The sequence below is a fragment of the Phaethon aethereus genome (genome assembly GCF_964289735.1).
Source record: "Phaethon aethereus genome assembly, chromosome: 2".
Lineage (NCBI taxonomy): Eukaryota > Metazoa > Chordata > Aves > Phaethontiformes > Phaethontidae > Phaethon > Phaethon aethereus.
Genome location: NC_138582.1, coordinates 73,897,413 through 74,185,770, shown reverse-complemented (window position 1 = coordinate 74,185,770; position 288,358 = coordinate 73,897,413). Strand labels below are relative to the sequence as shown.

General features: G+C 41.0%; 1 protein-coding gene across 2 annotated transcripts; it reads right to left on the bottom strand.

The window, feature by feature from the left end:
* Nucleotides 1-121,869: 121,869 nt before the first annotated feature.
* On the bottom strand, nucleotides 121,870-287,984 carry PTPN3 (protein tyrosine phosphatase non-receptor type 3; the record flags this gene model as incomplete). Of its 2 annotated transcripts, none has more annotated exons than XM_081996839.1 (27): nucleotides 121,870-121,947; nucleotides 125,873-126,008; nucleotides 126,686-126,831; nucleotides 135,120-135,248; nucleotides 137,520-137,666; nucleotides 139,149-139,210; nucleotides 139,480-139,570; nucleotides 142,982-143,148; nucleotides 144,932-145,088; nucleotides 149,732-149,788; nucleotides 150,703-150,780; nucleotides 151,735-151,933; nucleotides 154,145-154,168; nucleotides 165,483-165,659; nucleotides 167,189-167,323; nucleotides 172,003-172,175; nucleotides 176,245-176,308; nucleotides 181,512-181,600; nucleotides 187,385-187,472; nucleotides 191,783-191,903; nucleotides 202,026-202,078; nucleotides 203,008-203,052; nucleotides 204,541-204,619; nucleotides 205,702-205,759; nucleotides 205,915-206,022; nucleotides 218,223-218,377; nucleotides 287,858-287,984. In XM_081996839.1, 27 exons carry the CDS (start codon nucleotides 287,982-287,984, stop codon nucleotides 121,870-121,872), a joined length of 2,943 nt encoding a protein of 980 aa, XP_081852965.1. The 2 variants fall into 2 exon arrangements, with proteins under 2 accessions (XP_081852965.1, XP_081852966.1); XM_081996840.1 differs by having other exon boundaries at nucleotides 205,702-205,744.
* Between the last annotated feature and the right edge of the window lie 374 nt (nucleotides 287,985-288,358).

The window sequence follows — 288,358 nt, the reverse complement described above, 5'->3', positions numbered from 1 at the left end:
TGCGCTGCACGGGCTTCCTCTTCTCCTGGCGAGCAGCACCCCACTGTCATCTTGCTGGCCAAGCAGCCACTGGTGTCTGGCTGTCCACGGGTGAGAAGTCCTGTGACAGCGATACCTCCCCACATCCTATTGCACGGCTCGTGGGCTGCATCTCTCTAACGCCTTGCTGGTGCTGCTGGCACAGCCACCCACGGGCAGCCATGCCTCCCCCGGGCTGGAAGACAGCAAGCGCGGGTAGGCCAAAGCCGGCCAGCATCCCGTCCGCCTTGGCTGCCACCGCCGCCGAGGCGGGGCTGCCTGTACGACCAGCGCTCGCCTTCTCGGCAGCTTGTTTCACATATCGCTGTGTGGTCAGCTGTCCTTCTCTATTTTAGGGTCCTCTCCGAGTGGCAGCCACGCACATTCACATTTAAGAAGGCCCAGGCCCAAGGCAGGGCAGTGCCTGGGCTGACGTGGTGACCTGTGCTGCAGCTGCAGGGTGCTGGAGGAGGCAGCGTGCCAGCACGGAGGCTTGCAAAGTAGCCCAAAGAAAACATTTAGGATGGGGTGTGCCTTAAGCCATGCCCATCTTAGGGCAGAGTGCCGGGAGCCACTGCTCTCTGAAAAATTTGCAAGTCTTCACTCTCTTCTGGAGATGGATGCCTAAAATCCTTGTATTTTACTCCCGTTGGTATTTCTGAAGTATTTTGGTGTTATGAATGCGTCAGTAGCCAGCTCATGCAGCCAGGTGGCAAAGGGCTGTTCCCTGTCTAAGATAACTTAGGTCAGCATCTCCCACTTTTCCCGGGCTGTAACACGTGGAGAGGTGGGGCTTGGGGCACTCGCGCTTCTCCTGGAGAAGCCGTCTCTTTTCATGGCGTTGCTAAACGCCCAGCGGAAGAGAGAAGGAGATCACAGGTGACCCAGGGACGGTGCGGTCACAGCGTTCCTCTGGGGACAAGGGATGGGCTGTGCTCCAAGCCCTTCCCCGGGAACTCATCTCAGATCCCGCTTCCCCATGCACAAGCTTGCCCGCTGTAACCATGGCTTTACAGAGGCAAGTTCCTTCTTGTGCTCTTTCTTGCCCTCAATAAACATTTATTTATCCCATGCAAAGGGGAGCAGCATAAATAGAGGACTGTGCCTTCCTGGAGAAAGGCAGCCGCATGCGCCCAGCCGTCACGGCGCATGCCTGGGCAGGAGTTTGATGTCGCCCTCGAATCGGGCTCTGCTGGTGGGACAGGCAGAGGAGCACCCGGCCCGCAGCTCCCCGGGGAAGGGAGGTGTGCCATGAGACCGGCCCCTGCTCTGCTCACCGTCGTCCAGGCAGGAGCACGTCAAGGCGTGCGGAGGAGCAGAACATGAAGACCATGAAAAATGCGAGTTTGGGAAATCCTGGCGTATTCAGGATGAAGCTGCTGCATCAATTTTGGGGAAGAGGAAAGCTACAGAAACAGTTCATCTATTGTTTGTGAGTAGTCTGTGGTATCAGGAGGCACGAAGTAGATACAGTGAAACCAAGAAGTATTTGCACATTGTTAGATTAGGTCACCAGAGAAAGTGAAAAAGAAACATAATGTTGTACCAAGCAATGCAGCTGGATGATTACATTCCTAAGCCTACAAGACACAAATGAATGATTTATAAAAGAAGGGGGAGAAAAATATCATGCTATCTGTTGGAATTGCTGCAAGGTCATGAAAGTCATTCGCAGAAATACCCACAACTCACCAAGAAATACTGCCTATGTCTCATCCCATCCGTAGCAGAAGAAAGCTGGCATGTGCAGAGCTTCTTGTTGAAAGCACTGAGCACATCCTCCCCCTTCTTCTGCCTAGCCCTGCGGTGTAGCAAAGCATTCTTAGCTTTCACTGAAATCAAGAGTTGACATCATGAACTGTTTTGCATCTTGCAAAATCAGGTACAATGGGCTTTTTTCTTTTTTAACCCATGCTATGCAGAGTACCTGCAGGTACTCCTGCATTAGAGCAAGTCCTAGAAAGCAGAGACTGTAGTGTTTTCTGGTAAACTCTGGAGCAGTTCAGCTCTAGCTCCAGCAATCTGCGTTTTCTTTTTATAACAGCACCTCTCCCTGAGGTATCTTAGCACTCGCTAAGAGGTAGTCTCAGAGGGTAAGTACATGTCACTCCTCTGAGTTGCCTAGATTGGATTTGTCCTTTAATTCCATGTTCTGGTGGGATCGCTTGTGTAATGGATTTTTTCTTCTTCATTAAAGTAAGGTTATAATTCCATGGTACAGAGAATTAGGCAAACATTTCGTATGATAAAACTACAACCTGTGGGTGTGATGGGCTTTGGGCCAGCATCTCTGAACAGACAAATGTTTTTTGTCATTTTGAGAAGTTAGGAAATCAGGCAAATCGCACAGAGATGAGAAATAGTAAATGTGTTTCATTAAAAATTATTTTCTTAAGATGGTTTCAACAAAAATTTTGAATATTGGAAATGTCATTACACCTTTTTCAGCATTGAAAATTTAGGCCAGGAGGCCTGTTTTAAAGGAGTAAGGAGGAGAAATAGAAACAAAACTGGATAAAAAGCTTCCAAATAATCCCAAATGTGTATTTATTTATTTATTTATTTATTTATTAGACAAACAATCAGTTTAACACACATTTGTTGATGGGGAGGTTGATTTCCTAGAAAAAGAAAAAACACTTTCCATTCAGAAGACTTTGCATGCACAGTTTTGAGTGGCTGCATGAGGGACATATGCATGGTCTCATCTTGGTGTCTTGTGTTGGGGTGACTTACCAAGGAGTGGTGAAAACCACCCGAGAGCAAGCCGCTGAGCTGCCCTCTCTGATTCTTCCCAGGGATGCTCATTAGGCTGATTGAAAAGGTTACTACATGTAGGGTAGTGTCCTCTTTCTGTAGATCTAGGCAGCATCTGCAGAGTCTGAATGGGAGCAGGTCCCCATTCAAAGAGGGACCTCCCACCAATCCCTGGCAGGATGTTTTCTTCTAGTACCCTTATTTTATCCATTTTCTTTTACCTTGGGCACGAAGGATGAAATCAGCCCAAACCAGATAATTCCACTTGCTCTTGCCAGTCCTGCAACTAGAAAAATCAAATCTTTGGTTCAGGGTGGAGGGGCTCTGTGGCTTTTATCTCCTTGATAGCTTGGAGTCCAACTGTACCACTCAGTTGGGGCGGGGTATGACTAGGGCTGATGGAGCACTTGGCATAGGGAGCCAGCATCACCTCCCAGAAACAGCCGAGCCGAAGGGACACACTGAGCAACTTTTGAGCAGCGTGAAGCAGGGCCGACACTGCCTTTCAAAGAAGAGAGAGGTGATTAATTATCTGCCCAGGCAGTGCTGTTTTCCTCTGCAAAGTAATCTCTCCTTTGGAGCTGGGAAACACACTGCTGATGGTGCTTCATCTCTCATTCAGGACGCCAAGGCACAGGCTCACCGCAGCCCTGGGAGGACAAGTAGCACTTGGGAGGGTGACGCCAGATTCCTGCACCCTTGTCCCAGCTCCGGCAGGTTTGCTGCCTTCATTTGCCCACCTGAATGAGTTAAAAGATGGGCTTTATGAATTTGTTATTTAATAAATTCTGTTGTGCTTTGCATATGCAGCACATGATTTCAGCATCCCTGTGGCTGTGCATGCTCATGAAAAGCCCAGGAGTGGCTGTATTACAACAGGTGAGAAGATTTTGGCAACCTCAGTTTCACAGATGCATCAGGTTGCAAACAGAAATTAATGTGATTTCAAATAAACCATCTGAAAAAGTTACGAGCTTTCCCATTTGTTCGGATTAGCATAAGCTCTTCCTCCTGCATAAGCATCTTATTTCCCACCTGTTTAAACTACAAATACAGCTGAATTTAAATGTAATCCTCATGTCTTTACCAACGCATCTTCACTGTCAAAAGCACATCATTAAGACATAGTAGTGTAAGGGGGAACTAGCCCTATGTTTCCAAATGTGATAAAAGCAAACCCATCCAAAACTGTGCTAGTGATTTAAATTTATCCTCCGAGCACAATAAAATTGGTATCACAGAGCTTGCAGATAAAAAAAAAAAAGTCTAGGTTCAGGTTTACCAAAGCATTTCTGTAATTTTGGGATGCATTCCTCAGTTTATAAACACTCATTATGTGTAAGCAGACCCTGTGCCTGAAGACAACGTGTAGTTTAATCTATTATTGATTATTTTTACAATCTTCAAAAGCAGCCAGAATGTATCTCAGGGCAGAAATGGAGAAGCTGAACGTGCAGTGCATACCCTGGGGAGCTGCCAATGCCAGTTCCACCTGCAAAGTGACAAGGGGTTGATCCAAACCCAGTGCACCTGGGAGAGGAGAGCGGTCATAACCCGATACCCCAATTCAGTAGCAGTGTGCAGTCAAACAGCATATGCTTGTTTTGGGGCTAGGGGTTTTTTGGATTGGTACAAGATGGGCTTCTGCAAGAGCCATTATTTTTATCTGGAGGAGGGTCTAGGACATGAAGCAGCTTGTCACTGGGAAGTTGTAGAGAAAACCCTGAAGAATGGTCCAGCTGTGGCTTGCTTTGCCCTGGCCAAGGCTGGGACTGTGGGAACTACAGCCAAAGGTACCACCAATCAGACCTGAAAGTAGTTTTCAGAGCGAGTGACTTCAGCTTAAGAAACTAAAAATCACTTTTCAGGAAGACTCCATACCAGAAGGAAGATGTAAGTGACAAAATCTTTAGAAAAACTCTCTATTTTTTAATACAACTTAGGTACTCAGATTCCCCTCTGTTATTGCCTACCCTGCCTTGGGAAAAGATAGTGACCATTGGAAGAGGGGGTTACTGGAGGCACAGAAACATGTAGCTCAATCATGACCAGCTGTCTCAATAAAAGCAGAGAGAAGCTCTTGTGCAGCTCTTGTGCTGTGGCAAGGGGAAATGTGCAGGGAAACCTGTGGCACACATACATGGTCGGAGACATCAGAGTGGCCATACTGAGTCAGATGATTTGTCAGTTTGGCCCAGTATCGAGCCTCTGACCACAGTCATAGCGGACACATAAGCAAGAGCACAAGAACAGGTTAGGTGTGTTTTCCCAGAGTATTCTTCCAGCCTTCGAAAATTTGAAGCTCCTGATCCAGAAGGGTTATTCTGGTATTTAGAAGCCTGAAGTGGATGTTTGTGAATTCACCCAGTTGCTTTTGATCCAACGTGAATATTTTACCCCTCTCTGCTAAGAAGCATTTCCTTTTGCCTGTTCTGCCCTGGCCACTCTCTGGTGTCGTGGGACACCAAGCTCATGTGGAACAGCAAACCACCTACCCACATTCCCATGCTGCTTGGTGGACCTCTAGCACATCCGTCCTTGGACATGTCCTTTCCTGGATTAGAGAGCCCTGGTCTATGTGGCTGCTCCTGGTATAAACAGTCATTCCACACCTCTAAAGATCCTGGTTACCCATCCTTGACTCTTTCCCATCCTCTCATATTTGTGATGAGGACAGATGTGCCCTCTGCCAAGCAGTACCACAGTTATGAGGTGCCAGCACTATCTCTGTAGCTGCGAAACCAGCCTTGTGTCTGGCACTAGTCAGAGCAGGTCTGCCCTGCTTCCTCTGTCCCACTCCTCCTCTTCCTCCTTCTCCTCCTCTCCCCCAGACATTCTGCTTTACCTGGGGCTGGGGAGGGGATGTTGCACTTGTAGTCCCCTTCCTGTCACCTTTTCTGATGACACATGCCATGGATGAGGACCAGAGCACAGGCTGGCAGCAGGAGCGGGTGCCCCAAGCTGGGGTGGACAGTTGTGCCACCACTGCTCCTCCGGGGAGGGGGGGGAGTTGACCCCAGGAGCAGGTCGCTTCCCTGCAAAATTGGGTAAGATGGGGGTGGGGGGATACCTCAGAGAGGGAGGTGTGTAAGGGGGAAACCCTTCACCCCGAGATCACTGTCCGCTTCTTCACATATTTGATATTTTATGGCATAGCAATGTGGGGTTTTTTTGCCCCCAGCATGTCAGTCTTGTGAGATGAACGTCACCCTTCTCACGTTGCCCAGACTCGCGATTGTGAGCTTTGCTCCTACAAACTGCCCAGCCTTATTGCCATGCCACGCTGCGAGCTTACAGACAGTTTTCTGGCTTTGCCCCACATCGTTCCCCCCTAGCACTTGTCCAACATTGCTGCTTTCCAAACACCTCCAGCCCCATCAAACAGCTACATGTTTCTTCATTTCTTCTGGGTGTATTAGCTTGTGTTGTCCAGGTTGGATTTTATTACTATATCCCCCAGATAAGGCTACTGCCTGCATGATGGAGTCTTTGCCTCCTACTATGAGATTAGCTGCAAACTTAATTTGAGAACTATTCATCCCCTCTTGCTATCTACCATTAACAACAATAAAAGTAGAATTCAACAACTGAGATTCCCGGCACCCTTCGGGTACCTGTCCTTATTTCGGTATATGGTTGTCGATAGTTCAGTTTTACCTATTTACAGCCCTTCAAAGTAGTGTTCGGTATACAGAGCAGCTCTCTGACGTGCTATTAATCACCTTCTTTGAAATGACCGGAGAAAAGATCTTGGGCTGTGAGCCAGTGCTTTTGGGATCACGTTAACAGTTTGCTGTCGTATCTCAATCACTTGCGCTGTGCAAAATAACCCAAGATGTCCCTCCCTCAGGGTATTAAGTAAAGATTGCAACCCCTGCGATAAAGGAAGATTCTGACAAACGTTAATCTGCAGGGAGCAGTTTGGTGGGAAATAAAGGGCAAGAGCATCGCCAAACGTCCTTTTCTTGTGCAGGGGTGCTTTGCACAGGTGCATGCACATTTTGGGAGGAACCCTGCTTCCCCAGCATCCTTACTATGAGTATCGGGGTGCGTTCAGGTGGTTTTCAGCATCCAGAGCTTTCAGTTTATGCAGATTTAGAAAATCTTTAATTAAACAACAGAAGGCATATTATCCTGTCTCCTTTCATCAGCTCGGTACCCATCAACAACAGCTGGCACAAACCAATTATCCCTGTGGCAACCACAGCTTTTGACAGCTCTTGACACAGACTGCTTTCAACTTCTAGGCGCCCCATGCTGTTTTTGTGCTTTTGCAGAGGATCGAAGGCTGCGCTCTGCACCTCCTTTTCTTTGGGGAAGAGCTGCTGGACTTGTGCGATGATGGCAGTCAGGAGAGGGCCTTCGAGACTGCTCTTCACTAGCAGCAGCTGCCGGTGGCGGCGGTGCAGTGTAGGAGAAGTTGGCCATCCTCATACTCAGGAAGAAGGATGTTTCCATCAGGTTGAAGCTGATGCCCCAACTTTCTTATGGTGGCTGGCATTCCCTGCAGCCCAGTACCGCCAGGGTTGGTGATGGGTACCCTGAAATGAGCCTGTGCGATGGGGCAGCCCTCCTGTTGTAAGGTAGGAGTATGATGCACGTCCCACCATGCGGGCTCTGGGAGACAGGATGCCTATGAAGCGCTGTCATCACCTGTGGCCTGTGGAGCGTATGCAAGGCTGTTGAAATGCAGAAACCTGTTGCAATGTTTGAGAGGAGGGGAAAAAAAAACCAAACCGGGAGGTCTTTCAAGGCACCAACTTCAGTTCACAGCTAATTAGAGGGCAGGAGGCTCTCCCCGGGCTAGTGATCGGACTGGCTCTGCTTCATGGCTGCTCTGCAGCTGACAACAAGCCAGAGGTGACAGGGAGCTCAGGTGCTGGGCTGGGCATCTCCACCCTGCTTGATGGCAAAGCTGGCCAGCAGCCCAGCAGTCACTTCCCAAGCAAAGATGGTCTCCTGGCTCAAAATTGAGATTTAGCATTTTTCTTAGTTTGATCCACTTACTTATCCTTCTCCAAGAGTCTGAGCCAAAAGCTATCAATTTAAATGGGCTTTGCATCAGGTTCCTAGTTTGTTGGAATGAGGCACGGGTGAAATGGTCCCAAATGCCCTCACTTAAAAATATTACTTCTTTTCCCTCTGTGCTTAATTCCATGACCTGTCTAACAAAAATGTGAAGCATGTAGTAAGACATAGTCACTAGCTCAAGGACAAAAAATTCTACATTTCTTCACAACACTTCCCCACAGATTTTTAGTCCAAATCTCCTCTCATGGAGATCAATGAACATTTTAGAAGTGAGATCAAGGAGGATCCAGAGCAGAGTCCCTCAACAGTTTCTGTTTACCTCAATAAGCTACAGCTCTGGGCTGCAAACCTGGCTTTAGGTTTGTATACGTTTCGTCTTTTTTTTAATGGAAACCTTTGTTGGCATGATTTCTGGATAAATCTGCAATATACAGGCTTTTAAAGAATCAATATAGAGATGGTCAAGGAGTCAAGAGTCTGATTTCCCACGCACACAGAAGTCGGGTTTTTTTGGGGAATGAGAAATAGAATACCAAGTACTAGTCTGAGGAGTAGGAGAACAATTTTATTACCAAATGCAGAACATTCTCAAATTCCTGGAGTTTACATTTAAAAAGAGTTGTCTAAGAACTTGAGGTTGATGTTTTATATGTTGCATTTGGGGCTGTTTTCTGAAAAGAACTTTTAGGGAAATTTTTCCCAAGGTACTTCCATGTGTACTTAACTGATATGGTGTTGTGAAAATTTTCTCTTCTGTAAAAAGGTAACAGTTTGTAAAATTCTGTGTTAAAATTGTGTGGATTTTTGTGAAGTCTGGAGACACCACCAGATGTTTGGATACCTCTTTAACGCACTGGTAATTTAGGCTCTATATTTTTAGCCACTGGAGGGCTCCTCAATTTTTTAATTAATTTAGTAGGACATACAGTATGAAAGAATGAAGGAAGGAGCTAAAGCAGGGTGGTCCCAGTTACTACCACAACCTCTACAAATGCAAAATTTCATGCAAATTCCAGGTATTCTGTTGTTTATTCTTCAATCAAAACGATGGAAGAAAATAATTTTAGTATTTCTGGTAGAATAAATCTACCAGTATGACCTGGACAACCAGCAAGACTGGGTGTAACTGACTAGCTAGATATGCATAAAAATACAAGAAAATTAAAATTTCAGGACTTGGTAGCATCACACAATCAGGCAAATTCCCCACAAGTGTTACTTTGATACATCAGTTTTTCATGTGGATGATTTACATCATCATTGCAGCCCCCATAGCCCCAGCTTGCCAACTCACCCCTGTGCTGCCATTTGACTGATATGCTCCTCAGAGGCAGCTGGTCAGAGAAACTCTCTTGTTTTTTTTTTTAAATAATTGTCTACATTTTCTATACTGAAGATGGTTGCTCATGGCCGGATCAGGTCGCAACACAGAGCAGAGTCTGCTCTTGCATCCTGCTCTGGCCGTTGCGCTCTGAACACTGAGCTAACCATCTTCCAAATCCTATTCTTCACTCAAGGAATTGCTTTCCTATAAATGAAAGAAAGGAGAGCAAAGAGAAGAAAGGAGGCATCCCAAAATAAAACCCTATTAAGAGTGCCTGTTCAACCAAGAACATCCTGCTTTTCCCAAAGTGGAGATGTCCCAGACTGTGCAGAGCACAGACTCCTGCAGTCACATATACAACATCTGCTTTGTTGGTATATGGGTGGCTGTAGAGGTGGCACCATCCTGTTTCACTCCTCTGGATGCATAGTCCACCCAAGAAACTGAGAGCTTGGCTCCAGCTTCCCAGATGTAAGCCACAGAAAAAAGCAGAATCTCCCCAAATAATGGTGCATACCTGCTGTGATCAAGGGACTTGCTGGTTGCCCTACCATAATCCATGCCCCATCTTGTCAGAGACCTGGTGGTGTGCCTCTTGCCAGAGCTCACTGCGCTTGTGTTCCCTACAGAAGGAGAGGCCAATAACACTTTGCAGTGAAACATTTGCTGCTGAATACAGAAGGACAAATCACGTGCATGCCTGTCCCACCAGCAACTACCTTGTTGGAGCTAGGCTTAGACTACTTTTATATAGAGTGTTGGAAACCTCTCCATCCTACTGACCTGCCAGCTGACTCACCAGCACCGTCTTGATCAGGCACAGACCCATCAGGCACACATCCATTAGGATGGATGCTGCAGCTACACAGAGGTTGGTACATACTGCAGAAAGCAATGTGAACGGGGAAAAAGCTGAACTGTGTGGCTCAGACTTGCAAATCAAGGCACAGAGTACACGAGCACCCATCAATGTGTGTGTGTTCAGTCCATTCTTAGGAAAGAAGAAATGAGTGGCATGACTGTTTCCCTCAACTCTTGTCTTTCGTACTACCTTTGTGTAAGGCCACCCGTAGTCTGGCTCTCACCATGGTAAGCAGTAGTTGTAGACTCCTTAGCAGAGAGGCATATTTGCTGCTAATAAAATATTAACCCAGATGAAGGGCTAGTAAAATATTTAAATATCAGATATTCCTCTACTCTTCAGCTTCCCACTTGGCACAAATCACTGCCACGGTTTGGAATCTGATCAAACATGTTTCATAGGTACAAAGAGGCTAATTTATAAAGAAGGATTAATCCCTCTACAAGACCAGGCTGGTTGGAATTTCTCTTCCCCCTTTTCATGCTGTGAGGCTCTCAAACTTTTTTCTACACAGCGCTTTTGTGGAGAAATTTTTCACCAACATGACTTACAGACTTTTGAGACCACGTGTTTTAATTCAGAGACCCGGCAGCTGAAAATTCCAATTTATCCACAAGGCAATTACTACTTTGCCCTTGGCACTGTGAACATCTTTGCAGTAACCCTTCAGCATACTTCAAGCTTGAACCATAGAAGGACAGGCAAAGTCACAGCAAGCCCTGGGACCAGGAGAGACAAGGAGCAAAGGTGACAAGTCATGCCAAATGTAGTGTAGATACCTAGAGGTAGTGCAAATGAAGTTCCCTTAGGACATGGGAAGTGAGCAGAAACAAGGGGAGCACACAGTGACCTTCACCTTATGTAATGGACATACACATACCATGGCGATGAGGGCCACATTTCAATTACAGGTTGTATGGAATGGCGTTGCTTGTAGTTTTAAATGGGCTGCCCCATCATTTCGATGGGTGTCCCTGAACACTCAGTGAGAAATTGTGAATTATCATTTCCTATGCATCTTTCTCCCACCTTTTCTGAGTGTGAAGGCTTCTGTCACATTTCCCTCACTTTTCTGCCAAGAATTCTCATAAATTTTGTATGTCTTCACCAGTGGCATCAGTACACTGTGAAAACACAACTGCAGTTTTAATGGGAGATTTCTGCACTGTGGGACTAGAGTTTGGGATTGATTGCTTTCTCTTACCCAGATTATCTCCTTCCTCAAATTACTATTTCTCACTTCAAACAGGAGCTAGCTGACTTCAGAGCAAAGCTGTGTTGAGGCCATTGGGTTCGCCTACAGAGGCACAGCCCTTCCGCTGCAGACTTTTGCATCTAAATAACCAGCGGCAGAGGGTGGGAAAAGGGAAGCAATAGTATAACTGCTCTGGGAAGGGAAATGACCTCAAAACTACACGAGAGGCAATTTGCTAGAGCAAGCTGTGGAAGTTGCTGTGGATCTTTTTCTGTTGGATAACCGTCCCCACACACACACCCTCACACCCCTTGCACAAGTGGGGTTCCCTGCTGCGATGCCTCCCCGCAGGACCCCCAGCACCAGTGCCAGCTCTGCAGGGAATTCCTTCTGCCCCACACCTCAGGCAGAGAGATGGAAGTCCCTGTACTTTCCCCATCCTGGTGTTGCTGGTTGACCTGCCTGTCTTCTCTCCCCAAAATTGGCAGGACCCAACTTAGCTGGCATTGAAACACCAAAGTCACTCAGCAATGCTTTAACCAAAAGCTGTTTCATCTTTGCTGTAGACAAGTCTGGATCTTCTGTTGCCTTTTGAAGAAAGATGCCCTCCTAGTTTGGTCTGGAAGCGGATCCAGTTGGCACCAAAGAAATGATATCAAAGTAGCTCTGCAGTCCGCAAGGGGAACTTTTTGCCTCATCCAGAGTCAGCCACCTACCCAGCTTGTCCTGATGCCCTGGGACAAGTCCTGTGCCCCACCATTTCTTGTTTTAGTCATCGTGGTAGCAGAGGCTCAAACACACATGCACAGAGAAGCATCTTCCAGACACATGTTGATCATTAATTAAATAAATTAATTTAAACAACAGTTTGGCATTAGAGCTATCATGGAACTTTAAAATCATTAAGTGTTCAATTATTTCCTAGAAAAGCTTTGAAGTGGTGCTTTTAAATTCGGCGCTCCAGCTGCTATCAGCAAGCTGCAGAAGAGGACATTTGCATACCCCAGCTCAGATGCTGGCAGCCTTCCTGTCTATTATTTTACTGGGTCTAGATGCAGATTGTGGCAATAATGTAAAGGTTTGTCAAAGTGTTTTTTATTGTTTGGTTTTAGATTTACATTCCAAATGCCTCTTAAAAAAGATCCAGTTAATCTCATCTTGGCCTGTTGCCTGGGAAATTTTCTGTGTGGTGTTTAATATTAAATATAGCTCTTGAAGGTTTCTTTATTTGCTGAAGTGTTTGTAATTATTTCTGTTTTCATCACAGTTTGAAATTGGTTATTTCATGAGTACACAGGTAGGAATGAGACTCTTCCTATGTTTCATGCAAAAACCACCATCATTTTGTTAATTACTGAAAAGCTATTGCTAATACATTAGCCTGCAGAAGATGAGAAAGGGAGAACTGGAAGGTTTCTGTAAGAATGCCTAGAGAAATGGCAGAAACACAATACAGCTTTCAAACACAGACAAGGCTTCATTCTTTCTGTCTTGTTTGATAAAAAATGAACCACCTAGTGAATGCTGTAGCTTCATGTTACTCCTGTCAAATCTTTAGTAAGTGGGTGTCCAGGGAATTAGATCATAAGTGGAGGGAATGTTCCTCTCAATTGAAAGGTTTCTCATTGTGTTTATTAAATTAACGGTTGACTTTAAGAAGGCAAAATGTGCTGTTTTCAAAGGGATTCAATAAAGTGAGATCTGCCTGACCCCTTTACAGGCTATTCTGACAGACGCTTATCCTGTGTATCAATGGAAATATCCAGAGAGAATACATGTAATATAATTATTCGTAAAAGAGAGCTAAATCACTGAGCAGTTACACATCACTTAGGCTGAAAATATCTTCAATTAAGGTAGGAATGAAGTAATATCACATTTTATGCAAGTTCCCATCAATAAGCCTGACACATGCCAGCTCCCATTTAATAACATATTTTACTTCTAATAATTCTTCTTTTTTTCCTGGTTCAAAAAATGTGGAAGGGGGATCAACTCTTCACAGAAGTGAAATGTGGTTGTAGGAGGAACTTAAGGTTTCATGTTTTAGGACAAAGAACAAACCCCATCTGAGGAGGCTAAGATGCATTTTCCCATTTGGGAAGGAGCACCAGCATCGCTGGGATGCCTCATCACTGGACACAGGAGATGAGACAAGAGGGAGCATTGGTTAAAACCAGCCTGACAAGTCCTGTGATTCATGCACCTCCATTTCTGTCCCCAAAACGTTTGGGAGGTACTTTCTGCATGAGCCGGTGTTAACTACCTCCTGTAAGTAAACCAAGACAGGCATGTGTTGTGGCACACAAGTAATTTCAAAGCATTAGGCTTTCTCAAATTAAGTGAATAAATACATCTTTGTCCTGAGTAGCAACTAGGAGGAGAGAGAGAAGCCAAAAGCAAGGTGTAGGAGATGGGTTAGGACTGGGGAGCCATCCTGAGCGGGGCCCTGAGCAGCCAGAGCACCATTTCCAGCCCAGGCGACACGCTGCAGCCAGTGAGCTGGAGGGACGAGGCTCGCTCTTTGCCTCTGTCAAGCATCCTAAATCCTGCTCCGCATGGATTGCAGGGATGCGCCGCACACAATCCCACCCCCCAGCACCTAGATCTCGGTGCCTGCAGCACGGAGAGAAACCAGGCTGGGAAGGGAACCAGGAGCACCTAGAAGCCATTCCCATGGGGAGCCTCGCTAAATCCAACCCCGCACAAGCATGCTTAGTCAAGACACAGGCTGCAGCTCCTGAGAGGCTGCTCCAACAGCAGTGTAATCAGAGAAAAAAGCAAAGCCGTGGAGCAGCAGCGCTTAGGAAGCAACTGCAAGGCTGCGAAAGCGGCAATGTGGGCAGCAGCAGCTAGAAACCTGCATTTCCATGTCAACGCCTCATGCTTCTCTCCATCCGCTACTTCCCTCAGTGAAAGGGTTGCAAACTGGGATTCAGCTGTTTAGGTGTCTACTGCCGGTTTGGGCACCCTCAGGTTGCAGAGAGGTCTGCAGGACTGGCAGGTCCCTGGGAACTCTGCTTCCCCAGAGCAGCCGCTGCAGGCCAGGTGGGAGAGCGGAGAACATCTCAAAAGGCATCACACCCCCGTTGTTAGGCAATTAACTCAAGATAACTGCAAGGAAATCCCCACAGGTGCACGAATCTAGAATTAAAGGAATGAAAGGTAAAATCCAACAATTTATCGTCAACACTGCTCTAAGTTTAGTTTGTATAAACACACACATACAAAAAAAAAAAAAGTCTGTATAAAGAAATATAATTTTTTTTTAAATAAAATAGTACATTATTACATATTGTCAGAAATAACACTTTAAATCAATTGGGTGCTCTTTGAATGTGAAATACAGCAAATTCTGCATAGCAAACACCTTTGCTGAGATATTTTCTGATGCACCTAACCAGTGCTGGCCTTCCAGGAGACACCCAGATTTGGCAAGCTGTGTGGCAGGAATGCTTTTGACGATCTCTCTGGCCATTTATTTATGTATTATGATGTGACAGCCTCATGTACAGCCTGACCTCATTCATCTCACAGGAATAAAGTTACTTTTCCGTTCCAACAACAGTGCTGTGAAGTTTTTTAGGGTTTTAAAGTATGGGAAGAGTGTAAGCAGAGCTTGAGCCTTTCTTCCTCTCTTGCTAAAACCTATTCCTGTTGCTACGCTTTCAGTTGGTATTGCCCATCTGTATCTTGCTGGTATTTCCTAACAAACAGACCAGTTCTCCCAGTGCTCATTAAAGAGAAAAAATGGAAGCAAGAGGGACCAAGGAAGCTGCAAATTAATACCGATGAAAACTTAAGGGGACAGAGGGTATTGCAATAAGCTGTTCCCATCCCTCCCAGGATGTGCCTCAGCAAGGAAATAATCTGACCCTCTAAACTGCAATCTTACAAGTGCAGGATTCATTTCTGACTCGAAACTACCCAGAAAGCCGTACGTGTAATTCTGTTATACACATAAAAGATACCATTCTTCAGGAATGTGATTATTTCGTAAGTAGATACTATTTGCAACAGGTCAAAAAATTTAGGCAGGGGAGATTGTCACTGAATATTTTATGGGAATTACATTTCGTATGGCATATCTGTAAATGAAACTAACCACGAAGATAAAGAAAAACGAAGGTTTTTATCTTGTTGAAATGAAATGCTCAAACATCACTTATGTGAGAAAAATTATTAAATACCAAGTCAACATTTCCCAGAAATTTTAGGTAGTGTAAAATCCGAAATTTTTGTCTCTTGGTTCCAATTTAGAGGGATTTTTCCCCTGCCTCAAATGTCTGTCCTTGGAAAAGACATTCAGGTTCCCAGCAAGCTCTGCTATTGTGGTGTTCACCTATACTTCCAGTCTCCTGAGCTAAACAAATACAATTATCTTTATCGGCTCTCCTCTCATTGGCATGAGTTGGTTGACTTCAGCTGTTCAGGAGCCGCCTAGAAAGTGTAAGTTAGTTGTCTCTGAGCAAAGACAGTGGCTTTCCTCTGTCATTCATTACACCATCATGAAGGGCAGAGGAAACAACTTCAGTGTTTTGCTTCTTGAATAACATTAGAAACTTTTATGGTCTGCAAACGTACACTCGCCTCTCTCTGTGCAGCCTGCGGGTACAACTGTAACGAATATATCTGTATTTATCGACCTGTAAACTGGCTTTAAAATACACCCAGGTAACCCCTCCCAGCTGCCCTCCATCTCTGTTCTCAGTTATATTTGCCTGGCTTGGAAAAAATGGTTCCGATGTCTCTGGAGCTGTGGGATCTGCTAAGTGAAGCATGAATGTGATTTTGCATCGAACGTTTGAGTCTATAAAAGCAGTGACGTAACACACGGCGTTTGCTTATCCCTTAAAAATGCCATCAACCTTTGCACAGATAAGATGGCCAAAGCCCAGGAGGACCCAGGCCAGCGTGTCGCACCGAGCGACTCAGGAGAGCGAGGCTGCGGAAATGAGGCTGCCGCCAGACCCGCCGGGAAGCGCCGGAGAGGCGCACGAGGGCGGCTGCGCCGCGCCGCACGAGCTGCGGCCCGAGCGCGCTTCACGCGCGTCAGCCGTCAGACGCGGGCGGCGTGGGGCGCATGCCGTATGTCTGACCCGCCTGCCGGCGTCAGAGCTGCCGCCGGCGTCCCCGTAGGCTGATCCGCGCAGGCAGAGCGCGCCTGGACGCGCCCCGCGTTCCTGGGCGCCTGCGGGCGGGTTGGAGCCACCGCTGCCACTCCAGTCAGATCGCCAGGTACGGCTGGACGACGTGTCCAGATTCTCTGCATGCTGGACTTCGTGTCCAAGGGTTTGTGACCGGACGGGTTCAGGCGAGCGGGAGCGCTACGGAGCTGCCAACAAAACCAGAAGTGAACTATGACACGTGAAGCGCCGTGCTAGATGCTGTCGTGGTTAATGCGGGGACAGCTGCGGCTGCGGTCCTGGTTCCGAGGCGGGTGGCCTGACGCTCTTCACTATCGGCGTGGGAGAACCCTCTGACTGGAACGGGTTAAGTTGGGCTGCGTGTGGGATGGGGAGGCGGCTGCGGGTCAGGCAGGGCTGAGGCTGCGTGTAAACCCACCAAGGCAAAGGGCATAATCCGTTGCGGGAACCCACAAGACGCTTTTCACATGGGGGAGGAGCGGGTGCCGTGCCCTGCCACCCTGCACCGGTGAGTTTTTAAGCAACCTGGGCAGAGAAGCAGCTTCAATCCCGCCAGCGGCAGATACAACGGCATGGGTGAAACGGCTCCCCCGGCGCTGGCTGCCCCGCCTCTCCAGGAGTGCCGCCCGGCTGGCGCGGGGAACGGCTCCCCAAAAAGTGGCTGAGTGGTTGTGGGTTTTCAGCCTTGCCTGCTCAAGCAAAGAGACGTGATGGGTGGCTGGGAGGCCATAACAGCTTCGGTGTTAATGTGCTGCTGCGTGGGGGTCAGAGCCCTTATAGAGCCATGGGGCTAGCGGGGCCAGTAAGGTTTTGGCCTGGCCGGTAGAGGAACAGGGGAGCTGGAGAAGAACCCAGAAAACGCTGGCAGAGGGTGGTGAAGGCAGCAGAGCTTCTGCATTACTTGCACTTAATGCAGTTACTGCATTAATGCACTTCTGCATTACTGAGCAGGGTGAGGGCGCTTGCCCGTGGCCAGTAGAAGGCACTGGCATTTCCCAGCAGGACCCTTAAGAGACGAGCTGGCCCTTGCCCCTTCAAAGCAGGCTGAGCTCTCGCTGTTTTGAAGTAATACAGAAATGGCGGGGCATCAGGTGCAACCCCTGACGGAGGGAGGGGCCGCGGACATGAAAATCAGGCTCCCAAGGAAAGCTCTTGGTTGGAGATTGTGTCAGGGGCCCCCTCCTTGTTGCCTAACTGCCGCCGAAAGACCCGATGCTTGTTTCGGCGGAAAAATACTGCCATTCTTGTCGGGAGCTCCCCGTCCACAGCGGCCGCCCCGGCTGCAGTGAAAGCCTCTGCAGCTCGGCGCCGAGGGAGTCGGATCTCAGGGATACAAGATGCTGGTGCCAGCGGCTCTCATCTGCCGCTCAAATGGCTGAGAGCCGAAAAAACAGGGAGCACGTGACTCAGAGTTTAAAACTGCCGTGGTTCTGTGGGCTAAACATTATTTTTAATGTAGTGGCTATTTTTTCATGGGCGGTGCACGCTCTGAGAAGTTCCCGTGTGAGCTCACTTACCACAAATATTTACTTTAGTTCTGACACAACGTATTATACAAACACAGCACATACAAAATCTACAGTGAGGGAGTGCAATCCTGTAACTGCTTTTACGATAAAGGAAAGAATTAATAGGAACACCAAAACAACTCTTTAAAAATCTCATAAAGCCAAACCAGATTGAAAAGCGCTAGTGATAATATGTATGCAATTCCAGTTTAACTCCATTAGAATTGAGAAATTACCAGTAAATGACAAAGAAGTGTTCGCTGCACACCAGAAAGTCCAGATAATGTCAGATTTTGTTAGCTTTTTTCACATTATCTACATAGAATACTGCTCAGCCTCTTAATGGAGGTAAGGTTCGACCCCGAGTTTGCTCCGTTCCAGACAATAATATCTCCCATTGGTGTGGCATAATTGCTAGGTATTTTTCACTGAATAGACACAGTCAGTTCCTTCTACCTTTACATTTAAAGGTTTTATGGACAAATACAACGTCCTATAAAATGGTACTGGAGACTCTGTGACCGCATTTGAGTTCACACTTCCCTGGGTTAAGAGTGAAATGTATTTGTTCGAGGTTGAGTAGTTACCAACATTAGTCATTTATTACCTGTTGGCAGATTTGTTTGTGCTGTATCATGGAGTGTGCAGGAATGCCTATTTTACATTTTCTGAGAGGCTGCCTTTTTATTTCAGCACAGCTACACACACTGTCAAGCACCCAAATTCAGCTGGAAATTTCTTTCACATCACTGGGTTTTTCTTTGTTTCTTTTTTTTATAATAGTTCAGAAAAAAACCCAAGAGCACAACAGTATAAAACATAAGCACACGCATCTTGTCAAGATTAGAAAGCAAGCTCCTAAAAGCATTCAGAAGGAAACAAAGAGACAAGGCTATCCTTGAATCAAATTATGACTCCTTTCAGCAGTGTTAGCAAATACTTTTCCTAAGTATGAGTATTTTCCCCTTTCCCAGAACCTTTTCAAAAATACGTGGTTCTGCTCTGAAAATTGCCTGATATTAGGCTTAGATCTAATTTATCCAAATCTAATCTCTCCATCATGGATCTCACTGTTTGCTTCAGGGGAAAAAAAAAAAAAAATTCCACATTTTGAATAGCAGCCCTCTAATCAAACTTGGAAAAGTCTGCTGCGTGCCTGCCTGCGTGTGTGCAGACACACACGCCCGCGCGTGTCTAGGCGAGGGGACGTGGCCAGAAGGACAACCGGCTAATTCAGCAGCTGGGGAACTAGGTCTAACAGCCCTCCGTCAGACCGTAGCCATTTCCCCTCGCCCTCCCTGCTGCCACCGAAGCCCCATGGTGCTCGTCAGAAAAGCTCCCCTGCAGACCCGCGGGCGGGGGGAGCGCCAGGAGCGGGGCGAGGAGCCCGCAGAGAGCCTCGGAACTCCGACCGAGGGTTCGAGCCGGGATGAAAACAGAAACGGGGTTCAAAATCCAACTCTGAGTTTGGTAGGTAGCGCAAGTGCCATACCCTTACGCTGGTCAGAAACGTGTCAGGGCTCCAGCTGGAAAGGAAGCACCTTCCAGGGAGGGTTACAGAAGCTGACTTTGGAGGATGGGGGTCACCTGTCATCACTCGGGGCTGCTGAAGGGCAGCCGGTGGGCGCGAAGCCGGGTAGGTTTTCGCTCTGAAGGTCCTGTTCACGGGAGCGGGTGGGCAGTGACCCTAGACCAGTCATCCTCAGTCACAGTCATCCTCATGGCGGGGAGGATGGAGGACCCGGCAGTGACTCTTCCCTGCGAGAGGTTAACCCTCTTTAAGCTTCTGATTTTGGCCCAAAGGTGTCCTGACGGCTTCACTAGCACCACGTAACTTTCAGTCCACTGGGCTAAACAGTGGGGGGGAAACGCAGTCTGTCGAAGAGCTGCCTCCTGCGGGATCCCATTTCAACTCTCCAGGTCTCAGTACTGCTGCGGGTCTTCCCCAGGTGCCGGGGGACGGGGGAGCAGAGACCCATGGCTGGTGGCTGCTCAGAGGGTTCCTGTGACCTGTTCTAACCTCCAGTATAGGTGTCATCCAAAGGTGGGCTGCTGACAGATCATGTGCAGGGAAGGTACTTGGAGCAATCTTCATCTTAAATTAAGATTTTTTCTTTCCTGTAATTATCAATTACCATAACAAAGAAACTGAAGGGGCTGATCTGATTTGTATTGAGAACAGTTTTGTTTCCACCTCTTTTCTGTTGTCTTGGGAATAAAGCAGACAAAGTACCAGGGAAGAAACTTTCTAATAAATTGTTGAATTATAACTAAGCATTTGAAGTATTACCTATATATCTATGTATACATAGATAGATGTATATGTAGAAAAATGTCAAGTTGGCAGGTGATATTTGTCGTACCTTATGACTAACAATCCCCCTGAAAAGTGACATGCTCTGTCTTTTTCCCTTCCTGTATTTTGCCATCACAATTTCTCTTACCGCCCCCGCAAGCCAAGCTAACAAGCCAAAATCTGGAGCTCCCCAAAGAATCCTACTCATGGTGCCCCACCACTCAGGGCGGACAGCAAGACGCTTGCACTCTGTGATGCTCTTTGGGTTTTATGCCATTTATTCTAACGGCAGTAATGTCAGAGACCTACAAACACGGATGAGGTAATACCTGCCTGCTCCTTTTCTGCTGCTTAACTTGTGATCGAAGCAGTCCCAGTTTCCACCCTGACTACCTTTCAGACCCATCCGGTACGGCCCGTGCGCCGTGGAGCGGCTGCATGCTGGTGTGCTGCCTCCCGCTGTGCTTTTCTGGAAGCGCCGCACCCACCGTGCGGGATGCACAGCAGCCGTGCAAGTGGCTGCTGGGTTTATGTGGCAAGGTCTGGGTAGCCGGGGAGCCAGCATCAACTTCCCTCGTGGTGCCACCATCAACTTCCCTCGTGGTGCCACCAACCTGGGCTCTCTGCAGGGTCAGGGCCCTCGGGGATCCTGGTGCCTCTGGCCAAGCCAAGTGGAGTCCAGGAACACTGAACCGTTAAGCTGCAGCAGCCCTCCACATTTAGACAGGTTTTTTAGGAAGAAGAAAGGAAAGGATACACCTAGACAAACACGGGTCAACCTGCGTTTTTGTAACCTGCAGTTTCTTCCTCCTGGCTTCCCTTCTTTATCCGTCAGACATTTGAGCTGCATCAAGGATTTCTTTCCTTTTCCATCACTGACTTTTCGATTTCACTTTGTAGGTCATTGTAGGCCCACGAAGTAGTTTCCCTTCTTCTGTCTAACATTGAATGTAACTTCAAAGCATTCAGTTAGGTTTCTGTCCTTATCTTCTCCTCTACCTTTGCCAGCACACCATGTTTGTTCCAGGCTTTTCTAACTTCTCACTGGTGCCCCGTTCTTCCCTGCTGCTCCTTACATCGACAGTGTCTTCCCTGGAAATTAACTCCTGCCACGTACCTTACCTTTTTTCCCTCTCCTGCCCCTCCGATTCTTGTAAATCCACTTGCTTTAGGATGTATTCCCGTGGAAGAAACCATGCCCCTTCTGTGCCCCTCAGCATTATACCTCCTGGGCTTCCTTAGATTTATTGATGATCTGGATGAGGGAATCGAGTGCTCCCTCAGTAAGTTTGCAGATGACACCAAGTTGGGTGGGAGTGTTGATCTGCTGGAGGGCCTCTGCGGAGGGATCTGGACAGGCTGGATCGATGGGCAGAGGTCAACTGTATGAGGTTTAATAAGGCCAAGTGCAGGGTCGTGCACTTTGGCCACAACAACCCCATGCAACGCTACAGGCTTGGGGAGGAGTGGCTGGAGAGCTGCCTGGCGGAAAGGGACCTGGGGGTGCTGGTTGACAGCCGGCTGAACATGAGCCGGCAGTGTGCCCAGGTGGCCAAGAAGGCCAACAGCATCCTGGCCTGTATCAGGAATAGTGTGGCCAGCAGGAGGAGGGAAGTGATCGTGCCCCTGTACTCGGCACTGGTGAGGCCGCACCTTGAATCCTGTGTTCAGTTTTGGGCCCCTCACTACAAGAAGGATGTTGAGGTGCTGGAGCGTGTCCAGAGAAGGGCAACGAAGCTGGTGAGGGGTCTGGAGCACAAGTCTTATGAGGAGCGGCTGAGGGAACTGGGGTTGTTCAGTCTGGAGAAGAGGCGGCTGAGAGGAGACCTTATTGCTCTCTACAACTACCTGAAAGGGGGTTGTGGTGAGGTGGGTGTTGGTCTCTTCTCCCAAGTAACTAGTGATAGGACAAGAGGAAATGGCCTCAATTTGTGCCAGGGGAGGTTTAGATTGGATATTAGGAAAAATTTCTTCACTGAGAGAGTGGTCAGGCATTGGAACAAGCTGCCCAGGGAGGTGGTGGAGTTGCCATCTCTGGAAGTGTTCAAAAAACATGTGGATGTGGCGCTTCAGGACATGGTTTAGGGGACATGGTGGCGCTGGATTAATGGTTGGACTTGATGATCTTGAAGGTCCTTTCCAACCTAGTGATTCTGTAAAAATTCTCCAGAGGAAAAAAACCTTCTTTTCACTCCTCTGTGCGCTTTAGTCAGTAAAGCTCCGATCTACACCTGCTTAAAGAAGCTTAAGTAATACATGTATGGGCAGCAAGAGCACTGTCAACATTGTTTTTCGTAAAAATGCGCACCAGGTTTGTGCACAAGGTTGGTAGGTAGCTCTGCAGTTGCGTTACTGGGGAAGTGTGCTTAAAGGGACAAGTGATAAATACTTACAGCTCTGTTATGAACTCTGGCTACAGTAAGATTTGTTTATTTTCCTGCACTAATATACCCATGGTGAGCGGCTGAGAGTGAAAATTTGGCTGGGTGTGGGTGCGCTTATACCAAACTCTGTCTTGTTGTCTGCAGATACTCATTCTGAGACAATTAACTTTTCTAAAATAAGTTATGAAAGTAGGGAAATCATCAGTTTGGCATGAAGGCTTAAAAAGACAAAAAATAAATAGGCATTTTTTTACAATATGTGTCAATTTAGCCCTGTTTTCTTTTGAAGGTTCTCATTAACTAGTAACCACATTTGAAAAGTAGTCTAATTAAGAAACATTCGTGAAAGAGAAGGGGAGAGAGAAGGCTTTGAAACAGTTGGTAATTGTTAATAGTTTTGCTACAAGCACATTCTCATTCTGCATCATTTGCCACAGCTGCAGGGTTGTAACAGCTGAACCTTGACTTCTATGTGAGAAGCAATCCTACCTTCTGCATAGGTGATGAACCGTCTATTTTCATTTATTTTGGTGCTTCACCAGCAGTCCCTTCACATGGCTGTTCCTTATTCACTTCAGCTACATCCATTTTATATGTGAGGAACATGACTTCCTTCTGATCCTGAGATTTGAGACCAAGAACTTGCAGAGATATTGTGAAATACCCTCTTCAAGCACCTTATCTGCTTTAGACAAGGAGGATTTTACAGATTACTCCGAAGTGTACTTTCTGTATTATTTCTGCAGTTCTTTACCACTTTTACTATTCTCTTTAGGCTACTTGCACTTCAATTTCTCAAACAATTCTACTCTTTTTCACAGTTACTTTCCTCCCTCCTTTCTCCTGTGTCTTATTCTCTGTACCCACCAGCTATTATCCCTGTTAACCTCACCCACCTGATCTTGGAGCCTTCTTCTGGGCACAACAATTAGGAACATAAACAGGAAGAAAAACTAAGTTTGGCTTCTTTTGATGGTATCTGGAGGTCATCTTTTTTTGTGAATCCTATATTTTATTGACAAACGCCGCCTCAAGATCGCCGTTGCATTTATGTAGGTCTCACTTTTGTTTGTGTGCTGGAAGGCATCCCGTGCAGCGTTTGGAAGATGCTACAAACCCACAGCTCATAAAACAGTAGGGCCACCCATGACAGAGAGATGGGACTCTGCTTTCTGGTCATCCCTTTCCAACTCCATGCTAAGTCAGGTGGACTTGCTATATACTTCTTTTCAGAGATTTTCTGTATTTAGAGCTGTTCCACATCAGTAGAAGATTTTGCTCCTTTTGGGGCAGCATTTCAGTACTTTCCAGGTTTGATTGCTCATCTACTTTCAGGAGCAGCTCAGTGTTGGAAAAAACCAAATCTCTCCAGAGGGGAAATATAACACAAGGACTTTCTCAGCCACCCCTTGTGTATAGCATCTAAGCAGAATCAGAAAAGGCAATTGGAAAGAATACTGTTTGCACTTTTGTGGTCTACCCAAATATATCTACAATAGACTGCCGAAATAGATGGCATTCGCATGCAGCATATATGAAGTAGTACTGGTACGGAGTTATTTTGTCTTTCCCCAAGAAAACCTCTCAGTTAGGTGAAACAGAAACTTTCCGTGGAAAGGTCCATTTAACTCAGTATATTGATCCAGAAGGCTTACTAAGCCCAGAATAGATTCCCAGAGGGCAAGAGAGACTGAGATTCATGCCAACCAGATCAAAGCGTTCTCCTGAGATGTAGAAGACACAAACTGAAATTCTTACCTCTCTTTTTAGGCTGGTAAATATTTGGCTAAATATATAAAATAGGATAATTCCTTTCGGGAAAGAAAAATATTTCTTCATAAAGCGGTTTGTCCAAGAAGCTGCTTGAGTCATGAGGAGCACAGCCAGACTTATTCATGTTACCATCACATTCAGATGATTTATGTCCACAGATTAATTTCCAGGTTATTGCTTGTACTTAGGTGGAGATGCTCGTACTCCCTTACCTGTGTTCTCTTTTCTAAATAAAATGTTTTTTTTCACTCTGTTCAGAAAGGAAAGTTTCAAACTCCCAATTTTTTAAACAAAGCAAAGCTCCTCAGTTTTCTGGCCTGAGCCAAGTTAGATCTATGTAAATGACTAAAGCCACACGAATACCACATTCTGCTGGTATATTGCTGCACAAGACTGGACCTATCAAACCTGCATAGCACAACTATCTTTTCTACAAGTGTGCTTGAAATAGTATTTCTATCTTTTTCGTAATACTTAAGAGATTTTACTTTTTGCTGCTCCTCATTACTCACAGCAATTTTATGTATTGCTTTCCTTTTCTCCTCTGACCAGGGTGAAAGTTGCTGGTAACGAGAATGAGGACTCTGCGATCCTTTCTCACAACTGATGCTTCCCGTTCCACACGCGGCCCTGCGACATGTCTCCAGAGAGATCTTGTAGCAAGCACACGTTCACAGGGATGCCCAGATATTGGCAGCACATGTGAGAGAAGGCACTTGAAAACAAGATGGGTAAACGCATTACTGGAAAAACGATGCAGTACTGGGACAAACACCTTCCAAGAGCTAATGAGTCCTTGGCTGCAGTGGCAACAATGCGTTTGGTTGATACGCTCTTACTTGTCTTAGCCAAGTCCTCTAATCTATCAACTGTGCCTTTGGTTTCGGTGTTAGCATTAGCAGACTCAAGTATGGAATGAGGTAAAATGAGTTGCTGACACGTTCAGACACTGACCTATTATTGAAAAATGTGCCTCTCCCTGCATCTGATTGGTAGTCGTCATGCATTTCAGAGGTAAATAGCACCTGTAGTGAACACTGAATCCAGCCAGCAGGAGCAAGGAGTGTTTATTAAATCAGCAAATGTGTTGAAGGTGGTTCCAGCAAAACCAGATAAATGAGTTCAGTCCTATGTGGGGCCTCTTCTGAGGTCCTCTCTTCTATGTGCTCCTAAAGACCTGAATTATTATAATGACCCACATGATCTCTTGAACTTGAAAATGAGTATTTAACTGTATTCACTTGTTGGTAGTTATGTCACAGGTAGATCCTTGATCCCATTTTGACAATGGGAACTGAAAACAAAAGAAGGATGACTTAGATCTCTTTGATAAGGCTGTCATCTTAAACAGCACTTGTGTTTGCATTTTTAGAATAGGGGAAAAAGCCTTGCCATACTGGAGCAGAAGTCTCCATCCTCCATTTTAGAGACCTAGGATGAAGGATGCTAAAGCAACAGCATGTCTTATGGTACACTGGCTGTGAACATAAACCCTACCCCACATCGTAGCAAAAAATCACAGTTCTATACCCAACCAGTTAACAGATGGCAGTTTTCTATGTGTATTAACATGGAAGTAAAGTCTGGTACCCACATGCGTGCATCACTAGAATTGGTTTCTGCTTTCTAAACACTGTATTTAAAATAAGCAAGCAGAACTATTGCATAGCTACTGAGTGGCTTAGTGAATAGCTTATCAGAAAAGCAGAGGGATATCACAGTTCTCAGTTTGATTCTCATTTGTTGTAGTAGACTTTGAATAACTTCAAATTGCTTCATCTTCCTGTGCTTCATATTATCCATCTCCAAAAAATCAGGATAAGGAGATCTTTTATAGGACGTTTGAGGCAAAGATTTGCTGTCAGCCTGTATATTACTTCGTTAGGAAATACTGTTTGTTTTGGGTTTTTTTTCCCAAAAATCATCATTCAAAACATGTGAAAACTGTAAGTTCATGTCAAGATACAGAAAAAGTTGTTTCAGAAATATTCCAGACCTTTATAGCACTGGAGTTCTGGTAAGGATGGGGCTGGGACTACTTGTCAGGACCAAGGTATTGTGCAGTGCAGGACGAGTTACAAAAGCTCCCTTATTTCTTCATGATTATGATTCTTGCTTTGTTTTGAAGCTGAAGATGATGCCTGTAGTGGTAATTAAGTGTCAGAGCAGGATGTGCTCAGGGCTGAAGGTGGCTATCCCAGGATACTCGGAGATCAAATAGCATGGCTGATGGCCTTCATCAGCGAGTACAGTTTGACATCTCCAGTGAGAGCCCACCTGTGGTCTCAAGATCAAGTTCAGCAAAATGTCACGATGGAGAAGAAACAGTGCTTTTTTCATCGCGCTGCTGTGTAACCCCTTTGTTGCTGCCCCTGGGTCACTGTGCACCCTTCGGGTCACCTTAAACTGTGCGGAGGGGGTTCAGAGCGAGGGTGAGCGTGCAGATGTGATGAGTGGGGAAGGTTAGCACGGGCACAAACAAGTCAAAGGGAAGTAAGTTAAGGAATGGCAGAGAGAAGGTGGAAAGGGGACAGGAAAACCTACGCGAGGAAAGAGTTCAGGTTGTTGTTCCCTTAATTAGGACGGAAGCTTTACTGCTGCAAGAGCTCAGTGAGTCATTCACAAGATAATTGAGCTGTTGTAGGTGGCAGATTTTGGAAGAGATACAAAACCTGTTTCAGACCACAAGCCAGTTTTCATTACTGAGGGCCTGCACCTAACACGAGTGCTGATCGTTCCAGGTTTACACAGTTCTAACACACCAAAACCACACTGCCACGTCCACAAGAAGACCCTAAAGCAGAAAGATAGCTGGACCGATCCAGCCAGATCACTCACAGAGGGTGTAGCAATAGCATTTTAGGCACTGAGGATAAAATTTGGGTAACAGAATCGGCTGGTGTCATTACTTGCAATGAAACCCAGGTGACTCATCTACCCTCAAAAATTTATTTCCGTGGTACTCTCAGTGTCATTTTTGCCTGTGAAAGGTTCAAGTGAATCATTGATGAACATATTCTAGCAACTCAGCCAAGGTATATTCTTCCAAGCCTGGTTTCTTGATGAGACAAAAATGGAAAATGAAAAACTGCTTTCTGATCAAACTAGAGATTTATCCAAAATTTTACCTAAGCTCAGGAAAATTTTGTTCAAAGTTCTCCTCTGGTCTGAAGCCAGTGATTCAAAATTAATGTCTCTGCCTGTCAGAAAGGATAACGTAATTACCTACCTCACCAGGGCATTGCAAAAATTAGTTACTATTTGCATAGAGTGGTTGAATAATTTAGAAGTCTCCATCTCTGCTTTGGTGAAAGACTGTCTTTCTAAAGCAAAATAAAGTATTAGTAGTTTCGAAGGGGTAGTAGAGGAGAAGGCAGTCTCCAGAGCACAGCTTGAGTAATTCAGTGATGCCAAAAAGAAACAGGCAGGTGCTGGAGAATATCTGGTACATGTCATGCAGAAGGACCAGACAGCCTGCTTCCGTAGCAGACCTCTGCTTGCAGGATCTGGGACCACCTATTTGTCGTTCAGATGGAAGGTGTCTTCCATCCAGTGAAGCCATGCTACACAATATTTTGAGAAGACAGAACCAGTAATTGAAGAAAACATCAGGAAGTTGTTTTTTCTTTTCAGTTCAGCTGCCCTGCGCTTTTATCTCATCTTTCCCTTGTTTCTTGGATAACCATGCCTAATGGCACCCTTTTGCCCTCCCAGGTTTCGAGGGCTTTCTCCCTGTGCCCCAACTGCAGGGAGAAGATGCGCATCCTCTGCTCACCTCCCAAGATTTTGTGCTGCTTTCACCTCACACGGCAGAACTGCAGTGACAGGGAAGCTGTAATTTTACTTTGGTATTTAGATTGCACTTATCAAAACAGTTCATTAACATTCACAGTCTCACCCTTGATTACACCTGACATTTTAAGTCCATTATGTTTGAAAATGTCTTGTCTGTCGTTTGCAAGATAGGCGAAGCAGAGTGTGCTTGGTTCCCCAAAATTGCAAGGCAAAGAGCTCTTCTGTCCACATGCTTCTTCAGTTCACCATCAGTTTGCACTTCCATCAGTTTGTAATGGCTATAGCACATCAGGACTGAGCAGAGCTATGCAACAGAGACCTGCTCCAATTATTTTTTAAGTGCTATACTGCAGTGTCAGCAACTGTGATTGGGACCCCATTCACTACGCACTACACGCACACGTGCCAAGGACACTGTTTCTGCATTCGGTTCTCTGGGGTAGGGACTTTCTTGTTGGGGTGTATCCTGACTGTACCATGTTGAGAAAGACTTGCTAGATTTTTTTCCTTGGATTGCCTGATTTGAATGGAAGTTCTCAGAATTCAAATTGTAAGGCACTTCTGCTATGAATTGAGTTATTTAAAAATCTGGTATCCAGGTTTCTTCCATCTTTAAAATACGTGGCCCTTCATCCACACAGTGTGTCACCACTTGTTTTGTCCAGGCAAGGTATGTTACACACAGTTGCGATGCAGTGCCTTGGATAAGTTTGCAAGAAGAAACAGAATGATGGCCAAACCCATAACAATCTCAGTGTAGAAAGCTTCTTCAGTTATATTTTATTGCCTGAGTGTTCATTAGCTACCTAAATACCCTTAAATCCCTACACAAAGGGTGGAGGAAGGAAGGAGGAGATCAGAATGGGATTACCCGGAAGCCAGGGTTTTGAGGAGTCTCCCTGAGGTCTGGGAACACCGGCTTGGTCTCCTAGGCTTGTTCTGTCCACTCAAGTGATTTGTGGTTTGTGATTTCACCTGCAGAGCCGCTTGGGTCTGCTAAAGAGAAAAAACAGGGTAAATACAGACATGTCATTTTTACTTCCCAGGGAAGACTCACAGATATGGTTGGGGTTGATCATAGCACACATTTATTAGTACCAAAACATCCTTCTGGCTAGGAGTTTCCTGACTAAGATAGGCATGTATCACCATGTACCATGGCATAGTGATGCATCCCCACATGAGCGTGAGGTTTACCTCATGCACGCAGTCAATGTGCTTGAACAGTTGTACTTGTGCTTTGCCCCTCAGTCCAGGATTTCTGGAAGAAAAGAGAAGATGAATAAAACAGGGAAGCAAAAGGGCACACACACAGAGGAGGAAAAAATGAGCTGTATGCTAACCTTGCCAACCACTGGGGAATGTTCTTTCCTATTTGCATAAGCATTAATTTTATTATTTTAACTCATTGTTTCTCTCTTTCTACTTAGCTTTGTTTGGGGTTGGGATTAATTAGCATAAGATGTTACAGAGTATAAATTGCAGCAGACTTCTGTTTTATTCCACAGCTGGGGTGACCAAGACACAAAAAAGCAACTTCTGATTGATATTTCTGGGAAAAGATTCAGAAAAGATTTTGACCTACATAGTTTTCATGCGTAACATTAAAAGAAAAAGATGGCCTTCTCTACCCACCCAATCTTTCAACAGTTCATTTCAGTTATTCATATAATGAAAGACAACAGTTCCAACAGAGAGGGCAATGTACTATGAATTTTCCACTTCCGCATATATACCCCCTACAGTAAAATTTGTAGCAATGACAAAGAAGCAATGACAACGCTACTAAAAAGGAGCAAGTTTTGGTCTAGATTTTTTTTGCCATCAACATATTGTTTAAAACTAAAACCCCTTTGAACCTTATTAAGAAATTCCAGCAAATATTTTTGCTTCGGTTTCCCACTTACATAAGCCCAAAGGAGAAGATTAGAAGCAACTACCTTATGCATGTAAATGTCCATGGGTGTATGCATTCACATGAGAACCCTAATCCTGCAGGAATCTAACCATTGGATAATACAGTTGTGAAAAGATCCGTAAGAGTGCCTTTCAAACAGGAATAACAGCTGAATGTGTTCTCACTAATAAATATTTGAAACTAGATTTGAGAACTAGAAGGTCTTTTCTTTTGAAGCTGTGTTGGTTACACAGAGATCTGTGGAGCTGATGGAAAAGGACACAGAAGCCCCAAATGTCCCATTCCATAAAAGGTCCCTTTATTCTCTTCCCTTTCTGATAGAAGATGCTCTTTTTTTTTTTCCCCAAAGCCATTTCCTCCCTCTCCCTCTTCAGTGAAAAGTGCATTCATTTAAAGCCATGAGATCTACATTTCTTCATTAAAAGTGTATTAAAAAACACATAGCAGAATTATAGTGTGCATAATGCAGTCCCAATCACATTATAAAGTGCCAGGAACAAGAAATATTGTCATCAACACTGTCTTATATTCATTAAGCAAATACTGCTTGAGACAGTCCTCAGATTTTCTTCATTTTTCTATTACATGATCCATCTGACTTTATTTTCTTGTGATTATGGAAACAACTGAACATTATACCTATAAGTTCTAGTTGCTCGCTGCATCATTTTCTTTTAATAGGTTTCAATAGTAAAGAGAAAATTAAACCAGGGAAATCTTGTAACAGAAAATGAAGAATACTTGATTATGTGCATACAGCAAGCGCTGAGGAAGGGTAGCTCATTTAAAGCTATGCCTATAGGGCACTTATGCCATTTTAGTCCCTAGGCACACAGTGTAGCCCTTACTCATATTTTGCGGACACATTTCACACAAAAGTCCTAGTACTGGCCAGGTGGTGCTTGGATGCACACTTATCCAGAAGGGAACAGGGTCTGGGTTTACATTTTATCCAACAAATGCAAATGGACATAGGCTTCAGCACTTAAATTCCAGCTACAGCCAAAAACGATACCCCGGCAGCCTGGCTGTCACTGCCTTGAAGGAGCCCTTGTCTGACACAGAAAACTACTCATGCACTGGGCATCGCCCCATGCCAAAAGGTGCTCCTCTCTCAGCTGGGCTAAGTGACCATGCATTTTGTTTCTGCTAAAACCTAGTGAAATCTGGGAGCTGAGGGTGCTTCTGCCCATGGGGAGGGATGGGCTCCCTCCAGTTGCCGTTGCCTGAGCCTGCTGGACTGATGGGACAGGGCGCAGCACAAAAACCAGCAGCTGACATAGAGAGCAGTGGTGGCAGCTGGTGCATTGTCCCTTTCCATGCTCCTAGACCTTTCCAAGGAGTAGGAGTCACACTGTTTGCTTAGGAGTGGGACGACTGCCCTTGGGGATTCAGTTTCCAACAAGAGTGTCTTAAGCAGCAGGCTGCACCTCCCTGTGGAAGCTGTGCCACCTCGCTGGAAAAGAATTTAAGATTAATCAAAACAGGGAGGATGCAAAAGTCTGTAGTGTCAATGGGCCATTCAGTGAGAAGGTGCCTTTGATTTTTGAGGACTCTGAGGTTTATGGTTGGACTAGATCATCTTAAGGGTCTTTTCCAACCTAAATGATTCTATGATTCTATGACTGCTACTGTATTTCATGTAGTAACAGCAAAAATAAACATACAAAACCAAACAAAGAAACCCCTACCGGAGAGCAACTCTCGCTCCGCTCTGGGGTTTTCTTTAATAAGGCACAGATAAAAGGTGCCTTCCCTCATGACAACGTTCTAGATGGCAGATGGAGCTTCTGCGCTGTAGCCCCTGGTCAGTGCCTAAGGCATTGGGCAGCTGATGCAGCAGGAGGCAAAACTGGTTGATTGTAGGTGACTTGCTGCTCCCCAGTCAGGCTACAATAGGTGCTATTAACCCAGCAGTGCAGGAAGGATAAGCACACAGGTCTCTCCTCCAAGGCAGAGAGGTTCTTGTAAATTAAGTGCTGCAAAAGTCACATTTAGCTTTTGTCCAGTTGCTGCTAACCTCCGGGGCCTCTCTGGCAGCACAAAACTACCTTGCAAGTCAAATTTAAGTTCCCTGTGAGTAGTTGCAGCAACATAAAGAAGGCTAACTCTACATGAGAGCTGGGCACAAGAAGACGTATATGCAAAAGCTCTGCAGGTAATGAAAGGATCCTTTGTCTCCCCCACAGCAGCTGGAGATGAACTACCACTGTTCAGTTGCTTCCAGGGCAAAGATAGCCTAGCTAATCTGAGCTGCCCTCAGTCCACAACCCAGAGGGAGGTATTGTGCTGTAAGAAATGGAGATTTTCTTGTGGAGGAGAAAATAATTCAGCTACGGATTGACCTGTCTCCATAACAGCAATTACATGCTGATTTTTCCCTCTATTTTTTTTGTCAGTATTTTAAGATCTACCCAGTATCATTAAATGAGCATCATTTGGGTTTGTAGCTGGGAGGAGCAGGGTCCTACCTGCTTTATGCAGAGGGAGCACAAGGATGTTTGTTGCTGGCAAATGTCTCACAGAAAAGAAGGACACATTGTCAAAGTGACAGAGCTGGTGGTAGTCCAAGCTCTAGAAAAACATGCCGTAAACTAACTCCCATCAGCTCTCCTCTTTAGAAGACAGCAAAGAGGAGTTTGTGCTAAAGCAGCTTGCTACCATACATCTCAAATTGCCAGTCTCACTTTGAAGCGTCTATGAGAAAAGAAAAGCGGCATTTCAGTGCTGCTAAGAGACAGAAAGAACAGCTCACGGGTAAGCAGCCTCACACAGAACGTTTTTGGCCACCCCACTGGTGTAAGGCAAACTGGTCTGAAACCCCGCAGAGACCCTGCGCATCAGCAAGGCTGTGACCAGGGTGACCTAGACATCCAAAATGCCGTGCTACAGCCTAGCTTTGGAGAAGCGTGTTGTCCTAAGATCGAGGGGGCACAGTGCATGTTTTGTGAGATTTCCCACCCTGTCCTCGGATGCTGCAAGAGCTCCCTGCCTTGGTCAGGCATGTCGTCTCCGGGGGGTGTTCAAGGACCATCTGCACAGACAGTCTCTTTATAGAACTGCCTTGCTTTGCAGTCTGGGAGAGCTTGCTCCTTTCTTTATTTTCCCCGGCAGGGAATTATTCATGCACGTTACTGTGGCCATGTAAGAAAAGGAAACATTCAGTTCCGAGCGTACATGCACCCTTTCCTCGGCCACTGGCGTGCATGTATGCATGACCCACTGTTTCTTTTAATCACCCATGGCCACAAGTGGTTTCCCAAATGCTGCCTTTCAAATCAGCTTGTGGATGTGGAGAAACAGAGGGTAAGCAGGACAGGCGGATTTGCTGGGAGGGCTGTGGCTGCCGGGAGGAATCCCCCCTTACTATTCTCTGGCAGAGACTGCCCTCCCTAGCACCTAATGGAGAAGACACGGGACCTCAGCACCGTCCCCGCTCTCCTGCCTCCCTCCGCCGCTGCAGCCGCAGCGGTACCCTGCCTGCCGCTCCGTCGCTGTGCCAGCTTCAGCCAGAGGTTATCTGCGTGGTGATGCACAGCTAGGTACGGACAGCAGCACTACTTTTATAGCGTAACAGAATAAATGAGCAAAATTTCCGCTCTGAGGATGGACATATGTTGCAGGGTTCTTCCTGGAGCAGCATAGCACTTGTTGCTTGGCCAGATGACCTGTGCCATGTCTGCTTGCTTTCCCTGGCCATAGGTTTGCTGACCAGAGTTCAACGGCAACACCAGCACATCCACTCAGCCTGCAAGGAGAATGTGTGTGTCCATCCGTCTGTCCCTGCCCTGGGGCTTTTGGTTTCCAACCTAGTTACAATACCTCGGGATGTTCTTCTCATAGCCTGTCCCCCATCTTGGTACAACAGTCACTCCTACCGATCGATCTCTGTGGCGCTCGGGCCAGACCTGTGCTGTACAGCACATGAGAATTCGGGCCCTGCCTTGCAGTCTCAGGAGCTTGCGGCGGCTGTGACTTAAGGGCTTATTGGCACCAGTGCTGGTGCCTCCGCCAGGCATTGCTGTCCCCGCGGCAGAGGCAGTGCATCTTTCCCACAGCCCCAGCGGTTCAAAACCCCAAACTGACATAAACCACGGCTGATTTCAGCTTGCTCATGGATTTTGAGCAACAAACTGCAGTGGGTGAGGAGCAGAGGCCCTGCCCGTTCTGCTGCCTTAGCCGGCGTGCAGTAGCCCTTGGCAGATGGTTGGGCATGGTACCACCTTAAGCCCCCCTCCAGCATGCATCCTAGCCCCATGACAGCAGCAGATGCACAGCAAGATCATGGAAGTTTTTTTATTAAAAACTGCCCGAAAGTAACATGTGCAATACAGAGACCAGGTGTACCCAGGGCCCGATTTTAGACCTCAAGCTTTCAGTGTGACCCACAAAGGTGCACTGGCTCAGGCCACAGAGGTGGCAGGATGTTCTCTCGTCTCAGTTCTGGAATTCAGATTCCTAGAAATTACTGCTGTACGTGTTTTGTCTTGTTTCTATGCGCCCCATCGTTCTTTCCGGTTTGCTTTTGCATGTCCGTTTGCATTCCTTTATTCAGAATCTTTTTCCACAGTTTCTTATACACACTGGTGTCCAGCACAGCATAATGGAGCTTGATTGGCCCACAATCAACTCTTCGTGATAAAAATCACGTACTATTGTCTGATATGTTATAAGTCATAGATAGTGGAGGATAATTTACTTCTTTTTTTCTCTCTCATACCAAGGAATTTGAGGATACTTTGGTAATCCTGCCATAACGCTGTGCGTCACTTCAGAGACCTTCAGAGGCCACTGAGTTACAAATAGCTGTCAATTTGTGAGACTTGAGCAAGCACTTTGGCATGTAGCATTACTGCAATCAGCACTAATTTTGCCTATAAACAGGTGCTACTTCCCATTCTTGAGGGATTTCTTTGGTGGGAGGAAGTATATTAAAAATAGACTCTCTTAGTTTTGCAATTATCTCAGAAATCAAGGTAAAAATGCAGTTTTAAGGGCAACTCTTTACTGGCAATGGATTTTGCATGAAACTGTCTCTTCTGTTCTGTGTAGATTCTGTTTTTAAGCGGGGTGTTATGGTATCACTTTCTGAGGTAACAGAGGTTTTGGAATTAAACTCCCTCACTGTGTAACTTTCCAAATCCTCCTCTCCGTTTCCTCGTCCTTCCTACACTACAGGCTGCCTTTTCCAGCAGGTTGCGATCTTCAGCAATCTGATGATACACTTCAGTGGCACAAAGCCTCCACACCGCAAAATTCAGATATAACCTTGCTGGTGTGAAGATGTGTCAATCTATCTCCTTAAAAAAAAAAAAATTAAACTTTACACCAAGCAAAGCATACTTAGCTTGGAAATTCATATTAAAATAAGAGAAACAAACTTGTGCTCCCCCCGAGAGTGCTGTGTTACCTAAAAGCTGGCATTACTTAGGGAAACAAAGGAATTATGTTTTACCCTTCATTGCACAAAGACTACAAAGGCATCTCAGTGTGAGATGAGTTTCTTTCTTACAAAACTTTTGCATGGGGCATCCACAGAACTTTTTCCACCAATTCCCTCCTGAGTGGCAGTCCTGTAGTTTCTAGCAAAGGTGTTGAACCGACACCGGACTTTAAAAACTAACCTTGCTAATTGCAACGCAGGAAGGTGAGGTAGGAAGGAAACTTGTCTTCTGGACATTTAGTCAGCAAGAGCAATACTGTGAGAGGAAAAAGCCAGACACCAGTCATTATGGCTTAACATTATTCAAAGAGTGAAGTAAAGCTGGAGAGTTAGCCAAGAAGTGAAGTCATGCTGAGCACAAGGTCACCTTCTAAACCAAAGCCTTATATGACACCATTACTAGTATGTCCCATTACTAGGGTGGTTCTCCACCTCAACATCCTATCAGAGGTGGCTTTTCTTGTCTCCTGTGCAGGTTAGGCATGAAAAAGCCTTTTAGACATAGTGAACAGGACTAAGCTGGTCCACAAGCACTAACATGACAGAGCGTTTCAGAGAAAGGTTTTCAGAATTTCTGTCTCACTTCTGGAAATGGCTAAGCTGTGTCAGCTAAGGTTGTGTCTCTCCTTTCTCCAAAGAAGTAAATACAAACAAGTTAGTCTGAGGCATCCTTGCAGCATGGAAAAATCTCATCCCCATATTTACTAACTGGTAAGATGTGCCTTCGACAACAAATGCTAAATAAAAAACCTATCAAGAAAGAATGGTCTATTAACTGGTCTCCTCTGCAACTAGGGTGAACATTCAACATAGAGATGTCTTGTACCCCATTTTTTTTCTCAGTTTCTTCTGTGCTTAAGCCAACTTGTGGTTTGGGTTGGGAGCAGCATAGTCCCAGTGTTAGAGGTACCCTGGCCAAAGCTGTTCCTATAACTGAGGCAATACCTTCTGGCCCTGCTATTCATTTCCATTAATGATTTTTGGCTTTGGCTGGTGGCTGAGCAGAAAGGGCCTCACTGAATTAGCTCATCACTTCTGCTACTCTCTGCAGCACCAGGCAGGATCCTGCTAGATCTGACACTCATTAACAGAGTTAGCCCAGTGCCACCTTCTACCTCAGATCCATCCAGAACATCACCAAGGACCAAAATCAGCAGGAAACCAGGATTTTATTCCCTCTTACAATTAGTTAAGCTACTAAACCAATTCTGATTTTGCAGGTCTTTCTGAAATCCTCCCAACATAACAAGCAAGAAAGCTTTTGAAAAAAAGATCTTTTCTGTAGTTGTCTTGCTCAGTGCTCACCAGATGTTGGAGGCAAAGGAATCTGTACCTCTATAGCTCTGGGCCACATGGCTTAGCTCAGCAGTCAGTTTTCCAAGCCACAATTATAAGGATTACTAAGTAACTACTCATTGCTATTATCTGTCACTAGACATTAATTTGGGGGCAGAGCTTGTACATTAGAGTTTTTTGGAGGATGTTAATGATGTAATGGGAGTGGAACCTTTTGATGCTGCAGTAACTGAAGAGAGAGAAATGAAGCCAAAATGTCGTAAACCAATAATAGATCTAACAAACCAATACAATCAAGTGGAACAAAAATCACTTTAAGTGGCTTTGTATTTGCATTCACCATCAAGGTCTCATTTATGCAGTTATTGTTTGTAAAATTGTATTGATCCTTTTGCAAAAGAAAAACTATACTGATTTGTTGAAAAAGAAGAGAATAAAAAAAAAAATAAAATGCATGTTCTTGTAAACAGGGTTAGGCTAGAGGATTTAAAAAACATTTTACAAGGCTGGAGCTCAACTATTTACCAGTAATGGATCAGATACTAAAACTCACTCTGCTCATCCAAGTCACTTATGAGAAGGAATTAGTTTAAACAAAATTCCTTTCCTTTGCCTTGGAGCCGTTTCCTGCATCGTATAGACATTTTTAAATATGAGAAATGGGCAAAATTTCTGGAAGCACTGGGCTCCTAAAGAACCTGATTATGCATCTAGGAGGGTTTTCTGAAGTATCTAAATAGCTTGTAATCTATTTCTGTGGATTTCAGCTCACTGTAACACCTCTGCAGACCTCACCAAGTATGTATTTAAATCCCAAATGTTCTGGAAAATAAACTTGAGCCACCTCTCCCAGTTTGTGACATAGAGCATTTTATCATTTATCTGCATTTTTTAAATCCTTAGCACACATTTTAAGTAAATTTATTTCCACAAAACAGGCTCTAGAGATGAGACAAGTGCATTTCTGAGGAACTGTAAGAGATCCTGGGCAGATCTGTCTCAAATAGATTGTGCTGGCTGCCTTTTCACAAGGGAAAAGGGTATCAGTTTGTGGTTTTAAGCTCAGGGCATCTCCTGAGATACAGGGAGTTTGGGTCCAACCAGTATGCAGTGCTTATCACCGATTCCACAAAGTCAGCATATATTTTACGATTTTTATCACAGGCAAACCACGCCTAGATCAAACATTTATGCTATTCCAGCAAGGCGTAATGCAAGTCAGTCTGTCAATCATACCCCTCCACAGATTTATTACACCTTTTGATTGCCAGATACAGGCCAATTGAAAACAGAGGCTCCTAAAATGGTTTCGTTGCTCTTCTTGTAAGTAATCAATCACTCCTAAATTGCTTAATAAAGATATGGTTTTATGATGTCTCTTTTACAGTCTCTCTCTGTACCTCGGTCCAAACGGTCAAAATTATAGACCTTCCCTATAAATCCCCCTCCTCCTTGCAAGCAGCACAAAATGATCTTCAGCCAAGCAGCTGAGATGATTGCTTCCAGCACAGAGTAATGTTGATCCAGCAGTGGGCTTTGATAGTCAGCCCTGATCCAGGCAGTCCTAGCAATCCCTCTGTGCATGGGAATTGCTGAATTTCAGATGGGGCTGCGATGAGCTCCATTAGTGTCAACTTGCTCAGCAGCCCCTGAGAGTAACAGGGACTGCAGTGCTGTGGTGGCAACGAAATACTGGTACTTTGGTTGGGTGTGAACAGAACATGCTTGATGGAAGGTAAGCGGTGAAATATTCATAAACCAGTATGTTATCAGTAATGGACAGATCAAAACCTGAACTTATTATTAGGATGTGACTTCCCCCGCAAACAAGGTCATAGCTCAAATGGGTCAGTTCTGCTAAGTACCTGGGAATAACCTTGTGTTGGTATGGAGGGTGTCATTTCTATGTCAGTTTAAGCTGATCTAAGGCGGTGTTGCTGCTGAAAATGATGTCTTATTCCCTCTTCCAACTTGTGATTTTGGGTCTCTGTGCCTGCCTCACAGGAATGCAAGCAGAAGGGCAGGAAAACATGGGGGCGGGGGACACCCCTTCCGACAGTGGGTCTCTTGGTGCAGAGCAATAGCCAGACTGCCTGCTGAGGGGACAGCCTGGATGGACAAAAGCCCTCTGCTGCCTGCGGGCCAAAGAAGATCAAATACACAGAGAAGGATCTTACCGAAAGCTTTCAAATTGGTAATAGCACAAATTAAGGGATGTACTGCAGGAGCAGCACAAATCCTTTGAGCAGTGAGCACTCCTGCATTTTCTGGAGGATGCCGGATAGGCAGAAGTTGTCTCGGCAAAGCAGCAGAGATGCAACAGCAGCAGGTAGGCACTGAACTTGACCTCTGTCAATAAATGATAGCCAGTTAAGCTTGATGTCTGAACCTCAATCACTTTGTTGTGGTTTTGCCTGTGAAAGTTTTACCATGGGAAAGAACAACAAGTAAAATCTGAGCTACACTTAGGAAGTGTGATGCTAAGTTATTCTATACAAAGGAAATTAAGCTGTTTCCTTCCCAAGTGCTGATCCAGGAACATTTCCAATTTCTGCCCTCCTTCTACCGCACAACTTCAGACCAGAGCCATGTCTTTCCTTTTCTGCAGTGCTCTGCTTTCTGACTTCCTTTTTTTGGGTCTCTGCCTAGCATCCACACCCCAAGGTGAAGCACTTGTGGGAGTTTAGCCCTGGCAGAGGGTCATGCAGAAGAGCAAGCATGGGAACCATGAGCTACTGTCTCACCAGCGACCGAGTTAACACGTGCGAGCGGCCCCGGGACAACAGCCTGCAGCACCTTCCTCTTCACCTGGAGCATATCTGAGCAAGGTTATTTAGGAGCTGAACCACTTTTCTGCCAGCCTAGAGCAAACGCTGGTGCAGGGCAGTTTCGTGGGATGATGTAACGCAGTAGGGTGAAGGCTGCCTGGGCTATGCGGGGTTTCGTAGAACCACAGGGACAGCCTGTGTCTGCCTGAGACAGTCCTCAGCGCCACTAGCACTAAGTTTGAACTTTTCACAGGCAGCACATCCAAACCTTAGCAGAACATGGCCTTTTTAGCCCTCTTATAAGATAAAGTTTGGGTATTTAAAACACCACCACCAGAGTTTGGACTTTCTCTTTGACAAAAAAAAAAAAAAATTGACAGCAAATATCCCTATTCTAGAAAGATTTCACAGTGTCTGAAACATTGTGCTCATTGTATAACAACACACGGGGTTGTTGTAGTAGTTGCTAAGCTTTCTGTTACCTGGCCTGTAATACATCTTCAACAGGAAACAAGGAGAAACAGGAAAGCAGCTGCATTTGCTTGGCAGGGTCGAAAGCCACAGCAGCAAAGCAGCCTGATGTTTCTCAGTCCAAGGTGTTCATTATCTTGTTCCGCACAGCAACATTTCTCCTATTCCTACCTGCTGCTGCAACCACTGCCTCGTTCATCATTCAGTTACTGCACAGTCTTTAGGAAAGCATGTTTATGAGATAATTCATCTTTCTTCATATGCATAACAATTAATAACTACATTAATAAAGCAACTACATTATTTTAATCTCTTTTCTTTATTGTTAGTGTAAATCATGAATCAATCCCCTGCACAAATTATACCACAGAGCACAATTCTTACTCACAAGTCAGAACTTTCAGTTGTTTTTTTTTTTAAACTTATAGCAACTTACCTTCTCTACCTACTAGTATACCCCCAGCTATTCGACTGACTGAAGACACTAATTAGGAACAAAACATGCATTACGGTTTTCGGAAATCACATTGCTACTTCAAGATTTAAGAAAAGGGTTTACAATGTTATGCATGTCAAGGCAGTGGGTTAGCACTACCTATTTCTTCTGAAAAGATCATGGAATTATTCCCCATCAACCTCCAGACTTCCATACCAACAGCTGGAATTGCTTTCCCTATTACTTCCTGGCAAGTAATTGTGAATGATGACTGCAGAAATCCTGTGACATTCAGAACTTTGGCATGATGAAAATTAATCTTCATTTTAGGAACATGAAAGCAAGCAAATGTGAATGTTAATGTAATTAAAAACTTGCCAGTTGGGGAATGTTGGGCATGAGGCTTGAACTTATGACTAACGTCACTTTTTCACAGCTGTGATGCATGCGCATATAGAGAAGAGAGATGCGCTGAATTCCAGAATATTTAACATTTGCAAATATGTACCATGCTCCCTCTGTGTGGTTTGGTATAATTCCAAATGAAGCTACCAAACCCACTTCTATCTTGTACTCAGGATATTTTACCTGCCTTCGCTTCTACATGGTGCATGACTGCCAGTCCCAATGTTAGATCTGAGGGCAAACCACAAAAATCTGGAAACATATTTAATTTTCCCCATTGTTCTCTGTTTTGATTTTGGAACTCAGAAGGGGATTTCCCCTTCCTGATTTTCTCTGCCTGTGGCCAGCAGGCAAAACCATTGCAGCAAAAGAAGACATTTCACGGATATTAATCTAATTTCAATAATGAGAATTTGAGAATTTCAATAATGAGAATAATCTAATTTCAAGCATGAGAATTATATTTCTGGTAAAAACTCATTTAGTGTAAGACTGCAGTGACTAATCTTATGCAACCAGGCTAGTGAAATCCACAGAACAATAAAATAATTTTAATTTGTCCACTGATATTCCTGATTTGGCACAAGATGACAGTACAAGACTGTGTCACAGAATGCAAGGTATTCAAATACTGAAAAACTTGGAAGCACACAACATCTGAGATCAAATTTTTTTTCCAGGTTAAGGGTTTCAGAGTCAATTGTTGCATACCCAACACACCAAACCCAGCCTTTGGACTGGCATCTGCCTGGGAGAGCCTGCCATGTTAACTCCTTTTAACTCCTTGTTATTCAAGCATAAATGAATGACAACTGAAGACACCCAACATTCAGTTCCCAAAGAGGACAGGCCCATTAAATTCAAAAGCAAACCATCTGCTCTTGACTGTCATTCAAGGTCAAAGGCATGCCGTCCCTGGGGTTAAATGTTCCTTTTCTTTCCCCCAGCCCAACCTGGTAAGACTATGGAGAGCAGGATGGGTTAAAGCCCAAAGTGGCAACACCACATCTAGATGCTCAGGAGGGTCCCATATTTTCAGTAGGTCATGAATATAGGTCCTATTTCTCTGATATACCTGCCTTACAGGCAGCGCCTCTTTAGTACTTCCTCCCAATCACAGCTTCTCCCCTTGAGCCTCAGCAGACAAGGAAAAGTCAATGAAACCTGCCCTTTGAGACTTTGAAATTTGGATGCAACCTCCCTCAGACACGAAAAAGCAAGGAGGTCTGTAAACCTCAGCCTCATTTCTTCTCTTCCTGTCTTTACATGAAGCAGGGAACTACTCGCTGTCAGGTAGCCCAGGGCAACTGTAAGGTCCTCACGCCTTCCAGGGTCTTTTCTTCTCAGGAGGCTTCGGCACTTGCTCTGCCCCTCAAACCCCTTGGTCCACTTCTTTAAGGGAAGGGGGTACAAACTTCACTTCTCCAGAGAGAAGGCAGAGGGGAGAGGCAATAAGAGACTGCTCCCACCACTCCTTGAGGCCAGCCTTGAGGACAGGAGAGAGAGGACCGAGGACAGCCTAACCAGCCTTGCCATCCGTTCAAGTCACTCAACAGGCACCAACGCATTGCAGTGGGATGTGTTAACATGAAAACAACCTTCATCTGCTCTTCTAATGTGCTATGTTGTGGCATCCCTCATTCCACCTCTGCTTTTCCTTTCCCAGCAAAATGCACAAATGGGCTTCACCAACATGAAGGCCTTGTAAAGCAGTTTACCCCTTGCTTAATGGATTTACCTCACCTTTAATGAGTTTCAGCACATCTTCACAGAAGGTTTACATGCACTTAACTTGATCTTTTTTTCTTCAGTTCATTAAACCGATAATGAAGATAAAGCTCAAGTACTAGGATTATTAGTGAGCTGGTCATGGCTAAAGTGGAATGCCCATTAAGATCTGAACTAACCATTTCAGGTAGGATTTCTAGTTACAGAATTATTAATTTAAGTGTTTTGCCATGCTACTGAGGTCCATTTTTTTCATGTAAGTAATAAAAATGAATCTATTAATCTTCAATGTGCATATCTCCAGAAAGAAATGAACAGGAACATTTTAATTTTCAATCAGCGTTTCTGGTGGATGAACACAATTAAGTACCATCATATAAAATATCTGCGATAGCTTAAGGGTGCAGAGTGAAACTACATGAATAAATAAAAGACCCAGCAAATGAATCATAAAAACTTACATCTAAACCACAGAATTCTTCTTTAAAGGATTAAATCAGGATTAACCTAAGCACATGCATATATTTGTGTGTACGTACCTATGTGCTCAACCTGAATTTCAAATCCCTTCAGAAACCTCCACTTCTGTTTGAACCAGAGGGCACACCTATAGTTGTGTGATGCTATTCCAAGCAGAAAAAAATTGCAATTAATCAAAATATCATAGTAAAATATTTATAGAAATTTATTTATAAACATATAAATGTCGGTCCATTTCCTGTTACAAAAGCTGTTCCACAAGTCCCATTAGAAAACCTTACTTCCCATTATTTCCCACGTGCCTGCTCCAGGCAAGCTCAAAGCTCTCCATGCATCTTAAGCACCCTTGGCCAAAGCAAGTTATGATTTAAGTGGGGACAGGACAAGTGATGGACTTGCAGAAGTCAAGCAAGATGCAGCAACTGCAGGGCTGCCTGGCCTGCCTATCCACAAGGGTGGGAGGAGAAGCTGAAACTGGTGGGGCAGGAAGATCAGGAGCCACTGGGAGGAGGGGAGAGGAAAAATTTTGATGAAGATTAGATGGGATTCACCAAGCAAACACATGGATCAAAGGCAAATGAAGACTTGAAAAGATTTCTGTAGATAGGTCCCCCCAAAAGAAGATGTGTTATATAAGGTGGTAGTGGTAGAAAAACAAAAAAGAGATAAATTGCAACCCTAAGTGCAAATTTATTTAGGTTTCTGTATTGGGCCTGGCTGAGATGGAGTTAGTTTTCCCCACAGCAGCCCTCATAGTGCTGTGCTTTGTACTGGCAGCCAGAACGGTGTTGATAACACACCGGTGTTTTGGCTACTGCTGGGCAGAGCTCGCACAGCATCCAGGCTGTCCCTCCAACATCTCCCTCCTCCAGTAGGCTGGAAGTGGGCAAGGTCTTGGGAGGGGACACAGCCAGGAGAGCTGACCCAAACTGACGAAAGGGTTATTCCTTACCACATGATGTCTGCTAAGTGATAAAAGCTAAGAGAAAGGAGCAGGGGGGCATTCATTATTATGATGTTTTTCTTCCAGAGCAGCCTCTATGTGTACTGAAGCCCTGCTTCCTGGGAAGTGGCTGGACATCAGCTGCTGGTGGGAAGTAGAGAATAAATCTTTTGTTTTCCTTTGCTTTCATGTGCAGTCTTTGCTTTTGGTTTATTAAACTGCCTTTGTCTTGACCCACGAGGTTTTTTTCATCTTATTTTTTCCCTTCCCAGTCCTGCTGTGGAGGGGAGTGACAGAGCAGCTTGGTGGGCACCTGGTGTCCTGCCAAGGTCAACCCACCACAGTTTCACAGCATATATTTGGCATTAATTTGCCATTTCTGTTTAGTGCTTGGATCAATTAATTTATTTTTTTCTGTCTCTTTTTAAAGTATTTTGGTGTTTAGTATTTATTCTTTGCACAATCCCACAAAAACATGTACCTATGGCACAAAGACATGAACTGCTGGAAGATAAAAAGTACTAGCTGAAAAAGTGTTAATGAATTCCTCAGGGCTTTGAGAAACAGTAAGTAACAACAACCAAAACAAATACCACCCGCTAAAGAATATTTTTAATCTAACTCCTTCACTGAAGACTTTTCCCAGTCATATTTATTATAAAATATATTATGAAGTCATTTGTCTGGATTTTGGAGGGGAATGGCCTGGAAGCTAAATCATAACCAAAACTGTAATAAAAAAGATGAAAAATGTACAAACAGACCATATTAAAAATTGTTTATTACATTTTAGTGTCCTCAGGAAGTTGTTTACTGTATATTTCTTCTTTCCTGATGCTATATCTACATTTCATATTTCCTTTCTGTCAAATTTATTTCACTCATGGCCTTTGTAGCTTAAACACTTTCTCAGTGGTAGCAACTGTATTTCTCTCTTGTCTCATCATCTGCTCCCATCCAGGTAGAGGTTTTACCTGTGACAAGATAAAGCGAAATGTGCTTGAAGACTGTTTCACAAGTTCTATTGGAGCTTTGGGCTTTCATTAAACGTTATTTATTCTACTGAGTAGATGTACTATCTCAGCAGTGTGAGAATAAAATTCAGGTATACAAAAATCAGGAAATGGTCAACTAAATGCTTTGCTCATTAAGAATGCATTTGGTCAGCAGGAGTAGGGAAGTGATCGTGCCCCTGTGCTCGGCACTGGTGAGGCCGCACCTTGAATCTTGTGTTCAGTTTTGGGCCCCTCACTACAAGAAGGACGTTGAGGTGCTGCAACCTGTGCAAAGGGCAACGAAGCTGGTGAGGGGTCTGGAGCACAAGTCTTATGAGGAGAGGCTGAGGGAACTGGGGTTGTTCAATCTGGAGAAGAGGAGGGTGAGGGGAGACCTTACCGCTCTCTACAGCTACCTGAAAGGAGGTTGTGGTGAGGTGGGTGTTGGTCTCTTCTCCCAAGTAACTAGCGATAGAATGAGAGGAAATGGCCTCAAGTTTAGACTAGGTATTAGGAAAAAATTATTTACTGAGTGTTCAAGCCTTGGAACAGGCTGCCCAAGGAGGTGGTGGAGTCACCATCACTGGAGGTGTTCAAAAAACATGTAGACGTGGCACTTCAGGCCATGGTTTAGTGGGCACGGTGGTGTTGGGTTGATGGTTGGAGTTGATGATCTTAAAGGTCTTTTCCAACCTTAATGTTTCTATGTGATTCTGTGTCATTCTGTAATGGGCTACTCAAAATAACTATTTGCCTTCTTTTTAATAGTATGAAGATGCTTAGATTTACAAGTTTATGGCTTTTATTGAATTAATTAAGGAGTAAAATTTCTATAAACAAATAAGATACTGATTCTCAAGTTGAACAAGAAATCAGAAGTTCTTGTTCAAGTTGAAGTAGTGCAGGAAATGTAATCAAAGAAATTTTACATTTTATTGCATATACAGCAAAAGCAGGCAAAATTTTCCTTGCTTAAAGAGAGAATCTGTTAGTTCCTTGTTGGAACATACATACATACTTAATATGTGCAGCAGTGGCAAATGCCACAGTTTAATATTTAATGATCCTGTGATCAAAAATGTTTTTATACGTCCTGTAAATGGCATTACTTTATCATTCATTACTTCTTTATCTACTATTCCTTTTCTTTGTTGTTATTTACTAATGGATGATGATGTCTACCAGTCTACTGTATGTATTCATTTGGGTAAACCTTTGATGGCCAATAGAGATCAGCAGTATGGTACAGGAGAGATATACTTAAAATAGAAGCAAAGCTCCACCAAACTCTCCTCAAGTGGAGAGGAAACTTTAATGCTCTCATCCACTCATAGAATCATGGAATAGTTTGGGTTGGAAGGGACCTTTAAAGGCCATCTAGTCCAACCCCCCTGCAATGAGCAGGGACATCTTCAACTAGACCGGGTTTCTCAGAGCCCCGTCCAACCTGACCTTGAAGGTTTCCAGGGATGGGGCAGCTACCACTTCTCTGGGCCGTGTTTCACCACCTTCATCATAATAAATTTTTTCCTCATATCTAGTCTAAATCTGCCCTCTTTTAGTTTAAAACCATTACCCTTTCTCCTATCACAACAAGCCCTGGTAAAAGTCTGTCCCCATCTTTCTTAAAAGCCCCCTCTAAGTACTGGCAGGCTGCAATAAGGTCTCCCTGGAACCTTCGCTTCTCCAGGCTGCACAACCCCAACTCTTTCAGCCTGTCCTCACAGGAGAGGGGTTCCAGCCCTCCAATCATCTTCGTGGCCCTCCTCTGGACCTGCTCTAAGAGGTCCATGTCTTTCCTGTGCTGAGGGCTCCAGAGCTGGACACAGGACTCCAGGTGGGGTCTCCCCAGAGCAGAGTAGAGGGGCAGAATTGCCTCCCTCATGAACTCATCAACTGTTGGAAAAAATCATCTACCTGTGATAGGATATGATGGGAAAGAAAGAGAAAAAAAAAAAACCAAACATGAGAACATATTTTTCTCCTAGTTTTTGGTCCTGGTTATTCCTTTGCAAACTTATCTCCCTTCAAGGCCTTCTATCTGGAACCAGTTTCCCTGGAGTAAGTCTGCTGCAAGTGTTCCAGTGGGCAACATAGTCAGGAAAGGGAGTGGAAATGGGGCATGTCCTGCCAGCCCACAGCAAGATTAAAGGTTCCCTAGATGAAGTAGTATTCTTAATATACCCCCAAGAGCTAAAATTTGTCTAAGTAAGTATTGCATTGTTTGAAAGGAAAATATGAAATCTACTTACCTTCTGCCAAAGTCACTTGTGGAGCTCTGCAGCTCTGACTTGCCAAACTCAGACTCGTTAACCCTGCAGTAATATCCCCTGAGACAAGATCTCCACAGAGATCATAATGGCTTTGGAATACAGTGCTACGCTCCTCCACAAATATAATTAAAGTCAGCAGTCTGTGCATCTTATCACAACAAATCCTCAACAGCAAACTTTGGGTAGGAAGTGCGGAAATGGTCTAACGATAAGTTCTCGGTTTGGTCTCCTCTCCACTGCTACTTCTTGCCTGCGGAAGAAGTTGTCTGTCTCACAGTTACCTTTGTTTGTGTTTCTCTAGCAGGCAAGTGTATGTAATGCCCAGTGCAAGCGAGATGTGATATTTGAAGTGACTGGCTATTTGCAGATGGACTGCAGGAGGAGCAGAGAATTGTCCCACACTGCCCCTTCATCCAGAAGATGTGGCAAAAGCACATCTGAAGCTACAATTACAGCACAGAAAACACTGAGCCCTTGACGAAGACTGCTTGATATTCCCAGAAAGTTGAGGAGAAAACCCCAGCTCCTGAGACCATACACACTATTGCTGAGCATGCACACAGACATGGGACATCAGCAGAGAAGGGGATTATGTGGTGCAATATGCAGCTCGCACCGAACGCAGGTGTCTGAAACAAATTGCTCTGGAGGGCTCATATCCATCTCTCTCCAGGTAAGATTTGATGGAGAAATTGCATTCCCCCCAAGGATGGCAGATGGGGGGAAACATGGATGTACTTCTACAATTTTCACAACGATGTGACAATTATTAGTCGTCAGTCTTTAAATAGCAATTTACATTTACAAATCTCAGTACGAGCTGCATTTAATTAATGATAAGTCCTTAAATACACTGGAGTTGAACTAATGCAGCTTAGAATGACTGATGCATGCAGACAGAAGAATCGTTAACCTTAATGAATCATGTTTGGGACAGCGGATGGAATAAGTATTAGAAATATACTTGGACAATGTGTGGCAAAATTTAGTCATCTGACGCAAGATGTTTTGTAGTCTTCCAGCTTTTGAATGTTTTTCTGGTAGGTCGATAGACATGAGGTAAGCTGAGATTGCAGCGCGCAGCGATAAGGAGATAGACAGTGCTTGCTCATGGTGCCACGGGCACTGGTTTTCCTTTGTGCGGTACCAGTACTGCCGGGGAGTCACTCACTGATTCCTGACGGGTTTAGCAGATGCAGAATCAAGCCTACGAGTAACCATCAATTCACAGTCACTTTCAGACTTCTGAAAAGGGGCATAGTGTAGTATTTATAATTAATAAGCATAATTTTAATATCAGTAGTGTCAGCATAGCAGAGCCTTAATGAAAGACCTGAATGAAGGCCATACCCTTTTCAAGCAGATCACCTTGATGATTTTGTGGTCTGAAATTACTTGGGGTGAAACAGTTACCTGCCCAGCCAAGCTGAGAGTGATTCTTTTCTGGGTAGAACAGCACTTCAAATGCTTTGACCATCAGCACCCATTAATTACAGGCACTGCATCCTCACAGAAACCCTGCAACACACTGGCTCTGTGCCCTGCGTTGCGTTTTGGAAATACCAGATGCTATCTCAGTGTAATATATTTACAATTGCATTTTGAATATCTCTAGAGTGACTGGCAGACAGATCAATTTTTTTGATAAAAGTGACTTTTAGATATTAAAAAAATCCAAGCAGTCTGCATTTAAATTGTCCTTTAATATATTGCTGTTAAACCTTCTGTGTCTGCTTCAGTGTTTATAAGTAACACCATTATTCCATGTCCAGATGAGCACCATTCATTTTCCATTAACTTTTCTCATCATTAAGCCCTTGAATTGAGGGAAATGGGAGGCACAGGTGCTTCAGAAGTTGCTAGCAGAGGCTGCAGCAGAGGACCAAGTCGTATGAGCTCTGGATACCCATCCTTGCACTCACAGGGCGCCTGAAGGCACCTCCCAGCCTTGCTGCTTAAGCTTGCTGATCCCCACTGAGGCAGTGGCTGGCTTTGAATGACATCTGTAACCGACTCCAGAATTATTGCATCAGCATGGAAGTCCCCAGAAGGTTGTAAAAAACACTTTCCCAGCTGCACAGTTGTTATTTAACTGTACAAAAAGCAATGACCTGCATCAGGACAGCAAGGTGCAGGTATAACCATACTGAATACCGAGGTTAGGCATGCCTGTGTGTCAAGCCTGTATGCTATTACTAATAATATCATAAAGTATCTTGATATTATTCTTATTTCTTAAAATGATCTGCCACATTAAAACATTGTTTATTCTTTCAGTCATGTAAGGTATTGAGACTTTGCTCCTTTATGGCTACACTGATTAGCTTCCCCCGACAGAAGCAAAGGAGAGGACACGGTTCTTGCTGTGCGTGTAGCTACCCTGGTAGCTATGGTAGCAAGCCTTTGCGAGAGTGAGCCCTGTTTTGGAAATAACAGTGCACAGGTTACACAGAGCAAAATAAACACAGATTTGTTTACTAGTAACCTGCTGCGATAAAGAGAAATGAAAAGGATTAGGTGTTCCTTTGGGAAACACGTCTCTTCTTCATATTAATTACACTGACAGTAGCTTATTAATGCTGTGTCAGTTTTTGTTTACAGTTTTCACAGGAAAAAAGAGAATTGATACAACAGAACGTGAATGTAAATACACTTCTTTGCTCGGTACATGTTTCAGTGGGTATTTAAATAAACAGATTAAGATAGAGTCACCATTAATGAGCAAAGCAAAACGACTAGACTAAAATCACAACAGAAAGCTGTCAAACCCTCACACTTTGCTGCCTGGGGAATGTGTAATGCATGTAGCATTTTCTTTGTGGAATCAGAAAGTCGCGCTACACTGCTTGCTTTCTCTCTCGTTTTCCCCGGTGAGGTCTGGGTTTCACTTTCGGGGGGCGGAACGTGAAGAGTTCTAGATCTGCGAGCAGCCATATTTCTTGCTCTTTTGCTCAGCTGTAAAAATCATTATAAAATAACCCGCATGGGTCCCCTCTGAGGCATTTGCATGCCAGAGCCCCCGGGAAACGCACCTACCCCCACTCCCCACCGCAGCGGGAGAGGCCCGTACCAAGGTCGAGCCGAAACACATACGCTCCTCCCAAAGCCAGCGAGAACCACAGGGGAAACGGCTCGGGTTTTATAAATAATGCAACAGCAAACTGTGTTTTGGGGAATGAAATACCGAGGAAAGAGCTAAAGGAATGGTTTGGGGGTTGAAATAGAAAAGAAACCTAATGCTTGATCTGACCCCTGTTCTAGTCTATGTACAAAATCTGGTCTTGCTCAATTTTGTGCATAGCTGTGACAGCAGCTCCATGGGGATCCTTAAGACAGTCATGGAAAAAGTCAGTATGCAAGAATGTTACACCATAAAAACCTCCTTTCTTTCTTTATTATTTTCTTTTTCTGTTTAGTCACTTAAGTCTTCACGAAGTCCCTCGTCTTTTATTTTCTCCCTCAAGAGTTTTTTGTGCTCTCCTCCTTACCCTGCCTCAGTCCAGATGGGAGTACAAGGGATCTCAGTGGCAGATACTTCACTCACTAAATTAGGGTCTTCAAACTAAACACACGATCTGTAATTTTATAGCAGTCTGCCCTGCTTGGGACATTAATCATGCATTGTTTGTGGGGGTTAGGGCTTGGTGCTTTATCATATATCAAACTCTAAAAATAAAAGTATCAGTAATAAAAAGATCCTGGCTAGCTGGGACATGCTGCTGAGGTTCGCTGTCGGAGATACAGGGAGAAGCTGCTGGGACCAAAATCCATCACCCTGAGGTGTCCCTGGCACGTTTCTCCCGGCGCTCCCGGCATCCGAGTGAGTCAGCTGCCGCTCCTTGACTGCCAAAACTACGTCAGCCACCCGGGGTTAGTCAGAGTGGGACCAGGGGAGACGGCCGTCCCTCCCTAGATGCTATCATTAAACAGGCTGTGGCCTGGAATACGGAGTGGTGCCCGGTGGAAGGGCAGCCGGGCCCTCAGGAGGCTCTTGGAGCCCTGGGTGACCTACTTAGATGATGGTCCAGAGCTTCACATCGCCCGTTCGCTCCTAATCGCTCCCTCCTGCCAGCTCTCTCCCGCCCGGCGTCGCGGGGTGCCCCGGCAGCTGGTCCCGCACCAGCCGTCGGAGTTAGGACCCCGCCAGCGGCACCCCGCGCCCAGGAAGGGGCTGGGGTCCCAGGAGCTTCACGGCGCTGCGGTTTGCCGGCCGCCGCGGGGACGCGGCTGCTGCTTCGGAGGCCAGGCCAGGGAGGTGCACACCCAAATCCGACGTGCCTCAGCTTTCTACAGAAGGGGCCTTTCTCTAGGAGACACCCACACCATTCCGGCAAATCATACAGCTCCCTTGCAGGAAGCCTGTGAAACGTAACGGGGCAGGGTGTGTGTTTGCACACGTATGCTAGTGATGTAAAACAGACGCTCAGAACCCACCGTTTGATCTCAAATAGATGTTTATAACGTTCCCTAGTTAGAAACAGGCAAGCTTTTCTGCTTTGGCGATTAAATGCATGCTTGGCTGCATTCCTGTGCATTGCTAGCGTCTATTGTTCATTACAATAAACAGCTGGGTTAAATAAATATATAAAATTAAATAGGAAATCATTTCTCTACAGCTCACTTTTTCTCCTATTACTTGTCATGCGCAGCAAGGAGCCTTTCCAAAGTCCTGTGTATGTTACTGGTGTTGTGTTATGTTTACAATTTTGAGAGCCTTTTTTAGTGCTTTGTAATTTTAAGCATACACAGACATAAAATAACAGTATAGGGATAATGAATATTTATCATTTCTGTAGCTGGTTTCATGTATGGAAGTCCAACTGCTTAATTTCTATTTTACTCATATTTGAGTGGATGCTCTGGCAGAGATTAAAAAATGTGACCTGACCGTAACTCAAGCAGCTGTGTCCAGCTCTTCCAGGTCTGGGCTAACATTTATTATGTATAGGAAATATAACACAGATTGTCAACAAAAGTTTTTTTGCCTTAAATTTATGCAATAAATTGGCATATGTGTCCACAGCATACAGATTAAGGAAAACTTAAAGGAATGGTTAGAGAGAGCACACTGGAAAATGAAAAAAAAATGTTAATCTAAGTAAAACCTCAGAAAAATCAAAATATTTCAAAGTAGGAAACTCGACAAGTCGGATCCCCTCAATGATAACACAACATCATCAATGACAACTGTGTCCTGAGTAGACTCATTAAGGAGAATACCCATAGAAGAATGCTCATACCCTCTTTTTAGACACAGAACAATCTGGTCATCAGGCAATAATCAGCCCAACAGCAATCACTCCAGCTAGTTGAGGGGACTTTTCATAGCGCCGTATGAAAGAAGCAGCCTTTTGATGCTCAGCATTTACCCGTGCCGTTGTCAGGGTGACTGGAAAAGAACTGCACGTAGAGTGGGATGAAACAGAAAAAAATTGATAAAACTTTTTTTCATGGAAAAAAAATCAATGTTACAGCAACAAAATATTGTCTTTACATTTTACCAATCATGCCAAAAATTACTAGAACTATTTGAAATAAAATGAAGAGTTTGATTTTATCCGGCCATGAAAGAATACAAAATTTAGGGCAAAGCTGGAGTCTGATGTGACAAAATGTTTACAAAATGGTTTTCTTTATTCTAGTTAGCTTTAAGTGAGGGAGAAAATGAAATGCCTTGAATGAAGGAAAAGGAAAAAAATAATAAGTAATAACATTTTTGAGTGATTTATCAGCTGGGTCACTCTTCAGATCTCATAGCTCCTAGTCTGCAGAGATTTTACTCTGTGACCAGCATGGGCAGGTCCTGTGCAGCAAGTTTCACAGGTATCTAGCTGCAGGTCAGGTGCTACCACAGTGCCGTCCCACTGCTGGCCGTCCCACCCTGTTGCTGACCTCGTGCAAGATGGCTCACATGAAAATCTGTAATGACCCTACACCTTCCTAGAAAGGCATTTCCTTGACTTCAGGCACTAAATTAGAGCAAAGATACTGTGTTTAAGGCCCAGTGCTGTAGCACATGGATTTGAATGAGTCATGTATGTGAGTAGGACCTTGTTTTGTCCCTGAGCAGTGGTGAAGGGAGCGAGAAAGGCCTTTGCATTTTCCCATTCACATTTTAAAAACCTAAGGCTTGATATAATATATCACCTAGAATTAGGTCATAAATAAAAGGGTAGAACTAATCTGTATTCTAAATTGAAATGCATCTTGCACATTAACAAAATAGGCTTTCAAAGTGAAATGCCAGATCTTAGCTGTGCTAACATTGAAATCACCAAAAAAATTTAAAATTATTCCACTTTCCTACCTCGTGGCGATGAACCAGCTTGCTGATTGTCTCTATCACATCTCCTGTGTTTTTCAAAGAACTATGGTCTTATTCTCCACCCAGGATGGACCAGTCTGTGGAGCTGCTGCTTTTGAAATACAGCTTTTCACCTCTGATGATAAAAAACAGTTTGTGGGAAACCAGCAAAGCAAGCCATGCAGGGGGAGAGCGGTCCCCTCTGCCCCGGTCCATCTCATGGCCAAGGTTGCTGAACGAAGTCCTCAAGGGCCGGTTTCTCTCCCTGCCTCTGCTGAAGAAGAAGGCAAGCCAAGCTCTTCAGCAGTGGCCATGGACTGCGGAGTGACTACTGCCAGGGTGCTGAGCCAGAGCCCCGGTGTCCGGCCTGCACAGGTGCAGCAGGGGAGGCTGGAAGGCAGCTCCCTGCTCCTGCGGCGCCGGGGCCTGGTGCAGAGAGAGGTGCCAGCGCTGCCGGTCAGCGGGACACCCGTGTTCGTGCAGGGTTCAGCTTCCATCTCTCTCTGCCACGTTTCTCTTGCCAGGAATGCGGATGGTCCCGCTCTGACCTGAAGGAAAGGCGAAAATAGTGTTCGTCGAGTGCCGAGAATTGTAGTCATAGATGCCACATAAAGGCCCACAAAGCAAAGAATAACTCATTTTTCAGAGCTGAGCTGGTACAGCATTTGGTAAATAGCCATGTCCAGTTCCTGGGGAACTGAAATGACGTAACAATGGATGAGGAGGACGGGGAAAGAGAATCGAGTTTGGTCAAAACAAACTCAGGTTACTTAAAGCACATGGTCTGTTTTAATTTTTTTGGCTAGGACACCTCACTGTGTTATGTGATGACAGAAAGAGGGAAATTGCCATCTGCCAATATCCAATACAGCCAACAATATTTTCCTGTCCGAGCACCAAAACTGCTATTGTGCCATACATACTCGAGCAGCTGGCAATTGTAGCAGAGCCACAAGCTGCTTCACTGCTTTGACACATGGTTAAATGAAAACAAAAGGAAACGAAACAGTGAGAAAGACACTGGCAAGTGGTTAGAAACTGGCAAGTAGCTGAGCACCGATCTGGGTCTGGACCAGGATCTGGGTCTAGCTCCGGGACGAGTAGATCTGTGGTTTGGTTTGTTCCTGGCAGGAATGCAAAATTCAGCTCAAGGTATCCAACTAACAAGCACTGGAATCACCTGCAAACCAGCTGATTTAGCATGTCTCTGCGTATATGAGTGTTTATGCTCCCAAGTGACTGGTACCAGGAACTGCAACAATTTGCTGCTCACCCCTGAAGGTCTCCACAGCTGCAGGGCAGGAGAATTGTGGTTTGCTCCTCACAGGCAACTGTGGCGTTCACTGATCTTGCTGACATCAGTTACTGAGAATGATTAAGGGGGCCACAGATGCCCCTGCGATGTCGTCTGTGTCTCTTCATCACTGGTGGTTGTGCAAGACGTGCAGGATGAGGGCAGGTGGAGACTCTGGAGAAGCAGCCCTTGCCAAGCCTACGGGCAAGGAAAAGCCAGGTAGCTCCTACCGGCATAGATGATGGACCAGTAGATGCCAGCTGGTGTGTCATTCACATTTCAAAAACTGTTCTAATTTTGGGGCAGTCTTTACACGACAAGCCTGCCTGGCCATGCTCTTCATGATAAATGTTTTAAGCGGTGGGTCTCGTTTTGTTTTGATTTTTTTCCACAAGTATCCTAGTGACCTTTTTTCCAATGCTTTTTTCCAATTTCGATAGCAAATTGCTCTGAAGTTTCTGGTTTGCTTCTGTTGCTGACACCTCATCTCAGTAGATCAGGAATATGTGTGTGTGTGTGTCTGTGTACTGATAAAACCAAAGTGCCTTCAAGCACAGGGTGAACTTCCAAAGCTGCTTCTTTCTCCACTTTTTAACTCTCTGATAGTTTTTATTTTCCTTTTATCCTTCTGTCAGTTCCCTAGTGACTCAATGTGAACTTGTTTGAAATAATCTAAGCTACTTTGGCCTGGGAAAAGGCAAGCTACAAAAGGCATAACCTGAAAAAAGAAAACACCACTTTCTTTCTTAACATGGGAGAGGAAAATAGGGGCAGTTTTCACCTTCTTCAAGGTATCTTCAAGATAGCACTTGTTGCTTCTTTTAGTCTTTTGCAGGTGACAAAAATGTCTGAGGATTGCCTATCACTGATCAAGGAGAAGGACAGGGTGTTAAGCAGGATGGTGGAAGTATTTTGATTTCCCATATCCTTTTGTTTGCTATATCCCCGTTTTGGCATCCTGCTGCAATGTGGCTTTTTCTGACAGATGATGAGAGACACTTATGCACAGCCTGTTTTCAACCTAAATCTCTTCCTAGTTATGACTACAAACTGCAGTTATATCTGGGATTTCAAACACTATTGTGGAGAAATCTCCTATGTGTGTGTATCCAATTGTGTGGTGTATCTAATGCATGTGGATGCACCACCACATTGACACAGAAACTAAAGAGTTCTCTATGTCTAGAAAAAAAAAGGGTTTGCAGCTTACTTGAAGAGCAGAAAAAATAAAAGCTTTCAAAATACTCCATTCTCTGTCATTTGTAAGCCTCATCTGGGTCTGTGTTTCAAACACTGTTGGTATATCTCCTCCTATTTCATGCCTGTAAAGGCTCCTAGAGCTGAGGCTATCAAAGAAGGGGTAGCTTGCTGATAGAGCATACTGTGGGGATTCAGTAATTTAAACATGGTCTTCTATTGCCTTTTGAGATGTTACAGAGCATCTTGGATAGGGCCAGGACTATCCATCTAGCAGGTACAGCACTAGCAGGACATGACTCAAACCTCACAGGAGAGCCCCACACTTCTGGGGGAATAGCTGAGGACCAGGTGGTTTGTAGTTCCTAAAACGATGCAGGATGTCTGCATGAGGAGAATGGGGCCGAGCCTTGTAGTTTGCACTTATACACAGCTGCTTTGAATTTTTGTCTGTCTGTCTGTCTTTCTAGAATTCATTTCCAACTGTAGTAGGCAATGCTTTCTGTGTTACCCCAAAGTGTGTTTGTCTCCAGTAATTTTATTTCAGAAACCTTTCATTTTGGGCTAGGATTAGTCCCACTTTGACTTACAGATGTCTGAAAAATAAGCACCTAACTCTGAGTTACTTGCCCTGATCCCTACAGCCCGTATAGCCTATCTACGCTCCATGAACAGACAGGCACTGTCAACTGCTTAATATCAGAAGGAAGAAGCGTTATGTGAAACTACCCACCATTCTTCACTAACTGCAGAAGAAACCCAGAGAATTTGCTTAGACTAGACCCTCACTTCAAGAAGTTTAAAATTAAATTAGAAGTATTCCCCACTTTGAGTAATACAAATATTACAAATAAAACCTTCTGTGCTCCACTTTTGTATTGAGTCCTAGTATTTCTACAAGTTGCAACAGAAGTCTCACTCTTCAAAGGCAATGTGAGCCCTCAGCTTATACTTTTGGAAAGTCCATGGTTCTTTAATCCATTGCCTTGATAACTTCATTATAACCACTAATAGCAAATTTAGTTATATCAGTATAAAACCTTCCAGCCCATTAGTTAGGGGAGGTGCATTCACATCTCTACAGCACAAGTAACACAATGCTGTCTCTGCAGGTGTATTAGACCTTGAATGAGGAAGGGAAAATTGGGCTTAGATTCCTGGAATGGTATGAAGTGGTTAATTTAAAAAACTCATCTATGAAGTGTACATTTACTTTCTATTTCTTGAGATGCAAATTACTTTTAGTGAGCAATGTTAATGTATTTAAAGTGGTCATTCTGGCATGCTGCTTGTGATGTCAGATTTTTCCAGACTATTAGAAGGTAACATGAGATACATGGAGGCTTGGGCAGCTTTTAAGCTTCCATGTTTTTCTTTATTTACCAGCAGAGAGAGTGAAATTGTCAGATGCTCCTGAACAACGCAGGAAGCCATGGACTATTCTGAAAGGAGATACAGGGCTCAGATTTGCAGTTAAACTATGATGATTTAGTAAGTTTTGCTGCTGTTTGTTGCAGGCCAGGGAGGCATGTCCATCCGGGCATGATGGCTCGGCTGACACACAGGTGTCATGGGAACGTGTATCTGAAGTCTCAGCCTCCCTGGATCATGAGAAGCCGTGCAGATCAGCTGGAGTCCTTATCAGCAATAAAGGTGGGGCCTGGCATTCCAGCGTGGTGGGGTGCCTAACTCTACCCTTGATTCTTTAGGCATTTTAATTGAAAGGCAATTGGTGTCTTATGCTTGCGAACAGATGTGGCATACAAGGAGTTCTTCCGTCAGAAAATAGTCATCCGGCCACAGCATTGCAATGCTAATGGGAACCTCAGAAAGACTTTTAGACTGTCTTTAAGCTCTGAGGAGAGATCATAGAGCACCGCTGATAGATGTCTGTCTGTGAGATGATTCTCAGAGAAAGTCAGTAAATAAAAATGTCCCAAGTAATCATCCCAAAAATCATTGCTAAAATAGGAATAGGAATTAAGATGACATGATTATTCATAATACTTCAATTTTGAAAAGAGATAATAAAAGTGTTTTGCCAAGTATATTCCATTTCATGCAGTGGCTAGAATTCACATCTACAGAGTATGTTAGAGGAACTACCCACACCAAGTGACATTGAACCGTAAGTTTCATCAAGGTCATTCATCATCTCAGTAAGTAAATTTTAATTTATATTTTCAACCACCACCACCATTTTTTTTTTCTCAAATGAGTCTACTGAAAGTTTCAATTTGAGTGATCCAGATGCTTGCATTTGTGGTAGGTGGTAGGATGGAAGGCAGCATGTGCAACAAACAGACATTCACCTGTCTGTGATTTTACCTGTGCAGAAAGCCAGCACACATCTTATGCTATACCTCTGTAGATTCTGGCTCCATAGCAGAGACTCTTAGCTACAGGGCAGGGAGCTATAACGCTAAACAGAGTATTCCAAAACAGGAGCGGGAAAGACTCTGTGCTGGGTGAGACACCATCCACTTAGAATCATAGAACAGTCTGGGTTGGAAGGGACTTTTACAGGTCTTCTAATCCAACCACCCCTGCAGTGAGCAGGGACATCTTCAACTGTATTAGGTTGCTCAGAGCCCCGTCCAACCTGGCCTTGCATATTTCCAGGGATGGGGCAGCTACCACCTCTCTGGGCAACCTGGGCCAGGGTTTCACCACCCTCACCATAAAAAATTTCTTCCTCATATCTGGTCTAGATCTACCCTCTTTTAGTTTAAAATGGTTACCCCTTGTCCTATCACAACAAGCCCTGCTAAAATGTCTGTCCCCATCTTTCATAGAAGCCCGCTTTAAGTACTGGCAGGCTGCAATAAGGTCTCCCTGGAGCCTTCGCTTCTTCAGGCTGAACAACCCCAACTCTCTCAGCCTGTCCTCATAGCAGAGATACTCCATCCCTCTGATCATTTTGGTGGCCTTCCTCTGGACCCTCTCCAATAGGTCCATGTCTTTCATGTGCTGAGGGCTCCAGAGCTGGAGCAGGACTCCAGGCGGGGTCTCCCCAGAGCTGAGTAGAGGGGCAAAATTCCCTCCCTTGACCTGGTGGCCATGCTGCTTTGGGTCGGCCTTCTGGGCTGTGAGCGCACATTGCCAGCTCATGTCCAGTTTTTCATCTGCCAGGACCCCCAAGTCCTTATCATTGGCAGGGCTGCTCTCAAACCCTTCATCCCCCATCCTGTATTGATACTGGGGGTTGCCCCAACCCAAGTGCAGGACCCTGCACTTGGCCTTGTTGAACCTTATGAGATTCACATGGGCTCATTCCTCAAGCTTGTCCAGGTCCCTCTGGATGACACCCCATCCCTCAGGCGTGCCAACCACACCACTCAGCTCGATGTCATCTGCAAACGTGCTGAGAGTGCACTCAGTCCCACCATCTGTGTCATTGATGAAGATATTACAGAATCACAGAACCACCGAATCACCAAGGTTGGAAAGGACCTTCAAGATCATCAAGTTCAACCATCAACCCAACACCACCATGCCCCCTAAACCATGTCCGAAAGCGCCACATCCACAATTTTTTTGAATACTTTCAGAGATGGTGACTCCACCACCTCCCTGGGCAGCCTGTTCCAATGCTTGACCACTCTCTCAGTGAAGAGCACTGGTACTATTGAGTACTATTAAAGAGTACTGGTCCCAAGACAGACCCCTGAGGGACCCCGCTCTTCACTGATCTCCATCTGGACATTGAGCCGTTGACCACTACCCTCTGGATGTGACCATCCAATCAATTCTTCATGCGTCCAACAGTCCACCCATCAAATCCATACCTCTCCAATGTAGAGAGAAGGATGTTGTGGGAGACTGTGTCAAAGGCCTTATAGAAGTCCAGATAGATGACATCCATAGCTCACACTTAATGAAGGTTCACTAGCTCCACAGGTATAGGTAGAGAAGAAAACATTTACAACTCAGTCAGAGGAGGAAGCACTTCACAATGCCAGATTATTTGTAAGAGAGGGTATTTTTATAGTATCTGCAAATTGAATTTGGTAGGATACAACACTGAACATGGCTCAATTCACTTAATTACCTGCCTAACCATCTGGTCAGCTTTGTAATTTACTTATCACTAACTTTTAATCATAAAATGTTTATGCTAGGATGCAAAGGAAAAGAGGAGATCATCTTGTTGCTCACACACTGATAGGTGTGCCACCCCTTTTTGGATTTAGTAGATAGAAACCCAATATATAAATTCCCCTCTCTGTCTAATAACAAAATTAATTGTCCCTTGAGGTAAATATTGATCCAAGCTTTGTCCTACTCCCTCTTCAATTCCTGGATGAGTACATCCTGATACTGCCTTCAACATGTCAAAATTTAGCTGATACAGTCATTCATTTCTGATGAAAGCCTTCTTAAAAATACACCATAAAAATAAATTCTGACTGTCAGTACTTGATTCTGGCAAGCAATTTCCACTCAAAGAGCAACTACAAACTTACTTTCACAATAAACTCTCTGGCCATAGAAACTAGTTTCTAGTTTGCAGCAGAAAGTCTGCAATGTTTGTCAAAGCAAATAAATGGGAGGAGATGCAAAGCAGCTAACAGCTTATACGTGAAAACCTATTTCCAAATTTCCAGCAATAAATTCTTTCCAGAAAGGTCCTCTCAGGAAAATGGGTCTGTCATTTACTTAATATAATTATCTCAAAGTATGTCTTTATTTGCTATATTGATAAATGCTGTACTGGCAAGTTCACTTGAAAAACTAGCACACAGAAACATGATACTTTACAGGAAACTATTACTAATAATGAAAACCTTCCAGGAAAAAAAAAAAAAAGAATTGCTGTAACCTGTGTAAACCCATTGTCATGTGGAATAAATGAACCCAGGAATAGATAGGTCTGTACGAAAATAATGTGTTGAACTGTAAAAATAATTTTTGGTGATACCAATTATTTTTTATAGTAATATCAAGCAGATAAGCAGCTGATAGGATCCCCTACTATAATAAGTATTTGGACACAAAACATGGCACTGTGTCAATACGGCTTGACTGCACATCCACTACGCTAACAGTAAAGAGGAACATGGACCTGAAGCCACTTGATAGCAGGCATTTGCTTTTGTGTCAGCCACACTCTTCCTTAGCTCATATGTGTACAGTATCACTTCCTCTCTGCCCCATTATGTTCCACGTGTCAGCTTTTGGCAGGTCCTTCCTAAATCCCACCCTTGCCACAGGCAGACCAGATTATTCCTCCTCCCCATACAGTTCTGAGAAATCCAACTCCTCCTAGCTCAGAGGCGGCGGTGCTGAAAAATTGGCAGTGAGACAAGAGTAAAACACGAAGTACCATGTAGGGAGGCAACCAGTGTCAAATATAGGACTGGAATGAGAAAGGACCCAATAAATTAACTTAGATACTCCCTTGCCTTAACCTTGGCCAGCAGCCAGATACCTACCCAGCCGCTCTCTCACCCTCCCTCCTCAACGAGGGCAGGAGGAGAAAATAGGATGAAAAAGCTAGTCGGTTGAGATAAACGCAAGGAGATCGCTTACTATCATGGGCACAGCAGACTCGACTTGTGGATAATTAACTTAATTTATTGCCTATTAAAATACGTTTGGGTAGTGAGAAACAAAGAAAAAAAAATGAAAACAACTCTTTTTCCTTACCCCCACTCTTTTCCCAGGCTCGACTTCACTCCTTCATGCCCGACTCCTCTATCTCCCACCCCAAGCAGTGCAAACAGTTGTGCTGTCCCCAACGTGCCCACCCATGGATGACGGGCTCAGCCATGTCCTGCGGTGGGTCCATCGCAGAGGTGGCTGGAACTGGCTGTGTCCGGTGCAGGGCAGCCACTGGCCTCTTCTTACTGTGTTTTTAAGAAGATTTTCATCAGATAACAGCCCCTCCATGTTGGCAACACCTTGCCACCAACAGCCCATACACACTGCAATTGGTTTTACTTAATGTTTTCAACAGCTGAAACTCAGTTTAACAAAGTGGAAGTATGTGGAAAGAGGTAGGGCATTGTATTGCATTGTTCTAACACAGTAGCAATCTCTAGGACACACTGTATGGAGAGTATCAGCTTATTCTTCCTTGCTGACCTTCATTGTCATTAACAGCTATAATGTAAAACAGCCATTCAGCAGCCTCATACCACTATTTACACAACTCAGCTTAAAAAGGGTTTAGGATCTAATCGTCTGCTTTTTGATTAACCTTACTGTGTCTTTGCAATGAGACCTGTCATTACCATTGCTGTTCCCTGGCACAGAACCCAAAGTGCCATTTGCAAACGTAGCTATGTCTCAATCAAGGCAGGGTGCAGCCAGAAAACAACAGAAAAGAACACTACAAAGTGCTGAATTTGAGTTTATTATGTGCAACGTGCAGAATCCCCTTGAGTCCTGCAAGATGGAGTCCTCCAAAGTCCCTTCTGATTTAGTGCCTCTGCCTCCTAGAGCAAAAACAAATATCTATTACCTCTTAAATGAAGTAAATTAGAATTTTCTGGCTTTAGGGATCTTGAAAAATATACTCTAGTTTTCCCAGTGGAATTTCTGCAACTGTTTATTTTTTCTTAAATGAGCACTCATGTACTGATTTATATTTACAGCATCTGGCTATGTAAATTTCTAACATAAACCTGTATCGAGTAGGAAACCAACACCTATCATTATAAATAGGTTTGCATGGATGCAAAGCTTTCCCTCTAAGGGTTTCAAGCATGTCTCATTTGCAGTCCCTACCACTTATCCCTAGGGACCTCCCCTCTCTATAACCCTGAAAAATGTCAGAGATTTGTCTGGATTAGCATTGAGACACATGGGCAAATGTAGTCAGGACTGTGCCTGAATGATTTTGATTTACAAAACTAGGTTGGAAATATTCGTCTGCCTCTGGAAGAGTGAACAGCAACTGTTCAACAGCAGCTTGTCATGGCTTTTAACATTCCCCTTTCTGCATAGGAGGTAAATACGTTACAATGGATGTTGCAAGTTGAGTGCTTATAGTGGGGAAATATATTTTGTTTCTTTATAATACGTACATCTCTCTACTCTTGGGTGAGCTCTTGGGATAACGTTACATAATCCTAGTGAAATATGTTGTTGGATTTTTATTCCCTTAAGCTACATCTGTCTCTCCAGCTCATGTTCACAAGCACACCTATTTCCTTCCATGTGTGTAGACTTTAGAAAGTCAGTCTCTGTGTCCTTTGAGTTTGCTCTGTCTTTCTGGAATAGCTGTGTTTCCTGGTTCCTCTGGACACTCACAAATTCCATTGTTGGACCAGGGATATTTTGTGTCTACCCTTATCTGGTCTTCCAATAACAGGAAAAGTATTTTAGAAAGAAAGTCTTCATTCCCACTGAAACATGCAATCCAACATCTGTTTAAAGAAGGAAAGGTTCCAGGTGTTTGCTACAGGGTGCTATGGCTTTGAGTTGCAATCAAATGGTGCACCGTGGGAGAGAGGATCTTGCTTCCAGAGACAACTCCTCCTGATTCAGGCTAAATCCACCCTGCATAGACAATACAGAGGAAGCATCACCTCCAGGCCTGACTGCAGACACTCACCTTCTGGTCTTTGGGCAATGGGCCTTGAAGAAGTAGGAGAAGATAATTTCCTGCCTGCTGTGCTACCTTCTTGCACATGCTCTCCAATGAAGATGGCTATAAAGCAAAACACAGCTGCCCTTCTACTGAAATTTTACTAATTTGATGTCCTTCCCTGTTTTATTGCTGGTGCTAATAATGAGTCATCTGTTGTGACACTGACATTAGAGAGATTTTTTCCTGAAGAGAAAGACTGCTTATCTGAGGCTTTTTAATTGTTCTGGCCAGGCTAAACCACCAAACTTGTTATGAAGCTTTTATGTAGATTATTACCAACAACATTAGCATATTAATTATTCCTCTGTGAATTTCTAAAATGTTAATTCACCACATACTGCTAAATAAAGAGGGCACAGTTATGAAACCGGGCAGACACTACAGTCCCATATCCAAGAGGGTTTTGTGTACCTGACAAATAAATCAACTTTCATTACTTTTTTGATATTGAGCTGAAAGGACTGCCTGCCTTGACTTACCAACACATAATTTGGCATCCTCAGGATTATTTCTGTTTTGCCCTGATAGATATGGACTCCTGGATATCATTATATACTCTAGTATCACTCTTTCCAATAATGGTTTGATCTGGAATCGGGGAGGGGGCAGGGAAAGCCTTCCAGTTACCTCATTTGGACCCTGGATTAGGCCATTAGCAATGGTAGACACGCTGATCTTGGATTTGAATTTTGTGTCATGTTGTATCCCAGGGCTCTGGTCTCCAACTCAAAAGTCAGTTTCAGTTTTAAGGTGGGTTAGTGCTTAAGACTCCAATTCCATTTACAAAAGTGCTTTATCAATGAACTTTTGAGAAGAACCACTACTGCCACAACCCGGCTTCCGTGAGCTAGCATTGCCAAACCTCCTTTTTACTTTCCTCTTGAGGATGTGCCTCAGTGTCTGGCAGGACTGGTCAGAACTGCTAATGGCCTACGGGACTCTGTGCTTCAGAAGAAGGAAATTTCCCCAGCCTGTAACTTACGTGTCCCTAAGGGATGTTTCCAGATCTGCGCTGGTCAGAAGGCTTTTATCGCACCAGAAGGGAAGCCCAAGCTAAGGTCTGAGACTTGGGTTCAAGGTGCACATATAGCACAGAGTTTAGGAACTCTTTGTTCTTGCATTTATAACTAATAGGTGCAGAGAATCCACACCTGCTTCTGATATGATTGCCTCATTTGCCTAGTTATTATGGCAAATTAGGGTGAATGCATGTCCCTAAGATTTGCTGGTTTACCACTCTGCATATCCAGCTGATTTGCCAAACTAGTAAACTTTGTGAAGAAAAATCCAAACTGCTGTGGCTCCTTTCTGTAACATACATCACAGGAGATGGAAAGTCCAATTAGCAGCTCCATGTAGCAGCAGCTTGGACTGCATAACTTCTTACTCAAAATCTCAAAGCCTGGTTAATCAGACTGCAGAGGCAGGTTTATGTTTGAAGTTCTCCAGAACATGTTTTGTCTCAATGTGCAAAACATGGACTGATTAGATCGAAAAAAATACCATTACTGGGAGGCATGAAAGAAGAGAAAGTACTCATGAGAAGAGGGTGTCACTGAGTGCATAGACTAGAATGGCTGAAGTCTGCAAAATAGAAATGAACGGGCCCTTTGGCTTCCTGATCTTGGGAAGATACAATTTTTCATCGAACCATACAATCATTTAGATTGGAAAAGACCTTTAAGATCATCAAGTACAACCCTAAACCTAACACTGCAAAGTCCACCGCTAAACCCTGTGCCTAAGCACCACAGCCTACACATGTTCTAAATACTTCCAGGGATGGTGACTCAACCACTTCCTTGGGCAGCCTGTTGCAATGCTTGATAACACTTTCCGTAAATAATTTTTTCCTAATATCCAATCTAAACCCCTCCTGGTGCAACTTGAGGCCATTTCCTCTCATCCTATCCCTTGTTACTTGTGAAAAGAGACAGATACCCACCTCGCTACATCCTATTTTCACACGGTTGTAGAGAGCGATAAGGTCTCCCCTCAGCCTCCTTTTCTCCAGACTGAACAACCTCAGTTCCCTCAGTTGCTCCTCATAACACTTGTGCTCCAGACCCCTCACGAGCTTCGTTGCGCTTTGGACATGCTCCAGCAACTCAATGTCTTCCTTGTAGTGAGGGGCCCAAAACCAAACACAGTATTTGAGGTGCAGCTTCACCAGTGCTGAGTACAGGGGGACGATCACTTCCCTACTTCTGGTGGCCACACTATTTCCAATGCAAGCCATGATGCTGTTGGCCTTCTTGGCCACTGGGGCTCACTGCCGGCTCATATGCAGCTGCCTGTTAACCAACACCCTCAGGTCCTTTTCTCCTGGGCAGCTCTCCAGCCACTGTTACTCAAGCCTATAGGACTGCATGGGGTTGTTGTGACCCAAGTGCAGGACCCAACACTTGGCTTTGTTGAACTTCATACAGTTGGCCTTGGTCCATCGATCCAGCGGCTCCAGATCCCTCTAGAGCCTTCCTACCCTCAAGCAGATCAACACACCCACCTAGCTCGGTCTCATTTGCAAACTTACTGAGAGAGCACTCGATCCCCTCATCCAGATCATCGATAAAGATATTGAACAGACCTCGCCCCAATACTGAGCTGTGGGGAACACCGCTTGTGACCAGCCGCCAACTGGATTTAACTCCATTCACCAACACTCTTTGGGCCCGGCCACCCAGCCAGTTCTTACCCAGTGAAGATTATGCCTGTCCAAGCCATGAGCAGCCAGTTTCTGCAGGAGAATGCTGTGGGAAACAGTGTCAAAAGCTTTACTAAAGTCCAGGTAAACAACATCCACAGCCTTTCCCTCATCCACTAAGTGAGTCACCTTGTCACAGAAGGAAATCAGGTTAGTCAAGCAGGACCTGCCTTTCATGAACCCATGCTGGCTGGGCCTGATTGCCTGGTTGTCCTGTGCATGTCGTGCGATGGCACTCAAGATAATCTGCTCCATAACCTTCCCTCTCACTGAGATCAGACTGACAGGCCTGTATTTCCTTGTATCCTCCTTCTGGCCTTCCTTGTAGATGGGCATCACATTTGCTAACCTCCAGTTAGCTGTTACCTCCCCAGTCAGCCAGGACTGCTCATAAATGATTGAAAGTGGCTTGGGGAGCACTTCTGCCAGCTCCCTCAGTACCCTTGGGTGGATCCCATCTGGCCCCGCAGACCTGTGTGTGTCTAAGTGGTGTAGCAGGTCTCTAACCATTTCCCCTTGGATTATGGGGGCTTCATTCTGCTCCCTGTCCCTGTCTTCCAGCTCAGGGAGCTGGATACCCCAAGAACAACTGATCTTACTGTTAAAGATGGAGGCAAAGAAGGCATTAAGTACCTCAGCCTTTTCCTCAGCCTTTGTCAACATGTTTTCCCCTGCATCCAAATTTTTCTTACTTTCCCTTTCTGTACTCAAGGTAATGTGAAGTTGTGTTTAGACTTGCTGGTAAAGAGCTCTGGGAACCTCCGATGAGGAGTGCTGTAAAAAGTCTAAGGCACTGTCAGACTGAGAATTATCTAAATCAGGGGAAATTAACTAAAGTAGATAAAACTATTAAACATTCCATAACCCAGTTGTTTTAGAGGAAATCATGAGAGATGAGTAGTAATGGGCTTTTTTGGAAGATAGGAGAATGAAGAAATGAAATACAACTAATATGTCTTTTGTCCCTTAAATAAGAAAAATAATGTGCCCAGAAAGAGTAGAATCTCTTTTTCTTAGAATTAAAATTGCTAGTAAAAAATCCCACATGCATGTTGTGCCTCATAATTCCTAATAGGACTTGAAAGTATGGTTTGAGAATTCTGTATTTTTGGTAAAGATGCAATAATCTTTGCATATTCATGCCAATGTTACATATTTGATGGTAAGACCTCCAGATTTAATAACATGAGCATATTGCTTTGGGCTATAGCTTTGCTTTGCCATAGCATGAAGAATATTGTTTGCACTGGTCAAATATTGTTTCCATTGGTCAAAGTCACTCTCATCAGCTGGTTTGATGAGAGTAATGGAAAAGACAGACATGCACACATAGCTCACATAAAGCATTTCAGTAGGCTGGCATACACAGCTCTACCCAAAGAACAGAGGAGGACTGAGCAGAATTATATCTGAGCTAATCTATCAAATGACAATCATTTTTAAAAATCAACACAACAATATTGTAGGTCCCAAATTCCTTATAAGCTCCTTCCCAGCAAATAAACCACGTAGAGCAAATCAAGCAAGTAGAACCCCCCAGCTTCATTACTGCTGTGCCTGCTAAAGCAAATGAAATCGTATTTTTAAGAGCATGTCTACTACAGTACTTGCTCACTTTAAATCAGCGTTCATTTCCAGGTCTTCTTTTGGCTGCACTGAGTATTTTACTAACAACATAGAGTTATATCATTCCTACATAAGCCTTACAGTTTGAAATGATGTAGAGAATCCTTATTAACACCTTACGGGCAAGATAACCACAGTTCTTTGTTTAAGCCGTTTATCTGAGTACCACGTTCTACTTCTTATAATGGGATTTATCCCCAAAGCTGGCTGAGGGCCTCTGTTTATCAATTCCATAATACAGTAAAAAAAAAAAAAAGTAATATATCTCTTCTCACGTATCAACTGGTTTTAGGATCATAGCCAAAGGACATCTTTTCAGCCAAAGCTGTGTCCAATCCTGCTGAAAACCATAAACCTCCCTAGCTTTAATGGTTCTGCCAGAGTACCCTTATTTAGCTGCTATGAAAGCGTAACGTAAAGGCACTTATCGGGAAGCAAAGTTTCTCTCTGGCCCTGTTCAGCTGAAGGGAGCCCGTGGCTCAGCGCGGCTAAATTGCTCTCTCTGCATGTTGGCCCCGCTCTGCCTGCTGGCACCGGCATCGCTGCGCGCTGTAGCACTGCTGCTGCGGTTTGGCTGCTCCGCCGCTCCTCCTCTCCCGACAGCAGGTGGAAAAGAGGGACACAGAGACTGTACCAGAGGAGACATACAACTGTGAATGCCTCTAACCCAGGTTGTAAAAGACACGGAGCAACCAAAATCCAATTTAAGCACGACACAGAATATGGGTCCTGGAGCACTTTGGAGCCTGCTTTCTTCTCTGCGTATGAAGTGTCAAGAGGCAACCAGTTCCCACGGGCATCAGGCGGAGCTTAGCCTGGAAACTGCCTGCTCAAGAAAACGTGCAAGCTGAATGAATTGTGGTCACGTGGTTGACACACTAACAACTAGCATTTGGTATAGCCTGACAGTACGCTTCATCCCCCAGATTTCCCTCTGGAGGTGCCATACCAGGCTGCGCACATCAAACTTGCTGGCTGCACCCTGGCTTGGCCATAACCCCTGAGCAAGCAGGCTGTACATAAGGAACCGACTGTACCTCTGGGATGCATGGTGTTGACCTTCTCCTTTTTTGTTCATACCTGATGTAATTTGCTTTGTTGCCTGCTCCCCATGCTCTAGTTTGTGGGGAAAGCAACTAGCAGAGTTTGCCTTCTTGCCCTCTGAGGTCTGAACGCCAGGTCCAAAGGCAAGCCATTTCCGCAGGGCTGGGTGAGAGCGCTCCTTCCCGCAACCCTCCGAACCGGAATGGGGATGTATCGCTTGAAAAATAGTCCAGCCTTTGGAGCACATCTGTTCAGGAGTTACAGATGGAGGGAGAATAGCCTCAGCATTTGCAGAATGAATTTTTTTTACTACTAAACGAGAATATATTTAGAGTTCAATTCTGGAAAGGGTGGGGGAATCTGATGACAAAGAGGCAGAACTGACACAAAGAAGAAGGATACAGCTAATGTATTCATAATGCAAGCCTTAACTCTCTCTCCTGGGACAAACTGAACCTGAAGCTACCCAAAGCAAAAGAAGCCAATTTACATAGTAGGAATGGGAAGACCTAAGCACACAGTGGTGATTTCTGCACTTCCCGGGCTCCGGGTGAAGTGTGGTGTGCCATTTCCACAGGTGGTTGCCAGTTTCAAGTTCCTCGTGGAAGGAAAGACAGAAAGAGGGGGAAATGAGAGACATAATCAGGGAGAATTGTGGGTGGGTTTTTTTCCTTCCCCTTCTACAGTCCTCAGCTTGCAAATGAGCTTCCTCCAGTGACATGTGCCCCTTCCAGGCCTTGCTTTTGCTCTAGGCTGGGAGTAACTTGGCAGCAGATCAAGAAATCAAGAACACTTTCATTAATTCAGGGCTGAGCTGCCTTGCCATCACTTCTGACCTTGTCCCCTGACACAGAAGAGCCCCCCTCCCCACATGGCCTGGCACCGGGGAGGATTCATACAGTTAGAGTTCATGTTCAATAAACACGATGGAGTGGAAATGGCCGAGGTACATTAGTAACGCTGCCGGTACAGGACTTATGGAGAACAGCATTTTTATCAACTTTGAAGCAAACAGCAAAAGCTGTCGCTAACAGAAAGGTCATTGCACTGTCTGCATAGTGAGTGATGTGACGAGTCAAACAGTTTAGCATCTTGGGGATGGTGCCCAGGAGAAGACAATGTGTCTGGCATCCAGCGGTGACCTTGTCACTTGCCTATGGGCTTCCCACCTGCTGGCATCACTGCTCCCCAATTTTCCAAGGTGAGGCCACAAGAAAGGCTTGGAGAAGATGTTCAAGGATAAGGGTAACACATTGCTGGTGAGATACATCCAAGATGAACTTGGCAGCCAAGCACAATACATTGTGTAGCTGAGGGTATGTTGCTGTGGTACTCTGTAAGCACATCAGCAAGAGCTCATCTTGAGGCAGTGCCACCAAATTAAAGTGTCACCAAACCCAGGCTAAAAGCCTCTGCAAGTTATAAGAGGGCCTTATGCCTACCAAATACAATTTAGACCTACACTAGATCAATTCATTGCAAATTGCAATCCCAGCTTGCACCGCAAACATGGAAATTTCTGTGCATGAGTAATGCAGAGGGAGTCTCCACAAGACTATACCTTGTGGCATCTTTTGCACTTGTATAAAATAGACCCTTTCTGATCTGGCAGCATTTTATCCATCATTTGCATGAGTACTAAGGACTACAGCAGAGATCAAGTCAAAGAAGAATCACTTTCTCATACGTGATGCAATTTCCCTTAGGTCTTTCTCGTTCTCATCAAATAGCCTTTAGAATTATAATTTCTGTTCCATTTTAAGGGATCAAAATAAATACTTCATGGCTCATGATACTCCGTGGCTCATTTTCCAACTATTTGCTGTAATGCAATTAGAGTGGGTTTTGGATTTTTTTTGGTAATTGTTGAAAGCTGATGCTTCTAAATAATGGATAGACCAAAACATAAGTCTTAAAATAATTACTGCCATAATAGCATTTGCAGTGTGCAGCAAACACCTCCCAGCTGTAGCCCATCCCTCCCGCTTGCCTGCACGGTTACTCTGACCAATGCCAGGATCTTCTTCTTTTCAGCATGGAGGGCACTGAATGCCTTGGTGCCATTCAGGTGTATTGATGAATTCAAGTATCGGAAAATACATTATGGGGATCAATAAATGCTTCTATTTCACGTAGCCTGTTTCTCTTCTCCCAGACGGCCCCATATAGACTACGTTCCCTCTGGAAAGTATATTGCCAGTGAGGGCTAGTGTGCAATGCATCTGACGTCCTGATAGTGCATACTTTCATTAGGCAAATCCCAAGGATAACTCAGAAGCTAATGAGAATGGTTACAGATGCATTAACAAGGTCACTGATAAGAATATAGTCACAAATCACCTAATTAGGAAGGGGAAAAAAAATCCAGGCAAGCTCTTCTATATTTCTGTCTTACAACTGACCCTCTGCAGCCAGCTGCCAACAATTGCTTCTCCTTTCCCTACCTGTATGGATGGCTGCCAAAATACCTGTCTCCACCTTGGGGCCTGAGAAGAGAAGAAGGAGCAGGAACTCACGAATTCTGGTATTTTGATCGAATGCATTTTTGATTCTGGGCATATCTCTTCAGGCCTGAAGGAACCCACAGAAACGAAGAGAAACTTTAATCAGGTGTTCATCAAATCATACCTCAATATACGAGAATTAGGGTCAGTGAAACTCATTTCTCACACCATTATTCTCACACCAAATTCTGATTTCTCCAGGTTCTGTTTGCTTGGTTAGAACCAGGACAGAAAAATAGACGTGCCGGTACTCCCTATGGGACCAAATAAAAATTACACTTCAATCTGATGAAGTGAATAGGATGGAACCCAAAAGTTACATGATTCTGTTATTCTATAGGAAATGTAAAGCTGACATAGTCCATCCCAATTTCATCAAAACCTCTACATTTCCACCAGGTCAAAAAAAAAAAATTCTTCAACTGCATGAAAACAAATTGTTTCAATTCAACAAAGAGTTTTTGGCTTAGCTGAATCAGCACCTATTGAGAAAAAAATGTGCCTTCAGGAAAGTTTTGACAATCCATACAGATGCAAAAAAATGAAAGATCCTGTGTCTGCAGCTGTACTCTAAGTACCATTGTACTTTTAGATGGGCCGGTGTCCTGGATTTATTCTACTCCTAATAGTGAGAATTTACCTGTTAATATGTAAATTACTACAACCTTATTCTATTATGGGTTTACCATACAAATAATTTGCAAACTCGTAATGATGTTGTGTACACATAGGTACAATAATATGTATATGCACATGTAGAATACTATAAATACTGAGCGTATGTATTTATAACAGTAGTACAAATACATGCCTAGATACAAAACTCTTACATCAGTCATACTGAATGTGTTTATATAAAAGGAGTATATATGTGCTAATTATTTGTAGCAGAGGACGATGCCTTGAAAGCAGCGGTACTATACAACCAGAATATGGCCTTAAAATAGAGATTTAGCCTCCTCTCTCTTAATATACACTAAATACTGCTCACTCTTGCTCAACACCACACATTTCCCTACCATCCCACATCCAGTCAGGCAACTTCATTCTCTCTTGGCACTTTCAAGGTTACTCTCTGCCTGAACAAATGATACCCATGCTCCCTTTTCTCAGCTTTGACAGAAATCATCTTGTCCTTCATGACCAGTGTGCAAACGCACTAATAAATAACAACGCTGCTCATTCAGACAGTGTCCTTCACAGGAGCGCTTTCTAATCCAGAAGAATTAATAGCAACACCAAACAAAAACCCTGCCAGCTGGGATATAAAAGCTAAAACCCACACTGACTGCCTGAATATGAAAAGATATCAAGGTAGAGAATAAACATGGAAAATTGACGCGTACATTTCTGAAAAACTTAAGCGGAGATCCTTTATAGCTTGATAACCAACTGCGCAGGCAACCGTGTTGAAAAACAATCTTTTTCAGGTGCCTTGGTGTCAGGTACCCCCTCCCCACAGAGGCACGGAGCATCGCCTGCTCTGCGGACTTGCTGGTGGGAGGGAGTCCCCCTGAGAGACAGAGGTTACCTGGACCTCCGGGAAGTCGGCAGCACAGATAGATACCACTCTGCCCTGGAGGGAGGCGAAGCCTTGCCCTCAGGCAGCTCTTAAGCCCTGCCTGGGAGGCAGGGGTGGGGGAAAGAAGCAGGGACTATGCCCACAGGAGTCGCATACTGAACCGTTTGCTGAGGTCTGCTGTGGTCCACAGGAGAGGATCTGCACGGTTTTCAACTCCTGCTGTAGAGTGACTGGGTGCGGGGTTTGGTATCGGTACCCCAGAGGCCCTGAGGGTCTATAAATCTAGTCAGCAGCTGCCCCGTAGTTTAGGTCTGACCCTGCTGCTGGTTGCAACAGAGATTTAAAGCACTGGGAAAAGGAAATTAAAAGGCAGCAAGAACCAATTCAGTGTTAGCAGTGCTTCAGTGCCAAAGTCCCGACTGCAATCAAAATAAATCAGTAGTCTAAGAAGAAAACTGGGTATTTCTTCCCATTTTCAAAGATCTCCATGCCTCTTGGATGTGCTGTGCATTTTAACTACCAAGTACACTATTTAGCCGGAAAAACTGCAGAAGAAAATACCTTTAGAAAAATCATGTTTGTCTTGAATGCAAAGTGCCACAGTTAATGCTGCTTAGAACTGCGGTGGCTTGGTGGAGGCACTGCAGCCAAAAGCCTCCACTGCAGCAAACAGCTTGATGATAAATGAAGAAACAGGGCGGCCAGCCCAAGACTCTGACTGAAGCCCATCGAAAGGTACTAGAGAAAGGGAAACACGATGGAACAGCAGCTTGAGAAAGCATAAAAAATAACAAACCGCAGGACGTGCTTGAGTGTTTTTGGGCGCTAGTCTTGAACGCTCCTCTCTCCACCTCCACCGACGTCAAAAGATAATGCAAGATCTTTAAAGCTGTGAAAAACACAGTGCCAGCCTGCGGCCCAGCTTCGTCAGTCACCTCCCCAGCCTCGGCAGCAGCTGCTGGCCGAGGGCACGCTGCCTTAGGCGCCAGGGCGGGGAGGACAGGGTGATGGAGACGGCAGCTTCGCAGGGAATGTGTCGGCAGCAACTTGCTTGGGAGACTCTAAGATGCCAGGCATATGCACAAATAACTCTGCATATTCCTTGCTCAAATTAAAAGTTGAAATAAAGTAGGAAGTTCGTCGGTGCAGAATGAGACAAAGAGCGAACGACCACTCCTGACAGCCACAGGTTGGTGGAACCTTCACCAACTGCTGCTCTGAGTTACTTGCGGAGGCTTGAACCCACCTTCATCGCTGCCGTGCAGCTCCCCGCCAGTTGATTCCAGGATGCCCCATTTAGTCTCTGCGTTTTTTAAGAAAACTGAGGGCTATTTAGGGGATGAGGTTCCTGCTGATTTTGTTAACAACAGAAAAGGCCAAACACTGCCTTTTGGGGTTTGGAAAAAACACCACTGTGTATTGGAAAACCCAGACTGTGATCTAAATGTTCTTTCCTCTCATTGTCCAAGTCAACGTATGCGCCTTGGTGGTTTCTGTAAGGCTAGCTTTTTGGTTGGTTTTGGAATACAGACATGTAAGCCAAACAAAAAATCTTCAGGGTATTTTTTTTTGGTTTTTTGTTCTTTTTTTTTTTGGGGGGGTAGATGTTTTAAACAATGTCACCTATAAGATTGGAATAAATAAGATCTCTGTCTTGCAGCTAGCAATAGGAATGATATATTCTGATTTAATCTGTGTGTCCAACTTGCATGGTTCTAGCTAATGAAGTAGAAAATAAACAATAATAACAAAAAATTACAACAAGAACATCAATCCCTTCAACTTATTGCTTTCTCTCCTAAAAGAGTGTGGGAGAGGTGAGGCCACTTGTTTATTTCAACACGTGCCTTATAGTTTGAATTAAAAGATACGATTTGCTCCTGGCTCCAAAGGAAAAAATATTTTACATTAATAAGACCCTTGCCAGCAGGAACAAATTCAGATTGCACATTAGCCTTAGGCCTGCAAAACACTGGTTAAAAAAAAAGGAAGTTATGTTCTTCATGTGTAAAGAATGTCCTATTCTTCAAACTGAATCACATTTATTTTCATAGACAGGTCAATATTTTATCTTTATTTGCCATATTTAGCATTCCCAGAACGAAAATAGGTAACACAGAAAATCTTCTAATTGTTACAGATTCTGTGCAAAGCTACAGTGGCTGTATGTCACGTTGATAAGCAGCTTAACCAGTACAAGAGAGCTGCGTTCCCAAATTAATGTAAATTATGTGAAAGCACCAAGGAGTGAAACACAGGGCTATTATTCGCTGAAAGGAGTGACTCAGTGTTGCCACTGGAGTAGAGCGGAGAATCAAATCGTGCTCTTCAAAATCCCTGCTTCGGTTTCATTTCACAAAATATTGTAATTTCATTTTCTAATGAAAGTAGCTTTGGCCCTTCAATTCATTCCTCTCGCCATATAAAAAAAAAATTATCAAATACAATTTAAATTAATATTTTATTCCCTTTCGTTCGCCGTGGTCTTTCCTTTCCGGAGGTAGCCGCACTCAGGACTTGCGTGCAAAAGCAGTCTCCTGCCGGCACCGTCCCACGCGGGCCGCGGGAGCACCATGCCACGTGAAGGCAGTGCTCCTGCCTGCTGCCCAGGCTGGGGGAAGGCCCCACAGCCATTTTATATCTCCGCGGCAGGACATGCAGAGGTTCATCCCGATGTCGCCGTGCCCAGGGAGTACGGTCGGTCTTGGGCTCCCCTCCCTGGGGAACACACAGCGCGGTCACCAGCCCCGAGCACACATGGCATCTTACAGGCTTTTGGGCTAGCCCCTTTCCCCCTGACGCATGCCAAAAATGAGTCTAGGGGAGTTCTGCATTCAGAGGGGCTCAGCTTGGGTCTTCCCATCTTTGCACAGGGCTTTGCCCACTGAGCACCAAGCTCGACTTTCGTCCCCGACACGCTGTATATTGGCAGAGCTCTTCCAAGAGCCAGCCCTCCAGAGGTGGCCAAGTGTGTCATCCAGGGAGCTAAATGAACCACGGCTACTGGCGTCCAGTGCGTTACTAATTCCACGTGGCGCTTCCTTTTATTTTTTCATTTTCCTTTGCTTTTTTCCCTGAATTTACAAAAACAGTTGGAAAACACCCTGATCACAGTAAAGTCATGCTTTACAGACGTTTTGTTTTTCATGTTGCAGTTGTCGCTTACTGAAATAGAAATGCCTCGGAGTTTCACAAGTGCACATAGCGCTCAGAAGCTGCGAGCAATTCTCTCCCCTCTTCTGTTTAGAAATTGCTAACAGCTGGCAAGTTGCTGCCTTTTCTTTCAAATTGGAGGCAGAACGTAACTGCGAATGAGATGGTGTTTATTAAGCATGATCTGTCATGTTCTTATAAGGAAAAACAAGTTCTATATCAGCAAAAATTTAAAGTCTATCCATCCTTCTCCCTTCTGCTCTCAATAAGAAGCACTTTCATTTTGCTCTCAGTCTTAAATACTTCTACCTTTGTTTCAGGATTCAGCTCCAAACTGTCCACAGCCTCTTCATGGAGTGGCTATAGGTCAACACCAGCCTTTATCTCATTTTTTTGCCCTCCAGACCAGGCCTTGCCTCTGTTCCTGCACTGAGACATGTCAATTCGGGGTCAAGAGGCTTTTTCTTTTGTTAACTTTTGTCAACATCCATGGTGCTTTTGTGCCTCTCCCATCTGGCCCACCTTTTAAATTTCTGTGTTATCATATTTAATTTTAACTTTATATGATTCAGCCATGAAAAAGCATTTTACAGCATAGTCTATAAGACAGACACTTCACAAAATAAAAAGCTGAAGTGTATAACTCAGGAAACAAAAAAAAATGTTCAAAGATTGTATGGTCTCTATTTAAGTTATTTGTCATTTTAAAATGCCTTTTCCTCTGCGGTAAAAACTTCACCCACTCTTGTATTCCAGCCCACGGCCACTGTGAATAGTTTGGAGCACCCACACACACGTTCAACTTCCACAGGTCTAATCACAGGGTCCTTGTCACAGAGTGATTTTCAGATCAACCTAAATGGAAAAAAAAAATGTTTAAAAAATTAAAAGTCACAGTCAATTCCAAGTCCAGCAAATTTCCAGGTGGTTCTGCAGAAGTCAAGTCAGGCTCGACCACGAGATGAGTACTGTCACAGAGACATGCTGTTGTACCCACCTCCCTGGCCTCAGCTGCTGGGGCTTTCCAGTCTTTGATCTTTGTGCACAACTTCCCTGTGATATTGCTGTGAACAGCCAGCACCAACAAATCCGGCTGGTTATTTCATTTTTATACCCTAAACTGTCTTATCTTTTTACCGATGAATGTAATTACTGACAAATCAGCTCAGAAAGTAGTGGCAATCACTCTCTTGCACAGTGGGAGGAGAAGCAAAAGATAAGATCGTTTTTCTCCTATCTGTCTTTTTAATGACCACGAAAAAAAGCCGCTGAGATTAGTTGAATGAATCTTGGCACTTCTTTCTTGGCTGAGATCATAATTTCATGGTTAATTATTCTGTATCTAAGTTCTCTTTGCTTGCCGCTTCCATGAACTTTTATTGCTTTAGCAATATCCCTGGTTATCAAAAGTCTCAGTTTCTGTTTACCAGGGCAGTAACACGCACGCTCAGGACAATGTCTCGGCTTGACTTTGGGCTATATAACCTCAGGGTTTCTGCTATGCACACGAGAGAGCAGGTCAGGTTACATACTTGTGCCAGCTGCGTTGTAGCTGTCGAGCAGCAGCATTAGTACAGGAACAAATGAACTTTTGTTTCTCCTAAGGGTACAGTCAGCTTGGAATCAAAATCTGAGAAACGAGTCTAGGGAAGTGCCTGTCTCTTCTCCGTGTCCCTCGCCGTGCCAGCTGGGCATTGCTGTTCTTTAAAATACGCTTTCCTCCTCCGCTGTGGGGAGGCACAAATAGCATACTTTGTACAAAATATAATGAAATACCTAATCTGAAAAACTTAAAGTGTGCTTTTTTCCCCTTTAATGTCTTTCAGTTAAAAATCTAGTAGACCTGTGATTTTAAGCTGTGTGTCTCTCAAACATTGCATGCAGAAACTTATACTTTCCTATAAGTACTAATGAATCGATGTCAAAACACACTTCACGCAACAGCTAACAATACAAACGCTTTCTGCCTCAGAATCAGCCTTTGAAATCGAGTTCGATGAACAAAAAATGAAACCTAAAAAGTTCAGTCATTCTCCCCTTGCCTCATGCAGAATTGTTTTTTTCCTTGGCATTACTATTTACTGTGGTATTTCAATGGGAAAAAATCATTCTCAGTGTGAATACAGTATTGCTGGGTAGCTGGGACATGATCTTGTTCTGAAGTGTTGCTCAGGAAAGGCTCTCACTGACTTCAGGTGGGTCTGTGGCTCATGCGTGAACGTGGATCTGGCCAAAGGCCTGTGTGACCACAGGCCCTCCTTGATCTTCAGGCAGCCTTCTTGCAGCTGCTCTCCTGCAGCTTTTTTTTGCATTTGCAAAGGGCAGGAAGTTGTGACAGGCTGGTGTCCCCCCACCAGGGAAGCAAGAGGCGGCTCTCATTTATCCTTGACTTCAGAGGAAGCTGAGGGTACTCCATCCACTGTAGATTCAGGCATTTAATCAGCTTTCCTCGACTTACAAGAGAAAATGTTTCTCAACACCTGACAGTTAACGTCCTACCCCGCCCATACATTTGTCTAAGAGCTCCTTGGTCGCTCATCAGGCACCAGCAGAGATTGTTTTGACAACATAGTTATTCAGGATGATTCCTCCGAACAGAAATGTTTCAGGGCAAAGTTATTCATGCTCAGAGTGAGATTTCTAAGCACAACCAATGCAACCGATGGATGCTACTTGAACTGCTCAGTAGCTATTCACTGAATGACAACAAATGGGTTCAAGTCTGACACAGTAGCAGGGTGGAGTAGAGGCTTGAACCTGGATAGTTTCCCTTTTAATGAGTTTGCTAACCACTAGGTAGTTGGCTTTTCCAAGCTAAGAAATAGTCTCACTTTTTGGACCTAAATTTGCAAGTTTTGAGACAGGTAAAACAGGAAATACATCCAAAAAAAATTTTTTTTTTTCATGGGAAGAGGTAGCTTTTGTCCATCCAATCTCTACAGCAGAAAACTGCATCTCAGGTGATCCCAGTAAGGAAACATACTGCATGACTAATACAACTGTGGTGAAGATAGTACAAGAGTGGTATGCTAGCTTAGGAGAGCTGCTCCTCTGAGCGGCACAAGCGTTAGGGTGACCAGCAGACCGGACAGGCTCCTGCTGAGATACACCAGTGTGCTGCCTGAGGATCTGCCTTCTCACCGTGTAACTCCTCACCGTTCTCTGAACAAGCTTCTTTTTTTTCCTTTCTCTATGTGAAAATAATAGCTGCTTTTAAGGTAATACGGTAGGCACTACTTTATAATACTACGCAGCATGGGCACCAAACAGGAGGAGCTGGAAGCCATTGTGCAGCGTGACAGCTATGACGTAGTTGCCATCACAGAAACATGGTGGGATGCTTCTCATGACTGGAGTGCTGCAATGGATGGCTATAAGCTCTTCCGAAGGGATAGGCAGGGAAGGAGAGGCGGTGGGGTGGCTCTGTATGTTAGGGAGTGTTTTGATTGCATAGAAATCGAAGATTGTGAAGACCAAGTAGAGTGCTTGTGGGTAAGGATGAGGGGGAAGGCCAATGAGGCAGACATCCTGCTGGGAGTCTGTTACAGGCCACCCAACCAGGATGAAGACACAGATGAGACATTCTATAAGCGACTGGCGGAGGTCTCGCATTCGCTGGCTGTTGTTCTTGTGGGGGACTTCAACCTACCGGACATCTGCTGGAAGTATAACACAGCAGAGAGGAAACAGTCTAGGAGGTTCCTAGAGTGTGTGGAGGATAACTTCCTGACGCAGCTCGTGAGTGAGCCCACCAGTGGAGGTGCCTTACTGGACCTGCTGTTTACAAACAGAGAAGGACTGGTGCGAGATGTGGTGGTCTGAGGCGTCTTGGGCTTAGCGACCACGACATGATAGAATTCTCAGTTGTGAGCGAAGTAAGGAGAGGGGTCAGCAAAACTGCTATCATGGACTTCCGGAGGGCAGACTTTGGCCTGTTCAGGTCACTGGTTGAGAGGGTCCCTTGGGAGACAGTCCTGAAGGACAAAGGGGTCCAGGAAGGCTGGACAGTCTTCAAGAAGGAAATCTTAAAGGCGCAGGAGCAGATGGTCCCCATGTGCCGTAAGAAGAGCTGGCGGGAAGGCGACTGGCCTGGCTGAACAGGGAGATTTTGCTGGGACTCAGGGAAAAGAGGAGAGTTTATCATCTCTGGAAGAAGGGGCAGGCAACTCACGAAGAGTACAAGGATCTCGTTAGGTCAAGCAGGGACAAAATTAGAAAGGCAAAAGCCCAGCTAGAGCTCAGTCTGGCCACAGTCGTAAAGGATAACAAAAAATGTTTTTACAAATATATTAACAACAAAAAGAGAGGCAAGGAGAATCTCCATCCCTTACTGGATATGGCGGGGAACATTGTCTCCAAGGACGAGGACAAGGCTGAGGTACTTAATGCGTTCTTTGCCTCAGTCTTTAATAGCCAGTCCAGGTATCCGCAGGGTATTCAGCCCCCTGAGCTGGAAGATGGGGATGAAGAGCACAATGTACTCCTCATAATCCAGGAGGAAGCAGTCAAGGACATGCTAAACCACCTGGACACCCACAAGTCTATGGGGCCTGATGGCATCCACCCAAGAGCACTGAGAGAGCTGGCGGAGGAGCTTGCCAAGCCACTCTCCATCATTTATCAGCAGTCCTGGTTAACAGGGGAGGTCCCAGAAGACTGGAGGCTTGCCAATGTGACGCCCGCCTACAAGAAAGGCCGGAAGGAGGATCCTGGGAACTACAGGCCTGTCAGCCTGACCTCTGTACCGGGGAAGATCATGGAGCGGTTGGTCTTGAGAGTGCTCACAGGGCACCTGCAGGACAACCAAGGGATCAGGCCCAGCCAGCATGGGTTCATGAAAGGTAGGTCCTGCTTGACCAACCTGATCTCCTTCTATGACCAGGTGACCCGCCTAGTGGATGAGGGAAAGGCTGTGGATGTTGTTTACCTGGACTTTAGTAAAGCCTTTGACAGCGTCTCCCACAGCATTCTCCTGGAGAAACTGGCGGCTTGTGGCTTAGACAGGTTTACTCTTCGCTGGGTGAGGAACTGGCTGGATGGCCAAGCCCAGAGAGTTGTGGTGAACGGCGTTAAATCCAGTTGGCGGCCGGTCACAAGCGGTGTTCCCCAGGGCTCGGTTCTGGGGCGGGTCTTGTTCAATATCTTTATTGATGATCTGGATGAGGGGATCAAGTGCTCCCTCAGTAAGTTTGCAGATGACACCAAGTTGGGTGGGAGTGTTGATCTGCTGGAGGGTAGGAGGGCTCTGCAGAGGGATCTGGACAGGCTGGATCGATGGGCAGAGGCCAACTGTATGAGGTTTAATAAGGCCAAGTGCAGGGTCGTGCACTTTGGCCACAACAACCCCATGCAATGCTACAGGCTTGGGGAGGAGTGGCTAGAGAGCAGCCCGGCGGAAAGGGACCTGGGGGTACTGGTTGACAGCTGGCTGAACATGAGCCGGCAGTGTGCCCGGGTGGCCAAGAAGGCCAACAGCGTCCTGGCCTGTATCAGGAATAGTGTGGCCAGCAGGAGTAGGGAAGTGATCGTGCCCCTGTGCTCGGCACTGGTGAGGCCGCACCTTGAATCCTGTGTTCAGTTTTGGACCCCTCACTACAAGAAGGATGTTGAGGTGCTGGAGCGTGTCCAGAGAAGGGCAACGAAGCTGGTGAGGGATCTGGAGCACAAGTCTTATGAGGAGCGGCTGAGGGAACTGGGGTTGTTCAGTCTGGAGAAGAGGAGGCTGAGGGGAGACCTTATCGCTCTCTACAACTACCTGAAAGGGGATTGTGGTGACGAGGGTGTTGGTCTCTTCTCCCAAGTAACTAGTGATAGGACAAGAGGAAATGGCCTCAAGTTGCGCCAGGGGAGGTTTAGATTGGATATTAGGAAAAACTTCTTCACTGAGAGAGTGGTCAGGCATTGGAACAGGCTGCCCAGGGAGGTGATGGAGTCGCCATCTCTGGAAGTGTTCAAAAAACGTGTGGATGTGGTGCTTCAGGACATGGTTTAGGGGACATGGTGGCGCTGGATTAATGGTTGGACTTGATGATCCTGAAGGTCCTTTCCCACCTAGTGATTCTGTGATTCTGTGATTCTGTGATCTTCAGAGTGCAAATGGACATCAGCAGCTCAGTGCTCCACACTGAAAACCAGACAGACTCCAAGAGGACAGAGCCAGCTAAAACCAGTTAAAATAAGAATGAAGAAGCTATAAATGAGCTCGATGGAAATCAAAGGTTTCTAACTATCAAGAAGGCAAAGTTCTGGAGCAACTCTGCAGAGAAGCCCAGATCAAAGAAAAATGAAGCAAACAAAGGAATAAACCCTACACAAACAAACTAATATTAGGCTATTGAACTTCATAAAGTTAACAAACTCTAGTACACAGAGTTGGTCCTTTTGTTGGGTATATTGATATGTTTTGGCATATCTGTCCTTAGAAACAAGCAAATTCCTAGTTATTTCTCAATATTATTCACTCTTCTTTTAATTCCTTTTCTTCTTTTTGCTATAGGCAATTAAAATGGGCAAATGAGTCTTACAGGCATCAGGTACAGGGATAGTGCTAAAAGTCAAGGTAATAGAGAAAATGTAGTTTTTTAAAAAAGCTGTCAAGAAAAATAATTATTAGGAAAGGGAGGAGGACTATTTAAAAATAAAACTGAAACATTTCTCCATGCCAAAGTTATATTGAAAAAAGCTTTTTCTGCCTCTTTCTTCTCCCCCCATATCCACATGTTTGGGGCCCATCTGAAAATTGAATATTAGTGTCATGAGAAGGCTTGTCTGGACTGTTTTGGCGTGGGGTGAAATGTTCCCACTGCTAGGAGGCATTTCCCCCAGATAGGGCCCTAGAGGAGAGCTTGCCAAGGCAGATGGAAGTGAGCAGTTTCAGGGTTTGCAGTGCTTTCCCCACCGCAGAGCAACTTGGGAAGTCCCTACGTGCCCTGCCTGCACAGTGAGGCAGGCAGATGCAAAAAAGCCTTGTCGTTGGCACTGTTCATGACCCTTGGGAGACAGAAAAAGATAAGTAGCAGGGAGCAGTGGGCAATCTATAAATTGTCCTGTATATAAGGCCCCTGTGTTCGGTGTTTAAGCACCGTTAAGCTGCATGGTGGGAACATAGCTGGATAGGAGTTTGTTTTCCATCCTGCAGAGTATCTGAGAGTGTTCTGGCTTGCTGAGTTGCTCTGCTAATTCTTGCAAATAGGAATTATTTTCCCACTTGTTCAAGTTCCAGGGTTTTTCCCTCCCGCTCCACCATGGACACACAGGTGTACAAATTGTCATTGAAAGGCAACCGAGGAACGTGAGGTGAGAAAAATACAGCTCAAGACTTTTGGGTCTTTTCCTGTATTCTGTCAAAGGAAAAACTCGCTCAGCCAAGAAAGGGAACTGATAAACCTTTGAGCCTGGCTAATTCATTCAGCCCATCAAAAGGCGAGGAGATAGACACACAGCCCCATTCATCCCGGCATCCTTGCTGTACATTAATAAGAGATGCATTCACCCTTTCAGGGGCTCTCAGTACGTCTTTTCTTTTTGGGCAGTGCTTCATCCACCTGCTCCTGAAGTGCCTCATTCCCGTAATATCAATCTAGGAGGCCATCAGCCCTGCATGCTTGATCATTTCCAATTAACACAGCAACATCTGTATTGTATAGGAGTAAAAATGCTGGAAGGCTAAGGAGGCCAATTTCTAGGTTTAGCTATCAATCAGAGGTGAACGTAACCTAGTTTAAATGTGATGAAATTAGACTATTTGCCCTAATTTTCACGCATTTAGCATTATCTCAAGACTACTGATAAGGATGGAGCGAACACTTGAGAGCAGCTGGTAGGCAGCATGGTCGCTTGTGCTGTACCACATACAAAGTCTGCTTTCAAATGGAAAGCTAGATCTATAAAAATGAGAGGTAAGGGTAAGCTGTTGGGCTCTCCAGCTTGTTCAGGTGGGAAAGGGAGAATACCAGCATCCTGCCTTCTAAATCACATCGATTCCTTCTTCTGCTTCTGCTAGCCTGCTCTGGCTGTGTAGTTGATATAAACTCAATACCGTCTATCGTTTTAGGGAAGAGGGCTGCTCTTTGAGATGTGTTGGTGAGAAAATTGGAATGTGGGGGATTATTTGTTTGCATTTTCCTTTTACACTAAATGAAGCTCGGAAGAGGAAAGCATCGCTCCTTTTGTCAGGCCATAAGTAACGAAGACATTGCTAGTTCCACCTATCGGTAGAAAAGTAAAAACGATTTTACTTACTTTCTAAAGAAAGGAATTCCAAGAATTTCTAGTGCCATCTATGAGTGAATACAGAGAATTGCCAATATTCCTACCTTTGTTTTACACACACACACAAAATACAGAAGTGAATGTTGTTCATCTTGCCTTCTTTATGTCCACATAAGATCTTCGTGAATACAATGTTATAGCAGATATTTAATACATGCACTTAAATAAATCCACCTGGAGTTAGGAAAACGTTAAAACTAGTCCCCATAGTACAAGGCACCGGCCAAAGCTGCTGACATTCAATCTGCCATCATAACACCAAATTCTTAAAGGAAAGCCCAAAAGTGGAACCTAGGCTCAAGTTCCTAAACTTCCTAAATCACAGTGGTCAAGGGTCAAAATCTGGGTCTGACCCAGAGCACACCAAAGAGGAGCACCTTCCCATCGCCCCTGCTATAGTTCAGGTTTTTAGAAGCCCATCCTAATGCAAAACCAGCTGAGAATGGCAAGAGCTGCTGCAAAATCCAGTTGTTGTCCTCCACTCACCCCTAAAAAAAGAGAAGCACGATCTGCCTGGAATTCCCCCATGGATCTTTCTGGGAAGCAATTTAAAACCTCAGAAAGATAATTATCTTTCTGTGATACACTATAGGTTGAATTTAAAATGCTATTGAAAACACATCATTAGAGACTGTCAGAAGAAGGGATGTGGGAAATCACATACTTTAACATTTCCTTTTTGAAAGGCTCCCAAATGTACCAATTTCAATGTGCGCAACTTATCCCGGAGAGAGACTTTTCTTTTTTTATTTCTCCTCACCCCTATCTCAGTCCTGTTTTTTCTCTCCAAAGAGGACAGCAGCAAAGGAGAAGTGGCAATCCATAAACTAAAGACCGGTTATATTGGATTTCATTAGAGAAAAATATTAAGAAAAGGACTACAAAATAACTTGAAAAACATGTTATTTTCCCTCAGGGAAAAAGTTATGAGTTTACATTAAGGCAATAGTCATTTGCAGAACCTTCTCAACACAAATTTGCAACAGAAAATGTTGTAAATGTTGTCATAAAAAGTGAAACTCCAAGAAACTATTTCCTGGGTTTTTTTCCTACTATTGTTTTAAAAAAAAAAATGAAAACTGCAAGCAGCTGTTTGGGGCAACGTGTTAAAAGCAAACCACCAGTACTAAGAGGTGTGAATGTGTAAGCTGTTTGGAGCAAAAGGGCTGCAGAACCTCCAACTCCAGAGCTGCTGAGGGACAGGTGAGAGGATGATGTTCACCCGTGGTCTTTGCATAGCCCAGGGCTGGCCACTCGGCAGCCTGTGGGTGGGATTGGAGACCCCCACCACGGCGTGTGACTCCTAAGGTGGACTGGCCAAAAGCGGACTAAGCAAATTGGGAATGTGTCTCTGGGCGTGTAGCAGGGTGGGATGCAGAACCAGGTCAGATCCAGAAGTATATCTCCTCAGCTGACTGCAAGGCCATGCAGTCTTGTGTGTTGTTCTGGCTGCTTAAGGTCTGTCTGGGAATAAAAGTGACCCTGCAGTACACAGATGCCATTGCTCCCAAGCAGCAGAGCCCCTTGTTAAGCAGAGAATGTTAGATTAGCTCAGCTTTACTGCAGGGAAGGTCTTGGCAGCAGTACAAGTAATGTCTCTATTTCCATTACAAGGTTTGATGTCCATATTGACCTGGGTCAAATAAGTACGACCGCCTGGGCCACAGGATGACCCGGGCAATGAGGCAGCATCTCATTGCACTCTGGGGAGAAGCACACAGGAGTAAAAATTGTAACTTCTGCTCTGACTACAAAATTATTTTTAGTTTTGGGACAAGGTTCAAAGAAAAACCTCATGGATTATGGCACAGTTTCTATGTTAAACAGTAAAGAAAGTGTGTTATTTGTATTGTGCTGCTTTCAGCTTCTCTAGCAAGTAGAGGTTAGAGCAGGAGGTTTTCAGTAGCTGGAGACTTGCATTCTCTTGACATCGGGCTCATGACAAAAATATAGCTAAACATGGTTTACCAAAGGAGCAGTTAGCCCAAAAATGACACCCAGAAACTGAGAATCTCAGCAAGCAATGTACATAATAATAGTGCATTTCTCATCATTGGGAGGCATCAGTTAAAAATGTGAGGGGAATAGAGGGTGATGCTACCTCCGTTGTATTTTCACCTAAATATTTCCCTCTGAATAAGAGTATTTTCTGTTAGCTTTAAGACAGCATCTGATTTATAGTAAACGTGAATGAACTAGGGAATGTTTTCCAGAATCAAGCGCAAAGGAGAGAGAAGAATCTAACAGCAGCATTTTCAAGGTAACGTATTGTCGTTCAGAGAATACGGATATATAAAACTATAAAAAGATATCCATTTGGTTTCCAGTAGCACAAATGTCAGCAAATGACTAAGAAGGGCATGGTGCAACAGAGTCCTGGACTGAGACCCTTGTTTCAAAGCCGGTGTAACACAGTGAGTAAAGGGCTGTATCTCGTAGGGGTTAGTACTATGGCACAACATCGTGAAACACACCCTAAGCTGTATTGTGCCGTTTCGATCTTTCACTTGCCCCCATGACCCTTCACATTTCTGTGATGTATGTCCAGAACGCATATTCCTAGATTTTGTCTAAGGCCAATGGACACAATCCTTCTTCCATCTAGTGGAAGATCAGTTGAGAAAGTACCTCCGTATTAAGGCCTTTTGCACATGCCCTGAGGCAAAAAGCTCTTCTAACAAATCCATCTGTGTCAGTAATTAAAATATAACTGCAGATAAATATTTCCCATACACACAGACACTATTGCATTCCTCATCTTTTCCTAAGCCATGTATTACCAGACAGCAAAATCTTCAATTTCTTTACTCATGATTTATCTATTTTTGCACATGTCAAGAATCTGTATAGATACACAGCGAGAAGCAATGGCACAACTGCTTGAAAATTTATTACAGGATGTGTTATCACGGTTCCAGCACATTTCCAAGCAATAATTAAAAGTATGTTTTAACCAAAGCCCTCTATCTGACCTGGTTGCCTGAGGAATTACTTTTGTTTCTGTAAGATACCACTCTGGAAAGGACAAGGTGTAGTCCTTCAACTGGAAAAGACTAGGAGGAGCTTAAATTTTCTCATGTGCATTACTAGACATACTTCTTTTTTTTTCCTAAGGTTGATAGTGCTAGGGGAAATTTGACTGTGTGGTAATTTCATGGTTATAGTTTACATACTTCTATTTGCGTGTATGTTTAAATTGTGTAAATAAAACCAATGACAAAACAGCTGATTGATTAAATGAAACAAAACAATCACAACAATATTTGAAAAAAGCCAGGAGAGTGACTACCATGCACATTCCTGCATGGGAACCAAGCCCAGAAGATGCCGTTTGGTTTTGCCCTTGAAAATACTGAGTCAAGGGAAGGAAATTTCAATTAACTAGAAAGCAGAAGGGCACGTTTCTAGAAAATTCTTCTGAGGCCTATGAAAATAGATCCTTATTTCGGTCTTGTTACTAGGCCCTGGCTGCACTGATGTGGATATATAATGAAATCAATGAGAAACACAAATCTCCACTAGAATACCCCAGGAATTCAGAGCAAATCAATGAATTCATTTTGCCAAAGATGAGGGGGTTGGGAGAAGGATTCGAAAGAGTTGAACCAGTTTGTCTTGGCTTTCTCAATAAAACATTTTGGTTTAGTCCTTCCATATTTTCCCCTCTGTGTAGTATTTTTTAATATAAATTGTGAAAATGGGTCCACAAAATAGTGTAATAACCCCAAAACTTTACAGAGCAGGTGTCATACAAAAGGCCTTCTTTGGACTCAAACTGGTAGTTTTTTCACCCTTCAATTTAAAGTAAAAAAACAAACAAAAAGAAACTGCAAGACAATTATTTTCCCCTCCAATTTTTTGGTTCAGCTATCAATTCCCCCCTGCACCAAGTTCCTTCCTCAGCTCCACTTAAAACCTTTCATTTTTTTAAAAAAGGGGGAAATAAGATGAGAATTTGAAAATTCATGGAAAATAAGGCTGCCTATCTGACTAATGCAAACATTAACATTCAAAATCCTGGAACTGATCAGCATATCAATTTGTTCCTGACACTGAGGTTAGTATCTGAAACAATGGTGCCTCCCCCACTTGCTCGCGATTGAAATGCAGCATGTGTCATACCTCTGCGCACGCCGTTCTCCTGCTCGGGCTGAAAAGGATGAGCAAGAGTAGTCTTATGAGTCAGTGCCTTCCCTGGAGAGCCTTCAACCGTAGCATTATAAAGGCAGTAGTTTTGTTAATTCAACCTCATGAGTATTTGCCTTCAGCCACTAATGATGGTAGAACGAGTCACGCCTTTCATATTTTAGGAAATCCATCTTTCGTATCATCGGTGGAGTCGGTTTTTGTGGGGAGTTTGACCAGCCTGGTATTCCCCAGGACCAGTTTCCTCCTGGTTTCATATCCTCACCTACGCGGCTGGTTTGGCTCGCCCTCCTCACGCAGCTGAGTAGTTCAGCTGGCTGCTGCTGTCAACAGGGGATCGCGGTAGGTTTGTATTTACCACCTGGTAAATCACCAGTTCCTGGGCAAAGGTGACTCTATTTCTGCTGTTGCAAGTATTTCCACGGCACAATGCAGCTTGTGTGGCAACAGCTGAGATAGATAGATAGATAGATGATAGATAGATAGATAGATAGAGACAGATATACAGCAGCTCAGTAGCGTTCTTTCACTTACATTCCTTGAGTATAAGAAATGGGATGTTTCACACCGGTCTCTACTACTTTTTGCTGCTTTTGCTCTCAAGGAATTCTCAAGGTGTGCTTTGTATTTAAAAGGCTTTTCTATACATTTAAGGGCTAGGAGTGTGTTCTTCTTCAAAATAGGTTTGATTTAGTCCCATGGCTTGTGCAACTGAAAGAGGAGAACCAGCAGCAAATAGCTACATCCAGCTCAACTTGGTATATAATATTAAAAAAGTTTGTTAGTTATTTGCTCCCTGAAAATGTATTCCAAAAAGTTAGATAAAAGTTTACAGAAAATAAGTATTTGTATTGCTAGAAAAGCACATCGAAGTTGTGAGTTGGCTCTGTCTACCAGAAATGTCATTTCCAAGAGCTATAAGAGCTGATTTTAAGAGATGTCTGGCACTCCAGCATCAGAAACTAATGCTGGGATGACTTTTTGGAATCACCATCCTCAAATGTTTCCTTTCCACAACCCATTTACAGCGACAAAACAGACAGCAAATCCTTTCATTTCAGCAGCTTCTGGCTTCAGCACTGCTATCTCAGCAGGATGGGAAGACAAGATAAAAAGGCCAGCAGTGACTTTGCCTCTAGATGGGTCAAAGAAAATTTTCATGAAAACAACTTTCATTTCATCCCTAAGATGAAGTTCAATGACTGTAGCACAGTCAGGTCCCAAGCTATTACACGTGTAAGTAAACAGCTCAGAGGTTAATATACCGCTGAGAAAATCTGTGGGTGTTTTTCCCTTCTTTTTTTTTTTTTCTTTTTCTTTTTCTCTTCCTTATTTTATACATGGTTTTCAGCTGGAAGAGGATTCAGGGGTGTGCCTCTGCAGACACATGGCACAAGCAGAACTTCTGCACCAACTGCCTTTATAGTGGGTTCTCCCTGTGATTTAATCCTTAGGAGGGGAAGCCAAAGAAGATGCAAGATTCAGATTCTGTAAGGCCGGCCCATCCAGAAAAAGTAGGGTATGGCAACCAGCACTGCACGGCAGCGATTCAGAGCAACACGGGACTGACCCAGCCTTTCCCAAAGCAGTACGAAACAGTTCAAACAAGAGCCTAACGTACAAGCCATGTTTCAACAGAGGTAAGTTCCAGAAAACGAGCTTGAGATTAGGTAAGTGAACACCCAGCTCTCCATAGCTGAAGGTGAACACCTCGGAGCCCCGGGGGTTGAGCGCTTGCTGAACCCGCGACCGGCAGAGGGAATGGCCGGCACCGGCCACGCTAGCTGCCTGCAAGCCACTGCCGCTGAGCGGCCCACGGAAACGAGATCTTTTACGGGTGGAACAGCAGCGGTGCCGAGCGGTCAGCGAGGCCTGCCGCCCGCCGCCCGCCGGCTTCACTCCCGAGGGCAGACGGCCCGCGGACTGCTGCTCCTGTTTTTCCCGCTCGGGACAGCTAACTGCGTCAGAAGGGAACATCGATCATTTCCACCAGGCCAAACACGGGCAGTATGACGTGTATTTGGAAAGGGGTTTCGGGTACACGCTGAAGTGAAGACCTTGCTTGCCGTGCTGTCGATCATGTGGGAGCTGCCTCAGAAGAGCCCATTTGAAGAAGTGGCAGCCTATGCCAACCTCCCCACTCCTCCATTTCACAGCAGAACCCCCATAAGGATTGGCAATTAGTTCAGGACAACATGTGCATGCCTTGAGCTACGTTTTGCTTCAGTCAGGTAGGGGTATCTGCTTTATACCAAACTACTTTGTAATAATAATTTGTTCAGGACCAACCTATCCACGCCACAAGCGATCTGGGGACACGGAGGTAAAGCCGAAGCTCTCCTCTCAAAGACACAACATCTGAAGAACTACAAAAGTATTTTTCTGGATCACTGGAGTGTAGGTCTTAACACTGGAGCATTTTTCACCCGCAGAGACTTCTCAGCATCACCAAAAAGGAGCATTTGTGTATATATATGTGTATCTATATATAACACAAACAACAGAGTTATGGAATTCTGACCTGAATGCACAGACATGTTGCCAGTGTTTTCCTCACATTATTAAATGGCCAGGAAAACTGCTCTTTATCAATTTCTACACATAGATAGGAAACATGTTTTTGTCAGTGAACTCATTACCAGAAAAATTATTCCTTGTTTCAAACAGAATAGGTTATTACATTGCTATATTGCAGATACCTCTGTTACAATCTTTTGTCATGCTTGTTTGAGGATTCATAGCTAGTTCGCCATTTGAGAACTGGAGTAACTTGCATAGTTCCTAATTAATCAATGTACACAAATTACTGTATCTCGAGTCTCTTAAGAGGAACAGAAGAAAGGAGGTAGCAGCTATTTTTGCATCACAGTGGCTCAGGTGTATTCCTCTACGTGCTGAGCAGTTTCCGTTTACCAGAAAACATTCATACCTTTTCCTTTGAAAGGTAGACCCCAGAAAAGTGCTCTTTCAGTTGAGCGTGCGCTCTGCAAATTTTCAATGTAAGCTTCAGAGAGGATATCTAAGAGTCACACATCTAAGATATGTGGCCTTGAATACTTTAAAAAGAGAGGTGTCTACGTGTGTCAAAACACAAACTGCTCATCCAGGAATTGTCGGCATCGAAACAAGAGCTTAGGTCTTACTAACCTAGCACTTCCACCTGGAAAAAGAAACACTGAAACAAATTTGAAGACCACCAGCAACACGAAAAAGCAAACAAGCCTGTGTGGACACCCTGCTGTAGCTCAATAGAAAGAGACATAAACTTGTTTGAAGAAAAGGCTCGATAAGGCAGGAAAAGAAAGAACCATGCGACCACAGCAAGATGCTAGGTGTGTATACAGTAGTGGGACCTGTCACAGCCAACAACATGTACCACCAACGTAAAGCTGATAGTGGCAAAACCCATACCTAATGCATACAAGAAGGCCCAAAGGAACTGGGATTAGAAAGTGTTCCTTATGGGGTCAGGAGAGTCCGCACATTTTTAATCAGGTCTTTGGTATTTGCAATATAGGCAAAGTCCTAGGCCGCTGGCTTAAGAGTTAGAAAAATAACAGAAATATTTCTTATGTTGGTTTTGAAATCTTTCTTTTAAGGGTTTTGTGCAACAGGAAAACCAGGCCCCAGGAACAAGGGAGTCCCAGCAGCCTGTCCATCAGCACAGGAGATGGCCCCCACTCAAGAAACATTGGAGTCTTTTGGGTGGTACCAGGGTTCATGGGTACAGAGGATAACAGAACTGTGGGGCATGCCTTCATAGTTTGTCATTAGCACATAAACACTGGCTTAAAACTGAAGCAGTATTGTTCCCAACTAACTATTACATGAATGTTTTTTAAAAGAAGAAGGCTGGCATACACCAAGGTCCAGAAACAGTTCTCCATTTTCATTTCCAAGATTTGCTGATGACGCTGTATCCCAGAGGGAATTGAAGAAAGGTGGAAAACCAGACAACACGTTGTCTGATTAAATATATGCAATTTGAACTGTTTCCAAATGCTGTTAGGTACTGAATTGAGCACATCAATTCAGAACAGACACCCATGCATTTTAATAGACAATTTAGTGACAATCTCTGGACAATCTATCAGTAACCAAAGCCAAACAAAAAATCTCAAAGGAAACAAAACATTACAGAATAAGGTAGAAAAGCATCCTACTAATATCTAGCTCATCATGTGAATTACGTTTACTTTCTTGTAAGAAATATAGCTGAGGCAGAACTTGAAGGTATCCCTGGAGAACCATACGAGTCCCACAAGTTTTTGTGATGATTTAGACCATCTTTTTAAAAGGTCCACCCCAGGAGCTATTACGTGTGTTTTTAAGTGCTGACCATATAAAAGAATGGCCTTGTTTGGGAGGGGTAGCTGTCAGCACACAGCACAAGATTTTTAAATAAATCAAATTACATGAGTAGCTGCAGCACATCCTCATCCTGCAAAGCGCTTAAGTGCAGTCCTCTCTTTGTCTTCAGAGGAATGTAAAAGACCAGTGCTTCCTCAAAAGCTTCTGCTAGCCTTTCAGCCTCAGGAGGGCTCAGGGCACCCAGGATGCTGAGAGAAGTGATTAGAGAGGAATTTACTTTGTCATACCTCACCCACAAAGGTAATGACCATAGAGAAGGGTCAGCCATCTGCCTGGTAAGTTTGTAGTCCTTAGGTCAAGGGAGATACCACAAAGGTTCACGGGGAGGAATCCTCTTTACGATGGGTCCCATTTGACATCTGCATGAGTGACCTGGAAAAGATTAATAACATGCTCACGACACTTACAGATGCCAATTAGTTAGAAAACGAGGCAAAGAGCTAATACACAGAAGAAAGACAGTAAGAAAATTAAGGTGTGGTGAGGCATACACATACAGTCAACACACACATCTATATGTGTATGCACATCTGCTTCCAAACATAGTGAAGGAAATTATTTTCCAAATGACTGTTTGTATTGACATTGGACTCATTCTGTTGAATGGCTGAATGAAATCACTTTTCCATCAAATGCAACCATCTAACATCTTCTACTGCTGTGGGCAGTGCTGTTGATCTAGTTGTTTATTGCCACAAAGGTGATTTCAGCCCAGATTCCTGATAAATTTGTTTCCTCCGATCTCCTGTTTTAGCCTTTGTATACCAGTGTTGTGAAAGCAGCATGTGAAAGCATTTCAGGTACATTTCAAATAGAAAAGGGTAAAAGTATGAATGAGCATATTAAAAACTATTAACTCGTACCCGAGAAAACAAAACTTCAGTTTGAGACACATCCTGGAGAAGACCTTGTGGAGAGAGGAGGGAGTGAAAGGGTGTGATTACTCCACATGAACAGCACTTGCAGTGGCAGGCAGGGAGCTGGCTCTCCTTGCCAGAAAAACACACCCCACACCTTCAAGTCCTTTCCCTCTGACTGGCTTCCAGACGGGGCTGCCCAGCTGGATGTGATAGCAGTGGAACAGCAAACCAGGTACGAACACCTTCCCACCTGCTTAAGGCTGGCAGGAAAGCTCTTTTCTTTGCAATTACTCTGTGGCCTGTGGAAGAAGAAGGTTTTTCATCTTCCACTTCTGAATACCAGGGGCTGGAACCGCTCGCAGTCAGAGCAGGGTCAAATCGCTGAATCATCGCTCGCTTTCCATCATTTCTTTCCTTTGGAAAACCAGCTCTGCTCCTGTTTCACATACTGCTTGAAAAATCCTTCCCTGACTCATGGCTCAGCGTCCATGGCTCAGCCCATCCAGGGCACCTGCAGCAGGGAGAAGTACCAGGAACATCAATCTGTGCTGTGCGCTCGCTGGCCCCACATTTTACACTCTGACACACTGTACCAGGGAGGCCTTGATCAGCTGAAAGTCTCTCACAGATCTGACTGGGGGCAGACTTTTGCCTCCTGAATATTAAAGCTAACTATGTGTAGGGTTTGGGTTCGGGGTGGTTTTTTTTGCTTTTTCAGACAATCAGTCTGCAAAGAAGAGGCTCTCTAGGGGAAACCAGCAACCGTCACACACACATAAATTCAGAATGGGTTGGATAAGTTGCTTCAAAGGATTTATTTTCTTTAAATCTGTCTGCTTACAAACCCAGTCATGTACTCTAGGGGTTAGCATTCCTGCTGTGACAAGCCATCCCCCAGTTTATGTGGGGCAAACGAATTGCTCAGCCCTGCTAGGTCTGAGCCAGAAACTCCTGGTAGCAGTACGTGTGCCGCTGACCTCCTGCTTCCCCCCTGCTCCGCATCCATGGGCTGCCCCCTTGGCACCCGCTCTGCAATGCATCTCCCGTGCGTAATAGGAAACGTGGGAGGAGAAGACGCAGCTCTGCAAGTAGCTGGGTGGTGAAGCCGGCTGAGGTGGTACCCAGGGCAGCAGGTCAGATGGACTGTGAAAAAAATTATACTGGTTTTGCTGCGCTCTGATGTGCCCTGCCTGCAAGCCCAGGGTCATATAGCACGCTGGGTGGCCTATAGCACGTCCTATCCCACATCACCACTCTGCAGTGTTATAAATGCAAAGAAGAGCCTGCAATTCCCCCAGCATCATTGCCGCAGAAAAACATCTTGGCCTAATGAAGGTCATTCAGACTCTTATGAGATGGCACGTGCAGCTTTGCAAGAAAGGCTGCCAATTTGATTATAAGCAGAATTAGTGTGACTTCGTTAGCCTATTTTCAAGGTATCACAGCTCCAAGGAACAGAAAAACATGTCGGCATGGCACTCCTGTAGCTCCTTGGGTGTCAAATAGCTTCAAGCTTCTTTCAGAAACCAACAGAAAAGCACAAACCACCATTAGCAAAGAGGCCTCTGATAGCATCTGTGTCTCAGACTGCGGCAGACAAAAGCCCCAGCCTTTGCTCTGGCAATAGGAGTAATTGCACGAAAACCTTTGCATGCACCTATCACAGAATCACAGAATCACAGAATGGTAGGGGTTGGAAGGGACCTCTGAAGATCACCTGGTCCAACCCCCCTGCCGAGGCAGGATCACCCAGGGCAGGCTGCACAGGAACGCGTCCAGTTGGGTTTTGAAGGTCTCCAGAGAAGGAGACTCCACAACCTCTCTGGGCAGCCTGTCCCAGTGCTCCATCACCCTCACAGTAAAGAAGTTTTTCCTCATGTTGAGGTGGAACTTCCTGTGCTGCAGTTTGTGCCCATTGCCCCTCGTCCTACCACTGGGCACTACTGAAGAGAGACTGGCTCCATCCTCCTGACAGCCACCCTTCAGATATTTATAGGCATTGATAAGGTCCCCAAATACCTATACCCAAGGCTTGGCCTCTCTAGGTGCCGGTGAGAGAACAGCTGGACAGATGCTCTGGGGAAACACCACCTCACCCAACAGGAGTCACAGCTCCCCACCCGCCGCTGCCGGGGGGTCCCTGCCTGCCTGCGTGCCCCTGAGACCCGGCCAGGCGCCCGCCCAGGAGGCTGCCTGGGTGGGCTTCAGGCGTCGCTGCCTGCGGACCTTGCTCCTTTACCCCAGGGAGTGAGCAAGCACACCCGCAGCGGAGCGGGGCATGTCCCTCACCCCACCGCCGGCGTCCACAGCACGGCATCTCATTGCAAGGTTGCGTTCATCGTCCCACTGGTGTGCCGGCATGGGAGAAACGGAGCAGCTGCCTGCTGGGAGAGAAAGGAAGGCATTGTGTTTGAGTGAATAAAATTACACCAAAGCGTTCGAGCCCGTGTCCAGTAGCTCACTTATGATACAACACCGAGACGTCTCACAGGGATTCGTGCTCCACTTTCCTCCGCCCGCAGCCGACGACGCGGTGCAGGCTCTGCGCTTCTGCCGCAGCCAGACCCTGACTGCAGGAGCTGCGCGGTCATGACGCACCCCCGGGCATGAAGAGCTTGGCTTTGTCTCGCTGCGTAAACAGCAGCAGTCCAGCAGCTGTATCTCCTACTGCCACCGAAAAACCGGCACCGATGTTTGTGAATGAAACCCCTGGAAAGGGAAACATTTTGCAGTTAATTTGAAACACAGTCAAAGGTCTTCTTTGTGTTGGCAGTTATAGGTCTTAACCACTGAACACTGGATGGTCCTGGGAGACGGACAGTACCACAGAAATGCGGTGATTCCCCACCTCTCATAGCTGAGGTACGCCGCGTTTCCATCCTTCCTTCAGCAGGGATGCTTAGATCCATGCACCACGTTTGCATTACCCATCAGGCTACGTGGAACTTAGTGAACTAAACATCAAATTCAGTGCTTGCAAGTATGCTTAATTAAGAGAAGTAGAGCTGAATGAATTGAGGAAAAAGGAATAAACTTAAGTTGTTCTGATACAAAACATCTGAAGTAGATCTGGGATCACACATCTGGATTAATATACGGACATTTAGAATATTGCGAATACTACGTGTTGGGAACCCCAGTAAAAATCTTCAATGGGGGAAGTTGTGACTGAAACTGGTTTTTAGCTGTGCAGCATCCGAGGTCAGAAGGTCACGCGGCACCACACCTCGGACACGTTCGGATAACTCTGAGATCCCAGAGCCCAGATGCAACAATTCACACAATCAAGAGACAGAAAACAAAAGCATAGCTCATGTTTAGTATAGCACATGCCAGACAACAGCTGGCCAGATACATAATTTTCCAGGAGAGTGTGAGAAAAGGTTATTCTTTCGGAGGACTTGATGAGACTTGTGCATACTGGTCATGATCCAGCCTTGCTCGAGCTTGTAGAGCGGGCCACAGAGTCAGGGTCCAGGTCATTTGCCGGACGCTGCTGTTGGACTGGCCTGGGGCGAATCAGTCAGCATCCATCCCTGCTGTTCCATTATCCTACAAATCGGAGGCTGACCTAGCATGTCCCACGGCATTAGGAAAGCGAAGGGATGTTACCAGCTCTTTCTAGCTCCAAAACTCAGATTTTTAAAAAAGCATGTTGAATACATTTTAAAGACTAAAACAAATTTTGTTCTAAGTAATGAAAAATGGCTGATCAAACATAATATTCTGCCACAAATATTAGTGTAACCAGGCAAAGTCAGACCATGGAGTGAAACTGAAGATTTTTTGAGATTCTGCCTTCTTGTGGAGCAAGAGACTCTGAAGACTATTCAATTTCTATTTTCCTGTAAGTAAAAACATGTTCAAATAAAGCCCAGGACACATGTACCTTTCAATTTGCAAATCTATACAAGTTATATGCAAATGTAAAACACACAGGTCTATGTTATTGTCCAGCTCTGGAGCCCTCAGCACAGGAAAGACATGGACCTGTTGGAGCAGGTCCAGAGGAGGCCACCAAAATGACCAGAGGGCTGGAACACCTCTCCTATGAGGACAGGCTGAGAGAGTTGGGGTTGTTCAGCCTGGAGAAGAGAAGGCTCCAGGGAGACCTTATTGCAGCCTTCCAATATTTAAAGGGGGCTTATAAGAAAGATGGGCACAGACTTTTTAGCAGGGCTTGTAGTGATAGGACAAGGGGTAATGGTTTTAAACTAAAAGAGGGCAGATTTAGACTAGGTAGAGGGAAGAAATTTTTGACAATGAGGGTAGTGAAACATTGGCATGGGTTGCCCAGAGAGGTGGTAGCTGTCCCATCCCTGGAAACCTTCAAGGTCAGGTTGGACGGGGCTCTGAGCAACCTGATCTAGTTGAAGATGTCCCTGCTCATTGCAGGGGACTTGGACTAGATGACCTTTACAGGTCCTTTCCGACCCAAACTATCCTATGATTCTATGATTGTCTGAGCTGAGAGTCATAGAAAAACTGAATGTAATAGCTGGCACAAGGAAAGCTGAATGAATTTTCATGAAGCCTTTCTTATATTAAAGATGTGTTATACTGTCAGCAGCAAAAATACAAGCTTTAGCATGCCTGAGAAAGCCCCCAAGAGCCTCCAGAGAGGCAGGGTCCTCTGGCACAGCTCCACCATGTCTCAGTATAAATACTGCAAGCCCCTTGCTCATGCTAGATGAAAGCAGCTTGCACGTATAGTGTGTGCTTCATTAGGTGATCACTGGAACCGAATTTGCTCATTGGAAAACACGCACATATTCCCATGGTCCCAGGAAACAGTGGGTTGACAAAAGGGTTTGCCTCAGATGACCTGATGCAGCTCTTTTCTAGCAGAAAATATAAATTAAAGCTCTGTTGAGCCAATTTGCCAACTTCTACAAAGGTTAAAAACTCACAGCCTATACGCATCTAAGGCATTGCATAGGCCCACAACTGCAGCCCCACAAATACTTGTAGGGTGAGCAAGCGAGATGATTTTAGCCACAGGTATTCCTGCAAAAGGTGACCACAGTGTCTGGCTAAACAACTCATGGGCTGGTTCTGCAAGAAACCAGTGAATCTGCTCAATATTTTAACTCTGTCGTCTCAAGGCTTTTGCTTGCTTCCTTGGGCATGAACACTCTCATGCTTACTGTTTTACGAGTCAGGAGATGAGGTTGCATCTGGCTGTAGGGAAATTGGTAGGAGAAATAAAAGGCTGTCCTTCAAGCTTAGCTAAATGCCAGGCTTTTTATGCAAAGGTGCAGCCTGCAATATGCTAACTATGCAGCCCTTAAAGGTATATAGAAGTCAGGCAGCAAAAAGCAATAAAGAAGTTATATGGCTTGCCAGATAGTCTTAAAAAAAAAGGCAAAAAAAGTTTAAAAGCAACTGTGCTTAGTCATAGTTTTGCCTTGGAACAACACGGTAACTCTCCCTTGCAGAGAAAGTATTATCTTGGGCTTTGGAAGAGGTGGGATTTGGTGCAGGCTCTTTCACAACAGCCATGATTGGTTTCCTTTCTCTAGAGATGGCGTTAACCCATCCAGACCAGGTGGCCCAGCTGTGCCAAGTGCTGTAAAAAGACCTACAAGCCCAGTTTCAGATGGGGACTCCGGAGCGCCTAGGAGTGTAGGCATCAGCGTGTCTTTCTCCATTCCTCTTCTGCCCCATGGAGCAGACTGGCCGTTAGGCTGGGATCTGCCATAGTCCTTGCTGCACCTTGTCACTGGTGGTATCACTAGGTGGCCCTGTTAGATCGTCTATTTCTTCTGAGTAAGTTTTTAATCTTCAAAAAAAAAATATTGTAGTGTTAGGGGTTGGGGCTTTTTTCTTTTTTTTTTTTTAATAAAGGAGTCTTATTTTGAGAGAAATTGTGGCATGAAGCTGGGAGCTTGCTCTGAGGTTTATTCCCCGTATTTAGAGAGAAAACCTGCAAAACCTCAACTCTGGGCTCATAAGGATGATCTTTCTTTGAGAAGGGGTTTCTTTGTATGCTACTTGAGATGACCTTTACTCTAAAGCTAGTAAATGTATATAAATAAAAGACAGGCTTTGAGCAGCTGATACTCCATCTTGCTTTAGTAGAAAGTTGATCCAGAAGTTTGCTATGATTTGGCCCAGTGCCAGGAGGAAAAGGGGAAGTTTTTTTTCACGTGGAAAGACTGAAACATTGAGAGGGACCCCCTACATTTACCTGGGCCTGCAGAAGGACAACATACCAGCTTTGCAATCCTCTCATGTGTCACCTTTCCTCTTCTTCCAAGAGGTTATTTGTGCTTCTGTGAAAGAATGGCCATTGCAACATTCAGCTTTTCATTGCAATCCTTTCCAACTCAAAAAAAATCAAGAGCGTTTATCTAGTTCAGCTTGCAGTCACTTGTACAGCTGCCGCATAAAGGCAGCTTGGGAGTGAAAGAGTTTGTAACTAGAAAAACCCACACTCCTCAGCACTGAGGAGCTGGACCGAGGCTCTGTGTTTCCTTCTGCGTGCAGCTGCTTGACTATTCAGTACTGTGAATTTACAGGCAAGCACAGAGCAGCAGCACATTATGCTGAACTGCTTTTGGGTCTGCTGGGAGAAGGAAGACCTAAAAAATCAGTAAAGAAAAAATCAGGGAGAAATAGTGCGACCAGAGGAGATGCTGAGCGGAAGAGAGTGAGGCAAGCACTAAAAGTTACTGATGACATATGTCCTGCAAGCGGCCACCTCTGCTACCAAAGAGTGGTTGGTGCTGCATCAGTTAAGGAAAACCTGAGGACCGGTTAGGTTCTTCAGCACTGAGCTGACCTTCTTACAGTCTAAACACTTGATAACTGCTGTAATTAAAGATTGTGCATGCTCCAGAAGACCAGCTGCCCCAGCACAAGCCAAGAAGATGAGAAAAACAAATGAGCAAAGAAACAAATCTAGCCCACACCTCTTCACCTTATTCACAGAAATTGTAAACAGAGCAAGTCTTGGTCCCCAGCAATGTGCCAAAAGGGAGGGGAAGGAACAGAGAGCATAAATGTCCAGCTGGCACTATGCAGAAAGAAAAATTATGCAGCCTAAAATGCTCACTGTCTCTGAAAGGAGAACGAGCCCCAAACAGCAGAGGTCTGCCATGGCACCAGTTCTTCCACAGGGGACGACTGAGTGAGGGGTGGGTTTCCTCTATTTGCGTCCAAGCCGGCAAATCTACCAGTGATATCTGCTAATGCTAACGGAGACGAATCCATCCTGGGGACTGCAGAAATGCTGATGTTTGCTCTTTGTATAGTGCAATAACATCAGTCCCAGCAAGAGAAAGAAGCCCAACTTCTCAAATCAGATCATTTAAGTCCTGAACATCTTGACTAACAAAAACATAAAGGGGCTGCTCAAGATCCACAACAAACAACTCCACATTTTCAAGCCATTTGACTTCAACAGTGCTGGGATTTCCCTGGGCACTTGCCAAGAGGGTCTTACAAAGGATCAGGCAGGACAATACTTTCAAGCTGACAAGTACAGGAGATTCTAGAGAGCAGTCTCAGATCCACAAATAAGCGAGGGCTACCAACAAGCATGGGAGACGCCACGTGTTAGATTAGGCAACCTCTAGGATCCCTTCCTTTCCTGAGGACAGAGCTTCCAGCCAAGCAATCTTTGAGATGAGCCCATGACCACCTTTCTGATTGATTAGATTAGAGCTGGTATTTGCAGGGCTTTCCAGGGGTTATTTTCTTGTCCACTTGAGTAAGTTACACCATTGCAGTAAGTGATAAGACTCTGCAGCAGAGCTGTAAACCCCTCTGTCTGAGAATCTCTTTTGCTTACCCATTGCTCCAAGGAAGGTCCTGCAATTAGAAGTGACAAGGCAATTTGGTGCAACAAGAGCGATATACCACTTAGCAGTTCTCATGATTACAGGCGATCAAGCAGTGTGTCTAGCTCCTGTCCCAGTGACAGAGTTCCCTCCCAAGCACTACAGGAGCAACGGCAGTCACTACAGTCAGCAGATATAGAATCATAGAATAACTTGGGTTGGAAGGGACCTTTGAAGGTCATCTAGTCCAACCCCCCTGCAATGAGCAGGGACATCTTCAACTATATCAGGTTGCTCAGAGCCCTGTCCAACCTGACCTTGAAGTTTCCAGGGATGGGGCAGCTACCACCTCTCTGGGCAACCTGTGCCAGGGTTTCACCACCTGCATTGTGAAAAATTTCTTCCTTCTACCTGGTCTAAATCTGCTCTCTTTTAGTTTAAAACCATTACCCCTTGTCCTATCGCAACAGGCCCTGCTAAAAAGTCAGTCCCCGTCTTTCTTATAGGCCCCCTTTAAGTACTGGCAGGCTGCAATAAGGTCTCCCCGGAGCCTTCTGTTCTACATCTGGCTCTAAGCTGAGCTGTAGGAAAATGTGTCACCTTTCAGCCACTCTTCTCAAAGCTGAGTGTATGTATGTCCCCTGTTACCTACCAAAATGATACACACAGCAGAAATGGAGATTAAAGGAGGCTTAATGCAAGAAAACCTCCCAGAGAGGATGTTTTCCCTGCCTGCACCCCTTTCTCCAGCAGTGGCACCTCTCATCCCAGGAATAAATTATCCACATATTTCTAAGCACTGAAGCAACGACAAGAGCTTTTTACATTTATCCCAGCTCTCCCTTCTCCATATAACAGTTGTTTCCAATCACAGCCAGCTTCCATCAGCATCTCTCACCCTCCCAGCTTGCAGAAACTGATTTGGGTTCTGACTTTGTGTTTTCACCTTGGTTGTTCCCTGGGCTGTGGGGGAGGAAAGGGGAAGGAAGAGAAAAGGAATGTAAGTGAATGTCAAGAACCTGCCTCAGATATAATATTCAAATCTTACAGTGAATAATGCATGGGAACAGAAAACATTTACCTAGCTACATCCACACCCAGTGCACTGGAGCTGAGGACTGTACCAGTCTGGCTGGCAGCACCTTACAGAGGACCTAAGGAGGCCAAAAATTTTGCATCGCTTCTGTTATTAACTAAATTCCCTTTCACCGATCCAACAGCAGACACAGACACAGGGCATGCATGCCAAAAAAAAAAAACCTCCTTTACGCTTCAGCTCCACCAGCATAGGTGCCATGCTCATGTGCAGAAAAATGACAGGTGAACTTCTTCAGAGGTTTCAGGGCAGCCTCAGCTGGATGTTAGGCTGCTGTGTGCTGCTGATGGGCAGGGAACTACTCCCAAAAGGATTAATAGAGGTTTACCTTGCAGCCACCTTGTCGCCCACATTCTGTACGTCCCCCCACCTTCTCCCGAGCATCCCAGTGGCAACATCCCCAATATCGCCCAGAGCACCAGCTCTTCCCTCGTTTCAAGCAGCCTCCACTCTAGCAAACAGCCTCCTTGAGTAGCAAACCTGAGCACCTCACCCTTACAGCTATTTTAATATCTGCCCATTTCACAGCAGGCTGGGTTCTGACACCCACCAGGTGCAACCGGCCCGGTGCGTCTGCCTTCCCTTGCCTTCCCCTGCCCCTTGCCAGCACTGACTGCCGCCGCCGCCGCCCATTAGCTTCATGGGAGAGAAACGCCACAAAACACGGGTGGCCGTGACTGCTAGCCACTTCCGTCGTTCATCAAGGTGACGTCCCTGTCCTCGCTGCAGGGCTCGGCTCTGCCTGTTGCACCCCACAGGGTCGAGTCACTCCTCTCTTCGTTCTTCCCTAGCCAGAGGGTTGGCTGGACTAAACCCCAGCAAGCCCCTTCGTGAGAGCTGCTGAATCAAGCCGGGCACCTTCTGCAGTTGGGAAACGGGCATCCTGCTCCGCCAGGTCTGAGCGCATACCGTAACCTGGGCAGCCGGGGCATCCTTTTGTACGGGTGCCATGCTGCAATGGGAGCCGCCCATCTCCCTGCTCCTACAAGTCACGGGCGCTTCCTCTGGCGTTGTTGTAGTTTCAGGCACAAACTGCCCAGAGACCGAAAAATAAGGAGCCCTAAGGGATTTTGTGACCCCCTCCCACCCGCTCCCTCGGGATACACACGCACCTCTGCTGCCTCTAGATGCCACGAACACCTAGAAACCACTCCTCAGAAATTATGGAGGGGGCAACCAGGAGGTGAAAGGGAAAGAGGGAAGGAGAGAGAACACAGAGACCATCCCTTCCCTTGCATGGGCTCCGGGGAACCTCTCGGCACTTGTACAAACCCCAGAACATGGACCCCTGCCTGTGCGCTCTTCAGCGGTTAATTCAGGTAATGGCCATGCCAGGCTGAAACTGCTGCTCCACATCGGCTCTATTCATTGCATTTCTCTTTCAAATTGCTGCTTGCAGAACTGTTCCAACAGGATTTGCTTCCAATGCACTTATTACTGTTTAAAAAAAAAAAAAAAAAAAAAAAAGACTGCCTCTAAGACATCCAGAAGCATATATACAACTTGAAGGAAATATTTGGTTTGGTTTTTAAGCCCTTCCGTGCTTTCAGATCTAATTCATTTATACAAGGAGATAAAAATGTTACTTATTGCAGGCCAGCGTATTTCCAGGCAGATCTAATCAACATTAGCCTTTCTGATTACTATGTAAACAACTCGCTTCAGTATTGATCATAAATCTATGATATCGCCTGGATTTATTTTAGCTTTGCACGATAGCATCAGCTGCTGCGAGATGCAAATACAATAGATTCACTTTCCTACTGCTTGTCAGAGTATTGCACATGTGCTACTTCAGTATCCCAGGCTCAGATATTGCGTTCCTCCCCTGGGGTCTAACGAACAAGAATTTCAAGAGGGCAGAAAATGAATTTCTAGCCCAAGGGAAAACATTTGATGAAAAAAGTTGCATTGTTAATAGTTTTCATGGAAAATGAGATGAAAGTAGGGATGAAAAAAATAATACTGGAGTGGTTTTATCTCTAAGTGCCACCGAGGGCCTGGTAAGAGCTATAGTTTGTCATCTTTGAGCCCAGTCTTTTTGGCACACTGGGGCTCCCAGTCAGGCTCAGGCAAGGTATGGCTCACTGGGTATAGAGTAGGAGAAAGACTGCTGCTCCCCACGGGTGATGTCAGGCAGGAGAGGTTGTCTGGTAAAACCTAAAATATACTACAGGAAGGATTATGACACCCTGGATTGACTAAAAATCATTATTTTTATTGGATGTCATCTTTTTCATACTGAAAAGTTCTTTATTTCTCTGGATAGCAGGCACTTTCCCTGAGAACTGTGAAAGCCCAGTTTGTGCAACAGAAACGTCAATGGAAATCATTTAGGTCAGCTTTCGTAACACCACCTTGTACGCTGAGAACAGCAAGTGGAGTAATCTTCCTGTTTTATCCAGAAGGAATCAATGGCAGACAGGCCAGGTGGATCTCAGGGTTGGACAGCAAGTCATTTTTAGTGCACAGATCTACTGCTCTGCTCATTGCTTCATCACCAGAAGAGGGAAAAGATTTATCAGCACATTAAGGAGTCAACGCAGGCACTACCACATTCCCTCCTTGAAAGAGAGGGATGGTGACTGCAGAAATCTGTCTTTACTGTTCTTGGATTTAATACAAGTAGTAAACTGATGTGCAAAAAAAAAAAAAAAAGTATATATAAAATCAAAGCAGGCCCAAAGTACCACGACATCTTACAGGAGCTCCTGGTGAGGCAGCATTCCACTGCGGTAACTAGCTTCTCCAACCTGCTAATTACCTTTGATACATTTTTCAAGGAAAGGGATAAAATGTCACAATTTTACTTTAGCCAATCAACGCTGCGGGCTGCAAAGCAAAGCAGCGCCAGGATTCGGGATGGTGGAAGTCTCATGAGAAGGACATGCCAAACCATCTACTGTGTGTCTATCTCCAAAGGGCTGGATGAATGAACCAAGTCCACCCCTCCCTTTATTTTTGTTTTTGTTAAATATGGGCAGAGCTCAGGGATAGTCAGGGAAGATGTCCTGTCCCTCCTTTTTCCCAAAACTGACCGCTTACTACTGACACAGACATGCTTTCCTCGCCTCACGGGTACATACCCATGCTTCTCCCAGCCCTTTGTATCAGACTCCCTCTGTGCTCCAGATTGTGTGTGCGCTGAGAGTGGAAAGAAAGCAAACACCTTTCCTAGAATAAATTTGAACCATAAAAACAAATCTCCATGAAATTAGAAGGCTTTTAGAAAAACTTACTTTTTTTTTTATTTCTTTTAAAAATAAATATACTGTGTGGAAAACATTCCTTTGAAAAACAGACAGACCAGTTGGAAAGGAACTGAAGTCATTGATTAGAAAGTAATTATAATACCAAAAGCCTGTTAGGTGACACATGTAAATGGACTATTATGAAATAAGTTTATAGCTGTTTACAAGGAGCCGACAAGAAAAAAAAAATTAATTTGGTGTATCAATGAATTGTTTTATTTATTTTTATATTCTGTCTTTATTCTGACAGGACCCAAGGATAAACTTAGAAGTCTCTACTTAGTACTGAAAATGAAACAAACAGCATGGGACACATGAGAGGTCTGCTACAGGTCATCTAACAAGGAACATTTGGTAGACAGTTTAAATTTCTTTTCTTTTTTTTTTTTTCTTTTTTTTTTCTTTTTTTTTTTAAGCCTTTAGTTGGAGACATTGTTAGCCTTTTCCTTTCCCAACACAAAGCTGTGCAAACAGCAAGAGGCTCAAGAGCTTCTTGAGATGTGATGGGAATGATTTTCTGGAAAGTGAAAGGGAAGAGGGAGTTTCGGAGCATGGGTAGCTCTCTAAAGGAATATTATTGAAAGCACACACACGTGCTATGCCAGTGCGGAGGAAGTGTAGCAGGAGAGCGACTTGGCTCTGTCAGGAGCTACGCAACAGCCTGAAACTTGAGAATAGGAAAAATAGGAAACAGGGTAAGTTATTCAGGAGAAGCATGACAGAAGAGCATGAATTTACGAAGGTAAAATCAAAGGCCAAAGATACAGAACAGAACCAGAGAACAGCAACATTAACAGGCAGATAGGTAAATTAACATATTAGCAAGACAATAATGACCACTTCTCGGTGGGAAGGGAGCGACTGGCACTGAGGATCACAGCAATTAATGCTGCTTTGCTTTTGTATTCACTGAAAAGGGTCCAGCTAGGGCGCGGATGGGCAGAAAAATAGTGCTTAGGGTGGAAGAGCTAAGATGATACCAGAAAAGGAGCAAGCCAAAGAGCAGTCTGGTAAGGTAGAAAACACCTAAGCTTATTTAACTGGCTAGACCTGAGGAAATGGACCCAGGGTGCTCGCCAGCCCACGGGGGAACACATCAGAGCCGCTAGAAGTTTTTTTGAGCACTTGGAGAAAGAACGGCACTGGATAATGGGGAGACAAGCAAGATGTTACTCTTAAAAAAGTGACTGAAATCTCCAAGGATAATAAAGCAAGTGGCTTCAATTTCAATTCCTAGAAAAGCACGGGAACAAATTATCTAATTATATGTGACCATGTAGTCACCAACCAAGATACAAGCAACCACCATCACCAACTCATTAAAAACGATCACATCATATCAATCCGGTTTTTAACCCATTGCCATACCAGGATGTAAAATCTAAGAGAGGATTGGCGTTTTTTTGTGATTTTTTTCCCCTCTGTTGTTTGGTTTTGAAGTGGGTTTTTTTTTTGTTCCACGTTCAGCTGGGTTTGGAAAGGAGAAATAATCGGTTGCTGTGTGAAATGGACCAACCTTGAGCGTCTTTGGGAATACAAGATTTTAATAACGGGCCATGAAATGAGATCTCTTTAATGTTTGTATTTATTTATATTACACTCCCTGTTTTGCACCTGTGGATATCCAGACCACATGAGTTGGCTCCCCACTGTGACACTAGCCCTACAAAGTATTGCTTTAAACATCACGATAAGAGTAAGATTTACACGGCACCCTGGGATTCACAAACGCCAGGTGAATGTAAATACACATTCCTGTGTGCACATGAAAGCGCACTGCAGTAGCATCCAGAGCTGTTTTAAAAATAATTATCTGCATTAGTCATGGGGTTGAGCAAGGAACGCTTTTATAAAGGCAGAGTTGTCAGCCTCCATCCACAAGCAGCGGAGCGTGGGGAGGTGCAGGCAGAGGTGTAATCTATTAAAGCAGTTGATAAATACCTTACACCACTCAGCATGAAAAATTAAGCTGTGAACTATACAACAGATGTGAATTCTCTTCGAATTTTATTAGGCAGGAGCTCACAGTACAATATTGCTGAGAAAACAGTAAAGCTTGGGTTGCAACTCCCAAGAAGTCAGACACTGCCGCACAACTGAACAAGGGAATTCAGTGCCTACTGTTGGTACCGCAGGTCTTGCAGGCACATCTGCAATTTGTTTCGTACAAAAAAAACCCCAAACCAAAAACATCTGCTTGCGAGCTGTTGGACATGAATACACCACCTTCCCCTCCAAGTTTTGCCAGATCTTCCCTCCTGTGGATTAAAATCTCTTTAGCTAAAAAAACATATCCACCACAAATGAAACACTGCAACAAAAAGTACTGTTATCAAGATATTCATTATGACTACAGAAAAAACTTCTTAAAAAACCCACACCCGACCAACCAAGCGTTGATGTCCTTCCTAAAGAAAAACCATTACCACAGATGAGTTGACTGGGATCCCATGGGACACGTGCAAAACACCCCAAAACCCAACACAGAGCCAGAGATCCAGGGGGCAGGAGTGGCCCATTACAGGTCACCAATGCCCATGGGGTGATTTGCCAGCCATTGCCCTCAAAGGCTCCTTTGCGCCTTCTTTTAATTGTCCCCTCATGGAGAGGGAGGACTCCAAGGACAGGGGCACAGCACGCCCGTCCCTGGGGCGGGGACCAGGTGGTTGCTGTGCCGAGGGCTGGTGAAGAGCCTCTGACCACTGCAGCTACCTAAGGAGGGACACGTGGGCCTGGGGAAGTTCAGGTGAGAGGCAGGAGGCCAAGAGACTTCAGGCACCCACGGGAGGAGAAGCCTGGTGGGTGGCTGTAGGCTTTTCACCATGAGGGGAAAGGGGCAGCTTGCAGGCTTGCGGTACCAGGTTGGGCAGGCAAGGTGCAAGCGTCAGGCAACCCGAGTGGGGGTCTTGGTTGCAATAAGTGGTGGAGGCATAACAGAGGAAGAGAAGAACACCTGGAATTTGTGGGCTGTGGTCCAGAAATCTGGCTACTTGCAAGTTATCAAGAGACAGAAAATAATCAGATAGATTCCTCTCTTAACCGTCCCAGTCATGTTACCTTGGCCCAATGCACCAAGTTCCCTTCATCTAAATAAATCAACCAGCCACCGGCCACTGAAAAAAACCAAACTGACCTCAGCTTTCTAATTGTTTCACGCCCAATAAATAAGAGAAAACTAACAAAATCTTTTAAACAAAACCTCTAAATTATCCCCTTTTCCTTTAGCAACCACCTACGGCACATGCACGTAACTAGTGGCTGCACTGCAGACGCCATCTGTTCCAGCACAACAGCAACTCACCCACTTCCACCCGCTCGGCACGACCAGAATTCAGCACTGCGTGCCCTTGTGTGCGGGGGAGGCACGTGCGTGCGAGCGATGGAGGAGAGCAAACCAGGATAAGGAAGGGACAATCACTGCTAGAGGGGGAGCAGGGTGCAGCTGAGATGAACCCTTCTCTTCGGGAGGACGCCGAGTTGGCTACGCTCAAAAAAGGGGGGAGAGGAGGAATTAATCCTGGGAGAACCAAATGTTTCACCATCTCGTAAACTGCTTAGTCCTCATGGAGCCACTTCTGCTACTTTTCCACCAGCTAGAGCCAGTAATACTATTGGTTTTAGAATAAAACTTCTCTGGTGCAGAACTCCCCAGAACGTTTTTCCACAAGCAGGGCATCCCATGGAACACGTGTAAATCATTCTGGGAGCTGGCATCATCCCTGGCCTGGGCAGAGGACCACAACTTAGCCTGCAAGTTCAGTTCCCTGATCTGACAGTTTTGCGCTGTGGCTGCGAGCACCACACAGTCTCTGCACTTAACTTTACTCATTTGGAGAACAGATATAAATAACTGCATATCACACTATTGTAAACCAAACTTTGCTTGGCAACAAGATAAAAGATGTTCACAGTACCTTGTCCATTGGGGGCTCTACAAAAAATGTATTCTCTCTCAAAATTTCAGCTATTGCTACCTTTCTCCCCCCACTAAACAGAGACTATGAGAAAGCTAGCAAGGTCCTTGCATTAGAAAAGCAGATTTTTTTTTTTTTTTGGTATGAACTTTTAAAACAATCAGCGCAGTTCCATCAAGATCCTGTTTCTACGAAGCAATAGGATCACAGTGAGAACAAGATTTCTGCCAAGGGCTTCCATTCTCTTTCCAGAAAGGGCTCTGCACTCTGTGGGCTTCCTCTCAATGCACATTGCCAATGCTTTGCTTCCAGTTTCTATGACTTTCTTCCTTTTTGCTTGCTACAGTTGGATAATCCAAGCTTCGTGCAATACCATTCCCTTTGCACTTAGATGCTTCAGAAACTCCCTCAGTTCACACGGCTCAACCTCTGCTCCTAAAACATCTGCTGAAATTCTTTGTGGCATCATTTCTATTACTGAGCAGTTATTAAAAAAAGAATACATTTACTTCTTTCCATACTACCCTGACTAGAAGGAGGATGTCATACTCCTGCTTGGTTGATTTGTGCGCATATAAACTGTTGTCTCTCCTCTGAACTAGCTTGAAAGCCCTTTGGAAGCGGGACTGCATTTGATAGTTGTTTGCACAGCATCAAGCGCCCTAATTGTATCAGATGATAAATCTGAATAATAATTGTTTTGATTAAGGAAACAAGACATGACGAGTAAGTCAATCTGTTTAAATATATGCTGAATGCAATCATGGCTACATGAAGTATTTTATTTTTCCTATTCTCTGTCATCTATACTCCCTCAAATACCAGGAAATCACTTTTCTAAGTCATTAGCCTTAAAAAAGTCCTCAATCTACATAATCTTGTAATGACAAAAAAGCAAATAGTTTACACAGCAATAAAGCAAGCAACATTCAGTGTTAATTGAGCAAGTAAATCTACGCGTGTATTACAGGAATCTGCAAAAGCAAACGCTATGCATATAAATAATAAAACCAGGTCATTTCCAGTTTTTTTTCAATAGTGTGAATCAAGTTTTTACTTTAGTACACAGATTACTGTAGGAAAAAAAAGCACTCCTTATTTATACATGATTTATACTACCTGTATTGCTATCTTCATTTTAGTACTCCCCTTTTTAATTCCGTTTGTGGTTGAGACATCAAACTGAATTTATGCCTTCTCTGCCCTTTTTGGAGCTACTTTTGTTATTTGCTTATATGTTCTTTTTTATACATATATATGTGCACTTATATATCTATATACACCCTCTTCCTATCCACTTGATAGAGAAAGAGACAGTACCTGAAAGTAATGCCATTTAAGCAAATCTTTAAGACTCCTCTTGTAATAGCCACTGCTAAGATGGCGTTTCTTTGTTACACAACTCGGGAGCTTTAAACTATTCTCCCCTTTTTTAACCAGGCCAGTGCCGAGTACTCAGTGCTGTACCTGTCAAGGTGAGTAACAGAGAACGAACAGGAAAACACCACCGGGACCTGCATCAGGCCGGGAAAGAAGGGACGGCTTTACAGCGGGGAGGAAGCCTTCCCACCCCGCAGGGGGCTCAGGCTGGCTGCGGCAGCCCCCCCGCCACAGCAGGGACTGCCGCTGACCTGCCTGGTTTCCTTCCTAAAGGTCGAAGGGGGACGGGGAGAAGGGAGAGGAACCGCAGGCCTTCTGCGGAGCGCCCGGGCTCCGTTCAGCCCTAACTTCCCTTGAGCTGGAAGTTCGGCCTCTCCTCGGTTGCCGCGCTACTCTTCAAAAGTGGGCACGCTGCTCACGGCGGCAGAGCCCCTCCGGAGCGGCGGCGGACTCCCGGCCGCGTACCCCCGGCAGCGCGAGGCTCTTGCCCGTGCGCTGACAGCGCGTCTGGTGCCGCAGGCGGAGCTGCACAAGCGGCAGAGGTGCGACATCTCAGGAAGTCTACTGCGAGCAGGTCCCACAGAAGAAAAAAATGACAGTCTCTATTCAAAATGCGAGCGTCCTCCGCAACAAGATTTCTGAGGAACACTTAAGCAAAGGGAGTACATTTTCTTGTAATATTATTTCTTAAACTAAAAAAAAAAAACCAAAAACAACCCACACCCAAAAAACCCCACAAACAACTCAGCAGCACAGGTAAAAATAATACAGCTGTGAGTCTTCCAAGCAAAAAAATGACACTTGCAGCCAGCCTGGATACAGCAAGTATCTTTAAAGGCAAAAGGCACTTCAGTTTTTGACACATAACCAGAAGGCTGGAGTCACTACATCCTTTTAGGCAAAGCGTTATACGCAAGCAAGTTAGCCACTTCTGAAAGCAGCAAGCTTATGCTAGCTCGGAATCTGTACAAATGGATGCGAAGCTCAAGAGCTACGGTACATTTATGGTACAGCCATATTAATTCTTCTGAGCCTGCGTGAGCAGCGCTGCCCAGATGAGAGCTGAGGGACCCACGTACTCAAAAAGGACAACAAATCGCTTCGTAGTTTGCAAGGAGTAACGTTCAGTATTTAATTTTAAATCAGAGTTTATCAGGTCTAAAAGCTCAGGGCGTTTGTACTGACACAGAAAGCTCTGAAGGCCCAGGTTAAACATAGGTAGGATCAAACCTGTCAGCAATCAGTACTCCCGCGGCATTCTGTGGGGTAGAGTGATGTATACAGTGCTGGTTTTCGCACACCCCTCCACCTTGGCATTACTGACACCTTAGCCCACACCATCATGTATGCCAGTGCAACCTGAGCGCTCCTGAAACAAGCGCCCGCTCCGCTCCAGACACAGAGCTAGCGCTCGGGAAACTTCTATCAGCGCCAAAGAGTGGATTTTTTTTTAAACTGTAATCGATGCATGGAAGAACTAAAGGCTCCCGTTATGGACAGCGTTGCATCTTCTGTGGGTGGATGCTAACCTCAGTGAAACAGGGAAAATAAATCCCAATACCTCTGCTTTAAAATACGGGGTGTTGCCGGTGTCTGAGCTCCCCAGAAGCAGCGTCAGACCAACACACGAGACCGCACGTGAATCACACCAACTCTGGCCTTTTAGCACGCTCCAGTGAAGTACTGATGTCCCTCATCCCTGGAGATGGACCAGGGAAACTGAACTGCCTCTGAACCCAGAGATCATCCCTAAACACCTTTCAGTTATTCTCACATGGTCCTTCTTTTTAACAAGTGGAAAACTTTGAATTTTGTCGTTCAAATGAAAAGACCGTTGCATATTTATTTTTTAGTACATGGGAATCAATTAGTTACATTATACTAGGCCTGACCAGAAAAAGGAATTTAATCCCAAATCAAGATGCGATTGGATATTTTGTAATTTTTATAATATTTTAAAAATTGCTTTGAGTGCTGTAAGGAACGTACGCTAAATTGAGTCACTGCTTGAAAATTTTTATATCATTGAGATATGGCACCAAAAAGCTATAAATGGAAATAATACATATATTGGGAAATGCTGTTTTGACATCTATATTCCCAATTATCTTTGCCTGACATGAATTACACAAAGACACATCTTCCATAGTCCTGGCTTCCTGGTGGAGCACCCTGTTCCTCCGTGGGGTTGCCGGTACCGTAAGGAGTTTAAAGGATTGCCCTGTGTGTAGGAATGGAATACCTGGGTGCTTTGCATTCTCTGAAATCACCCTTAACACTAAGCACATTAAGGCCGCCTTCTTGACGATGCAACCACAGGCTTAGAGTCTGCTTCTGCCTTAAGTCCTCTGAAAGGCACTTCTGCACCTTTCTCCTGCTAACAAGCTGCAAAGACACTAGTACATCTCTCCGTAAACGGCTTTATATGGATTTCCAGAAAAACCTTCATCTTTGTAGCTTCCTATGTACCTACAAGAGATTCCAACCTGCATGCATATCCCATGTCTGACTGCCCAGATGGTTGGTTTTGGTCTGGTACTTTCTTTCACCAAGATTTCATTGAGTTCATAGCTTCATCATGAAGGATTATTGGCCTCAAGCTTAAAAAGACTCATCAGTAGGCAGAGCCATGTCTTGTAAACAGCAAAAAGTGCTCACTAACAACCATCCCAGTTCTTAACCAAAGCCCAAACATATTCTAAGGTCAATGTTCTATCCATCTGGTAGCACTGGATTCAATCTTCAATGCATTTTCTATTTTGAAACTCATGAACTTGTGTTTTACATACACATGTAAACAGAAATAATTCAAGAACAGCATCACTGGGCTCTGGTTTGTTGTGAAAACGTGACAACCACCCTGGAGCAAGAGGGTGCAGAAGGCAGGAGTCTTCGGACACCTCTGGGGGGTAGTGTGAGGAAATCCCAAAAGGAAGGGCAGTCTGCACATTTTATACATAGTAGCAAAAAAAGGAAAATCTACACTCAAACAATTGTTTATGTGGCCTTGTATCTCATGAGTGCAAAGGTTTATTGGTGTAATTAATTGAGACAATCCTCTTTTATAAGAATTCTTGCAAGTGAAAAATTCTCAAGAATTTGTGACCTACTTGGTTTACTTCCTCAGCAAGCTATTTATGAAAGAATTACACACTGTATCCATACGGAGCACTTTTTCCATACCTGTTTGCTTGCTTAGATAAAATTCAAGCTGCAGCCATGTGTGAATTTTTTTTAAAAGGATTAAAAAAGTCAGTAACTTTTTTTTTATGCAACTCTTGTTTTCTTCTTGAATAAAGCCACAGGAAAACCATATAGCCAAAAATGCTTTATTTCACCATTAGCCATATAACCAATAAGCATAAAATGGTGGCCGTAATATTTTTGTTTAAAACAGTTCCAAACCCCAAGAAAACTATACTGAAAACATTAACCAATACTTTATGCCTATAAAAATAAAAAAGAAAAATGATACATTCAGTTCAAGAAATACCCACATTTTTAAACAATAAATTAAGCTTTGTAATATCAACATCAATTTACATTTCAAATGATTTAAAAGTACAGCTTAGGATACAAAATAAACTCTTTCCTTACCTTCCAAATATATCAAGTACATTCTTTTATTCCTTTCATGCACTGGCACCTAAGATCTCAGAAGAAGAAATTATAGAGTGTGACAGAAATAACCATTAAAAAAAAAATAGCCAGAGTCATTGAATGGATATTATCTTCTAAGCTTTTTCTACACCTCTGACAAAAACACTAACTGAACATAAATGAATATACAAACTTAGTGACTAGAATAGTGGAATCTTTTGCAAAGCTTGCAATAAAAAAAAAAAACCCAACAAAACCCCACCCAACAGAAAACTTTGGCTCTCCCAACTGTTATATAATTTATTTCAGTACTATTAGGCACATTTCTGTGTCAGTTACAATGAAGGTCGGTTTTAACCAATTATAACTTCTTGTTATGGATGCCTGGCAGATTTTCAAAGGCTTGGTATGACTGTCCCACTATTTGTCTTGTAGTTCTTTATTAAGGTTACACAATGAAGTGTGAAAACCTAAATAAATTACCTTTAGTACTCACTTCACAGGTCACTGGAATACAAGCATTGATACCTGTAATTTATTTTGCAAAATCTGGATTTGAAATGTATTTACACTTGAGTGCATATATTAATTCCCCACCTAATTTCCGAAGACAGTAATTTAATTTCTATTAAAAACTAGGACAGCAACAGTTACACCAGGTTTTCATTCATGTATGCAAAGCTCTGAGTTAGAAGAGCACTGATCACGAATAATTCCAACTGCTACCATGCTAACCTGCTGCTTCACTGAATCAAACAAAGCCCATGAAAATTAACACTGCTGAACTTCTTTTTCCTGGAATGAACGTAGGGCTTTGCTGTTCTTGCAGACTGATATAGACACGCTTGATCGTACTTGAAACTAGACTGCTCAGGTTAGATAATACAAATACAATCCCACTAAGGTCAATACAGACTGCTGATTCACTACGCAGGCGTTCAGTCTCTTCCCTAAGGAAGAAAGCCTCTTCTCCTTCCGTTCTGCAGCAAGGACTTCTGAACCAGGGTTGCAACCAACCCTTCTCAAGAAAGTTGAGACATCAGTCAGGCGGTTAGGTCACTGTCGACTTCTCTCTGCTGAAGCGGCCGTACTGCTTACTAGTTGAGAACTAGTTTGGTTTATGACTACGTAAGATGAAGCCACAGCAAAGAAGATACTCACTTCTAGCAGCTTGCTTTTTTTACAGATAAACTCTTTTTTTTTCCTTGTAAAAGGTATAAGCCTGTTTTGTATAGATTTTGGTAAATAGTCCTTTATTTGAAGATTCAGATTTTAATGTGGTTTTTCTTTTAAAGTATCAATTCTAGCTCAGCAGAAAACATCTTCCTACTTACAAAACAGTTATTCTGCAAAAGGCTGATCTCTTAGCAAAAGGCTGATCTCTTTGCATGTGTGGCAACTTCACTAGTTACCCAGCCACATTTGGGTTCTGTTTATGTTTCAGGAAAAGACACCAGATGAAGAGCCAAACTAATTTTTAGAAGGAAAATATTTCAGTTTTGTTTAACATTACTTAAAAGCACAAAACAGTAAATGAGGAGAGAGTTCAGCTTAAAATTATTTTCTAGGTCAGTTTGACAAAAATTAAATCTCATCAACAGTAGGGCTCTTTAGCAAAGAAATTGTTCCAAGAGAAATGATGCATTTAAAAACCAGAAAAGTGTTCTGCAAAGGGAAAAAAAAAAATCTTGCATTTCCTACCCCCATCTTTTCTGTTAAAAGCATTTTCATCCTCACAATTTTTTTTTTTTTTTTAAATAAAACCCAGGTCTTATCTGCCCTGAACAAAACATTTCCTACATGCTTTTTCAAAATATCTTTATGATTTTTACCACTGTTAGCAGCAGTGTTTAAATTCCTCAGAGAGAAGCTCAGTTCAGGCTGGTCTGAACACCAACACTGCACCTTCAGCAGGTGTAGGTAACACCATATCTTAAGCAACAGCAACATCACTTGGCCTGTCTATGACAAAGCCAGATGTACAGTTGTGGGAAACCTTGAAGAGTTTTTATAAGGTAAAACAATGTCAACTCAAGAAATGACTTCATGAAAGCCAAGAAAACAGAAGTTGAGCAACTAGCAGTAAACTGAAGCGTTTCATTAATGTCTATTAAAAATCAATGCTTTAATATTTTAAATAAGAATTTCATTAAAGATTCAAAACCTGCAGCTAATCTCAGAATAACACACAATCTAAGGCTCTTATCCAAATATCTTATCCAAGTAGTCTGCAACAAAATTAGGAGAGTCAATAAAGGTACATTACACTCTCCATTCCCAAAGCCACCTCTTAAAATGATTTTTGTCTTTAAAAAAAAGAGACAATAGTTACTAGTCTCTTAACTACAGCCAAAACTAAACAGTGTCAGTCCACACAATTTGCTTTTTCCATGATATTCTTGGTCCTCAACAATTGCTCTTTATATCAGTAGTCAAATCACACCGCTACTGTCACAGGGTTAGCCTGAGCTGAGAAATGGTTAAATCTATCAATATCACCTGCTACTCTTTCCTTTTCTTTTGGAGAAACTTTTTTTTTTAAATAAAGACAACAAATTTCAGTGATTGTGGATACTATTGTTTGAAGCTTGTACTGAACAACTGGAACATTAAATATGTTAAAGTACACTAAAACGAAATTGTATTGTATCAGATTGCTATATTTAAACTGTTAATATAACACTATTGTTAAAACAGTCATCTGAGATGGCTTAACACTATCAGTGTCAGAACTTAAATGCAAGAGAATCCATTTAATCAAAACATTATGTTTTATATAAAGAATTAATCATTCACTTGGCTTTGAACTGCCTTTGAACAAAATATTTCATGACACAACTTTACCTTCCATATAGTGTCAATTAAAAAATGCTTTTAACCAAGCAGACTAATTGCAGGTTACCAATTGAAATGCAAACATTTCCCAGCGCATGTTCTTTCTGGAAAGGCTTTATGTGAGTGAGTAAAATAAACTTGCACTTAAATGCTACATCTCAGGATATAACAATAAAGCCACTATCAGTGAAATAACTATGTTTAAATTCTAATTGATTGAATATGAAACATGCATGTCTATTTTCAACATTTTCAACCAGTGGACCATTTGTGCATTTAGTCCGACACATAAGAACACTACCTACAGGGAAGAACTTTTGTCCTGAAACGGTATCACACTATGCCTGTAATAAAGCAAATGCATAGTTCATTAGATATTTAAGAACTACAGTTCTTTTGAAATATAAATATATATTTAAACAAGTATTGCATAGTAGAAAAAAGGAAGGAAAGAAAGAGAACCAACTGTTAAAAAAAAAGTGTATATGAAAAGCTATTGCTAAATTCTTAGGTACATTTTGATTGCATATAATTTAATACCAACACCTAAAAGACAGGATTATTGAAAGCAAAAGCCTGGATTACAAAAAAAAAAAGTTTTTGTTTTGTTTTGTTTTGCAAAACACCACCACTATTCAAGGTTTGGTTGTATTTTAATGATTCATATTTCACACACCCTGTTACACAAAAGGCATTCATGGTTTATGGAACCATTTATCTTCTTTTCAATACATGGTAAGATCTGCCCCTCCCACCTCCATCTCAAAAGTGTTCCCCTGTGCCATTTCTGAAGACACTCTGAATAGGCATTTTAGTTACTCCTGTATCAAACATAAAGCCACTTAGTTAATTGTTTAGTTCTGAAGAATAAGTGTTAGTGTATTTCACAGTGATGAAACCTCAGAGGCTTATTACTCCCTCTTCATCCACTGCCATGCTAGAAATTTTGAATACTTATTGTCATGATCCCAGGCAAAAAAATCGAGGTTAAACTGTTTATGAAGGTTATACAGAATCTTGATTTCACAGCATTTTCTGCTATTTGCCAGTTGCTTGACAGTTAAAAATTTTGTGTTAGGAGTTTTAACTCCTATCTCCCTGCCCAAAAAAATCAGCTCCATCTTTTTAATTTCCTAATTCTTGTGGAAACAAAAGATGTTTTCATAATTATGCTTTCATTGCAAGATCAGACCTAAGGCATACATCATTAAGTGCAAAGTCATCACACACTACAGAGAGAAGACAAAACCCCCTTCATTCTCCCCTATGGACCCTACAGGTACATGTGCAAAACCCAGCAAGACTGAAATAAAGATGGACACAATGTACAAGATACTTGAGTAGTTAATATTTGCTCTATGGTTTTAAAAAAAACTAAATCAAATATTGCAGAGATTACTATTTTCATAGCTTTGAGTAGTCTCTCGGTGGCCAGCAATTTCAAGCAAGTTATTAAAATCCAAGTAAGAGTTCACGAATGGTATTACTGAAACCATATAAGTTCACCAGAATAAGAGCAGCATTCGTTGTCACAATATGACCATCATCATTTAAACACACACATACTAATGTAAGTCAAGCCTATACCATGTATCTTGAGAGTGGAGTTATATAAGGAATAAATTTACAGTGTTTTGGTAAATACATATTCAACATGAAGAAACATAAATAGTGACAGGAATATAGCAATAACCTTGAACACAAATAAACCATAAGTTTAATCAAGTGCTTCCATAAAAGAAACAGATGTCACAAAGAGATGCTCTAAATATTTTACTATTTATTTTCTTTCTTTTTTTCCTCCTTGCCTTTTTTGAACTATTAATTGCAAGTCATGCCAACTGCAAGGGATGACTTTGAGACATGGGCACAACAAAACTTAAAAGAAAAATTAAAAAGGAGATGTTTTAACAGAGAGGCACGTGCGTAACAAAAGGGAGTCTTTTGTTAACCACCCAGCAGGCACAGATTCTTTAGTGCCCACTAATCCTCATGTGGGAAAGAGCCACTAAGTTTTCTCACTGCTCAATATTCTCTCTTACAGCAGCAGGCAAGCTGCATTTGCACAACACTTGCATTTTTCAAAAACACTTTTCCGAGCAACACGTGCATGTCCAGTATCATTTTACATTTGGAGTCACAGACATTGAGTGACCTGAGGCAGTTTAGCAAGTTAAGAGTGAACCAGTTATGGTCTCTTGCCTTCAAATCTATGTCCGATCATGCAAGAGGATAATGATCCAAAATATTACAAAACCTTCAGTGAAAGTGAATTCTGGAATGCAGTATGTAAGAATCAGCACAAGCATATTCACCCTTCAACCTAATAAAGCCAAGAAGCTTCCCATGTTGCCAATTACCCTGCGTGTTGCAATTAAAACTCTTTCGATCAATAAATAGTAACCAGGTATCTTTACCTATAACTAATAACGTAATCTTAAAGAAAGGACCAAGTTCACTTTTCAGCTATCTCCTGGGGAAAAAACATAACCTTCTCGTAACATGAGAGATGCATATTGTACAGCTGTGGCAGTTTCTATAATGAAACTCCAGATATGAATGATAATATCCATAATACAAACCATAAATCTAAAATATATCTGAATATATGTGTGTGTGTATATATATCTCTCTCTCTCTCTAAAAAGAAAATTATCTAATTTTCTCTTTTATACACATATAAACATCCGGCTAATATGCCCCATAATTTTTTTTCCTTATTTAGGACTAATCTTTTAAATAATGGAGTTTTAAACAGTCCCTTATTTTTTTTAAAACAGTATTCAAAAATGAAGAACTATCTCAGGGTAATCAAAAAGCACACACAAAATAAATTAACATCATACAAATGTGGTTATGTTGTTCAGAAAGTCCAATTCTCCCATTTGAAATGAAATGGAGACCAGTGTACCTTAGGGTGAATTATTCGTCAATGTACAAATTCATTCTCTCTTTCCACGTAAATCTTCAAGTGAATTTAGCTGCATTTCCATAAAGCAAGAAACACAGTAAATCCGCAGAACTCTTGCAAAAGGGAGCTGTGTTTCACTGGATAAGAGCAGTTTTTTGCTGAAGGGCAGCAAGTCAACATTTTATCACATCTGAACACTAGCAACACTTGTGCCCTTGTAAGCTTCACACCTTGAATTAGCAGCAACATATTTGATGGGTTCAGTAGTAATTTTTCTTCCAGTATTGGATTAGACTACTTTGCATATACAGTAATTCAAAAGCCTAGTATTTGTGTGCAACATTAATCCACATTTACATCTGAGAACTTATAAATACACATGGAAACAAAGGCGACAGAGAATGAAACCTCATTTTAAGTTAAAATATTTCCAGTTCCACATATAGAAACAGCAGTGAAAAACAAGTATAAAGGAGACAGACAGCAGAAACAGAAGAAAAGGAGTACAATAACTAAAAATGTAAGAAGTAGGTCACTGTTAAAAGGGCAAGTTGCAATTAAAATTTATCAACAGAAGGTGTAGACTGTACCATCTGCATAAATGCTTAAATGCAGCATTATTTTGCACATCACATACAGTAGATGTGATTTCTAAGAAACATATTATAATAGCTGGCATACTAATAGATTTATGGTAACTGAATACCTAATTTCTCCAGCTCTTAATGTACAGTAGTTATACATTAGCCTTTAAAGCTCCTTGTCAGCCTTTTAGAAGTCAAGGTTACATTTCCATGATTATTTAGTGTCCCAACAAGACAGTTACAAATGTTCACCTTCAATGAGCTTTCATACAATACAATGATATTAAATACCTTCTTAAGCAGACTCATTTCAATGCTATGATTTTTTTTTTTGCTATTTCAAAGGAAACACAAGGACCTTTGTAACTTCCAAAGTGAAGGGTGTTTTAAGGCAGTAAAAGATATGTATTAAAGGTTTCCATGATTGTTTATGGTCATCTATGTGAATAAAAACATATTACACACAATTGCTCTCATATTTATCTACATGACTTCATTATACTGTACATGATTTAGCAATCTTCTTGAGAAATTTAAAGTGCCACAGTTCAAATGTGCTCATCTGTCTTTTCATGGGCTTCTAGTCCATTCTAGTTGCTTTCAGAAATAAGCCCTTGCTTTCTTTAAAGAGCAGTCTTTTTTGGGGGAAAAAAGAGTTCATCCTTCACTGCTGTGCTAACTGGAATCCAGTGGTCGAACAAATCCTTCTTTGTAAACACGAAGAATAGCTTCACAAACAAATTTGTACTGACTCTGTATAAGAAAAACCAAAAACATTTAAGGATGATTAGTTAAACTCATGATTATACAGTGGTATTGAATAGGATTAAGAGTCCCACCACTTCCTTTTCTCTTGGTCAATGGCGGGAGAGGCGATACAAAGATGGAAGGAGAAAATCCAAGTCTCCTGGCTGTGTTCACAGTCAACAAAGGTAACATTTACTCTTCTTTGAAGGACAAGCATTAAAAATCTCACACCAATGGAAACACAATCCCCAAATATGAAAGAGCACATGCTTAAATTTCAGGTAATAGGATTTATTTGTAAAAGCTATGCAAATGTATATGATTCTTCTGACTAAGTTTAACTAGTTATTTTTGTTCTTTATACATCACATCTATTTTTTGGTAGTTACTTGATTATTACAAGTATTCTAACCTTGCCAATCCTGCAGTTACATATTACTGGGCACACTGAAGTTATGGGACCAAAACCACATTTAAAGTTACCGTAAAGGATATATAGGTCCAAATGCCTTGCTAAAAACTTCTCTTTTTTTTTTTTTTTTTTTTTTGGTTTTTAAACCACCTACACTATTGCAGAAGATGGAATCACTTTATTTTCAATTTGTGATCAGACCACACACCTCCTTTGGTAACATAACGGGATCAAAAACTTTGGAATGAATATATTTGAAGAGTAGCAGCCACATTAATTCTTCTGTCACCCAACATTTTGAGCTCGTTTAGTTCTTACGTCTTTACAAATCAGATTAGTGTTTCTTTTCTGAATTACACTATTACAAAGACTTCTATGATCTTGTGATGTATCTATTTGTTACGTGCACTTAGCCTGTGAGCTTCTTTCTGAAAAGTGATACAAGGAGACATTAGCAACAGGACTAGTGCAGAACTAAAAGTCCACATAGCCTGAATAAATTTATATGACTAACACAATCCTGAGAACAGAAGATACTGAAAATTTAAAAGAACTTACAAAGATCAAAGCATACCTCTCTTCTTCTCTGAAAGTACTTTTCACTATTGTCAAAACCCCAAAATGAACACCTTTCTCCAAAGCTCCATGTCGTATGTTCAGAGAAGTGCAGCTTCGCATTTTCTAAATCCTTTTTTACATCTTTAGAATGTTCTCCCTGCTGCCCTTGTATGTCAGCTCTCATCAACTCCACAGGAGCATCTGGAAACATTCCCCTAATGTCTCCCAAAGGACAGGGCTAAAAGATAACGCTTGGACTGTGAAGGACCTTAGGTTGCATTTAAATACTAGTAGTTAGGACAGTTATTCTTGTCCACAGCCTGCAATAAGTACAGAAAAACTTAAGGAAAACCGGGGGATGGAAATTAATTTTCTGCATCTCGATTTTCCTGCCTTTTCTTTCAACCCTTCAGTCAATTACTCCCACCTTCAATATCACTCTGTTCTTTTGTCTTTATTTCTTAATTACCTTGACTTTTCTCTTCATTGTTATCGGCATTTGCATATTTCTACTGACTGAACAAGCCAAGTGTGATATTTAGCGCTCTGTTCAATACTTCTGTTAAATTCTGTGATCAAGTTACTGAACAAAGAAGAATGAGCACTTCAGCATTGCTTCCTCTGACTCAGACTACTTGTTTTCTTTGCTTTTATCTGTTGCATGTATTCTTACTGCTCACTCAGCTGGTAACTAGTTCTATTATGTATGTCCTAAAGCACTGCTTTCTGTATTGTTTAATATCTCTAACTTCTCTTTAATGGAACATAGTGGTTAGTTTTTCTTTTTTAATTTTTTTAAAATGAAAGTCCATACAGTTACATAAATTTTGTTGTAGCTTTATTACTTTGGTCAAAGCTTTTATTTTGCTGTTACTGATGATCAAATTACAGGTCTTTGAGAAACTACATTTTCACATGATTAACAGCAGACACTAAACTGACCAGTTAATAGCTCTGATGAGTCCATACTTACTGAGCATGTCCTGTCTGATATTAATTCACAGCATGCATCTGGCTATGTGTATCATCTTGGAATTGGAGCACACATGCTATCCCCACAGGGCAGCTGAACAGGCTTTGGGCAAGGCTATTACTACTAAACAATCCCTCTATTACAATTTAACAATCCCTAACGGCTTCTCCCAGAAGCCCTAAGCTGAATATCAAATATGAGCAGTGGGGCTAGCTGGAATGCAGGCATGGGAATGCGACAGAGCACCCAGGATAGATCAAAATATTAACATGCAGCTCTTTGGTATTCTGTTTTCTCACAGTTGAGTGCTTGCTTCTGTGTGACATTTACGGCACAGTATGCCAATTCTGCTCATTGGCTTTTCATGAGTATCTGCATACTTCAGAAATAACAAGTGAATTTAGTTTCACAGTATTGCTGATACAGATCATTCCTCTCCTGATTGTGCTGCCAGTGAACTGTGGAACACAGCAAGCAAAGAATCCTATTTTAGATACTCAGTTTTCCACACTCAGGGTCTGATTGTCAGTGTATTTATCACTATTCCCCATATTCTTCAGTTACATCAAACTGTAGAGTGCAAGGACAATTCCTGCTGATTTCTGTTGTAACAGGAAGCATTCGGCCTTCTGGCAAGCTGAAGTTTACTTCAGGTTCTCATGTCTGATTCTCAAAAAGACAACCACTTCTAGAAAGTTTAAGGCTGAACTTGCTCAGCTCGTTTTAGAAACTGAGGGGCAGAGACAGGTACAACTCTGAAAATCAACATTCAGCTTCCTTAAACTTGAGGCTAGTGCTTCTCATCTCATGACATCCCTCGTCATAAGCTCAGTCTCCATTTCCGCAAGGAACACGCAGGACTATTCAGACAACCGCTTCCTCAACCATACAGTCCCGAGGCACTTCCAGAGAGTGCCCTCGTACTGCAATGAACAAGAGTCCCAGCAGCATGCGTGAACAATCTCTGCTCACAGAGCATGCTAATGTTACACAAGCAACTGTAATTCCTGACACTTTCACACCCTTTGATAATGCCAGACTTCTCCCCCATCTAGTCAGTCATAATGCTAGCTCCTGCAGTCATTAACCTGTTAACAAACAGAATTTGTCTTCTCAAACTACTTCCTTCCTTCAATCAAGTGGAAACCAAGGCATTTTCTTTTGAAGATGAGAGACAGAAATGCCCAAATCAACTGTTGATTTTGTGGGGCTAAACCCCTTTACTTCCATTTGTTGTAGGGCATTCAGCTCTCTGAGATAACCCACACTTAATATTCTGTCATCCAATCTCTACTGAAAAAAGTACAACCTCCCGCCCTTCATCCTTGGTCTCTAACATCAATACAATGATTTCCAAAGCTCACACAAAATTGCCCTCATGATCTCAAATTGCCTTTGAACCGCTTCCACCTTAAAATCACCTTCTATTTTCATATTTCAGTTATTGATACCACACAACTTTTCCTGAATTTCATTCTTGCCTTTTGTTTTTCCAAACTGGAGTAGTGGCACAATTTTAAAAAATACATATATTTCTACTCCTAAAATGGCCTCTTGAAAAGCTGCTTCCTCTCTTCAAATCATACCACAAACCCTTTAATTTTACCTCCAGTTTAATAACTTCATAGAAGGCTCTGTACTAGAATGAAGAGCAAAAAAATATTCTAGCTTCTTGCAGAGAATTTAGACAAAGGACCACGAACAGATGATTTGTGCAAGTCTGACGTTGTGCATTCTAACTATTTAAATATACAGACAACATCTTTTAATCACTAGGTAAGAAATATTTACAAAAAAGTTAAATACACACCACACAAGCAAAGCAGCCTTTGCCACCATGCTACGTCATGCTAAAATGTAGGAAGCATGAGATATAATGGCAACTGAAGACTTATACAACTAGACAATTTAAAAAATGTTGGCTCTGTTTTAAAACCGGACAAGTACAGTGTATGTACAGAAAATGAAGCTTCCTCTCCATGACTTACTGATGTTTGCACCATCATAGCTCGCTGGTCTCGCATTTTTCGTACAATATCCAGCGGATAAACAGGTTGGTTTCTTTCAATTAAGCACATGGCTGTTTCCATAGTGACCAATACACCAGTGCGACCGATTCCAGCGCTGCAAAATGTAACAGAAAAGTGCTCTATAAAATTAGGTTTTTGCAATGCACCAGATTCATATCACAGTCTTAATACTAGCATTCTAAATAGCCTTAGAAATTACAGGAAGACCTTAATAAAATTAGAAGAGTGCAAAGCCTATCTGTAAAGCAACTTCAGCAATATTTCATGTCAATTACTAAAAAAAAAAAGAATTTTTATATAAATAAAACTAAAACTTCACTTAAAGTAAGTGTATTTTTAACAACTATAACTGCTTAGAAATCTAAACGTCCTGGTTTGGTATTTTTTACTGAACAAGGTAAGCGCTAATTGACTGCTCTTTGACAGGCACTTGAGCAGCAGAAAAAGAACTTTGCAGTACCATTCAAAATGAGGTTACAAGAGTGGTAGAGGATGAAAATGGAGAAGAATTTACATTGCAGATTATCAGCTCTGCAATAATTATGTGACTAAGCCATTTCACCAAAAGGTTGCAGGAGAAAGGGAGAGAAAAGAAACTCGTCCTTTAGATACACCACCAGTGCTCCTGTCGTCAACAGTGAACATTGGTATCGCAGTTTAACATTTTAGTCTAACTCAAGGAATCTCCTGTCTTGCAGACAAACTTTTCAAAGCAAATTCTTATTCTGAGGCTGAAGCAAAGCTCTAATCAGAATTTTAAAACACAAGTACCTGCAGTGAACAAGGACCGGCTCATTCTCTACTCTCTTTGGCCTCATACAGGTCACAAACTCCAAGAAGTCCATGGAGTCATCAGGAACACCATGATCAGGCCAAGCAACGTACTGGAGATGGGTGACGGTGTGTTGTTGTTCTGTCTAAAATACAGTAAAGTTTTCAAAAAGTGTTCAGTGTTATGACTTGTGTATTGATGTTTACTAGGTACAAGTCATACTTTTCACAGTTAAGTGTATTCTGCAGATGCTGTAAGATGCATATGATGCAGAAAATGTTTATCTTTTTAAAATTCAGAATGAAGTATGAACATGTAATTCTTAGAAAGCAGGCAAAAGGCATAGCATTTTCTAAATATATGAGGTACCAAGTTAATATTCTGTGATCTAAACAGATTTTAATGTTTTGAATTTATTGACTCTTGACCTATTATACCTTGACACCAATGATTCACCTGGGGAAAAATGCTACAAGACTTATGTGTAATAGAACTACATAATAGTTTAGAACAGCTTAGAAGAAACAGCTGAAAACAGCAGAAGGACTATTTAAGAACAATATCAAAATAACTGGGGTTTGGGGCTCCACAAGATCTATTCTAAATAGATATGTCTGTGTGTACTTAGAGATGCAGTTATAAAGTTGCTTACAACTTTTGCTAAATCTGGCTTCTGTTAGAAAATATATATGTTGTTCATACATACGTGTTCATTGTACATATAGTAATGACTTCTGTATGAACCACAGAAGGATATTTTTCTGTATGGAAGCAATATAATTTGTTAAAAGATTCTGTTGCATAAAGAGCTCTTCCTTTTTTTCATTCAATTATACCTAAAAACCTGATTTTACAGAAGTTCTTTCAGTTTAGCTTTTTGTTAACTTTGATTATGAAATCACTCAATCATCTTTGCATTCAGATTGAGCTCAACTACTCTGTTACAGAGGCAACTAATGATTAGGGTGGGACGGAAAAAACCTAAGATACTCCTGAGTTCTGCAGCATCATGCAACGAGGACGTCACTCTACAAATTGAGACAAGTCTTCATGTTCCTTTATTTCTTCTGCATGTTTAGCAACAGTTAAACTGTCAGCTGCATTTTATCCATGTTCATTACTAGACTTAACATTTGACACCCTACTGAAATAAACCTTTCCTTTATCACTGTAGTAGTCTAAAAGCTGGCCTCTCCCTAGTGGGCCACGCAAGAATGTTTTCATGATGCTAGTGACTTTAAAAGGTTTTTTTCCTTTTCTCTTAAATGCACAGCTACTGAAATATATGACCTGTTTTAAATGCCTTCAACTGCTTGCTTTCCTCTTCCAGTTGAAGTGGTTCCACTCCCAGGGAGCAGGCTAGTAAGATATAGAAGACAGAATAACTACTGCCTATGTACCAAGTAGAGTCCTAGGAAATGCATTTATTCCAGTCAAAGTAATTGCAGAAATTTACAGTTGCCTCCAGGAAGATGAAGATAAACAACACAGCTCAGACTTTGCTTCTTAAAAGCAGAGCCTGAGCGATCACAATTAAAAGGTCTAGCATAAGGCCCGAGTGGACAATGTAATCTAGCGTTAATGACCAAGCTCGCTGTAATACAAATTGCATTGGGATCTATCATACAGGTCATCAAAAGACCCCACAGTGACTGGGATCTCTGCAAGAAAAAGCACGGCCTTTTTCTACTCAGCTTTGCTGCCACTATGTAGGTGAGCTTGATCAAATGATTACACTTCAAATTTTTCTGAAATGCCACAGATTGAAAAAATACAAAAGCATGACAAGAACATGTCATTAAAAAGTCCTCTTTTGCAAATCTGCGCATGCTTTATCAGAACCTCTTCAAAAGGGAAATGAGATAAAGCAGCAATTACATGTAACAGTTAGAGCCGATTCTCTTAAATCAGAGACATTTGAATTACAGCATTGAGGTGAAACAAAGACTTGATTCATTCTAAAATTATCCAAGAGTGAGTATCCAGTCACTGTCCATGTGCATCAAGAACTTCAAGCCATGTGTCATGGATGAATGCCAGTGGCACAGTTGAGAACCACTGACACTAATCTGTAGCATGAAAAAACATTTTACAAGCTCAGAAAAGAGAATGCAGTTAACTTAGTTTTTATTTATCAGTAATCCAGGCTCAAATATAGCGAGTTGCATTTTTTTTTTTTTTTAAATACTTCACAGACAAGTGCAACAAGCATGTTATACAAGACTTATTTTGAGTAAAGAGCATGCTGTTAGCCCTTGGAGCTGCTTCTTTTGGTGTGAACATCTTCATTTTCTATTACGTGCCCTATTCATCCCTAGAGACCAACAGACCTGTTTGTTAATTATGTCAGGTATTGCCTCAAGCTTCCGTATAGTTTTCTAGTTATCTGTGTTTTGATATATCAGCTTTGATTCTTTTGGTTGGGCTTTTCTGAGATGATTCAAATTGTTAAAACTTGACCATTACATCACTCACTTTTCAAAATGCACCAGTATTTTAAAATACCTCATTTTTTATTAATACGTTAAACATATTGTAAAACAGTAGTTCTATTCACATATGTTAGAACTAGTTTTTTCAGTTCTAATACTTTTATATCTCATGCAGAAGACATAAAATCAATACTCTAATGAAGTCCAGATTTTTTTAAGCTATTTAGTGGTTTGGTTTTTTAAATATAAAATCTTCAAGTCTTTACATTCATAATGAAAATCAGCTTTTAAATTCAGGAAAATGTCAGCCAAATACCACCACACATGGAACTAACTTGCACTAAAAGATCATGACAGTAAAATCTAGCACTCATACATGACAAAAGTTCTAGAATTATAATTACTGGGCTCATAGTTAGCCTCACTGTACATGTCCTATTAAGAATACTTATTTTTTAAACAGACTATTTCTGCCAGACCCTGCTTTTTTGTACAAACCTGGTAAGGGAAAACAAACAGGTAGCTTCTCATTATACTCAAGTTGCTGTCCAAACCATTATTCTCTGCAAGTCATCTTAAATCGTTTCCACAAAATTATTTTTTTTGCAGTGAGATTTTTCCACGACAGTCATTATTGTAGCATCCTAATGACTGATAAATGTAGAATTTCTCTTTATAAAATCTTGACTTTTTTAGTCCTGTTTTATAAACCTAGACTTACAGAAAGTGAAATGACAAGAGTTGCTCACGACTTGGTTGCTACGTTTGCCTAACCTGACATTATACATATTGTTGTTCCAAACATATTTAATATTTTTTGCACTCACATGGATTTCAATTGAATTTATGTATTTGGTATTTACACAATTCAGCTTAACAGTGGATTCAAAAAAATGAATCCAAACAACTCTCAGACTCCATTGACACTTCTGGATTAAGTAATTTGCCCAGATTATCATCATCCATTTGGCCAACATTTAGCTGCTTCACAGTGTTGACACACATTTACTTGGCAAGCAGTTACAGAGGTCTAAGACATCATATCTGTCTCAAGTTATCTGTTACTGTCCTTCACATAATGGTTAGATGTCAGCCAAAAAAAAAAAAAAAAAAAAAAGACAAAAAAAAAGAGATGTACCTGTACCTACCCCTCCTATGCAAGTGCACAACATCTTACTGCAAATGCAACTTCATTGTGGTTAAGCTAGCATCCTGGATTTTGCTAAAAACACGTGATCTTTTTCTAATAAGTCGGCCATTGGGATTGCAACTCCTGACAAAGTTAAGGGCTGTCAGAGGTAGTGCCTTAAACGTCTGCTGTAACACTTGCAAAACAACCTCATTGTAAAGACCTTCAGCCACAAAAATATCCATTCTTCATCTTTCTGCAATTTTCAGAATTGCGTATTATATTTACACCAAAAGGTGGGCTTCCTCATTTCATTCTCCTAAAATGACTCTCCCTGATTAATAAAAGAATAGGGTGTTCTTCAGAAAAACAACAGACATAGCTTAGAATGATAATATTATATAGAAAGAAGGAAATTTAGGCTTGTAAGGTCAACCTTAATTTTGACTTTTCTTAAAATCCAAGCAATTGATCTTGCATTTCACCTTTTCATTTAATGTGCCTTTTGGTCTAGGTTATAATATAATCTTCAATTAAAAAAAAAAAAAACAAAGAAAAGAAATTTCACCATGTAGAAGTACATTAACCTTGAAATGGTCCTTTTATCTTCTAAGCAGGAAAAGGTAAGCTCTTTGCTAGTGGGCTTCACAAATATACCTTGAAAGTTGAGACTCAGTGATCAGGGTAAAGCCTAGTTTCTGAAGAGCAGATACTTCGGCAGTGGCATTTAGCATTTCATTGCACCACTGTTCCCACCTCATTACACTTCTGTACACCCTTGCCATAACACTTTTAATCTACCTTTGTTCTTTAGCTCTTTAGTATTCAAAACCAACTCATTTTCTTCTGCTAGGAGTACTTGACAAAACAGAACACTTTCAGTGCAGATACTTTTCAGAGAAGCCTTTAAAATACCTCTGCAGTGCGACAGGTCTGTTCAAGACAATTATGACATGGTCAAATTTATACAGACTTCTTTGGAAAGAGAAAATACAAGGTCTTGTTTAACGTGCAGAAGCAAAAGTTTCAGTGAACCAATCTAAGAATCTTCAACATGAGCAAAGTCAACATTTCCTCCCACAAACTGTTGCATAACATGTATCTGGCAATCTTCAAATGGCATGGGAAGTCTGAGCCCAAACAATTAAGATGTGTAAAAATTACAGAGATTCTATTTTCAGCTGTTTATAGCTGAAAGTGCTAGCAGTATAGTCATTTATGTTGCTGCTTTTGTTTCATCTAATACGAATTTAACACAGTCACTGGAAAGCTTACATGCTGGTCACTCATAAACAGAAAGATACCAGTCATTCTTCAACTTGCAATTTTACCTCCCTTCAGCAAACAGCAATACCCTTCCTTAGTAAAATAATTTATGCTTAATTTTTAATTTGTTTGAATTGCTGCATCAGTTTATTTTCTTTGTCTCCAAACCATCCTCTCCATCATTGTGACATCCATGGAATGTGATAGCCTTAAAATTAAAAAGAAGCTTCTCTCCCCAAATCTTTCTATTTCCAGTGTCATTGTCTGCACATTCATGCTAAACAGTCCACATTATGACACAAGGAATTGTCTTAATTAACCACCTTGACCTGGGTTGTTTACAAGGGGTGAGTGCTCTCTTGTGCTCACTCCTCATTCATTATAGCAATGGTATAACTTGTCTTTAAAGGATGAAATGCAAACAATTTTTAAACATCATGATTTTTTTTTCTTTTTGTTTGAATGATTTATTTTACTTAATAAAAGAAATCAGGTGGGAGAATGACAGGGCACTTCAGAAACGACTAACAAGGTGTGGCAACAACTAACATAAGATGTGGCAGAATAAAAACCCCAAAACTTGCAAAATTACTGATCTTCAAAGTTACGTGAATAATAAGCAAGTATCATCTCCACAGCCTTGCTAAGTTCCACGGCTGTGTTCTAGTGACACTTAAACTGAAATCAAGAAAAAAGCTTCTTTAAAGGCAAGGAAAAATGGGAAACCATCTGAATAAAATTGGAGAGATTTAATCTGTAATGATATGTTGCAGGGCAATTATCTTAAAGGAAATTGAATGAAAGCTTGCTTCAGGCTTCCCATGCTATTTTTTCAGTGATTAAAAAGAAATATTTATCTTGTTTCACAAAATACTGTACCATGTGATGAATTTTGGACTCACACTACACCATTTCTTTCCTTTGGTCTGTTTGTTCTGGTCTCCAAAGTGTTCTGAAGCTTTTTTAAAAAAAATAATTAAAAGTCCAACCCACAACCTCAAAAAACAAACTTTATTTGCTCTCCTTTTATTTTGCTACAGGATAGCTTTCAATCTTGGTCTTGAAAAGAAAAGGCAGGAAATTAATCCTTATTTCATTTCATGAGGCTTTGAAAGGTTACAAATATTGGTAATTGTAATTTGCTGATCTTCAATTACAGGCAAAGAAGCACACAGTTAAACTGCATCAGAAAAAACCTAAAAAGTTTCTTGTTTCTCAAGTCTTCTGAACATACATGAACAAAAGGCCAAGGGTATCATTTCATAAACTGCTCTTTTGAGTTATTTTCCCTAAAGGCAGATTTTAAATCTGTGCAACTTAATTCACAGGAAACTCTTTCACAAATATGCCTTTCCAACAGAAATCAAGTCTCCTGTGAGTTTTGAAGCTTTATCTATCTTACTGTTAAAAGCTACCTGTCTTCATAAAGACCAGTCCAATGATGCTCACATTAGCTCAGGGAATAATAAAACCTTGGTTCAAATTCAGATGACTTTTTATATATTTTTCAAAGAACAGAACAACAATATCTGTGAGAGGTAGTACATATAACAAGGAGATACTTCAGTGTTTCAAAGAGTCCTTTCTCTACGTTTTAACAAGATAGAAGGTTTTTTATTTCCACCTGAAAGGCCAAATGCAGAGAGCTATCAATTATTAGGGTCATATTTTTGCTGTATGAGATAGCTCAATGTTGAGTGTTCTTTTGAGTGTAGCTCTTCATTTAAGTGTACAAACTTGCCTTTAGTGAAAAAAAAAAAAAAATTAAAAACCCCTCAAAAAAACCTTCTCCTGACCACAACAAATACACATCCACCTAGGACTAGCTTTAGCATGCTTTTGTCTAACCTAGATGAAATTTATGCAGGCGTACACTTTTGCATTAGAAACAATATTCTCAACTGAGATTTGTCACGAGACAACTTATGCAGCTGAAGATCCTTGTAACTTTCACATCTGTTAACATGTCTACAACAGCACACTATATTCTCACACAACCTTTATTTCAAAAAGAATTAACGTGTATTTAAAAAAAAAAATTGACTGCCCCGTTCTTATCAGGATTTTGACTTATCACATACTAGTAAATAGTCACCTGAAGTGAAAACACATACTAAATACAGTCACTGGTGAATTTACTCAAAATTGTGTATCGGTTTGATAACACTAAGCAAGAAAAAGAACAAGTATTTGAACAGAGTAAACTGAATTTTACAAGAAGCATTAGCTAACCACAGTTAATTGGCAATCAATTAATTTAAGTGACTGGGACTAGGGTTATCTACATATACTCTGCAGTACTGCTTTAATGAGGTTAATTTCTTCTGTGCTGACATTCAGCTTTATCATTTACAGATTGTCTGAAAAACAGAACCAAAAATCATGCTTCTCCCTGCCTGGGTGGTTTCTCATAGCTAGAAACTGAAATACTGTAAACCATCTTAACTGAAAAACCTTTAAGTACTGGCATCTCACATGTTTATGACTATAAAGGAAATCTTAATCACATTAAAACAAATTTGGATGCACTATCAAGTGATAGATTCAGTTACAAATTTATGAGACTAAAGGATTGGTCATCTTGCTGGAGGAACGTCAATGAAACGTTACACTTTAAAACAGATACTTCCTTTTTCTTACTACTAGCAATTCTAGTAAAAGTAAAATATAATTAATTATACAGAAGTTTAAAATATTGACTAGTATTGGAACTGTAAATTAGCATTTGGTCAGTACACAGTGATTTCTTACACACGTATCTTATGATAGCACAAACCCTTCATCTTTTTTTAAAATACTTGTGAACATAGAATTTTGGAAAGGAGATGAAGAGGGAAATGGCTAAGAAATGTAGGACAACTTACAAACAAAAGCCAAACGTCATACCCTGTATTCAGGTTGTGGGAAGTCTAGATGTAATCTGAATGCAGATTTCACAACACAAGATGATATGCAAGAAGTATTCCATATATTTAACATCCTTTTTTCTTTATAACCCTGCCATTAGCATAAAGTATTAACAGCTAAGGAACATAAGTACCTTACATAAATTGAGCACATTTCAATTGAGATATATAAGGATATTTTCCTCTTAAAAATATGACTAAAGATGATGAAAAGGAGCTGGTGAGATTCTGTATCTTCTCTCAAAATCACACTGTTACAATTCACTTTGTTAGCTGTTCTAGTTACATGTGCCATTAACCAAGTGACCCATATTTCGTCCTTGAAAGAGCACAGTTACTTAGAAAAGACTCTCATTGAAAACTGAAATACTTGTGAGGAGTCGGTAACTGCAAAACTGTTTACAGAAAAGCACTAAGCTTTTTTTATGAAGCTTATTACGGTACCTGTGTCATAATGAATTGATGTATTATAGAACTTCAAAAAGTATGTTTTTGAAGAAGCTCTAAAGAAATAATCATACTATGTTGATTCATATAATATATACATATTTGTTTTATAAATATGTTTGTGTATATATATATATTTACACACATGTGTATTCACAGAGATTACATGCTCAGACACAGAGTCTGTATCTACCCATCTATACATGTATTCATTCAGCTTGCTTGGGGAGAATTAAAGATAACGGGCACTTACCTCAACATTTGTAATCACCATTTCTCTAACAACATACGCAATGGTACAATCTTCAGAGTGGCATCTGACACGAAAGCTGCCATATTCCATTACATCTGGTGGATCAGGCCAATACTGATGACATTTGGTCTGTAAAGAAAATTAAGCACACATCAAGACTTTACACATTTATACAAGCATTTCTATTTCCAGCCTCCCTTCCTATGCTATGGTTCAAGAAATTCAAGGAGCAGTATACTATCTGGTTTGTTGGTGAGATCTTTACATAAAAATTGGAAAACAACATGGCAAAATAGGCTAAAGTCTCTATAAACTTGTGCTTTAGTAACTTTAATAAAAGTTCAGGTAAATTGGATGCAAGATGCTTTCTGTCTGGTACTAAACTGCAATTGCTAAAATGACTTCTCAAGGCATAACACAGGAGGAGAAACACATGAATTTGTTCCATCTTAAGAAGAAAAGTGTAGGAGGGGAATTTGTAGCCATCTTCAGCCACCTAACAGCAGGTTATAGCGAAGACAGAGCCATGCTTTTCTTGAAAGTCAACAATGAAGAGACAAGTAGTAACTGAAAAAAAATGCAAAAAAGGAAATTCTGATTAGATGTTGGCAAAAACTATTTCAGTGAGGATGGTTAAGCACAGAAACAAGCTTCTCTCCGAGGCTGTAGAATCTCCATCCATGGAAAAAAAATCAAAACAGTTTTAACTGACATGATGCTGTACAACCTTCATGAACTTCAAAGCTGCCCCCCCTTTGAGCTGAGAGGAGTGGACCAGATATCTCCACAGGTCCCTTCAAACATAAATTATTCTTAGACTGAAGCAAGGTCATGCTGAAAGGCAAAAAATAGTGCAAACCAGCCTCCTCCCCCCCCGCTGCTGCCCTTCCAACACTGCAGTCTCACGACTGAGGGAAAGAGCAAGGTGGGCTCTGTTTCTGAAGGCCCTAAGAGATAACTCATTCTGCAGAGAGAGTGAGCAGGAAAAGAAATACCCAACAACACTGTCACCCCTTGACACACACCCCCCAGGAGTTCAGCCTGCCTGGTACCTGTCTGGCTGCTTCCATAAGAACAGTTTCCCCTTCTCCTCTCCCTGAAAGCAAGTGTTGAAGGTAATGAAGTGACCCTAGCCATCTTCTGAAGATTGCTTCCTTAATTTAGGTATTAGTTTTCAGGTCAGTAAGAGCTATGTGTTACTTCTGTTTTTGACAGGAATTCACTGAATTGGAAAAAAATCTTCATTTTTCTATTCGATCATATTTTGTGTTTTAAGGCAAAAATATTTTTAAAACACAGAATAATGCTTATAAACATTAGTAGCAAGAATACTATGCAGAAGGTTATTGCAGGCACAATAATCTGCAGTAATGTCGTCATATAATTAAAGTTGCCCTCCATATTTTCTAGGGAGAACTGAGCTCAGAAACTGAACAAAGAATGGAGAAGCAACTTTAGCTCATGTGCGTGTCATTTGACGAAGAGATGCATATTTCTTCTCTATGTCAGATGTAAAACTGAAGACAGAGATCTTCTCTTAAATGACTAATTGTATCTAAATGCTAAAGTTATAGATGAAGGCTATATGCAAGGCCATAACCTTCATGCCTACCAATGCGTGACAAGAAAAGTCGTATGTGCACGTGAAGGCACCTGATGTGCTGCATATGAAGTTTGAGGTACACCAGAATACAAGTGAGAGCTGAAGTGGAATTCGGTATTAAAATTACATCCATGAAACACTCTCTTTTTTTCTAAAAGAAAAGAGATTAATCAATTCTGCATACAAGCATAAGGAACCATTTTCTCTCCTGTCTTCTGCTGGTGGTAGTAAGAGGGTGATCTTCAGATCCCTACCACTCTACTTCTGAAATAACAAGTCTTCCTTTTTCTGGTTCACCTTCTAAAGGCAGATAGATAGGCACATCTACTCAGTGTACATGTAACTTATGCAGAAACAATCCTAATGCCAATATTTATTCCTCATTTTAAAAGGTAAGCTTAGAGCAGTGCTGATGACAAAGGGTTTGCCACCTCATTTCCCATCTAATCTAAGGCTGAAAAGTTGTGGAATAGACTGAACATGAAAAAGCATTCCAGTGAGATACTGGTTCAGTAAAATCCTTGTCCACTGCACAGCACGTAGTACCTGGCTGATCAGCAAAATTGAGTCAATGCAGTGATTTCGGTTTATGAAAACAAGTAAGTCTCAAAGCAGCATTAAAAAAAAAGTAAGTTGCAGAGTATCTGTTCTTCTAAGTAATTCAGAAAGTCTGTCCTTTAGAGAAATGATTCAACAGAACAAGCTGGCCTATTTTAGGGTTTTTTAATCGTAACAGTGGGAAAAAAGTTTAAAGGCAGAGTACGTTTCTTCAGCATATGAAGAACCTGAACACTTACCCGTCCTCGTTCAGTGAGAGTTGTTAACATGATGATCAGTGACAACTTGTGATCCCAGACTACTTGCCAGAAGTGCGCACATGTGTGTGGAAGAGGCCCCTGAGTAGCAATGTACCTGTTCACAATGCCCACAGAAGGAATTTCCATCTATAAAGAAACCGAGAAATCCTATGTAAAGTTTGCTCTCACTGCTCAAGTACTATTTTTCTTTAAATCAGCATTTCATTCAGAGTTGAGGGAAGATTAAGGGGCCAAGTTGAGTAATAAGACAATCAAGATCACAGTTTGTTATCTGAAAAATCTTTAAATTTTTAATTTAAACTAGATGTATACTATAGATACTATAGTCCTTCATGGTGAACTAGGAAGAGATGACTAATAGTGAAAATGTATTTGAAAATTTGAAACTGCAAGACTTCGCAAATTTTCTTTAATATTTAGTAAGGAATAATGGCAAGGTATACCAAAAGTACACTAAAAAAAGCTGTTTATTGCCTGATGATAGACACAGTAAGTTAACAGTTGATTCTGTGATTTAGGTGTTTAATTGAAGTATCTAATACAAACATAGAATCATAGAATCTTTGGATTAGAAGGAACTTTTAAGGTCATCTAGTCCAACCCCCTTGCAATGGGCAGGGACATCTTCAACTAGATTGGGTTGCTCAGAGCCCTGTCCAATCTGACCTTGAAGGTTTCCAGGGATGGGGCAACCTGTTCTCATTTTTCATCACCCTCATTGTGAAAAAAATTCTTCTTTATATCCAGTCTAAATCTTTTAGTTTAAAATTACCACCACCGTCCTATCATAACAGGCCCTGCTAAACGGTTTGTCCCCCCTTTTCTTTTAAGCCCCCTTTAAGTCCTGGCAGGCTGCAATAAGGTCCCCCTGGAGCCTCCTCTTCTCCAGGCTGCACAACTCCAACTCTCTCAGCCTGTCCTCATAGAAGAGGTGCTCTATCCCTCTGATCATTTTTGGGGCCCTCCTCTGGACCCTCTCCAACAGGTCCATGTCTTTCCTGTGCTGAGGGCTCCAGAGCTGGACACAGGACTCCAGGTGGGGTCTCCCCAGAGCGGAGTAGAGGGGCAGAATCACCTCCCTCGACCTGCTGGCCACGCTGCTTTGGATGCAGCCCAGGATGTGGCTGGCCTTCTAGGATGCAGCCCAGGATACGGTTGACCTTCTGAGCTTTCTGGGAAAAACATATTTTCCCCTTTTCTCCCTGTCTACACACATGATTAGGGCAATCAGGGCTCTCGTTTATCTTCTGGACCCTTCATAGCGCAGTTGGTAGGCCATTGGTTCTAGAGGGGAAAAAGGCTTAGTTTTAAGCTATAGGAGAGAACCTCAACATTTGCAGTATATGGAAAGGTAAAACAATTTTTACTGGTTAAAAGCCCTGCACATATCACAGTGTATATCACATGCTTGCATCTACTGTATACCAGGATGGCCACTTTCACAAGAGACACTTTGTCTTTTACATTATGAATCTTTACAGCTTTTACATTTAGAAATCCCCAAAATATAAAATGGGAGGATTTTTTCCTTTATTCCTTAAAAAGGCTAAATTTAGTCTGCTATTGTAATATGGAAAGTGGGCAAATGCAGGTCTCTCTATGACTTACATTCACATAATTTGCATTAATGTAATCTTCAGCTCCTTGCAATACTATCCTTGTGGCATCATCTGCACACGAAAAAATAATAAAGAGGGAATAAAATTAGCAACGAAGGGCCATGCTTCCCTTTTATTAAGTCAAAAAAATGAGGAATCGCAAACACACAAACAGCAGAATACAAACCAAAATAAACAACCTTTTAGAAAATAAAATGAACAATTACAAGACTTTGATTATATAATGAAATCTTCAATCAAGAAGTTCAATACAACAGTTTTATAAGCTATCATTTAGAGGATAAAGCAAAATAGGCAGAAAGTCTGTACTTAATACTCACAAGGTAGAACATCTTTGTATCTATTCTTGTCCATATTCTGAGGTACCTTTGCACATGTAACAGCCAATCCTGGTTTCTTCCTATAAAGTTGCTGCAAGACAGAATGAAAAACGACAGGATTTTGAGGGTTGTGATTATGCTATACACACACTAAAGAGATTCATATGAAAATACATAGAGTGAAAAAAAAAAAAATCAGAAGTTATTTTCTTTAATCTTTTTCCTAACCATCTGCAAAATTCACTTACGAGATTTTTGTGTATTTTAACATGGCAAGAATTTCTGTTATTGCTAGCCCATCATCATCTCTAGAAGAACTTCTAATAAAAAAGAAAAAGAGAAAGTGTAGGAGTCATTGATATAACCTGTTTCCCTGCAAGGTTGCCTTTTTCTTATAAAACTGGGTGACAGAAGGAAAAGTGAGGTTGAGGGTGGAAGAAGTGAGCAATAAAAGACATCAGAAGAAAAAAACAGCTGCAGACTAATATTTTCTGGAAGCAACTGTAATACAAACCATTCAAACAGACTTCTATTCTCTGGACTAAAACCATCACAATCAATCCCTGCAAGTCCCTGATAAAAAAAAGCTTCAATGTATCACAATCTCTTTACATGTGACGACTCTTCTTTTGGGCCAACCACTGTCTTGCAAACTTTATCTGGAGTAAATGTAGGCATACAAGTGTATAACCAAAAATGAATTTTAAGGTCAAAATGCATTAAGTGCATCATACAAGACAACAAAAGGTACAGAGGGGGGAAAACAACAGCAACATCATCATGAAGAAATGCAATTATACAGCCACATTTTTTCTGTATTGAATATACATGAAAGCAACTTACAACTGAGTTATTAACACAGAATCACAGAATCACAGAATCACTAGGTTGGAAAGGACCTTTAAGATCATCAAGTCCAACCATTAATCCAGAACCACCATGTCCCCTAAACCATGTCCTGAAGCGCCACATCCACACGTTTTTTGAACACTTCCAGGGATGGCGACTCCACCACCTCCCTGGGCAGCCTGTTCCAATGCCTGACCACCCTCTCAGTGAAGAAATTTTTCCTAATATCCAATCTAAACCTCCCCTGGCGCAACTTGAGGCCATTTCCTCTTGTCCTATCACTAGTTACTTGGGAGAAGAGACCAACACCCTCATCGCCACAACCCCCTTTCAGGTAGTTGTAGAGAGCGATAAGGTCTCCCCTCAGCCTCCTCTTCTCCAGACTAAACAACCCCAGTTCCCTCAGCCGCTCCTCATAAGACATGTGCTCCAGACCCCTCACCAGCTTCGTTGCCCTTCTCTGGACACGCTCCAGCACCTCAACATCCTTCTTGTAGTGAGGGGCCCAAAACTGAACACAGTATTCAAGGTGCGGCCTCACCAGTGCCGAGTACAGGGGCACAATCACTTCCCTAACCTGGCTGTGCAAGAGTTTTATATACTTCATTCAACACTTACCAAAAAGCTCATTATATCTTACATATTTAATGAAGATTTAGAGTATGGTTCCATACATAAAATGGAATGAAACAAACAGGAAGTTAAAATCCCCTACTTTGGTTGACTGGAAAGGAACAACAAACAAAAAGTTTATTCCACTGTGAGATTTACTGAATCCTAAGACTTGGTATCACAGCTCACCACATTTTTCAACTCAAAAAGCATAAACAAGCCATGTGAGAAGAGAACTTGATAAACTATGCAACTGAACAGCTTCTACTTAAGTTCCATTTTACAAGAGCCAAGTTGTGATTTCTACTTTTTTTGGGAGACAAGGAAGAATAATTTAACGTTAACTAACAATTCTCAAGCTTCATTATTGTTGCCTGCCAAAAAGTCATTTGCCCTTGACAGACTTCTTAAATTCTGCTTAAGTGGATAAGGATATTCTGGAAAAACTTGATTATTCATAACCTGCTGGCTAATTATTTACTCTTTTACTAGTGTGAATGGAGAGTTTGAGAGCGACCAAAGCTGATAGGTGACGCAGCAATTGCCTCTGCTTCCGAAGATCACTAAACAATGAACTCAAAGTAAGAGGCCACTGAACTGCTCCTAGTTTATTAGATTTCAAAAAGGTTTTGCGCTTTTTCTAACATCAGTAATATACTTTTAATAAATGCTGTCAGGAAAAAAGTCATAAAGGATTAAATATCCTATGAAGATTATTACAGGAACTTTGCGTACAAATTCAGTCAACAACTTTGACAATTAACAAAGAACTGAAAGGCTAGTTCCTATCTTTTGAGTTACTGTTTCAATAGCCAGACTCATTGCTATCACTGCATTGCAACCAGTGCTGTGGATTTTGGAAAACAGCTATGAACCATAGTTTACAATTCCTTAAAAAAAAAAAAAAAAAAAAAAAAAAAAGGAGAATCATAACTCTCAGAAATCTTGGAAACAAAGCAAACCCCATAAAAAGAGTGGTTATGCAATAAGCAATACTACATCTCTTTAGCCACCACCATTAAAACTTAGGGCGTTTGAAAAAACAGAGAAGGAAAAAAATATCAAAATGGGGAAAACCTGTATGTTCTACAACTTTTCAGCATCAGAAAGGGTTACTCCAGAACTCAACAATAAGAAATGTATAAATCATAATAAACAATGTTTCTCTGGAGTTACTATACATGTTTGTATCCATAACAGCAAAAACAAGCATAAACATTCATACACTGTACTCCTTTGACATTAGAGAAGCAGCTAAATTATCTCTTGGAATTTCTTATGCTAACACTGAAGGAACTGATTTTAGTAAACTATAAAAACATTTTATTGGTTAGTTTTCCATGTCATTCCTTGCTAACATGTTGAAGAACATGACAAACATTAATTCATTAATCTATACAGCAGTTCTTCACAGTCTCATCCTATATGCAGGGGTATCTCATGTATAAGGTAATTTGCCCAAGAAGGAACCGTCAATGTTTTAGATATCCAGGGAGAAACAACACAGAACTGGACATTACAAATGTCCTGCAAGTGGAAATTAACATTCAACCCCTTTCATATCAACCTCAAAGAGATGAAGATGAGGAATGGTCAAGTTGCTCCTGTTATTCCATGAAAAAAGGCAACACATGAGAACTTGAAACACTAACTTAAGATATAAAAGATGTTTGAGAAATGTCAATGAGTGCATGGAAAAAGAAACAAAGTACAAGACTGATCTTTGTCAAAACTCCACTATTTTACTAAATAAAATAATTAAGAAAAAAATATTAATTTAGTGAGCTTTGAGTACTTGAGCTAGAAACATGTTAAAACACATTTTTTTCTCAGCAGATGATGTTTTATGCAAGACTGATTACTCATTCTTCCCTATCCTAAGTAGTGAAGGGTGAAACTGATGGGCAAGTCACAGTCTTGCTCTTTTGAGGTAAGACTGAATGGGAGCAATGAGATTTCCAATTAATTAAGCCCTTACATTACTTGCTGGTTGCAGCTATTTGTCTATATTAATGGCATTTGAGAGTTGAGTATTACCTACCTCAAACTGAATAAGGACAGCCCCACTTTCCAGCCCTTTCCTTAGCTGCTCCATAGACTCCTCCAGTGTATCACCACCATATTCGGAACAGATAGGAAGAAGAGATTCTGGGATATTGTGAGAATCAGCTTCGTCTTCTGATTTAGGCTCCACAAAGTGTTTAACTACTGAAAGATGTATTGAAAATTAAAATCTGTTACATACAGCATTAATGTATTTGCAACACTTATTAAAACTTACCAACTTGCAAGAACAACAAAGTTTGCAAAGACAAGGCCTCAGGAAAGCAAACAGCAACACATTTAACTGCATTTCTTTATGTACTATATTAGTGTAGAAACTACTAAGAGTAAAACGTCCCTATGACCTTTCAGAAAACAAAACTTCTCAAGGTCCCTACCTATGAAGGAAAAGAACTTGACTTCCAAGCACAAAGAGTTTTTTGCCACAACCCTGCCTTACAGGATGATCTGCTGAATAGGCTAATGAATCACAACATCCACCACGGTAAAAAACAAATGAGTTTTGCCTAAAAAAGTTTATAGAATAATTAACGGAATATCTCTATAAGAAGCTTATGTAACTTTGGACCCCCAGCAGCAAAACAAACACAAACATACTTAGATTGTAGTCCCTTGCCGTTAAAGAAGCAACTGAATTGTCTTTTGCAATTTCTCATGCTAATGTTGAAGGAACTAACTTAATAAATGACAAAAAAAATATTATTCAGTTTTCGATGACATTCCTTGCTAACATGTTGAAGAACATTACAAACATTAATGAATTAACCTACACAGCAGTTCTGTCTCTGTGAAAGCTATTCTGTCACCAGATGTGTCCAGCTGTGGACATTCTCTGCCATCATCAGAACGGCTCATGAAATTTCAGAAAATGGGGAGCTGTTCATACTCATGCCTATACAAATGACCGGCATGGAGCCCACAGGTTATTTTTAGCTAAGAGCAAACTTCTCTTATCTGCCAGTAGGAAGGGGACTAGAAAAGTTAAGGGAAGACTAAATACTGCACAGAGCCAGTGGAAAGGCCTGTAATAACAGAGGCAGGACTGTTCAGGGAAAACAAGATCAAAAGCCCATCTGTCTTCCTAGAAACACAAGACATTTTAAATAAATTAAATGCTACAGAAGTACTTATCACTTAGGCAGTTTTATTCCCTCCTCTCTCCCAGTCATGTATAATCCCTTCATATTTTTAAGTCTTAACATAATCAGAAACTCTGTGCAAAGATCTTCCATAATTGTGTGTGTAAAGGTATGACCATAGCTCTTAAGGAAAGTAAATAATAAACTTTTCACATCACCTGAAAGCTCTAGGGATCTGCATGTGTTTAAATATGGAGCCAGCAAAACCAAGCTGGGTGGGTTCCCCATATTTTAAATACACAAGCTTAGGACCCTGCATATTTCAGAGATTGTCTCTTGTTTGCTGGCAGCAATTTAGCAGGTAGCGAGCATTGGTCAAGCTCAGTATTGTCACAAAATGTTTATTGTATAGAATGGAAAGAAAGAAAAGAGGAAAAAAAAAAAAGCAGCAAGCTTATTTGACTTGTTTCATTGTATAATTGTGCTGGGGAACAGCCCATGGGTATTTGCAAACCCGCAATTGGGGATCTGTGAAATTACACTATATTTACAAAAGAAACCCAACCACACACCGAACTTTTGCAAGGGATTATTTGTTCTCATAGGCTTTTAGACTTAAAAAATAAGAAGAAATTCTAACTTGACAGATTCTGTGTTGCAGTGGTAAGAACCTATATAGTTAAAACTATTTGTATTATTAATTCAAATGCAGAGAGATCTACTTTTTTAGCACAGACCTATTCCCAGTGCACTGAGAACACATCTATGTAAACAGAAGAGAGTACACCACCAAGCATAAGAGCAACAGTCTCAAAAGCATTAAAAGTGAATAAAATCAGCCCAGTTACCTTTCCGCCTGACCAAAAGTGCAAGCTCTCTCGTGTGAGATTCTCTGCTGGCTTTTATGAACATGACCACCTGGTCATGCGTGTGCTCTGAGATATCTCGGCCATTAATTAATACTATCTGATCACCTTCATTCAGTTTTGGAATGCATTTATCAGCCTGTTTCAAGACCAAAGAAACACATTAATGTCATTGCATTCAGTCATGTAAGCAGGAACACATCAGGATATAAAGTTCATCATGTAAGCAAAGCCTTCAGAGTTCTCCTGACAAGGTTTCATCTATCTATCAGAAGTTCTATCAAAAGATTCAGATCTAAAGCTGTCTTTCTTGCTTCAAAGCCTCTCAATGAGAAGCAGTTCAAACAGCATATTGATAGCTACAAAAAGAATTTGTATTTATCAAACATGCATCATCAGATTGCTCTTAAAGATCTAAACTCCAAGCCTCAACAGCCACCGGTTATAGCCACTTGCAAATAAATTTCTGGAAAAAGTGTTTTGGGCACATAAGATAACACGCTTCAGTTTTTATACAGTGAATACTGAGAAGTACAAACATGATTTTGACGAATGTAATTTAAGTAACCTGACATTCCCCAGGCATGCACTTTTTAAAATTTAAAGAAATCCATATACATTTCATGTTTTTGTTTGGTGGATATCAAATGATATCTATATATAGAGAACATTCTTCCTCATTTCATTCACTGAAAGTTTTAACAAGAAGATGCAGGTAAGTACTCAACCTATGATGCTCAAGTCACTCATTTGTGACAATTTTTTTTGCTACCTGGGAACACTAAAACAAGTTTTTTTCCATCTCAAACGAAAAATTACAATATGTCTTGTCTTGGATACAGCAATTTAGATTAACTGCTGAACTCTAGGGTTTGTTTGGCTTTTTTCTGCCACACTTCTTAGTATGCTTAGCTCTAAGATCAGTGCAAAGCAATTCAAGCTATGGCCAGAATATGATGATGATGCTGTGAAGGTGATTAACGGACTAGAGCATGTCTCGTATGTGGAAAGGCTAAGAGACCTGGGAGTGTTTAGCCTAGAGAAGAGAAGGATTGGGCGGGATCTTGTCAATACATATAAATACTTGAAGGGAAGCTGCAGAGGAGATGGAGCCAGGCTCTCTTCAGTGGTGCCCAGTGACAGGAGAAGAGGCAATGGGCACAAACTGAAACACAGGAGGCTCCATCTGAATATCAGGAAACATTTTTTTACTATGACTGCGCACTGGAGCAGGTTGCCCAGAAACACTGTGGAGTCTCCCATCTTGGAGTATTCAAAAGCCATCTGGACATGGTCCTGGGCAACTGGCTCTAGCTGCCCTTTGAGCAGGGGGGGTTGGACAAGATGACCTCCAGGTCCCTTCCAACCTTCTGTGATTCTGTAATATGAATGTGCAGGATTCTACAACATTTGAGTGTCAAGTAGTGTAACAATTTTATTTTCATTGCTGTCCTAATTTTTATTTAGTCTAGGAAGCACCCAGCTACACAAGAGTGATATACTTACATGTACATTCCATTTCATTTGTTATATGAATGAGACATATAACTCATATTACTGTTATTCTCTATTCATCATTGTGCCCTGTATTTCCTTAATGCCAGCACAGGTTCCCTGAACTTTATTCATCCAGTGTTATTAGCCCTATCAAAAAACCATCATCAACCCCCCAAATGTGAACAAGGTGTTCTCATCAGCCCCAATCCTGCTTATATGCCTTGCACTGATGGCTCCTAAAGTAAGTTTATCAGCGAGGTGCTATATTACCAAGTAAAAAAAAGGAAGAGATGAAAAGAAGAAGTGACAATGATAGAACCAACAAGAAGAAAAATGCAGAATTAAAAAAAAAAAGAGGCAAGGATAGGAAGAAGAAAATCAATTGGGAGCCACTTGTGTCAGAGAATAAAGGGAAAGAAAACTTAAGACATGTTTGAGTGCCACAAAACAGATAAAGGAAAAGAGAGAGGAAAAAAAAGATGTATGCAAGAGGAAAAATCCCAAGCAGAAATGTTGCTTAAAAATTGAAAAAGGAAAAGAAATAAGGAACGAAAATAATGAAGGATAGAGAAGATTGACAATGATAAAAAGACAAATGTAAACAGAAGAAGAATGGGAATTATGAATAGCCATGGTGTTCTTCAATACTGATTTAACTAGCTATTCACAGCTCCTCAAAAGCTCCCTCGCCATATTTTGTACAATTTACAAGGGCAAGACTGAAGAATAGAACTATGAGTGATTGAGTGATTTAATCACATTGAAATATTATTGTTTGAGATCTAAATTAGTCTCTAGTGATATAAAGACCACATCAGGTCGGTCTAGGAGAGTCAAGAAGACAACAAGAACATGGAGGGAATGCTTTCTGATCTCCTGTATTTGCCTATAATATAGATTTCTTGGCTGGTTGCTGGCTATTATTCTTTATTACAGATGGAGATTAATATCTTTGCTCGAAGAAATTTTGTTAATCATGTGACATGTTAAGGCCTCAGCTCTCTTACTTAAATCATCTCACTATATAAAATATATCTTGAAGGAGAAGTAATTCCTTCTGTGTGAGCATAATTTGTAGATTTTTCAGATACTGAGCTTTTCCAGCTAATTAATTATGTCAAAGGCTTCCTGTCTTATTGACACACCCAATGTTTCATTTTATGCTAAGCACCTAGTTATTGCTCCAAGAAGCATGCATACTATTTTTCAATGAAAAGCTTTATTAAATAAAATCATGATGACTTCTTTAGCACCTTAGGACATTAAATACTGTTTGTGAAAAAAATCAGTAGAGGACTTTAGTTTAAAAAAAACCCCAACAAACCACATGTGATAAATCGCTGTTCTTTAGATTTAATGCTCTCCCACAAGAATTTTGGCTACTCTATCCCACAATCTTCCCAACATACTAGATTGCTGCTGTATCAGAGTAGGATTTTTAAAAGAACCTTAGGACGTGAAAGGGACGTGAAAGATTTGCTCCCCTTCCTCCACAGAGAATACAGATCTTTTTGTAGGAAAGTGGAGAAAAAGTGACCTACAAACCTGAGAAGTAATCTTAGCAAATAATATTACCAAACAACAACCCTGAGGACAATTTACAGGGTAACGATTGAATCTAGAACAAGTTGAAATAGTAGCAATACAATGAAGGAAACGCATCATTGAGCTAAAATAACGTAAAAATGCGTTAGACTGCTTAACTTGAACTTTCAAATATCAGCTACATATCATTAAACAGTCAAGAACAGGTTAAATGTTGTTTATGGAAAACAACATAGTCAGTGTTAACAATGATATGCTCTAAAAATAAGTATAATTTTTTCCTCTTGCTGTAACATGACATGATTTCTATAACACTGCTGTTGAGTATATTGTATTGGATAACTGTTTCCAGTTTATTCCCTGACCCTTGATAACTTGCTGGCTTGGTGGTTTGCTAGGCTAGAGAGGTAATTGGTCACTTGCGTCTATGCCTATGCCACTAACTGGAGACACTTAAATGAAGTCTGTAACTTAGAAGTCCAGTCCTTTTCCAATCCAAGAGGAAAAAACCAGATCAATACTTCCCAGAAGACAATTTGAATCTGCCAAAGGAAATCGCTGCCTCTGGAGAAGCATCTTTCACTCTCTGATTGTGCAATGAGCCTGTTTGCCCTACATTAACTTCATTATCTCAAATCACCCTTAAGAAGCTTGCTAGCTTGACTATGAATCATTTTAATGACTGTATTATTTTCACTTTGTGGATTTAAGTTATAATGATAGTTTCCTACTACTCTTCTATTCAAATAATATTGTAGTTCATAAAGGAGTGCTATGCACTGCATAAGTCAAGGCACAAATCATAAATGTGACAAAAACAACTTCTCAAACAATCTCTTTTAGCTTGATTTACATCATGACATGTAGATATCAGTCCTGTGACTGATTATCAAATTTCAAAAGAGCCTGCAAGACACAGACTACATGAGATTTTTAGGATTAAGCCAGCAATATTTCCTCTCAAGTTTGCACTGAAATTATTTTATGAGGGTTGGGAAATACACTTTGGCAGAAGGGAATTGAAAGAAAATTGAGATAAGGTAGCATATACCTTCACAAATTTATGTAATAATTATTTAGAAAAAAGTTACCAAGATGTTATATTACTATTATTCACAATTCAGAAGAAGTATTCAATGGCTGTACTGATTCTGATGAATGTTCCACCTAGCCCATAAATATTTCCACGAGAAAAAAATCCATAGCAAAATAAGAACAGAGCAAACATTCTGCAACGCCCTCCCCATCAAGTACTCTCCCATCCTATAAATATTTTTAGCCCTAAGGATTTCCTCAGCCTGTTGTGGTTTGTCTAGTCAGTAACTGCTAGCAGGTTTTTCTCCCAACTATTTGTACTCTCCTGACCACCCACAAAATTATTTTAACCACAGCAGCCTTTGTCAAGGGTTTTCACAGCTCTACTACCTTATGCATGAAGAATTACTTCACTAAGCATGAAGAACCTGACTTTCACTAACTTAACTTGGTCCAGTTCAAGATGTGATTTTGAGATGACGGGGTAAACAAACATGCTTTCCACTGGTGTCTTGTTTGGCTAACACTTCCAGATCTTTTCATCTGTGGTTTAAGAAACCACTGGTCAAATCAATTTCTAAAGAGAACAGATCAGCTGCTGTCTCATACTGGTTATGGGTTTCTAAATTTCTATGCATACAGACCTGTGTGAGTGGTGGAGAAAGTAATAAAGGGAGGGATTAAAAGTCTTAAGAATTTACTTACAGGTGATCCTGGAGTTATTCTTGAAACCACTAATGGCATTTTTTGATCTACACCACCCTAGAGGAATGTCAAATAAATAACAACCATAAATATATCATTATAATAAGCATGAGCAGCATTTAAAACAAGTAATGACTTGTTTTTGTATCCATATAAACTTTATGCTCCATTGTTATAGGCAGGGTTAGTAAGATCGAATTTTCAGCAGTAAATGGCGGGGAGGGTGCGGTGTCTTTAAACCTACCAATTTCTAGTAAACTAGACCCAGTGTCTTTGCTTGGCCATATATTTTAATAGGCAATAAACAGACCAAATGCAATAAACAGACCAAATGCAGCATTTATTCTAACCCTACCCTTCAAGCAAGCCTAATTCAACACGTAAACTTGCAAGGTGGACTGTGTTCTTAGATGCTGTGATGAACGTGCAAGGGACCAGGTAGGATCAACGTTCCAGACAACCATACCCTCTCACTCTTACATGATGTTCTATCACTGCCCCACCAATAAATGTCTGAGGTGAAAAGATCAAACTCTACCCCCATTTTGATATTATGGCTACTTTACACTATCTGCTTAAATGGGATTTCAGTGAGGGAATGTAAAAAATTTACAATAGTCAATTATCAATAGTAATTTCCATTTTCTTCATAAATTAATTGTCACCTTTCTAATATGATTTTTTAAATGGATATGTTCAACTTGATAGCACAAACTGTTTAACTTGTTTTATAATACAGAGGTCAAATTTTCCAAAAGTTGATGCCTTAAATTAGCCTTCCAAGTTCATATTTAGGCAGTCAAATAGGCAGTCTGCTTTGGAAATGTGCCATGTCCATAGTATATGCAACTAAAAAACCCACAGAACTAGTAGAGGCTTATTTCTGTAAATGCTGCTTTAGAATTTAAGGATTAGGCTGCCACTTTATCTCTACAAAGCATTTAAAAATAATTAAAAGATTGTTGTTTTACCTTTAGATTAAATCCAAACTTCCCGTCTTCATCTGGTATGATACGCACCAAAAGTAAATCTCCCTCAATGAGGTCATTCTGCAATACACAGAAAAACCAAAACTTTTCTAATTTTTAAAAGAAAATAGCAGCAAGTTAGAAAATAGTGCATCCAAATTTAGATGTGCTGAAAAGAATACTCTACATAAAGCCACATTTAAAATAGGAAGAAGCTAAGGTTACAGAACATACTCATGATTGTAACCTTTTAAAATTGTAAAAACAGCAACATACATAATGGCAAATATGTTCTCTGCTTGCTCTGTCCTAACACTGTTACTCTCATCTCAGCTTTCTCAGTTGATAGCTCTTATTAAAATTTTCAATGTATTGTCTTTACTAAAGGTGACTTGAAGAAAAAAAAAAAAGTTAGGTGCAATTCTACTCTATGGGCTATGAAGTGACTACTTTTTCCCCAGTTTTTCTCCTGTGCATGGGTGCATTGGTATCTTCTGCAAGAGATCCACAAGCCAGAAGGATTAAAAGTTGGCAGCAGCTACTGGACAGACAGGTTATGAAGCTGTTCAGCACCACCCTGGAACAGCCTGGAGATAGGGGAGGAATGATCCGCTTCCATAACGTTAGCAGGGAGCAGCTGCTCTCTAGCCAGTGCAGAAGTCAAAGGATGATGTTTAGCCATCCTAAAGAGGAGATGCCTGGGATAAAGCAGAGTTGTGCCTTTTATCAAGACATACAACAGCTTGAGTTATCTGATCTTTCCTTGGAGAAATAAGATTTAATCACATAAGTATCTTCCCCTGGAGATGCTTCTGGAAACCTGGACACTGGAAATCAACGTAGTTGTCAGCTTTGCCTATCATATTGTGTACACAGTCTTGGTTAAATTTGAGTAGTAAGACAAGACTTACTCTTATTACTGCATGAAATATGCTCATCCTGGAATACAACCACACTTTTTGTGGGTTCTTAATCTACAGTTCAAATCTACACTTAGTACTAGTTTTGACTTTAAAAGAAGGCAATTGAACATACCTTATCACAGTAGTACTGACTGGAATCTTCTGTCGAGCTACTTTTTATAACGTTGTCATATGTTTCTAAGAACTGTTTATCAACCCCTTCCAGTGGGTAAGGGCCAGAAACATTACCAACTCCATTGGGAGAGGAAGCCAAGGCTTTAGGTGAGGTACAGGTCAGAGAACTCTGCGTTGGACTGTTTCCCAATACATTCCTTCATTTAAAAAGGATAAATAAATATTACAAAGGTATCGTTATCCAGATTTTTAAATAAAATAGTAAAATATACAAATGCAGTTCCCAGTTAAAAGAACAAGCCAACTTTATACTTCAGATTTAACACCACTTCTTGGGTGCAAGGTAAGAGGATTGGAGTATGATCTAAGCCTATCATTTGATCAGTGGACATCTAGGAGAATGGACGAAACAAGAGCATCAAAATATTTGGATGTCAGCAGTGAAAGGCACTGTTGTAGTGGTACAGGAAATCACAGTAATGCGAAGAGAGCTGAACCCCAGGGGACAGGCACTTCAGTTGCCAATCCTACCCATGAAAGACTTTTGCCGTGATTCCACTCACTCTTGCAAAGCACTTGTTTTTCATTCCTCCCTCTTATGAGGGCCATCTCAACCTTATCCCTCCAGGAGAAGGTGCTTTGCAGAAAAGTCATGGTAAATTGTCAGAGAAATAGGAAATGAAGTGACAATGAAAGATTTAAGGACAGTTAATATATTCTTCATTGAGATAGCTATAACCATGAAGAATGACCCAGAATTAAATGGGGGTGCTGACCTGGCCTAGTGAGTCAAGAACCTTAAAATTCAAGAATAACAAAAATGGGTAAGTAAATGAGCACCTCAAATCTCAGAATTGGCCAAATCGCCTGGTCGTGCTCCAGGACCATTCAAACATTCATTTAGCTACATGCCCTCTTCTGAAGAGAATGAAATGCAGAGCTCTGTCAAACACAACTAAACCCCTCTTTAACTGGATCAAACTCACAGATACCAGACATCCGAACTGCGCCGTTTTTATAAATACTACATAGTACTTTGTGAAAACCTCTGTCCTGCAGAAAGCTCAGGTATAACTCTGACACTGTTTCATATCCCTAACACACAGCGCTGTGTACGGCAAAAACCCACTCCTAGCTGCTTGTATTGCCCCGCTGCAGACAGACCTTTTAACTCAGATGGTAGAGCATGATGCTCAGTGGCAGTACTTCTTGCAAGAATACTCTGCATCGCTACTGACAACCCAGCACTGCAATGAAGCGTATTTGATCCTTGGAAGTACACAGGCTGTTAGCTGTTTATTGCAGTTTATCCCCAAAAGCAACATCAAATTCTCACAGGGTTAAAGTAGCAGAAGTACGTGCAAGTAAACCTTGGCATTGAAATTTGTAAATTCATACGTTCATCTCTGCTCTGGTGCTAGTCTGACTATGTATGTGAGCTTTTCTGAACCATTTCCAGCAGCCACTGCTAGCTGTCAGTGGAGAAGTAATACTGCACTATAGAAGAATGTAGTTTAGCCTTTTAACATCCAGGACTCACACTGCAGCAAACTTTAATAATGCAAACACTTATTTCTTGGCTTGTGGAAATCTGACTGCAAACAAACATTTTGAAAGGTGCCATCATGCAATTCTTGCCATAATATTTCTGATGTTCAGTTATACTATGTGTACTTGGCAATGGGAATGAAGTGTTTTGTGCAACATTTGCAGAATTTTCAGTTATTACAGAAAATATTTTTTCCAGCGTTCAGGAGAAATTATTCACTTGGCGCTCTCAATAATTTCAAAATACCTGGAAGTAGTGAACTACAATGACACTTAAAGGAATTACACTGTCAAAATTTTGTTTTTATCTGATAGCTTCCAGGACTCTTCATGATTCCTGCGAGGTCAATGGTAAGCAAGCAGGAACATTGTATATGTAAATACATCCCAATAAAATTTTTGAGGACACAGTAATTAAAAAAAAAAAACCCAAAAACAACAAAACCCAAACATTTCACTTACAAGTTGAGATTACAGATCATAATGATTTTTCAATATAGGAAAAAAATTAACAATACCAGAAATATATGACAAATTATTTCAGTTAATGTCTTCTGGCACTACATGAAGAGTTACCAGATAAAATTACCAGTGGATTTTCGAATCATTAAACTTTTACAAGAGTTTTTAACCGACTTTTTTGTTAATAGTCATTAGAAGTGTATTAGGACTTATGGCTTTCCATGTTCTGATCCAAAAACTGAATCTTTCTCATAAATTTTTACAATCATCATTGGTTTATACATCTGTGTCTTCTAACCATACAAGAACAGTACTTTGAAAAATCAGTCCAAATTATGTATTTTATCATATATCTTAAAGCTAGAGATTCTACAGTAGAAAGTTCAAAGAAAACTCACTTTGGTGATTCTTGTTCAGATGACCTGTTAAAAAACAACAGTAAATGAACATAAGTTAAGTCTTCAGTAAAACAAGAACTAAACTCTAATTGAAAAACAAAACAAAAACCTGCATAAAAGACAAAAGTTGTGCTCACAGTAAATTAAAGAATACTTAATCCTGAAAGTCTGAATCAGACAATTACGGAATTTATGAAGCAGCAAAAATCCCAGGGCAGCTTAACTCCTCACTTCCACTTTTGGCACAAGCCCAACTACACACAACACACAACTGCTACCACAACTGCGCAGAAGTTTACAGAAGCAATTATTTAGGAAGACACACTACATCATTTAAGGAAGTTTCAGCTGTAGATCACAATGACTACAGATGTCACTGACTGAATTTTGTAAAAAGTCAACTGTGGCAAAATCTTTATGTATAGGTAACAAGAAATGAGCACAGTCTGCTTCAGAAGCATGAATTTTCTTACACATTCTCATAATGCAAGAGCAGAACAGATGCTGACAGAGAACTTTAAGACAAAGTACACTAAAGCAGAAGTGGTTACACAGATGATGACAATTTAGCATGGAAAAGAAATCAAAATCTACAATACATAGCATTTTCCAAGGCATTCAATTAGCTTCATCAGAAATCACCTGAAACAGTGAGCTAACCTACATTACATCAATTAAAACAATAGCTGTGATACCAAGACTAATGTGACTAATGCTCGCAAGGCGAAGCAAGTTTAAGGCAGATGGGATAACTTTACAAAATTAATTAATTAAGTAGTGACCAAAAAAGCCTGGAATGATGTAAGTCCATGCTGGAAAAATACAAATATGAAGTAGTTTGGTTTGAATGTAGAGTTGTTGAATTGTCAAGTTATAGGAGGGAATTCACAGTATACAGTTAAATTTTTAATTATTGTTCTCTAAAACAACCTCAATACTAAGAATTATGCACTATGTTTCAGTCTAGTTAAGTTTCCTATATTCTACAATATGAAGAAATTCTTCTTTTAGAGGCAGAGATTGTGAAGTTTGATTTCCTAACAATTTGTGGAAGTTTGAGTTGTGCATACTTTTAATTTTTTTTTAAAAGCACTAACCTTCTTCCTTTTTAACTGCATTCATGCCCCCCTTCTAATTCCACTGACATCCATCCCCATTCTCCCACAAATATCTCATTCTCCTTGTTTGCAATCCCCCTAAATACCAGCAGCGCACAGCAGATCCTTTGGGAACGTGCACTCACTCGCTGCCTGATCAGCCCACATCTAAATGGAACCATTGAACTTGTACTGTCGAAATTGCTCAGAAGAGGATAAGATCAGTTTAAGGGCTTTTTTCTGCCTAGTCACTGACTTTCACTAATCTTGTAGATTACTACATCAGATTTGACTGCAATTGTCCAGATGTTCTAAAGTGGAACCAGAGGCAGAAAGGCAGTGCAATGACATAAGCCTTATTTCCTTAGGAAATAATGCTAAAAATAATGAAACATTAAATTTATTTTTGTTTAAGCTACTAATTAATTTCCTTCTGAGGAAAAGAACAATGAAACTGTACACCTTTTCTACATTTTGACAGAGTAGAGCTACAGCTCTATTACCAAATTCTATGTGGAATTCACATTGCCATAAGTTAAACCCTTTCAAAAGCCTTCACCAAAAATTTACACCGTGTAAAACTGTGATGCAAACAGACGCAATGTCCCTATTTTAATACATCTCCCCTCTTCCCCCCCAATAGTGTGACATCATTTGAGACTGAAACCAACTTGGGCTTCCATTCATATGTTGTATATTAACATACAGCAAATTTTCATCATCTCACCAATACATTTGGAGAATTAGATGTGGTATATAAATTCTTAGCAATATTTGATGAAGGTTTATCTGTTGAATTATTTGACTTCAATTCAAACATATCTGAAAACATATCAAACTCTGAAAAAGTTACTGAATCTTCCTGTAACCTTTTAAAATGGAAAAAGTAACCAAAAATTTGACCTAGAAAGCAACCGAATTCAGTGCTTAAAAGAACTCATCAGGGATAATGCAGCTGTGCCTTCCTGAGTCCTTAGTAGGTCAGCATGCTACAGCTGCAGAATTTTGATCTCCACAACTTAAATAGTATTTCCAACATTTTATTACTTACTGATACATTAACATGAATAACTAGATGATCTTTTCTGGCTATGCAGTATTCCACATTTTACTAACATATCTTTCTCATTTCACAACATAGGACAAGGACCATATTTTAAGTCAATAAAAGAGAACACTCACCAGACCAGCCATTCCACTTTTTCATCAAGAAAGAGTGCCCTTCCTTGCAAGGAGATTAAGCTTTCCATTGGTGCAGCTAACAAGCAAGCACTTTAAAACTGCAGGTAATTTCTCCTCCTTACTCCACAATATATCTAAAATTATGCCATTTCAATCTTTCACTCACTATGGATTGCTCTGTCAGTGATAATCTTTATCATAAAACTCTTGGCCCTGAAAAAAAAAAATAATCTAACTGTCCTCTTCTGTCAGGAGGACAGAAAGGAAAGGTCTTGAGGAAAGACCCCTCCCTCCCCATTTCGGTGTGCCCTACCAGGGAATTCTGCTATTCTGAGAACCAAGGATGATAAACTACAGCAGAGTAAAATCCCGAGAGAAAAGGGACAAGTGAAACAATAGAACAGTAGCAAAACTCCCCTTTTACAAACAACTGAAGGAAACATCTGTAGGTTTATGCCCTTTTGGTGTTCTTGAAGTTCTTAAAGCTTCTTTTATTGCAACACCTGCAGGGCTGGGGACACTGAGTGTGCCAGCACTTCCATTATCATCTCTTTTCTGAGAGCTCACCATTAAAACTGAGATTATTATTCAAGCCAAATAAGTAGAAGATATTTATAGCAGCACTTTTTGCTGCCTTTTAGAGAAATTTATACCCAGAATGACTTGCACAGTTGATGGTCAGCATTTCTACAAACCAAATGACTGTGTAAGAAGGCCATGTAGATTCTTTGTATTGCATACTTAAGAGTACCACTACAGAAAAAACTTGTGAACTTCATGGTATGCACAAGTTTTGCAGTGATTTTCTATGAATTCCAAACATCCACATTTGTATGCTGCTGCCATCACCCATAAAAGGATACTTTCAGTTATTCTGCATTGCCTCTATGGACCATATTCCAGTTTACCAACTTTCCATAAAAGTTTCATGTATTTTGATACTCTGCAACTGCTTGGCTTGCTGCAAAGTTTGTCTTATCATAGATTTGCAATTCAACTTTGAGACTCTTTTTGGATACAAAATGATTGTTTTTTGAACTGGCAAGGAAAGCGTAGTACATTTTAATAAGGATATATTTAAAAAGAAAGGTTTACATGCAAGCAAAACATATACGTACTATTTTCATGTATATTTGAGTGGAAAAGCACAGTAAAACTCATAAAAGTCTATTAGTAGTAGTCTTAAAACCCCAATTTGAAACTAATAGAAACGTTCTTAAAACCTAGTACTGGGAGAACATCTTCCTTGAAAAAGACTGAAGTACATGAACAAGGACAACAGACTCTTGGGAAATGCAGCAGATTTCGTAAGAACAAGGAATTGAACACATCTGCAGATGACTAAAAATTAAGGCTAAATAACTTAGTTTAATTTTCTTTTTAATTAATTGCAATTGTCTACCAAGCAAGTAGTTACTAGGACTTGGCTGGATACATCTGAAGAGTACTTTCACCAACAGTAGTTCTTTAAAAAATTTGTTCACAAAAAGAATCATAGTTTAGTAAAAATAATGATGTGGTCCCACAGTACATTCACAAAATCTCACTATGCAGCTACAGTTTATTGTCTATCAAAATAGTAAGCTGAAAGAATTGAACAAATAGAGCATACGTTCAGGAAGTTTATTTTCAGCGCAATACCTTCACCAGATGATGCATCACACTTATACAAGGAGCGTATAAGCACTTCCAGAAATTCATAGCATACTGCAAGTGAATTTCCTTTTTGTATACTAGTTCATCATTTCATTTCCTTCCTCTCCAACTCTGGCACTGTACACATTATGCCATCTATATCACCAGCAAAAGAGAGCTTTAGAACATACATGGAAGAGGTTTACAGCTTTGCAAGCATGTTTAACTTTACGAGAAAAGCTTATGCAAGAATACATTTATAACAAGTAAAATTGTAGACTTAAAGTAATTTAGGTTGGAAGGGATCTTGAGAGAACACCTAAGTTCTTGTTCAAAGAAAACCAACATCAAAGTTAGATGAGGATGTTCAGGTCCTTGTCATGTTGTTTTGATGTTTCCAAGCATGGAAACATCTCCACCTTTCTGTCAGTGTGTACGAGGGCTTAACTAATCTCAGTGTGGGGGTTCCCCCCCCCCACTGTCTTTTGAGCATTTCCCTTGCTGTAACTTGTGTCTATTGCCTCACGTGTTTTTGCTGTGCACCTCCAAGAAGAGTTGGCCCCGAATACTTGATACCCCTCTTTTGGCAGAGTAAGGCAACAACGCGACTGACCCCTCCTCAACTCCCACAGCCGTCTGGTTCTCCTTATACATCATATGCTTGCATCTATTAATAGCTAGCCAGATTTACTTCACCAATCAACATATGACTTTAAATATAAGATCTATAATGCCTCATCTGTCAGCTAGTTTTTCTTACTGATTGATACTATACCTCATCACGTAGAAATGTGTTTTACAATAATTTTCTTTCTGAAACACAGGTTAAACAGAAAAATTTACAGCTAATTTTTTCTGTTAGGCCACTGAGTCTATCTAAAAAATTACCAAAACACTTCTTCCTATGCAGTCTGCTATTCTAAACCAAAAAGACGCCTTTGGTTTATTTAATTATAGAGTGAAGAAGAGAAACTGAATACCGTTCAAGTAGCAAAACCCTCCACACAGCTTTATCAGATTACTTTTCCAAGGTAATAATCCAGTTATTTATTCCCATAAAAAACACCTTGTATACATAGTTAAATTTATATATTCTTTCTAACATGCACCCTTTCCCACTGAGAAAATTGTGTTCAAAAACATGAAAAAGGGCATTAAGAGGGCAAGCCACAGCTGTATTAACACTCCAAACTATTACACCTACTGTATAAAAACATTTTAAAAAAGCACAAGCCATTAACCTGAATTTAAAAGGTCAAAAATAAGCTCTGCTCCTCACAAAGGAGAAAATGGTGCTGCATAGGTAACATGAATAAGATTATCCTGAACCACAAAGAAACCTGTTTGTTTCAGTAACCTTTTGCTTCTAACACCTTCTTGTCTGAAAGAAACACCAATTTACTTTAATGAGACAACATTCAATTAAGGGGCAAGTGTGGGTTTTGGTAACAACACATGGTCTTCCCACCTTAAATCCATGAACAGGGAAAGAGTGGAGGATACTCTTCCCATTTCATAGGGACTAGCTGAAAACCATGCAGCTTCCTGTAGCTGGTTTCTCACAGGTTAAGAGCATTAAACAACACAGTGTTTTTCAGTTTTCATTTCCTGACATTCATTCATTCACTTTCATTTCTCATTTCACTCTGAAGTGTGAACATCTGTATCACACCTCAGGCACCAGAGGATGCTTGAGAAAAAAGAAAGGAACATACAGGGAAAATTTAAGTTCAAAGCTCCTTAAATACTACTTGGTTACACGTTATGTTTTCATGGCAAACCTTGGACCTTAGTATTTTAGGTTTACCAAGTGTTTAAAATGTGTATTATTGAAACATTTAAATCTGCAGATTTTTAATTTACAATAAATATTTCAACATAAAGAAACAAGGAAACTCCTTTCAGTCATCTCAATTTTCACTTATTTACTTGAAGGTAAAGGGTAAGCTAGTTTCAATTTTTTTTGGTCTTCCTGTAACAGCTCATCGGTGAAGAATCCTACATATGAACTACTGGGTGTGATAAGCATTAAGTTACATTCCTTATATATTAGCTACATTTAAAATTTATTTTTTTAAAAAACAAATGACAACACTGAGAACCAGAACTTGCACTGGGGATGAACAGTGCAGCCTTTCAAGACAAAAACTGCCATCTGATACAAGATCAAGCACGGCACAGCACATGATTCCAAAATATAATCAGCTTATTGCCTTACTTAAAGCCAAAGTAGATTTGAAGGTTACTGACTAAATTGAAGACATTTTGGAATTTCCCAACCTATTCCTAAACAGTGTCATATACTTCAATACGACTAATTCATTTTTACTGTTGCCTTTTGCCCTCAAATGACATAGTAGCCTACAGATTGCATTAGTGTCACAGAAAGGCGTATCTGTAACGATGATTTGTTCCTCTACACCAGCGAGGCTTTCCTCATTCCAAGTTTGGGAACTCTAGTGGTACCTTTATCAAGAAAATCGCAACAGTAGTAAACTTTAGGTACCATAAACGGTAAAAAAAGTGAAAATTGTGATCAAAAAGAATGCCTTGCACAAGTCCAGCACCCCGCCTTTAAAAATAACCAGCTGTAGTTTAAACCTGTTACACTGAAAGGGAAACATTTTTCTCAAAGGCAACCTCCTCCAGGAGCTCTATCCAGGCTACCTATCAGGATAGCAAATGGTCAGGATGGGTTGATGCCAGGTAGCCTGTTGGTACAACACAATTTTGGGGGAAAAAAAAAACCCCAAAAACAACCAAAATAAAGCAGTTTTTCAGCAGAGATAACTTTAAAAATAATAAAGCCTTATAATATAATTTATTTTCTATCTTAAAGGAAAGCTTCATATTCATAAGTCTGCCCTAATGCATACCTCAGTGTGTACAGACATCTGAAGATATGTAACCTCACAGAACAGAGAGGTTTTCTACCTTGCTTAAAATAAGAAATGTAGTAACTCTGTAGTAGCAGTCCTTCAATGAAGAAAATGCAAGTCTCTCAAGAAAAACATCTTCAGGGAAGCTGAAGTCAAGACTAGGGAAAGCCAATTTTAACTGAAAAACAGTTATCAATCAGGTGCACCTAGCATGTTTTATCTCAATATTATCCTTGAAATAATTTAAAAAACAAAATAATAACAGTATCATGTGCATAGGTATATAGACATGGGATAAATATAGTGACAGAGTGAGTACAACATATAGTCAGAAGATAGACTAGATTACCTGCTCTGAACTGGTGAGGCACAGCCATAAAAAGTGTGGTATAACACAGAAAGCAACTCTATGGGACTTCGGAAGGCTCAGTGTGGAATCCGTGTCCGTGTCAGTGTTAATTTTTCAGTGGCAGGAGCAGTTGGATGAGTTGGAGAGCAGGAGAGCAACAAAGAGGAGAAAGAACTGACAGGGGAAGCTTTCTTCACAAAGGCTAGGGAGCCCTGGGCTAAATAAAAGCCCTCTTGAAGTCCTCTTCAGCACTGTCTTTGTTGACAGGTTTTGTATGCAGCTGTGATTCGAGATGGTTGGCTTAGATAGGCAAACCTATTCATGCCCTGTGAATAAAGCTCTATTTAATATATGTTAATTTGGGATTAGAGCAATTTTTTGTCTATAATACATGTGTAATAGCTCCAATCCTTTCTGCAGACACTAATCTGAGAGAGAAAAATTGCTTCTTTTCACTATGTCTGAACCTCAAATTGTACTTGAATGTGCAAGTACCTTAGATAATTTGGGTAGCAGAAGCAGTCTAGCCACACCAACATGAGACAGGGTTGCCCTGGTTTTCTGTAGTTTGCCCATGCACGTGGTTTGCTCTGTTTTCTAATTTTCTTTTTTCCAGTCATGGCCTGTAGCTTATTTACCTCATAAATTTCAGTCGGAAGGTAGAATGTTCACACAAAGTACATTTTTAAAACAATCCCCGTATTCTTCAGAGAAACTATAATAAATGACAAAATATTCTTGTCCCTCATTTCCAGCATGTTTATTTAAAAGTATTTAGCAGTAAACATAGTTCTAGATGTTGACCTGCCAATACAGTATGACATATTAAAGAAATGGAAGAAGAAATGTTGATAACTGATGTGTTTTATGCCCTCTCAGCTAACAGCTGTTCCACATAACTTGTCTATTAAATTGTGTACTGTTTTATGGAAAGAAAACAGAACTTGATTGATTCCCTTACGCAAGTAAACACAGCAAGGAAGAAAATCAATTATTAAGAAACTAATTATATTTGGTATTGTCAGGAGGTAAAATGAGGTGTGCATGGAAATACATGCAGTCGTATGTACTCTGCCAGTAGCAGCAGCTTCTACAGTTCTGATACCCACCAAGGTTCCAAATGTGCCTTGAATAGGGTTAGGGACACAGTGAGTCTTGTTGTACAAATTTTACCTGTACATTTGTCTCGAAAAGCACCATACTGCAACACATCCGTTTGAAGGTAGGTCTATCTTGGACCACTTATTGCTTTGACAAAAAGGACTTGAGACATTACCTGGGGGCTGGAGTGAAACAGGTGAAAACTATCACCCCATCCCAAAATGCTGATGGCAGCCTGAAAAGAACCATATCCCGTGCTAACTGCAGCTTGCACAGTCTTGAGCTTCAGATATAGTAAATGAAATTGATGTAAACATTTAGTTTATAGAAATCAAGCAGCTGCGTGATTATAATAAAGATTTGACATCGCAGAAAATGCAGCGATTAAAAATCAGCATCTCACAGTTGTTTGCTAGTAACTCTCCAAAAATTTTCAGATATTTGTCATATCAAAGCTATTCATTAGTTGTAAATAGCATTAACTAACACCTTTTTTGATAGCCTTAAATGGCAGGCTAGGCAGTAAAAAAATAGTCCACTAAAGACAACATAAGTTAGCAGGACTATGAGAAGCTACTCTTGGTTCTCCTCTAAGGAGAAAGAAAAACAGATTTACAATTTCAGTTTTTTTCCATAACACATTTCAGTTATGTCAATTCAAATCTAATAAAGACCAGCATGGCAAAAATGGGTACGTTAGCTCTATCAGTACACTGCAAGGTGATTTATAGTTAATATCTAAATATTCCTAAGGTGTGGCAAAAGTGCAGGATGAGTGTTTGTCCATATTTAATACTGAAGATACACAGAGGTTTTTTTGGGGGGTGTTGGTTGGTTGTTTGGGTGTTTTGTTTTTTTTTTTTTTTAATAAACCAGATTTAGCTGATAGGGTAAGATTCCCTGTTTCAATAAAGCATTCAGAGAAAGACAGACTTGACTATACATACATAGTTAATCTTACTTTACATCTTTCAACAAGGAGAGTGAGGCAAGTAATGACTACTGTAAGGGCATAAAAGAAAAACTGGAATGTGGACTAACATAAACTGTTGAAAACTTCAGTGTAGAGAAGAAGAATTTTTTTTTTTTATTTGTATGTGTTTTGTATATTTTACTTCAGTTAAAAGAGAAAGTATTAATGACCATTTTACTTCACTAAAATAACAGTCAATACAACAAAGGCTCATTCATTCCATGTGTTACATTCTCCTTCCAAAACATGTACTTCAAATTTAAATTAATCAGATTTATGCAAGTATTTTTTCAGTTATCTGCAGAGTATCAAATATTATAAACATACCCAAGAAACCAAGAATGTGTTTGGGATAAGACTAATAGAAAATCTGGTTTATGAGACAGGAACAGTAAGCCTCTCCACAGTGAGTGATATTACTTGGATACAGCACAGCCGTTTACTGCTCAGAAAATAAATTAATGTGCTATTTTCAAATTCAGAACATCCTATTTTCACTGTTTGAGAAACAGCATAAAAGCAGGCTTCCCCACTCCATTCTCAGTAGGCATAGGAAAGGTGAAACAGGAAGGAAAGGAAAAAAACTACAGGGGAAGAAAAGAAAAAGGAAAATAAAAGAAAAAACCCAACAACGTACTAACTGGCCGAACAAAATCTGGTACACACAGAACACAGCATGGTAACTTAGTTTTCTGTCTACCCTCAGATGCCTCCTCTTCTACCCTTATCATCTCCTCTTATGGTCTGACTCTTGTTGTTTTTACTCAGAAAATACTTCTAAAAGTGTATAATCTGTAAATGTTAAAACACAGGAAAGACATGGCTTCCTATCTGTGACTATTCACAACATTTAGCAGCATCACTTTTATATATTATCATGGCTATTACTGACCCTACTAGCACTAAAGTTTATCTGACTTCCAGTCAGAAAAATAGAAAAACAATTTAAAACACCACAGTGACAAACTCCAAATATGCATACATGTTATTTTTTTCCCTTCTTTCATAGAAACCTCTCTGCTATAGTGTAGTAACAACACAGAAATAATAATAAACAACAATAAATTAAAATTTCAAGAAAACAGTTTAAATCCATAACTTAAAGCTACAATTTGTAGCTGTACATGAGCACAGAGGTAGGTGTCCTATCAGCTTCCACTAATACATTGCTTCTCAAAATACATCTTGCCTTAAAAAGTTACTAGGGATCACTAGAAACCATTTTTCCTTTTCTAACATTACAATGCAACCTGCATTTTAATACATAGTATTCTCCCCAGCTGAAATTTTAAAGTAGCTCTGTTTTCTTTTTGAGACTGAACAATCAATAACTTTGTACGTTGTTTCTGAAGTTAATACTGTGTTAATCTGAAGTTACTCATTAAGAACTCTGTAAGATAAGAGTATAGCCACATGTAAAATGTAATATATGAGCAAACAAATAGTCAGTGCACAATGATAGGTGCTTCAAGCCCTGGAAGCAAACCTAGCAGTGGTTAGATTGCTGCAGGGGAGAACAAAATTGGTCCTCAAGGAATACAGCAAAAATGCCTCAAGGCAAAAAGCAGAGACTGCCTTTAGACTAGCAATCTACAATTCCTCTGAGGAAGAAAAAGGTAGATGACCACTAGCATTAGTATGTTCTCGTATTTACTCAAATGCAGTAACTCTTTCAACTGATGATGCTGAGCTGGAACATAAAAGGGAACTCTTAAAAGCATTTGATAAGTCTTCCCCCCATCCCAGGCCCAGCCCCCCCCCCCCCCCCCCCCCCCAAAAAAAAAGGTTATAACAGGTAGGAAGGGGTTGCAGAACCTACTAGGAAACAGGATATTACAGGATATTACAGATATGAACAACCATGCCTTAATAGCATCTCTAATTTTACTGGGAACCCAACTACTAAGAATTGTTTAGGGATGAAGGGTCGCTTTGTTTTTAACCTGTCATTTTGTAACATGGCATTTGCAGTTTAGTGATCTGTCAAAATAAAGCTTACGCAAACATAAAACTGTTTGAACTCATTTTAATTTTATAACTGATCACAATTGTGTTTGGTTTTTTGTTTGATGCTTTCTAAAAAAATCAAAATAGGTAACGAATTGTTTGCAGAAGTCCTTACCTCCTCTGTGGACTACGGTTCTGAGAGAACTCTGAATCACTGTCCTTTGATGTTGGAGAACCCTTATATGTATAAAAAACATCCTCTGTTTCAGTAATATAACTAATCTCGTTTGTAAGGTTATCTACAGATGAGTGTCGTGGTTTACGAATTTCATGACGTAGTCTAGGACTCCGCCTTAAAAATAAGGAACACAAACACAAGTTGGAAAATCAGAATAATTCATAAAACTTTATGTAAGTGAGATTTCCATCCTATTGCAATCTATGTCCTGAAATCTTCACAACAGGCTTATAGGTCTCACTAAGTAACCAATTTTTAAACATTTTGTATGGTATACTAGGCATTCATACATTGCTAGGTTCAGTACCCTGAACGGATTTGGAATTTCCCCCCTGTAAAATGCTACCTGTATTGTTAAAGTTCTAATCATAAGGTAATTCAGGTCGGAAGGGTCCTATGGAGGTCATCTAGCCCAATCTCCTGCTCAAAGCATGGTCAACTGAGGCCAAAGCAAGCTGCTTAAGGCTTTATTCAGTCAGATCTCAAAAAAATTAAAGGATGGAGACCACACAGCTTCTCTAAGCAACCACTGCTCAACTGTCCTTGTGATGAAGCAGTTTTTCATTATGTTCAGACAGAGACTCTCTAGTTTCAACACATACCTGTTGCCTCATCCTCCCACCATGCAACACTGAAGAACCTGGCCTCATCCTCTAGTTAGCCTCCTAAGTATTGCCAGGCTGTTACTAGATATCCAGAAAACCCTTTCTTCTCCAGGCTGAACAAGTGCAGCTGTCACAGCCTCTCCTCATAGGGCGAGTACTCCAGCCTCCTGACTACTTTGGTGGCTGGTGGCCTTTGCTGAGCTTGCTCCACTTTGTCAGTGTCTGTCTTGTGTTAGTGGACACAAAAGCGGCTGCAGCATTCTAATAAGGTCTAATGAATGCTGAGGAAGAGGGACATAGTCGCTTCCCTTGATCTATCGTCTACGCTTCTGTTAATACCACCAGGTTGCTATTAGACCTCTTTGCTGCCAGGGCACACCAGATAGCTCACGTAGACCTTGCTGCCTACAAAGATTACCAGGTCCTTTTCCAGGGAGTTGCATCGCAGATAACGCTGTTGCACTGGGTTCTTCCTTCCCAGGACTTGGCATTTGTCTTCACTGAATTTCGTATAGTTCTCATTGGCCCATTTCTCCAGACTATCAAGGTCCCTTTGGATAGCAGCCCTATCCCCAAGCTTACTGACTCACCCCCCCGGTTCGGTGTCTTCTTCAAACTTTATGAGCAAGCACTCCATTGCCTCCTCCAGGTCATAGAGATGTTAAGCAGGACAAGTCCCAAGATTGACCTCTGCAATACTCCGCTTGTTACTGGCCTCCAGGTAGAGTACGACCCATTACCAGCTCCCCTCTTGAGTCCAGTCATCTGATCACTTTTTTTTTTTTTTTAAACTATCTTCTTGTCTACCCTTTCAGAACATAATGTTTTAACTTGGGTATAATATTTTGGCAGACAGTATCAAAAGTCTTGCTAAAGTTGAGGTAAGTGACACCCACTCTTCTCCTGTCATCACATATATTCTCAGAATAACAATGTTTAAATATATATGTACACACTACATAATTATTCTGCTAGAGTACACACAATTAGAAAAGGTAGGAGGCTGAAAGGTATGGGAAAGGTTAAAACTGGATTTACCAATTAGGAGTAACAGGAGGTGATCGAGATGGAAGGCTTTTGGTCTCTAGATGCTCAACAGATAAAGATCGTCTCATAGATGGGTTCCAAACCATCCCACCTATAACTTTTCTGCAGTACTGGCTGTTTACAGACCTGAAAAGAAAAACACTGTACGTGAACTATTTTGCATAGAAAATGTAAAAGAAATAAAATATACTTAAAGCCAATTTTATAATTCATGTGTTTTAAAGAGTCCCTCCATGCTTACACCTCATTACATATGCATTTGCATTCTGACAGAGCCGTTTGCTGTCCTTCACTTGTGGCAATAGAACTGTTTGTTAATCCCTGCTACAATGTTAAATCACAAGCCTGGGTAAAAATAACTTTTTGTGAAAGTTATTTTTAGCCAATTGTGTTTAAGATGATGGAGGGGAAAACAGGAAATTCGGTATGTCCTATGGGCACTGAACTGAGTGCCTGACAAAACATGGTTCAAATACAGGCAAAAGGTTCTAGATGTTCCCTGTTAAAACTCATAAAGGGGTAATAATTCACTAATGGCTTTACTGAGCGCAGGACTACTTTAGCCATCTACCTGCTGCCTCAGCAAGTAAGAGCTACACAAGACCATTCTCTATTTTCAGAAGGAAGCCACATTTGAGTGATGTGTTCCTTATAGGAATAAACCATTAGAGAAAGATCCGACATTAAAAGGGGATCTCCAAGTCTGAACTGCTTCTTGTGACAAGAACCTGACAAGATAAGGATTGCATCAGAATCATAACCTCAGCTAGAAAAGCAATAAAAATATCTTACTAGTGAAATTACACAGTATAAAGAATTTTTTTAAGTAGATCAAAATTGAGATAAACTAACTTTTATGCAACTTCTTTGCTCATCGTCAAGTTTACAGTCCTAGGATTTCTCATGGCAAAAAACCAATTTATAAGTTACAGAGAAATCACCTTTGGCTCACTAAGTCCTGAGCTGTACATATAGGTGTCTGGGATAGCAGAGTATGTGAGGACTTTACTACAGAGCTGAAATGTCTCACTTTTACATAGCATAAAAATAAGTTGTTTATGCTGTGGATATTTCTCATGCTAATACCAAACCTTAAGCATGCTTTGCATTGTGCTGTTTTTTGTTTATACAAGCAAAAAAGCAATCCAAAACTTATTTTTAACATCCTGAAGTATTTTACACATCTTGTCCATGATTTCAAAGCAAATGAATTCCTTCATCTTCTAAACGTGTACTTTTAAAGCTCCTCCCAGTTTAAAAAACAAAGATGGAATACTTAGTATGAAGCACCTACATGTAAAAATCAGCTACCCATGTATGTTTTCAGGCTTAGTAAACAGACAGTCCATGAACTCAGGAGAAGCTTTTGCCTGTATTAAACATTTTACTTTTTTAAGTCGTCTTAATGACAATAACAATTCACCAGCTACTTTGATCTTCTACAAAAACAAAGAGTTCTTTCGAAGAAGCCTTACATGGGTGGAGTAGAGAGGGAGAGTGGATAAAGATGATGTATTATAAAAAAAATGCATCTTGAAGAATTCCACAAATTTTGCATTAATCAGTTTTCCTTTTTTATAAGTGCCCGTTCATGCATTTTCCAATGCAGGTGAATTTTGAGGTGCAACGTTACTTGTTTGATGGATGCCAGAGCCCTAACCCCAAACCCAATCACAGAATCACTTTAACAATATGTTCTCTAGATATGTCGGTTAAGGCCTGCCCTTAGAATAAGGCTTACAGGTGATTTATACAACTCAGCAGCCTAATTTAAATGGAATTCCACTAGTACCTTAAGCTAGGAGAATCTAGAAGGGCACAGAGATGTGCGAATAAGAAATTGTACTAAAGGGTTGCAAAAGTTCAACTATTTGAAATGATGCAATAAATACTAGGATATCTGCCTCACATGAGTGTAACAGAACATAGCACAAGAAAGCCACAAATTCCAGATGAAAACTTGTGATATTTAAGGTGGCAAAACCTGAATGTAACCCCCTTCAAAGTTGACAGAAGTTAGATGAAAAGAATTGTTGAAGACAAGTCAATCTTAAAAACTCCAGGGTTGTATGGTGTGGTTGGTGGGGTTTCTGTGCACATATTTGGGGTTTTTTGGTTTTGTTTGTTTGTTTTACTCAATGCAAAAATTTGCTCCTTTTCATAAAGAATACAGAATCTGTTTTTTGGTTGCGCAGCTTTCACATGAGCTCAGAGCCATCCTTGAAAAGGAACGTGGAACCTCATGTTGTCTCTTACAACATTCCACAATCACAAACAAGTAGGAAAGTAAAAATTTTCAATATATGACAGATGACTTCAGAAGTAAAGTCACACTTTTCCTTAAATCATTTGAGAAAATAATTTGCTGAGTGACAGTGACCAAGTTGATAGGAACTACTGAAAGTCTTCCAAAATTACTGCTGCTTAAGTACTTTAGCAGTCTCTGATAGTAGAGGTTGCTAAGTCATTTCTGCCTTATGTAGATCCTAAATTCCATGCTTGTTGCTGGCATAAATATGGCTAAAGAATGCATTAGTACAGAGGACATCATTAAGCTGATGGAAGATACCACAATGAACAGTTCTCCCTAGAGATTTCTTAAGGGCCTAAATAAGCAATTCACCAGACATAATGCCTCAGAGCATGAAATTACTTGAAAAGAAGTCCTTCTTAGTAACTTGGTTAACAATGAGAACTACCCTGCATGTTACAGGCTGTTAAGAAACAGCAAAATTTGTCAAAAATCAAATATTTGGTAAAAACTGGAATGATACTGAACTGGTATCCTTTGGAACTCATATTGTTTTCTTTCTTAACTTTACAAGGGCTGTGCAACACCTGTGTGTGCATGTGTATTTACAAGCATCATGATTTTGAAACTGTGTGCATATATGAGAGAAATAAAGGACTCCAGGACATAACAATCCTACAAGCTTTGAGAAAGTCACCTCCTCAAAACCTTCACTATAGGAAGAACAAGTCCATGTCACTCCATAGAGGAGCTAATTCGCAAAACACAGTTCTGTAAAACATTAGAAAATTGGATTACAACTACATGTTTTCATTTGCTTCCGTTATGATCTCCTACCAGGTGAAAATTGTGAAAATACAGAATGCCACTCCAGCAGAAAACATAATGTTTTATCAGCCGCCTTACTGTCGGACAGCCCTCAGCTTTTAACTGCCTCATTTACAAGCAATATTAGTCCACTTGGTATGAATTTCTGCAGTGTCTAAAGAGACATGACAACATGAAAAGCCAGCTAGCCAAAGTCTGGGAAGGTATTTAAAGTATGGTGACATCATTCAAAAGTTGAAGACTATCCAAATAGGAAAGAGAGAATCAGCCTGACAAATTAAATGTAAACTTCAACTGTTAAAGGAACATACTGCAAAAAACCCACAAACAAAAAGAAAACAATAAAATACTTCTCCAAAAATCATCAGTAACACGGTTTCTAGGGAGTCTACAGAGACTACAGATGATCAAAGAACCCTTCAAAATCTCACATTCAGAGAGAACTTTTTCATTCACTATTAATATGAAAATTTTTTTATATGCTTCATGACAGAATTTTTTTCAGGGGTGAGGGTGCTGGGGATGGGACACAGGCAGGAGGGTGACAAGAGACGGCATCACACATTTGTAGCTAATAAATGAAACAACAGACAAATCAACATAATGAAAGAAATTACTGGGACTGATATTTATAAAGAAATCTAAAAGCCTCTAAGATGAAACAGCAGAACTACTTGAGAATAACCTCAAACTTTAAACTAGCCACTTAATCTATTCAAGATTTCAAAAAGACATTTGACAAGGTCCCTTAAACCCATAAAGAAAGTAAGGAGCTAGGGAATAGAGTCCTCCTGGAGAAATTACCTGTTCACTTGTGACATAAAAAGAGAGAACAGAAAAAAATGTTTTAGCTTTATAGTGAAAAAAAGATCAGCAGTGAAGTCTTACAGGGATATCTGTTGGGGGCTCTTCTGTTCAACATATTCACTACTGATCTAGAGAAGAGAGTGAATAAAGTTTTCTGAAGGTATCAGTCACACAGGATGGCAAAAATAAAAGCCAACTGTAAAGAAATGCAGAAGGACATTACAACATCAAGTGACTAGACAATAAACCGGCAGGTTTGATGAAGTTAGGGTCCAGCTGGTGCATATGGGAAGAAACAATCCCAACTTCAAATAGCAAAATGTCACGCTCTGGGTATTACTTTTGGGGAACTAGATCTTAGATACCACTACGAAACTACCAGCTCCATGACTAGCAGAACTCAACGAGGCAAATAAAAGATTAGAAGTGTCGCAAAAATGGTATCTTGAATACTTGGATGGGACAAAGTTTTTCATCTTGATGTCAGTAATAAGTGGTTGCTTTGACACAGTCCAGAAATGGCCCTGACATATTAAACAGAGTGTGTATATGGCACTAGGGTGTAAACAGTTCAAAACAAATCTGTTCTGCAAATTCTCTTATTAATCATTAGCTACATGACATTTTTACTTTCTAGTGTTTTTATACCTCAAACTGAAACAGCAAGTTGAAACAATACCAGTAAAACATACTTACATTCAAATAACTTTTTAGAATATCGTAAGAAAAGTTCTATCATAATGACACCACGTTGCAGAAATTGAAACCACAGCTATAAAGCTTGTCAAATGGTTCACATACAGACTGGGACACAGCTGTGGGCAGAACTGAACTCTGCCACTCCAACTTGAGCTATCACTGACACAAATCCTCCCGCGTTCCCATTACAAAGCAAAACATGGTTTCACACAATACTTACTTGGCTGGATTTCTAGAACCCATTGTCCAGTAATGTGACAATATCTTTTTTTCATGAGGTAGTGACGACTTTGCCTGAAAAAACGTGTGATGCTCTACACAAGATTTCCATAGATTTTTGCATGCTCTGTAATTTAACATGTTGAAGGCAACAATATGCTCTCTGGATTCATTCTGTAACAGTAGGAAATACTGTGTTTCAATATATACAAGCAGATCAAACACAGTAAGCAAGCTCATAAAACAACAATAACATCACTTTTAGCATAAATAGGAAAAATGCATTTAGGAAAACAAAAAAAATCAGTGTATAGTAGATTTTTGAGCTGGAAATGGCCAAAATAGCTCTGTGACTATATGAAATTCTAAACTGCAAAATAGACACTTTAATAATTTTTCAGTATTGCTTAAACTTTTCAGTCTTTCAGTTCATAATATTTTAGAGTGTTAATGAAATATTTACAGCTAGAGTGGTAAAGATTTTTTTATATATGAGTATAATGATAAACAGCTAAATTTAGTTTCAGGTTTCCAGTCAGACCTTGACCTCCTATGACAAACAAAACTTTTGAACATTCCACTAAGGATGCAATGTAGAAAGAAACAAAACCCCCAATTTGTGAATTCAAACTCTTCACATAAGGCTTCAATTCAACAGGGTTCTTTCAAGAGCCATAGTATGCAAAAAGCATCTGCTTGATAGTCTTTTAGAACATACTGAAGGTGTTAACAGTAATCCATCTCGGATGAAAGAAAGGAGCTGTGATGGGACTGGAGCTGCTGCTACTGCTGTTCAAATCCAGTCCTGCTTTCTGGATGATAACATGAGGTCACAATGAGGAGATCAAAAGAAAGCAGAATACAAAGCTTGTGTGTCTTGGTGCAAACTCTTACTTGTAACTTCAGTGCCAAAGTGTTAGTGAAACACAGGTGTAACACCCAACAATTGTGCCACCCATGTTTATGCCCTCACCAACTGTAGCACTTGAGCTGGTTCACATCCCAAGAGAGTTTTGCACAAGATACAGCTTTGCTTAGTTAATATAGTTATTCATGCAAAGAAAGTGGAATGAAGAATAAAGCAAAGAGGAGAAAGGAAGATAACATGAGACCTGAGTTAGGTGCTACCACAGCTCAGCACTTCAGTGAAAAAAAGGCAAGTTTTCAATTTCATCTCATGTTTTCCAGCTGCTCTGAATTATGACTGAATTTTGACACCTCAGCATACAATTAGGCAGGCAACCATCTTGGTAAATCTCTCTTTCTAGCTCATAGTTTGGAGAAAGACAGGATTTGGGTTGCAAAGACTTTTTATTAAAGGATTCAGAAAGACCTAATAAAAGCTCCTTCTCATACACTCCACCAAGAAATAGAGGTCCCACCTGGATAAAACCTTGATTTCTAGTGGCCATTGTCCTTTTGTTTGTTCCCAGCAATGAACTTGCTGGCAAGTAGCTACTGACCATTTTGGCTGGAATAATCAACCTGTTTGTCAGTTCACCACAGTTGCTTCTAACTAGCTTATATAAAATAAAGTGTGCAAGCATAGTGAAATTTTAACTCAGAATTTCTTGCAATATCAAAAGCATATATCACTTAAAGATTTAAAGACAAATGGCATTTCTTACATACCCTCTATTGGGTGAATACTATTTAATGCATTTTACACTACTTTACACTACAGAAGACAAATAAAAGGAAGTATATAATTATTTTTGTCAGCTTAGAGTACTAGTCTTTCAGCTGCCATAAAAATTAGATTATCCAAACATCTTAATTATACTGAAAAGCCATCATGTAAAGCTAAGGAATTAAGTACATCTAGTATTCTCCTTTTAAACCTATGTTTGAAAAAAGTAATAAGTCTTGCTAAGGCACAAGTATGTTCTTCCCAACTGTTGTCACAGAACCTTCTTAACAGCTTATAAGTGGGCTAAAAGTTTAAATATGGACTTATACTAGGATAAATACTTTCAGAAGTTTCAGAAAAACATAGTCAATTTTTCAATTAACAAAATCTTTTGTTAACAAAACCATATGGCTCACTAATAGGCCACCTTGCAAATCAATGCACCATTTTAAAGACAAAGAGTGTTCTAGCAGGAACCAAGGAACTAGTGCCTATCATAATTCTCAAGTTCCAAAAGAATGGTATTTTAATAGTTATCAAGAAATGAGGATTAGAGAAATTTGTGACCATTAAGGTAAAGGGAACATTTCTCAATAGCTACAGTGAGTCTCTTGCTATTTTAGCATTGGAGAAGAAATTTGATCAGATAGATACCTATTCCATCCACAGAGAATTTGAAAGTATCTACAGCAGAGCAAGTAAAAACGTATTTAAATACACAGAAAATGAAGTTGGTTTTAAGCACTACATAAGCACACTGAACATAAAGTTTCATTGCTGGAAGCTTTAAAATGTTGCCTGTAAACCACCATAGTTCCTATTCCTACCTTAAATCTTGCACCCTTCATTAAGTCTACATATCATAAGCTTTTATAGCATCGGACATTCACTGATTCATCAGTCTTGCTCCTCAGTCCTTACGTAGCTCTTCAGGAGAAAGAGAAATACTGCGTACTTCTATCAAGTAGCTGATCAAACAGCTGAAGCAGTGAGAGGGTAAAAGAGGGGGTGAGTAGCAGGGACAGTGACATAAGTCTTCAGGACAGGGGCATAAGGAAAGAAAAAAGGAGTAAGAGAAATAAGGAGAATAAATCAATGAAACATGGCATATCCCAGATGACTGCAAATTCATAGCCTTTGAGAACTTTCTGTAGATTTTTGCAAATAAATCTACATATGACATACAGAACCCTGAAACGTTACAGCACCGTCACCATTTTTAGTAAAATCTTGCCTATTAATATGTAGTATCTGCTCTGCTTTCCCCACCTTCTTCCACCTTCCTTACTTGTAGCCTCATTTACCTAGTCCCTCCTGTACTTCCAAGCAAAGATCTGAAAAATCCAAAGACTGACGTGACCTCAGTCATCTGCCCTCATGAACCCCTCAAAGCGAGCCACCATTCTGGAGAAACCCCCTCGTAGTCCAGCCGCCCCCTCATTCCCATCACACTGTGACAGCAAGCTTTTCAAAGCAGTAACACTGGAGTACTGCAGGCATGCAGACTTGCTGCCCTAAATTTCAGGCACAGGGGGCTGACAAGGACAGAAATATCTGGAGATTTAATAGCACACCCGGTCTGATTTTTCATATCTACTGAGAAAGAGTAAGAAGGTCATGCGGCTGGCCTTATTTTTCCTACAGATCTGTAGCGCTCTCAGCATGATACGTTCATATAGTGAAATACATTTGAACAGACTGAGGCAAGTTTACATATAAACAATATATTTAGAAACTTACAGCTTACACAAAACTTAAGACCCCTTTATGGTGGGTTAGGATACTCTCTCTCAAAAGAGAAGACAGTTTCATTTAGTGCATGCTATGTGTGTAAGCATTAGTGCAGTAACACTATCTCTAGATACTAACTTTGCTTACACAAGAGCCCTGAAAATTAAGAATATGTACATACATGCACATTCATCAGATTTGGGAGCTACACACCAAACAGGGAGGTACGGGGAAGAAAAAACGAAAATACTGTCCTCTTGGGTAAAACAAGCCTCCCTAGCAATCTGTGTTCAGCAGACCCTCACACCAATGAAGGTCAAGAGGTCTTCTTGTAACAACAGCTCCTAGCAGTTTAAGAACTCATTTACTACAAGAGCCTTCATAAAGCTTCAGTGTAAGTTAACACTTACCTTTTACTATCTAAGTTTTGTCCTCAATGGAATTATCTATATATCTACTGGTCACTAATTTCCGTATTTTTTCCTGTCATATTAAATATTTTCTTCCCTTCCTCAAAAGATAGCTTAATTTATTTGTTCGTATTGTGGCAGTACAATACACTAATCCAGATTTTTTTTTCTGTTACATAGCTTAATATGAACAACCATTCTGCAAAAAGCACACCGCATTATGAAGACTACTCTGCCATTTTCTATTGTACATCAGCTTTGTCAAATCTCTTCATATATTTTGCCAGCTTCTAAAGACCTCCATGTTACACGTAGCAGGAGATGCACTATCCCCTTTTCCAACCTCATGTCTTCAGCTGCAGATCTGTCCTTTTCAAGTTAACACAACAGAGCCTTTTGTTGACTTAACATTTAAGACCAAAAACAGCTGAACATGACCACTTGAGCAAAACAAAATGAAATGACTACTTACATGTTTTTGCCGTTGTTGTATAAAAAACTTTTTCCTTTTAAAGGATATTTTTAATATGTTCACCCTAAAAGAAAGAAACAGACTATGAAATACTAAACAATGTTTAGAAGGAAAAAAAGCAATGAAAATTAATATTGTGTAGAGCAAGCCTAAAATATTACAGCTGTTAAATATTCATTATGTATAATATGATATAGTATGCAACCATCTCCCACGTTCGGTGACAAATAGGTGTAAAGAAACCCAAAGTAAAAATTTTAGCTAAGGAAAGGTCATTTAAAAATTGAGATTCTTCCTCATTTACTCTTTAAATAGCTCACATAGAAATTCTCTCCCACCAAATCTATTCTTGCAGCAAAAAATTGATGACATTCTTTACTAAGCCACACAAATGTTATATGTGTCAGGTTTGTATAACTTAAGAATCACATGACAATTGTGACTAAAGGAACAAAATTTAAGACCCTAACTTAAACCTAAGTTGGTCATACAACACCTGAAATTTCCCAGACTTCACAGAATCTGCTTCACAATGTGAAAAATATCATGTACTTGTATACTAACTAAACAAAGACTGTAGTTAAAGTCATAATTGTAGAAGGATGAAAATTGTAAGAATGAGTGTTAATATATTTTTCACTTCAGTTATTAACATTGCTGCATAATTTATGTGGTAATTTTATACAGAACTGAATACCTCTTTTCTACATATACACAGTATGAATAAAGATATTCTAAGGTAAGGATTACAGTTGGAATTGGTGTTCAAGCAATTTTCATTTTAATTATATGCTTATCAGCTTTGCTAAATTAAACAAACTTCTAGGTACCCACGCACCTTCCTACAGCAAAACAAGACTGGTCTAAAATACCTAGATTTTCTCTACAGTACTTCTATATCAATAACTGAAAACTTACACATTTTGTAAAAAGGAATCTGTGATCAGCTAGAATCAAATAGCTTTCCCAAGGCATCCATATAAGTTCTGATCAAGTCACATCTGTCCGAAAAACACCATCTACACACCATGATAGTCTCAGATCATTCTCATCAACTGATGTTTCACACCACCTTAGATCTCATCAGGTATGAACTATATTGAAGGTCATCGCAGTTCTTACCACAGTTTTTGCATCACTCCCAGGAAGCAGGGCAACAGCATGTCACTCATTCCTCACTGCCCATGAGAGGGATACACTTTCATTATAGAGCAATGTTCCTTATTCATACAGGATTTGTATATTTGCCCGCTACAAACAAGAAAGGCAATGGAAGAAACAATCCCCCCTTCTGCATAAAAGAGGTGTAAAACTGAACACATGCCCATTTCTGAAAATGCTTTTCTCCGTCACTTACAGAACCACAAAGAAACAGGAATTTCATTCCCAACATTCTTTGGCGACCGGGCAAATTGTTGTGCAGGTTAGTAGAAAGTTTAAATCATATCCACCTCTCCTGTCAGGCCAATTCTTGAAATACTTGTGCCACTGGACTTGCTACCTCAAATGGTAATTACTTGTACTGCTCATCTAAAAATTCTGGAGTCTGAACTTCCCAATAAGTCATATAATCTTTCAGTTGCATTTACTGAGGTGCAACTCATTTACATATAAAACCTTTCTTAAACCTAGTGCCTGTACTAGTACCACAAGTTTTGTGCTTCTGGTTCTTTCTTAACACATTTCTTGACTTAAAGTTCAACAGATTTTTTCAGTCATTCTCAGCTTACACAGTTGCTGTCACGATCTACCCTAATGTACAGCCAGCAGAAATGCAGGACACAGAAAACTAACTTTTGCAGACTAAGCAAAAACCCCTCCACCCAACAACAAAAAGGTAGCCAGCATCCCAAAATACCCAAACTCTCTCAATCCCTCCCTGCCCCCCCCTCTTTTTTTTTTTTTGTTTTTTTAAAACATGATTCACTGCATGACCACATAACCATGCAAGTCAAATCAGGGCCTTGTCTCTTTTATTTTGACTGTCCTCTAAGCAGAGCATCCTTCTCAATTTCATTCATTCTTCTTAAAGTACAACTAAACCTATTTAATTCAGTGACAAAGAACACTTGCTAATCTGACAGTTTTATTTAACATTAACTAAAAATCATTTGCAATGCTATGCTTACAAGTTGAGTGAATGTTCGCATATAGCACAATCCACAAAAAAATCCAAGAGATTAAGGTATCAAAGGATTTAGATTTAACAAGTGCTTGAAGATGCCACATCCAGAACATGATCTGAATAGAACGCAGTTATTCTAACTGGTGGCTCAGCTTTCCTTCACTCACCAATAACCTGTCCAGTTACTATGCAACATTCACAAATGATTAGATTTCATGGCTTCCTTTCAAAACACTCAATACTTGTAGCATATTAATAATGATACCTCTTTTGTGTCCTGTCTTCCTATCATTCACAAGGATCAAAATAGGTTTGTCACTTAGTGGGCAACAGAATTATTCATTTCTGATCAAATTGACAGTTCTCTCCTAGCACTCAGTACTAATAGCTGGTATTTTTGACTTGAAGCAAAAATGTTTTTATAGCTGAAAGTCTTATAATTTGCCTCTGGAAGATTCAGCAGGAAAGGTTCTATCAAATTTGCTCTGTAAGACTGTTGAGTTGTTTTTTAAATTTTAACTAGCAATGTAGAATGCATTCCTTTAGCAGTTTCTCTACAGTTTTCAAAGCAAAGAAACTGTATACACTGAATAGTATTTAACACACAACCTTAATTGCTGCTGATGTACAGAGCATTTGTATGTTTTTGCCATTAAGATAATATTTTACTTGCAAAATTGATTTGGAGATGATAACAAAACAATTGAGCACCCCCAAGAATAATTTCCCAGAGCATATAAAATACTGTGTTAAATCCAGAGTTATTTTTTAAACCTGCCTCGACTTGCATTGTCTCTGACTGATCAGTCAGCTCCTTGAGTAGGTTGCTTTAATTGAAAATCCTCCTTTTGCCAAGGCAGTACTCTCTCACTGCCGCTGTTCCAGAAAACTTTTGGTCCCCTTTGACTACTACCATATGGCATAGTTGTACTGTTGTCATCCACTAACGCTGCACAGTATTTTTTCCTAAAAGTAAAGTGCTTTGATGGCGTTTGCTGCCACCTTGAGTTCTACCACGTTTATGGTGAAGCTTGCTCAGCTCATAGAGAAAATACTTACTATAAATGGTGTTACTTTTTCTTTTTTTGCATTAGCAGGCATATACTGTTCTGTAAGGAATCTCCTTAACTGCACACCTGCAGCCCAACCAAGATACATTAAAACTCCAGGCATTACGGAAATATATCCTGCTTTGAGGTCTACAAAGAAATTGAAAGTGTACACTACAAATACACTACAGGCTACTCTGGTCTGGCAACTGTTTGTTTTTGGGGGGCAGGGAGTGGACACCATTCCTGCATGAAGAATTATGACCAATTCATTCAAGAAGCCAGAAATAAAATATCAAAAAATTATCCCCTATGTAGTGAGATTTTGCTCCTTTCAAATCAAGAAGATATTTTTAGAGAGACAGTAGGAAAGCTTAGAACAATTGCATTAGCTGTCAGCTGAAAAATATTGCTGCCTAAACCTCATCTTTTAGAGTGGAAATTATTTGAACGGAAAAATCAGTGTGGGTTTTTTTCCCCTCTGTTTCTTTTCATAAATGAGAATAGGTTTTTGTAAATAGTGATTTAGCAGCTGTGTTTTATTCCTCTGTGCTCTCCAAGAGTAAAAGTAAGTAGCACAGGAAGTTGTAGATTCCTTGTGTGCTATAAAGCTTTCTTTCCCTTTGCTAAAAATCATACAGACCTAGATTTTAAAATGCCATTGCTATGGTTTTCAGGATTCCTGTCATCCATTCATACCTTCGGTCACTAAGTTGGCACATCAAGACTTGCAGAAGACAGAAAACGTGCCTCCAGTTGGCAGTTTTTAAAACCTGCAGCTGTTTAAAGAAGCTGAGAGACTGACATATGAAAGGGCAGAGCTCAGGGCACAAAGATGAAAGATAAAATTCTTTCATGCTTTAGTGTCCATTAGAGATCGAAAAATACAAGATGTCACTGTGCTGTGTGAGAGTATTATTGACATACTTTTAGGATGGTTACAGAATATCCAAGTGAGTTGAAAGACAACTCACTGCAAAGAACAAAGGAAAATCCAGACTTGTGCTGTACATTCCACTAAAAATAAACTAAAACCTATTTTATTGCTTTCCCATAGGAAATACCTGTTAGGTTGGGTTCATAATGAAAGAATGGAATGACTCAAGTATTTATGGAATATTGATAAGCAGTATCTTTTTATATAATTAAGGAACAAGAAGCAAGTACAACCTATTAGAATGCACTTTTCTGTCATGAATAAGAAAAGTTCTCCAGGAAAACTGTTTCAAATTACATAAGGAATTATGCATAACATGATAAAGGTATACTTTATCAAGTATACAAAACAAATTCATACTTATTTTAAAAAAGAAAGACTGGGAAAAATTCTTCCTGATCCAATCCAAAAACCTTAAGGAAAGGCCCAGCTTTCGTATAATTTCTAATTTATATTATCATTTTTAGTATGGTATAAATAACAAAGCCCATAAATACTATAAATTATTATATCTTAACTAATTTCTAAGGCCATTCATGTTAGACAACTTGTGCACATTTACTTCTTCGTGGAGATTATTCTCTACAGCACTATCATGCATTCTAATGTATCGTAGAATAACGCAAAGCTGTCTCCCCTGGAGACTCCAAAACTTGTTAACATTATATAGTCTTGTTTGATGACATTTAAAAATTTGTCCAAATTATATTATCCTATTTCAAATAACTCTGAAACTCCAAATAACTCATCTTGCATTTCTTTTCTTAGAAGCAAGTATTTTCTTGCTGAATGACAGAACAAAATGATCAGACCGTTAGCTGTTGAGCTTTACTAGTAATACTGATTTAAAAAAAAGACATATTATTGGGTATAACAGCAGCAAATCTCTAAGACCACAGCATCCTCTTAATCCTGTATTGAGACTTGTATGTGAATTAACTTGTTCAAGACTTCACACAGTGTAAGGAGTCCAAAAGTTTTAGAGAATTAAAAGCCTAGGCAACAGGTCTCGTTTTTATGTCAACGCAAGGAAATATCATGATACCCCATAAAGAACAAGCTTATGTATTGTAAGCTTCTTTGGAATAAATGTTAAAGCAAATGGAAATCAGATTGAAAAGACCAGACATATTTCTTAATTAGTAAAGGCTTTTACCAGGGATAGAAGCTTGTGCAGATGAGTTTTCTATATACAGCAATTCCACCAGATGCAATCCCAATCATGAGATCTAGATTATGGAGATCCTGCAAAAGCAAAATACCGTAAGAACACAGATACCATTTGTGTCATTCCCATTCATCTACTTACAAACACATTTTCAAGTTTTCTATACTTAAATGGCTACTCCTGAGGCAAAAATTCAATCACATTTTTGGATTTTTTTTTTTATCCTGCATCTCTTTCCTTCAGTGTTATCTACTAGGTATTATAAACTTCCACTCATTAAAACAAGTTGTAATGTTCATCTTACTACACTAGATATTCTTTAGGTCAGTATCAGACTAAAGTTTCAAGTCCAGCATTATTAATTTAAGCATAGGAAAGCTGTTGAAGTACTTCCCAAGATCAGTCAGGTAAATGTCACAGAATTTTGGGAACTGAATACAAATGTCCTGATTCTAAGCTGTTTAAAAAGACAAAGGACCTTATTTTTTCCAAAAAGGTCTTGCCAACAAAAACTGGGCAGGAGGTGCCCACAGTTCTGCATATGAGAATATGCTAGAGGAATATACATGTGTACATGAATATTTGATGCACTAAACTGAATCCATTGTCAACTAAAACAAAAACTGTATATTAGCTTAATATGCTCACCTGGAAAAATGCATCCATAAATTTACAACCCTTTATATGTATTGAGATACTCAAGAGGAAACACATATATACAAACACTTGAGTTAAAAAGAAGAAAGAAAAAAAAAAAGGCCAGGGGAGGATGCTGAATGGTCCATTTTTAAACCCAAACCAATGTTACAAAAGTTACAAATGTTGGGTTCCTATTTCTCTATGATCCACATGTACCAATATATTATTCCACAAATTTCTAAACAGAATTGAACACATGTAAGTGTATAAATTCACATGTAAGTGTAGAACCCATTCGTTAAAACATCAGGTTTGATTCAAAAGTAGTTTCAGACTATTTTGTAAAGGATGGTGAAGGGTAATGGATTCTCTTAAAGTCTTCAGTAGCCTAGCTGCTCCTCTAGATGGTACTCTGTGCTCAGAGAATACACAGTTTTCTTGTGTGTCCAATCCCAATTTCTTTGTATTAGTAAAGTATAGAAGAATAGAACAGATAGGATGTGCTCTAACTATACTGTGGAAAGTGTACAATAAATCCTTTGAAAATAGTGGAATAGAAGCATGATACAGGTATATGAATGAGTGAAGCTGAACCTAATTCGTAACACAATTTATAAACTTCCAGTGAAATACCACAGCAGTTCATAGAGAATGAGCATAACCTATTTAATACGTAGTGTATTAACACTGAATACTGACAAGATGAGAGGAATACCAGTCCTATCTCTGAGTGTAGAATAAAAGAAAATCATTAGGTAGATAGCAGTCCAAATACACTTAACATCAAGGTAGCCCAGAATCAGCTGAAATTATTAATAATAATGCTCAGCAACCCGCTGCCCCACTTTGCCAAGACCTGCTGTTAGGAGCTGGTTGAATCTCCATCGGAAGAAGCTCCTGAACCGCCAGTTTATGCCAGCATATTACAGGAATCCAGAACTGCACCCCTTTATTTTAATACTTGGGGAGAAAATGGAGGTATTGCAGGAGATGAATTGCATGCAATTTAGCTGCCCCTGCCATGATAGAGCCAACCTAAAGCAGGGCAGAAACCTGATTATTAGTACTTGGGAGCTTACTCCAAGTTTTTGCTTTTAAAAAAATCAATACTGTGAAGAAAAAACAGCTTTAGGAGAAAAAGCTGAAAGCCTCCATGATTTAGCAGAAATAAAGGATTAGGTAAACACTTGATAGGGATTAATTAGGCTAAACTACTCTATTTTCCCTGGTAGCTTTGTCAGAACAAAGTTCACTCCCTACCACCCTCTGCCCCAGTCCAAAACACTGGCTTTCCATGCTATTTGTTATAATGAATTCTCTTGTGTTAAACCTTAAAAAATCCAAAACCAAGATTTTGGACTAGCATAAAGAAAGACAGTCTCCCAAAAGAAAGATTATGTAGACATGCAATTATTTCCCTTTCAAAACATCTGTGCTGTTAAATCGCACAACTAAGAAATAACATGTATATACTATTCTTTTTACTTGTTTCTTTAGAGAAATAATCATTAAAAAAATGTATAAAGATAAAAATAATCATGCCAGGCATCTAGCTAGTTAAATACTGATTCACATTTGATTTCATTTACAATTACCATCTGGATTTTTGTAGATATAGAAAAAATACTGATTCTACAAAGAAATTTGTATCTTCGTCTCTCTGAGTAAAAATGAAAGATGAATTAACATCAGATTAATTACTGAGCAGATGAGATAGTGGTTCCAGAGCCAAAAGGAGATTAGGAATTCAAGAAATCTCAATACAGTTTTCAAATACTGAATTCACTCTCTTGAGTTTCTTAATACTATTTTTTGAATATTACAGTTTTAGCACTTCACATTTATCCTCAGAGAAAAGCAGAAATGTTTGCACATAAAAACTGAGCTCATATTAATTCACTAATAGAAATTTCATGTTTAGTTTCATGCTAAAAAGAAAGCTCACATCTGACTTCTGCTTAACTTTGTACCATAAAACATTAAGGAAAGTAGATATTAATCTGTCTTCAAGAAACTTTATCCAAAAGTATCCTACTCTCAGAAGAGAAGCACCAGCTTCTTTTGGCCATTAGTATAAAAGCCAGTTGTTACCTGGTTCCTCTGCTACACACAATCTAAGAGCACCAAGACTATTTTAGCAGCAAAGAGCTGAATCATAAGGACCCAGAGAGATGAAGCCTTTCAAAAAGCCACAGTTTAACTATTTCCTGCTAGATCTGTTCAAAACACTGGGATCTGACAAAACTGGAGGGATGATTTAAGAGCAGTACTAAGTGGGGGGAAGATATCAGGAGGCATGGCAAACAACCCTGCCAAAGCTGGGCTTCTGTGAAGCAGCAGCATATTGGCGGGGAGGTATCTTAACCTTCACTACAAGCTTCAGAAATGGACTGTTTCAAACTTCAGCAAAGTGTCATTTACAGCCAACATGGGCTCCCAAATGAGACCAACTGTTGAGGGGTATTCTTCTGCAGGCCTGCTGCAGCACAGGCAAAGCACTCAGCAAATGGAACACTATCTACCAGAAGACAATGGCAAGAATGTCCACTCTGATATAATCCAGTGCTGTCGCTTTTCTTACAGGAGCATAATCAACAATAACGTGTTGGTTGAAAGGTTTGCCTTATGGCATTCGGTCAAACAGCACTTGTATGTGATGTTTTGGAAGTACAAAACTCCAGACACAACCAATCACACCTCTGCTAATAACCCCCCTTCTCAGCCTCTGGTGATTTACAGCTAGAGGATCTCCTGGACCAGAAGCTTTTTGTCTGTTTAATGGACTCCAGTGAATCATTATTCCACTGAACTGCCCAACTACTCTTGATACCTATTTCACATTGGTCATCCATTAAAACAGCAGTAATCCCCACAGATCAATTGCAGCCACATAGAAAAAGTTCCTTTTGCTTAAACCTGTCTCTTTCTAGGGAGACTGAAGCTCCTTAAATCTTTTGCCACTGAAGCAAAACAAACAAACAAAAAAAAGGTTTATTATCCACATTCTCCATGCTGTTCACCTGCTACAGAAGGCTTTTCCTTAAAACATTCATGACTCTTATCCTTCTCTGTACTTTTCTTATTCCATTACCCACTTTGAGATAAGGAAGGGAGAACAAAACTCAACATTCAAATTATATCAAGATACAGATTTAAAAGGTGGTATGACCTTTTCTATTTTGTTTTCTTTTTCCTTCCTAGCAGCTTCTAATTGTCTAGATATTCAGTTCAAGTGCTACAAAAACCAGACCATTTCAAATATTTTCATCCTTCCAAGAAATTTAATTGTGATAAAAATATTAATTTGGATTGAAACAGCAGCAAGCCACTCTGCATCCTAGCAGCCTCGAATAGAGAAGGCTTTGATTCAAATCCGTACTCTATTTGATTCAGATCATACAGTTTGGTGTCAGGCAGAGTAGGGGCTCATGACTAATATTCTGACAACCTGTGAGCCCCAGGTCATTAAATATGTAACAATGCACTAGAAAAACAAAACAAAACAAAAAAACCCAAAAAAACCCCAAACCACTCCTTAGGCAGGTATCTCCAGAAGGTATTTCCACTCAGACAGAGCAGCGCAGTACACTGCAATAAAACTTCAGTTAGTTGAAAATGTCTGAACTCACTCTCAACTACCTTCACTACTTGGCACTGGTATGACCACTGCTGACATCCTGCATGTAGTTCGGTGGCCTACAACTCAGGAAGGATGTTGGAAATTGAAAAACTTTCAGAAACAGCATCTCATGAATATTAAGAGAATAGTCTCATAGTGGAAGTCTTGGAACTTAAGTTGGCTTATCAAAATACTAGGCTACGACAGAAGTTAAAAGGCGTAGACTGATCAAGTTAAGTGCATATAGGGAAATCTCAAGTGTGACAGTAAAGGGTTCTTCAATACAGCAGAAAGGTGACAGATGACCCAATGGACAATGACCAAAGTCAGATTTAGTAAGACGCCTATTTACATTTAAAGGTATTCACCTTTAAATTGTCAGAAGACACAAGAACGTAAGAAAGTTGTTCACATACACCAGATTACTTACCCACAATCAGTGCACGTGTACCAAAATATGTGACCACCTTTGACAGGTGGTCACATAACAGTTGCCTCTCCTGATACTAATATCAGATGGTAGGAGCATAGACAATTCATATTTTGATCAATTCAATTATTTCCTTTCCTTTGTACTTTTTTCCATCCTTAAAAAAGGCCTCTACTGTTTGAGCATTCTATTTCATGAATATGAATATAACTACAGCAGCTTTATACAGGAGTACTTTAAGGATTCTTAGAAATCTAATGCAACATTCACTTATTTGTGGTAACATAAAGAAAAAACAGAAGAAAACATCATGTTGAAATAAAAAAAATGTCCTTTTCTATCCCTTCCATCATTACAGAAATTGATGATTTTTTCATTAGAATTCTCAGTGTCAGGATTAGTAACAAATCTCAGAAAAAAAAAAAAAGGAAAAACAGTAGTCATCTTCATTTAGGAAATCAATTATCTGCACTACACTTCATTAAGTTTTTATACTACAAGCTTTATGCCAAAATAATTTGCTGTTACATAAAAGCACAAGTAGTAACTTGCACACTAGGATGCATTAAAAAAAAAGTAGTATTTTGGGGATTCATCTCAGACAGCTAGTGTAATCAAACAATTAAATCCCAGAAGCCAGTGAAATACTAGGACATGTTTCTTACCAATGCACACCCTGTATCTGAAAGACTTCAAATATATTTTAAGTGGTCACCTTCCACCCTGTTAAATACTGCTTATATTTAGGCTGGAGTCAGGGAATAGAGGAATAAAAGAAAAATCTACATTCTTAACACTATGTTAGAAATTCAGAGAGAAAGTAAACTCTTAGAACACCTGCCAACTACATCATAGCACTAAATAGCACTAATTTTCTTTCATGCTAACACATTCATAAACTTTAGCAAAATTATTAAGTAAAATATATAGCAGTATTGAAACAATTTATCTTAAAAATACATTATTACTCTTTCCAGAAGATTTAGCTTATTTGGTTTAAATTCCAGCACCTATGTTACACAGAAATTATTGAAAAGTTACCCTACTCTTCAATTAAAAATAACACATGATAAAGTCAATACTTAAATTCTACTGTTTTTACTGTTAAGTTCATGTAAACAAAAAAAGGTATACAATTTTTTTCCAAGTGAAAAAATCACAATGTAAACATACTCTACCACTGTGCAATTCCACTCCATAGAATTCAAGTGTTCGTGCTATATTTATATAGCAGGACTCCGCTTCAGATTGCTTGAGGCCACTAAAAGAGGGAAAAAGAAATATATATGGACCATAGGAAAAAATAAAACACATATTATATTTACTCCAAATGCAGAAAAACACAAGTATCCCACAGCCCGGTGTCTGACAAATAAACCTCATTAACTAGTGCCACAAGTTCTTCACTGGTGTAGGTCCTCCTAAACTCCTCACAAAAATCGAGCACATACACGTTATTACCTTAGCCATTCTGGACCAGTTCTTTTTAGAAAAATCATTTGTATCTCTTTTGTTTAAATGGATGAGGAAACGATTCCCTTATAAAATCTTCCTTTCTAACAAGAAGCTGTATCTGTAAATATTCTATATTGCCTAGTCTCTCAGAAGGAAGTAATGTAGAAGAAAGATTAGAAGCAGGAATGTACTAAAAAAATAAGGGGGAGAAAGAAGATTTAAAAAGTTATGAAAATCACTGAGGAAAAGCTATCTAGGTTTGTCTAAAAACTGTAAGTACTAAAATACTTTTTTCTCCTGCTGCTAGATGTGAAATGGGCTGCAAGACTTACAAGGATTCTATCTCCTAGTAAGCTTCTATGATTCTGAGACTTTTTTTTCCAGAAACAAAAACTCAAAAATCCCCACACAAACAGATTATACATCTTCATGGAAGGGCTAAGTGGAATTTACCAGGAGTTTTAACAAACAAAGAATCCAACAGTAACCCCTACCTAGCTGGCTCTCCCATGCAGCCTGCTAATTATTCATCTGAGGGGACTGCAACGTGGCCTAACCAAGATTCCTTTAGGCAGGATAACGAAAGTAGCCCCTTCCATCCAACTGTAGGACCAAGACCAGTCAAGAACCGATCAGACCAGCAGCAGCTCTAACCTGGAATCTGCCACCGCTTATTGACATGGTGCTGTGCCCACAGTGATCCTGGTCTCACAGCACAGAGCAGCGACTCGGGCACTGCAGCGTGTTCCAGTAACTGCAGGAGCAGTGGCTGAGGGATGTGTGCAGTATCTACACACGTTGAAGCAGGAAAGGCATCCCATACCATCCTATCAGATCTACAACTAAGGGCAGGTAAAAACAACTCTTTGCTAAGTGAGCTTCTAAAATGACACACATAAAATTACATTAATCAAATGCAAATTAAATACAACCTGTAAAAAGCTGACATAACATTGTGTTAAGAACTCCAGATACAAAAGCATTCCACATAAGGCGGCAATTCTCATTTTTAAAAGGGGCTTTACCTCAAAAGCTGGACATCTATTACTTCCAATTAATATCCATCCTTTCAAATTCCAGTCTATCAAAATACTGTGCCCTGAAATAGCCACTCTAGGAAATATTACATCATGCTCCATGAAACTGAAATTCACCTTGAAATGGAAAGCCATTGCCAGCAGTGTGGCTTGAGGATGTCACAATATTTGGAAAGAATAGCAAAGACAAGAAAAGAGCAGTTTGTCACAATCCTGAGATAAATGGCTTACTCAGATCTACATCTACAGTGACTACTGTCACTTCCCTTTTGAAAAATATTAGTAGACGTTATCTCTTTCACTGTGTCAGAAAGATGGAGAAAAAAAACCATAAACTGATCATTTTATTATACAACAGGATGCTGAAAATGTTTGCAAGAGTACATTATTTTCATTTTTTAAATTTTGATCAAGATCTTTGTTCATAAAGATAGAGAAAGTCCATTGCATACCAACAAGATATTTTAATTCTCAGTTTCAATACACCATCTACACCAGACCAATCAAGCCTTGTGTCTTGAAGGGACAACAAGAAAAAGTATCTCAGCACAGACTTAGGGTTTTTTTTTTCCTGTTGTTACACCTCCCTACTCAATTAGACATGAAATGAAACCTTGAGATCCCTAAGCAGGTGGTAGTTACTCGGTGAGATAAACAGGCCAGAGGAAAGTGGTCTTAGTGTCTCCTAATTTTTATAGCTGTTGATACCCAATGGCTAACAAACATCATCTGGAATAGTAAACATCATATGAAGTTTCAAATGCATCCTTCTCCTCAAACTGATGGCTAGATCTAGCAAGCACTACAAAAACATTACCAATTTGGATAATATCCACATCCTAAGACCTCAGGCTGCTTATGTGTTAAGCAAAGAATGGTAGGAAAACCTTGTTAGAACAAACTACATACAGAAAAATCCCTCTATGGATTTAGGGAGGAACAAAGAAGGAAAATTTCTGAAGCTATACCAGTTCAATATGACAACAGTTCCTTTCTCAACAGCTACTTACTGTCCACTGAACAGTGCCTGATATGAACATGTTCATAGAGCTACTTTCTCAGATTTTGCAAAACAACATAAAAAGTAGCTAAAAAAAACTTGCACTGAGCTACGACATACAAGATGTAGCATGGCTTCTCAAGTCTGTATTGTGTTTCAGCAATTCCACCCTCTTAATTTTCCTTTGTGAAAGTGTCCCAAAGGACAGACACTAAAGAATGAAAAAAAATAGATGCTTATAGGGCTGGTTTTGCAGTCCTGTAATCTAAGAATGCCAATTTAAAAGGAATAAAAATTTACAGATATCCCATACGATATACAGCAAATATTATTTACTCCAGATCAGCAGAAATGTCATTCCAAAACAACACTGTTCTCCTGAAACTCTAAAAAGATAAATTCTCCCTTTCTGTCTTTCCTTCTCAGAAGGCCTGGTGAACACCAGAACCACTCGTGTCAAGTATGTTACTGGCATTGATCTGGACAAAACCATGCCTCAGACATAAGTATTCACTATGAATGTCAAAGGGGAATGCAAGAAATACTGCCAGGATATACAATAATTTGTCTGCCTCTCCCTGCACTCCTAAATAAATAGGCCTGAAGAGTTAAGTTTCAAAAAAAAGGTGTTAAAACAATAAAGAAATATTTTTCCCAGTTAAGTCTACGCAGGTATTTTCGTTCAGAATTTCAGTTACCACCACCTACATGAATTCAAATACAGCAGTTGAACTTCTCAGTCATCAAGGCTTCACTCTACCAAAAACACTCAATGAGAGCATAAATTTCACTGAAAGGACCCAGAAAGGAAAAGGGTTTTTCCACAGACCCCACCACACCTTTTTCTGGACCAATGGTAACTTCTAGTCTTTTCTCTGCAGGACATAACCAGTTTTATATTTGCGTCTACGATAGCACTAAATACATGAGTTCAACCCAACCACTTCAAGACTCTTTAAAATCTTCCCTCAGTGGTCTCCGAGAAGATTGCTTCCTAAAGAAAAGTAGAGTTACTCATGCCTGTCTACAAGTGCCCCCCTAAAAACTTCTGAGACTGCTCCTGCCAAATTAATTTGCAGTTTCCAGTAGAGACCTCAGCTGTTGTGTTCCTGAACATGAACTGCTAGGAAAGCAGTCCAGATGAGTACCTACGCAGAGGGAATTGTTGCAGTTAGAGTTCAGTGGTTATCCCTCTTTTGCCCCATAAATAACAAAGCAATGTGCATGTTCTGGACTGCTAGGCAGCACTCACCAAGTGCAGAACTACTCACTACACCCACTAGCAGTTAAAAATCAAGAAGGAGAGGTGAGAGTACTGAAAGATGACAAAAAGAAAATTGAGAAATATCAGGGGGAGATGAAAATGGAGATACTTCAGGCTATAAATCAAAGAAACTAGGAGTGTGGAGAACTAGCTCTGCTGCAGTAAAGACACAGAGAGAGAACAAGACCATAGAGATTCGGATTTCATTTGCTCAAATGCTCACAGACAATTTCTTAGATTGACATATTTGCATTCAGCTTGTGAGTAGCGGATCAACACCAACAATTCTAAAGCTGCAGTCTTACAAGAGACAAATTAGCAGGGTTAGAAAGAATAATTAGCAGCGGACTGACTGGGATAATCTGTTGTAGCCTTTATATCACACTCAGGGGAGTGGAGAGAAAGCACAAATGTTAACTGAAGCACTTCACGGTTGGTTCCCCTCACACACACCGCCTCTACTGATAGACAAAAAAATACATAGGATTTGAGAAACGGTCAAATGTCTCTGATCAAAAAAAACCCTCAAACATCTAGTACAGCGTTCTAGATGGTTGCCATTAATAATGCATAATGCTAATTGATCTACTGGTTGTTATAGCTAGAAATTTATTTAAACATTTTGACACATAGGCATCATACTCTGAATATGATTAGTCTAGCACCTACATGATAAAACCATATATTTCATTTAATAGAAGCTATATGAAATAAAACTGTTGTACTGAAACTAATAAGAACTTAAATCTTCCTTTTGGCATCTTTTTTTCCTTTAAAAACTCAAGACGTGACAGAGAACTAAAAGTTAATGTTACCTGTGTTGCTCATGTAGCGATTCTACTTTGGTAAGAAAATCTTTGTTCTGCTCTGGTATAAAGTTGTAATTTGACAGGTATCCTGAATGATGTACTGAAGCATTATAGTCTCCAAGTTGTGCTGTTAGGAAACAAGAAACATATACATAAAGTTTTCATAGTTAATTGATTATTATTTAGAAGGAATTCCTTCTCCTCATTAACACATACACATATGGGGAAATGCAGGAATTAGTAATTATTTCCCAACAGACAAGCAGTGTTGAACACTGTATGACATTCTATGACATCAGTGAAGAAAGATTTTTTTTTCAAAATACGCTTACCATAACTATAATCTCAGGCGCTGAATGACTCAATACTTTAGTTACTTATATAGCCCCACTTCTGCATCACAAGCTGTAACACCACCAGACAGGCATTACATGCCATGTCAGCACAGACATGCAGTACTGTGACATCCAAGGAAACCACATTGCCTCAGTAAGAGACAGCAAATGAAATCAATTTGATATACATTTACTTGACTATAACATATAAGAAGTCTTCAACAAGATCTGTCACTTACAAAGCATCTGCTCTTCAGACTCTAAGGTAAAAATTGTTCAAACTACAAACTGTGGCTCTATCCTACCAAGACGCTACCAAAAGTAAGTATGTGTTTACAGCCAAATAAACTAAAAAAATCCCCAACCAACAAACAAAAAACCCCTCAAAAGTTACTAGATGAAAACTAATTCTTATCCAGAGTTGGTGGTATAGCTGAAAAGAAGTGAAAGTATAAATGACCATAAGTTTATCGCCTCAGTCTATGCAAGTTTTCTTTAAAAGCTAGGTCAGCATAAGTTTATATCCTGTAAAACATGCACAAACCTTTTAATTGTTATAAAGATACAAGATTTCGGGCAGCGGGGAGGTTGCTTCAAATAAAGTACTTGCCTGTTTGCCACAAATTTACCTTGTTTCAATTAAGCAAGTAATTCAAACCATATATTTCATGCAATCTGTGTTTTCATAAATTAGTTGAAGATATTAAACCCAAAAAAGGCTGGTCTGCTCAAGTAAATCACTAGTACCTGTAGTAATATGCTTTCTCCCTAAGAAGCGTAAAAGAGTTATTATAGAACATTAAAGCTTCACAGAAGTTACTTGTATTTCTTGTAAATTAACACAAAATAAAGTGCTTGTAGAGACTGCAAACAATTCAGCATAGAAAGCCCCTCAACTAAATCAAAGTTAAAGATCATACTTTTAGGAACAATACTATCACCATTATTTTCCAGAAAATGCAAAGCATAAAAGAGTGATTTAAATGACTCAGGTTGGTGGGGAGCCAGAGGGAAGTTGTGGACTTCAGAAATAACTTACAGCTACAATAACTAGGGAGTATCTGTAATGCTGGGGCTAACTAATATTTGCCACTCACATATTCAGAAAGCATGATTTCTATGGCCTAGAAAATGAAGTCACTGTGATAAAAAACAATTCCCAGGCAAATGCGCTCAGAAGCTAATATAGTTGCACACCTAATTGTCAGTATCAAGGGAAATATTTGTGTAAAAAAGAAGGTGGAATGATAAACAGTAGGTAATTTACTTTGAATGCAGATGTTCCTGCAATGCTTAGCCCTTTCTTTTTAAAGGTAGCCTGAATTTTAAATTGGGTAGCAAAACTGCTGGCGAAAGACTAAATATTTACCATTAGAACCAAAACACATATTTGAACATATATTTCTGTCAAATACTACATCTCAAGAAGAAAACAAAACCAAAATAAAACAAGACTGAAGATCCAGAAGTATAACAAGAAACTGAAATAATTTTTAGGAATATCTACATATTAACAAAAGTCCAAGTCGCTGCCAAGACTAAGGCAATAACAATAAAAACAAAAAATAAAAACTTTTTGAACAAGGTAGGTATGTTAATAACAGTGTAAAAATAAAACACACAATTTCACAGATGACAGTAGTTGACTGAGGACTTTTTTAGCCATTAACACAACCCATCTTTTTTTAAGAAACATAGTCTACATTTTTAAGGTTTGTTGCAACTAGCTTGAATTACATTCTTGTCAATGGGAAGAGGCCAGATTGCCAGGAATAAGACAATGTAATTTTCCACTTTCGTTTTATTTGCTTTAGGTAAAAATATTTTTTTACTGTAGTTTTACCTTCTCGAAAGAAGGTAACTGCTGTTCCTTCATGCATTACAAGAGAGTCTTCCTGCTCATTTGCCAAATACGGAGGTTGCTCTGGTCTTTTTTCCTCTTCCTCCTACCTGAGGTCATGTCAACAAAGGGAGCAGTTCAGAGTACTACTTGCTTCTCCAACTCCCCAGCCAACCGTCACAGTTAAAGAGAAACTATAAATGCTGATTAGTAGACATCTTGAAAGACTAATGATCTTGTGCAAGTTTTAATTATCCAAGTAGGAAAACAAAAGTTAAGGCATATCAAGACCTCAGTAAGAAGAAAAACCCATGAAGTTTCTACCTCTTTACTGGTTTTCTCCAGAAGAAAGCAGAGGGGCAGGAAATATTAAAGACTATTTCTAATCTGAGGTCCTCCTAGCATAGCTTCTGCTCTGATCACATGAGCCAGATACCGACTCAATGAGCATAAAGTTACAGTAAATAAAAAAAAGCATATTTTTACCTTTCTCCATTCTAGCAAACCATTGCTCTTTAATTATATTCTTTCCCAGTTATAATAAGAGTAAAATGAAAGAAAATAGAACCAAGGAAGAATTAAAAAAAAAAATCAGTTATTGGAATATCATATTCTCATATTTTAGAGTTCTATATCTAATATGAAAGACTTTAAAGAAGGGAACGTGCTGGACCATTCATTTAAAAGGCAATAGTCAATAAAAAGAGGACATTTATTTTATAACTCTTAGTAAAAGAATAATGCAATAGCCAAGTAGCCACAGAATGATTTTCCATGGATGAAGAAGTTCCATGTTGACCTACCAAAACAGTAGTTGTACAAGCTGTCAATACAGTAAGAACTTACAAACACTTGAAAACAAATAAAAATCTTGAGATCATAAATGTTTACACAGGATATAAACTGCCTATGACTTATTGAAGCCTAAACAAGCCATCTTTCCTTCAGACTTTGTAAAAAGGATTTGTTCAGTTAGAACAATGTGGTGGGTATATATATTTTGTCTCTTTCTCCTGGCAGCAGAAAAACTTTTGTGCAGGAAGGCACCACAGAAAAGGACTAACTAAAATGAAAAAAAAAGTTACACATTTTTAAGATTCAGATACAGAGGAAGGGAAGACCAGGAATAAGTGTATTTATGTAGTGCTGGTAGATTTCAATAGGAATTCTACGGGTACACATGTGTCTTGCCTAGAAAGAGAAGCTTGAATACCAGATAAATCGCTGTACCAAGAGGGGCGAGGGGAAGAAGAAAGCTTTATACGGGGAAGATCTGACACATACAGAAGCAACAAAAAGGCCACTGATGTCAACAACTCTTACAGTAATTACTGAGGCTTCATTCATTCAGTGGTTTCTTCCAATAAACCGTTGGTCAGTCAGACTGTGGTATTAAGGTAAAGCAGCACTGATCTTATTTCTGTCTTCCACTACCGCAAAGGGAGGCTGCAAGAAAGACAGAGCCAAACTCTTCTTTGAGTTGCAGATCAAAAAGTTGACAGAGAACAGAAATTTCAGCATTGGAAATGCAAAACTGAACTGGAAAGGCCCTGAGCAACCTGATCCGACTTTGAAGAAGCCCCTTCCAAGCTAAATTTGTCTGTGGTTCTTACTTACATGAAGTTATAACATCCAAGCTTTCTGCTACATGACCAAGATAAATACTTGTTTGGTTCCAGTTTTAGAAATTAATTTTTTTATTGTTTTTGAATGCTAACAGTACCAAAATACCAGCATTTCAATCTGGCCCGATTTCCACAGGCAGTCCCAGAAAACATAATAGTAGAAAAGGTAAGCCTTTAGCTTTGTATAAAACTTAAAGAGTGATCGACATCTATTTCCCATCGGTGTGATAACCTTCAAGGTACAGAAGAAAAGTTGGTCTCCAATTCTAGAGAGTTTTGTTGTAAACAGTAATAAAAAAATTTGCAAAGTAATAGCACCAGAACCTATTTCTACGTATGGGCATTCCAAGTAACTACCCACGTCAGACGGCAAATGTATGAATGGCTCATTGGCTAAGCGTGATGGGAAATCAGTTACAGATAACATGGACATTTTGGTCCAAAGGAATGCCTACAAAAGCTAGTCCTTAAAAACAGGTTTAATATCAACTTTCTAAAGATCTGAGAAGTGTACCGGAAAAAAATCAAGCGGTTTCATATTGAATTCATAACTTTTTGCAGGGTTGAATATTTTAGGCGACATGAATGAAACACAAAAGTGAACTCAGTTGCCTGATTTTAGAAGAGGATAATTACATAAGCAGATCAGGTTCCCAGTGGAACAGAAAATAACCAAACAACAGGACGAGTCTAGCATACAAGTTACTACACTAATTTGACTTTTATCAAGGAGTAAAAATCCTCAGGTAGAAAATTGCAATCCAGGATTAAAATATAGTTAGGGTCACATGACTGGCCTCCAAATTAGGACAGTAATAATGACTGATATGCTGAAATGAGAGTGAAATATAATATTAAAAGCTAATGATAAATTGATCTTCAGATGAACACTGAGGTACAAAAAGAAAAGATACTTCCTAATCTGTACAGTTCAATCAGTTTAGACATTTTAAGTGATCGCTCTTGGCACAAATAGAGAACAGAAGAAAGATGATGCACTGCATAGCATAAACTAGAGCAGATACTGTTTCTCAATAGTAACTGTAAAGTATTCAGGTATGAAAATGCTTCTGAAATATAGAAATATTTCTGTAATATTTCTATATTCTGTAAATCAGAAAATAATCCACTACAGCAGAATTAAGTTTCAAGGAACCAACATAAAAATGTAGACACATTAAAAAGAGACTAAAAAGGAACATTGAAATGAGCAAAATCCATGTAGATGCAGAGATTAAACACACCATGTTGAAAATGGTTATCAGAGAGACTCCAAAAAGGACCAAAACCCTCACATATGAGGAAAGGTGTTTCAACAAGAGGAACCTGTATCCCAATAGGGATGAGAGCATGAAATCTAACCTATTCAACCACTGAGTAAGCAAGCATGATGTCCCTACTGGACAAGTAGAACTAGCTATCGTGGATAAAACTAACCTGTTTTGTAAAAGGAAATAATGCTTCATGCTCAAGAGCCCTTAAAAAAGGGGGTTCAGTCTGGAGATGACTGTAAATAGCTATCATAGAATCAGTTATGACCACTTACAACAGCTGGTCACTTTGTGGTAAGACAGAATGAGAAATTGGGCATTAATAAAAACAAAGGAACATTTGTAGAAAAAAAATTGCAAACTGTACATACACAATGGTGGTCTCCAAGTTATCTATTACCATTCCAGAATGAAAAATGAATCAGTCACTGTAATATCTTTTATTTAAAAAAAATTAAAAATCAGCAGCTCAAAACGCAGACACAGTTCAACAACAACAACATCACAATGAAAAGGAAGAAACAAAGTAGAAAATGCAAATTATACTGAGTTGCTATTTCTGCATGTCAAATACAGCGCGTACTTCAAAAAACATACAGTCACAATCAGAAAAACTATTGAGAAAAGCAAAGCACAATCCCAAGTACAAAGAGTATTCATTTTGAAAAAGTATGGGGATAAAAGACTTAAGGGAATAGTTATCAGTACTCCCAAAACATTAAGAGGTTTTGCAGAACCAATGCATCTCAAAACTACTCTAATGTTCTGTCATATATGTTGTCTCTCAGCATTCACCACTACTCATTATCATGAGTATAATACTGTACTACGCAGACCTTGACCTTGCGTAACTGTTCTTCTCCCCTTTTTAGTTATGTTACACAAAAATATTTAATAGGTTCATCCATGTTAAAAATACAGAAGAACGGTACCAAGTCCATGAGGCACTGTAGAAAGTCAGCTCCTTCAGCTACTGTATCGGCCAATATCCCAATCTGAGTGTTCTCCACTCCAGAGATTACAGCATTGCACTTTGTTTTGAAGTGTTACATATTAAAAAAAGTATTTGTGGCATAGTGGAAGAACACCAGGCAAACAATACTTAAAGTAATGATATCCTGACCTCATAGGCCTCTGTATTGCCTAGCACAACTGTAAAATATAATTAAAGGAAAACAATCCAAAACAGCTGGAGAGCTGCTGTATATAAACTATTGGGACAGTCTTAGAAGAGCTGTTGTACAAAGAGATGCTGGCAAGCTCAAGAGCAGCAATCTAGACCACAGTGAACCATGTGGAAGAGAATGGGTGTGTATTTCAATTGATCTCTCCATGCAGATCCTTTATTGGGAGTTTCATTACCACCAGACAGGTAACACTCCAGTACTGCTGATGACAGGTACCACAAGACACGATGAAAGGTACCTGTGAGTGAACAGCATTGCTGCAGGCTTCAGAAGAACAGATGGGACATGCACACAATCCTCCGACTACCCAACACAACTGGTAAATAATTTCAAACACTGGCAATTCAGGTCAAAGTTCTCTTTCTTCATCCAGTCTGATTTGGATTCTGGGGCACAAGGGCTACAGGTGACTGACCTCAGAGCAAATCTCTCCACTTACATGATGTCCTTCTGAACACTATTTCTCTTCAGAAAAAGCATAGGCGGGGAGCTCACACATCTGGGGAGAAAATCCCCAAATGCTAGCTATGAAAAGAGGCAGGTCTCCGTAAATTAGGAAGTCTGAGGTTTCAATGTAATTGCTATAAAAAGAGAGAGGGGCAAAATGAAAGCAAGTTAAGAGCCAGGCAAGAAGAAAGTTGATGGGGGAATTATGTGGTGCAACTCTCACTGCGGAGTTGCTGTTGATGTTCGTCTAAATCTCACAGCCCACCTCCTCCTCCGAGATCTCAGCCTTCTGGCATTCCCAAAATTCTAACAAACTCTTACGTCTAGTTCCTGAGGGACTTGCACACTAAGCAAAACCTTCCTTGAACGCTCACCCTCGCCAGCATTCCTTTTCTTAGAACACGTTAAATTCCATTTGAAACCCGAGCAATCAGTCAACCCCTTCCTGAACAAACTCCCAAAGACAGATAGCAGAATGCTAGAGAAACCTCCTCGTTCTCAAAGCAGAGCTGATGGGGGAACAATATCACAGGAGACGAGAGAAACACCCCAGTCATAATGAATCACTGAGCAACCGATGCTCAGGAAAAAGAAAGCTTAGAAGTATTCATAACATCTTTTGTTGGCTTTGTTGCTCTGCTTTAGATTCAAGTCCCAACCCAGCAAAGGATTTACGCACATAAAAGCATATTCCCACCAAACCCATGGGACTTCTTACATACCAACAGTTAGTCATTTAAATACTGTTCTGGAAATGGGAACCTACTAGACAAAGTGGTAAAAAACAAACGGTGCTAAATCAGCTTTGCGATATTTTAAACAAAAAAAGCAATACACACACTGCATAGGTCCCTTATTTAATTTTATAAGCTGTACAACGTTGCTGTTTTACACTAGTAAAAAATAAGATGTATGATTTATCGTTAGATTGTTTTTTCAGTAGGAGAATATCCTTCAGACTTAACAATTTTGAAATTATTTGGATTGCTCCTTAATAAGTTCTCCTTAAAAAAGGATTTCAAAATCCACCGATCATTTCTGTCACAAAGCACATTTACTGATAATAAACAACTTACTCTTCAAGTGTCTGAAATGTATTCGTAATCAAGTTTAGTCACACGCTATTTGGACACAGTATTCACACCCACTTGTATTCCCCTGTAACTTAGCACCACCAGACAACACAGGGTGTGCCGCGACAAGGCAGAGTAACATGTCAGACCTTATTTCAGCACAGCAGTGCTGAACCCAAACACCTGTGCAAAGAGAAGCAGCGCGCCAGCGGCACGACAGACAGCACCACCAACTGTCCCTTTGCAAAATCCAAAGCCTGTAAAGGTCAACCATACAAGTGCCATATGCGAAAAGCATCGTTAAAAAGCAAGAGCAGAAATAGCAAACATCAGACTCCATGTACAATGAAAGACATCTGCCTCAGCCCTCCCGCCAGTGACAACAGCTCCACCTTTTAAATAAATAAATAACCATAAGGTTGTCAGACAACGATGATTTCCCCTTCTGCATACAAGGGTAGTTACCGAAGGAGAGAGCAGTCTGAAAACCACCGAGAAGCGGCAGTAATAAGAAACAGCCCAGGTAGAACCGATCCTTGGCAACTTCAGACAATGTCTTTTTAATAAGCAGATACCTCCCATCCAAGAACTTCAACTCTCCTTAAAAATTGGAAATTTAAAAACCAAAAGAAAACTGTTTAAAACAATTGAAGTTGACAAGAATCCTGGCAAACATGACTAGATAAGGAGACCTACACACTCAGAGTTCAGAAGGCTTTCCTATACCATCATCTTTAGGTGAATGGCAACAACCTGGTAGCAAAACAAAAACCTTTTATCTTCCTTTAAGGGAATTGATCTTTCTACTAAATGTTTCATTCTTTGCCAATGCAGAGAATAAATATAGGTATCATACAAACAGCAACAGAAAGGCCATCAGCTAGCAAAAAAAGAAAGGTGTTTTCTTCAAATAAAAACCCAAACACACACCCCGCCCCCAGTAATAATAGCACTATCATGAATTAGAAAAAACAGGCAAAGAGCTGCATGGGAAATTCCATAACCCACCAGGAAAGAGAATGATCAAAATACACTAGCACCTTTCCACAATCTTTGTTGACGTTCTATTCTTCTCCTCTAGTACAAATAACTGCAGTAGTAGGTATCCAAAGCACTAAAAAGGGAAAGGTCATAAAACTGAAGGGGAAACAGGAATTAATCTGAGATTTGGGGTACGCTACTTGTGGCATTTTAAAAATCATGTTAAGCCTGACTTTGTGATAAAATATTTGCATTCTTCAGTGAACCTTGACATTTTTGTGCTTTAGTACAATTGGGTCATCAACACTGCATTTAGTAATGAACCTAAAGGTTCAGAGTGTCTCAGCCTTCAAGTGCCCTACTGTGCCCCAGAGATACAGAAGCAAGGATGCATTTCCTTTGGCAACAAAACTGGGACTGCCACCTACTATGGGAAACTTGTTTTGGTTTCAACCCTTCCTAACTAAGCTTGAATGTGGTTAAAGTTCCATTTAATAAGAGGGTGCAACATATGATATACTTAAACATAAAAGTGAATGTTTCATAGCCACTTGGGATGTTCACAGATACCAGCAGTTCATCATTTTCTCCTTTGAAAACCGTATTTTAATTATGTAGCTCGGTCCTTACTTCAAGCAAAAATTACTTCAGTCATTTCTGCAGACCTTGCTAACCTTTCCATAAAGAAATGGGATAAATATACATCAGCCAAATAATTACAAAACTATTCTAGTATGCTTTCCCCTGACAATCATTTTTTACAAATATACAAACCCCACTAAACTCTCAACCACTAAACCCCCATTTTTCTGTTTAATAAGAAAGGTCTTCCTCCAGCTGTTTTTTACTGTATGTTTAGTATGCCTGTAAGGCATAGGATCAGGCTCGACTTTGGTTTTCCTACAGAGATATTTTTCTAATATGAACCTTAGAATTTCTTTTTGCCAGTTGCAGGCAGACAAGAAGGATGTAAGTTGTTGTACGTAAAGTCCCCTTAAACTTATTCCAAAGTGCCAGACAGTTTTACATATCTAACAAATCAAATTCCTTGAATAAAATGTTACATAAGAACATTGGAGTTTCTCAATCATGAGTTTACCTTCCGCTTAACTGTTCTCTAGATGATCTCTTATTTTCCTAGAATGCTTTCCTGTAGCTATTGTAACACAGTATGTTTCATTTTTTTGTTTCCAATGACAATGAAAACCTGTCTTTTTTGTCAGCAGTACAAGCACACATAAATTAAGAACAATGTTATTCTTGCATCAACTTTTTTTTTGACAGACCTAACCAGTATGCTTTTTCTATTTAGGCTATCTGAAGGCTGCTTTAATAACCTGCAGCGTATTTACAAAGCGCCACCTGCAGCATTTTGAATATTCTGCACAAATAGATAAAGAAATCTTTCCGTATTTTTCAAGTGCCAAACAGCAGAGAAAGTAGTCAGTCAAATATATTTATTAACAAAATAATGATTGGTTATTACTTACATTGTACTGCATACGATGCCAGGACAACAGCAGAATTAATGGGGCATGACAACCTGGAAAGGGGGGAAAATATTTTTATTTAGACATAAACTGTATAAATGTGTTATTAACAATGTCTCTGCAATTAGTTCAGTATGTGAAGACTCATTTATCTTCAAAGAGTATCTGATTTTTTCTTACAAAGTTTGATTGACAAAGCACAGTAGGACTGGACATTAAAAGCTAGTTGCTGTGTAACAGCTTTTTAAGTGAATGGAAGAAACTAGTCCTGAAAGGACATGCTCGTATTCTTGCTGGATGTTTATTTGGGAAAGCAAAATAAGAAGGGATTTTTATGGGGCTCTGTACATTATTTTAATAGCTGCCATCTGGTGTATTTAAAACTACACAGAAACCCTAAAATTAGCCAAATGCCAAACACCAAGACAGCTCTGATTTCAAGACCAAGACTGACTCCATAGAAAAAAAACCCCAACACCTAAAGGCAATTTACATTTGAAAACAAATACCCAGACTACCTTCTTCCTCTTTTTTTAAAATGCACAAACACACAGGAGTCGCAGGCAAAGGACCCATGAGGTATATGACCACCATATAGGGAATATAACCCTGAAATCGTGAGAAACGATAGCATGAACTGCCCTTTGCTACTCCCTCCTGACTACCACACTAGACAGAGGGTCCCCACGTTTAGAACACCATGCCTGGCACACCATGCCTTGCATAAAGCTCGCTCAGGTTGACATTGTACTTGCAGACACACGACATCGCCTACAGCTCATTTGCAACAGACTTCTGAACTGTTCTTAATAAGTGAGCTATGTGAAATTTGCCAGGTTTCCTAGCAATTTGGTTCTCTCTTAAAGCAATATTTCACAAAGTACATTTTTATAGCAACCAAATCCTCAGGAAAGTTTTGTGGGGGTTTTTTAATTTTATTTTAAAACAGAATTGTAGAGAAATTGAAGATTCTTCTTATTACCTTCCTTCCACAATATCAGTCTTCAACTGAAGGAAGAATAAGTGCCTAGAAATTAAAAAAAAAAAAAAAAAACCAAAAACCAACCAAATAAACATTCATTGTCACATTTAAATGGTATGGTTTAAATTGTTACATATATTAGTTTTATTTTATTAGATTATTAGATTTTCTGGCAAACTATACAGACAGATGAATAAAGCTTATTGGCATTTACAAATATGCAATCGTACGCCCACTCAGTCCCACAATAGTTTTAAAGATCTGTGGCAGTCTGTACTACAACTCCAGGACCACATTATTAATGCCACAACTAACATTACAAAAAACAAACCATTACAGAATTGGTCTCTCTTTCTCTCAGGAATATTCACCTTGGATGTAACTATTTAAAAAAAAGACAAAACAAAAAAACACCACCACCACTCCCCCGCCCCAGGAAAACAACCCCAAACTGTAATAGTATATGTTGGAACTACTCAATGGAGGAAGAGACATTTCTCAAGTAGCATATGCTGACAAAAAGCTCTTAAACAATTCTCCAAGAGCACTTCAGTCTTGCTCTTACTAGTGTGTTTGACAATGTTACTTTATAATGATACTGGAGAGTTGGGATGTGAAGAACCATAAAGAGCAGGTCTTTGAGTAATTTCAGTTTAAAACTGCAGAACAGTTTACAACTGCAGGATTAGCAAATACTGAAACAGGTCAATATGTTAGTTTTCTACAAGAAATATCATTTAACATGCTGTACTATTTATATTCTCAAATAAACTGAAATTAACGAACAATGAAAATGTTATAAAAATGCCAGATTAATGGGTGCTGTGAATTCTAAATTCCAAAGCATATGCACTAAACAAAACAATTTTTCCATTAAAGCCTTGTAACAAGTTAACTGAAAATTGCTTATAATTCAGGTACCCCAGCACCCCAAAAACTCAGAGATAGGTTAAAAAAGAAAATTTTAAATTTTGAATGAAGTGTTATAGATCTTTGCATGTTACAAGTAATGGGAAAACTAGAAAACAAGAACTGTTATCTGTTCTTCCTGAAACAAAATACACCCCACCCTCCCACGCCCTCGGCATTAAATCTACCACACATGTTCAAAACTGACTCAGTGTTGACTTCTAACACAGACTTAGGGCATGCAGACAGCTTAATAATTGAACTTCCCTATTTTTTAATCATTGCATCTGATTAAGGAATCAGAAAAGGAGAAAAAATGCAATAGGCAAGTACTTCAAGCGACAAAAGGCTCAAAAAAAAAAAAAGGAATCCAAGGTGCAAATAAACCAACTTCCATCTTTGCACTAGCTTATACTCTGGCTGTATTTTGGAGTTGTAGGCTGCATATAGCAGAAACCATTCATTATGAGCATCGCATCAAGCTGTCAATTCCAAACACATTTAATACAGACAGTTATAAAAAGTTATCTACCTAATAAAGCATAGTTTGCCAAGCTGTGGAAACAGGAAAGGAGGGCTTTACACATTCTTAGTTCATGGAAGCAAAAATCAAACAGTAGTTACCTGGTTTGTTCTTGCTGAAGTGTGTTAGGATCAGGTATAAAAAATCTTACACGAAAACGAAGGGTGCAGGGAAAACCTCCTGCAATGTTTTAGAAAAGCAAATCATTTTTTTTTGTTTAAAAAAGAAAGAACCCAAGGTTTTTATTTCTATATTTATAGAAAAATTACATGAACCACCACATAGAAATCTCATGCATTTTTCTCATGAAACTAAAAGAAACTGCTAGAAGTCTCTCCTGATCCCCCAACACCAACTGTGAGAAGAAAATACTCTCAAATATTGTGATGCTTTCATTTAAAGTATTTCATATATGCTACTTTACATAAAAGGCATTATTTCGTTATTTTTGTCTCACGGGTATAAGAAGAGAAAAAAGCAGCAAATGTATTTGAGGTGTCTCAATTGGGATAATGCTCAATTCTATCTTACACATAAATACAAGAAGTTAACAGAGGGTCACCATGTAAACTTCATGCATTTTTATTTCAATTCATACACAATCTACAGCATATGGTAGAAGTAAGAGAGCGGAAAAACTTAACTCAAGTTTCACAGCACAAAATAGGACAATGTCACTCAGTCTTCCTAAGCTGCTATCTGGAAAGGTCATGCTAGCCAGCCTGTCCTTCTTCCTACACATTCTGTATTACTCAAAGCTGTTTGTAAACAAGACATACTAGAACAACACATGCACTTGGAAGTGTGTGGTGTTGGCTTTTTGTTTGGTTGTTTTTTTATTAAAAACAAGCGTAATTTTTTTTTTCCTTATTCTACTTGAGACAAGAAATTGCCAGAACCCATGCATGAAACTGGCTCCACTTCCCTTGATCAAAACCCCTCCTCTTTATGATTCCTACCAGGAGACTTTACTGGCACCATGATATGAATACTGCTTTCACAGCCATAAACCTGCTCAGAAGCCAGGTTTAGATGTTATTAGAGATTCAAAGTTAGTGACCTAACCCACCTTATTAGCACTCTGGTAGCAGTAAGAGATGTAGAAAGCTCTGCTGAAGAGACTGGCAGAGATAAGACTTACTGTTAAAGAAAATCTACCATCTGGATGCACTAATTTACAAGAACCATATTTATTCTAGTCATAAGAACACAGAAAAGCAGGACTACACACTTACAATCAAGATATTAAAAACAAGTCTTACCTTTTAACTGTTTTCTAATAGGTTTGTTTGGTTCAAGCCATCGCTGTGAAACGAAAAACTATTAGATGGATTAAAAATATTTACAAATAAATACTGTTTATTTATGTGTATGTGTGTGCATGTATATGTATGTATACATACATGTGTATGCATATAAGTGTATATGTGTACCAACATATACATGCACACACATTTATTATTTACTATACTTACAGGTGAGTCTACTGAAGTTTCATTTTGCTGTAAACCAAAATATTCCTTTTCCATCACACCCAACTGGTTATAGGTCATATCCAACAAAATCTGTCCAGTGTCTTGTTTCTGAAAACAAGAAAACTTTAAAAGTGAAACTCTGCACAACACTTCCACATTTTATGATACAATTAATTGACATAAATTTGGTTTTATAAAAATCTAACTCACGAATAAAAATAGCTGATAATTCATTGGTTCAAAGTTCCTTGGCAATAAGAACTTTGTTCTGATACAAGTATTTATATTTTTTTTTAAGAGGCTTTCTTTCCAAAATACGTTAGGCATGTGAAATCTCAGAATAAATTGACATGAGCTCAAGCCCTCAAGGTCAGTTCAGCAATTTAATTTTAAGCAGACAACCTCTCCCTTGACCACAGTCTTTAGAAGCAATGTCGTTCTCCAGAGCCACGGCCCGCCAGATGGCTTAGAGCCACATGGGGCTGCTCTGGCCCCTGCTGCCACCACCAAAGCAGCCACTCTGTTTCCACATCAGCTGGCAAAAACAAAGGCGGCATACACTAGGATGGGGAAAAAAAGTTGCCCACCCTCCAATGCTGTGCTCTAGCCATAAGGTCCCGTACTTCAGCCTGAGCTCCCACCTGCCCCTCAGCCTCCACATGCTCAGGTGCCGTTCAGCCACCCCACTTTCTGCCTAGATGTCCCACAAGACAGGTATCACAGAAGAACTGGAGCAACAGGGAATTACACAGACAGCAGAGATCCAGAAGCGTAAACATGGTATAATTTTCCCCAAACGAAACAAGTATCTTCATGCCATGGCATTGTGGAGAACAGATTAACCAACTTCTGCCAAAGAACACTGTGAACCAATTCTAGTTAAAAAAAACAACCACACAAAGAAACAAACAAAAAGCCCTCAATAAGATTGCAATCCTAAATATGCTAATATGTAATAGCTTGCAAAGTCGTATGGCACTTTAGGTCTAGATTTTTATATACAAAATTGCTGGACAGAAAAGTCAGGCTGGTTTGCTTGACATCTTGTCTATTCAAGAAATTATAGCAAACTAATTTTTCATATGATCTTCCAAATCTCACTCTTAAAAGGAGAAATAAACTGCACACAATTTTTGTTTTTTTACCAGAGGAAAATTATTTAGACTGCAAAAGACAAGCATTGTGTTCTGAAACAAATTCTTTAAAAATTAAGTTCTGACTTAATTAAGTTCTGATCTCTTAAAAAATCTCTTGAAACAAAGGACTTAATGTATAAGCATGATAGTGACCGCATTTTTGCTGACAGCCCCAGTCTTACGTAGTACTTAAGAGTTCTCACTTAATAAGCCAAGAACACAATATTGTATTCAATTCTCTTTTACAGAATCACAGAATAGTTTGGGTTGGAAGGGACCTTTAAAGGTCATTTAGTCCAACCCCCCTGCAATGATCTAGTTGAAGATGTCCCTGCTCAGGTTGCTCAGAGCCCCGTCCAACCTGATCTTGAAGGTTTCCAGGGATGGGGCAGCTACCACCTCTCTGGGCAACCTGTGCCAGTGTTTCACCACCCTCATTGGGAAAAAATTTCTTCCTTCTATCCACCCTCTTTTAGTTTAAAACCGTTACCCCTTGTCCTATTGCTACAGGCCCTGATAAAAAGTTTGTCCCCATCTTTCTTAGAAGCCCCCTTTAAGTACTGGCAGGCTGCAAGAAGGTCTCCCTGGAGCCTTCTCTTCTCCAGGCTGCACAACCCCAACTCTCTCAGCCTGTCCTCAAAGGAGAGGTGTTCCATCCCTCTGAGCATTTTGGTGGCTCTCATCTGGACCTGCTCTAGCAGGTCCATGTCTTTCCTGTGCTGATCTTTGTCTAGACCTTGTTTATTATACAACACTCAAGTCCTGTTCAGAAGATAAATCTACCTTTTTGTAGTTTTGTTTTGGTTTTGTTTTTAACAGGGGACCACACTGTTGTAATGGAGTGCTTTAAATGATAACATATTCCATAGTCTCGCCTTATCTTGTAAAAGCATTCTTCCTATTTAAAAGTTGGGAAAAGAAGAACAAAGATTCAAGCAAATGACACCCACTTGGCTACCTTATTTTGGAGGATGGAATATTATCCCACATTTCCTACTGCTAGAGCAGAACTCCTAGCAGCTTATTGTGATTTAAATGCTGAGTGTTTCTACATCAGGATCCAGATGCAAGGTAAGGTAACAGCTAACTATCGGCCTCCCATGAAAAGGTGTGCCCTTTTTTCTGAAGCAAGGTCCCATATGAAGAAAACAATGTAGGCAACACTCGACTGCCTTATGTATGAGATTACCCGTTCCCCTCCAACGCTCTCCCATCTTGTTTAATTTTCACAACAAATAGCTGAGGTCTCGCAATAAATGCAAGTCCACTCAGGCCTGTAAGTCTGTGCGGCCATCAAAAGTAGCAGCTCTGTCCCCTCCTTCTTCCCCAGCTGCACACTCATACTCCCCTCCTTTCGAACAGGCTACTGTTCCTTCGGATATTCAAACTGATCAAACCCAATTTTTTTCTGAAATAGCATATACCTAGATCCAGCTTAGAAACAGAAAATGTCAGCAACAGGTAAGGACCATGCAACCAAGCATTCCTTGTCACACACAGCTATGGTGCCGTGCATCTGTCGGGCAGTTCTGTCCAGCACCATCAATAAGGTGGGCTCCGCTATGCTATCAGAGATTATCCATGTATGTACACAAGAGGGCCCTATGAAAACAGCAGATACCACCTTAACCCTCTGAAATAATGAGCATTTCCTGATGTGAATACGTTCATCTTCAGCACTGCCTTACTATACACACCATATCCGTTTCCCCAGGGTTTTGTTTTTATAAGCAGAATGGTAAAACGCTTTCAAGTGACATCACATGACACCTGCACAACTCAGAAGCATAATTGCACATCTATGGCGCAGACTTCTGACACGAGCTAAATGAGCAACTAAAGTTATATTGTGACGAAAAACAGTAATTACAAAGGATGAGACATACACTTTATTAATAGAAAGTGTTCAGGTGTCTCAGGCTTCATTACAAATGGGTCAGAAGACCACCACAGAGTGCAGATCCCTTTGCTAATTTTCTCTTTGAATTTCAACATTTCTGATTCCCTTTAGTCTCCTTCCTTTGTTAAAGCTTTATCTCCTAATTCCATTCTAATTTTTCATGCTTCTGGTCCTTCATCCCAATCCAGATGCCTTCAGCTTCTGTCTCCCCACTCGCTCACAGTTGCATCCCCCTTCTCCCCTGGCACACATGAATGCTAAGCCTTCTCGCTGCTTCCCTGCGAAGACAAGCAAGCTCCCTGCTACAATATCCTCGCTCAGAAGTCACAGTTCTCCCTTTGCAATATTCCCATGGGTCTCCCAACCCTAAACCCGGCTGCTCAGCCAGTACTAGTCTCCTCCACCTACATACCTGCTACTTCCTTCTCTTCCTCCTCTCCACATTTCTTATCAAAAGAAATTTCCAACACGATTTCTCTGTGGCTCCAGTTCTTGCTCTCTGGTACTATGAGCACAAAGTTTCTCCCACAGTGCCTAAATCAAGCACCCCCTCCAGAAATCTATCATTTTAAGCTGTTAAAGTCTTCTTCAGTTGTCAAAATTCCTGAAGGTGAAGGTTTGTCTTGTTTTCCCTTAAGAAAATCTATATTTACTCAGCTTTGGCTTTGTTTTAAGAAACATCTGAATTATCTTTCAGCCTATACACCTAAGAATAAAGTTACCACACAGCTCACGCTGCACCATCTTCAATCCATTTTGCACATAAACAGTTTTGAGACCTAGGTGTAAAGTGAGGCAGGCTAAGCATGTCACATCACTGCTTTTGCATTTTGACATCCATTCCAATACAGTCCACAGCCACTGTGTACTCTTAACATTGCAATGTGTCAAGTGCTTTGCGACACATCCTATCTACACTCACCTCCACCACAGGAAGAGGGCAAAACAACATGAACACCACTCAGCTAAACTGGGTGTTAGAACCAGGTTCTCCTTAACCCTATCATTAGAGCAAGTAGTTAAGACATTCTTAATAAAGCTCTTGCCTTTTCTACAATGAGGTAAAAAAACCTATGCACTTTCCACATTAGCCCATTCTGTTACAATGGCACAGGTTCTTACGATAACCTTAAGAATTTTGAAGTTTTTTCTACTAATAAGAAACATTTCCAAGACATTTGCTTGTTTCCACCCTGAAAAGAAATTTCCATTTATTTCATCTTCCTGACGTCTAGCAATCCTTATTCTGAAGTGTTAAAAGCTTTGCATCAACGACCTCATAATCACACACCATTCACTTCCATTTAAACCTGCCTTGAAATATATTTCATCTTATATTGGATAGGCCAAAAATTAATATTTAAAGCAATCATAACTAACACCTATTACATTCTGCCTGTGCTACAACAATTCCCTGCTATATTTAGGGAATTTAGATTAGTCAAGTTTAATTTCTAGTAAGCTACACGATTTTGAAGAGAAAGAACCCCCTCATTATTTTTAACGTCAAGTGCTGCCTAGAAGCTGGGGTGATCAAGACCCACTGTCCTAAGAACTGCATAAACATAAGTGAAAACTGTTAGGTCTTTGGAGTGGAGGGGTAAATATGCAAGTAACCCTTTTCAGTTCATTAACTTCTACAAGCTAAGTGGTACAAAGTGACACTTTAAGAGGACAGTGCAACATATATCACATCTCCCTGACCCTCTCCTCTGCAAGAGCTTTGCCCCCACTTTCTGGCAATGATAACCTCACAGTTAAGCACCATCCAAGCTTTTGCAAATTCAGTCTCACTTCAGACACAATACTCTCTGCCCCTCGTGCTGTTTGAAGTCATCCTTTCCTAATTTAGCCTGTAACAGGCATCCACCACCAAACAGCCTGTGTCCTTTGGTCCCAATATGCTTATAAGCTTGAACAAAGTGCTTTCTTTCAATTTGCACACTAATTTTACACACAGATAAGTTATTTGCTCTTCTGCTAACTCTGCCCTTTTCTCTTCCTGGAATTCACTTATTCACCTGATGCTCTCATTCAGAGCATGCAGTATTTTATTTAGCTAAATAAACAGAACAGCCTCTTCTTTCCTTAGGTCCAGACTTTTGCAGAGCATCCTAGTTGCACTTTGTATACCTGCCTGACTGGAACTTTCCTCTTTTGTCTGCGAGTAGCCAGGATCCACACATGACATTCCCTGGAGGGTGGCCTCGATGCCAAGGCTAACACTGTTAATACTTCCTTGACATTGGCTGAAGATTCCTCCCTGGTGCCTAATAGTGCTCATCCTTTTCGTAACGGTAGCACATGAGCAGCTCAGCCTGCAAACTACCAATGTTCTCCTCCTCTATTGTTTGCAACTGAAAATTGAGCTTAAAACAACACGTTACTTCATCTTACAAAAGCTATTAGTTTATACTACTGGTTTCCCTCACTGCAATTACTCCTTGTTCAAGATAACTTATCTGCTACCTCACATTCCTGTATTGTTTTTATTGTTAATAATGCCTCAAACCTTACATTTTTGATTACGTGAAAAAGATTCAATAGCAACATGTTAATGAAATTCGACAGTCAAGAACTTTATTAACATCCTTGTACCGTTTAACATCTCCTTTTCAGCAAGATCTACGCCACCTCTTAAGCCAACTCCCTCCCCAGTCTGTAACGCTTCTGGATTCCATACACTTCAGCTCAGTATTTTCCTATATAAAGGTCATACAAAATATTTATCTAAGCCCACAGTTTTGACCCACTGCATTTCCTCTGCCTCAAAAATTATTTAAAACAAACATATATATGAGGTTAGTCATTCCAGTTCTAACTTTGGAAAAATCTCCCCTCCACTAATTCTTTCCTTTGGCATTTATTACGAAGTCAGGCTCCACGAAGGGCTAAGACTAGCAAGCCTGCTGTAGGTCAGATCACTTTCTCACTGTCCTCAAAGGCATCATCAAATTTCACACTGTCTTACTGTTTTCCAGTCATAGAACATACTGATCTGCCTCAATATAAAACTAAGTATTTGTTGTGAGACTGAAACTCCATACAGCAGTTCTTTCAACATGCAGGGAGACAGATTAGCACTAAACTGTCTTGTATTATCAAACAATATCCAGTAGGAAAACTTAGTGACAAAAGTCCAACAATTCTGCATGACTGCATTTTACTATGAGCGGTTTAAAATTATAACTCACACCCATAATCAAAAAGAACCTTTAAGACTTGTATGTCTGCCTGTTATTTTACGCATACCAACAGTAATTGTTGGTGTTAATTGTAACTATCATGTTCCTTCTCAAATACTGGAAGAAGGAGCTTAACTGAAATAGTGAGGAAGGAAAAACATTCCTTACAATCTGAATTTCAAGTTGTGCAGCTTTTCTCATTATTACTGCCTAGTCATTTTATTTCTAGAGAGAAACCCTATTACTAAAGGTCAACTAGTCTAAAAGCAAAAATCACAGGTACTAAGACATAAGCATCAACTCAGAAAGATAACACAATAGAGAAATGATCTGACACTGTGAATTTTATCATGGAATCATAGAATGGTTTGGGTTGAAACGGACGTTAAAGATCATCTAGTTCCAACCCCGCTGCCATGGGCAGGTATACCTTCCACTATCCCTTTACAAAGGTCAGTTTACTGGAAATTGAGAAGCATACTTCCCAAGTGGTGATTCCTAGTAAATGAGTCAAAGTAGAGCAATAATGGAAAATTCCTGCATGTTTATACCAGAAGTTCCAAATAAATTTGCATTATTGCTCAACATACACCTATTAAACACACCCAAACATGGTATTTGAGCACATTCTGTATATATTAGAATGACAACTAACATTTTCACCATATGGAAGTCTTATGCATTATAAACTTAGAACAAGACAGAGTTAACATCAGAGACAGAAGTTAATTAACCTTACCACAAAATTCAACACCAGAAATTCATTGGGAAGATTCAAGAAAACCTGGATGTAATTAAAATCAAGTTCAATACTCACAGAATCATTAAGGTTGGAAAATACCTTTAAGATCATCAAGTCCAACCACCAACCCAACACCACCATGTCCCCTAAACCATGTCCCAAAGCGCCACATCCACACGTTTTTTGAACGCTTCCAGGGATGGTGACTCCACCATCTCCCTGGGCAGCCTGTTCCAGTGTTTAACCACTCTCTCAGTAAAGAAATTTTTCCTAATATCCAGTCTAAACCTCCCCTGGAGCAACTTGAGGCCATTTCCTCTCATTCTGACACTAGTTACTTGGGAGAAGAAACCAACACCCACCTCACCACAAGCCCCTTTCAGGTAGTTCTAGAGAGCAATAAGGTCTCCCTTCAGCCTCCTCTTCTCCAGACTGAACAACCCCACTTCCCTCAGCCGCTCCTCATAAGACTTGTGCTCCAGACCCCTCATCAGCTTCACTGCCCATCTTTGGACACGCTCCTCAATGTCTTTCTTGTAGTGAGGGGCCCAAAACTGAACACAGGATTCGAGGTGCGGCCTCACCAGTGCTGAGTACAGGGGCACGATCACTTCCCTGCTCCTGCTGGCCACACCATTTCTGATACAGGCAAGGATGCTGTTGGCCTTCTTGGCCACCTGGGCACACCGCTGGCTCATGTTCAGCCGTCTGTCAACCAGCACCCCCAGGTCCCTCTCCGCCAGCCACTCCTCCCCAAGCATGTAGCGTTGCATAGGGTTGTTGTGACCGAAGTGCAGAACCTGGCACTTGGCCTTATTAAACCTCATACAGTTGACCTCAGCCCATCAATCCAGCCTGTCCAGATCCCTCTGCAGAGCCTTCCTGCCCTCGAGCAGATCAACACTCCCACCCAGCTTGGTGTCATCCGCACCATCCGCACGGTGTAACTGAGGGAGCACTTGATCTCCTCATCCATCGATAAAGATATTGAACAAGACCGGCTCCAGAACTGAGCCCTGGGGTACACCGATTGTGACCGGCCGCCAGCCGGATTTAACACCATTCACCACAACTCTCTGGGCTCGGCCATCCAGCCAGTTCCTCACCCAGCGAAGAGTAAACCTGTCTAGGCCACGAGCCACCAGTTTCTCCAGGAGAATGCTGTGGGAGACGCTGTCAAAGGCTTTACTAAAGTCCAGGTAAACAACATCCACAGCCTTTCCCTCATCCACTAGGCGGGTCACCTGGTCATAGAAAGAGATCAGGTTGGTCAAGCAGGACCTGCCTTTCACGAACCCATGCTGGCTGGGCCTGATCCCTTGGTTGTCCTTCACATGCCCTGTGAGCACCCTCAAGATGAACCGCTCCATGATCTTCCCCGGTACAGAGGTCAGGCTGACAGGCCTGTAGTTCCTGGGATCCTCCTTCTGGCCCTTTTTGTAGATGAGCATCACACTGTCAAGCCTCCAGTCATCTAGGACCTCCCCTGTTAACCACGACTGCTGATAAATGATGGAGAATGGCTTGGTAACATCCTCCGCCAGCTCCCTCAGTGCTCTTGGGTGGATCCCATCAGGCCCCATAGACTTGTGGGTGTCCAGGTGGCTTAGTAGGTCCTTAACTGCTTTCTTCTGGATTATGAGCGGGTTATTGTGCTCTCCATCCCCATCTTCCAGCTCAGGGGGCTGAATACCCTGAGGATACCTGGATTGGTATTAAACACTGAGGCAAAGAAGGCATTAAGTACCTCAGCCTTTTCCTCTCCTTGGTGACAATGTTCCCCACCATATCCAGTAAGGGATGGAGATTCTCCTTGCCTCTCTTTTTGTTGTTAATATATTTGTAGAAGCATTTTTTTGTTATCCTTTATGACCGTGGACAGATTAAGTTCTAGCTGGGCTTTTGCCTTTCTAATTTTGTCTCTGCTTTACCTAAGAAGATCCTTGTACTCTTTGTGAGTTGCCTTCCTTCTTCCAAAGATAAACTTCCAGTGATAAACTCTCCTCTTTTCCTCTGAGTCCCAGCAAAATCTCCCTGTTCAGCCAGGGTGTTTGTCTTCCCCACCAGCTCATCTTGCAGCACATGGGTATCGCCTGCTCCTGCACCTTTTAGATTTCCTTCTTGAAGACTGTCCAGCCTTCCTGGACCCTTTTGCCGTTCAGGACTGTCTCCCAAGGGACTCCCTCAACCAGTGACCTGAACAGGCTGAATTCTGCCCTCCACAAGTCCATGGTAGCAGTTTTGCTGACACCCCTCCTTACTTCACTAAGAATCGAGAATTCTATCACATCGTGGTCACTAGGCCCAAGACTGCCTCTGACCATCACATCTCTTTATCTCAAATTCGCTAGTCTTGAGCATCCACGCAGTGCCAAAAACCTATCAGAAATAACAACTTAGGAATACCTGGTTTCTCTCAGGCTTCTGCTTACTCTTGATGGGTTTTTTGGATGTCATTTTTCTTTATAATGTCCCTAAGCTTCTGAAAGAAAGAAATCCTCTTGCAATAAGAATTCTGTGTTCAGACAGCTGCTGCATGACAAAGCAATGCTCACTGTTTTCCAGCTTGTTGTTGTTGGAATGGGAGGAGTCTTTGATTCCATTTATGCTATTACATGGAAGAAGGCCAAGCTTCAGTAATCTGCTTTTCCCCATTCACTTTCCACTACTTGTGGTAGAAAAGTATAATTCTGTCTATAAACATAAAGCATACTTATGTATACATGAATGTTAGCCTACATACATCCAAACTTAGAGCTTTCATAAATCACAACCCGGTAACACTAGCCCACAAACATGCAATACTGAAAAATTCCCTATTTTCCATGGATAAAATAAAGTTCTTTTAAAGAGAAAACACTACACACTTTGCTTCAAAAGAGGTGATCCTGTTTGTTTCAATTCTCCAAACTCAGACAGGAGAGAAAAATTGAACAGATTTCAGCAACAACTGTAAAAATTGAGAAAGTAAAACACTAGAAAACCTATTTACAACATTCACAAGATGTATCATGTCTTTTTATCTATGTATCTTGTATTTATGTCTAGTCATTTCAAAAGGCATCTTCATTTTAATAATATATTGCTATTTTACTAAATATATTGCTGTTAATGTGTCTTATGGATAATCTTGCCATGTGACGTGCATTCACATTACATTTTGCATCTTAAAAAGACAGAAGCATCAATTGACCTGGCATCCAGAAATGAAAAAAGTATGGAGCAAAATCCAATCTATAAATAAATGTCTTGATATGAAAAACAGTTTCTCTAAAGCAACACAGAAAGACTTCACTAGTGGGGAAAAATCTGTTCAGAGAAAAACTTAATTTTCTTTCAGTACGTGCCTAGCTGATGCCCAGACTGACCACAGACCTGAGTTACTCTTTGCTCACAGACGTAAAACTGAATGATGTTGGCAATTGAAATAAAAACACACACACATTCAGGCACAAACTTCATGAAGCTCAATTTTTCTGTTAACGTAAGCAGAACTCAGATACAAATTTTCCACAGCCGGCTGCAAACTCTTGTGAGAACTGGACCTTGTGACACAACCAGAGAGGGGCAAAGCCCGTTCAGGCAGACATCAAGGTTAGATAATAGGAAGGGCCGTGCTGGCAGGTAAGCACAGGCTCCCTCAGTACGGGTATGAAAGCTCAGTACTAGAAGAACATAAATCTTCTGGTAAAACTTTTCCTTGTGTTAGCCCGTAACAGACTGGGGTAGCCACACTCCTCACTTCTTTTCAATAAAGCAATAACGGGTTCTGCATTTCCCCTACGGCAGTTCAGCATTACAGCTGCAGTAAAGGAGGCCCTTCGGATTCCTGGATGAAGGAGATAACCAGCAGGGACACCCTGGGGCTGCTGAAGGCCGGAAGAGAAATCAGCTGGGTCCAGAGTTTCAAAATGGTTCCCATTTGTCATATTGCACTCACCGCTTAAAGGATGGAATGAGAAGCAAAGTTCACTTGTCCAGTGCTGGACTTCAGGCCAAGCGCTAAATCTAAAGCAGCGTAAACACTCATTTACAAGGAAGAATATACTACTATACATGGATTTCAAGAAGTTTTTACATCCCCATTTTTCAAACATCCTTGTTCAGGGCAGGAGGGCAGTTATGCCAGCTCACCGACAGACAAGGCAATCCTACAGGGCATGCAGGAGACTAACAACAGAAATTGTATACTAACATGCTGCTCTTTCTCTTACATACCTACTCTCCTTGTACTCCAGTCCCCAATGTTAGCTACTTCATATATATACACATATATGTATATAAATATACTTGCATATAGATTATATGAAACATATAGTAAAATATGAGACTAATTTTACATATATTAGAATGAAAGTCATCTCTTTACCTATCAAATTATTTCTATTTCAACAAATATCCAACAAACAAAGTCCAAAAATTAAATCAGTCTGCAGAGAGAACTGTAATAATACATAGGAAATTACAGCTTTCAGATGAAGTTTTGAATCTCCTATAAGAAAGCACTGAATAATCTAAGATATCCAACAATGCAGGTTCCTCAGCAAAATGCTTCTTCTCAAATAGAGGAAATTGGATAAAACAAGCATTGTATACACAAATTCATACAATTATACTTAAATTCATCCACAGTTTTTCTGTATGGTCAGATAATTCTACTGAAAATTGATTGAGGAGTGAAGGTATTTCCTTTGTTTTCATCTAAAAAAGACCTAATACTTTTCAATCAGTACTGAAGGTTATAAACCAAAATGTTTACAGAATAAAATACAGTAAAAATGTAGAATACAAATCTCTGTTAATCCCCTTTCCCCGCCCCCTCTTTATCCCCAGATAAAGAGACTACATTGAAGTACAAACAACTGAACAGAACTGTCCTACTAAGCCATGATGTCTTCACTATCTACATCATCTTTGTATTTCAGAAAATATGTACTGACATCACTACAGGAATTTACAAGGCCTCCTCCTTTTAGCACTACCAGTCCTTTGATGGGAGAAAAGGAGGAGCACATCCAAATTTTGTAGCCCTCACTAAATAGGAATTACTTATTCATAGCTGATAATGATCACCAGATCTGTTTCTTCATGGTTCCAATCTCATACAGAACACCTTTCTGCAGATACAATCTGTATGCCATGATTTTATGACATTTCAGTTGGTTGACTTCAAAGAAAATTAAAATAGCACTTTATAAATCCATTTCATACCCAGTAATTCTGCAATTTGTAATTGCAAAGCTGTGCCTCCAACATCTTTTGGAAATCCCATGCCTCAGGGTCCCATATTTGATCTTCAGCTTTCCAATAAATGTCTATGTATTTAAAAAAGTAGTTTTACTTACGTTGACTTTGAAGCTTTGTACTGAGCCATCCAAAAAGTGGACGTTACAGGTTATCTCTGATCGGGTTTTCTCTTTTGGTAGTTCTGATGCTCGTATGTTATTTATCCTCCCACCTAAGGCTCGTAAACGGGAGTTCATAACTATTGCTGAATAACCTATAAAACAAAAATTATGTTTAATAAGCGTTCTTACAATTCACTGTGTTTCATCTATGTTTTTTCAGAGAAACCCACATCATGAAGACCTCATTACATCCCAAATACCTATAGTAATAAATGCTTCTTATAGAAAAGAGTAAGTTGTAAAATTAGTACATTGTAAACCAGAACATAAATGCATATATAGAGGGGCTTCCATGTTCTAAATGTGAACATTCTAAAAAGAATCACAGGGAACCCCTTGCAGTGTATACTTGGGTTAGGATAGGCCATTGCCTTACTTTAAATCAGTAAAAAACTCAAACACCTACTATAAAGCAGGAAGGCAATGTCAAGACAAATTTCTACAAGTTTCACTACAATAAAACAATTGTTTTTACTCTCAAGTGACAAAAGAGTCTTGAGTTAATGCAGATCATGTTCTGTCAAATAGCATTTTGCTTCAGGAATACATATACAAACATCATATGTAAGGCAATGAGAATGAACATTAAAAGCATGTCAATATTTTACAGCCTAGCACACATAAATTCATGAAGCCAGAAATTTATATCTGAGAAGAACATCCCCCCACATGCCTCAAAAAAGTTTTGTTGGAGTTTGTTTTTTTCTTTTTTTTGGGAAAAACCTTCATGAACACCAAAACTCTGAAAACCAGTTTTCACAAATAAAAGCAAATACCAAAAAATCCACCAAACAGAAAAAAGCCATTCATTGAAATAAGAGATGCTTTAAATACAGTCAAGCCTGTAAACATTTCAAGACTCTCTTCACTGGATCAGTTTACCAATTAATATCACAGCATGTAAAAGCCAGCTGGCAAGCAAAGCAGAGGATAGTCTTCCAGGTTAATTATCATACCAATTACCAAATCATACCTTATATTAGAGGCTAGCTACAAAGAGACATGCATAATATGACTGTTTCATAGACTGCTGGCCAAGCTAGGCAGGACCAACGTCAGGACTATTTTGCAACCTCCCCTTGTTTCTGTATCTGCCTTAAAACATAGTTTGTCTTTTAAGCAGTTAAAGAAACTGAACAATTTAGAATAAAATAACTTAAAATTCTGAAACATCGTATCTACTCACACATCACTACAAAAAGCAAATGTGAAATGCATGAAGAGCCATGAGATGCAAAACTGTAGAGCACCAAAGGCAACAAAGCAGTGCAGTGATCCATCCTGGCGTAACGATGTGTAATCTATACTTAGAAGTAGCTAAAACAATCCCCTTCTCACAGAAAACTCAGAAGTCAGACACACAAAAGCATTCAACAAGTACTCTCTCAGGCGTTTTTTTGTCAGCCAATTGATAGTTTGCTATTGTGTATTTTCTAGAACCAAAACTGTAAGTTGCCAAGTCTCATTCATTTAGCCAGCACATTTTTCCTAGGAGGTCAGCAGTATTTTCCTATTCTTTCCCAAAGGTGTGGGTTTTGGTCTTTTTTTGTTTGCTTTGGCTTTTTTGGTTTTCTTTTGTTTTTAAAGGAGGGTAAAAAAGGAAGAGGTGATCTTTAGGTGAATTCTGAACAATATTCCCATATAAACCACTATACACTCCTATTGCTTTGAAACTGTGCTCGATATACAGTCTACAGTTAATCACAGTATGTTAGGGTGTTTGGGTTTTTTTTTTTTAATCCAGAAAACGGGCTTTCTTATTGAGGCATGGTTATTGCCAAATGAAACATGTAGTTATCTAATTATCAAGGACATACAAAAATGTGAAGACAGATTATGACTGTTTATGAAGCCTATTTCTAAAACACCTATTTTACAGGTGTCACACCACGGGCACTAGCCTAAGTCGTTTCACGTGTCCTAGCTTAACATGCCCTATGCTCAGCAAGTCTGTAAGGGAATAACTTTGCGAATCCCTAGCCTAAAGGTCAAGGGAAGGAGAACAGAAGAGAGGTGAGCAGCTGAGTTATTAGTACCTGCTCTACTACTTTCCTTCCACAGAAGACCTGTGTTTAAAGCTGTATTTTAAATAGGCCCAGATTATGGAAATGGCTTATCAACCCCAGTGCAATATAAAGGGGTACGTGGAAGCACATGAAGCAACCTGTAATGGCAACTGCTTTTGGGACAGGCGGAGCGTCACTGAGATCTCAGGCAAGACCAGATGCCAGCTCTGAACACCAGCGATCAGCCTCCAGCCCTGCGCAACCAGGACCAACCAGTACATGCAAGTCTCAGCTCCCGCTCTGTAGCCTCAGGCAGGAGGCTAATTCACAAAACAAACCAACAAAAAGCTGTAAGACAAATCTGAACATTATCAACAAGTGAACAGTTTAATACTTATTCCCTTTTCCATAAAATAAGTACCTTGAACCCAGAAAGTTGAGAGGTTTATTTTAATTAAAAAACAAAACCACCCAAAAACACAGTTACTTTCACCCTAAGATATAAAATAAACACATGGAATTCTATCCCATAGTCAAACCATGCCAGCAGGCTTACTGGAGCAACAAATACAGCTACAGAAAGAAGTTAATGTTTTCCAAGTACATTAAACACACTTCTGGGCAAGTTTGGTTATGCATGCCTTCTCCTACAATAATGCTGCAGTCAAGCATAACAAAACCAACGTGTTTTCCCTCTTCTTTTGTATTGAAGACTAGGTTTTAAAAATACTTTTTCCACACCACCATTTACTTTCTTTCCAACTTGCTTAGGAATTGTTGGTAAAGAAACTTACATCCTGATTCTCAGTATAACTACCATTAAGGTGTTTGTTATCAAGGAATTACATCGAGACCAGATTTGCAGAGTATATATTCAAGGACTTCTACATAGAGTCACACCATATATAACTGTAAACAGTTTTTTCTTTTTAAAAAAAAAAAAAATCATTCATGACCACCATTTCACTGTGTTAAGGGGGATATTTCTACTCCTGCAAGTGGGTGCGCTTATGTATATTCAAGAAGGGGACTACCACACTCTAAGTGTTCTCAAGAGTTTCTTTATAGTCATGACTAAAAATGTATAGTTCCATGTTGGGCTCTTGAAAATCATAAATACTGCAGAATCTGTAGGAATGTCATTTATGAAAGGATAGTGCTTCTAAATCCACTTTTCTTGTATGAGTGACCACCCTGACAATGAAGGGAAAAACTGTAGTACTAAAGACATGGCCAAGTCTTGACTGTCCTTTCAATAACAGTTACACTTTATGGTTACCTATTGCTTTATTTAAAAGGTATGAAATAAAGTAAATAGGAATGCAAAGAGGTATAACAAATTAAAGGTGTCTTTGTATCAATGTATAGCCCTAAAACAACTAACACAAATGCTCTTCAGCATGCATCGGCTTTCCCTATTTGCTAGCGAAAATCATCTCCCAAATTATCATCAGAAAAAAGCAACTCCAGTGAACCTGAAATTTTTGTAGTATAATCTATATTCTGATTATTCTTCCCATGTAGTTAAGTATTCACAGACCTCAAAGCCATATCTATCATCAACGTATCTTAATAATGGTTAAATTCTCCAGACAGATTTTCCAAATAGAAGACTGAAGTTTAACTCAACACCTATGAAAACCAGCTCCTGTTTTCACCTTCTGCAGAGGAAATGCTTCATCTTTTCTACATGCCCAATGAGAAACTAGATGTCTCCCCATTAGTATAAAATTTGACTCTAATAGTATGCAGGAAAATCCCATGAGGTATTTAACCACAACACAGTATTTGCAAGATTCCACACAAATTACAGGGCATTACTAAAGCAACAATGTAAAAGATAAACTTAATTTTGAGCAATGTGTGCAGGTTATCACTTGCTCCTTATCTATAGTTATTTACCACAAACTTTTCCTGACCTACTGATCATAAATTATACAGAAAGTAAATTTGGAAGCCAGAAGTATCACAAGGTGATGAAACTTCACATCACTTGAAAGAAATCAATTAAACTATAAATATAGAACAAGCATGAAAGCCTTAGGTGATTAACCATTATGGTGTAAAAATACCTCCAAATTGAGCTACAAAGAATAAAAGACTTCTTGCGGCATCTTCTTACTTAGAACCAGAATAAAGGTTAATATCCACATTGAAAGTTTGTGTGTGTATAGACACACATACAATCTCCAAAGCAGTAGCTGCAAGTTTTCCAACCATCACTCTTAAGACAGCATTATCATTATAATAGAAGCTTTTCATCTCAAAATTAAAATCAACATAAAAAAAATCAAAGATTCAGCTTTCTTATATTTGCTTCCAGTGGTAAACATCTGTGATTTATTCCAGAGCAAAATTATTTATCTGTCATATAAATAATTAATAGGTCTAGCAAAGCATTCTGAGAATATATGTTATTGAAAATTGCACAAACAAGGTTTCAGTCATTCTAGTTACCATCTTAAGTTTTCCAGAAAAACAGATCTTACAGGCAGAGATTCTTTACAAAAAGTGAGTCCATTAAGTAAAAAGATTAATAAAAAGAAAATTGCAAGCATAGGCATTTTAACATTATACCTTAAATAGGCATGAAAATACCTATATTAACATATATTCTTGCATATATTGCCAGACCAATATTTACCAGAAATGGTACAGAACAGAGTAACAAAAAAAAAATTCTTCTGTAGTAAAATATGATACCTCTTCTTCATCTGACAGCTGTTTATGATGGAGTTCATCCACAAATAAGCCTTTAGAGTAGACCGTATATGCGACGATATTTCTATTTGCTTATTTAAAATGTACTTGAAAGCATTTTGGTTTCAGTGAAGGTAGTTACAAGGAAAAAAGCCTCGATTTAAAAACAAAAACCAAACCACAAGTGATTTTGAATATTCTTTCCTTTCCTAACATCCACAAAATTTGAACTCTACTTTTTATTTTACTTTTTAAAGCCAGTAAGTAAAAAAACTGGATTGTTCCTATGTCTAGAAATCAGGTGCCTACCTACTGATCAGTAGTCATTGCCTCTAAGAAGGAAATCCAATATATACAGTTGAATAAATTAAAAAAAATCCCCACACCACTACAAGAGGTTAGAGTCCTTAATTAGAGCATAAAATTGAGTTTATTAAGTGATTTGCAAGCCTTCCCTGCACTTCATTTAGCTTTCCATTATAAAATATCTCTGGTAAACTCATATTGCAAAGTGCTTTCAAGAGAAATCGAGCCATTTTGAACTCTGGGTTCAGCAAGACCACACATGAGTGTCAAGGATGGACTAGAGGAGGTGGGAAATAAGCCCAAGTTTTAGTTCTAGCATTACATTATATCTTGATTGACATGTCCCTAAGATCCCACTAAGTCAATAACATACTGAAGGTAATGCAAGCACTGTGAGAAGCTGCGAATACCTGCTGCAGATAAGACATGCAGCACAGTAAGCTACCCACTCTTAATTCAATGCTGCTGCCTGGCACGTACGTACACTCACGCAGCTTGACTGGGGACAACACTTCTGTTGGGGACCATCCAGTCTCTTGATGGATGGCAAAGAGGGGCTTGATGACAGACTCAGTGCTCTCAAACTACTGTACAGGTGTAACAGAAAAGGCTTTATTCTCTTCAGACCATTAATTATACGTTAATATTGGTTACGTTACAGAAAGGAGAGCTGCACTTACAGTGACAGAGTTACAACACTAAGTAAATGAACACTAACAACACTAAGTAAATGAATTAGCTTTAAAAAAAGGATATTCATGTCAAATGTTTGTTCTGTGTATATATTTTATATATATATTCATTCCGAGACAAGTTTTAGAGACAAAGACCCTACTTCAAATTTTCTGAGATACTTCTTCCTTTTCCTCCTCCCCTTTTTTCAAAAGGTTTGCATTACCTGCATCCTACAGATTTTTGTCTGCAAAGTCTTAAAATGTGCACAGCTTCAGGCATACCAACAGTTCTTGCTATTAAGACTGAAGAAGACACAGGCTGGCTAGCAATAAAGCAGGACAGGCTGCTATTATAGCTTAATAGAGATTACTTGGCCAAAATAGTCATATTCTTTACATAGTCATAGTCTTTACATGTCATGAAAAAAAGAGTTATGCCAGCCTCTCAGCAACACGTTCAACAGCAAGACTAGTTATCTGAAAACTTAATCTTGAAATCAGATAACTTAAAGGTAATTAAATTCTAGAAGAGCTTACTGGTAGAAAAACAATACTGACCATCAATTTCAGTACAGGGGCTTTTAGCACCCTTTAATCCAACTTCTGAGGAAAATATTTTGCTCACATTTGCAAAGGATCAAATCAGATTGTATGAACAACCCTTCAAACTTCAAGGCTGTGAATCTGATCATGCTAACTTCACTGATGCTACTTTACGTACATAGAATTATGACCAACTAAGTCATGGAAGGATCCAATGTGTCTTAACATAGCATGAAGCATTACTATTAGTCCAGACTGCCTGCAGAATGAGTGAAGAAATAAAAAAAAAAAAAGGGAAGAAAAAGCAACTAGCAGAGACCTGCTCCCTACACTGTTCAAGTGCTATAAAATGCAGATGAAAACGAGACACACTTGTAATGCTTTCATATTTTCAGTAGTTTTTATTGCTCATGTAAGAGATCTTTATGATATTTATTTTTAAAAACCCATTTATAAAATAACACCTTAAGCCAGTGTGTTCAAGGCAATAACAGCTCGTTGGCGTGGTGCAGGAAATGGAGCAATCAAAGAATTCAGGAACTCATGTCTTCCTCTATTGCCTACATCAGCTTTAAACAACACTATGGCACAAAAGAAAACCATCTCACTGAAAAAATGCAAGAGCTATCACTAATTTATTTCCTAAATAATGCCTTTTGGGGGCTACAAACAATGTTGCGTGAACTCAAATTAGAAACTGCAAATTGAAAGTCAAAGTTCACCTTCCTCAGTTTGATGGCGTCTTATGTTAACGCCACTGAAGACTGGAAGAACATGAAAAGCTGAGTCAAAGTAGAAGCTGAGCATTGTAGTGACCAACTACCAACATTTCCCATAAATAGCTCAGGATAGGCTGAAGTATACAATGGTAATTGTGTGGTTTGTTTTTTTTTTTTTTAAACTAACTGCCATGTTGTAAAATCAAATAATCAATTATGAAGCTGTGTCCACACCTACAGCATTTGGGTAACCAAATTATGCCATTAGTATAAAGATAAAGTAATTTATGCCTTCAAATTTTCAAAATCAAGTAAGTAATCACTCAGCATTGAATTTTACAACAACAAGCTACTAAAGTATTCTGAAACCTCAGGTATCAAATTAATTACCATAACAAAATTTAAATACAAAAAGACCTCATTCTATTAGCAGGCAATAACCTGTATTTCATGAAACTATTGTATGACAGATGAGAACCATCATGTCAATTTTGCTGCCAAGTAAAGTTGTGATAATTAAGCAGAATTCTAATCATCTGCATTACAGATTCAGGAAGGGATGTAGAAAAACAAACCACCAAAAGCTCTCTCTGAGGATTAAAACAGATATATCCAAAACATACTTTCAAAGGGGAAATCCTACTGCTTTACTATATCCATAGTACAATTCTAGCCAAGCAGCCTAGAAACTACCTGTGCGACTTCTACTGATTTTAAAAACAGTAAAGCAGGGATTACCCTCACAAAAGTCACACTATCCGCTAGGCTTGCAGGTCAATAATAATCTCTACCTCCTCTAGTGTAAAATAAATAAATAGATAGAAATTTCACTTTTGAGATGTCACAGTGACAAAACTTTGCTGAGAATGTCAGAAAAGCATCAAGTCCCTGTATCACGTTCCCTATGTGAAACATGCTGTTTTCTGATAGAGGACAACATTTCAAAGTTACTATCTGTGAGTTAAAAGACTACTGTTCTACATTGAAATAATGTTTCATTTGCTAATGCAGCATGATGGCCTATAAATAAAAAAATCACAGTTTGCAGGTAATAATACCTCTTATGAGTTGTCTCCTACAGGTGTGTGAAAAAAAACAAACCACCCAGCTTTCCCAAACAAGCCTCACCTGTTCTCTCAACCATATGTCCAAAGTAATTTTTCTTTCTATATATTAACTAGTCCAATAAAAGACCTCTTTCTACAATTCTTGCCTCTGATTAACACATTACATTCTTCATATCAAAACTATAGTTTATTTCATTCTTTTCAACAGGACTGACGTTATTGTACCTCGCATTTCATCCTCTTTCTTTAGAGTAAAAGAAGTTTAAGATGTTTTTTAGAGAGCGGGAAAGAAGCAGTTCATAGACAGAGTATAGACTCCACACAAGGCTGTGAATCTAAGTGTCCATATTCTATTTCTGATGTCACTAATGGCATCTTGCAAACAGGTCACTTTCCTCCTCTCCAAATTGAACACGGAACATGACTGAAGTAATTGCCAAAGCATACTTTTCAAAAACTTGAAAAAGCAGATAGCATGTTGTAGGTAACTGGATTGTGAATAAACAACTTACGAACTTGTTTTTCCAGTGCTATCTACTTCCGTAGCAAAACTGCAGAGTTTCCGCCTAAACTGAACGGCGCTTAAATCCACCATCTCAGAGAGATGCTGCTGGGAGTGGTGACTGCCATCCACTGCCGAGGGGGAAAGAGAAAGAGAACAAACACTTTGATCGTGTCTGTGAGCGCAGTAATGCCACAGAAAACTATCTCCACTTTTATAGAAAATGGAAGTTCCATGCAAATTTCAGTGATACATTGTTAGAAAACCTGAGAAATAGCCTGAATTTACAGATGACTGAGGCTTCTTTCTTGCATGGGCACAGCCAAGTAGTGGGTCATTAAATATATCTGCCCCTTGAAAATGCGATGAAAAGCAAATAGAAAATAAAGAGCAAGAGGAGCAAATTCAGAACATCATCACACAGCAGTACACAAAGCCTGCACTGGTAAAGTTCCCACCTTAAAATCATTTTAAAATACATTTGTGTTTTTGATGAAAGTCCACCTCATCTACACATTTAATCAATAATATTTTGAAAAGCATGGAAGCCCTGGGATCTCCAGCTACCTGAGGGTCATACCTGCAGCATTCAGATATAAAATAAAGCCACTAGCAGTGATGTCTTCACAAGTTTACACACATGCAACATCAGAAGGTCTCTCAATATCAAAAACAAAACTGCATATTTGCCCATATTTATTCTTAAAGATTTCTAATATTGCCCACACATTAGCTAAAACAGCTTTTATTGCTTTCACAAACCTCAGAAGCAAGCAAGCAACTGTCACCAAGACTGATGGCAAAAGTTTTCTGCTGCAAATGGTACTCAGCTGACAAACTCAAACAGGTTTTTAAGTAATATTTAATTATATGCTAGATTTTGATCAGAACTCTTGATCCCATACTAGCCAAACACAAATTAAAGTTTTGCGCTGTTACCCAGTGTTTTCCATTAACAGTAACTACTCAGTCTGCTCGTCAACACAACATAGGACTATGTGCCATTTAAACTTGGGAAGAAAAAGTTTCACCGCTGGCAGCAAAAACACCCAGTCCATATTTTCTTGCAAGAAATCTTTCCTGTTGGAGAAACATCCAGATCTCTGAAGAAAGCCTATCTACCTTGTAAATCGTGTTAATGAACAAAAACCACCACATTACTATGAATTATCTTTCTGCACACAGACTTTTCATTTAGACCTTAAAGATTCAAACTTGATGCAACAGTTTTCTACGCATTCATGCTTCATTTATTTTATAAACCATGTTCTGCCACGAGTTTTTTTAATATATTCCCTTAAGCATGACAGAGGAATTACAGTCAGAGAATCTTTGGGTTAAAAGGGGCCTTGAAAGGTCATCTATTCCAACACCCCAGCAATGAGCAGCATCTCAACTAGATCAGGTTGCTCAGAGCCCCATCCAACCCGACCCTGAAGGTTTCCAGGGATGAGGCAGCTACCACCTCTCTGGGCAACCTGGGCCAGGGTTTCACCACCCTCATCATAAAAAATTTCTTCCTCATATCTAGTCTAGATCTAATCTCTTTTAGTTTAAAACCGTTACCCCTTGTCCTAGTGTAACATAAAAAGTCTGTCCCCATCTTTCTCAGAAGACCCCTTTAAGTACTGGCCGGCTGCAATAAGGTCTCCCCAGAGCCTTCTCTTCTCCAGGCTGCACAAGCCCAACTCTCTCAGCCTGTCCTCATGGCAGAGGTGCTCCATCCCTCTGGTAATTTTTGTGGCCTTCCTCTGGACCCTCTCCAACAGGTCCATGCCTTTCCCGTGCTGAGGGCTCAGAGCTGGACGCAGGACTCCAGGTGGGGTCTCCCCAGAGCGGAGTAGAGGGGCAGAGTCACCTCCCTCGACCTGGTGGCCATGCTGCTTTGGATGCAGCCCAGGATAGGGTTGGCCTTCTGGGCTGCGAGCGCACATTGCCAGCTAATGTCCAGCTTTTCAAACACCAGTCCTCCCCATGTCCTTCTTAGGAGGACTTCTTCTGTTATAAAGCTTATGGCCACAAAAGGTCCCCAAAAGGCTATGGAACAAAGCACTGAAATCATGCAGTTAACCACAGAATGCTATTGAAAAAGGTAAGATGGTAGAATAGCCTAAACCACAGCAACTCTTCTTTTTAAAAAAGGGGGGACACAATAGCAATCAGAAAATTAAAAGCTGTTATGTTATGGAGGGAACTTAAAACTGCCAATCTAACTTCAAGCTGTAAGGACAGAAAAAACATTTTTTAGACACTATGGTTTTATTCCATTTATCCTCCAGGACTGTTCAAAACGACACAAGTTCAGAAGATTCTGAAGTCTCACAAAACTAGTTTGTTTGAAGGAATTATACAAAGTTCTACCTCTTAAACTACAGGAAAGAGCTTTAAAATGTGTTGCAAAAGTCTTGGAACTCAGAGCCAGAACCTAAACAACCTGGTGAAATTAAAACATCTCTTGATACTTTGATCATAACTGTTACATGTTTTGATTAGCAAAACTGAAGGTATTCATGTATGAAGTTTATTTGCCATGTGCAGGGAGAAGAACGTCTCCAGGAAATTTACAAACATGATGGTTTTTAAGTCTTCAAGAAGAAAAAGTAAACCGACACTGCAAAAAGCCAGCCTACGAACATCTGCACTTTGTAAACAACTGTCAAGGAAGAACAGTTTTCTGCTATTCTTTCCTCTCTATCTTCATCTCATCTTCCTCCCCATTTACGACTAGCTGGCAAATTTGTATTTTAAGCTTACCAATGCACACCTCTCTTCCCCTTACGGTTTATTGCAGAGACTTCAAAACATCTAGGATCACAGCAATTTCTTCTCTTCTGTGTAATAAGATCAAACTGTTTACGAGGACCTGCGGTGGCACTGACTGCATATAGCTTTTGCACAAGTCCTCCTCCTGCACCAAGAGAATAGGTAACCAAAAAGAAGAGCAACACTGCCACCCAAAATGGCTAGCCATTTTTCCAGTCCCTGCACATGCTTGGGTGTCCTCCCTTTAAAAGAAGGAAGCAATTCCTACACAAAGTGAAAGAAAAAATAGAGCAAACATGCAAGAGGACACATCCTAGCTTGCAAACAATCTGTGCTTTCTGTTTTTCCATCAGCATATAAACAGCGTATGCTTCAGACCAGCAAAATCTAAACATTTACATCTTTACATCCCTGTTAGGCAATTTTTTCACCACCCTACAAGATTAACACGCACCTAGCAACCACAGCATACCATATCACAAGGAAACCTCCCCAAAAAGCATTCACTTAAAATGGGTACTCCTGTGTCTTCCCTCCACCACAAACGCGTTGATGGCTATCTTTCGGTCACTCCTACCTTTCAACAAATTAATTCACTCAAGCCCCCAGTCAAAAAGCAGCCACTCTGTCAGCATGCAATGCAGCTTTGGTGCCAAGCTTAGCCCTGGGCTACTGGCTGGCTGGACAGCCAGGCTCCTGGCAGCACGGACCACCTCTCCGGACCAGGGCAGGCAGAGCACCCTTCCACCATCACAGGGTGGGTGAGAATACTAGGCAGACTTTTAGGCAAACACCTGCTAAACCTTCTGCCACCAAGCTACCAAAGTGATATGCTTATTTTTCTCAATCATGTGAACTTTTAATTCACAGTGCTGGCAAAGAGGTAGGTCTGCCTATTCCCATTGCTACAAATGATGTGAACAGATGCAGGCACTGTTCTGACAGCTGATGTCCAACCCTAGAGCAAGGGAAACATACTGGGAAGCTGGAAACCTGGGGCCAGTGAAGAGGATACCCATCAGGAGGCCAAGGGAAGGCAGCCTGCATTCACAGCGAGCAGGAGCCATGCAAGCCACGACTGGAGCTTGGGGGGAGTAAAATGGAGCAGGGTAGTGTGACTTTGGAAAGGTGACTTGGTAAAGAGCTGCTTGCTCGAGTGGAATACTCCTTCGGGTTTGTTTTTTTGGTTTTGTTTTATGGTTTTTGGTGTTTTGTTGGGTTTGTTGTTTTTTCTTCAGCTCTCCTACCGACATATAGTGCCTTCACAAGTAATTCAAGCCCACCTAAGTGCTTTTTGTTCATTTTTAACACAGCTATCCAACAAAATGAGCGTTTATAACAAAGCTTCCTGCTGCTCTCTGAAGTAATGCAAGTCTCGAACCTTGTATTTACAAGCTTGTTAAGGGCCCCATGCACAGCCAGGCTCACAAAATTCACAGAATTAAACAACCTCCTTGTTCAAGAATGGATCTCTATTATCCACTATCAACTGCTGCTATTTTTCAGAGTTTTAAACTTGGAAGCTAGTTTGGTTTTTAAGTTTCAAATCACTTAACACACGAGACGATGCCAGGCATTTTTAAACACAGACACCAAATTTTGCCAAGTAGATCTGACATTGCCCAATCCTTCCTATTTCAGCTTTTGTGTTCCTGGACGGCAGGTAGAAGATTTATCTACTTCCCGCAAAGCAATCTTAGCGTGCTGTGGCAACCGATTACAGAGGAATGCAGGCATCAGGCCAGCGTTGCTGGTTTATACTGAAACAGGAGCAAAAAAAGGAGAGCTTTGCTTACAGTGCTGAGATCTGGTATCTCTCTCCCGGTTTCCCCACCGTTAGGCACTTTTGCATGGCAGTGATAATGAGCAATGCCTCCCAATAGGCAAATTCCTCGAAACTTCATGTAGAAGGGCCGGGAGAGGCGAAGGGGGAGTTGACTGCAGCACCTTGTTGGGATAGAGCTATGGTCACAGCACAGCTGGACTGGGAAATAGGACAGAAGTCCACAACAAGTAATGTTTTCTTCCCTTAGCATTTCTTTCAGAACCCTGTAATACACCAGAAAGGTATTTTAAAAGAAAGGCATCAAAACAAGGACTACTTGAAAACACAGTGCTCCGTTTCTGGTTTTGGTTAAGACTAGTCAATGGACCAAAAGCAAGGGATACAGCAAATCAATGACAAAACAGCCTATTTGCCTGGAAAGAACTGATTGTCATGAGAGCTTAAAAGGAGAAATTAATTTGAAATTGATTCTTCAAACAACATCAGGCTTATTTTACCTCAGTAACTGAATGATGTAGATTAACAACTTGATTTTGAAAGCTATTAGCTAAAGCTTTATAGAGATTTCTAATATTTAAGCTTATGCTGTGATCAGTAACAAAGGTAATGATCCCTATTCCAGATTGCCTACCCTAAATTAGACCTGTATAAAAATACTCAGCTTAGCTTATTTAATCTTAATTGCTTTTCTAGTGCAAAAGGTACCCCATCATGACCAGGTAAGTGGTCTGCTTGCCCACAAGAACTTTCTGAATGTGACATCAATATTTACACATGCTAAATGCACTCAACCCCCCTTTGGAATCAAAGTACAAATTCTGGCCTATGCCACATATACTTTCCTACTATTAATAAAACCTAGAATTTCACCTAAGCAAGTCTATCCCATGTAAAAATGGGGTGGGGATTCAACTTCAGCATGTAATGGGAATTAACTGCCAAACCTAGCCAAAATGTCACCGAAATTGATAAGCAAGGTATCTAACCTTCAACCAGGGTAAATTCATGCAGTAGTGTACAGTCCCCCTTTTGAAGCAATATGACAAGGACAGGAATCCTTTCAAAGTAAAGGCAATTTGCAAGACTGGATAGAATAAGCAGTAAAAGAGTTTTGGTGGGGACTGAATGCAATGACAGGCTACCTACCCCGAGCCAGCAAACTCAAAGCAGCACGCTTGAAAGGGAGGTCTAAGAGAACTTCATCGCAGAGCTCTGGCTGGGAAGCCGTTCAAAATCTTGAGGAAACGTCACAAAGGGAAGGCCTCCTGGTTTAATTCTTTTTGCATTCATGAAGAAAGGGCTTCCCTTTCCCTAAATTTCAAAAGCATTACATCAGATAATGTCCAAATGAACAAATAAATCAGAACTGATAAGGCTGATTGAATCAATGATTAGTGCAGGCTCTGATGAGTACAAGGGGGTTCAAGTAGAAGACCAGACATGAAAACAAGTACTGGATGAATAAAAGCATAATGGGATGAGTTGGAACAAAGCAAACAGTAACAAGAGTATGACAGCAATGCAGAGTGGATGAAGAAATTAGATAAGATAGTGGAGGGGAGTTATCTAGCATCTTTAAAATGGTGCATAAAGTTTGTTCCTAAGGAACTAGATCAGAGCCAGGCAAAAAAAAAAAAAAAAAGGATTTAAGATGGGTGATGTTCTCATTTGTACAAATTCCTACTAGCACCATTTAAAAAAAAGGGGGGGGGTGTGTTCAGACCATCAATTATTGTGAAATACAAGATGAGGGTGTGGGGGTTTTGTTGGGGTTTGTTTGTTTTTTTAAATGCCCTCTGAAGTTCCAGCATCTTTTGCAGGTTTCCCTTCATAAATATTAGATAGTATGATTTCATGCTGAGCCTGAAATGTTTCCTTGACAGCACTGCTTTTTAGTCCTAGTCAATCTCAAACAATGTTATCTGCACAGTTGGGTAAGGAGTCAGATGCATCTCATTCAACTACTTGGCATTCTCTTACTGCTGAATTTGTTAACTTTTTCTCCAACGTTACTGAAATATGTAGTGTACAGACAGCTGACTAACAGTGACTATATATGCACATTACCTTCTGTGCCAGACGTACACTACTACACTTAAATACAGATCTTAGCTTCTTGTTTTCCAAACAGATAAAGGTTTGACCACTGAAATATAAAATATTTTGCCAGCATGCACTTTTAACACTTCCAGACCAACTCGTCAGCTCCACCCTATTACCATCCCTGGAAAGAGAAGGAAATTAAAACCTCAGAAGAACAAAGATGACAACTCTACCCGGCAGCATTATTAAAACCATCATCATAGACCGTACTAATTATTTTCTTCCACCCCAAGCTTCCAATCTTATTTCAGTATACAAGAGTGTAGCAAGCTGTCTTCTTCCTACCTGCAAAAACTTTATGCTCAATGACCAATAATAAATTATTAATAAAAACAGGCAATATTGTCAATGATGTACAAAATTAAACTAGTACACTGTAGTGTACTAAGCTTGTAAGAAAGGAATGGGTACATACATGTGGACTATGTGCATTCTTACTTGAGTAGGTTGAATCAGAGGAATCATACTGTAATTTACTCCGTAAGAAAAACAATATTAACTGTTTTGATTAATTAATTAAACATTTGGAAGGCAAAGAGAGCAGGACATCAAAACAGCTGAAGCAAAGTCCTCATGAGGCTGTAGCAGCTTTACCTAAATTTATGAGTCCAGCTACTACTGAGTAAGTTTATTCCAGTTCCCTCTTTGTCAGCTCTGCTGTTACCAAGCTTAAGAAATTCAGTATTAAAATACAACTCTCATTATCAATGCAGTAAAGAAAGGATTGAAAATGTTGATGAGCAAAGGAGTCCTGTATCTTTTGGAATAATACTGAAAACCAAAATAAAGGACATTAAAGGAAGAAAAGATAAAAATGAATTTTGGTTTATTACAGACAAACCAAGACCTTATTTGAAGCATTACATAAGAGTAAAAAACCAAAACCAGTACACGTTAAAAAACCCTGCCTCTTTTTCTGGGTAAAACACATCTTTTTCAAAAATTCATATTGCGAGTTTCAGAGGGCCACTTTCCTCTAGTTTCCAGCCACGCAAGCCTCCAAAACTGGACCACAAACTAGGCTCTAAAACTGAGTTTGGAAGCGAGCCTCGGCCGCGCTGGGCCCCCCACCGCCCACCCCAAAGAGAGCGGCTCCAGGGCCCCAAACCCCGGCACACCCCTGCCCACGCTGCAGCGGCGGCGGCCCAACACCGTCAACTTGCGCCACGGTGCTGCTGCCGCTAAAACCGAACGCTGAGGTTCAAGCAACTCATTAACCACGCGGCCATAATTGCCCGCCAGGGCACGATTAGCAGGCGGGCGAGCACCGCCAGGAGATGGTGTTCCCAGAGCACCCGGGAGGCACGCTAACGCGGGAGCCTCGCTACCGCAGGAGCCTCGCGGCCTGGGCGCGGAGAGCAAAGCCCCGGAGAGCCCTGTGGGCTGCCTGCCTGGAGGAAATGGACTCATTGCCAGTAGCGGGCATTTAAAACCACCGACTTCTTTATTTTAGGGCTAGTCCATTTGAGGAACTTTTCCCCGCTTCTTTCCCTGCCTGCCAAGGGAAGCTGCCACCTAAATTATTATATTTATAATTGTGCAAACAGTAGTTAATTATAAAGCTAGCCATCAGTACAGAAAGGTGACGGCACGCCAGTGCCTGAAGTGGTGCCATCTGTTTGGATATGGTCTGCGATGGCTGCAATTATCCAAAGGACTCAGGGAAGAGAACAAAACATCTGCATCGATCATCTCTTTTCACAGGCAAGCACAATGGAAACATCTTGCTCCCCACTTCAAGAACAGGTCCTAAAGTGATTAGGTGCCGGGGGGGGGGGGGAAGTATGGTTGATCTAGATGCAAAGAAAACTAAAGATCTGAAACAATAAAAGAGAAAAAAATCAACGTCAACAACACAGGGGGTAAAAAACCAGAAAGTTTTTACTTAAGAGAAATGTTGACCTTGTAACTGTTTGTCCCTTACAGAAATGCTCTTACTAGCTAAGACAACTGCTATGGTTTCCCCTTAATGAAAAAAAAAGAAAAAAAAAAGAAAAAAAAAGAGCCTGAGAGCAACAGCTAAATTCAGAGATAAGGGAGAAGGAGTCATTATAAAACAGGCTTATAAAGTATATTCATATATATGCACTCAGCTTTGATTGCAAAGGTAAGCATTTGAAACAGTATCCAAAAGTTGCTAAATAAACTCAACCCAAACCACAACTAAGCCAAGAAGTCCCAAATACTTAATTTTACATGCCAGTCAGTCATGGGTTAACACACAAGGTTTTCAATATTTAAGTATAATTTTCCCCATGAAGTAGCTTACAAAACTTTGTTATCTCCAGTAAAATATACTTAAGTTCCATTCTGAAGGTCAAGTCTAAATTTTTAGGTTTTCTGCTGCATTGTACACATTTCACAATTATATACACAGACATCACCATGCTAACACAGATCGTAGGATTATTTCCTCAGACAGTACACAGCAGAACTTTCTTGGCAAAATTTGAAAGGCTAGTTAGCATGCTGTTACAGGGAATGTCAAAAGAGTACATCGACTTTTGAATTATTTCTACAATGAACTCCTGGTACAAAACCAAAAAGACTTGCTGCAGGAAGCCCAACCACTACAATTGGACATTTTGGAAGGAAAAAAACCAAACAAATCCACACACACAAAAGGAAAAAAAAATAATCAAAACCAGGATTTGTCTACCTCAAAGTGTCTTGAAACATAAGTTTGTCTTAACATGTTCCATTTGTTCCGCAACAAATATATCAATATATACATTATGTGCCTGTATACACACACACACTCAGCCATAAAAATCTTACTCATTCCAGCATTCATCATTTACATATAACCAACAAACAAAAAAAGAAAAAAAAAACAGGTATTTGGTAGTACTAGTCAAATACTTTCTGATTATATTTGAAAAAAGGTTTTTAAACACTACTGTAGCAGCATGGTGTGCATCAAGCAAAATTATACAGGAAGCAACCTGACTGAGAGCTCTTTCCTCATTTTAGACTCTGCTCTCATAAATAAAAATAATGGAGTATTTTATAAGTATATATTTATATATAAATAGATACGATTTTACAAATCAGTATTATAGCTATTTCTCTAATATAAAGCAACAGTGTCAACTCCCTTAATAAAGGTATCATTGTGGGGGTGGTAAAGTTTTGCATTGTTGGACTAATTTATTTCCCACATTTACTTTCAGCAGAAAAAACCCTCTATTATTTATCAAGATTAATGCTATTTTCATTAAGCTATCACCAATATTTTTGAAAATCGTGGCTATGTATGACCTAGACCACAAAATCTAGAATAGAAAAATCTAGGTTGGAAGGGATCTCTGGAGATCATCTGGTCTGGTTTTAAATGTAGGGCTTTAAAATAGATTTTCCGAGGTTCCATCAGGTCAAACCTTGAATATTTCCAGCAAGGAAGACTCCACCACTTCTCTAGGCAACCTATTCCAGAGTTTAATAGTTCTCAAGGTAAAGATTTTTTTTTTTCCCCTTACATCCAAGCATCTAATTTAAAAACAACAAAAAAACCCAACCAAAAAACCACCATCCCACAAACAAAACAACACAAAACCCCTCCAAATAAAAGGAATAAATAGGTAGTTTAGAGGTAGTTTAGTACACTAACAATTTCATCCTCAAATCTCAACACACTAAGCTAATGTATCACATTGTTCAATAATATACTCTGAGTATGAAGTGAAGACTGAAATCTCTGTATTGCAAAAATTAACACCGGACAACTGTCATGTCTTAGCACTAGCAACACAGCAGGAACTGACAGGTATCAGAAGTTAGCATCTACAAAATATTTATTTCAAGTAACTACAGTTTATATTATAACTGCTCAAGCTATTTATTTATTATCAAATAATTCAGTACTATATCAATGATCCCTTTTGATGGCTACCTCTGGCACCACTTGCTGTCCTACTGAGTCACATAGGCACGCCAGGATGCCTCTGATCATGTACGTACTGATCCTCTCACCCCTTAGGATCCTAGGCTGGCCCCTCTCCAAGCCTGAGCTGTTCCTCTCTTCTGCTCCCAGACCCCAAACCTTTGAGTCCCATGCATGCTCCCATGCTGCCAGTCCTCTCTCTTGTCCTGCCCAGCCATTAGTAAGAGGATGTAGAGTGAGGCAACGTAGGTAGTGGTTGAACCCAAGTCAAGCACTTGTTCCCTCATTACCTTGTGGGCAAAACAATACACACACCTGCTGAACCTCACGCTGAAGCCCTATCCTTAGGGCAGTCACTAGCCTTTTTATATAGTTCAGAGCTTAAGATCTTAAGACACCTCTATTTATTTATTTATTTATTTAAATAAGATGTGTTGAAACTAACAAAAAAAGTTGGACATTACTGGAGTAGGGATAGACAACTGGTATGCTCGTTAGACAAAACAGACTCCGGAGTTGAATGTTCATTTGATCCAATGCTGTTTTAGGTCACCTGACAGCACATCGAAGTTAAAAGTACTGAAGAAACAGAAACTTTCACCTTGTTGACTCCTCACACATCAACTGCAAAAGGGATCTCAATGGATGTAAAGGAAGGACGCTAATAAAGGCAGGCCTGTCATGCTGTCTGACCTATCTGCTGGCGAGAGGCATATTCACCGATCACCTTCAAGCTGTCTTCTAATCAATCCAGTAAAACAGGCTTTTTTTACTACCCGTGTTAAGAGTTCAACTTTGCCTTATAACATCCAGTAAATGGTTGTAAAGCCAGTTTTTCTCCTCACTCCCAGAAAGAAAAGCAAATGAGCTTCAATGAACAATGCAAGCCCTCTCTAACCAAGAAAGGTCGTTACACAATTCTCACACAGAATTATGTGCACCTGGAAGCTGAGGACCATCAATACACACAGGATTGATGACCATCCACACAACTGAGGTGACACCTATGGGTACACTTTCTACAGAACTTCTGTAGCATTTGGCCTGCAATCTACTTCTGTAGAGAAAGTTATAAGGAGTAATCTTACTTAATTAAGTAGTGGAGGGAATGAAACCAAGTTTGGTGTTTAAGTTAATGTGTTCTGTTTACAAATTGTTTCCAAATGTTTGCAGGATGGGAGGCAGAGGGAAACGGGGGGGGGGGGGGGGAAAGCTATTTTTGCCTTTGGTAAATGAGGTGATAAAAAAGCTACAGTATTGGGCATTTGGCAGATTAAGCAACGTACAGACTTACTTTCTCCACACCAGTTTAACACAGCTTGTAGTTGTCTTTGGCTGCTTGCTTTGACACCCAGAAGAGAAATTTTAAACCAGTCCTCTTATACTGGGAAAGCATTACTTCCTGGGTAATTAGAAAAAACCAAACACAGATGACCCTAGCACACAAGAGGACACTAGCCAAGTCAGTCAAACATAGCACGCACTGGTTAACAAGTAACAGAGTTGTAACTGATAATAGTAACAAAATCTCTTGCTCTTCAAGAGTACCGGATGGCAGAGCTAACTTTAGACCCCAGTACATCCGATCCTAGAGGCTCACTTGTTAAGACCACAGTTCAATTCATTAATTAATCTCAGCAGATGCTACTGGAAAAGTGTGTTATCCATCAATACTCTTTTTAATAAAGGGTCAGGGCCCTCCTTCACAATCTAAGGAAAATGGGTAACACATTATGAGCAAGCTTGGTTTCCTATCTAGAAAGATCACAACTCCTCCACAATCATTTTGCTCCAAGAGGATTTTTTTTTTTTTAAGAACCATTATTTATGTCATGTTTTCACAATCAAGAATTCAACACAAATAACAGCAAGTCATTCTAGTGATGAATTATCTTTATTACTATGTCTATCCTGAATATACCCTGCTTCAGATTCCACTGGATCATGCTGTCTGATTACCACAAAACCTTTGATTGCTCACAAGTCAGATATATCTTCTTAGAAACCAAGTGTAGTTAGATAATTGACCAAAAAAACCAAATGTACGGCTATCTCAGGATCTGAAGCCAATATACTCAGCTCAGTATAAATCAACGCATAACAAACAAGGTTTACCAATTTACCACAGATTTTAAACAACTCTGTAACTGTGTTCATCTGTTTATATTGATAAGGAGAAATAACTAATTTTACATTACAGAACAGAGTTAAGGGTAGTACTTCTATCACATCAAAATGCGAGGATTTCACAATAAGTAAAAGAAAAACAAAAAAATGCCCCAATGAGAGAGGCAGGAAGGTGTTTCAGCAGCCAGGCCACAGTGAAAACCTGGAGCAAGGCTTCCAGTGGTTTTTCTCGGGTAACAAAACAAGTAATCCATGGAAGGAGGCAACAAACTTCTTCCCAGAATGCACAGTGAAACACTTGGATAGAAAAGAAAAAAACAGTGTCTCTCATCTTTACCTAAGGAGTTAGAAATTAAGCGTGTAAATTCTCCTTCACGTTATGTAATATATTGATGAGGAATTAAATCTCTAAGGAAACAGGGGAAAAAAGTATTCAAAGCACTGTATTAGTGCTTGAGCACTTACCAAACTCATGAAGCTTGCGTCAAAAGGATAAGATCACAACACATAGCCCTCCCCTAATAATAAGTACATAGATAGTTTCACTACAACAAGATGTCAAAGGTCCTATACCAAATGCAACTGCGTATTTGCAAATAGCCGGGAGGGGGCAGGTCATCGGAGTGGTAAGTTATTGTATGATAATGTATCAGGAAAGCATGTGCTAGTAATAAAAGTTGTCTGTTACCATCAGGCTGGCTGGCAGACAGGTGTTTGCTTCACACCTGAAGAGCCGTGATGTTGCAAGCCTACGCATTCAGCTACAACAAAATCACAATGCTCCCCATTCATTCCAGGGAGACACTACCTGGTATACGCAGCGCACGGGCTAGAAGCAGAAGGCTGTTAGTCAATTAAGTGCTTCTTAATCAAACAGCAACAGCACGCCCACATGCTCCATCACTTATTTGGTACCTTTAATCAAAGGTACCATGTATCAGGACAGAATGAATGAAAAGTTTAAACATTTAATCTGAAAAATAATAAAGTCATATCTGCTCAGACAAGACATAAGACAAAAGAAAACACAACCTCTCCCATTATTAAATACTGAATCACTTCCTACTTAGCAAAAAAAACACTGTGTTCCCCTTAATCCTGGAGCTTTATCAGCTCCCAGGTGCCAAACCACCGGCTTCCTTCAGATAGATATTTTTCTTCAGGTGTGCACTTTCAATATGAATAGAAAACATACATGACCAGAGCTGGAGAACTTAAAATCCACTGAATTTAAAGAACAGAAAGCAACAATTAAGACAGCTGCTTTACTACAAGAGTAGTAGTACAAGTAGTAGTAGTTTCAGAGCTGGGGAGCTCTGAAATCTGTCAGGGATTTTTGGTCTCTTGCCGCATCAGTAGTGCGTCCTGACTGGTGCGGTCCCACAGACTTTCCCTCAGCTTATGAAACTTTCTGGCAACTACTTCAAAGAACAATCGTGTTGCTAAAGTCAAACAAATCTGAAAGCAAGAAGAATCAGTTGCTGAAGGGTTTTTTTTGTTTGTTTTTTAAGAAAAAGAAAACCTCCACCATGGCTGCAAATATAAAAAACCCCACACTTGTGTGCAGTCTTATTAAAAGCTACTGTTAATTTAATAGACAGAAAGTGGAGTATCACAAGTATTTTCACAGATGAAGAGTTGCCCAATATTTACAAAACTGAATTTTCACAGTGACACCTCAAATTGCTTATTACTTTTAGAGTAAAATGGAAAGCATTGATTCCCCCTTAATTGCTCCCCACAATTATAAACTGTAAAAAAATATTCATAATTATATCACTGGCTTTCAACATTGTAACATACAGCCATCAAATGCTGCATACCTCGATGAGTAGCCTAAGCTATATTGTTCTACTATTGCTCTTTAAAAATTATTAGGTACACGGACAATTTAAGTTTTTAACTAGGTATTGAAACTCACACATGCCTAAATTCTTAGCAACTTTTTCAAATGTCACGCAAAAAAACTTCTATTTACAGAAACATGCTTTAAAGAGAAAAAGGTTTATGATCCTTAATACAACAGGATCTTTCTGTAAAAAGATTCCCAAAAGATATGTTCTCTTTTCAAACTAATCCTGAATAATGTACAAGATGATTTTGAGAGTGGCATATGCTCTACCCAAACTAAAGTTCACTACTGAGTTTCCATCAAGCGAAAATTGTGACAGTATTTTTACCTGGCATCTGAGAAAGCCATACTCGAAAGTGGCAATGGGCAGAACAGAGACCAAAATTGCAGCCGGGCTTACCATATCATTCAAGCTAACAGAAGGACAGTTCTAATAAATAATTGCATCGATTCATGAATTAATTGAGAGAACCAAGTTCTAAAACTGAGTTAGGAATACGCACAGGTGGAAATCTTAATCAAACAAGAGTAGTCTAGAGAACACCACATGAAAGAAAGAACTATCAAAGTTCAAGAATTTTATCTCCTTCAAGCCTTCTGATAATTTAAAAAAATCCATTGACACACTGGACCCAAAAATAAGAAGCCAGGAACATGATGAAAGTTTGAACTATACCGTAACTATGGAGTTAATCCACACTGTAGGCCAGGATGTTAGCTGAAATTTTTTAAACTTGTTTCCAAGGTGTTTTAATAAATCTTTACTGAGATAGATAGATTATAGATAGTTAGATAGATGTATATGCAAAAAACTAGAAACTGTCCCGTCCTATAACCACCACTGCAAGAGAATCAGGACAACTTGTGCTCACTAGGTTGCTCAAAGACACCTGCCTTTCCCATAGTAAAGATGGACTAACACATTCTGAAATAACAACATGAAGATAAGGCAAGCTGTACTTTAGCATGTGCTAGCTGATCTTCAACTTGACCAAAGTACAACCTGCTTTATTTACAGACTAGAAAATTTTAATGTGTTATTTAGAATATTAGCAACACATTCAAGAATTTACCCTCTTCCAGACAAACCACTAGCATTGAAGCAACCACAGCAATCAAAAAATCCTTGCATGTGCTTAACTTCAGGTACATGTCCAAGTTTGCCTACAGCCCAAAGCTGTGCCTCTACCTGTACCATTACAGTTCAAGAAGTTCAGTCCTTTCCCATCTATGTAAGAACAGGAAAAAAACAGAAAATGGCAAAAATTATGAAAAGCATTTTATACTGATATAATTCTAGAAATAGAAGCCAACTACACATACATCCAATACCTGGGATAAAAATGTTAAGCTTTAAAAAAAACAATCACCAAAACTCAGTGAAAGAGCAGAGCTCAGACCTCTGCATGCTCAGGGCCAATCCCTGGGAGATGCCCCATGCTGAACAACAGGATCCATACTCACACAACTGTAGGCAAAACAACACTACAGTACAAAAGCCCACACGCATCCAAGTCACAGCTCAGGCTCCCAGCTTTGATTCATGAAATGCGTCATTCCACAGAGCGTAACTGTATCACATAACTTGCTAGGGAAATAGCCATGGTTATTCATCACAGTTTGGTGTTATGAACCACTTGCTTTCCGTAACTCTACACACAGCAGATTAAAAAGCTGTCTGGGGGTGGAAGGAGGGAACAGCGGGAAATCAATGAACAAGATGTCAAATCGTAACTACTTTGGTACTTTAGAGTGCAAAGAAAACAGTGTTTGACTTAGTACTGAAATACTTTACTGTTGATTTCAGTTGCTTACAACTGATCTTCTTCCAAAGCTATTTTTTAAAGTCCTGCTTAGGTTAAAAAAAACAACCCACTGGTTAATAGTGTAAATAATAAATGGCTTATAACGAAAAGGAGCTTTTTGCTTCTTACTATAAAAAAAAAAAAAATCAAAAGGTAGCTTTACTTTATGCACATGGCATGTTTTATTTGATATTTAAAACATATTGTTGAGGCATCCAGACTTGGTTAGTACTACTGGCATCTGTAAGAATCACTAAAATAAAAGCTGCTACCAAACCATTGGAACTGCATTTGCCAGCTACAAAGATTGAAGCATTTTATGATTTCACACCAGTTTTATCATTTCTTCTCTTTCAGAAAATAAAAAAAAAAAATAAGTGAAGCACACTGTAGTATTGTCCACTTTACCATTTCAGAAATTAAACCTTTTAGCTTGTTTGAAAGGTTACGTGAACTTAGAGTAAGAATACTTAATCAGTTTCATATTACATTACAACAGAAGAGCGAAGTAGAGTGAGAATCACTTTCCATACATCCAGTTTTCTTCTTCCTGGAGAGAATTTAAAAAATGTATAGATTTTGTTTTCACCTTGAAAAACCTCTCAAAACCCTTGTAAAACTTTACCGTCCACTATGGTAACACGTATGTACAGGTTTGAATTAAGGATTGGCTTTTGCTCCCATTTTTTCATTAATTTCTATGAGCAACATCACTAAATCTTAGCGGGGAATTTCTAAAAATTAAAACCAGAGATCCCTGTGACTGGTAAGTTACTACCTTAATCCTGCACAGTACTGATTAAGAATAATTATCTAACCAACTTCAGAGGGTACAGGCCACTAGGTTGAATTTGGAAGAGAGAAGCTGGTTGTTGATAAAGATGATAGAAAGTAGGTGGCCATGACAAGGGTTATGACATAACCTCTTGGAATATGCTGAATTGGTCAATACATCAAGCATGAACATACTACTTCGGCTCTATTTCTACTTTGCAGTGCAAGGAAAAGGATCTGTTTCACTTTTAGCAAAGCAACACCTTTCAAAAAGTCAAAACCCTTCTGCTAGAAAAGGGATTATGATCACTTATCTTGAAGAGCTCCTCTCAATTCCAAATTCTGAAAAACACAGTTTCTTCAGCAGGGCTTTTAGTCATACTTCAAAGCCTGGGACACTCTCTCTCTCCCCAACATATGTTGCTGTAAGTGCTTGTATGAAACCTAAACTTGCCAAGAGAGGGAACTGATGAAATTACAGCCAATACAGCAGATTAACATACGCCTGTACCATGTGCAAGCTTCCTTGTTTCTTGTGATTTCCATCTTGTCTGTAAAACTGCATTACTTGTCTACTGTTCTTTAATCCTCATATTGAAGAGAGATTTACAGAAGTTTATCAGGGCTAACCTAGTCACAGAAATCAATCAGATTAGCCCAATCCTAATGATCTTCATTTCAAACGAAAGCAGTTAGGATAATGTGCCTGCTTCAGACTAAGGGGCCTACAGCCTGCATCTACCGCATCCCTTATGCGGTGATACACTCTCCTGTTAAATCAATGGTGAGGATTCTTGGACAGAACAACTGCATTTATTAAAAGGAGAGGTGTTATTAGATGAAGACGGATGCTGAGATGAGACAGCAAGGCCACGTGAGAGGAGAAGGCCCTCGAACCATAGAAGTGTGCCAGCCAAAGCCGAAGGAATTCTCAGAACGGTGAAAAGGCAGATATATTTCTGCCTGTATCTTTCCCAACTTGTTTTCTGGAAACTGATTTAAAAATACCTCACATCTTATTGAGGAGTGCCAGATGGAGAATCTGTATTCCAAATGTAAGTCCAGAGCCCAGATTTTGCTTGGACTTCTCCAACTTGCAAGCCAAGAGCATGAAGGACTCACCAGATGAACGATGGTACAGCAGTGCACCGAGCACCTACGAGGTTTTGAAGTTTCTCTTGAGTCTTCCTGGACCAGAAGACAGGAACCCTTTGCTGCCACTACCGCATGCAGTGTTTAGAAATGTAAAACGCAAAATCTAGCAGATAGGCACGACCAGACTTCAGCATCACAGTGATTTCGGCACAGCTCAAGCAACTGAATTACGTAAGGAAGCATCAGTATTTCCCTTAGGGAGAAGGCTCTTGAAGATTTGAATGCAGCTCGCCAACAGGAGGAAAAATTAAGATCAAAAAAAGCTTTATAAAGCAAGCTATGGGAGCGTGTTTTCTATAGTATCTGATTTCCTAGCATTTCATGAAATATTTTCTGTGCAGGGATATGAAAAGAAGAAAGAAAAGGAATACAAAGTCCTATGCAGGACACATGACTAAGTTTCATTTTACAATGCTAATAACAGAAATAAGAACTCAGTAAGGTTCAGTACATGCTGATATGAAGACAATAGTATCTTAGAGTATGGGGAGAGTAGAATGAATTATCTCAAGATAAATCAGGATGGTACTTGCAGCACATCTGTTACTCCACTCCAACTGCCTCTGCATCAGCTCTTTCCCCTCAGCAAACACCCCGACAGAAGACTAACTTACCTCCCATTAATTCACACTTGTCACGAGGTAAGACCATACACACCTTCTGATTTTTAGGCCTTAATAACAAGGAAACACTATAGCTCATGAAAAGCATCCAATTCCAAAACAAAACTGCAGGCAGAGTGTTTCTGGCTGATGCTGACACTTCCACGTAGCCTGGACTAAGTTGCCTAAACGCTGCCTTTCCTGTGGGCTTAAGAGACAGCCCCAGCTCAGAATTACCTGTTGATTGACTTGGGTACCTTCCTACTGAAATGAGAGCCATCCCATGTTCAAGCCCAAAGTATCTGGTGCTGCCATCAGGGGCTGAAACGTCAGAGTTGTGGATTCTCACCACAAGCCAGACACCTGCAAGCTGGATGTGCTAGTGCTCATCAGCGTTGTGCCAAATCCCCCGTGTTGACTAACCTCATAGACTTAACACCGCAGAACAAAATATACATTGCACTGCTACACATAGGTAGCCAGAAGACAAGAGAAACCAATGCTACAAACTGACACCAACTAATACGAGGAGGAAATAAATAATTTTTGCTTAATACACTCAAAGCTGTAGTTTTGGGAAAACAGAAAAAATGTTTTTCCTCTCGCTTTTCCACTTTAGTGCAAACTTTTCAGTAGATGACTGCATGCTCTTGCCTCTGACAGCAACCAGTGCTCAGCTTCATGGTTATAAAGCTTATGGAATTGTTTCTCATTCAAAAAACCATGCCACAAGGTTCCAACAAAACTTAAAATGCACATTTACCATATTTAAAATAGTGTGGTTGGTAACAATGGTCCTCATCACCATTAAGGTTCAGTTTACTTTTAACTGCTCGATTTGTAATGAACAAATAGCCTAGATGCCAGCATGGCAAGTATTACTTGTGAACACGCAAAGTCACAAAATAGAAGTTCTCACTGTACCTGCATTTAGTCCATCTTGGAGGATTTAACATTAATGATTTTTGTACACAACACTTTTTGTGTTGTGCCTATGTAAGGTTACTCTTTCAGTGTCCGTGTAAAGCTATCGTTTACCCATCAGTACAAAAAGTAGGTCACAGCTTCAAAATGTATGGACAACTGTCTCTACTATAACACTATTAAAAAAAACAACACCCAAGATCTTTAGAAATTATTAGACCACTGGAGGGGATGAAAACAAGATTTATCGCCTGACAAGTCACGAACATACACAAGAACGTGATGTTAGCACCACACTAGATTTTTCACTACCATCTTCTGCATTAAGCGTGTTACACCAATAATATAAATTGATAAATTAAAAAGCAGTTATGGAGCTTTCTGGATATGCTATTAAATTACAAAGTTCACGTAACTATAGTATTTTGGAGGCATAGGGGTAAAAAGTTAAGTACTGTACAATACAGCATGTCACTGTGATATTACCCAAAACTTCTGTCCTGAAATCATGAACTAACTGTCCCAGCCTTAGAATATGCAAAAAAGGTAACAACAGACACTAAGAAACACTTATTAAATCACAGAGATGACAAGTGTGAAGAGTTTTTCCAGAAATCTACTGCCAGCAATAGTAGAGTGTTTAATAAAACAAAATCAATTTTAATCAACACAAGTTGGTTCTTAAAATGAGCTGTTCTATTAAATGCATTTAGAAATATGTAGAATATTACTTTTTTTAATAAACTAATAATGTATTAGACATATGTTACTAAGCCATCCAGACATTTTTGCCACAAGATAGTGTCAGCATCATAAAAATTTAGTATTTGTATTTCGTTAGCAAGTTTTTCCAGATATGGTAATTAAGCAGACCTTTCTTCCCCATATTTCTGTTTGTTAACGGTTTCCTCTATGATCAAAACCACGCAGGTAATAGGGACAACTTGTTTCTTCTACAGATTAGTTTCAGGTAATTTTTTTTAAAAAGTGAAAGTGCAACTCCCCTCCAAAGCTACACATCTGAATGTGTATCTGAATATTCTACACATCTGAATTCACTTCTTATAAATAATTTTTCTACACTGTATCGTGCAAAATTAGTACTTCAGTAATACATATTCCTACCAAAGAGACAGTTTTGGATGATCATAGCAGCAGTACCGATATTTAATATTATCAAAGCACTAATTTGTTCTGATTTCTCTTACATAGGTATTAGAGCAGCAGCAATTTGTATGACAAGCTGTACAGCCACGAGGGAAGCAACCATCCCAGCACAGAAAAACAAAAAAAAACCCCTCATATCTTTGAAAGAGAGGAAAACAACCAGCAACAGAAGGAGAGGCTGACTAATTACTTCAGATAATCTCAGTAAAGAGAGGAAATGAGAAATGCTGTAAGGTGAAGGGGAATTTTACATTAAAAGAAAGATCATCTTTCACTGTCGTTGCATTTGTTTCACAACACCAATAAGGTAACTTGTTTTCACGCTTCATATACATATATATGTTATATATCTTATGGATATATTAGGTACTAGAGATTTTTATATCTCCACGCTGCACGTCGGCACCCAAAAATGCTGGAAGTAACCACTGTGGAGAGCCGGCAGCCCTTCAGGCGAGGCAGCTCCCGATTCCTAGCCTGCGGTACTGTATCTCCGGACTTTTGAGTTTCGGTCCCCTGGCAGACCCGACCCGAGCGGCGGCCGGCCGGCCAGGGCGGCTCTGCGCTCGCAACGCGCCTCTCCCAAGCCCGCCTAAGGCACCCGGTGCTCGGCCGGGCTGGGAAAAAAACCCCTCCCAGGCGAGGAGCTCCGCCACCGACCTGGGGGAAGAAAAGGTCGGATGAGGGAAGAAGCCGAACCAGCCCGAGAGGCAGAGTCAGCAAAGGCGAGTGCGGGGACGGGACGGGACCTTCCCCCGTCCCCTCCCCCGGGACCCGGCGGTGCCCACCTGCCCAGCCGCCGGGCCGCAGCGCCCTCGGGCCCCGCGGAAAACACAAAGGCGTGGAGGGGTACAGAAAACGGAGGGAGCCCGCGGAGCAGCGCCGCGCCCCGGGTCGCCCCGAGCCGCCCGCTCCGCTCCGCACCGGCACGGCACGGCGGGCTGCAGGCTGACAGACAGCCCGGCACCGCCGCTCACTGTCCCGCTCGCTTCCCCCCGCGCCAGCCCCGCCAGCCGCCGGGAGCAGCCGTCGCCCGCGGGGCCAGCGGCCAGCCCGGCACCGGCGCGGGGCCAGCTGCCCGCCCGGGCACTCCGCCGACCGGCCGAGGAGGAGGAGGCGGGAGGCGCGGGGGCGGCCTCGGCGGCACCACCGCCTCCGCCTCCCGGAGGCGCCCCGGCGGCGCCAACTTTCCCCGCAGCCCGGCTTCCGCGCCCCGCGCCACTACCGCCGCCCCGCCCGGTACCTGCCGCGCCGCCCCGCGCCGCCGCCGCCGCCCCTCTCCCCCAGGGGGCGCAGAAGGCCGTTACGGCCGTTGCAGCCGCCGCCACCGCGCAGACCGAGGCAAGCAGGTGCGGAGTGCGCGACCACGGCGCCGACCCCGCCGCCGGCTCCGGCTCCTGCGCCTGGGCGGGGCGGGCGGGGCGGGGCGAGGCGGGGCGGGGCGGCGAGGAGCGCGCCCGCCCGCCCGTGCCCGCCCCCTAGCGGAGCGACCGGGCGGGCCCGGCCGCTCCCCCCAGCCCAACTCCCCGCTTCGGCTGCACTCGGATTCTTTCGGTACTTTCCGCCGCTTCCGGAAAGGGGGAGTGGGTGTAGGCGGGGCGGGGTGAGTGGGAGCGGAGTCACCCCCGGGGGGGGAGCTGTCCCGTCACCCCCTCGGCGCCCCACTGCCGGCGCGCGTGCGCCCTGGTGGGAGCTGCGTCGCGGGCACCTGTGCGGGACTCGTGGGGCGGCGGCCATGGCGGCGCAGGTCCCTGCCGGGTTCCTGCCCGTCCGTGCCCCAGCGGGAGCGGAGGGCAGGATCTGCTCCCAGAGCTGCCCTGCCTGCGGTAGTGCGGGCTGCACCTCCTGCCTGCGGGGCACGTAGGAGTTTTTGCGCGCGGCTTCAGAGGTTAGCACGAGACGGGCGAGGCCTGCCTCAGCCGCTTGAGGCCCGGGCCGGCTGACAGGCCGTGCGAGGAAAGGAGGAACCTCGTGTCTGCTTGCATTATCGCCTGGGTTAGTGACGAGGCAAATGAAGAGATTTGCAAAGTATCATCAAAGAAAGCGGTTTATAGCACACCCCACCCGCTGGCTTCTCTGGCCACTGGCAAGGCTGGGGGCTAAGGTCCCCAGAAGGCATTGGGAGGTGTGCCCTGCTTCCTGCTTTCCTCTCACTTCCCTACTTCTTGCAGGGCATGCTGCAACACCATGCGGAGGGAGTAGCTCAGGCCTTGCAAGTCGTATAACTGTGTCAGAGCAACCCTACACCCATGCTAATTAGCCTGAGCCTTTCAGCAGAGCTAATTAACTGAAGCAGAATACCTCCATGGCCAAACAATCCGGTGTTATGTTTTCTCCAGTGGCAAAGGCGATTAAAGAATTTTCCAGATGCTTGTTCCTGCCCTTGTGGCACAGTTGTGCTAGTACAACCGTATGTGAGATCAACAAAACAGTCCAGGTTAAAGCGTGCACAGAAAATCTCAAAAAATATGTGAAACTTGGATTTTTTTTTCCCAATCTGTTTTGGCCTGTGCCCTCTGACATCTCTGTTAACACAAACGCGGGGGTGGGAGCAGGGGGAGAGAGCACCGCTGTGCCGGAAGTGCCATGCAAGAGACACATCCAGAGAAAACCAGAGACATGACAGAGAAAAGTATATCAGACTCTTCCATAACGTGGCTGTGTGGTTTCAAATTCAAAAATGACCTTTTCCAAACTTAATTTAGGGACCTCTGTGCTGCATTGCATGGTATAAATATGTCCGCAGTGGAGAAGTGGCTTTCCAAAATGCAACTTGGCTCTTGCAGGCTAGGCTGCTTGCTCTGTACTGCTCATCTAGTCAGCCATTCCTCGGTATGCCCCTTTGCTGGCTAGAGTGAGTAAAGTAATTTGAAGGTAGCAAGTCCAGATGCAGTGAAGGCAGGAGAATGGGAGCCAGTTTGTGCATGTCTACGCGGTACTGCCTATCTAAATTTGAGTACTGGGAGGAGCACTGCTCTATCACATGTTTTCCTACCAGGGACAATGAACGCAGCTGCTCAGCATGGCTGATTTGCAGGGTTTTTCAGATTTCCTGCAGGTTCCTCTGGACAGTTCTGTCTTATGCTTATAAATATGTTCATTAATACCTACCCTGAAGAGCCATCTATCCAAGACTCGATTGAGGAAGCCATGTAATAATCTAAACCCTCTTCATTTATAAATGGTACATAGACTTAATCTTCCACATATTTAAATCCTAATGAAATATTAAAAGTCAACAGGCTCCATTCCAGTTAACTGGTTCTGAGACTCAAAATGGGAATAAGTACCTTTGTTAACTCTGTAAAATTCTTTCATAGTGTGAGAATATTTAACTCTGGAATGACAGTTTGTAAAAAGCGCTGGCACTGCCATCCTGGATCAGCCCATTAGGTCAGTGTGTTTCTAGCAGAACCTCTCCTTCTTAATGAGTGAGGATTAGACCTCTCTAACACTTTGTGTGCCATGGGAGGAAGTTAAACTTCCTTTAAACTGATACTCTGCATTTTACAAACAGTCAAAGTACTTTGTAAGCAATAGTCATCACCTCTTCCTTTAGGAGGAATGCAGTAAGATGTGCTATGTAACAGATAGATAACGCGAAGTTAACACATGGCCAAAGGCCAAGCTGCTGCTCCCCATACTAAAGGTAACTGCATCTTGCCCTCCACATAGTCCCATGTAGGTCTGTAGGAGCATTAATTTAGTAACCTGAGAGCCAATACATTCCAATTAATCACAGTCAGGGCCTGATGACTTCCAGGGATGAAATATGAGAGTATTACGCATTTGATTTAGTTGTACAATTCCTGTTTCCAGTAGGACCAAAGCTGTGCAGCTAGACAACTCTTTCACTACAACATCAGAAATTATGCTGTTGGACCTTTGAAGGAAATACATAATCCCAGTCTTCCCATATGTTAAAACTATTACCTGTTGTATCAAGTATTGTCAGTCATACCAGTGAAGAAGAGACTGGGAGTTGCAGATTTAATGTGAACAAACAGCAGCTTTCTATTACAGACAATTACTTACAGCTCTGAAATTCTGTTCTTGGAAAGGACTTTCCCAAATTCCTTGGTTGTATGGAAAGGCAGAGACACCTATACTGATTAAAAGCAGGGCAGAAAAGAAGGAATGTAATAGCTATGACTGCCACACACAGGATATCACAGGAGCGCTAGTGAATTTCTCCCACTAATAGATGATCTCTCCCACCAAATGTGATATCAGCTAATAACAAAACATCCATGTTTCAGAAACACTTCTGTATGTGAATGTTCTTACACATCACATTTGTTAAAAATGTGCTACGTTAGATAAATATAAATTCATTACCTGTCAGTCAGTCAGTCATTTTCCTACTACACAATAAAAAGTGTGGACAAAATACTAATTCCATGAAAATAACAGCCTGAAATTAAAAAGAAAAAACACCACTCCCCTCAAAAAAAAACAACAAGACAGGATGAAGGTTGTCTCTGTTAATTTCACCTTTTGTGCAGAAGCATTATTATTTTCTATAATTACATAAACACATTATTTTTTGCAGGATTTTCTCCCATTCACTGCGTGTCTCAACAGCTGCCTTCACTGCACATGTTAACACCTACCAACTGGATGGCTACTCTCATCCTGTTGAGTATCCAGCTGAAGACACGAAGGACAGAGTTTTTCAACTCTCAGTTCCTGCCTGTGTTTAGTCACATCTCTGGGCACTTCTTTAAATAAAAAAATCATAACCTGTTCCTCTGTTCAGTTTACTCAGAAAAGGAAAGTGCTCAGTGACTGATCAGAGGGAAAAAGTCCTGCTGGAGTGACTTCCTCAGCATCACCCAGAAGTGCTGTCGCAGTAGCAAACATCTCTGACAATAGCAGTTTGTGCAGCTACCTAGACATGGTAGAAACCACGGTCTGGTTTCACAGCTTAGACTGGCTTTCTTTTCTCAGCGTTAGTAGCCATGTAAAGATTGGCTGGAAAAAGTCCTGATCACTGCTGGGATGTGACTTAGGGGGAGGTAAAAAACTGAGCATATAAATCAGCTGATTTAGCAAACAAGTCGAATGGGGAAATGATTTGGACAGACTAGGGATGGGCACAAGAGAAGAAGACAACTGTCCAGTCGTGTACCACGTCCCCTGTGGCTGGGATGAAGTGCAAACAGCTTCATTCAAAGCAAAGTTTACAGTTACATGTTAGAAAAAATCTTTCTAGATCTAAATCAAGGTAGGCAAATAGCACAACCTCTTTCACACATGTTTTAAGTGCAGCTTAAGTAAATATCTTGTATCTAGGCATTGATCCCTTATTAGAGAGGAGTAAAGAAAAAGACTTCCTGGAGGCATCTCTCAACCCATGTCTGTAGTCTATATGACCTGTGGAGGGAAAATGCTTTAGGCTTGTGTTAAGACCAGCAAGTCTCTGAGTAAATATATATATGTGTAAGTGCATATATATATATATACACACACACAGATTTTCAGAAGTTAATTAGCCAAATTTAAGAGGATTTCCGTCAGGTCAGCAAAAGACTCCTTGGTGTCAGAATCACGGACTTGCTAAATCTTCTCAATAGAGAGTTACAAAAAGGGGGGGTTGTGTGTTTGTTTCTAGTTAGCAATCCTTTATCCTAACTCTTCTTAAAAAGGCTAAATTATGCTTAAACTCAGTTCAGCCTGAGGCAGAAGCTCAGGATGGGAAAATTCATCCCAAATAATTAAATTATGGCACAGTTTTAACTGAAACTGGATCTTTGTAAGGAAAACATTTGGTGATCTGAGCTGTAGATATTGTGGCCACTCTGCCTTATAGATAGATCCGCATACGCCTGTACAGAATAAGCTTCTCTCCACTTCCAGGGACCCTGAAGTTCTAACAATCATCCTTTTCTCAAGTTTATGAGATATATTTTGAAGTCTCATTCTTTTAAAAACATAAACCAACAGTGAACTTTTTTTGAAAGTGGCTTAAGGTATGTTTGCACTATCACAAAATGCTGGTTTAAGCGAATACAGACTGGGAGTATACACAGCAGCAGCGAATGTTGCTCAGCAGTTAGACAGTAGGTTGTCTGGCCAAAGTAATTTACGTGCTTGTACAGTCTCCATGGATGTTATCCTCCTCCCACGCTTCATCTGAGATTGTCAGAAGTGCCTACATTTACTTACAGGCATGTAGGAAGCAAGTTATGTTATGCGCTGATTCGTGAAATATGCATCATGAAATATTGGTTAAACAGAGTGGAAGGGTACATGAAAAAATTGACACTGGGGGTGTTGCACTTAGTCCTAAACTGTGATAATGTACCAGACTGTAAAAACCTATTTCCAAGGAAGACAGTGAAAATACAATCAACTCAACCATTTAAACCTAGGCAAAACATTGTAGATTAAATATGTTGCTGTGAATTACTCTGTGCCTACACGTATAGAAAATTAAGTAATCATTTTTATCTGTACTTTGATTATCTGATCAGTAGTGTGGTGAATATGTATTAACATGAATATTGGCCTTTCTGTCACGGACAAGCATACATCTCAAATTATCTTTTTGGCTTGGTCTTCCTTTACTCCTTCTATGGCCACTCAATGATTTTGTCTTATTAGCAACACCTAATTATTCTAAATTGTGAGAGAGGGAAACATATTGTTGTAACTCCCATATTTTTCCTGCATTCACCTATAACAGTATTTCCCTACTTCGGGATATATCTTTTTGAATCTAAAAAAATACAGTTCATAGGAAAGAAGTGTCAAATAATTTTTGCTTTGTCTAGAATTTGCAAATGTTTTACATTTAGCAATTAACCATGAAAAGCATATTTAAATTGATCTTATTTAAATGAACCCAGTATGTATATTTAATACAGCTGTACAAGAGAAACAACGTGGTGCTATGCTAATTTTCCGTAAAGCATATTTTGTTTCTTTCCAAATTACCACTCCCTAAAGTACAACAGGAGCCCATTTTAAGTTCTGTGTCATTTGAATTTGAGATGAAACACTGAAGAAAGCTGCTTTAATTGAAGCTTGAAAGATATGGAATTGAGCCTTCAGGGAGTGTTGGGCACTTTTCTTGTCATTCTGGTTGATTGATTTGCATGATGTGGGTGGGGAATGTTGTTGATCAGGCTGTCCATTTTGATTTTGTACTGGTTGTGTCAAGCTTTAAAGTGAAGTACAAGCCCAGCTTTAAAGCGAGGGGCAAGCGTACAAGCTTTAGAATAGACACTGCGCTGCAGGCTAAAGTAAGTAAAATAGCACCACTTACACTCTTTTGAAAAGTGTAATATTTAAGTGAACTCAGAATATCGTATGCTGCAATACATTATCATTAGCCTCCTGTATTGAGTAAGTGCCTTCTCTCTTTTGGTTTCCTGATTCGCATGTATATCAACAAGCTGGAAGAAAGTCTTTAAACTTAACACATCACTTTCCTGGTTCCTTGAGAAATACTGCTCTGAATTGAGCAGACAAACAGCAAGCCTTAATGATGAGACTTGATATGTCCCCTAAAGGAAAAAAAAAAGAAACAAAGCTGGTTTTACTGTTCTGAATTTACATTGCAATGTATGCCAAACCTCACCTGGCTGCCGTCAGATCACCGTGTCTTGCTGCTGCTTGATTTCCTATCAAATAATTCTATTTAAGAGGGGTTCAGTTGGTCTCCTAATTTGTTGCTACATGCACATCTATTGCAGTCAGACTTTCTTTAAAAAACAAAAGCAGAACAACTCCACACTTACTAGTTTTCTGTGAACCATTTCTGCCCAGAGAGTTTAGCTGGGTAACTGTTCTTGCTGCATTGCTGGTAATACTGCTGTGACCATCGTGAAAACCAAAAGTGCCTTCCAACAGATGGCATATAGGCCGATTAATGACATTAGTGCTTCTGCATTATTTGGCATCCTACATAAATGGAACAAATAGCCTTCCCTTTTGCCTGTGTTATCATACAGTAGTATTCATTAATGCTCTTAAAAATGTTAAAAAAAAAAATCAGGTCCCTCTTCCCACCCACTCCCCACCCCCTGACAAGGAAACCATATGTTTCAGGAGATTAGTAATAGAGCAGCTTCTTTCTGAAGGTCACAATTAATGCAAAAAATAAAACCTTAACTATACTTCTTTTAAGAGGTTGTTAATGAAATGTGCATTTTCGCACTCAGCACAATTCAGTCCAGTAGCACACGGGGTTATAATGTACCTCAGGGGAGAAGACACAAAGAATTAGGTCTGGAGTCTGGGGATCAGAAGGCAACAGCTTGACTAGACTAATTGATTTCCAGGCTGATGTTTTAAAAATCTATACAGTGAAAATACTAATGAGGCCCTGTTTTGGAGGGAGGAGGTTGTTCTAAATTTAACTATAAACTTTTAGTAACTATGAGGTCTTGTGCAGCTGGAGAGGTTTTCTTCCTATGAGCTGTCCAAACGTATCTTGTATATGTCTGGCTGTATCTGTTGTGACATGCACAAAAAGCAGTATGCATCAGAGGACTTAAAACCTGAATGTTGTAGAATTCAACTTCCGGATGCTCAGCTCTGGAGTAAAATTGGGGCTCCTACATGCAGCTCTTGGGCTGCTTCGACAGAGTATGCAGGAAAAGTTTTCCAGCTCATGTTCTGTTGGTGCACTGCCAACACACTGAATCGGGAGTGCTTTGTCACCAGCTTCAAGTAGAAAGATGCCGGTGTTACTGGTGGGAAGTGCTCCCTACAGAGATACCTCTCACACCTCTGCCTCAGGTGCTCCAGAGAAGCACCTCTGCTCAGTTGGGATATATTTCCTGGAAGTGTGCTCTTGAACACAGTTAGGATTTATGTCCCTTATTTCTGGATTCTCATCAGGACCAGGTGATACCTGAGCCGTGGTTTCACAGCCCTGTTGGTGCAAATGTGAGTGTCTGCAGGAGTGGGACTCAAGGGACATAGAGTGTGCATTAGCAAAATCAAGTGCCCCTAAAGCCTCTGATTTGCTGCCTTGTAAACAGTAAGGGTTATAATGTGTGAGTTTTAAATTTAGTCCAAACCCACTCTAGGCTTTCTGAACACCCATGTTTTATCAGGCCTTTCATGCTCTTCATAGTTGTCCTGACTCTTGTGAGAAATGGTCTGAAGCTCTGAAAGGGCTATCATCATGCTGTGGATTACACACATAGAGAAGAATTAAAAGAGAGCATTAACCCTGTAGAGCCATGCACCCCCAAGTTAGGAAATAACAGTGTTAAAATAATTCACAGATTTATAATTGTGCCCTCCTAGCAAAGTTCTCAATTACAGGGTCCCATTTAATATTGGAATGTTGCATATGCCTTGTCACAAAGCTATCTTTTGCAGGCCTACTGAACCCTTTCAAAATGTTGGCCAGTTTTGAGAAGAAACATTACTTCCTGATTTTTTCCTCTTTGTTGCAAAACCATTTCTCAAGTTAAACATGATTTCTCAAAAGTTGGAATTTGGGGCAGTACAAAGCTACCCAGACAAGGGTGATTAGTTTTCCTCTCCCTGAATCACCTTGTGATGGGGTTTGCGGTGACCCTGGTGTCCTTGCAGGGCAAATATAGGAAAACATGTCCAGAGCAAAGGAAAAGATGGTTTTGCCACAACCTGGCCTTAGATTGGCTTGGGCTGCCCTGTCTCTGTGCTGAGTAAATGCTTTCAGATACTAGAAGTCTGTTGGGTAATGAGAGGCAGTGGGAGGGCAAGGAGAGGAAACAGAAGGAAGGGTCAACAGCCTTTGAAATTTCTTGGTTTAAATAGTTTGGAACAGGGATGTTCTCAATGTTATTTGTCACTGGCTATTCTGTTCGCACGTAAGAGAAGCTTGGTTGTCTTCAGTCTCCTATGGATGTTTCTATTGCTTTTCTCTACAGAGGTGGCCAAGGGATGTAAGCACTTTACTGCTATTTTGGACTCTTAGGTCCATACTTTAGATCCTTAGATTGACTCGCTCCCTTCCAGAGTAAAGAGGAACAGGATTTGTTATCCAGGTCCCGGCACTGCAGCCAAGTGCTCTCCTTCCTAATTATTTCAAGCAGAGTGAGACATGTTCCCCAGTGACCAGATGCCTAAGCAACCTTTTTGAATTGCTTTAGTTAGAGAAAGAAGTCAAATCATTATTTCCTGCTTTCCTAGTAAAGCATCAAAACAGCATTTCTATATTAAACATGTGGTAAGTGGCATCTAATGGCTCTGAAATCCTCGAGGATGGTGGGGGAGGGCGTGCTGATTTTTGAAGGGTCACATATAGATGTTACGCCATTTCTATTAGGAAGTGTAGGAACAAAAGAAGGATTTTGGATGCCACCAGGTGTCTGGTTCCGCTAGGAACTGCAGTTTTCAATGCTCAGATGCATGTGGATCCTGTGTGGAGCTAGTTTGCTGGTATGAACAGTTTGGGTACTTTTAGTTAACTACCATTTCTATAAATAAACAAGTGTATAGCACCATCACATGTTCTTCCTTTCCTACCTTCCACTCCATATGGGAATTTTATAATTCTAGAATTACAAATATGATGTAATCACCAAGACTTCCGCTGGTAACATTACTATCTCTGTAACGCCCGATAGCTAACAAAAACTGTTTACAAAGCAGAGCTGATCTCATTGCTGATGCTTGTGCATAAAGATGTTTTGGCATGATAAGATTCTGTGTAAACTGATGTGTTTGTTATTGAAACATATCTTAAATTTGTTCAAAAAGAGAAAAGAAATATCTGTTCAAAGGGGGAAAGAAAAAAAGGAAAAAAAAAGATAGTAACTTTTTTCCGGGATGGAAATGGCAAAGCGAAAGGATTTTTGAAATCTTCTAACTGCTGAAAGACTATTTTAAGTACAGAAAGAAACAAATTAAGCTGGTAAGAGTAGGCTATTTGGCCTTTATGCGAACAAAAATTCAGTTGTTTCACTACAACAGAACTGTACCATTCCTGATACATTCTCCCCCAGACCTTTCTTTATGGCTCAGTAGCTCCAGGTAGCTGACAGCAAACACTGCTGTAACCTCGTATGCTACTATCTGAAAATTTCAGGTTGGACTCAGTCAAAAAACTGTCAAAGAATGGGCCACAAAATAAAGGGAGGAACTGCTTACAGCGGGTTAGAGACTGCTGTTCTATTAAGAGAATTAATTGGAGAAAAATATCTACAGTTATAAGTAGGAATCTGAATGAAATATATATAATTATATGACCCACTAATTACTCCAAAAAAGCCATAAGATGAATGAGTCACTGAGTTTTAAATATAGTTCCCTGCTGCAATAGTTTTATCATCAAACAAGGCTCCACTTGAAGTCAAGGGGAGGGAGGGCTATATGATGGAGTCTACAGCCATGCCTCAGTGATTCGTACACTGACAAGAAAGGCAGAGGCTACACAAGTAGTTTCTGTTATAAGTGATGTAAGAGAAACATTTGCGGAGTGACTCACTGATCAGAGGGCTTTCAGTTTGACTGTGATACAGTGGTTCAGCTAAATGCATTCATTATTTTCTATAGCCTGTGACCCTTCCTGCTTCATAAATAGTAACATTTATTTTTCTGCACAATATTTATTTTAACATCCTCGCTATTGATTTCACTGTATTTCATCAGTTGTTCCAATTGTAAAGTTAGGCTCACTTGCTAATATAAGACCAGCAGCTTTCTAAAGGCAAAAAAAATAGCGGAGACATGCTACAATTTTAACAGCTGGGAACAGAAATAGCCATTGACACAATGCTTTTAAAGTAATTTTTTTACTACATGACACAATTTGTTTTTTAAAGAACTGTGATGTGTCTTACAGACACATGTCTGGCAAAGCAAAGTCATGAGAGGGGTAAAACAAACAAAATGACCTCTGCTCTGCTGGCCACCAACATAGCACAGGCAAGGAAGTGAAGAATTTTACAAGGTCCTTCGGAAACATAAACCCAGAGACTATATTGCAGATGTTCTTACTATCATTTGCAGTGCCATCTCTGAAGGTCATTTCTAATTTCAGACACAATTTGCATGAAGTGAGGAAGTAATTCAGCCTGCTAAACAGTTTGTGGGTTTGAGGGACCATATATTGCTACAAGGAGCTTTTAAGATCTTATATGCAAAAGTATTTCTCACCACTTCAAGAGATTTTCTTGGCACATTCGAAGAAGTGAAAGGAAACTTCAAAATAATGGTAAGAAAAGGTAACCTATTTCTTCTTCTTCCCATTTCCCTTCTTCTGCACCACATATGCATACTTTTAAAGAGATAAGAGGAACAAACTTCATTGCCACTGTGCTGCAAAAGTCCATAGAGACAAACTTAAACAATGGTTTATTTCTCAAAATAAATAAAACAGAGAGCAACCTTCTTTCCCTAGAAAAATTTGGCATCATTTACTGCTGTGAAATCACAGAAAGCATCTGGTATTTAAAAGCTATTAAGAACATGGCCCAGCCAGCCTTTCTCATGTCTATAGTTCAAATAAATGGGCTCACTCTTTGGAGTGAACATGGGATGGTAAGTGGACAGGGCTTGCCTCTCGGCGTGGATGATTGCTGCACACCGTTGCCAGAACACATCCTGTCAAAGCAATAGAGCTCAGAATTTAAGCTGCCATTCAATCCCTAGTTTAGCAGAAGATGTTTATAAGCTCCGTGGGAGCTTGTGAATACACCATTTACATTGGTTATAATGACACCAAAGGAGTAATTAAGAGAAAATATTTTAACTGTACCTGAATTTAACTTGTCCTTTGTTGCTATTCAGATTGCCTGGTGTGTATATAACCTCATCTTGAAAACATATATGTAAAAATAGGATGTTCATAGATAAAAGTAGTCCAGAAATATAAGTGTTATGCATGAGAGTGTGCAGGTCTGGCACGCCTATTCCTGTCAATACTAAGACAAGTGTTAAACGCACGGAGTTTCACTGAATTAGCAAGTTCAATAAATTTATCCCTGGCAACAGTGCTGCCATCCAGCCTTAGGGTTACAGGCCATACATCCATGACAATCTTTTCTCCAATCTCTTGTGAGATCCTGGCGGTGCAGCTCAGAGAAATGCAAGAGATATAACAAGCCTGAAGCAAATGGTGAAGAGCGTGCAATCTCCCCGTGCTTATCGATGTGACGCGTCCTAACAACAAGTCGGCGTTTCCTGCAAGTCACGTCTGTCTGGGAGTCTTTGGAGATTTGTGGCAGAGAGGGTGATGCATCCCTTCGTTTGTAAGCTGTGCCTGCCTTTTGGGGGTTTCACTGGTCTGTCCAGGGATCCCTCACAGTTAAATTTCTTGCTGTCTCTTCTCCACGCTGAGGCCATTGCCACAGCAGAAGTTGTGTGTGTTATACCTTTACACATACATTCATGAAAAGTCTAGTATTTTTAAAACCATGCATTTTCAAGTAACCTGCTTTCATACTGTTCATAGTTTAGGTAGAACCAAACCTAATTTATTTGTAGCCCATGCTAGAATAGGAGTATTCAGAATGTGAAGTGTTTTGTGGGCTATTAGCTGTACAATGCTACTGCCGTTATCTTTGCAAGCTCAAACCTGATGGAAAAATTTGGCTGATATCCTCAATATCAAACACCAAAATATTAATGGTAGTAGCACAGATTGTCACATCAAAAGCATGTAAAAGCTGTTTATTTACTTTTTATAGTTAAGACCTAGAAAAAAAGTCTTAAGTAAAATACTGTAACTGTAATTTTTTGAAGGGCTTATTATGAGGAGCTTGGTAAAGTTTTTTAAAGAATTATTTGAAGAAATTGACAGCAGTAATTCCTTTAACATTAGAGCAAAACTTATGCTATTTTCATATAAAAAATAGATCCCTTAGAAATATTTTGTCTGTTTTGTGTGCCAAAGAGAACTCGTTTCAATGCAATACTTTACTGCTGAAAATAATATTCTGCCAAATGTGTAAAACATAGTATGACATGAAGGTTAATTTTCATTAAATTTTTCAGCCAGGTAGACTTGGGTATATGCCAGAAATCAATAACCATTTTAGTGTCTGTTAAATTTTGTTATTTATTTCTATTCTAATAGAGGGAGGGAATAAGAAGCTCCCTGGTGACAAAACTAGTATCTTTGTATTGAAATGGGTATTAGAAAAGCACAGTATGTACTTAGGGACTTTAAACCACACACGCTCGTGTGCTTTGTTCTGTGCCCGTGAAGAGTCCCATGGAAGCTGAAGAGGACTGTTCACATGCATAAAGTTAAGGCATATTCCTAAGCACTAGTAAGCTGAAGGGCTAGTTTAACAAATGCATTAACGATCCATCATCTTTTTCCCTTTATGCTTGTATTTCCAGTGAAAAGACCATTCGGTATCTTAAATCTTTTTCATCAGACAAAACTGTACTGTAACTCTACACATCACAGGATGAGAAATGAAACGCAGGAAATAAAAATCACTGTCAACCCAACTGTATAAAAAGTTTACTGTGGGACATGTTTTTTCAATATCTTAAAGCCACTCCTCCAGATTGGATTTCAGGGGACAGTGTGAGAGTATGAGCTTAGAAAGTGACACCAGAGCTCTGAGCACTGGAAAGCACTGGCTGTCAGTCACTCCTGAAGACAACTTGGAAAGGATTAATGCAACGAAATAAACTGAGCATGAATTCAAATGGCTTGGTCAAGCTGAAGCAGAGCAAAAGTTTCTGTGATGCTGACTGCCTGGGAAACAAGGGCATAGTGTTTTGTAAATTCTGTAATCTGTAATCTACCATTTTTTAAAAAGCCAACAGCATATGTTGCTGTTTTCTGGTAATGCCAAAAATCTTCTTTTACACAGAGGACTGAGATTTTGTGAGTTAATAGCCCACTTGAAAATGCAGGCAGAAAACTACACCTGCCCCCAAACTCTATTTCTGATCTATTTTATCATTTGCAGAAGCATACCATTACAGAAGAAAATGGCTTGAAAAGAAAGAGACAATTGGGACCATAGATGAGTGGGACTCCAGACTTAGTTCCAGGGTTTTTTGCTGAAAGGAATTGACCTTATAGTTAATATAAGACAGTACGATCAACCAAAGAAAACTGTCCATTCTGAAACTGCATCATGTTTGTTTGGAGTGTATGGAAGAGGGGAAAACACTTTTAATATGATGATACATTTAGCTGAGAAGGAGAAAATAGATTATATTTAAAGAATGCTTTTTCTGGTGGCTGGGAGCGTGGTTCAGAAACAAATCCCTTAAACTGCTATTATTAGCCATCTCAGAGGAGAGAGATACTTCATCTGACTCTGCCCCAGTTTGAAGACCTCTCAGTAATACAAAGAAATTGAAGTAAAACTATATGAAAGTCATTTGTCCTAATTTCTTAGCGCCTACTAAAGTGATCCATATTGAAAGTCTAATCTAAGGAACGATGCTGTAAAGGACTAGTTCCCTGCTCACAAACCTAAAGCAATCTTCCCATCAGCTCTTCTCCTTCACCATAAAGAGGCTGTTGTGATTTTGTTTTATAGTTCCAATGTAAAGGTAATGCTATAACCTTAATAGGAGCTGGGAATGTTTAAGATTCAAGATAGAGCTTCTATGCATAATAGCAGAATTGTACTGGGTCACAATCTATAAGCATCACTTTTTTTTTATCACATTTTCTTGTTATGTTAATTCATTGGTGGCAGGTTAGGTGCGATCCCCTAGTTCAGCTTATATGCAGTCAAATAGCTAAGGAAAAGGCTTGGCAATTAATCTGATGAGGTTATAACCCTTCAGAAAATCCTCCACTTCAGAAAACTGCCTCCTATGTTCCCAGTACTCTAGAAAACAGATGAAAAATACTGTAAGGAGTGCAAATTACCAGAAATGTGTGGCAATTTAAAAAAAAAAAAAAATTAGGAAGCATGCGTGAAACTGTAGTATAATATTTCCTGTGATGGCACCAAAAGCACATGAAGATTTAAGGAAAAAAACTAAAATGAAACAAATCTCAGGTTGTCCCAAATATTGTTGAAGGAGTTTGAGCCAGGAAAGCCACTAGTCATTTGCAGCCAAAAATAATGTGGATTTCTGCCGACCTTGTCTTTCTATGTTTGTGTCAGTCCGTATTTTCCCTGTCTTTCTGTTGGCTACTTGCCTTTTCAGTACTTTTAAGTAAAGGGTAAGAAATAAAGATATTTGGCCAGCAGACCATACTGATGAGTCAATACACGGCTTCCTCGGAGAAATACTCGCCAAAAATACCTTTCACATGATGTAATCATGGACTCTTATTTTAACTGACAGCTGGTACTTACAGTCAGTGCCTATGCTAAAAAGTAATCATCTGGATACTTGAGGCACAGAGGTGCAGAGGAAACAGACGAGCTCATAGTCATTGCTTACTGGTGCCATCCAGTCAAATCGACACGCTGCACAAGGTAGCTGCAGAGATTACAGGTTTCTATCGGATTCTGAAGGGTAAAATTCAAGAAGGCAGAATTTGCAGAGAGAAGTAATATTTTATTAGATAAACAGATAGAGGTTAAAGCATGCTGTGCTTGGTCACAGAATCTCATGGCTATAGCATATACCAGCAAGGTCTATAGTGTTTTTCTAAACAGAAAAGATATATATATTCCATTTCTGTCTGCATTATGAGGATTTTAATGCTGCATTTACAAGCAATTTACAGTGCTTGATGATTAACAAGAACAGGATCAAGCTCCTGCTCAGCCCCGCTCCCCTTCTGGCACTAGCAGAAAGAAAGAGGAGTACAATCTCATTTTGGACACAAAGGGAAAGATCTGTTGAGTAAAATCAACACTTGAACTGAAGAGAGGGTGCGAACAACAGTAGGTAGATATTTCTGAGTAACTCTGTGTGCGAATGCAGTGGTTGTGAGAGAGGAGTGCTTTGTTGCTGGTGGGTAACTCAGGAGTGAGTCAGGATCAACTCTGGTGACAAACCTGCAGGAACTGTAATGTGCATAAACCTGGCACATTAAAGCTGCTTTTAAAAGTCTGTATGTCTACAACACCGAATACTCTGAATATCCCCAGAAAAAAAAATAAATCTTCACAAATCAAGAGAGCTGAGATCGGCCAGACCACAAGAGCCAAGCCCGTAAAAATGGCCTGACGTTTCCAGGAGCGCAGAAGAAAGTCACAAACATTCTCAAAAAGAGAAAAGAAATATTTCAGAGCCCCAGCACTTCTGAGAGTCCATAAGGTTATGGAAACCCCTGCTGCAGCTCAGTTCACAAAATCACAGAATCATTAAGGTTGCAAAAGTCCTTTAAGATCATCAAGCCCAACCATTAACCCAACACCACCATGCCCACTAAACCATGTCCTGAAGTGCCACATCCACACGTTTTTTGAACACTTCCAGAGATGGTGACTCCACCACCCCCCAATCTAAACCTCCCCTGGCGCAACTTGAGGCCATTTCCTCTTGTCCTATCGCTAGTTACTTGGGAGAAGAGGCCAACACCCTCGTCGCCACAACCCCCTTTCAGGTAGTTGTAGAGAGCGATAAGGTCTCCCCTCAGCCTCCTCTTCTCCAGACTGAACAACCCCAGTTCCCTCAGCTGCCCCTCATAAGACTTGTGCTCCAGACCCCTCACCAGCTTCGTTGCCCTTCTCTGGACACGCTCCAGCACCTCAACGTCCTTCTTGTAGTGAGGGGCCCAAAACTGAACACAGGATTCGAGGTGCGGCCTCACCAGTGCCGAGCACAGGGGCACGATCACTTTCCTTGCTTTTTATATATATATATATATTTTTTTTTTTTAAGGGAATGAGAGCATGAAATAAAAATAAAATTAGCTTTTAACCTGACACCCCCCCCCCAAAAAAAACAACTGGCAGGTACGCTGGCTGTGACAGAACAAGGCGCTTACTTCCCGTGCTGCGACCACGCGTCGTCCGTCCCCCGCCCCCCGCGGGAGTGCGGCGCGCGGCCCTGCTGTCCCGCCGGCCCTCTGGCGCCCTCTGCCGACAGCGGCCGGTCGCCTGCGCGCACTCCCGCCGGGCACTGGGCGCAGGGTGGGGGGGAAGGCGGAGGCAAAGGGAGCGGAGCGGAGCGAACCAAACCGAACCAAACCGAACCAAACCAACAAACACTTCTACCGAAAGCGCCTCTGCTGCCCGAGCGGCTCCATTCGCCTTAGGTGCTACTTACAAAGACTTGTGCCTCCTGAGAAACGCATTCCCCCCTTCGCTGCAGGTGTGCCCGCTCACACGGGCACGGGCCAGCCGCCCCTCTTCTGAGCAAAGTAGTTCCCGGAAAGCTCCGGGTTTGCAGCCCTCGAGCTTTCCATTTCCCGTGGAAATGCCGCGGCCTCGAAGCCCTCAGTCGAACGCGGCGCTGGAACCTCGGTGCCCGGGGCTCCGCGCCCAGCAGGGCCTTCCCCGCGCCCAACGCCTTTGGAAGGCGTCCAGGCTGCTGTCTGCACTGCAGGGCGGCCTACCCGCCTTACTCATGGGCCAGGAACCTGTGTGCACAAGGTTACGGCATGGTAATAATAATTTACGACTTCTGGAAATGAAGGGGTTTTGATTTGGGTGGGTTTTTGTTTGTTTTTGTTTTATTTTTTGATTTTTTTAAACTACGTGACATGAGCTGTAAAGCAAACAGTGGAACTCCCAGGTTATTAGCCCTGATAAACTGAGCTAAGAGTTTGTTGTTGCTTACGCTCCTGTGGTTTCTAGTGTGTTGACACTGAAATCATATGCAGTAGTAGCCAAAACAGTCAAACACAAAATACAAATCCCATATCTAAGGATCTCATTCCATAGCTCTGTTTTTCCTCACTCCCTAAATCCCTCTCTAATGTGTATTGCAGACCTGCCACTGCACAGTTCTTTCTTTCCAGGTTATCTTCAAGAGTTTTGCTTTTTTCCACAGAAAGCAGCTTACAGTTTCCCAAGGATGCTCCTAAACACTCTGCATCTCTTTTGCTACTTATCTTTGTTGTGATGATGATGCGCTTTTATAAGCGTGCTTGAGCTTTACAATGTAGACCCAATTAGACTCCCAGCAGAGAGGAAATAATGTAAATTAAGACGAGGGCAAACGGAAGAACGGGTGTGTGGTACATGTCAGGTACTGAGCCACTGGAGGTGGTCGGCTGCCCAGCAGCAAGCAGAGCTCAAAACCGGGACTGAAGAGAGGAGAGGAGTAACAGCAGAGAGGGGAGCTAATAGCACAGAGAGAAAGAGGAGGAATAAGAGTGTGACCACTCCATCACGTGCCATGTTCCTGTCTCTGGCATGATGGGGAGGAGGTGTGTTATTGAGCAAGCCATACTTTTTCTCATTGCCTATAATTACAGATACACCCATAGCTGCACGCACAAGCTTATCACAAAGAGGATTTCACTTCCCTTTGGACATGACCAATGCCACTATAGCTTCTGTTGCAGGCAGGACCTTTGTGCAGGTGGTTTGGTGGAATACTCCAGAGAGCTATAAAGTCTTAATTTTAGTTTTCAAGCCACTGTGGTAAGCTGGTCTAAATTAGTGAGTGCTGCAGCCCAGATACCAGTTCTGGGTCATCTCATGTGACAGTGACTCTCTCCAATCTCAGGAATCCAGTGATGATAGCAGTATATTTGGACATGTACGGGCATAATTGGAGGATATACATGATAGGCCTGTCTCTATCTCCCTACTGTTTATACATGCGCAGAGTCTGAGGAAGAAGAGAAGCTCATCAGTCACGTCTAGATCACCTGTGTTTGGGCAATGCCACACAGTTCAGCTTCTGCCACACGCACCGAGATTGCAAGGCTAGCTATTGCTTCATTTACCTTGCTGGTAGGACCGAGGATTTACCTCCCCTGCAACTCTGAGGAGAGCTCCAAATAAGGCATATTGAAGAAGAAAAAAAAAAAAACACCAAACATCAGTCTCCTGTATAAACTGAGAGCAGAAACTCTTAAGACCTGCAAGTTATAACCGCTTATGCCTTACTTTTGGTAAAGACTTGACCTGATTTACATGCCTATATCCAGGACAGTGTCCATGGCTGTAGCTCTTCCAGCCAAGAACGAGCTTCTTAGCTTTCTTCCAACTGCTGACTCAGTCCAGGAACCTCTCCGTGGCATTTCCTACTGCGATAACCATTTGGCTCCTTGATCAGTAATAGAGCTGTCCATATGCATAAGGGCTTGCTGGACTGAGGGCTTGGGGTTGGAGCCACCTCTCCCCTGAAGGCAATAGAAAGCTTCTTCCTGACAGCACTAGAAGTGCAAAGGGGCTACATAGATCTAGCATTTTCCCTCCCTGACACTGGATAATGAAGGAGTTGTCCTTTACCACTGAGCATTAAAATCATCACAGCTAGATAAAATTAATATTCTTTTGTGACATTTAGGGAAACACAGCTGGATCAGCAAAGCGTATCAACAGCAGGCTTAACCAAATTTATGACACTCTCTGTTATTTTCTAGTTATATTTTCACCTTTCCCTTAGATAGTTAAAAGTGAATTGGAACATGGTCAATACAAGCACAAATTTTCAACATCCTATTTATTCAAAACAAGCCATATTGGATTAATTTATTACAGGTTTTAAACATGCATTTATCTCTATAATCTGATGAAATTATATTTTGATTGTAAATCTCACAAAGTCAGCTTCAAACATTCCTGTTGAATTTTGTCCGTGACTTCAATAAAGCTAGAATTTTGATTCTTACTTAACCATTGAGATAAAGAAACACAAGGAACTAGGATAGTGCATGGGTGCTTTATGTAGCCCCATATCAAAGATACTTCTGTTTTCTTTCAACAGAAGTCATTCAAGATCCCCTGAGCCTGAAAGTTCCCTCCCATTTCTGCTTAATCCTTCTCCTACGCACTTGTTTTCATCCATGCCCAAATATCAAGGCATACAAAGTCTGTTTATATGGGATAAGATTAATTGCCAAGACATGAGAAGTTTGAAGATTGCTACCCTGCTGAGTTCTGGATTTTAGACCCAAGTTCAGTTTTAAGCTCTTCCAGTTGTTGATTCTGAGATAACAGTCATTTCTCCTATTTTTAGCCACGAACAGCTTTGAAATTAACATTTATTTGGTGCTGAGTCTTGTGTTTGTTTCCAGCATAGGAATAAGATTTTCCCCACATGCATTTGGCTGCATTGAACCTTAATTAGAAAAAGGAAAGACCAGATACACATCTTTGAGAATTCAGTTAACATTTGCTTGCCCTTCATTAACTAATGCCAAATGCAGGAAGGAAGTAAACATTCCATTCTTTAAGAAAATTAATGAATGAATGTGCAATATAATGTGGAAAAAATAGCATAGGAAACATTATCAGAGGCAGAAAGCGTATTATTCCAGTTCTGACACTGGAGAAGGAAAAGGAAATCAAAGTATAACTAACTTCAGCTCCAGTCAGCTCATGCCATTCCTGGTGGTGTTTTACAGTAACATCTAAAATGTACTTGTTTCCATAGGAAGAAATTCTGGGTCTGGGTTTACCCTCACTTTCCCCGGACATAGCATGCACAACCCGTGGTGCCGGTGACCTGAGCCCTGCCAGCGTGCGCTCTGCCTGCAGGCCTAGATGACACGCTGGGAAAGTCCCGGTCGGCTCGCCTGCACCGTCGTTGCTGCAGCTGCTGCTGCAGGCGAGCACCGAGTGACCTGCGTGGACGTGGCCAGCCGTGGCTTTCCAGAGCTGTCAGGTTTTTATCCTCAGCGGCGTCTAGAAAGTCGTGCTGCAGATAACCTAGTACTGTGATGGGGTGCCAGCGTCTGAGTGGCGATGATCTCCAAAGATAAAACCGAGCAACCTTCCTCTGCTCCCAGTCATCCCTCTCAACCCAGTAACTGACTGGCAGCCTTGGTGGCAACAGCCCTGCTGAAATACGATGTTAAGCACCGCTGTGACGGCCCTGCCTCCATGATGATCCCTGCCTCCCCACTGGGCTTGTGACTGGTGGCTGGGCAGCAGATTGCCCTACACACATGTAGAACAACGATAAGCCTGGATATCTCATCATCTGCGTACAGCTGTTTATAAAACTGAAAGGCTAATAGTAACACTATCCAAAATAGAAGTGAACTAAGTATCAAATGTATCATGCCTCTTGGGATAAATAAATCGTGTGAGTCAGAGGGAGCTGCAATAGCAGAGGCTGTTCAAGTTCAGAAAGGAACAGGGGTGTAAATGTCATCGCCTTTTAGGGACTGCGTGCTTAAAGGAAGATGCCGTCACAACACGCTGTCCTTTACTATTTCTTTTTCCTTATATTTTTCATGAACCTCAGTGGCTGGATGGTGACTGAAGAAATGCTTAGCTTAGTGGAAAGGATGGTCACTGAAGAAATGCTTAGCTGTCTGGCTAATCTGTAGCTTGTCGACTGGAAATACTCAGACTCAGTGAGGTAAAGCATCACTAAATGCTGTGCTGCCATACAGGCTTGTGGAAACTCCTGGTGGCGACTGGAGGCTATGACTTGGCGTGGACTTGCCCAACCCTGTGTATTAGGGGCATGTTCTCTTCAGGCTTGGGTGGGTCTCCTTAAGATTTACCCTCAGTGCTAATCAATAAACAATATGTGAATTTGAGGAGCAGGTTCGGAGGACAGTGATGATTTAGATGCTGCACAGAGGGAGTGTAACTCCATGGCTTCATCCCAAAGACAACTGGAAAATGCAAAGTGACTGGTGCAAGCAGCAGCAAGCTGGGGCTTAGCCCTGTACCAGATCCTACCCTTCCGGAGATGAAAGGACATTCCTAAAGGTATGAACCTGGCAGGGCTAGCCGTCAAGGAAGGCTGTAGTGTCCTTCTACCCTGCATCAGCTCGGGCCCTGGTGCTAGAGGGAGCGAGTGGGACAGGATGCTTGAAGTGCACACCGGGGAATTACAGCACTACAGCAGGGAAGGGAGGGTGCAGAACACACCTCACCTTTTACCTTTTGTCTATATGACTTGATCCTCAGGAGGAACTGATGTGAAGTAGTCGTGTAGCCTTAACAGAATGGCTACTTTTTCTTTTAAAAAGAGGTCTTTTTTTATTTACACAAAGAATCCATCACTGGTTCAGTGACGACCGCAATATCGCCAATCTGCTCAAAGGTAAAACCGCAGCTGGGATTAGATGTACTGCTAACATAATCCATGAAAGCTTTATTGAAGCCCCTGCTAATTTACATGGCTTCATCTTGTGTGATATGTGGCAAGACAACCTCAGAATGGCAAAGCCACTAGGGAAAGAAGGACAAAAGTTAGTAACCTTCACTTTGAGGGTTTTTTTTTTTTACTTTTGCAGGTTTCTGCCGCATATTAACATTGGCTAATGAAGTTCTTTGCTGTGAACAGTAGGTCGATTACCGTAAGGATTACATTTGTCTTTAATGAAGTGAATCTTGCTGGTATTGCTCCTGCTCAAGGATATTCTAATAAATGAAGTCTCGCATCTTAATGAGTTTCAGCCATATTAGAAAATTATGAATAAATAAAAAATCCAAAAATAATTTTTAATTACGCAGGGATTGTTCCCAAAGTGAATCCATCTCAGACAGGAAGGTGGCTTTAAATACCTGGTGGTTTAAGAAGAACCATTTCCAAAGGGATCATTAGAAAAGTCATCTTTTACAGATGCAACACTCATGGCACCAATTAATTAATGAAGCTGGAAATTAGCATAACTTTAGTACAAAAATAGGTTCAAAGTAGCTATTAGAACACAAGCATCTAAAATAGAAAGTCTGATTTTCTTCTTCTTGGTTATACCAGTAAAGCAGAAATTAGACTTTGGGCTTTAAGCACTTCGTTAAAAATAATCTTTCCTATCTGCAAAATTAAGACTGTGAGACGAAGCGTACCTTAGACAAAAATACCTTAATTATTGTGAAGTATCAAAGCATCACTGAAATAACTGGAGTTGTACTGATAAATCCCAGCAAGGCGCCTCAGCCATCCGGGTTTCTGTGCAGAAGAGAACTGCAGTTCAATACCTGCCTGTTCGATGGATATTTCAAACTCCAGATGGCTCCGCCTGATACTAAAATGAGCCAGTCTGAATCCATCAGGCATTTTCCTTGTTAACCTGCCAGTCTCTGCTATCCTGTTCTCTGCCGCTGATTCTAAATCTGACTTTTTGCATTTAATAACAAGTCTGATCATCTTGGCTGAGTTATGTAGCTTAGTTTTTTCGTACACTAGCTAATCCATCTTTGTGCAGCCATGCAAAAGTAACAGAACTACCGCAGTGCCTCTACTTCAGCACCAAGGCAACTAAAGCCGTGAGAGCGGATAAAGTGCCTCTGAACTCATGTCCATAGGGTACAAATCCAAGCTGGAAAATCCAACCAGACTTCCACCTGAGTGGGAGGAGGCTTGGTTAATTTGATTGGAAAGTAGGTAAGGTGCCCATTCCTGCTACCACTGCTAAAATAATATTAGATGAGGGCAGAAAATGGAGATGACACATTTGCAAACAATCTAAAAAGAAGCGGTCTCCAAATTTACCTGTTCCACAACCTTCCAATGCCTTTACAGCAGGGGATGTGGGTTTTCTTATGAGTGTTTTTCCAACAATAGAAAATGACTTGATGTCAACTTCTGTTTTCGAATGGCATGGACCGACCTGGGTGTAGGAGGAAGGAGCCAGCCAAGAGGAAACTTGAGGCTTTTTCGTTTCCCACTGTAAGCAGGTATGCATTGACTGTACTGCTTCCGAAGGCGTATGCTGCAAGTCAGCATTAATAATAGCTCACAAAAATGTGGCTAAACCTGTATAATACACAAGATGTAGTCATAGCACCCTGTAGGACAGCAGCCATTATAGTGCAACTCCAGATGTCTAAATAATAAACCCTCTACCTCCTCCCAAGTCCACCACGTTCACACCCTATTTGTTCCTAAAAATCCTCTGTCTCAACCTTGAAAGAATGAACATGTCTGATAAAGGCAGCAAAAGTCAGGGTGATTGGGGATTTTCCAAGAAAAAGTTTTTACTGGAAAATTCCATTTCTGAGAACTAAAATGTTTCTCCAAACTGTAACTGTTAAAGAAATTAATCACCCAAAGCTGCCAATGAAACAAGATACCCTGAGAAGACACCTGATGGGCTATGGTGCTCGACAGCTTGTAGCGCTTGTAGTACTTGTGGGTTTTTCAGCTGGATTCCTGCACAGCCTTGCCATGGAATAAAAAAAAAAAAAAAAAACCCTCAGGTTCCTGCCACAGAAACAAGGGTCTGGTAACCCTGGGGTTTCATTTTCACTGAACCTTAGCTTTAGACTCTGCAATATGGAACCTGAAAGCCTCAAATCCCAGCTGACTCAACCAGTGGTTTCCAGACTTTTATCTCACAACTGTTTCCTCCTCTCACTGGATCTTAAAAACCACATGGAAACAGTGGAAAGTGGACTTTCAAGCTCAATTTCATTCATAAACAAAACATTTTGATTGTTTCCAAAACACTTTTTTCCCTGACCCTGCGAAACATTTTGAAACACATTTTTTTTTTTCCTCTAGAAGGAAATATTTGTCCTTTTTTGGAATCCTTGGATTCCCAATAAATATGGAAATTCTCATGTTCAATCAGCTTCAACTGAAGTCAAAAAGTAGAAAGAAAGAATTAAAAAAACCCAAACTCCAGTAATCACCTATTTGGGAAAGCTGTAGAGCTTTCTATTCCTAACAGCAGAATTTCATTGTTGGTTAGAAAAAGCAACACCCAGAAGAGTTTTGCAGTTTTGCACTGGAAACATGGATGAACATTGTCATGATAATCAGAAAAAAAAACCAAACTTGATCCCTTTACTTACTGAATAAGCTAAAGATTTTTTATTTCCCTGATTTTAATCTAAGTGCTTTCTTTGAATCTTGGCCAGTGGATAAAAAAATTAGTCAAGAGGCTTGAGATGATGCAAAAAGAAAAAAATATCTGCTACACCTGCCTTTGTTCAGATGTTTGGAATTTATAGGAGCAATTAGTGCTTTGTTGCATCAATTGAAAATGCTTATCTTCTGAGCTGACATACTTGATGCATGAATCCGATTCCTTTATGTACTTAGTAGGGATTAGAAGAAGAAAAAAAAGAAAAAAAAAAAAATAGTAAGGGTGGCTTTTTCCCCATACAGGGATACAGCGTTTTGGAGAGGGATATTTTTTAATTTTCATTTTACTTAAGAACAGAAGGCCTCAATGTTCTCAAATTCTCCAGAAGTCAGTTCCAAATCACTTTTGTTTTGGATTCATTGAAATGTTTCCCTTCAACAAACTCAGATTTTGACATTTCGTTCAGATTCACTAAAATCTTATTTCGGAATATTGTGGAGGAGGAGAAAGTTATCTGTGATAACTTTGGTCTGGTGTCCTAAGGAAATAAGGATTACATTACCATGCTTGTCTGCTTGCCTGTCCTCCTCCTCTCTTCCCACACCCCCAAAAGGTTTTAAATCTAGTTTTGACCAAATCTGTCAGAAAGTTCTGCAATTCTTACAACCTCAGGAAAGCAGGCTGGTGAGTAAATTTGGAAAAGAGACAGTATTAATACACCATCAAGGATAGAAAAACAAGTACACATCTCATTAAACGTGAGAGAATCTGCACCGGAGTTTCTCATTACGGTCCCACCGCTTACAGAACAGCTTGTTACCAGTGTTGGGGAGTTCAGGCTGTCTGCATGATGGTCTCCTGGATGAATGCATAGGATTAAACCAAAAGTTTTGAAAGAAACATCAAGAAAAAGCAAAATAGAGACAAGAATAAGGCTCTGAAGAAACAATAGGGAAGCCAAATATTGAGGAATTGCCTGCAGCTGGAAATGGTCTAAAAGGATGTTGTCTTCCCACAATTCAATTAAAAAAAAAAAAAAAAAAAAAAGGATGAACCCAAACTGTTGCTACCTCTTGGATCTAGAAATCTATGGAGACTGAATGATCTGTAAGTATTAAGGAGAAGTTTCAAGTACAGAAAGGCAGGCCCTGGGAGAGAAGAAAAAGCCTCCCCATCACACAGCAGGTTGCTCCCAGCCAGCGATGGAGAGCTGGGTCAAAAGGAATGTATGTGTGTTTCGAGGAAATATTCAGAGACAGGGAAGTGACCTGTTTCATCCTTTGCTGTAATATATTCTGAATGGGAGAAGAAGAATCAGTAACACTCGTAGTAAGCAAAATCAGGATAAACTAGTCCGCAATTACCCAGTGGGTTACTTCACTTCTTTAAGCATAAACATAGATCTAAAATGAGATTATATTACATCACAAACAAGGCAAAGTTTGAAGATATTTGTTGAAATTTCACTTAATAACTCTTTTGTCATTGTAATTCACACCTTTCACCTTGCTAATATCTAGCAATTGCAAATTGGCACCCTACCAGAAAATGAAAGTAGTATCTTCAGTCTGTCCTTTGTGTTTGCTTTATCTGTTCTTTCCTTTTTTTTTTCCTATGCGCTTTGCAGACACGGTGGATTTTCTTTTAAAAGCTGCTAATCCATTTCCAATTTGTAATCACTGTACAGCCAGCTCCCTGTCATTTGTTTTTTAAAATGAGCCTTTTTTTTTTTGCTAATCTTATAACCTCAAAAAACCCTGTGCAAGTCAGTGTATTTTACACTCACTGGCTGACAGGGGATTCCGCAAAAGACCCCTGATTATGTCATATATCCACCCATGACATGTGGCTTACAAGTGTTTTGTTGAAGACAGCAAAGAAATTCACAATGACTGTTTTGGGAGGGACCAGGCATTATCAGAGCTTTTCTAAAGCCAGCACGGAGCCAGTGCCCTGACCCTGTCTTTGCAGAGACTCATAAGGGAAGCCCAAGGCGCAAGCTGGTCAGCCGGCACACAGAGCACTGTACGAGGGGTCTCCAGCCATGAGCTCCTCCACTGTCTGGTCTCCAGCCGTGAGCTCCTTCACCATCGGGTGGGTAGAGCTCACGGCTGGCAGCAGGGCTGCAGTGGTGTGGGGCTGAAGCCCTGGAGAGATGAGGAAGGAAGCCAGCACAGGCCATTTTTAAGGTGGTATTGTTGAGCTGGGCCGGGACCCAGCTGCACGCTTGGCCTCGTCCCCCACCACAGCCGAGAGCCCACAGCCCTGGAGAAGCTGTTATCATCCATCACCACCAATTACTCACAGAACTTCTCCTCCCTTTAGTTCTCCAGCAGATGTCTTGTGGCTCAGACTCAGGAAAATCACTACACCCCTCTTGGACACGGTAGACACAACTTCCAGTGGCACAAAAAGTGAGGAAGGAATTTGCCATGTCCTTATAAAGTCAAATTTTCCGTGTAGGCATGGTCATGTGAACTGCCGGGTTAGGAACTGCCCTGTTCCACTTAACACATGCAGGCTGCCCTGCCACTGTGCCCAGGGGCCATGGTAACATCCACTACACCTATATGTCTCTATAGCCCATAGTATGTTATTTATTAAGCATTCCTTCCCAGCAGAATCGTCAGTGCTAATCAGACCAGAGAGGAGAGGAGTCCCTTTTGCCAGGAAGTTTATCCTCTCAAGATTCCAGTTTTGTGAATCATATTTCTGTTTAACTCATTTTATCTGACACAAAACACAGCAGATATGTTCCGTGCAGAGAAGTAACAGTGGGAAATGATGCAAGCATCTTCCTGGAGGGAAGAGTGTAGTATATCGAGTCCAATTTGATAGCTGTCTTTCCTTCAAGCTCACAGAACTTGCCAAGTAGATGCACTTTGCTGTCAGTTTTTAGCTTGCTTTCTCTTCCTTATCACTATGTCAGGAGTCAACACTCATGCTTTGTAAACACCTGCACCCCAGTTTAGGAAAGGACTATGGCTGTGAGGGCAGTGGGAAGAATTCGCAAGAGTTTTGTTACCATGCTGATGTTCTCAGAGGGTATAGGGACATACTTGATTCAAACAATGCCTTACAGATCCGTTTTCCTCCTTTGGTTAAGCAAGGTTTAATCTAGTAAAAGGCATGGTGGCCACCTTTAAAAAATATATGATATGAAAATACCAAATTTTGTATCCATCTGAGATGAAAATACAGCCCTGCCTTTTCACTGACAGCATGTGGTGCATGCTGTTTGGCTTACTTATCACAGTAACTAGCCTGGTGCATCTTTCCAGGTTTTCAATATTAGATTATCTGAGCATATAAAATCAAGCTGACGGAATGAGTCACCTGATAGATTATTGCCTAGCGAAAAAAAAGCACAGGCTTGTCATTATATTTGCCTACAAAGCACCACACGCACCTATGAGGCTGTAAAGATAATAAGCATGAACTTGATTACTGCTAATATGCTCTGCTTCAAGTCTCAGATGCACAGTGTATTTCTTTTATGTAATAACTGTTCATTTCCTAGAATTGACAAAATACTTCAGAGAAATTAATCTGATGAATACAGTTTCATTGGCCTCATTAAAAATTCAAGCAATAATACCAGAATAGCCATAAAAGTCATTGTTCAAAAAAACACTGCAGACCTGGGGCATTAAATGTGTCATCAGTTCCAGCTTAATGGAATCAAATACAGTTAAGAAAACAGCATGCTCAAATGTTAATAAGAGTATACTTCAGATTGCTAAAATCCTTTTTTATTTTGGATACTACACTTATTTCTTGCTTTTTGTACAGCTGAAAAATAAGATCTCACTTTATATTATATATTGCCAGCAAGAGCTGGGAGACAAGATTGCTGTCTGGTAGTCACTACTGCTGCTAAGCCTTTACACAGCAGAGAAAAAAAAATGGCAGCAAATCAAACGACAGTGATATTCAATTAATAGTCCGTCTGGAACCTGGAAACAGTTGTCCACTCTACTCTGCCACCAGCAGCCTGTACTTTCTCCCACTCTCTTTCCTGACATGCCTGTGGCGTAGCAGCTTGACAACTCTCCAACAAGTTTTCACTCGGGTCATGTCTGGCCAAGGGAATGGATTTGGTGGCCTCACTTTGCTCCCAAGGAACGCTTTTCCATGGGCTGGCCTGTGGGGCGGGTGAGCTCAAGCTGCAAGAAGTCATTCGAGAAGATGCTTAGGGAGAAACCTGCTCATCTGTCTTCTGCATTGGCCAGAGCACTTTAGCTACAAATACCAAAAGCTGACTGATAAATACCGGCGGGGTCTCTAACGGAGGGTCAGAGCAAATCACACCACCAAGGCGGTCTGAGTAAAGCTGCAGGACTCCAGCCTGGCCCTTTTCCTTCCAAAATGATGGAAAGTGTTACCTGAGGTTCAACAGGTAACGAAGACCGTGTTCCCACACAGCTCTGGACTGAGTGCTTGCAGCAGGGCCAGATGCCTCCAGCTGAGCCCGCAGGCGGCGGGAAGGCCAGGGACGCTTCCCCACTGGGAGGCCTTTGGAGGTAAAAGGCATCCCATCCTCCTGGCCTCCCTGGGGTAAGGGGAGATGTCTAGAGAGTTGGCTGCCAGCCCTCAGCCCAGGTCTTCTCTTTCCATGGCCAAGAACGGGGCCCTTTCTGACCGACGGTGAGGGGAAGCTGGTATCGCAAAGGAAGAAAAAGCTAACAAGGAAGCAGGGGAAAAAGCAGTAAACAAACTTTGATACTGAGGTGTGGAAGGAAGGAAGCCAACTTGCTGGAGCCCTCCCACAACATATAAACAAATGCCACAGGCAGAATCTGAAATGGCAGAGCAGAACCACAGTTTCCATAGGCTTTTCAGTCATAGCAGCCGTGACTACCAGCTATTAAAACAGACCTAATGGCTGAGAGTTTCCTGTCATCTCAGGTGGTTACAAAACAACAGGGATGCAGGCGCTGCCAGCCCGTCCTGTGTCACGACCATGGCAGATGTCACCCTGCACGCCTGGGGAGCGCCGCGGCTCCGGAGCAGTAATGGTCCCTCGCTGCTCCCGAGGGCCATCCCCATGGATAGCGCAGAACCTCCTACAGAAACGCACTTCCCCCCCACCCCATCCCCCCCGGGTGATTTCTCTTTAATGAAGCATAACAAAATTGCCCAGTGTTGCTTTCTCCGAGCGTGAACTGCTGCTTGTAGGAAGGTCGAGTAGCTCTTTCCTGCAGAACTATGATGAGAGGAAAGGACCTGCCCTCATTTATTTAATTAATAAAATAAAATTGAATGAAAATGAAAAATATTCTTAATGAAAGGTGTTGGGTTTTTTTTCCTAATAAAAAAGCAAAATCCAAATAGGAATAGTCTCCCAAACAATTCTGATAAACTTCAAAAGTTCCACTCAGTGTTGAAGGAAAAGAGTTAATGGAAAACATTTCTGAAGCCAGAGAGAATTCTGTATTTGTTAACAGGAAAAGTTCAAAAGATTAATCATACAGATTCTCTGACATTTCATCTTGCAAAATCATAATCCTGATAAGAAAAATGTCCTGGCAAGAGCACCCTCACTGTTGAAGACATGGTGGTTACTCTGGAAGAAGGAACAAGAGCTAGCTTGTTGGGGTGGCACTGCAAATACAGAAGAAAAGCAGGTTTTACCAAGAACTGGTTCTAGACACTTCTGTAGATGTTTGTCTTACCAGATGTGAATGAAGTGGGAGCTGCAGTCCAAGTTCTTGGACTACCTCTGACACAGCACCGGCAGGAGGAGTGGAGGTAGAAAAGCCATCTCGTCCGTGCCATTTATTTTCTCTCTCTCTCTCTCTCGTTCCTGCTGGTTTTAACACTGGCAGAGAATTCTCTAGGGGGATCATAAGGCCATTTGTCTCTGAAGCACAGAGATCAACAGGCAGCTTGGCGAAAAGCCATACTGGGGGGAAGACAAATCCAAACCGCAAGCCAGCAAGGTGAGTTAGTATTTCCACCCATGGTTTTGATAGGGATTAGCTATTAATAAAGATTTAGCTAAGCTCTGCTTTGCCTGCACAGCTGCAATATTAGTCATAGCCACACGTCTTTCAGATCTGTTGTATTTCCTCCATGGCAGGTCGGCAGCAGTGAATATAGCTCTGGGCTGTTTCTATATTACTGAGTGATTCGCATCACTCTGATTTTCTGACCCTTTTCCTCCATGATCATTAAAAAGAAAAATGAAAAAGTGTTTCTTCTACTCAGACTCTGCTGTCACTCTCCATGCCCACCATATATTATCTGCCTTCTCATTTTCTGGACCACAGCAGTAAAAATACTGAATGAAGCACAGACAAAAGCCCTGGAGCTAACTTAGAATACTTGATGTCGCATATTGCCTAACTAGCCAGCTCCCTCTTGCTATCAGGTTTTGGTTTGATACCATGGCTGGGAATCTTGGAATTGTTTTTTATTCTGACCTTACTTCTGCCTCTCTCTTCTTTACGTACTATTGTCACCTCTAGAAGCTTTGAGCTTTATTTTCTTTGTTTTGTTCCCACAAATATTCATGGTTTAGGTTGCATGAATGTCCGAGGTTTCTAGAAAAAACTCAACCTAGGGTTTCAGGACAACCCACAAACTTCCTGTGCTATATTAAACACTTTTTAGTAACAATCTGTAAACACGCATCAGTGCAGAAATTTTTGGTTTATAACTTTTTTTTTTCTGGACAGGAGGTACCTCAAACTTCAGGACAGCTTAATTTCTGGCCTAATAAGGCTCCTAGTGCTGTTAGCTCTATCCCAAACTCCATGCCTGTGTCTTCTCAGCGTGGGAAGGAGGGCAGAGGGGGTGGACATCCGTAACCTTCGTGGCAACACCAGAGGAGCTGCAGGGACTTTATTCACAGGTGGCTTGGAAACAGGCCAGCTACAGTATGTGGAAGCCAAGTGAAATGCACATGGCAGCCTTGGCCTTTTGAGCTGTTACGTTCCTATAATATGACACCAAATAAATAAAAAAAACCAACATCAGGTTTGACCTTCTCCAGTTCTGGACAAAACAAGCATATTATCAAGGAGGTTTTTGGCTTCCATCTCTCTTCCATCTAATATGTGCCTCCCTAGTAAGCATTTTACAGATCCCAGTGGTTTCTGTGGAGCAGAAACAAATGTTACAACAAACAAATGCAAAGGAAAAGGTTTGGGTTTTGGCGTGTTGGGTTTTTTTTATCCCTTCTTTATTCTTTTGTCCAGAAATTACAAAATTGGTTCCCAACTTGGAACACAATTGTTTATGACAATAAATCAGTTGACTTCACTGTTGCCGTGCCATCCAAAATGACTTTGTAATCTGGAAAAAAATAATTGTGCTGAGGAGAAAGGGAGCAATGGCCATTTCCCAGGCTTTTTTGACCTTCTGAGCAAGAATTGGAACTTGCCTAGTGGTTTAGATGCTAATCTGTCTACCCAGTGTGTGGGTGTGTTCTGAGTCACAGCCAACATGTGCACTCACTTCTAAAACAGGGCTTCCTAAATATTTTTGTAAGGGTAACTTTTGTTTAACTTTCATTTGGCAGAGCCCCATATTGGGAATGGTCAAAAGCTCAGGAAGGACCATATGGTGTGTATGGAGCTGCTAAGAACAACTTTGAAAGTTTTCAGAACTTTTTCTCTCAAACTGATGAAAAGCCTCACTCCTCCTCCCAACATGAATTAAGATACTGCTTTTCTCTCACCCACTTGCCAGCAAACCACATCTGTCAGGCTTCAAGTACACAAGAACAACTGTCTGTCCACAGTGAAGATAAATGTGTAGGGTTTTTTTTTGTTTGCTGTATTTATTTTTTTTAATCCATGCCTAGTTACTAAAACTCAAGGGGCATTCTGCTGAGGACGTTTCAGGCAACTGTAACTGTGCAAGTACTGAGCAAACAGGATACAGTGGCCATATACAGGCAGCAGGCACCGTAGAGATTTCTGCAAAGAGAAGTCAATTTTTTTATTGTTCTGCTTATTACATAACTGGGAACATGGGTAATGAACATGTTTTAGTCAAAGCATCACAGGTGTTACAAATTGCTTTCTCTCTTGGAGGCCCTGTTATTAACCCAGTTACTGCTGGTAATAATACCTGCTGCTCTGCAAATAAGCCTGAAAAATGCACTGGGGCCAGATTCAATAAAGGGCTTAGGTGACTCAGCACAAGTTGGTGTAATACCCCGCGCTTAAGATCTCGGGCCTTTGAGCAGAGTCCGAATCCTGAGCAATAGATCTATAAAGTGCACAAAGGGTGCGGGGTGCCTGCAGTAACAACCCCAAGCAGCTTAGCGTGCACCTGCTTATACCCAGCCAATAAAGCTGGCTGGGTGGTGAGAGGAACCTTAAAACCCACCCAGGAGACCTCCAAGGAGATAATTGCATTCGGTCGGAATCCACAGACCAGATCCCTTCCAAAATATAGCTTTGTGGGCTTTTTTATTTTTTCCTTTTTTTTTTTTCTTTTTCTTTCTTTTCTTTCTTTTTTTCTTCTCTTCAGAGAACTGAGCAGGCCTTACGCTTTTTAACGTTCCTCCTTTGCCACGGTTGCCACATGTTCATTTAACACCCTGCTGCTAAAGCTGTGACCTGGGAGGTGGACGTCCTAAGTTTGGTTCCCTGCTTTGGCTGCACAGTGTGCGTGGGAGGGGGGCTTCAACCCCCCCCCCCACTCCCCAGACCTTATGCAATTAAGCAGCTCTAAAGTAGGTCAGTGTGAGTGGGCTGGAGGGATACACTCCTCATCCTCCAGCTGCAAGTGTGCAGAAAACAATTCAAGATTCATTAGTCCATAAAGAGAAAGAGCATATTAAGCAACCAAGTCATGTTTCCTCACGCTCAGGACATTCACCTGGCATGAGCGCAACCAGGTTTCTGGCCCTTGGCTACGCTTGATTCTCTGTGTTTTAACCAGTGGCAGTTGTATGTGAACTACAAGAAAAAGAGGTCTCAGCAGGGGAACTAAAACTCAGGCCTGTCCACCTCTGCTTGGAGCAAGTGCCGTAACCACCACCGGGCTGGTGACACGGCTGGAGCAGGGCTGCCCGTTGCCAGAGTAGCCTCTCTGCTGCTGGCCAGGCTTTCTCTCAAGAGATTGAATAGATTTGAACCCAAATATATTTGGGTCCGAATAGATTTGAATACTCCCTATTCAAACAGGGAATGGAAATTTCCATGTCCTCTAAGTAAATAATCACGACTACTATGTAGTGCTTGGGCAGAGAAGAGGAATTTTGCATCTGATCCGCAAACAACAGCCACTGCATGTGATAAGGTGAGAAATAGGTCCCTGAAAGCTGAGCATGCTCTGAGGACACTTGTGAGACAGACTGTTCCTACAGTAGGCTTAGTTAGGCATATGTACAAAGCAAGCCTTCAATTGCTCAGTCAACTCTGCCAAGATTGGGACAACTCGGGGCATGCACAGAAGTACGACTCCAAGCTCCTAGTAAACTTAAGAGCACATAAGCCCTTGAACTTAATTACCACCAGCTTTGTTGGGATTTTAGTCTTAAATGTCTCGGTTGGTCCAAGTCCCAGATCATTAAATCTTGTATGGATTTGAAACCTACATCCTTTTTATAGGAGCAACAACGGATAGAGCCCCCTGCAGACTACAGCTCTCCAGGCTAGACCATCCCTCTGGAAGGGAACACCATGCAAAGTTTTGCTCTCAGTTACCTCATTACAACTTTGACTTGGTGGTGATGCAATTGACAGCATAACTGGGCCAAAAATATGATAGCAGAATTGAGGGTTTGTTTGTTGGTTTTTTTTTTTAGAGGCAAGTCCATGCTATAGGATGGTGAGTATAAATGCAAGTGAGCAGACCCCTCGCTACCAACAGCTCCCTGTGGCCAATGCAGTAAAGTTCCATCCCTTGGAAATCCAGCACAGCAGAAACCTCACAGATGTGACGAAGAAACACTCTCGAAAGAGTCAGAAACCTTCCCAGACCCAGGAGCTCAGCGGACTGTAAACGTATGTGCCTTTGAGATGCAAAGTGTATGCTGAGCGCTACGGCAAACGTATTCCAAGTCTGTTTTAAACTCCTTTCTGCTGTTTTCTTCCTCAACATCATTTCCCTTCCTTGCATAGCGAGCCCAGGCCGGCCGCTCGCCGTCCCTCAGAGCCCATCTTCCTGCACCGGGAGCGGAACGCCTCCAGCTGCTGGTAGCATTCCCACCCATGTTACCACAGCAGCAGAAACAGCAAAACATTCAACACAAGGACACCATGTGGGCAAAGTCCCTGCGTCCTCCGGGTTCGTGAGCAGCTTTTAGGCAGCTGCCAGGCCCCCGGAGGAGCCTGCAGAGCTCGGGTGTTCGCTCCGGCTCCTTTTCCAGCGGGGCCCGGCACATTTCTGAGACAACTAAGATCACCTGCGTGCAAAACGAGCGGCCAGCACTGGATACACCCACTTTATGTGTTTTTTCAGAGAAGCATTTTAGTGCCCCATCTATTCAGAGCGAGCATAACTTAAAACAGTTTCCCCAAATACACTTCTCGGTAACCTTTGACTGGTACAGTCGTCCTCCTTGTATTTCTGCCTGGGTTCCACCCTTGCATTGCATAAGCCCTTCTTCCAGAGATAAGTCAACAGAGAGGAATTCACATGAAAATACCTTCCGATGTGGTGTTGAGATGAGGACCACATGAAGCTCATGTGTATTACTTTTGGCTTCTTTTCAGTTTATTTTTGATTCCTTTGGATCTTCAAAAAGAAAGAAGCAATAAAGACTTCATTTCCTACTAGCTGACTACAGCTATAGATTGGATTGACATACACTGATGTGTTAATCTGTCAAGTTATCAAAAAATCAGAGCCAAAAAAGCTGACAGTCAGGCAGCACAGATCCCTGGAAAACAGATTTCCTTAAATAAATCTTTTGTTTTGACAATATGACGATATACTGTTCAAGAACAGTAACTGTATTGGGACAGTATATTTTGATTTCTCCAAGACACTCAATTTAACACCATATGACATTTTGATTTAGAAAGTGCATTAACTGAACTTACAGGGTGTGTTTTAGATGGATTAAAAATTGATTCCCTGATAGATATTTGAAAGGTAGCTGTCCATGAGGAGATAATCGGGGCTGTTTTTCTTGTGGTCCGCCTGGGACCAGTTCTTAGTCTGATTTAATGTCAATCCACAATCCAAAAGAAAAGAAAAGATTGAAAAAAAAAATCAGTTCAGTAGTTATTAATTGTGTGACAGATAATTAAAGTTCAAAAGTGCTTTGTATTTTAAAAAAAGTTGTTCAGGCTAATTGTGTTCTGTCCAAAGTTACTTTCCCCTCTTCTTTTTTTGTTTTGTTTTGTAAAGGCTTAGACTAGTGTGCTTTTGTCACATGCTCTTCTCGAGTTACGAAAAAAAATACATCTGGGCTCTGGGAATATCCAAATATTACCAAAAGGAGCAGACTAACAGAAGATATTCAAAATACATCAAAAATTATGAAACCATTATTAAAATAAACAATAATACAGAGGGAGAAGTGCAAAAGATAGCTTCTATTATTTTCCTTTGAAATGTACATTTGCAGGCAGCTATTTAGGAATATCTAGGACTACGTCACAGAGTTGAGAAGTCTGTTTAACACTATTCCAGAAGAAACTGCATTTATTACATAAATTTTGCTAAGAGAAGTAAAATCCTTTGTAATGGCTGATTTAGTGTATTTTCCTTTGAAAACCATCTCTGCCAAGAGGGCCTTTTCTAATAGCCTCGTAAAGGTTGATGAGGAAGGTGGTGTGCTGAGCCTAGTTAGGTAGCTGTGCCTATATGTGATATGTACACCTCCCACAACATTTTATCTTCCTGATCTTGTCATATCTGTCATGAGACAAGCCTCCTGGAGAAATACTTGACACCAGACGTTACTAATCAGTAGTTTGCCCCAACTGCCTGGTGAAACAGAGTGACAGACCACAGAAATCCCCAGCTAAAGTTCACAAGAAAGAGCAGTATTCACATGTGGAGTGAATACCTTGGCACTACAGCACTGGACCTTCATGGACCTATGAAAAACATGTCCCATGACTAACTATGTGCTAATTTTTCAATTTTGTAACCATCCTGGTGTGTCTTGGAGGACAAAAAAACCTATAAATATCTTAGTTTTTTTCTTGAAAGACATTTAGGGAGACAAATGTCATTAAGCAGAAGACACATGGAAATGTGTCATCATGGACAGCTAGACTGTAGGTTCAGGTATGAAGTTTTGAGTTTCTTGCTGACTTCACATAGCAACAGATACAAAGTCAACAGCTCCTAACAAGTAGCTGCAGACTCCCAAAGATGTACGATGCCCGTTTTGTGTATCAGAATGGATGTCTTAAAAGACTTACTTTTTTATAAACTAAAATCTGCAGCAGGTTGACCTTTCGGACCAGTCCAAGAAAGCACTTACTTTTGAGCTGAAATTCATCGCCCACTGAGGCACAATTTCACCCTTTACAACTAGAATGGGCCCATTAAGTGCTCAATTTGTCTTTTTGACATGTCAGATACATGCATTACCTGTTCCTGGCAAGTGCTTAATACTGTGAATGCAAGGAGGCTGGTCCTCCACGTAGTCCTTCCTTCAGCCTATGGGTAATTCCATTGGCTTCAGGGGGGGATTACACCAGAAGGTATAATTAGAGGACCCAGCTTGTCCATCTTGAGGTACTACATAGCCTCCTCCTCCTATGAATTTATTTCCTTTGGGTTAGGTTTGATTTTTCCGCTCAAATTTTTCAACCTCTACAGTGCAACATGAGACATTTCTGCCAAACTGAGACTGAGAAATCTCCCCTTCCCTCTTACACACATGCAAAAACAATGACGCGTAGTATAAAGTTGCATCTCGTATACAAAATTGTGTAATTTGAGAGCTCCGGTTACCTTTTATGTCTTCCATAAAAGGCCATTGGGTGATTTTAACCCAGTATGACTCTTGTTTTCTTTTTAACATTAAAGTGAGAAACAGAAAATAAAAAAAAGGAAATCAGTCCGTGAGAGAGAGAAATGCTCACTTCTTTTTAGCTTTGCTGTAACCTAAGAGATACAAGTTATTGTCATCCTGCTTTCTAAAAACCTTTAATAGGATACTAGGCAGCAGAAAAGAAAGCATCACTGTTTTTTTATAGCACAGGTATTATAACTCCAGGTTTCATTTAAACTCTGTTACAGTCAGTTGCTTACAAGCAGGCTGGCTGTAAGTCAGCTCAGTAGGACGCTGTACGTAAGGAAGATTTTAAACTGTCTGTCGCCTTTTGCATATGGGACTTTGTAGGGAGCAGGAAACAAGACAAAAGAGAAAACATCTCTCCACAGATGAGCTGCATCTTTGCTGACATCCCTGTCCTATTCTGCTCTTGATAACCAACATAAAGACCTGTACAAAGTGACATTTTTATGTCCAGAACAAAGATGATCCTTCCATCTGGAGTAAGTTTAAATAACATCCTCGTGAAGTTGCCAAAAACAAGCCAGGCAATTCAAAAGGCAAAGTTTCTTGAGTTCAAAGAGAGAAGGTTTTTTTTTCCACTGAGCTTTGTTCTGGCAGTGTATTGAAGCGGCTTCAGGACATAGTAGTTCCGTTTCTACCTTTGCTTAGTATTTTGTTCAGACAAGTCCAGTCCAGACTTTGTTACCCGACTTCATTGTAGTCAGCTACATTTCTACCTTTCTGTCATATTCGTCTGTGGCACACTGGAAATCTGATGGGGTTTTTCAGAAGTCTTTTAAAACATTGCTAATCATTTTAAAAGCCAACATGTACAGATTTTTTTGTTGTTGTTGTTCTTTCTTGCCTGTGTTACATTTTCTAGTAATAAAAATAAAATTTCTAGTTAGCAAAGAGATTCTGTGACCGCTTCCTTTGGGGAAGGAGGAATGCATCTTCGCACTGTACTGTAACTCTTACCTGACATTTGGATAAGGTCATAGAAAGCTTGCTGATCCCTTAAGTAAAAGGGGCTTTGCATTATCAAAAAAAGACATTCTTTTTAATCATACTACACCTTTCTAGAAAATGCTTTCACAGCGCTCCAGTCTGCCACGCAAGTTACTAAATCAAAGCTCATTGTTCCTATTCCCCGCCACACCAGCACGGCACAGCGCTTTGCAAACACAAGTGGAAAGTCAAAGATTAAAGCCAGCTTCTTCAACATACTTTTGTATCAGAGTTCTTCATACATGCATCCTTTCTTTTGCTTGTAAGTACACTAATCATATTTCAATTGCATGCATGCAATACAAAGTTAATAGCTTCCTTATTTCCTTATTTTAGCATTTCCCCTCTACTCCCTCTGTCTTTTCAATTATACTAGCTAGATCATTTCTTTCATTTCCTTTCTCCAGTGTCCTGTTTTCATTTCTTATACAAAATCGTATTTGGTCACTTACATTTTTCTTGAGGATAAGCGCATGAGAGCAGCATCTCTTGCTCCACCATAGTGCTGCCTGTTGCAGAGGTCAGCGGTCTTTTGAATAGCGCTTGAAGAAAATATTTTGGAAAGCTAAGCTCACTCATGCAGGCTTCTGATCTTCTCCAGTACTCTTGGCTTCTGTGCGTTGTCACATGTTATCCTCCCTCCTGAGAAACCTGCGAAACAGGTCTGGCAACACACCTCTTGTGTGTCAGAAGAGTTTTAATTGATTCATTGCAACAGGTACCCACCCTCATTAAAAAAAAAGTTGTTGAAAGGAGTAGTCTCTTAGCGCCTCATTTGAAATTACAGAACCTACCAAATGTCACAGCTGGTGCACTTTACAGGGAAACTGCTTGCTGGGTTTGCGAATATACAGGAAATAATTTAAAATCAATCTTACGTGCCAAATAAACCACAGCTAGCGGTATAATTGGGATGCTCCTGCGCTGTGGGAGAGCAGGAATCCTTCCGCTGT